At 38.0% G+C, this 240,621-nt stretch overlaps 4 protein-coding genes across 5 annotated transcripts; 2 read left to right on the plus strand and 2 right to left on the minus strand.

Moving 5' to 3' along the window:
• Positions 1-304: 304 nt before the first annotated feature.
• On the minus strand, positions 305-60,780 carry Snx27 (sorting nexin 27). The gene is made up of 8 exons (XM_067786287.1): positions 60,381-60,780; positions 60,040-60,196; positions 20,744-20,846; positions 14,922-15,004; positions 14,210-14,855; positions 13,955-14,144; positions 12,735-12,913; positions 305-3,062 (listed from the first exon to the last, which is right to left on the minus strand). Exons 1-8 carry the CDS (start codon positions 60,538-60,540, stop codon positions 2,994-2,996), a joined length of 1,587 nt encoding a protein of 528 aa, XP_067642388.1. The 5' UTR covers positions 60,541-60,780; the 3' UTR covers positions 305-2,993.
• A 15,822-nt stretch (positions 60,781-76,602) lies between these two features.
• Positions 76,603-168,795, plus strand: Ptpmeg2 (Protein tyrosine phosphatase Meg2). 2 transcript variants are annotated; one of them, XM_067786288.1, is made up of 9 exons: positions 76,603-76,856; positions 120,742-120,972; positions 121,049-121,279; positions 152,877-153,841; positions 153,903-154,054; positions 154,115-154,150; positions 155,437-155,666; positions 156,093-156,300; positions 168,056-168,795. In XM_067786288.1, exons 1-9 carry the CDS (start codon positions 76,833-76,835, stop codon positions 168,280-168,282), a joined length of 2,304 nt encoding a protein of 767 aa, XP_067642389.1. In that variant the 5' UTR covers positions 76,603-76,832; the 3' UTR covers positions 168,283-168,795. The 2 variants fall into 2 exon arrangements, with proteins under 2 accessions (XP_067642389.1, XP_067642390.1); XM_067786289.1 differs by lacking the exon at positions 154,115-154,150 and having other exon boundaries at positions 76,605-76,856.
• A 9,444-nt stretch (positions 168,796-178,239) lies between these two features.
• Positions 178,240-208,802, minus strand: LOC137251527 (mitochondrial import inner membrane translocase subunit TIM50-C-like). The gene is made up of 5 exons (XM_067786290.1): positions 208,461-208,802; positions 208,250-208,394; positions 198,722-199,250; positions 179,070-179,193; positions 178,240-179,013 (listed from the first exon to the last, which is right to left on the minus strand). The coding sequence occupies exons 1-5, from the start codon at positions 208,663-208,665 to the stop codon at positions 178,817-178,819; spliced, it is 1,200 nt and encodes a 399-aa protein (XP_067642391.1). The 5' UTR covers positions 208,666-208,802; the 3' UTR covers positions 178,240-178,816.
• A 10,511-nt stretch (positions 208,803-219,313) lies between these two features.
• LOC137249561 (uncharacterized) lies at positions 219,314-221,342 on the plus strand. Its single transcript, XM_067781190.1, has 2 exons — positions 219,314-220,343; positions 220,417-221,342. The coding sequence occupies exons 1-2, from the start codon at positions 219,444-219,446 to the stop codon at positions 221,044-221,046; spliced, it is 1,530 nt and encodes a 509-aa protein (XP_067637291.1). The 5' UTR covers positions 219,314-219,443; the 3' UTR covers positions 221,047-221,342.
• Positions 221,343-240,621: the final 19,279 nt, after the last annotated feature.

Consider the following 240,621-nt stretch of genomic DNA (forward strand, 5'->3'; position numbering starts at 1 on the left):
TCCAAGACGAATCTAAACAAGGTGATGGCAAGGCGAATTCAACCCAATTCGCCGTGTAGAAACATGTAAAGTCAAAAGAAAATTTGCATTGAAATGGATCAACTTACATATTGTTGTATGAAGGCGTTGTATAGAAAATAATCAAGAAGAAGCAATCAACATAGAAGCAAATTCGCCTTGGAAGCATCGATATACTGAACTGCATTCTCAAAAACTTTTCAGAAATTCTAAATAAATATTTGGAGAAAAACGAACTTTTAGATTTGTTCGAAAACGTTTCCGAATTATACAATTCAATAAAGTGTTTGTTTTAATAAAAGGAAATAACTCATTTTTTGTATTTAGGATATTGTAAGGATAGCTCTTTTTTGAATTTTTTTAGGCGCATAAGTGTGTTTAATGGTTGCTACATTAGTCAGGTCTTATTTATAAAAAAAAAATAAAAAAAACATATTTTAATAATAAATAAATATATAAACATATTTCAAATGAGTTTTTTTTAGAGAGATCCGAATCGTGAATCGCAAATTAAATTTAAGAAGGCTTTACCTTTCCAGGATAAATTCAAGTTTTTTGCTGTACAAGAGCATTTATTTCTCAAAAAGAATTTGTGTGAAAAAATCAAAATTCAAATTTACCTCCTATTTTAACCATTTTACAACGCTAGTTAGGGTTTTTCAAACATGATTTTGAGCTGTAGTTTGGCTTCTGCTAAAGACTATAAGCATAAAACACTTAACAACGAAAAAATTTAATACAAAATTTTAATATAGCTTAAAATCACGATTGAGAAAACCTGACAAGCGTTGTCAGCTCGATAGAATAATGCCGTTAATTTTATCATAAATAGATCTCTGGTAGGTATTTTATTATTTGCCTTTTCTTAGGTAGTTTATTTTTCTAATATTTTTTATAAATTAAACTTAATATTTAATGTACTAAATATGAAATTTAAAAAAAATATGCTACGAAATTTTTTTCTTTTTTGATCACTTAGTGTGGTTAGAGTGGTAGTTAATTATTGTTGTTTTAATGAGATATTTTAAACATTGATTCAAGGGTCTCAAGTACTTGCTCTTATTCCAAAATATCAATAAAAGTTTAAGATAAACATTTTGCCTGATAGTTTTTGGCAACGCCACTTTCTCAATTTCTAATATATCTTCACTTATTTTGTAGTTTCCACATAGTATTATAATATTCGAGTCTTTTCAAATCTTCTGCACAATTAATAAATAATCATAAATGTGCCACCAAAGTGGTCGGAAAAGACTCAGTAAGGTTTTTTTTTGTTAAAATCTAATCTTTCAAATGTTATGTGGCTCGTACATTGAACTTAATTGATATGCCAATATGAAGATGTGAAAATTATTATTTCTCCATTAAGACATAATGCACAATGCGTAGTAAATAATACTCTTGTACATTGTATATCAATATTAAAATAAAGAAACATCGATTATGCCAAGCATCACCGACACATTGGGTCATATGTATAAGCCAGTGAACACTCTTTTCAATAGTATTTACTTTACATTTCAAATTAATTTCAAATTCTAAAAGAAGTCTTCACTTTATAAATCTGACCCATGAAATGGTCTTAACTGACGTCAATAAACTCGTTTGATATTATTAAGGAATGCCAGTTACGGAACGATTTTGTTACTATATACATACTATGTATGTTTTAAACAATAATTAACAATTTTATGGCCACCTTTATGGTTTCTGCTAACAGAATATATTATTATAAACTTAAAACAAAATATCACTGAATTCTCAAGTTATGGAATTGTCCAGAAGAATAAATTTTAAAATTTTTGTTTCTTATAAACTAAAATTATATTTTATTCAGTTTGTTCGTTTATTAACATGCTGAATTTAATTCATTTAAAACTTATATACACATGTTCAAATATTACTATTTATCATCTACAAATGGATGCAATCCTTTTAACCAAATTTTATTTATTATTCAACTTTTGGGCGACACCATTTGCATTAGTTTTTTTTTTATAACTTTTTGTGACACAACTATGTATGTATCTTTAACGTTTTTTAGAGGACTTCTTGAATTTTTAAACAGGATAGTAGATTATCTTAAAAATATGAATTTTTCCTCGATGAAGTTTATTTAATTCAAACAATTATTATTTCAGTATTGTTCGGAATCGCTTTTTAAAGCAGCATTTAAATTCTGTTTTTTTGTGTTTTTGCAGTTTTAATTTTCTGAGCAGAGTTCTTAGCTTGATCCTTAAAAATTGACAACTATTTTAACTTTAATTTCTTATAGATTCTTAAAATCGATTTTAATGACTGACATCATGTACTATAAGCTATTGAATTTGTGATTGTAGGTGTGTGCAGATTCAATGGAAATGTTTTTTATTTGACGTAGCTTAGTGCTTTACATGTTTATATGTATGTAGTATATGTGTAGTTACAATTATGTTATGTACTAGTACATACATGTATATGTATATCGTTACGTGAATGAATAATATGATCATGTGAAAAAGTACTATGACCACTTTTTTTTCTAATTTAAATGGTTTTTACAAGACAGATAGTGCCCAGCAGGCGATAAATTATGTGTGGTTTTATAATGAATTTATTGTTATTGTTGTTGAAGCGATAAATTGTTCATTGCATTTATTATTCATTACCTTTTGTATGTTAAGCTCTAAATATTTTTACAATGTTTTTAATATTATTCGATATTATATTATCAGGAGTTGAAAGGGCCGTTTTTGAGTGTTGAGTTGTTTTTCAATAGTTAGAATGCTCTAAGTACAATCATAATTCTCTGTTAAGGTTTGAAGTGTAAAAAGTAAATGACCAAAATACTTGGAAAATATTTTAGCTTTTTAAATGTTCAGGATTTTCCGTTTACGAGTGCAAATGTAAAGAACAGAAAAATACAAAACAGCTTAAAATAATGTAAAACTGTGATAAAGCGCTGACCACGCTCAAGCGTAATGGCAGATTTTTTGCTAATCGCCAGTGTCCTCCCATTTTCGTTCCTCAAAGACTCGATCGAAACAGTCAGCTAAAAATGCATGCTGCAAATACAGAAAAACAGAAGGAATACAAAAATAAATAAACGGTTGTATATATATGTACATACAACGTTCTTATAAAAATGATTTACCATGAAAAAAGGAGCATTTGGATATTAAAAAAAATGCTATGTAAAATTTAGTGCATCCACCATTTTCTAATAAGATTACACCAACACACAAAAATATTTGTATGTTGTGCTATATACTATATGCTATATGTGAGTTTTCTTGGGTTCATTGTGGCAGGGAACCTTTCAACGTGCATTCTTTCAAAGCTACGCCAGCACAAAAATGTGTTCGGGCCTTTAGATTTAATTTGTATGAATGAGTTTACCTTAAGATTTTTTGAATATAAATAAATGTGTGTGTTGATATGATTTTCGGCACTTCAATATTATAATGATGTGAAAAGAAACGCGGCCGCCGTGGTGTGATGGTAGCGTTACCACACCGAAGATCCTAGATTCACGTCCCAGGCAAAGCAACATAAAAAGTTTAGAAACAAGTTTTCTCAATTAGAAGAAAATTTTCTAAGCGGTTGCCCCTCGGCAGTGTTTGGCAAGTACTCCGAGTGTATTTCTGCCATGAAAAGCTTCTAAGTGAAAACTCATCTGCCTTGCAGATGCCGTTCGGAGTCGGCATAAAAACAATTAGGTCCCAAAACAGATCAAAATGTCCACTTTAGAACTAATTAGTTTATTCGTACTTTTTCGTTGGCTCCGAACCGGTCCGAAATTCTACATGTTGCTTCTAGTACGATATTATCCCCTTTACCGATAGTTCCGAACTGTCCTACCCTAGCGGCGGTAGTAAAATTTGTATTTACTATCAAAGTACTACCGGTATCAGAGCCAAAACTGATCCCTGTCCTCAGAGCTAGACTATGATTGTTTCGTTCTTACTGAAACTTGGCTCAAAGAAAATTTTTTTATTTCGCAAGGATAGAGACTATGCTAAAACTAGTCGTAGTAGAGGTGGTGGTGTACTCATTGCTGCACGCAAAAACCTTCGAGCTTCATGCTTCAATTACATAACACTGACTTTATGCTGGAACAACTTTGCATTAAATTGCAAGACGCTTGAGGTTTTCTGTACATTTGTGTGCTTATTTACCGCCGAGCAGCTCTAATGCCTTATATAAGGCACATGTGGACAATATATTGACTCTGCATGATAAAATTGGGGACAATGAACTTTGTATCCTGGGGGATTTTAATATGGGTAATATTTCATGGAGTTCTTTGGATGGTAATGCCGTTCTAACTCCATCGAATGTTACTACTGTCTCTGATTTATACCTTATTGATAACTTTCAGTGTATAGATTTGGGTGTGTACTTTGATACCAAGCTGACTTTTACCACTCACATAAGCTATATAGTTTCTTAAGCGTGCGCGATGTTGGCTTTCATCCTTCGTAACTGCTAATCATTTTCAGATCCTTATACTCTTAGGCTCTTTGGTGAGATCGAGGTTGAGTATGCGATATTTGTTCGGAGATTTTTCATGCTGTTTATTTCAAGAGCTTGGAGTCGGTTTAGAGAGCTTGTGTGCGCTTTGCGTTGCGGTCAATGAACTTCGTAGACCCTGTATCATCATATCACTCTCGCTGTTTACTGATAAATCGTATATCACTGGACTCCAGGCGAACTCTATTGGCAATGTTGCTTGTCTTTGATATCGTTTCGTACTCAATTGACTGTTCTTACCTCCTCATGAAAATTCGTTTTAATGTATCCTCTCGTATCCTTCGTTGTAACGATTTGTTTTATATGGGTGTGGCTAGAACAGTTTATGCAATGAATGACCCCCCCCCCCCCTCCCTTAGGGCACGTTTACAGTTTAACGCTTATTCCTATTACTTGGCGTTTTATTTTAGTTGTAGTAAATTTACATTTAAGAATCTGCTCATTAGACACTTGTCATAAAGTTAACTATACTTCTTATATAAGCTATGTAAACTTGAAGTTTTGTATATTAACAGTCCGTAAACACCTTGTTTGTTGATTCAATAAATAAATGAATAAATAAACAAGTAAGAAAGGTTAAGTTTGGGTGTAACCGAACATTACATACTCAGTTGAGAGCTATGGTGGCAACATAAGGGAAAATAACCATGTAGGAAAATGAAGCGAGGGTAACCCTGGAATGTGTTTGTATGACATGTGTATCAAATGAAAGGTATTAAAGAGTATTTTAAGAGGGAGTGGGCCATAGTTCTATAGGTGGACGCCATTTAGGGATATCGCCATAAAGGTGGATCAGGGGTGACTCTAGAATGTGTTTGTGCGATATGGGTATCAAATTAAAGGTATTAATGAGGGTTTTAAAAGGGAGTGGTGGTAGTTCTATAGGTGGTCGCCTTTTCGAGATATCGCCATAAAGGTGGACCAGGGGTGACTCTAGAATGCGTTTGTACAATATGGGTATCAAACGAAAGGTGTTAATGAGTATTTTAAAAGGGCGTGGAGCTTAGTTCTATAGGTGGACGCCGTTTCGAGATATCGCCATAAAGGTGGACCAGGGGTGACCCTAGAATTTGTTTGTACGATATGGGTATCAAATTAAAGGTATTAATGAGGCTTTTAAAAGGGAGTGGTGGTAGTTGTATATGTGAAGGCGTTTTCCAGATATCGACCAAAATGTGGGCCAGGGTGACCTAGAACAGCATCTGTTGGATACCGCTAATATAATTATTTATATATATAATACCACGAACAGTATTCCTGCCAAGATTTCATGGGTTTTTTATTTCGCCCTGCAGAAAATTTTCATTTCATTCTACTTAATATGGTAGGTGTCACACCCATTTTACAAAGTTTTTTCTAAAGTTATATTTTGCGTCAAAAAACCAATCCAATCACCATGTTTCATCCCTTTTTTCGTATTTGGTATAGAATTATGGCATTTTTTCATTTTTCGAAATTTTCGATATGGGCGTGGTCGTCGGATTTCGCCCATTTTTAATACCAAGATAAAGTCAGTTCAAATAAGTACGATATATCGATTTTTGCTCAAGTTATCGTGTTAACGGCCGAGCGGAAGGACAGACGGTGGACTGTGTATAAAAACTGGGTGTGGCTTCAACCGATTTCGCCCTTTTTCACAGAAATAAGTTACCGTCCCAGAATCTAAGCCCCTACCAAATTTCACAAGGATTGGTAAATCTTTGTTCGACTTATTCGTCTTTGGTAATGAATTATCGCACTTTTTCGGTTTTTCGAAATTTTCGATATCGAAAAAGTGGGCGTGGTTATAGTCCGATATTGTTCATTTTAAATAGCGATCTGAGATGAGTGCTTAGGAACCTACATACCAAATTTCATCAAGATACCTCAAAATTTACTCAAGTTATCGTGTTAACGGACGGACGGACGGACGGACGGACATGGCTCAATCAAATTTTTTTTCGATCATGATGATTTTGATATATGGAAGTCTATATATATCTCATTTCCTTTATACCTGTACAACCAACCGTTATCCAATCAAAGTTAATATACTCTGTGAGCTCTGCTCAACTGAGTATAAACAAGTAAGAACGGGACTGTCTTCGGCTGTGCCGAAGACCTCATACCTTTCATGAATGGGGCTGAACAATAATCTTATCCCGTTCGTAATCTCCGAATAATCGGATGTATAAGATAAGAAATATATAGTGAACAGATCTACATACCTTAACGATTTTTAAGATAAATATAAAATAAAAAACAGGTAGGTAATTCGTGTGAGGATGCAAAGTTTCAGGTTTTTTGTGGTCTGCGTGTAAAAACTATGACTACAAATCACGTATTTCAAAAATATATGACGAAAACGTAACTATTTGATGAAATTTGATGAATTTTGAAGATTCTAGCCGTAAAAAAGGGGTCAAAATGACAGTTTATATGAAGTATATAATATATATACGACCGATCTCTATGATTTTTTCAGACAACAATATATGCTATATACGTAAGCATTTTGTGAAATTTGAAGCTTCTAACTGTTAAAACGGGGCAGAAATTGCGTAAAGTTTCTTATCTGAACAATCGGTTGTATGAGATATATACTATATATACAACCGATCTCTATGATTTTTTCAGACGACAATATATGTTATATACGTAAGCAATCAGTGAAATTTGAAGCTTATAGCTGTTAAAATGGGGTAGAAATTGCGAAAAGTTTCTTATCTGAACAATCGGTTGTATGAGATATATACTATATATACAACCGATCTCTATGATTTTTTCAGACAACAATATATGCTATATACATAACCAATCGGTGAAATTTGAAGCTTATAGCTGTTAAAATTGGGTAGAAATTGCGAAAAGTTTCTTATCTGAACAATTGGTTGTATGAGATATATACTATATATACAACCGATCTCTATAATTTTTTCAGACAACAATATATGCTATATAAGTAAATATTTGGTGAAATTTGAAGCTTCTAGCTGTTAAAATGGGGCTAAAATTTGCGAAATTATATATATATATACTATATATATATACTATATATACCACCATATATATACTATATATACCACCGATCTTTATGATTTTTTCAGACAACAATATATGCTATATACGTAAGCATTCGCTGAAATTTGAAGCCTCTAGCTCTTAAAATAGGGCAGTAATTACGAAAAGTTCCTTATCTGAACAATCGGTTGTGGGGGATATATACTATATATACGACCGATCTCATCAATTTTTTCAGGCAACAATATGTGCAATATACGAAAGTATATGGTGAAGTTTGAAGCTTCAATCTGTTAAATTGGGTAAGATATTACAAAAATCCTCTTTTTCTGAAAAATCGGTTGTATGGAGGATATATGCTATAGTGGTCCGATCCGGTCGGTTCCGACAAATGTCTAATCGGACACCCAAATACACCTGCTCACCAAATTTTATCAAGATATCTCAAAAATTGAGGGACTAGTTTGCATACAAACAGACAGACGGACAGACGGACAGACGGACATGGCTAAATCAACTCAGCTCTTCAACCTGATTATTTCGGTATACTTAATGGTGGGTCTATCTATTTTCCTTTAAGGACTTACAATTTTCGGTTTCGTGACGAAATTAATATACCATTTCATTTTCATGAAAGGTATAAAAACAGGTAGGTAATTCGTGTGAGGATGCAAAGTTTCAGGTTTTTTGTGGTCTGCGTGTAAAAACTATGACTACGAATCACGTATTTCAAAAATATATGACGAAAACGTAACTATTTGATGAAATTTGATGAATTTTGAAGATTCTAGCCGTAAAAAAGGGGTCAAAATGACAGTTTATATGAAGTATATAATATATATACGACCGATCTCTATGATTTTTTCAGACAACAATATATGCTATATACGTAAGCATTTTGTGAAATTTGAAGCTTCTAACTGTTAAAACGGGGCAGAAATTGCGTAAAGTTTCTTATCTGAACAATCGGTTGTATGAGATATATACTATATATACAACCGATCTCTATGATTTTTTCAGACGACAATATATGTTATATACGTAAGCAATCAGTGAAATTTGAAGCTTATAGCTGTTAAAATGGGGTAGAAATTGCGAAAAGTTTCTTATCTGAACAATCGGTTGTATGAGATATATACTATATATACAACCGATCTCTATGATTTTTTCAGACAACAATATATGCTATATACATAACCAATCGGTGAAATTTGAAGCTTATAGCTGTTAAAATGGGGTAGAAATTGCGAAAAGTTTCTTATCTGAACAATTGGTTGTATGAGATATATACTATATATACAACCGATCTCTATAATTTTTTCAGACAACAATATATGCTATATAAGTAAACATTTAGTGAAATTTGAAGCTTCTAGCTGTTAAAATGGGGCTAAAATTTGCGAAATTATATATATATATACTATATATATATACTATAACAATTGTTTTTGTTTTTATCGGCCTATTGATAAATGATTCAGGTTCGATTCGAGCTCAAGGCCAGAACAATAATTTTTTCTAATGATAATTATTGTTATTTTTTAATTTTTCTAAATTTGAAAAATTGTATTTTGTTTTTGGAATAGTAAGTAGAAAATTTTTCAGACAACCTGCCATAGCTGCGCAGATAGATCCATTTCGAAGGGTGCTAAGCCTTCATCATCAGTACGCTTTAGGCATGCTGCGCTAACCATTTAGCTATACAGCGGTGGTTTGTTTGACTGGCAAATTTGCTACTTCTATTCCTTTTTACCAACTATATTTATTCAGTGTTGCGCCATCTGGTGCAAATCACTGATAATGCTGGATTTTTTGTTTATTGTCAATTACTTTGTCTGACATTCCAAGTGCTCATGGTTTATTAACAATTGTTTTTGTTTTTATCGGCCTATTGATAAATGATTCAGGTTCGATTCGAGCTCAAGGCCAGAACAATAATTTTTTCTAATGATAATTATTGTTATTTTTTAATTTTTCTAAATTTGAAAAATTGTATTTTGTTTTTGGAATAGTAAGTAGAAAATTTTTCAGACAACCTGCCATAGCTGCGCAGATAGATCCATTTCGAAGGGTGCTAAGCCTTCATCATCAGTACGCTTTAGGCATGCTGCGCTAACCATTTAGCTATACAGCGGTGGTTTGTTTGACTGGCAAATTTGCTACTTCTATTCCTTTTTACCAACTATATTTATTCAGTGTTGCGCCATCTGGTGCAAATCACTGATAATGCTGGATTTTTTGTTTATTGTCAATTACTTTGTCTGACATTCCAAGTGCTCATGGTTTATTAACAATTGTTTTTGTTTTTATCGGCCTATTGATAAATGATTCAGGTTCGATTCGAGCTCAAGGCCAGAACAATAATTTTTTCTAATGATAATTATTGTTATTTTTTAATTTTTCTAAATTTGAAAAATTGTATTTTGTTTTTGGAATAGTAAGTAGAAAATTTTTCAGACAACCTGCCATAGCTGCGCAGATAGATCCATTTCGAAGGGTGCTAAGCCTTCATCATCAGTACGCTTTAGGCATGCTGCGCTAACCATTTAGCTATACAGCGGTGGTTTGTTTGACTGGCAAATTTGCTACTTCTATTCCTTTTTACCAACTATATTTATTCAGTGTTGCGCCATCTGGTGCAAATCACTGATAATGCTGGATTTTTTGTTTATTGTCAATTACTTTGTCTGACATTCCAAGTGCTCATGGTTTATTAACAATTGTTTTTGTTTTTATCGGCCTATTGATAAATGATTCAGGTTCGATTCGAGCTCAAGGCCAGAACAATAATTTTTTCTAATGATAATTATTGTTATTTTTTAATTTTTCTAAATTTGAAAAATTTTATTTTGTTTTTGGAATAGTAAGTAGAAAATTTTTCAGACAACCTGCCATAGCTGCGCAGATAGATCCATTTCGAAGGGTGCTAAGCCTTCATCATCAGTACGCTTTAGGCATGCTGCGCTAACCATTTAGCTATACAGCGGTGGTTTGTTTGACTGGCAAATTTGCTACTTCTATTCCTTTTTACCAACTATATTTATTCAGTGTTGCGCCATCTGGTGCAAATCACTGATAATGCTGGATTTTTTGTTTATTGTCAATTACTTTGTCTGACATTCCAAGTGCTCATGGTTTATTAACAATTGTTTTTGTTTTTATCGGCCTATTGATAAATGATTCAGGTTCGATTCGAGCTCAAGGCCAGAACAATAATTTTTTCTAATGATAATTATTGTTATTTTTTAATTTTTCTAAATTTGAAAAAGGAATAGAAGTAGCAAATTTGCCAGTCAAACAAACCACCGCTGTATAGCTAAATGGTTAGCGCAGCATGCCTAAAGCGTACTGATGATGAAGGCTTAGCACCCTTCGAAATGGATCTATCTGCGCAGCTATGGCAGGTTGTCTGAAAAATTTTCTACTTACTATTCCAAAAACAAAATACAATTTTTCAAATTTAGAAAAATTAAAAAATAACAATAATTATCATTAGAAAAAATTATTGTTCTGGCCTTGAGCTCGAATCGAACCTGAATTATATATACTATATATACCACCATATATATACTATATATACCACCGATCTTTATGATTTTTTCAGACAACAATATATGCTATATACGTAAGCATTCGCTGAAATTTGAAGCCTCTAGCTCTTAAAATAGGGCAGTAATTACGAAAAGTTCCTTATCTGAACAATCGGTTGTGGGGGATATATACTATATATATGACCGATCTCATCAATTTTTTCAGGCAACAATATGTGCAATATACGAAAGTATATGGTGAAGTTTGAAGCTTCAATCTGTTAAATTGGGTAAGATATTACAAAAATCCTCTTTTTCTAAAAAATCGGTTGTATGGAGGATATATGCTATAGTGGTCCGATCCGGTCGGTTCCGACAAATGTCTAATCGGACACCCAAATACACCTGCTCACCAAATTTTATCAAGATATCTCAAAAATTGAGGGACTAGTTTGCATACAAACAGACAGACGGACAGACGGACAGACGGACAGACGGACATGGCTAAATCAACTCAGCTCTTCAACCTGATTATTTCGGTATACTTAATGGTGGGTCTATCTATTTTCCTTTAAGGACTTACAATTTTCGGTTTCGTGACGAAATTAATATACCATTTCATTTTCATGAAAGGTATAAAAATAAAAAGGCATACTCGAAGTCAATGCTCCTTAAAACTGGTAGCAGTTTTTTGTTGGTGGTGCATTTCTCAAATATATGTTAAATATTATTTGGCACTTTAGGTAGGGTCTGAATCACTAATTACTGACTTCCCTTATTATGAAGGTTAAAATAAGAAAAATTGTATTGGGTCTGAGATTTCGCAAAGTTATCGACATTTTAAACAAGAAAACTGTGTTTAATTTTTGATTTCCTCTTGTTCTGAGCTGTTTGAATTCTTTTTTTGAATATTATATTGCGCAAAACCTTGAAAAAAAGCAGGCATGCTTAACGAACGAAACGATATCATTTCGTTACGATAATCAACGCTAATAAACGAAACGAAGTCACTTCGTTTCGTTTATTAACGTTAAGAACGTCAAATTAACGGTAATTTGACGATCTTAACGTTAATAAACGAAACGAAGTGATTTCGTTCCGTTTATTAGCGTTGATTATCGTAACGAAATGATATCGTTTCGTTCGTTAAGCATGCCTGAAAAAAAGCATGGCCGGCCAGAAGAGAGACCGGTTATAACTTATATACAGGCCTATTTTGTGTGTAAAAATCGCACAGTTATGATATTGAGGGTGTTGTCAAATATCTTTGCTATGAACATTTATACATATGAAGAAATATTAAAAACACAAATCAGATAAAAATATGTTGTTTCTGGGCATATAGTAAAATTTTAACAGGAATAATTTCGTACAACATTTAAACCTGTTATATTCCTCACAACAGGTCGTTTTGGCAGTTAATTTTGAAAGTAAAAATGAAATGGATTTGAAAACTCACTAGACGGTTACAATTTTCCAGAGAAATTTACATAAGCAAATGTTTTTAGAGGTTCACTTAGACAGAATCTTTGTACATAAAATGTATCTCAGCGGGCCCTTAACGTAACTTTGATACATAAAATACGAGTTCTCTAAATACAGAAAGGCAACGTTTCAAAAAAGAAAAAGAAGGAAACAAAATGTCTGCTAATATAGAATACAATATGCACTTACATATGGCGTATATACTTTCACCCAACGCGTTGGTTTATCTAGACGATTATATTGAAAACAGAATGACATCGACTCTTCGTCACTCTCCCAACGAGTTATACTCTCCCAAGATAGTTCGACTGTTTGCGCTTCCAGTGAGCCATCTTCTCGGCAAGCAAGCAAACGAAAACTTTTCATACCTATTAATATGCATATAAAAGAAATAATGTTAGTTATTAATAAAAACGGGTCAGGCTTAAAAGCTAATATTGCTAAGGCTGAAAATGTTCCAAGAACCTATGACCACGAAACCAATTTCAAACCAGATAGTTTTATCAGGAAAGAGAAGTACAATAACGATAAGAAAAATTACAGTAACTTGTAAATAAAAACTAAATCACATGAGAACGGCTAAAACATTTTGGCCGTCCGATTTTGTTTATACAATTTGAAACACGGGGCAAGTGTTGATAAAAATTATCTATGAATATAAATGGAACATGAACAGAGGACACACCTAATTATAAATTATCACCGATATCATCTAATGGTAGGCCCAGGATGTAAGCAGTTTGAAAAAGTGGTGATTTTTAGTTGGCATCGTAAGGGCCTCTTGTGGTCGCCTCAAGCTTTGTATTTAAATCAGTTATCTATAAGACTAAGGGCCGTTTTCTCATCTGAACTTTAAGATTTATTCGGCCTATAAAAACATGTTTGTTGTTGTTATAGCGATAAGGACAGTCCCCGAAGGTTTTTGTGAGTGTTATCGATGTTGATGGTGTTTTTCCGTATATAGATCCGGTACGTTCTGGTCACAAGCACTTCAAGGAAGTAGCCCGACAATCTCGGGTAGTATGACCACATGGAACCTTCTAGGCCATCCCGCCCTCCTCCCCCCTAGATCGATGAGGAACTTGGGGTCGCCAGAGCCTCGGCTGCTAAAGAAACAGGATTCGCCACGGGTAGGTGAGGTTGACAATTGGTTGGAGAAGCTATAAATTGTGCTGGCAATCTCTTGAAAGGGTTGCGCCATACAACCCCTTGAATCAGTTTGGTATTTTATTCGCCTCTTACGATAGGCATAGCTGCCGCGGGTATATTCTGAGCCCCTTAACCTGATGGGGGAAATACATTTTTTTATCAAAACTTTTATTTATAGGTCATATAAACTTAAAAGTTGTGAGAATAAACTTAAAGGTTGAGAAAACAACCCTAAAATTGTATTATTATCGGCTACATACCTACAGCCGGTACTACGTGTCCTTCTTTGCGACTATCACAGGAACAATGCGGAAAGACGACATCGCCATAGCCGGGTAGCGTGCGTGCCAACGCCAAATACTCTGATGCTTTTTTTGCATCTTGTAAGGCTTTTAACTCATAAAGTCGGCCTTCCGCGCGTATATTTCCCCGATTTACTTCGTCCACGGCCTAGATAAATAATAAGTATCTTAATAGTAATGTAAGCCACATTTTAATATTTTTATATTTAGTACCTGATAGAAAATAAATTTTGCCGCTTGTTCACCATCGGGTAGGCTAAGCTCTCTACTCACAGAGAACAACCAACGTCGCACACACAGACATGTACTCGAGGCAGTACTGTAGTTTTGCACATAAAGCTGATGCGGTATCTCATGTGGCTGCAACTTTCGTTCAAAGTTATATTCGACAATCTCAAAAAGGTAGAAATATTGTTGGGTGTATGATGTAAAATTCGCCCGCGGTACCAATAGGTCCCACACTATTTGTGCATTGGCCGATTTTCGTACCGATACAGTTGTAACTTCATGATCGGGCAGCATTACTTTGATATCGACTGGTGATGCGGATATATCATCCTCAGAGTCGGTGAGAAAGTCTTGCACCGCATCACTCTCAGCAATGACACGCACCGCACATACCTTCTCTAAGTACTGTTCAAGACCACGTCGCCGTGTGTCTAATTGTTGTTCGCTCAATTGGAATGGCCATTTACCAGGTAATTTAGGAAAATTAAATCCAGCAAACTCCTTTCTTAATATTGAATGAAGATTTGAAAATTCACGATATCGACGAGAACACAATTGACGTCCAGCCATGTGTATATTAAATACGATATAACGTTCACCATTGCGATTCACGATGCTATAGTCAGGAATGCTACAAATTAATCAGATGATTAAGTGAAATATATGTAGATCGTAAATGTATAAATATATAAATTACCTAATAGGCAAAGATCTTTTGTCGGAGTAGTCAATATATGAGTACCCACTCTGATCTTCCTGAGGTTCAAGCCTTTCTGCCTCCTTTAATATCGAAAGAATAAAATAAAAGAAAAAAGATATAATTTAGCACATGCTTGTGTTTGTATGTACATATGTAAATCATAGGCTTTTCACATTTGGTTTTGCATAACAGTTCCCCCCTCAAACATATTTGGAGCGCTTCTAATTTTAGAGTTTGAAATATGTAAGAAACTCCAGTTAAAGTTAACAAGAATCCACCCCATCCCTAAGTTTAGTAGAAACACTTTATTTTGCAAGGTTTAGCTCCAGTCAACTTTAACTGAAGTTAAATGCATTGTAAACCTTAACAAGTAGCGCAACTAACAGCTGATCGGTCAAAATTAGGGTAATTCTATACGACAACACACTCTTAATACACGTCCAAAAAAAAAAACGCGTTTTGGTGCCAGGATCGCGAAGCCGGAAACGGAAAACAAAAATTTTAAGTCGTTCAAAAGATATTAACGAAAAACCGAAAAATGACCCCTAGTCTCTGAAACCGGCGGTGTGATCCATATTATCTTTGCGCAGAAAACTTTTCTGCGTTGGCGGCCTTCGGCCGCGCCTATAAAATATTACCTTGGTCGATCCACCAATGGGGTGGGATCAAAATTAAATCCGTTCAAAATCTCTTTGTACACAAATTTTTTTTTCTGTGTACAACAACATTACAACAACCACATGAAAAGTTGCAATATCTTTTGCAAATATCTCTTCACAACCTTTTTTATTTTCGTTTTAGGATTCGCGAATATGAGTCCAAAACGCGTCCTTTGACAGTCGTTCTCTCGATATTTTCAGATGTGTATTAAGAGTGTCATGCTGTCGTATAGAATTACCAAAATTAGCACACACACACGAACATCACTAATGGCCATATTACAAAAATCTTTTAGAAAATTAAGTTGAATATTTAAACATACATAAACTTTGGGTCACCTTATTTGCAGTAATTAAAAGAGAAATTTTGCTTATATTTAATTATTTAGTTACTCTTTTAAATTTTATCTGTAATATTGATACAAAGATTGAAGCTATGCAATGATGCAATGCAACTCTGTTCATCTTGCTGTCCTTCATTTCACTTCATTCGACTGCCTTCTTTTACTGCCTTCCACTCAATTCGCTACATAACCTCAATTTAAGCTGCCAAACTATGTATGTATATAGTAAACAATGGTTTAATGTTTGCTGGGTTGCTGATTAACTGCTAATAGCGTTGATTCTTCACATTGTGCATTTTTAAATGGCGTAGTAAATGCATAGCCGTATTATAAAAATAACTTATGAATTTACAAATGCAATGACGTCAGATTATTCGCACAAATCCTAAACTCCCCTTGTGAAATATCGCTACTGTGTACATATTTTAAAATTTTATTTTGATACATATTGCGGCGATTATTAGCATTTCTAACATCACTATGCTGTTATTAAGTAAATGCACAACAATAATAAAGCAAGCTGTCATACTTATGTACATGAATAGATCATAGCAAGCAGCCACACATACACATAACAATCACACATCATGTTATCATCAGCTAAGAGCAGAAGTTGTTACTCACAAATACACACGCATATAGCTAAATAACCAAGTATCAGATACAACTGTTTCAGAAGGCATGTTCGTGAAAAATCTAGACCTTGGGAGAAATATGTTTGATTTAAACACGCTATCAGTCAATTACGCGATAATTTTAATTGTGAAGTAGAGTTGTAAATGAAGACCATTTTGTCATACTGAATATTGGAGTTATTTATTCTACAGTTCAGCGATTCTAACGTTAATAGAAGGTGCATAATAATCAGAAATCCCCCAAAAATTCATTACAATATTAACACAATTATGCCCAGTTTTCCAGTGCGAGTTTAAACTTCAGTTAAAGTTGATTAGAGTTTAACCTTGCCACACAAATGCGACAACACAAAATTTTGCTGCTTATCTCAGCTTAAGCGGCCGAAGTGGCAGGGTTGAACACTAGTCAGCTTTAACTGGAGTTTAAGCTGAAAACCCGAGCATAAAAAGAACAGACTACCTAGTTCCCTACCTAGGCTAACTAGCGTTCCATTGAGTCATCGAGCTCTGGATCACGACCAAATCTCATTGGAATGATCCGGATCAGTACTATGAGAGTTGGCAGCGCTCAACCAATGTGTTCACATAATAGGGTACCAGGTATTTTCAACCTTTATTCCCCGAATCGCTCCATAAAATTTTACATAAGAAGTTAAAACAAACTATCAAACTAATAACTAGTATTATTCGTTCTTTAAACCATGCACAAATGCGATACTTTTTCCATATAAAATTGTATGGGATTTTGCACTTAAAAATGCTAGAGTACTAATGCTTAACAAAATGGTCGGCAGTTTTATCACGTCCGAAAATGTCTCGAGAGGTACCAAATGAAGCGTTTTGAACTAAATGAAATATTAAACATTTCAATTCTGTCAGGAGCTTTGTGCAAAAAGCAATTGCACATTATGTTGTGGTTCTTGTATTTTTATACTCATCTAAGCAGAGCTCACAGAGTATATTAATTTTGTTCGCATAACGTAACGGCATAAACTAATCGAGATAGATATAGACTTCTGTATATCAAAATGATCTGGGCGAAAAAAGAAATTCATTTAGCCATGTCCGTCCGTCCGTCTGTCTGCCCGTGAACACGATAACTTGAGTAAATTTTGAGGTATCTTAATGAAATTTGTTAAGTAAGTTCCTGGGCAATCAGATCGCTTTTAAAATGAACGAAATCGGACTGTAACCACGCCCACTTTTTCGATATCGAAAATTTCGAAAAACCGAAAAAGTGCGATAATTCATTACCAAAGACGGATAAAGCGATGAAACTTGGTAGGTGGGTTGACCTTATGACGCAGAATATGAAATTAGTAAAATTTTGGACAATGGGCGTGGCACCGCCCACTTCTAATAGGAGGTAATTTACAAGTTTTGCAAGCTGTAATTTGGCAGTCGTTGAAGATATCATGATGTTAGTCCTATTACTATATGTGCGCTAAAAAAAAATTTGCAAAATCGGATGACGAACACGCCCAATTTAAAAAAAAAATTTTTAAGTCAAATTTTACCAAAAAATTTAATATCTTTACAGTATATAAGTAAATGTCAAGATTAAACTCCAGTAATGGTATGGTGCAACAGAATACAAAAATAAAAGACAATTTTAAAATGGGCGTGGCTGCGCCCTTTTTCATTTAATTTGTCTAGAATATTTTTAATGCCATAAGTCGAACAAAAATTCACCAATCCTTGTGAAATTTGGTAAGGGCATAGCTATGACGATAACGGTTTTCTGTGGAAATGGTGAAATCGGTTGAAGCTACGCCCAGTTTTTATACACAGTCGACCGTCTGTCCTTCCGCTCGACCGTTAACACGATAACTTGAGCAAAAATCGATATATCTTTACTAAACTTAGTAGTGATGGGTTGTAGCGGCCGCATTAGGTAGAAGCGCCGTTGGGCGCGAACAGCAGCGCACGGTTGATGTGGACTGCTGAGCAGCGTCGCTGCTAGAAGGTGGCGGAGGTACGTTTGAGTGAACCGCGGGACGTCATTGGACGTGAACAGCAGGGAGCCACAAAAGTTTTATAGAAGTTTCGGGGGCGACGAACGTTGGGTTCTAACCCAGAAGAGCCCGAACGATGCAATCATCTTTTACACGTGACACACTGACAAGAGTTAGACCGTCTAAGATAAATCCTTCTCCGAAATATGCAGCAGAACTACAGTCTGGGATCGGGGTTAGGTCCAATACCTTCCCGGAGCAGGACGGTATGGAGAATTCCAGCTGCAAGGGGCTGCTCCGAGGATGACAATTTCTGGGAGGGACGCAACAAATTAAATGTGGTTACACTAAAATGACGGCCCTTGGGCGGGAAAAAAATCGCGAGTCGCTCCAATACGAAGAACCGGCTGCCGTGGGAAGCATACGGTCGCCTGGTCTTAAAAAAACACACAAAATGCTGCAATCAGAATTGCCACCGGATGTCTCCTTATTACCCCCGAACACCATCTACCTAGTGAGGCCAAAGAGCTCAATATTAAAGAGCACAATGAAATGCTGAACAAACAGTTCTTGCTTAATTGTCACAAACCAGGACATCCTATCAAACAACTGCTTGATTTAGCACCGCCTCCAGGGCATAGCTATGACGATAACGGTTTTCTGTGGAAATGGTGAAATCGGTTGAAGCTACGCCCAGTTTTTATACACAGTCGACCGTCTGTCCTTCCGCTCGACCGTTAACACGATAACTTGAGCAAAAATCGATATATCTTTACTAAACTTAGTAGTGATGGGTTGTAGCGGCCGCATTAGGTAGAAGCGCCGTTGGGCGCGAACAGCAGCGCACGGTTGATGTGGACTGCTGAGCAGCGTCGCTGCTAGAAGGTGGCGGAGGTACGTTTGAGTGAACCGCGGGACGTCATTGGACGTGAACAGCAGGGAGCCACAAAAGTTTTATAGAAGTTTCGGGGGCGACGAACGTTGGGTTCTAACCCAGAAGAGCCCGAACGATGCAATCATCTTTTACACGTGACACACTGACAAGAGTTAGACCGTCTAAGATAAATCCTTCTCCGAAATATGCAGCAGAACTACAGTCTGGGATCGGGGTTAGGTCCAATACCTTCCCGGAGCAGGACGGTATGGAGAATTCCAGCTGCAAGGGGCTGCTCCGAGGATGACAATTTCTGGGAGGGACGCAACAAATTAAATGTGGTTACACTAAAATGACGGCCCTTGGGCGGGAAAAAAATCGCGAGTCGCTCCAATACGAAGAACCGGCTGCCGTGGGAAGCATACGGTCGCCTGGTCTTAAAAAAACACACAAAATGCTGCAATCAGAATTGCCACCGGATGTCTCCTTATTACCCCCGAACACCATCTACCTAGTGAGGCCAAAGAGCTCAATATTAAAGAGCACAATGAAATGCTGAACAAACAGTTCTTGCTTAATTGTCACAAACCAGGACATCCTATCAAACAACTGCTTGATTTAGCACCGCCTCCACGGGGACTAAGGGAACATCTCCTAAAGCACTATGACGGGATCCGGCACCTGCCAACACTGCCGTGTGATCCAGGCAAGCATAAGCAGGCCCTTAGCCAAATCCACACAGAATCGGTAAACGCCTTTGTCAGGACGCGCCCTGTGAACCCCGTTATTAATATGCAATATCTCACCCTTGCAGAAGAAGGAAGCACACTACCAAGGGAAACACGAGTCACCCTAGCCTAACTTCGTTCTGGATACTGTAACAGGTTAAACTCTTACTTGTCCAGAATCAACCCCGACATACGTAATGTATGTCATGCATGTGATGTGTTCCCACATGACACCAACCATCTTTTCAATTTTAATGTGGAACCTACGCCTCTAACACCCATCTCCCTGTTGAAACAGGATTTTGGTGACAACTTCTGAGTGGTCGTGCCCATTGAATGGGGCGAAGCACTGTTAAAGCTAAATCTTGAAGCTACTCAAAACTCCTATTTTCTTCATTTTCAAAATTTTTAAACAAAGCTTAAAGCTAAATCAAAATTTTTCATTAACTCTTCTCAAAATTTCGAAATTCGTTTACATAGTTTTCTCTATAGAATTGACTTAAGTTTTGTCCTAATTTAAGGAAAATGAATGAAAGAAGAGAATAGTAGATAAAAATTATTAAATATTTTAACTGCTACTTTTGTGATCATCACTGTAAATACCTAAATAAAACTATCACTTACTTGCTGCGTCACTGATATTACAGTTAATGTGAGGCAATCTCCACCAGATTTGATCAAATCTACCACTTGCTTGTGTGTAGCTCCCTCCACGCTGACACCATTTCTGAAAATTTATAAAGAATACAATGTCCATAATATCAACAATTATAAAAACGACAGAAGTGTTTAAATGCATTTCTTTAATATGAAAACTATTTGTGATCGCTATTTAATGTGAAATAAAAGAATAACATTTACGATTATCATAAACATTGACTTGTGCTTGCGAAGTCAGTTGTTTTTCTTGTTGCAGTACCTCTAAATATGTATGAGCTATGTATTTATGAAGAACACCGTCAATGTTACAAATAGTCAATTTCTCACATAATTTTATGATAATTATAAGCCATATTCGTGTCCAATTAATGGAATTATTCATTGAATCTCGAAATAGTCGAAAGAAATATCTGATAAATAAAATTTGCTAAGAAGTTAAGAAATTGACGTTCGTTTATTTAATGTAAAAGAACGATAAAGCACTTTACATAATATTGTAACGAATTTTTGGGAAATTCCGCTTATTCCAAACCTTCTGCTAACGTTCGAATCGCTAAACTGTTGAATAAATCACTCCAATATTCTGTATTGCAAAATGGTCTTTATTAGACTACGTTGGGAGTAGTACAATTATACTTCACAATTAAACTTCACTTCGCAACTGATAGCGTGTTTAAATCAAACTGATTGCTAACTACTCAGCTTGCGCTGCTTTTATATCTAGACGTTTCGCCTTCTAGAACAGCTGTATCTCCTGCTTGGTAATTGAGCTACATATATGCGTGTGTATGTGTGAGCAACTACTCCGACTGATGACCACAAGTGTGTGCGTGAATTATTCTTCCTCAGCTTTTATGTACGTGCGTAAATGGATTAAATTTATGTATTCATTTACACAAGAGTGGCAGCTTGCTTTATTGTTGTTGTGCCTTTATTTACTAACAGCTTAGTGATGCTAAAATTCGCCACAATATGAAAACAAAAACTGGTTATAATATATGATCTGTATTATGGAATTATATTATTATTCGGTCATTGAAGTACTTAAATTTATTTTCGATTTATGTCTCTTCAGTTTTTCATATAGATGCGTTTATCTCAATCTTATGCATTATGTGCAAAAGGGTGGGTCGATTTGTATGGACGAATGTTAACCCGATATCGCGCCATCGATTTTTCGATAGGATCTGGGCTCAGAAAAAAAAGTTCCACTACGCATACCCAAAAAAATATTGATTACTGTAAGAATTTTTGTTATAGTTTGAAAAACGTTTGAATTTTGTGTTGTAGATATATTGTAATTCTTTGTTTTTTAATTGTCAGAATTTTGAGAAAGTGTTTATGTAATTGTATTAAGTTTACGTTGGTATTGATGTAAGTACTCAATTTTTTGATGATTTGATGTACTTGATAACTGATTTTTAGTTGTTGTTATTGCTATATTGTTGAGGCTAAAAATAACTTAATAGCTGTTTGTAAAATATTGTCAATTATAATTATGTTTTTGGAAAAATTAGAATGAGGTTGAATGATAGTAGATGGCAACTTTGTGTGCACAATCATTCAAAAATTAAAAACTTGTATTATGCAGAATATATGTTCAATATATAATTGTACTCTGCATAATGTATGTCCAAGTTGTTGATAAGGAATGAAAAGTTGAGTCCGTTATTCGTTTGAAGTATATATGAAATTGTCATATGATTTTAATTTCAATATGAAATTGATAAATGTCAATAAAAATTATTTTAAGAAATTTTTAGAGATTTTTTAAAATAGATTATAGTAATTGAAAAAAAAAAATAAATGTAAGGCGCGATAACCTCCGAAGAGATCTAAGGCCGAGCTTCTCTTCCAATTTGCGTCGTGCTCCTCTTGATTTTCCCTACAAATTGGCCGGACGGGACCTACATGTTTTATGCCGACTCCGAACGGCATCTGCAAGGAAGATGAGTTTTCACTGAGAGCTTTTCATGGCAGAAATACACCCGGAGCGCTTGCCAAACACTGCCGAGGGCGACCCCACTTAGAAAAATTTTCTTCTAATTGAAAAACCTTATTTCTAAAATTTTGATGTTGCTTTCCCGGGGTTTGAACCAGGGATGGGCGTTATCAACAAATTTGAATAACCATTGACGAAAAAATAAAAAATAAATTTATTCAAGAAAACTTGAGTGATGAATAACATGTTTTTTTTTATTCAAGCATTTCTTGAATAAAGAATAACATTTTCTCGTTATTCAAAATATTCTGATTGATGATAACCGCTCATTCTTATTTTTGCAAAATTTGAATAAAGAGTTGAGTTATTATTCCTTATTTACAAAATATGGAATAACAATAAAATTTTAGTTTTTATTCAGTTATCCAAAAATAAAAAAATAAACCATCGAGATGCCCTGAAAATATACCCATATGCGTAAACAGTTCGTGTGTAGTTCTGAAGCTTCTTAGGGTAATATTGAGATGATTTTGGGGAGTATTCGTGGGGTTTTTTGGGGGCGGTTGATGGATAATTTCTGGGACACCCTGCGGATCCTCCCGGGGCCTATTGGGGTCCAGTCCAGGGGCTCCCGCGCGATCCTTCTAGGGTTCACCAAATAGTCAGGCCATTACACTGATACTATTAATTTTATGTGTTACATTTATTTTGATATTTTTTAAATTTTAATAAAGTTGAATTTTCAAAAACAAATTGTTGTATGTTATATGACTAGTTTAGTAGAATATTAGTGACAATTAAAAAATAAATGTCGTCGTAGACTAAAAGAAATGGTAAATTCGTAATGCCAAAATATATATATTTTGGAGTGAAAAAAAGATACAGTATGGTGGTTTAGATAATCACTAATCACACAGAAAGTTTGTGTCTTAAGTACGCCGTCTTCTTTAAAATATATCACAAAAGGGTGAAGAGTAGCTTGATTTTTTTGTCCAATGAAACGCTTGCACCTCATCTTGTACCATAAACGAATAATTCTCAGAAAAGTCAACTAATGTTATCCACTCTGTATTATCTTTAAAATTTTCCTTGAAATTCTTTAGGTACTCAGATTGTTTATTTGAAATAAAATGATGAGCGTTTAAAGCTATTAACTGTTCCTTGAATTTCTCAATTGTTTTTACTACAGTTACCAAATTGCAGCGATCAGTAGTTACCCATTGTTTAAAATGTATTTCAGATGAAAGTTCACATTCGTCGCATATGTCAGAATCAATAACATCAGTGCCTGGACATATTGTACAACGAGATAACATACAATCTTCACGCGATTAATCACAAACTATTTTCTTAAGTAATTCTTTGTATGTTTTATTAGCCTTGCACGCCATCAACATCAACTTCATATTTTGATGGATCAAAACAACACACACTGAACGTGTGCCACTTGCCCCAGCTAATATACAGTTCTTCGGACGCAGTGAAACAAATGACGAGAATCCTATCTTTAGCAGTGGATGTATTTGTTTAAATTTTTCATATATTTCTTTAAGATTTAATAGGATCAAACGTTTTTGTTCCTTAGACCTTACATTATTATCGTCACGTACAGTTATACAATCTCTTTGTCCCGACATTAATCTACTTATTTCATCATCTTCATACAATTGTTTCACTTTTCAACTGCTGATGGCCACTCTCTTTTTTTGGAGGCTTCCCTAATACTCCGCTCCTTTCTCTAATTTTTTTAGCATTTTTGATGAGATATTCACTACACCCAAATTCTGTCTTTATTTTTGAAATTGTCCACTTCCTTGGTAATAAAGTTAAAATTTGATATTTTTCATCGAACGTTGACGAAGCCTTAAATTTACTTTTCATTTCTTCAATCAACTCCAAATAGTTTAAATTGTGACAATCATAGTCACTAGCCTTCACCTTTTCTTCACATCTAACGACGTCAAAAGATGATTGTAACTTGTTTCGTATCTTCCTTGATATTTGATACACTTTTTCATCGATTATTCGTTTTCTTTGGGGCATACTTAATTTTTGAATTGGCGGAATTGGTGATTCCTCGAGAATTGAACATATTTTGTTCAGTGAATTTAGTGCCTCATATGGAGGTTCAAATGACACTTCCCAATTAATGTCTTGAAAATGTGCTTTGCTAAAGTTTTCAATGCAGCGTGAGCAAATTGCTCGTCCCGGTATGGGATTCAAAATTTCATTTTTTTTCACAAAATGTTATGGTAATTTCTCTAATTGACTTTTTAATAGCAGTTTTATGGATATTCAATGGATCACAGCATTGTTTTCCAAACAAAAAAAATAGTTATCGACATATTTTTTATGATGATAGGTACAGATATTATTAAAACAAACTGCTTGAATTCGTTTCATTAATAAGTAATTATCGCTTTCACTTATATCATCACTAATTAATTCCGACGACCGTAAAAATTTTAGTTTATGGAAATTTTCTTGCAGCAATAAACCGATTGAGCACTCCATATTATATATAGCAGAAAACACGATTCCGAAAACCACAGAAATTAACGAAAAATACGCGAATTATTCAAAACCGCTATGTTTGTAATTTTTTTTAAATTTGACAGTGTTTAAGTTAAAACCAGGCATGCTTAACCAACGAAACGATATCATTTCGTTACGATAATCAACGTTAATAAACGAAACGAAGTCATTTCGTTTCGTTTATTAACGTTAAGATCGTCAAATTAACGAAATGATTTCGTTTCGTTTTCTGCCATATCAAAACGAAATCAAATCGTTTATGTTGATTATTAATTTCAAACTATGCTGGCAAAGCTGATTGATGGCGGAGTCATTAAAGGTGAAAGCATTATCCAAGCTGATTGCAACTTTTCTCATGAATTTTGACAGTACGAACATTTCTCAGAGTATTTTTGACATTACCACCAACGAATTACACAAACAAATTACATAGAGTTTGTGTGTGTATGTGCGCTCGTTGTTGCCACCTTACGGCTTCACCATGGCTATAGCATTGCCAGCACAATTCAAACATAAAGTATCACGTTTTCGTTAACGTTTTTAACGTTAACGAAAGCTTTTCGTTTCGGTTAAAAACGAGATACAATTTATCTTGATAATTTCTTTATCGATAATATTTCGAAGTGTTTCAACGGAAACGGTGGAAATTTTTTGATAAACGATTAGCTTAACGTTAAGGTGCATCCCTGGTTAAAACAAAGTATACAAGTTGAGAAATTACTTGATACAAGCACTTTTTTAGTCCTTATTTATTGACAATTACCCTAATGTGCATACATAAATAAGTGGTCACATGTCAAAACATACTAAGTCCAAACAAAAAAAATAGTTATCGACATATTTTTTATGATGATAGGTACAGATATTATTAAAACAAACTGCTTGAATTCGTTTCATTAATAAGTAATTATCGCTTTCACTTATATCATCACTAATTAATTCCGACGACCGTAAAAATTTTAGTTTATGGAAATTTTCTTGCAGCAATAAACCGATTGAGCACTCCATATTATATATAGCAGAAAACACGATTCCGAAAACCACAGAAATTAACGAAAAATACGCGAATTATTCAAAACCGCTATGTTTGTAATTTTTTTTAAATTTGACAGTGTTTAAGTTAAAACCAGGCATGCTTAACCAACGAAACGATATCATTTCGTTACGATAATCAACGTTAATAAACGAAACGAAGTCATTTCGTTTCGTTTATTAACGTTAAGATCGTCAAATTAACGAAATGATTTCGTTTCGTTTTCTGCCATATCAAAACGAAATCAAATCGTTTATGTTGATTATTAATTTCAAACTATGCTGGCAAAGCTGATTGATGGCGGAGTCATTAAAGGTGAAAGCATTATCCAAGCTGATTGCAACTTTTCTCATGAATTTTGACAGTACGAACATTTCTCAGAGTATTTTTGACATTACCACCAACGAATTACACAAACAAATTACATAGAGTTTGTGTGTGTATGTGCGCTCGTTGTTGCCACCTTACGGCTTCACCATGGCTATAGCATTGCCAGCACAATTCAAACATAAAGTATCACGTTTTCGTTAACGTTTTTAACGTTAACGAAAGCTTTTCGTTTCGGTTAAAAACGAGATACAATTTATCTTGATAATTTCTTTATCGATAATATTTCGAAGTGTTTCAACGGAAACGGTGGAAATTTTTTGATAAACGATTAGCTTAACGTTAAGGTGCATCCCTGGTTAAAACAAAGTATACAAGTTGAGAAATTACTTGATACAAGCACTTTTTTAGTCCTTATTTATTGACAATTACCCTAATGTGCATACATAAATAAGTGGTCACATGTCAAAACATACTAAGTCGACTTAAAAAATTAGACCAATCGAAATATTAACCTGTGATTTCAAATGACAAAACTGATTCACAACATAACCAGAACCGAAAATTAGTGTCTCTTTATGTTTGTAAATTGTCGGGCTCGAGGCCATACAATATTAAATAACACACAAAGAAAACTTTTTATTTGTACCAGATCGACATCCAACGATTCCTGAAGATGACTTCTAATTGAAGTCGAAATATCGATAAATAAAAAAACGACAATATATAACATATACAAATAAAAAGTTTTCTTTGTGTGTTATTTAATATTATATGGCCTCGAGCTCGACAAATTACAAACCTTTTTACAAATTAAAGGCCAAAAAACCAACAAAAAAATAGTGTCTCTTTATTTAATAGAACTTTATATAAAATGAGTTTTGAAACACAGTTCGTATAAATTAGTTTGAAAAAAAAAAATTTGTAAGATTATGCCTTACAAAATCGATCCGCAGAGGCCCTTAGTATGAAAATAACGAAACGAAATGTTGAGGTATTAAAAGCTAAAGGTCAGGACTGGAGTCCATGAGAAATTCGTATTTTTATCTCTTGAGAAACACGTTCGTTTTAGAGCCTGAAAACGCGATTTTTGAAAACTTACAAATTTCGAGAAAATAATACATCTATAAGGAGTGGGTTTTTTGGCCGATGGATGAGTTATTTTCTTCTAGGATATGAACCCTTAATTTCTGAAAAAATTTGAGTGGCTACTTGAAGCAATGAAGACGCCAGAGCCAGCTAAAATTTACAAAAAAAGGATAACAATTACGTATTTTCAGTACCAGGTTTTTAATTCTAGATACTCGCCATATGATTTATTATTTATTTTTAAACAAAATACTATCTTTATTATATTTATTTGCTGACCACTTTATGGATTTTTTTTATAAATGTTATACTGTTTTCACACAGAAACTTAATGATCTCATTTCACCTGCTAATGAAATCGTAAATTTTTTGCTTTCACACAGAAGTAACTGCTCGATTAGTATGAAGGATGAGACAGACAATCATGGCGGAACGATACAAGGAGGAAGCATGGTGACATACCTACAAACAAAAAAAATCCCATGTACTTGTAAATTCGATGGACAAATGTCAAAATCGTACTGCGCCGGTAGTTGATGTATCAAATCAAATAAAAAAGGTTATAATCAGCTGTTCGATGCGGCCACCTTGTACCGTTCCGCTATGCAGACAATGACATTTGCTTTGACAAATGACATTTTTAAGCACTGACCACACCAAAAACTAAGAAGCGGAAACGGAAGCGGAACGCTACCAACAGAGTTGCATTGTGATTTTGACTTCATTAGGCATTCGATTAGCTACTAATGAAATAATAATAGATTCGAATTTTGTAGGGAAGATTGAGCTCAATAAGCGTCTTAATGTAGAAAATTGCCTTTATTATTCAATAAGCCGTCTGTGTGAAAATAGTATTAGTTTTTTAATAAGCTGATGCGGTCTGATGTGCGCTAGTGCAAGAAAAAAAGGATACGCTTTTTCTCCACTTAACTCCCTACGTTTCTCCAATATCCTTGGCATCCTCAGGGGCAGGATCTTTATTTTATAAGACACAAACAATGATAATACATAAGAGACAATATCATAAAAACATGTATAAGTGTCACTTACATTGAAAAGTTGGAAAAAATGTATAATCTAAAAACATTAAACAATAACAAAAATTTTTTTTAAATTTGAGCCACATAACATAATTTATCTGTACCATCAATGTCAGGTACATTTGTCAGACTGATTTGTTATCATAAACATAACAAATAGGCTGCCGCGATTTCGTCGCTATCTTCCTTTTTGTTTATTGTTTTTTCTCTGTTTTTCAAAATATGTAGGCTCTCCAGTGTATATCTTGTTCTCTCTCTTTTCTCTGTGTCTAAAATTCTGGCGTTTTGTATATCAGCTGTATGCGCATGTGTCAGTATATGTTGCGCAAGAGCTGTACCGCTTTTGGTTCTTCTTATATCCCATTAGTGTTCTTGTAATCGCACGCCTAGTGGTCTTTTTGTCGTTCCAATGTATATTTTGTTGCAGTCGTTGTTCTCTCCTCCGTTGCATTTAATTTCGTATATGACATTGTTTCTATGTTGTGATTCTATTTTGATTTTGGTTTTGGTGTATACAGTTGAGAGTGTGCAATTTGATTTGAACGCCAGAGATATGTCTTGTTTGTGTTCTTTTAAGTTTTTGTTTAGCTCTTCTGAGAATTTTGGAATATATGTGATGCTGTGGTATCGTTTTGTCTCATTTGTTGTTTGTGAAAGGGTTATTTGTTTGGACTTATTATTCATTTCTTTGGTTTTTGTTCAATGAGGGTATTTACTAAATGACGCGGGTAGTTATTATTTATAAGCACTTTGCAAATTTTTTCCTTGTTCGATTCCGTAAATTGTTAATGGCTAAGGGTTAAAACTTTATTTATCATATTTTTAGCTGTATTGATTTTGTATTTTTTCGGCTGGGCTGAGAGAAAATTGATTATTCTGCCTGACGCTATAGGTTTCGAGTACCAATTGAGAAAAATTTCATTGTTGTTTCTGTGTATAAGGACATCCAAAAACGGGATCTTTTGGTTTTCTTCTTTTTCCATAGTAAACTGTAATTTGTTATGATACTGGTTGAAAGTGTTCAGAATAACCTCAACGTCGCTTTGTTTTACAATAGCAAAAATGTCGTCTACATATTTTACTATAAACTTTATATTTATGTTGTGAAGTTTCTTTAATTGTAAAATGGTGGCATCGAGTAAATCGTCCATGATTCCGTCCACTATTGTCGGAGATAGGGGGTTGCCCATGGGCATTCCAAAGCTTTGCGTATAAGTTTTGTTATCGTACATGAAATAGTTATTGTCCTTCAGACAGAAGTTCAGTATTTCCAGAAACTTATTTCTCGGTATGTTTGTTTGGATCTGATGAAACTTACTCATTATGATTTTGATAGCAAGATATGTGGGTAAGTTAGTGAATAATGACACCACATCGAAGGATACCAATAAGTCGTCTTCGCATATTTCAACCTTCTCCAACCTATCTTTGAGTCTAAAAGAGTTTTTTATATTGTACTCGTCCGAAATTAGGTCGTTCAGCAATTTTCCAACAAATTTGGACAAACCATAGCAGGGAACATTGACCGAGGATGCTATTGAACGTAGAGGTAGATCCGGCTTATAAGTTTTCGGTAAGCCGTACAGTCGTGGCGCATTAGGTGCTGTGCATGTAAGCTGCTGTTTGTCTTTAAAGTTAATTAGTTTGCTTTTGTAGAGTTCGTCGACGATATTGTTGTTCTGTTTCTGTAGCTTGTTAGTTGGGTCAGTTCGGGCTACTCTATAAGTGGTTTTGTCTCCAAGCAACTTATTCATTTTCTCCCTGTAATCAGCTTTGTACATGACCGCTGTTTTGTTTCCTTTGTCGGAATCCGTTATGATAATATCATTTTTGTATTGTTTTAAAAAGCTTTTTGTTTTATTGAACGTTGCGACTATAAATTTGTCTACTGGGTTGTGCTTTATGTTACGTCTGTATTGATTTATTCTGCTGCTTAGGCGACATCTCTCCATTTCTTTCGTTCTCTCATCCTCAATTTGTTGTGTGCCTTGCTCAATCTCAGCTATGATCTTTAGCGGTTTAAAGGTGGTATTAGTAGTTGGTAGTGTAAATTTCTTACCAAGAGAGAGCAACCATTTAACGTCCTCCGGAAATTGAATGTCAGTTTTGTTGATAAAACAATTGTTGTTCATACATATACCTAAAGATTGCAGTTGTATTTGTACTACTAATACCACCTTTAAACCGCTAAAGATCATAGCTGAGATTGAGCAAGTCATACAACAAATTGAGGATGAGAGAACGAAAGAAATGGAGAGATGTCGCCTAAGCAGCAGAATAAATCAATACAGACGTAACATAAAGCACAACCCAGTAGACAAATTTATAGTCGCAACGTTCAATAAAACAAAAAGCTTTTTAAAACAATACAAAAATGATATTATCATAACGGATTCCGACAAAGGAAACAAAACAGTGGTCATGTACAAAGCTGATTACAGGGAGAAAATGAATAAGTTGCTTGGAGACAAAAGCACTTATAGAGTAGCCCGAACTGACCCAACTAACAAGCTACAGAAACAGAACAACAATATCGTCGACGAACTCTACAAAAGCAAACTAATTAACTTTAAAGACAAACAGCAACTTACATGCACAGCACCTAATGCGCCACGACTGTACGGCTTACCGAAAACTTATAAGCCGGATCTACCTCTAGGTCCAATAGCATCCTCGGTCAATGTTCCCTGCTATGGTTTGTCCAAATTTGTTGGAAAATTGCTGAACGACTTAATTTCGGACGAGTACAATATAAAAAACTCGTTTAGACTCAAAGATAGGTTGGAGAAGGTTGAAATATGCGAAGACGACTTATTGGTATCCTTCGATGTGGTGTCATTATTCACTAACTTACCCACATATCTTGCTATCAAAATCATAATGAGTAAGTTTCATCAGATCCAAACAAACATACCGAGAAATAAGTTTCTGGAAATACTGAACTTCTGTCTGAAGGAGAATAACTATTTCATGTACGATAACAAAACTTATACGCAAAGCTTTGGAATGCCCATGGGCAACCCCCTATCTCCGACAATAGCGGACGTAATCATGGACGATTTACTCGATGCCACGATTTTACAATTAAAGAAACTTCACAACATAAATATAAAGTTTATAGTAAAATATGTAGACGACATTTTTGCTATTGTAAAACAAAGCGACGTTGAGGTTATTCTGAACACTTTCAACCAGTATCATAACAAATTACAGTTTACTATGGAAAAAGAAGAAAACCAAAAGATCCCGTTTTTTGATGTCCTTATACACAGAAACAACAATGAAATTTTTCTCAAATGGTACACGAAACCTATAGCGTCAGGCAGAATAATCAATTTTCTCTCAGCCCAGCCGAAAAATACAAAATCAATACAGCCAAAAATATGATAAATAAAGTTTTAACCCTTAGCCATGAACAATTTACGGAATCGAACAAGGAAAAAATTTGCAAAGTGCTTATATATAATAACTACCCGCGTCATTTAGTAAATACCCTCATTGAACAAAAAACCAAAGAAATGAATAATAAGTCCAAACAAATAACCCTTTCGCAAACAACAAATGAGACAAAACGATACCACAGCATCACATATATTCCAAAATTCTCAGAAGAGCTAAACAAAAACTTAAAAGAACAAACAAGACATATCACAAATCAAATTGCACACTCTCAACTGTATACACCAAAACGAAAAGCAAAATAGAATCACAACATAGAAACAATGTCATATACGAAATTAAATGCAACGGAGGAGAGAACAACGACTGCAACAAAATATACATTGGAACGACAAAAAGACCACTAGGAGTGCGATTACAAGAACACGAATCGGATATAAGAAGAACCAAAAGCGGTACAGCTCTTGCGCAACATATACTGACACATGCGCATACAGCTGATATACAAAACGCCAGAATTTTAGACACAGAGAAAAAAGAGAGAACAAGATATACACTGGAGAGCCTACATATTTTGAAAAACAGAGAAAAAACAATAAACAAAAAGGAAGATAGCGACGAAATCGCGGCAGCATATTTGTTATGTTTATGATAACAAATCAGTCTGACAAATGTACCTGACATTGATGGTACAGATAAATTATGTTATGTGACTCAAATTTAAAAAATGTTTTTGTTATCGTTTAATGTTTTTAGATTATACATTTTTTCCAACTTCTCAATGTAAGTGACACTTATACATGTTTTTATGATATTGTCTCTTATGTATTATCTTTGTTTGTGTCTTATAAAATACAAGATTCTGCCCCTGAGGATGCCAAGGAGATTGGCGAAATGTAGGGAGTTAAGTGGAGAAAAAGCGTATCTTTTTTTCTTGCACTAGCGCACATCAGACCGCATCAGCTTATTAAAAAACTAACAAATACTATCTTTTACCTTTAAAACGCCATATCGAATGTAAGGATATCTCTAATAGAAACATTTTACAGCTATAATAGGGTAAGCCTAAAAATTACGTTTTTCAAACTTCGAAATTCGACCAGTCCGAAACCAGTGGTTATAAAAATTAATTGTGTGTCAATTTGTTCCTTTAGGACCCCAAAGAAGTGTCCCTCAAAGTTTGAGCGAAATCCGAGACTAGCCAGCTTTTTGAATTAGACGTTTTCATATGGATTGATTCAGATATTGTATTGTAATAGTAGAGATTTTAATTTTATAATTGTTTTATTTTTGTGCACTATTGTATTAAAAATTTAAAGATTCTTGTTCAAATAATTTATTGATGTTGAAGCGAAAATTTTGCATATAAACTATTTTGTAAATAATAGTCTTTATTTTAGTCAAAATTCTTTTAGATGTTTTTACACTATACAAATTTTTAGTTTATTTAAGAATATGTTTCTGATATTCAAATTTCTATATAAAATAGTCTTTGAGTTTTAAACTAATCACTGCCTTAATGATCTGGCTTTTCTTTAATCACATTTCCGTATCATTGTGTAGGCACATGTATGTAATAATTATAGTCACATTAACATTTATAATTCACTAGTTCTGCATTTAACAACGTTAATTTAAGTCCAAATTCGTTGTACAAGTATGCACGTTCAAATAATTTTAGGTCCGTTGATGGGATCGCCAATATAGTTTAAATAAAACTATTTATTTTAAAAAATAATTATACTTTATTTCAAAAGTCGTATTTGTTGAACTCCAAAAAATATTTTATATATATATATATATTTTTTTTTTTTTTATAAATATAAATAAATAATCTAATAATTATAAATTTTAAAATATAACAAGTATATTTATAACAACAGGGTATACATGAAAATTTTACAATCGAATGAAAATTTTTTTAGTAGGTCACGAAAAAAACCTTAAAAAGCAAAGTCGAAAAAGTCAAAAAATTAAATTTCGCCGGCTCGAAAATTATTTTTTTGGGTATGCGTAGTGGAACTTTTTTCCCTGAGCCCAAATCCTATCGAAAAATCGATGGCGCGATATCGGTTAACTTTCGTCCAAACAAATCGACCCAGTCTAATATGCAATCTATATTTTTGTGGAGAACCGTAGATTGAGCGACACTGGCGCCATCTGACATGAAAAAGTAGCCGACTTGTAACTTTTGTTACAAGCAAAGCATAAGAAGAAAACTTTAACATTTTCTTTGGCTAAGGGCGCTGAAATTAAATTTCCCACTCATTGGTAACTTTTCTAACTGCAATAAAACAAATCAATACGACACAAAATATGTTAGCAAGTACTTTTGTTGTATGGGGAGAATGTTTATAACAGTGCTTCGCCAAATTTTGTATGTGAATGGCCAGGGTGAAATAAACTTCAATTGCCAAGTCTGAAGTTCCTTCATATTTATAACTGCAACATCTTGGTTGATTGTGCCGATGTTACTGGAGTGCAAAGCTTGTGTTGGAGAATTGTGGTACGTATTTATACACAAACACATTTTTTATATGCCTTTATTTGGGTTATTGATAATGTTATCGTTTTAATGTGCTATTCATTTAGTGGTTTTAATTAAAACAGGGACGCACCATTAAAGACGGCTTTAGACATATGTACATTTAACATATAAGTACATATGAGCATTTACTTTTTCCTTTGCTTTCATTTACATTATATCGTCGGTCCCATGGGAGACTAGCACGTTTCAAATTCACATGGAAGACTAACAACATGGTGGAACGAGGAATAGCGGAGGAGCGTAGAACATGCCACAAGGCACGGCGAAGGGCACAGAGGGAACGCTCGTCGCCACGATATGATGAGCTACACAATACCTACATGGTAGAGATATACGCCGCCGAATGTCAAAAAAATCGGCGCGGCGGCGGCGGCGTCCGGCGCCTTACTATATTTTCTACTCTTTTGAGACTGTCTAGGCCATTTATTGTTCGTCTGGAAAAGTGGTCCGATGTGGTCGAAAGGGGTATCAAGGGATGCGCATCACTGCCAGTTATAAAAATCCTATTGCGAAATTTAATACTTTCTAACCGTTCAAAAGTTATTTGAGAAAACAGGCGCTTCCAATGCCGGATTTCGCATTACCGAATTCACCAAGTTATTAAAACAAAACACTTAAAGAAAAGTTATACATATAATAAATATAAATGCTCACTTCGCATAATTTTTTCAAAATATTAACAAAGAACAATGAATTTAAATGAAATGTCCCAAAATATAGAACACATTTTCAAAATGTCCTCAAGTTGTTAAAAAAGCAAGTTACCCGAAAAAGAAAAAGATGCCGAATTTTATATCCGGAGTGGCTCGAAGATTAAGGAAAATCTGTGCTACAAAATCCTTTAGTATGGCTCCAGTGGTTTAAATTCTCCTTTGAAATGATTTTCAGCTCATACTTATGTAAGTTGCTTATACATATCCTCAACATGTATGAGAAAGGTTGGAAAAACACTTTATTTGCTTTACTATAAAATAGCGTCTGAAATCTTAATTTTGATTTTCACACTTCATCATTGGACACCCAAGTCTCCCGGTTTGACATTTCCTAAAGTTGGTGGCCCTATCGCCAACTTGTACCTTGGACTGTATAACATTGGATATAGCCTATCAACCGTGTTTAAATGTCACCCGTTACGGCTCCTGTTACAAATGAAAATAGGTAAGCACATATATTTACCAGGTGAGGCTTTGTCCTTCGCAAGAACACTCAAAGTGGTGAAGCAAAAGCTTTCTCAAGACAGTCGATGACCGGGTGTTCTACTATCCTAACGAAGAGGATAGTCGAACTAGACTGAAAACTGAAGGCGGTCATCCACAATGAGATCTTATATCATAAGGCCGGAAACGAAGACTATTGAAGTAAATTTATCGAACACAAACGTATGCAAATTTTGGTCTACATTTTAAAACTTTTATCCACGGTCCTTGCAAGTTTAAATTATGTAGATGCGCCAAGGATTATACGATTTTCACCCATGAGTTACGCAATGATATCCACTTTGACTGCTTATGATGTCGAGGCCGGCATCCTTGGCAGAATAGTTACTTCCTAATGTTTCAAGGTGTTTTTTGGTGTAGCTCGGACGCATAGCGCGACAAAAACATCCGTCAGAAAGTCTTCGGAGCTACACCTAGAGCTTCTAGGAAAGTGACGTCGACGAAGGTATGAGTCCGAAGTCGCAGCCCTATAGCTTCTGTGCTGGCATATTGTATTAGGGCCAGGATGCGTGGTAACGACTGGTGGTCGGGATTGCTACTGTTCGCACGTCTGGAATTGTAGCTCTTAGAAACAGCCGAAAAAGCTGAAGGCGCCCTTTGGTGCGATCAACAATAAGCCAGCATTGATACTAATCGTTAAAACTGTGCCACGAGAGTCATGACTTTCAATAGACCATCAATAGCAACCGTAAGTCGCCTTTGTGCGTAACCAACAAGGAGCCACAAATGATTTAAAGAAATCGTGCCGACGACGGGTATTATAGTTAGCCCAGAACATCTCCTTCAGTGAAACTACGCTACAAAAGTTTTACCATTTTAAGTATTTCTCCCTCTCTGTGCAAGACAATTTTCTGAACGATCCGCGAGAGGCAAAAACCGCGGATCTTTCCGAAATGGCCGAAACGTCAGTTTCCTTAAATACGTACAAACCAGGCATGCTTAACCAACGAAACGATATCATTTCGTTACGATAATCAACGTTAATAAACGAAACGAAATGACTTCGTTTCGTTTATTAACGTTAAGATCGTCAAATTAACGAAATGATTTCGTTTCGTTTTCTGCCATATCAAAACGAAATCAAATCGTTTATGTTGATTATTAATTTCAAACTATGCTGGCAAAGCTGATTGATGGCGGAGTCATTAAAGGTGAAAGCATTATCCAAGCTGATTGCAACTTTTCTCATGAATTTTGACAGTACGAACATTTCTCAGAGTATTTTTGACATTACCACCAACGAATTGCACAAACAACTTACATAGAGGGTGTGTGTGTATGTGCGCTCGTTGTTGCCACCTTACGGCTTCACCATGGCTATAGCATTGCCAGCATAATTCAAACATAAAGTATCACGTTTTCGTTAACGTTTTTAACGTTAACGAAAGCTTTTCGTTTCGGTTAAAAACGAGATACAATTTATCTTGATAATTTCTTTATCGATAATATTTCGAAGTGTTTCAACGGAAACGGTGGACATTTTTTGATAAACGATTAGCTTAACGTTAAGGTGCATCCCTGGTACAAACAAACCCTTTCCAAATAAAATTTTTTTTCATTTTCGCGTTACAAGCCTCCCACATACTCATCCTTAATGATGTTGTTCCAGATCGTCAAACATACCATTGACGGCAGCAGTATGTTTCCATATTCATTAGTTGTGGACAATGTGATACTCTGCCAGTCATTCAACTCAGAAGTTTACGCCGATCACTTTGTCGGCGCGCCGGACACGCCGCCGCCGCCGGTATATAATAGAGCCTACGCCGCCGCCGCCGATTAAGTGACCGGCGTAAACCTCTGCTACATAGCCCAAAGAAAGGCGCTTAAAAATATAAAAAAGAGCAAGAGAGCGTGCTTCAAGGAACCGATGGGTAGTGCCGATCTTGGGGATTGGCTTACAGAACGGTGATGGCGATAATTAAAATAGCCTACATGCCCGAGATCGTAGAAACTCTTTTTCCGACACAAGACTGGATGCAACACAAAGAGATAGTAAGCCTCCAGGACTGAATGGAGTGCCAAATCCAGCCCTTAAATCAGCGATAATGTGTAGAAAATCGGATCTCTTCAACGCCCGTATCCAAGAAGGCGTCTTCATCCACGCATGGAAACGTCAAATACTGGTTCTTTTGCTGAAACCTGGTAAGATGACCGACCAGCCATCTTCCTACAGGCCACTTTGTATGTTGGGTCCAATAGGAAAGATTATCAAACGTATTATTAGTGAACGTGTCCAGCAGACCCTGGAAAGTACAGTAGGCTTGTCAAATAGTTTGGATTTCGAAAATTGAGATCCACGATAGATGCAATACAAACAGTTGTCAATATAGCCCGCAGAGCCATAACCGGAGGCCAAAGTAAAAGGAAGCTCTGTGCACTGATAATATTGGATATTAGAAGTTCTTTTAAAACCGCGAAATGGATGCAGATAATGACAGCGCTACGAAACTGTGGCACACCTGCTTACTCAGAATAATTGGTAACTATTTAAGCGACAGAGTAATCCTTTTTGATACGGATAGGGGACCAAGAAAGCACATCACGGGCAGTGTCCTCAGGGATCTGTTCTGGATCCAACGCTATGGAATGCGATGTAGGGCGGTGTGCAACAAATCGATTTTCCCGGAGGCACGGAAATTGTCGGATATGCAGATGATATTGTCGTAGTAGTAGTGGCCAAGAAACTTGATCTGCTGCAAGCATTATGTAAAAACGCCGTGGGAGGAAGAAAGGAATGGCTGACGAACATGGGGCTGGAGATGGCTAGCAATTAGACAGAGCAGTGGTGAGCTGAAAGTGGACTGTGGATGAGTTAGTCCTAACCATAAGAGATTATCAAATAAATTCAAAGCCTTTCTTGAAATACCTTGGAGTAAACATTGACTCAAAACTAACTTTTAAGAAGCACTTCAGGGCGGTGGGGGAGAAAGTTTCTAGAGTTAGTGGAGCCCGAACGCGAATAATGCCCAACATCGGCGGCCCAGGCGAAGCTACACGTCAGCTATTATCGAAAACCAGCTCGATAATATTATATGCAGCATCAGTATGGCACGGATTTAAAACGGTCGACCAAAAAGATATGCGTGTAGCCTATGTTTTATCCAAGAAAATGCCAGTAGATCTACTCTCAGGTGAAATGGCCGATCTGTTGTGGTGTCTCTGTATGTCCATTAAATAATTAATACGTCTTTTTATTTTAAAAAAATCTAACAAGAATACATTTTATTTTCAATCATCCAAACATTGTGGATAAGACAAGTGTGATAACTTCTGCATAGATGTCAAAATTACAAACAGAATGGATCAGGATACAAAAAAGAAGGTAGTTCCACTAAAAAATTTTTGACGTATTTGGGATTTTTGAAGTTTCATAATGTTTGTTTTTTCCCAGAAGCGTTGCCATACCGTTACTGTATAAGGCGAAATTGTGGTTTTTCGAGATGGAAATTTCATTTAGGATGAAAACGGAATGATCATCTGAGACAACAATAATATGCTTTAGCACGATTTATGTGAATATAGTAAAACCAAAGAGGATAAATATAATAAGAGCCACCAGTCTGCTACGAGTGGCGAGTAACTCGCAGGAAATTAAAAAAATTGATGCCTAATGTTTTCCATGAGGGACATTTTTAATTGTCTCGCATTTATCCATGCTGTGTGCAAATACGATTTTTGGAAAGAGCATTAATTAATTAATTAAATACAGTCGGAAAAATAAACACAAATACGCCACGAAAATGTATAGAAGACATTTATGCACATCTCGCCCACAAAAAAAACGTACGACTAGCATAACGAAAACATTATACAAAGTAATGAGTGACGTCTCTTATTACATTTATCCTCTTTGATAAAACATGCAATTTTATTGAAAAATAGTGGATAATGACTCATACATTGGTTAATGACTCGATATCTTTATGGCAGCTTGACCCCTAGACAGAAAAAAAAAATACACGAAAAAGCCTGTTGTTCTACCATGGCCCTATTATCATGCCGCTACAGTGGATATTTCTCAAAGCATGTTGATAAACAGCCCAATTCTAAACGAAAATTCCGTGCGAGTTTTCTCCCTTCTCCCATTCCTCGTATTCTAAATAAAAATTCCTTGTGAGTTTTTTCACTTCTCCCTTTCCTCCTATTCTGAACAATGTTCGAAAAAGCGGAAACCGGTTATGGGAGAAAAGTAGGTATTATGAATGTGAGGGAGAGGGAGATTTCTCTGCCATTTCATAGGAGTTTTTTCACTTGTTAAATTAAAGGGAATGCATCAAAATAGTTAAAGGAAATTGGTTATTTTAAGAAAGAACACTTATTTGTACAAATTTGTGCTAAAATATGTATTTATATTCTACCACAATATTCTCACTTCTAATACAACAACAACTACAACCACAATATACTTTATTTTAAGTTGAAAAGTATATCATAAGCAACGGTAGAGCTCTTGGTATACAAATTTGATGCAGCCATCCAGAAATTGCGCAAGGATTTTTTAATAAGGCTTAAATAGATTTTGGCATATGATGAAGGACGAATTCAACTCAACTTGGCCGCCAGAAAATTGCTTTGCTGAATGAAAGCAGGCAACTCCGGCAGATTTGTGTTATGCGGCCGTCTTCTTCTTATGTTCCGCTGTTGATGTTGCTGTGGCACCAATTCATTACTCATTTCAGTGAATACCACATGAAATGCAATAAATACTGTGCAATGTTTATATTTTATTTCTTAATTTCCAACAAATTTGCAACAATAATTAAACTTTTCAATTTTTTAAACAAAATAAGAAATGTGCAACGAAATTTCAATTGACAAAACAGCTGACTTCGAAAATTCGAAATTCCTATTCCCCAATTATTGTTCTCCCTAGGAGAACAGAATTGGAGGAATTTTTCCGCGGGAATAAAAAAATCCGCGAGAACAAAATTCCGCGAGAATATTTAGAATTGGTCTGAAAAAGTGTACCTCCAAAGTCTGCACATCTATGTCAATGCTAAAAGGGCACAGAATGTGTATAGCCCCAAGGTGACCCGTGGCACCATGGGCAAAAATACTCTCATAACTAGTGGCTAACCTGCAGAGCTACAGGGTAATGTTCTCCCTAAAAAATAGTTTGACAATTCCCTCCTAAAGCGCAACTATTGAATTATACAATAAATAAAAAAATAAAAAATGTGGACTTGTAGCCAATTTATCTAATTGCGGTGTCAGATTATAAGGACCTCCTTTGAGCAAGCAATTGACAAACGTGTATGTTTTGTCAAAATGTTCTGAGCAAACGTACGGACACTTAAGTAGGCTATATTCCCTTGCTTTGTATACTTCGATCCATGTTTTTTCCACCAAAAAAATGTAGAAACCTTTCCTATGCTGATATTTCGTATTAAAATATTTTCAAGGCATGGGGCTCATTTTTTTTTTCTTTTTTATTTAAAATAACTATGAAAGTAATTCAGTCGTATTCATTAATATGAAATCCATCAAAATTAGAAAAATTCGTAACATTTTTCATCTGGTAGCTTGTTTTTGGTGAGATTGTCATTATCCCCGCAAAAGTCAAGTGGCTAAGGTGACACTAATTCCCCTATTACCGTTTACAACTCAACTCTGGTTGGGTTGAAATTTGGCAATTTGGTCTTACAGATTACAACTCAACCTGTCAAAAAAATGTCGGCTGAGTTGCCTGGTCTAACAACTTTTTGTGGCATTACTGTTTACAACCTTGTGTTGGTGTAGTTGTCAAAGACGTCAAAATCTTACAACTGATTACTAGCAGTTGTCTCATACAAATTTGCAGTTGTTTTGAAAAAAGGTAACGTTGTACAAGACGGTTCACCACCTAATTTTCAACAAAAATTTTCAAAGTTGGTATCAAAAGACACGTTTCGACCTCCGATTTTAGAATCCGAAAACAAAAATTAAAAATTGAGTTTCTGTCATATCATTTCGGTTCAAATTTTCATGTGGTTGTTGTATTTTGCCGGATTTTTTGTACACACTAATGCAGAAAGGCGCTGGATCCACCCAGGGTTATTTTTACAAATCGCGGCCGAAGGCCGCCAACGCAGAAAGATGTTCTGTGCAAAAAAACTATAGATCGGGCCTCATATTTCGGGCCCTCTGGGGGCCATTTTGTGGGTTTTTGTAAATATTTTGGACAGAAATAAAATTTTTAATTTCCGCTTTCGAATCCTAAAAACGGAGATCGAAACACGTCTTTTGGTACCACCTTTGATAAGAGTTAGATGGTGCACGGAAAACGTTACCGAATAAAAACAAAAAATTGAAAGCCAGTAGTTTTTAAATCAAGCAATAATAAACAATTTTGTACACATTTATAGAAAAAACAACGTCTAAACGAAGGATTATATTGAATAACAGCCACGGGCTGTCTTCTTATGTCCCCAGAACACCATCTACATAATGAGGCGAGAATACTCCCCATCAGGGAGAGAAATGAGATGCTCACCAAACAATTCCTGTTGAATACCCAGAAACCTGGGCATCCCAACAGACATCTGATTGATGAGCCAACACCGCCTAGGGGCTTAAGGAGTCATCTCATTATGAGGAAATACGGCACCTGAGAACTCATCCGTATTAAGTAAAAAACACAAGCAGGTCCTCAGTGAACTCCACAAACAGGCGTCGGACCTTTATGATAGGAATTTCCCGGTGAATCGAGAACTCAAAGAACAGAACCCAAAGCTTGCGGAACAGGAACGCATACTCCCCAGGGAACCGCGAGTCACTATAGCTCATCTTCGTTCTGGATACCGCAACAGGCTCAACTCTTAGCTATCCAGAATCAACCCCGACATACAAAATGTATGCCCCGCTTGCAACGTGTCCCCACATGACACCAACCATCTTTTTAATTGTAATGTGGAAACAACGCCTCTAACACCCCTCTCATTATGGTCCACCCCTGTTGGAACTGCAAGTTTCCTTGGACTCCCGTTAGAGGACATTGATGACAATTTGTGATCGGTCGCACCTATTAGGTGGGGCGAAGCACTGCTACAACAACAATAACTTTTTGACTTTATGGAGGGACATTCCGAAGTTGGACGAGGCTGGCCGCAGTTCGGATACAGCCAAAATAGGTGAAATTATGCGAAAGTGAGTCCCATTGATACTAATCACTACTCGTGGTAATCCTGTTTTAGAGTAAAATACAATTTTTGCTGTTTGGGTTTTAATCCACTTCGCACAAATATGCTCCTCAATAATATCTAAAACCAGTCCAACACCAAAATCATTTCCACAGCATTTTTGATAGCTGCCATCAGCAAGGAATCTCAGTGTGGCGCATAATTTTAAAATAGGGATAAAGCCTTCCCTCGAACGCGTTTGCGGAAATGATCCTTAATTGTGTTTAGTAATGAGCAAAATGCTTACTTTCAAATCTGCAAAATAACTTCATTTCAAGCTCATCATTTGTCACTTAAACATTTTCTTACTTGGTGCTTGGTAGTTCCAAGGGATAGGAATGATCACGCGAATGTTTCCGTATTCGCGACATGTTAATCACCAACATTTCGCCATTGTAAAATACAAATATGACTTGATACGCAACTCTCTCATTTTTCGCGCTCTCACGAGGGATTTATCTCAAATTTGAACTGGCAACAATCACAGATAAATCCCTCGCGCCAGCTGAAGCGGCTGCCAGAACAAAAAAAGTGCCAGCTAAAATGAAAAACGGGCCAAAAATTTCGGTGTACTTTAGTTTGACGTACAACTGTAGAAATGTCTTAAAAAATTATGGAAAAAGGATAACAATACATCTTTTAGTGTAAATATTATTAGTTCGAAGGCGGAAGGTAAATATTATTTCCCATTCAAAAGTTATCACTAAAAACAGGTTTTGTAAATATGAAGTCCCGATGCAACCAGTCCATTTTGATCACAGAACCTGGAACGTCAGACATGTAGGATAAGCCCTATCCATTAAATGATGTTATCATAGGTCCGGTTTACTGAAATTTCAAAAGAATATATGGTTTTCACTGTGAGTTAAATGCGTTACAATATCTAACTAATTAATTTAATCAAAACGTAAATTTTACTTCGATTTGTTTATATTTGACTAACTAGTCGTATTATTGTAAAATAAGTTTAAATAAATGAATATTTTACGACTATCATTTTACTAAATGATTGAAACTATAATCGCCGAAATGTTGTCAAAAATACCCATATTCAGATCTACCCATTTTTGTTTGGAGTGGCATCATTTACAAATGTTATAAAAAATGTGCATATTGACAGCGCTCTCTCGAAACAAATGCCGTCTTTCAGTAAGTTTTACAGCTCCGGCTCACGCTCAATTCTCACGGGAATGCTCTGGATCATTGAGAGACTTGAGAAGCAGATGTCGTGAAATTTTCGCACACGTGAAATGTGATAGGCAGATGTCGCCACTGTTTTTCATTTAACTCATACGGCGAAAGGCTAAGCAGCGACATCTATTTTTCAAAAAGTAGGTTTATTAAAGGCAGCGTTGCCAAACTAAAAAGAAGTAATTAACAAATTATCTGGCTCACAAATTGAACCAGACTTCTATCTGGATTTATCTGGCTCAAATCGTTGTTGTTGCATTTACATGCAAAATTATTTATCTGGCTCAGGATTTTGCCACCGGATGATAGCTAAAGAGTTGCAAATCCATTCATCTATGGTAAAATAGATTTCATATCATATAATATCTTGTAATAACAAAATTACTTTTGCAAATGCTTAAATTTCCGCCACAAATTGATCAGCTGTTCATTTATCTGTCAAATCATCACTTTCCTAGGTTGGCAACACCAATTCAACTTCAACTGAAATAAGTTGTAATTCGTAATACCAAACAGGAGTTTAGTTGTCTTAAAGTTGAGTTGTTTTAATTACAACACAACTAAGTTGAGTTGTAAACGGTAATAGGGGCATAAATGAAACTACCTCCTATTTTTGTATAATGGAATGGATCACCTGATTTTAATTTGACTATCGCTGCCTCATTCTGTATCTCTTTTCATCACCCGCTGAAGATAGCCGACCCTATGCACCGCCCATGGTGGAATGACCAGGTGAAGTAAATAAAAAAGGACAGAAGATGTGCGCTATCTGAAACGGTAGTGATGTATTTTCGAGGGTCAGAAGAGAGTAAAATGTTTACCCGCTTTGAAAAATTAGGAGTAGAAAAATAAATACCTTGCTACGAAAGCCATTACAGAAATGGCTTTTTTCCGCGTATCAGTGCCACCTAACGCCAATGCAAAAGTGAATACAAAGGACCAGTGCGAGTTAACATTACTTTTAGTAACGAATAAAAATAAAAAATTCAATTTGGCCACTTTAACTGACCTCAATTTCAACTGCAGTTGAAACTTTCGTTGAAAAACCGGACATAAAAGAAGCATGTGTTATTAATATAAATTACATATGTACGTCAGTTATTTAGTTGAACTATTCTGCGTTTGGCGGAACTTAAATGGGGTTCGGGTTCGATGAAAAGTTTTACAGTCACACTTGGAAGTGATCGTGATAGGTTTAAATGGGCTTCCGTCCCTTAAAATGAATTGACATGTTCATCTGCTTTATTGATTTGTCATTGAGAGTCGGGATTAAAACATATGCTCTTCTAATATATAATAGCAAACTTATTCAGAAGATCCCCCAAAATTTCTTGACAGTTTCATATTCATAGTATATATTGTTAATTAATGCAATAATATTTTTAAGTGTTGATCTAGGCTCGTAAGAGTCGTAATAAATAAATATATTTTAAATTACAATCCTTAAGTGTAACATTCCTCTCATCTTAGTGTTCTGATTTATAGGGCCAAACAGCAACAGTAAGTTACAATTTTTTCTATACTTAGAATACCTCTGTTTAGGCGAAGTTTTTTCAAAATAAGGTATAATACGACAATTATGGGGTTCTTGAAGGAATGAGAAAATAATTCTTCGGAAGTCTTCAGTAGTACTGCACAGGGGAAGATCCTTGGTTGAATATGACGCGAATGCAAATAGTTTGTTTCAATTTTTTTGGGAACAAATTAAACATATGTATGTAATGATAATATCAAAAATATGGAAGTATTAGTTTAGTACGGCCTTACTTATGGAAGCCAACACCAAAGATACCCTAAATGATGAATTTCTGTAATTAAATCCGGTAAAGGTCCATCGATATTCACCTAATAGTTTATGTGAAAAAAGTACTAAAAGTGGAATATTTTACTCCTGAAAAATGCAAAAAGCAACACTTTTTCGGGACATTGGTGAAAAATTTTCAGATAGCCGAATTACAGAACAAAGAAGAATTTAGAGCGAGACAATTGACGGCTTACTTCACCTGGTTATACCACCATGTGCGCCGCCATACTGAACACCTTGTCAAAACGCTCAAAAGTAGCTGGGATGGGATACCAAATATAGTTTTGAAAAATTTGCCACCTATAATGATACTAGAATACGTCTCGTTATTTAATAACATGTTGAATAACGCTTACTTCCCCCAAAATTGGAAAAGAGCGAAAACCATTGTCATACCTAAAAAAGGCAATGATCCTACTATCATAAATAACCTACGCCCCATAAGCCTTCTTCCGAATATCAGCAAAGTATTTGAAGTACTAGTAAGTAACAATATAACAAAGTTCTGTAACGAAAAGGGTCTTGTGAATGAAAAACAATTTGGGTTTAAATACCAACATTCTACCACGCAAGCAATTCACTGTCTTGTTTCATTCATCAACTGGAACTGGCATAAAAAATATTGTACAGGCGCATGTCTGATTGATCTAGAAAAAGCATTTGATGGACTATGGTTGAATGGTCTAATATTTAAATTAATTAAATACAAATTTCCTCTGCATCTGTTAATGTTAACTTACAACATGATATACAAAAAACAATTCACAATATCTAATGGTGTAATGCAAAGCTCCCAAAATTTCAAAATGGAAAATGGGTTGCAGCAAGGAACAGTAAACTCTCCAATACTCTTTAACATTTTTATTTTGGACCTTATAAATAGTTTTGAAAATATCATCTCATATGCTGATGACCTCGTCATCTATCACGCAGAGAATACTATATATGCCATAAACTCAAATCTTCAAAAAACCTTTGATGAGATAGAAACATACACAAAAAATTGGCACCTTAAAATAAACATAAACAAATGCGAGACAATCTTGTTTAGGCCCCCTGTTAAAAATTGTAGCCAAGACATACGAAAAAATTGGAAAAAATTCGGAATAAAAGCAAGCACGAGCGGCTCAAATATTTCGGTGCAGGACAATGTAAAATATCTAGGAATAAACTTAGATAAGTTCCTATACTTTAATAATCATGTAAATAAACAGTTGGAGCGAGCCAGTAGTGCATTCTTTTCATATAAAAAATTGTTCTATTCACGACATGTATCATCCAGAGTCAAGATAATCATGTACCAATGTTTAATACGAACCATAATTACATACGCCGCTCCTATATGGTTCAACATATCTCCATCCTACATGGAAAGAATTAGAATTTTTGAACGCAAATGTCTAAGAGTATGTACATCACTTTATAGGAAACCACTAAGTGATTACAAACAATACTATCCCAATAGCCAACTATATAATAAAGCCAAGGTTCACAGGATAGATAATTACATAATTAACCTTATAAGAAATCACATACAAAGATGCTTCAACTGCGATATGAATAACCTTATAAATGGGCCATTCGACATCAACGAAAATTATATAAAAGAGTCTCTGAAATTAGGATTCACTCCGCCAGAGGCATTTATCTACCTTGACAAAAATAAGTTGGTGCGAAATGATGATGCTGTACCTATGTTGTACCACAGATACCGCAGAGCGACAGACAAATCGATTAAACTCTCCCAACCTGAAGAAGGCGAACTTCGATTCGAAATGAGTATACCTTCCAGAGATGTGAAAACCTCAAAAGATACCTTAAAATGTTGGTGGCTACAGGACTAGCCTAAATATGTAGTTTTAAGTTTTTATCAGTTTTTATCTTATACAAATCATTACATTTATATAATGTTTTTTTCTTAATTTTTTCATTATATTACCAAATTGCTAACTAGGTTTTCATACATATATGTTTCATTGAATAACATACAAACTCTCATGGAAATATCTGTTACCACAAAAGTATACGAATAATATTTATCATAGATACTGAGAGCTCCTCTTTAGACATTGTATCTTTTTTTTTGCAACTAAATTTTTAGTCTAGTTTATTTGGATTAAGAAAACATATGTATGAAACTTTAAAAATAAACAACAAAAAAAAAAAAAAAAACGCTCAAAAGTAGCCATATTGAATATCCTGTTAGACAGTTGACGGATAAGATATCACACTTATTTTATCCACAATGCATCCAAATTTTATATATCATAAAAATCAATGTTTATAATAAAACAAAAACAAACAACAAGTATAAAATAAAATAATTAAAAAACTAAATTTTAAGTTAAACAGTTTTATTGAAAACAATACTTACATGAAGTAATAGTAATACTAAAAGCTAGAAAATAATTAGGTAGGTCCTAGGTACTAGTCATCACACTCCTCATCAATCTAGGGCGTTGATCAGAAAAATAAATAAAAGCGTTGGACGCGTGAAATTTCTAAAAATGTGAGGCGTAGCATAACCTTACCAAGGTTCAGTTGGTCTTATATAAGACTATCAATAGAAATTTGACGCGTGCAACGCTTTTATTTAATTGTCTGATCAACGCCCTAGATTGATGAGGAGTGTGATGACTATGTAGTACCTAGGACCTACCTAATTATTTTCTAACTTTTAATATTATTATTACTTCATGTAAGTATTGTTTTCAATAAAACCGTTTAACTTAAAATTTTTTTTTATTATTTTATTTTCAAGTTTTTAGTCTTTATTTAATTGCCTATTATTTCTCATTCTATATAGTTCATTTAGTGACTCATTATTACAAGGACTCTTTCCTGACAATTTGTTGCAATCTAAGTCCTGAATACATAATCCTTCCAAAGACTTTACTCGACTCTGCACCACGTATGCTTGTCCCTCCTCCAACTCCAAAATATTTTGATATCACTTCTACCGGACTGTATGTAATATTTGTTCCAAATGAGCCAAATCGGAAATCACAGGTTGGTTTCTATTTCTATATATGGACCAAATCAGGACACAAATAAGATTTTTTTGAATATTCCGATCCTTGCGCCACCTAGCGGCGATTTAATTTCACAGACCGTTTTCTATTCTTGTATGTATTATGTGTTCCAAATATGAGCCAAATCGGACCACAAATACGATTTTTTTTTAATATTTCGATCCTTGCGCCACCTAGCGGCGATTTTTTCTTATTATTGCATTGTCATCGGGTTCTGAACTATATTCCAAGTTTCAAGCGTGTAGCTTATCGGGAAGTTACTGAAATTTCAATTCCAAAATTCGTGCCAGACAGCCAACCAACCAGCCAGCCTGTCAAGTCAAGCTAAATAAAACCGTTTAAAAACATATACCTTCTTATGTATTAATTAATGAACATGCAGAGACACTACACTATATGACATTGGAATCAGGCGACCATCTGAAGATGCTAAGAAAAGCGCTAGGTTATTGTTGCTGTTGTAGCGATAATGACACTCCCCGAAGGCCTTGGGGAGTGTTATCGATGTTGATGGTCCTTTGTCGGATGCAGATCCGCTACATTCCGGTACCAAGCCCGACCATTTCGGGAACGATTTGTTATGACCACATGCGGCCTTCTAGCTCATACCGCCCTTCCGCCCCCTAGATCCATGAGGAGTTCGGGGTCGCCAGAGACTCGGCTGTTAATGACACAGGATTCGCCACGGATAGGTGAGGTTGACAATTGGGTTTGGAGAAGCTATATATTGCGCTGGCAACCTAAAAGGGTTCACACAACCCCTTGAATTTGGTATTTTAGTCGCCTCTTACGACAGGCATACCTGCCGCGGGCATATTCTAAGCCCCTAACACACTAGGGGAAAAAAGCGCTAGGTCACGAACAATAGTTAGGTGGCAAGAACGGTGGGAAGAATCGAGAAAAGGGACCTTCATGCTAGTTCGGAATATAGCGGAATGGTACGAGCGAAAACACGGCGAACTAAATTACCACCTCACACAGATATTGAGCGGGCACGCAGAACATGTAATGTTTCCCTGCCCTCGTTTTCACGGTGAAAGAATCTCTGTATACGGAGTTTTTGAAGAGGAGCCTTCCATTAGGAATTTAGTTCCCCGAATGGGCGGACAAATCGATTTTTGGACTTCTGTGAACAAGATGGCCTTTATTGTTATGACGAAATTGATGCATGCTGAAAGGGAGCGTAGAGAAATGCGCATACGAAGTAGGGGCGACTAAATCACCCCCCACCTCCCGGGACTTTATGCCTAACAGCGGTCCTACGGGGTGCGTACACATGAACAGGATTAGCATGGTTTCATTGAGCCACTTGAGGGTAGTGTGCTACCACAACGTCCAATAAAAAAAGTTTGGCAACTTAAATTGAGGATATGTAGCGAATTGAGTGGAAGGCAGTAAACATTGTAAACCTTAACAAGTAGCGCAACTAACAGCTGATCGCTAAAAAGTAACACACATACACAAACATTACTAACGTCCATATTACGTAAATCTTTAAGAAGCTCAAGTTCTATTTTTAAATAAACTGTGGAAATTTTGGAAGATATCGCATTGAGGATACCTTCAATTTAATCTGCCAAACAATATAGTAAACAATGACATTAAAAGAAGTTTTACCATTATTCCAGTGTATAAATATAGTTTCAAAAAACTTAAAAATACGCAATACGCTATTAAATAATATAGAACTGAAAAGTTAAAAATACTTTTCAAAAATATTAAAACAACAATGAACGAAAAATACTACACCATTTCCAGTTGTAAATGAGAAAGCGTCATTTGAAAATGAGAATAGTGACTTTAAAAGGAGAAAGCGTCATTTCAAAATGCGAATAGTTACTTGAAAATGAGAAAGCGTAATTTGAAAATAAGATTTGTAAATTGTATATGAGATTTGTCAGTTGTAAATTAGAAAGCGTCAAATGCAAATGCGAAAGCGTTATATGGAATTGAGAAGTCACTTGTAAATAAGAATAGTCAATTGTAAATGCGAAATCGTCATTTTTAATTGGAAATAGTGAGTTGTAATTGAGAATAGTGAATTGTAAATGCGAAAGCGTCACATAGAAATGAGAACAGGCACTTGTAAATGAGAAAGCGTCATTTGAAAATTATAAAGCGTCAATTGTAATTGAGAATAGTCACTTGTAAATTAGAATAGTCAATCGTGAATGCGAAGGCGTAATATGTAAATGAGAATAGTAATTTGTAAATGAGAAAGCATCAAATGGAAGTTCGAAACCGTAATTTGTAATTGAGAATATGTAGTCAATTATAAATATTAAGAATATTAAGAATAAAATTTGTAAATTTTATGTAAAAGTATAAGTAATAGTTCCTTCTCATCCCACCACTGTACAAGAACTTGGACTTTTCGCCCCTGCGGGTTAGGGGGCTTAGAATATATCCGCGGTAGGTATTCCTGTCGTAAGAGGCGACTAAAATACCAAGTTAATTCAAGGGGTTGTGTAGCGCAACCCTCGCAAAGGGTTGCCAGCGCAATATATAGCTTCTCCAACCCAATTGTCAACCTCACCTGCCGGTGGCGAATACTGTTTCATTAACAGCCGATGCTTTGATGACCCCGAACTCTTGATGGATCTAGGGGGTGGGGGAGCGGTAATGGCCTAGAAGGTTGCATGTGGTCATACCAAAAATATCGATTGTTACCAGAACGTACAGGATCTGCATCCTCCAAAGGACCATCCATATCGATAACACGCCCAAGGCCTTTGCGGAGTGTCCTTATCGCTACAACAACAACAACAACCTGGACTTCTCTTCAAAAAATGCATAAGTAGTCCGAAGTCCGAGGGACACAATGAGAATAATCAACAAAGCCTTACTAATACCTAGTATTATTTTAGTGAATTAAATAGTGGTTAAATACCATCCAAAAAGCTAACCACGGTTTAAGGTTATTAAGCAATAAGTTTGGATCTGCTTTCTCATTTACAAGTGCCCATTCTCATTTCCATATGACGCTTTCGCATTTTCAAGTGATACTTTCTTATTTATAATTGACTACGTAAATGCTTTCGCATTTATAATTGACTATTCTTATTTACAAGTGACTATTCCCATATGGAAGTGATGCTTTCGCATTTACAATTGACTATTCTCATTTCCATATGACGCTTTCGCATTTATATCTGACGCTTTCTAATTTACAACTGGAAATCGTGTAGTACTATAGTGAAAAAAGCGACGGGCGGTCGATATACGAAAAATATGACACAAAGGCGCCCCCGTTTTTTTACAATAACACTAGTAGTTTTTTCGTTCATTATTTGTTTTAAACTGATTTTGAAAATTATTTATAACTTTTTAGTTCGATATTATTTAAAAGCGTCTTTTTAAGTTTTTTTTAACTATATTTATTTTTCACTTTTTAGTTTCATATTCTATAAAGGCGAGGTTTGTAGTTTTTATACTCAGTTGAGCAGAGCTCACAGAGTATATTAACTTTGATTGGATAACGGTTGGTTGTACAGGTATAAAGGAATCGTCCGTCCGTCTGTCCGTTAACACGATAACTTGAGTAAATTTCGAGGTATCTTGATGAAATTTGGTATGTAGACTCCTGGGCACTCATCTCAGATCGCTATTTAAAATGAACTATATCGGACTATAACCACGCCCACTTTTTCGATATCGAAAATTTCGAACAACAGAAAAAATGCGATAATTCATTGCCAAAGACAGATAAGGCGATGAAACTTGGTAGGTGGGTTGACCTTATGACGCAGAATAGAAAATTAGTAAAATTTTGGACAATGGGCGTGGCACCGCCCACTTTTAAAAGAAGGTAATTTAAAAGTTTTGCAAGCTGTAATTTGGCAGTCGTTGAAGATATCATGATGAAATTTGGCAGAAACGTTACTCCTATTACTATATATATGTTTAATGAAAATTATCAAAATCGGAGAACGACCACGCCCACTTTAAAAAAAATTTTTTTTAAAGTCAAATTTTAACAAAAAATTCAATATCTTTATAGTATATAAGTAAATTATGTCAACATTCGACTCCAGTAATGATATTGTGCAATAAAATAAAAAATAAAAGAAATTTTCAAAATGGGCGTGGCTCCGCCCTTTTTCATTTAATTTGTCTAGGATACTTTTAATGCCACAAGTCGAACAAAAATTAACCAATCCTTGTGAAATTTGGTAGGGGCTTAGATTCTAGGACGATAACTGTTTTCTGTGAAAAAGGGCGAAATCGGTTGAAGCCACGCCCAGTTTTTATACACAGTCGACCGTCTGTCCTTCCTCTCGGCCGTTAACACAATAACTTGAGGAAAAATCGATATATCTTTACTAAACTTAGTTCACGTACTTATCTGAACTCACTTTGTATTGGTGTAAAAAATGGCCGAAATCCGACTATGACCACGCCCACTTTTTCGATATCGAAAGTTACGAAAAATGAAAAAAATGCCATAATTCTATACCAAATACGAAAAAAGGGATGAAACATGGTAATTGGATTGGTTTATTGACGCAAAATATAACTTTAGAAAAAAATTTTGCAAAATGGTTGTGACACCTACCATATTAAGTGGAAGAAAATGAAAAAGTTCTGCAGGGCGAAATCAAAAGCCCTTGGAATCTTGGCAGGAATACTGTTCGTGGTATTACATATATAAATAAATTAGCGGTACCCGACAGATGATGTTCTGGGTCACCCTGGTCCACATTTTGGTCAATATCTCGAAAACGCCTTCACATATATAGCTACCACCACTGCCTTTTAAAATATTCATTAACACCGTTCGTTTGATACCCATATCGTACAAACAAATTCTAGAGTCACCCCTGGTCCACCTTTATGGCGATATCTCGAAAAGGCGTCCATCTATAGAACTAAGCCCCACTTTCTTTTAAAATACTCATTAACACCTTTCATTTGATACCCATATCGTACAAACAAATTCTAGAGTCACCCCTGGTCCACCTTTATGGCGATATCTCGAAGAGGCGTCCACCTATAGAACTAAGGCCCACGCCCTTTTAAAATACTCATTAACACGTTTCATTTGATACCCATATCGTACAAACAAATTCTAGAGTCGCCCTTGGTCCACCTTTATGGCGATATCTCGAAAAGGCGTCCATCTATAGAACTAAGGCCCACGCCCTTTTAAAATACTCATTAACACCTTTCATTTGATACCCATATTGTACAAACGCATTCTAGAGTCGCCCCTGCTCCACCTTTATGGCGATATCTCGACAAGGCGTCCACCTATAGAACTAAGGCCCACGCCCTTTTAAAATACTCATTAACACCTTTCATTTGATACCCATATCGTACAAACAAATTCCAGAGTCGCCCCTGGTCCACCTTTATGGCGATATCTCGAAAAGGCGTCCACCTATAGAACTAAGGCCCACTCCCTTTTAAAATACTCATTAACACCTTCCATTTGATACCCATATCGTACAAACAAATTCTAGAGTCACCCCTGGTCCACATTTATGGCGATATCTCGAAAAGGCGTCAGCCTATAGAACTAAGGCCCACTGCCTTTTAAAATATTCATTAACATTTTTCATTTGATACCCATATCGTACAAACTAATTCTAGAGTTGCCCCTGGTCCACCTTTATGGGGATTTCTCGACAAGGCGTCCACCTATAGAACTAAGGCCCACGCCCTTTTAAAATACTCATTAACACCTTTCATTTGATACCCATATCGTACAAACAAATTCTAGGGTCACCCCTGGTCCACCTTTATGGCGATATCTCGAAAAGACGTCCACTTATTGAACTAAGTCCACGCTCTTTTAACATACTCATTAACACCCTTCATTTGATACCCACATCGTACAAACAAATTCTAGACTCCGCCCTGGTCCACCTTATGGCGTCCACCCATATATCTATGGCCTACTCCCTCTTAAAATACTCTTTAATACCTTCCATTTGATACACATGTCATACAAACACATTCCCGGGTTACCCTAGGTTCATTTTCCTACATGGTGATTTTCCCTTATTTTGTCTCCTTAGCTCTCAGCTGAGTATGTAATGTTCGGTTACACCCGAACTTAGCCTTCCTCACTTGTTTAAACTATATTTGTTTGAACTCTCTTTTTCGCGCCTAGCCTAGAAAGTTGCAAACAAATATACATACATGGGAAGCTAATATACGCGTGTTAAAACCTGTTTTCCTCTTACCTAAAACCTACCATTTACAATAATTGATAATAAATATAAAGAAAAGGGTTACATCGTTTTTGTGTCTGGTGAAAAAATTGAAAATGTGGGCACTTGCCCTTTTAATAATAAACGATTCAATTGTAACGTGATTTACCATAGATATGTCCATATGTGTGTTTGTATACATAAAACCTATGTTTTAACAAATGGCTTTTATTAACCACTGAAACGTTTAACTAAGAAATACATACATAAGTAGAAAGAAAACAAATGTCAACATTAAAAACATATGTAAAGTTCTTGCAAACTTGTTTCCAAAATGATGACTAATTATAGCCAAACATACTAATTTTCATACCACAATGTATTGATTTCTTACTGCATTTTATAGAATTACATGCTAGAAGAAAACTATGATGTTCTCTCAAATGAGACGGGGAAATCGAATGACAGATTTATTTCCTATTTAAACGAACCAACAAGGATTTCTTCTGGCACCTGCTTGGATCATATTTTTTGCCGTTCCAACAGTTTGTGCACCTTCACTGGAATTAATCTGGATCTGAATATTACAGATCACTCCATGACTGGTGTCAAGATAGGATTTCCCTTTCAAGAAAAAAAGGAGAAACCAAAAATAACAAAAATTAACTATTCGCTACTAAATGAAAAATTACGTCAAGAGGATTTGGTTGATTTTTATTCAGAGACTGACATATCCAAGGCGTACTCTACATTTTTAAATTTGCTTCAAAATTATATCCAGTTTGCTAGCTTTAACCGCGCTCCACGAAAAAAATTAAATTAAACTTAAACCTTGGATAAGTTTTGACCTTATCAAGAAGACAAAGCTTAACAATAGACTGGGTGCAAAGTGTAGGAAACACCCAAATAATCAAGAGCTCCATTCCAGGTATAAAAAGTTGTGTAAGCAATTACAAAAGAATATTAAGTCGCAGAGAGATACTTATTTTCGTAATAGGTTACTAGAATGTAGCGGCAACACAAAGAAGGAATGGGAAATTGTTAAAATCAACCCAAACGGCATCGGTGATGAGAAGACTATTGCTCTAAGTGATCATGGTAACATCATTGACGACTCCTCTGCTGTATCTAATATATTTAATGATTTTTTTGTTTCAGTCGGTCAATCTAATGCCTCTTCCTGCAATTTTGTGATGTCAGGTAGGGAAGGAACTAGTTCAGGCAATAGTTTTTTGTTTGAACCTTTCTCTGGCTTTGAGAACCTAACAATAATAAAACAACTTAACAACTCCGGTTCTTGTGGTCATGATGCTATTTCCAACCAATTGCTTGAACATATAGCCCTTAACCTACTAGACATTCTGAAACATCTCTTCAATGCTAATGTTTACTCAGGAACTTTTCCAGAAGACTTGAAATGCGCGATTATTATTCCTCTATTCAAAAAGGGTAACAGGGAAGATAAAAACAATTATAGGCCAATTTCATTAGTACCTTCCATTTCTAAGGTTTTCGAGAAAGCCCTTAAAAGCCGTATTTTACTATTTCTTGAAAGCAAGAGCTTTTTCAGCCCAAGGAAGTTCGGATTTAGAGCCAACCGGTCAACCGAGGATGCTCTATTAGATTTTTGTATATTTATTCAACAAGAGTTGGACAGTAAAAACATTTCGCGAGTTTTTTCGTTGACATCACAAAAGCTTTTGATACTGTGGATCATGTAATTATACTCAATAAATTATATCATACTGGCTTTCGAGGATTTATAAATGAGTGGTTCAAATCGTATATTAATGGAAGAGTACAACGCGTTAAAGTCTGCGGAACCCTCAGTAGCTCTAATCCAAATAAAGTTGGCGTTCCACAAGGTTCCGTCCTCGGTCCTGTTTTATTTCGGGTGTACGTAAATTCAATTTTCGACATGCCATTCTTGGGGAAGGTCACTGCATTTGCAGATGATCTAGCGATAGCTTACGGCTCATCAAATACGTTCGACTTGATAAGTAGCATAAATCATGATGTACATATTTTAAGAACGTGGTTCGCTAAACACAAGCTCGTTGTTAGCAATAAAACCAAACTAATGTTTTTTAGCTTGAATGCAAAAATAAGACCAGATGTAGTCCTCCAGTTATGAGCGTGTCGCTCTCCGCGATAATTCGTGACAAATGGCTCAGTATGATATTTTTAATCCGCTCGCTATTTGTAATAACGAGTGCTTTATAATTGATGGTTTTGAAGATTTTCGATATCTAGGTGTAACTGTAGATCAAAAAATGAACTGGGGCATCCACATATCCCGCCTAAAGCATCATCTCCAATATTCTTTACGTTGTTTCTATCATCTCAGAGGTTGCTGCTCAAAATATACCCATAAAACAGTTTATTATGCGCTTTTCCATTCTAAATTGTTATATGGTATCAGGGGTGGGAGGGGGGGGGGGGGGGGGGGGGGGGGGGGGTTGGAGCTCCTTTAATAAAATTCAGTCTATCCTAGTTTTACAAAAATTCGTTATTCGTAAAATATCTAATGTAAATCGACTGCATCCCTCAAGAGAGCTTTTTAGAGGTCTAGAGATTCTTCCAATAAGAAACCTTTATTATTTTAAAGTTTTAAAAATCTTTTTCATTAGGTGTGGTTATCTGCAGAGTATGAGGTCGGAAACTTATAACCTTAGGATAAACTTTCATCCTACAGTTATTGTACCTCCTTCCAGAACCACACACTAAACAAAGTTTTATACAATGGTATCCAGGAAACTCTTCAACATACTACCCTCCGAAATTCGGGTCATGAGTAATATTCTACAATTTACAAAATGTGTGAAATCCTTTCTTCTGAGGTTCTCACATAATGAAATCGAGGTTTTGCTACGACCTATTCAATAAGCAGCTTAATAACAGAGACTAAAAGAAAATAAAAGTAGTAACTTTCTTTACTTTATTTTATATACCTACACCATTATTTTTCTTTTACTTACTTTTAGCTTTTCCACAGTAGCATCTTGTAATTAGGCTAAAAATCATATGTAGGTTTTAAAAAAAATTATAACTTAATTTCAATATTTAGCAGTCACCCCACTGCACTAATATTTCAATATTTTTGATAGATATGACATTTGTCACTATGTTAAGATTAACATAAAAAATGTCTTACCTTTTTCTTATATCTACACGGTCTCATACACATATGATGCATTCGTTAGTTTATACTTCATAATGTTAAACTTTTTTATTTTTATTTTGCTTTTGTAACTTTGCTACATATGTAAATAGATAGGTATAAGAAAAATGCTCAATAAAAATGAAAATGAAATAAAATGAAAATTTAAGTAGGTTTGGATTGCCCTACGGAGAGAACAAATTCTTAAGTCAACATAACAAAACGCCGGTATATTTGTCTTAAAACCTAAAATACGTAGATATGAATGTACACATATATGTATGTTTGTGAGTATGTTCATTTGTAAAACTGTATAGTAGGCGAAAGATAATTTAATTATGCTTAATTCCAAATACGAACGTATATACATATGTCGCTCCTAATTATAACTATACCGGAGCACCAACAAAGTAAAATTTCCTTAACATTTATAGACTACGTATGTACATACATACATATGTATTTACTAGGGATCAAAGCAGTAGCTTATAACTTATTGATGAATGATATTTTGATGACAAATCAACCTCTGAGGGGGCGTATCAGCCATGTCGCTCAATTACATAGATATATTATGTATTAAATTTCCGCCCATTTATTTATGTTTCAGTTGTTGTTGTTGTTGTTGTAGCGATAAGGTTGCTCCCCGAAGGCTTTGGGGAGTGTTATCGATGTGATGGTCCTTTTCCGGATACAGATCCGGTACGCTCCGGTACCATAGCACCATTAAGGTGCTAGCCCGACCATCTCGGGAACGATTTATGTGGCCACATTAAACCTTCATGCCATTCCCTCCCTCCCCACCCCGAAGTTCCATGAGCAGCTTGGGGTCGCCAGAGCCTCGTCTGTTAGTGAAACAGGATTCGCCGCGGATAGGTGAGGTTGACAATTGGGTTTGGAGAAGCTATATATTGCGCTGGCAACCTGAAGGGTTGCGCTACACAGCCCCTTCAATCTGGTATTTTAGTCGCCTCTTACGACAGGCATACCTACCGCGGGTATATTCTGATCCCCTAACCCGCTGGGGGATTATGTTTCAGTAAAAGTCTAAGTCAGCGGTCGATTGCAAATACGCGTCCGAAAATATCGGGATAGATGTCGAACAATGCGAATTGACCTCGACAAAGGCGGAAAATAATGTGGACTCTCGGCAGATTTTTGCAGGTGTAGTTGAAAATTTTCATGTGGTTGTTGTAATTTTGTTGTATAGACGAAAAAAAAGTGTTCAAAGGTATTTTGCATAAATTTAATCAGCCCATTTATTATAGGCGCGGCCGAAGGCTGCCAATTCCAAAATAATGGTCTGCGCAAAAGTACTATGGATCTCATCCCCTGTTCCCCAAGTGCTCTGTGGTCATTTTTCGGGTTTTCGAGAATATCTTTTAATAGCCGAAAAATTTTTTATTTCCGCCTTCGTCGTCTTGATTGTGTCATTTGACAACTCTCCCCACCCGTATTAGCAGTCGACCGCTGTTCTAGACTTTTGCCTACATATGTTTCTCCGAAAACAAGTTTTGACAGATGGGTATTTCCAATGCTTTAGTGTACTACATAAGATAACAGGAAACCAAGTTTTCTTGATTTCTGAAGTTGAAGGGTCATCTAGTTTCACCCTTAATCATACTTACACCTCTAGTATTCGATCTCCTTTCTTTATTCCAGCTTTTTCTGCTGCTCCATTTTCTAAAACTGCGCTAACATGTTGTAGCGGAGCATACAATTCACCATTTATTGAGCGAAGTTGCCCACCCTCGGAAACTTGCCCACGAACATTGAAACCAAAGCCTGTAATCAAAAGTAAAAAGAAAATCGATAAATTGGCTTTTTGTTTTATTTAAAATCTTAATATTAAATCTTCAGCACCGTTTAAATGCTTGTTATAGTTTTAAGAATCCATATATTTTGCTTATACATAAATAATAAAAAAGCTTATCACCAAATTTATTATAATACATCACTCAAATTTTACCTGTTTCCGTTTTGTATATATGTACAACTCGCGGACCACTTTGCGCTGCAGAATCGCTGCCAACTCCACCGCCACTCATAATTAATCCTTCAACTGTTGAGTTTAAAACTCTGGTTTTTTTTCTAAATTTAAATCCGTTTTTTGATATTTCTGTTTTCATAAAATTTATTTGCGTAACTTTTTTTCCCTGGCCACGTCCTTAATTGTTGCCCGTTGAGATGAACTCTACAGCCCATAAGTAGGGAAATACTCAGTTCCTGTAAATCCGGCTAAATCAATTGTTCCTGTTTTATTATAGTCACTTTTCAGAATTAATAATTAATTAAAAATGTATTATTTCACTTTCAGCAGCGAACAAAAATATATGAGAAAATAAAATCAGACTACCCAAAAGTGCATTGTAAATTTTACCAAGTAGCGCAACTAACAGCTGATCGGCGAAAATTCGCACATTCACACGCACAGTTCTCGACTCAATTTCAAACAAAAACTTTGGATTAAATAATTTGAGTTAAATAACTCAAATTTTAAAGTGAGATAATCCTTACGAATTTATGTATATACAATATATAAGCCGTTTTTGTTGTTATTAAAACAATAGTTTTATTTTTATTAAAGCTCTTATCTTTTTTTTTTTAACCTTGAAAAATCTCCGAACACCATTCCTTCATTATATGACATTCGACTGCCTAGTCCACTGCCTTCCACTCTATTCGCAACATAACCTCTACTAAAGCTGCCAAACTATATAGTAAACAATGCAAAAGTGGCTGCCAGCTGCGACGGTGACAACATCCTTGCCATATTTTAATGCGAAGCATCTGTCATGCAATGTTTTAAGGGCCCGTTGCTGATACTTAGCATAGACTTGACTTGACTTGGTGTTAACTTGTAACTTAGCCACGATTATACTCCACTTACATAGAAAATCAAAATTCAACAGGCTTCTAATGGCCCATTACTGATACTTAGCATAGACTTGACTTGACTTGAGAACTGTCACTTACAGTTCTGTTAAATGAACATTGCATGTTACTGATTACTCAAAACTTAGCAACACTTAACTTGACTTAGGCAAGGTGCACATGAGGCTACGCGTCATAGACGCTGCAGGCGAAATTTGTACGCTTTGATGCCGAACACATGTATTTAAATGGAGAGCTGCATACGAGGCGTCAGCTGCATGAAAGCGACAAAGCACAAAATTTTCGTGTAGCTCAGCGTACAGCAATGTTGGTCGCTGAGCGTACGTACGCTTGAAAAAAAGGAAGAACAAGATGTTTGTTTACATTTTTTTGTATGCAAATTTGTGTAATTAGTTAAAAAATGTTACTTTAGTTAATGAAAGTGCGTGAAAGGTATATTACCACAGCAAAAAAGAGTATTAAACACCACAATAGCTTGGTTAGACATTGTTGAAGCGTTTAAAAGGCTAAAAAGTGTTGGAAACTAGAAATCACCCTTTTCTCTAGTCCGCGGTGGTTTAAAATTGCCCTTCATAATTTACAAAGGCACGGGGATGCAAACAACGTTTAATACCTATTTCCTTTGGTTTCGGGGACGAATAGAGATGAAGAAATTTAATTTTTTTTATTTTTTTTCATTAATTGTTTGCTTTTTGTAGCGACGCTCGAAAGTAGCTTCGTGTGCAGATCTTGAGGCGTAGAGAAATTGTAGCTATATGAAATATCTTGTACGCGTCTATTACGCGTAGCCTTGTGTGCACCTTGCCTTAGAAGTCTGTTGAATTTTGATTTTCTAAGTGATTTTTACATTTTGAGATGCCATTTGTTTGTTTCCATTTCATTTTAAGATTTTGTCACACAAATTGGCATTTATTGAATATGATGCCACATTGTATGCGCTAAGTGGAGTATAATCGTGGCTAAGTTGCCTAGTTTACGCCAAGTGAAGTCAAGTCTATGCTAAGTATCAGTAATGGGCCCTTAAGTCAATTTAACACCCCTATTATGAACTCATACGATACACGATAAACGCTTGCAATCTGTTATACCATATTATGAAATAAATGCTAGCGTGTGAAACCCGATCGTTAGCGTTTATCGTTTATCGTGGTATTGCCATACGCTAACTATCGCATCAACTGTTCAATTTTCTACGCTAGCCATCGTTGATAAATTTTTGCACGATACGTTGGGAGCTATTTAAATAAAAGTAAATATAAAATTATTACAAAATCTAAAGGACCCAACTAAAGCCTCATTCCCAACACTCTGTTGCAACACCCTGGGCAAGAAGCCTTAAAGTGGCACAAACCTTCAAAATATTTGGGATGGATGACCTATTTTTACGGGCGCGCAAACTGCCTTCTTTTTCTGTTAAGACATACTCTAACATCAATTTTGTTTATTAAACTTTTTCTTTACTTTTAGTATGTCAGGGACTTACAGTGTAGAGTTCATTTCAAGAAAATTGGAAGCATCTCTCAATTTTCTTATTTCTATGGCATCTATGCAAGTTTCGTCAATTTGTTCATTTGAGTTTATATAAAAGGTAACAGAGGTTGCACAAAACATTTTATTATTACAGCTTTTAAAAACTTTTGCCACTTTCACGTACAAGATAAATGAATTGTTAGTATTTACGTTTTGTTTTGCTATCTGTTTCGTATAGATTCACAAAAATTTGTAAACAAAACTCTACTGTCATTCACAATAGTACATCTATCGGGCGTGTGGAAATCGCAATATGAAAGCTAATTTTTTACGATACGCTAGCAAGCGTTTATCGTCTATCGTATAAAAACTCATAATAGGGGTGTAAGTGTTGCTAAGTTTTGAGTAATCAGTAACATGTATGAGGTGGGTTTTGTCTAAGGCTGGGGTAGCGCTCAGTCAATCCAGAGTCGAGTAAAGGTCCCACAAACCCCTACTGAATAAATACACAATGTTTATGTGTTACGAACACACGCACACACGGCTGAAGATATTAGGCGGACAGCAGCTTTCCGTCGCAAGATGGCGAGGGGGCGGAGCGTCGACTAACGGTCGTTGCAGTAGAGGAGGTTCGGTAGGGCGGCTGAACGGTCGGGTAACGGACGGACTGGTACGGCGGTACGGAAGCAGCGGCGGGATAGAAGCAACGGCTTAACTGCGGTAGGATGGCAAGCGGCCAACGGTCGTCGTCGCAGTGGCGGGACGGATGCAGCGGCTTAACGGCGGTAGGATGGCGGACGGCCAACGGACGTCGTAGCAACGGCGTGACGGATGCAGTGGCTTAACGGCGGTAGGATGGCGGACGGCCAACGGACGTCGTAGCAGCGGCGTGACGGATGCAGCGGCTTAACGGCGGTAGGATGGCGGACGGCCAACGGACGTCGTAGCAGCGGCGTGACGGGTGCAGCGGCCTAATGGCGGTAGGATGGCGAGCGGCCAACGGTCGTCGTAGCAGCGGCGGCACCAGAGGGGCGACGATGCGGCGGCAGCGGCGGTGGGCTACGGAGCGCGTACCAGGGCCGTGGTGAGAGGGGATGGTAGGGAGGGTAGGGCGGCTGAACGGTCGGGTAACGGACGGACTGGTACGTCGGTACGGAAGCAGCGGCGGGATAGAAGCAACGGCTTAACTGCGGTGGGATTGCAAGCGGCCAACGGTCGTCGTCGCAGCGGCACCAGAGGGGCGACGATGCGGCGGCAGCGGCGGGTCGGGTAACGGACGGACTGGTACAGCGGTACGGAAGCAGCGGCGGGATAGAAGCACGGGTTAACTGCGGTAGGATGGCAAGCGGCCAACGGTCGTCGTCGCAGTGGCGGGACGGATGCAGCGGATTAACGGCGGTAGGATGGCGGACGGCGAACGGACGTCGTAGCAGCGGCGTGACGGATGCAGCGGCTTAACGGCGGTAGGATGGCGGACGGCCAACGGACGTCGTAGCAGCGGCGTGACGGATGCAGCGGCTTAACGGCGGTAGGATGGCGGACGACCAACGGACCTCGTAACAGCGGCGTGACGGATGCAGCGGCTTAACGGCGGTAGGATGGCGGACGGCCAACGGACGTCGTAGCAGCGGCCTAACGGCGGTAGGATGGCGAGCGGCCAACGGTCGTCGTAGCAGCGGCGGCACCAGAGGGGCGACGATGCGGCGGCAGCGGCGGTGGGCTACGGAGCGCGTACCAGGGCCGTGGTGATAGGGGAGATGGGCTGGTGACGGGGTTTACCTGGACAGCGGCTGCGTGTTCCGGGCGGGATAGGATGGGCGTACCAGCGGACTTGTATTGGTCGGTCGGTCGGCTTCGGCAGGATCGGGCTGATCGAACGTCTTCGGCAGGCTCGGTAATCGGCGGGGTCAGTCACCTGCGGGAGAAACTGCGAGGACTCGGGTTAGTGCTGGTTTCACCGCTGGACACCCCCGCCTCCCTACTTGCACAATAGTAGAAGGTGCGTCAGGGGGGTGGGGTTGTACCAGCCGAGACGCCGTGGGTCGACCCGTGGCGGAGGGGAAGTTCACCTTAATGGCACAGCGGTAGCCCCTTGTGCGCACGCATCGGTCACGGCCGAAACCAGAGCTGTGGAGAGGGGGTCGTGCGATCGTTCGGGCGGCGAGTCACTCCTTACCAGACCAGGACGACGGAGGGAAGGGTAGTCCGAAGACACCACTCGCGTCATCCTGGTGCAGCAGGGGGTGACTCGTGCCACGGCCGCACCCTCTTCTCCCCAGCTAACTAGAGGGAGTGGTTCCTCCGCTCCGGCCAGCCTACTAAAATCAGAGCTGAGGGGGGAGGGGGTTATTTGGTCATTAAGGCAGCGGGGCGCTCAACACCGAGGTGGGCGACGGAGGGAAGGATAGTCCGAAGACACCACTCGCGTCGTCCAGCCCAGGTGAAGGGTGACTCGCGCCATGACAGCGCCCCTTCCGCTCAGTCCGAGCCGCGGGGGAGGGGGGTTATTTGGTCATTAAGGCAGCGGGCCACTCAACACCAGGGTGGGCGACGGAGGGAAGGATAGTCCGAAGACACCACTCGCGTCGTCCAACTCTGGTGGAGGGTGACCCGCGCCATGACAGCGCCCCCTTCCACTCGGCTAGCTAGCCGGAGTGGCAATTTTGTCTTTAAAAAGACAACCACTCCCGCTGGCTCACCTGCGAGGCATGAATTGCAAAAATACAAATTCAATGTTTATATGGGTGGTGCCGCAAACTGGTTGAGAATTCAATGCACCATTATTGTGGTTTTCATTGGTTTGCTATTTAGTAGTTGTTGGCTACGCTATAAAACAATAAGTACAAGTGGTTTTTGGCCATGCTATAGAAACTGGTTGAGAAGTCAACGCACCATTATTGTGCTTTTTCATTGGTTTGCAATTTAGTAGTTGTTGAATATGCTATAGAAAAATAAGTACAGGGAGGTTCAGGTTTAGGTGAATAAGGAAATACAGGGGGAGTTACGTTATTATAACGCTACGTTACAGTCCCCATCCCACTTCGGTTGACGGAAAGCTGCGGTGGGGAAAGATGGATCTCCAGGCATGGCCTAGGTCTTATGCCGGTGTACATGTGGGCGAAGCACTTTATTTAAAGAAATTATTTTTTTCAAAAATATACAGAGTCATTCCACTTATATCTAACAGAGTTAATGTTATTGTAATTGTTCTAACAAAGTATTGTTTTTTTTATTAAAAAAAAAAATGTTCCACTGTTTTGGTTTTTTTTTTTTGTTTTTTGAAAAATAATTCACAATTCATTTCTGTTTTAAGTCTAAAAAGTTTTTGTTTTTTTGCTGTTTTCGACTCATTGTTGGACGGTTTGATTCCTGCAATGAGTAAGCAAAACGGGGGTTAGAATTCGTACGGCTTTAAATCTTGCAAGTGCGCTTGTTGTCGCTTTGTTTGCTCCGGGTGGCCTAATTTCACGGTGTTCGTGGAAACATATTCCATCACCAAGTACGGGCCGGAAAATTTTGGTGCTAACTTCTGGGCAAATTTGTCGGCCGCGGATGAGAGTGGATGGTCCCTTTTCATCACCTGCTCGCCTATGCGTGGCTTCCATTGCCGTCTGCGTAAGTCGTAGTATTTTTTCTGTTGCTTTGAAGCTTTGGCTAGGTGCCCTTTTATCTCGTCCCATAACTTTGTGATGGACGGTGGTACGGTTGGTGGCTCTGCTGGTACTGCTCCCTCCGTGCGCACTTGCTGCGGTGCTGTAAGGTCTCTACCGAAGTTTATTTCTGCTGCTGATGCTGTTGTCGATTCGTGGCTAGCCGTGTTTATCGCGAATGCTATTTGCGGAATCTCCTGGTCCCAGGTGCGGTGGTCGTCCTTGCATCGCTGAGCTATCATGGTTTTCACGACTCGGTTGGTTCGCTCGGTGCGGTTTTCGTGCGGGGCGTAAGCTGCCGTAAACTTGTGATCGACGCGGTGGTCGTTCAAAAACGCTGCTAATGCCTTCCCGACGAATTGTTTGCCATTGTCGGTGAGGAAGGTTTTCGGGCAGCCAAATCGGTATATGACTCTTTCTTTGAGTGCTATGATTACGCTTGTCGTTGTCGCTTGGCGCACTGGGATCAACTCCACCCACTTGGAGAATTTATCCACCATGACGAGGAGACAAGTATTTCCTTGCTTGGAACGGGGCAATGGTCCCACGAAGTCAGCGGTTACTATTTCCCACGGTCGTGATGATTGCATAGTTGCCATCAATCCTGCTGGGCGTCTTTGCTCGACTATGAATTCTGCGCATCTGATACACTTCCGTACGTGTTTGAGAACATCGCGGAACATCCCGGGCTAGTAATATTTCTGTTGTGCTCTCTTAAGCGTCTTCTTCACCCCGAGATGTTCGGCGGCGGCGGCGTCGTGGACTTCTTGTAGTACGTCCTTTCGTCGGTCGGCTGGGATGCACAGCTTCCATTGCGGTGACCGCGAAAGTTGATTTCTCGGGGAAATGTGGCGGAAGAGTCGGTTATCGACGATCTGGTAATCTGGATGTGCTTGCGGTTTTTCCCGCAACTGTCTTGCTTTCCTCTCGTGCCAGTCGTTTGTTCCGTTGGTTATGGTGTACAAAATGTCGTCATCGGCGTGTTATAGCGGGCAGCGGGAGAGCGCGTCGGCTACCACGTTCTGTGCTCCTTTCCGGTATTCTATCTCGAAATTATATTGTTGTAATTCCAGTGCCCATCTTGCCAGACGTCCAGAGGGGTTTTGGGGCGAGTGCAGCCATTTTAGTGAGTGGTGGTCGGTGATGACGGTGAAGTGATACCCCTCCAGGTACGGTCTCATCTTACGGATACCCCATAGCACGGCGAGGCATTCCTGTTCGGTGGCCGAGTATCGCTTTTCCAGCTGGGTTAGGCTTCGGCTGGCGTAAGCTACTACGTTCTCGTGGTCGGAATGGCGTTGATAGAGCACGACGCCCAGGCCCTCTCCGCTCGCGTCGGTCTGGAGAAAAAACTGTCGAGAGAAGTTCGGACAACAAAGTATTGGCGCGCTGGAAAGCTTATCCTTGAGTGCTTTGAAAGCGTGATTTTGTTGCGCCTATCATTTCCAGACTTGTCCCTTTTTCAGCAGTTGGTTAAGCGGCGCGGCGAGCGTAGAGAAGTCTGCCACGAAGCGGCGGTACCAAGACGCGAGTCCAAGAAAACGGCGGAGCTCTTTGAGCGTTTTCGGTGCGGGCATCTCCTGTACAGCGGATACTTTTTCTGGATCGGTGTGAATTCCTTTCGAACTGATGATGTGTCCTAGGTAATGGAGTTGTTGCTGGACCAAGCTGCACTTTTCGAAGTTTACTTGCATCTTGTGTCTTTGTAGGCGCTCGAACACTTCCCTCAGGATCGCCAAGTGTTCTGCGAAGGTATCTCCCAATACGATGATATCGTCCAGGTAGGCGAAAACTTTTGGTTGGAGTTCGGGCCCAAGTATCGAATCCAGAGCGCGTTGAAAGGTAGACGGGGCAGAGTGTAGGCCAAATGGCATGACTTTCCACTGGAACAATCCCCTGCCAGGAACTGTAAATGCGGTGTATGGGCGAGATGCTCTGGCGAGCGGGATCTGCCAGTAGCCGTTCTTCAAGTCAATAGTAGAAATGAATTTCGCCTCTTTCAGCTGGTCGAGAATGGCTCCAATTTGCGGCAACGGGTAAGCGTCTGGTTCGCTGGCGGCGTTGAGCTGACGGTAATCTATGCACATCCCCCACGTGCCGTGTTTTTTGCGGACTAGAACGATTGGCGAGCTGTACGCGCTTCGTGATGGTTCTATTCTTCCTCCTGCTAATAACTCGTCTACCTCTTCGTTCATGACTTGTTGCATGGCCGGGTTGCGGGGGTAGTATCGTTGCATCAGCGGTCGGTTGTGTTTGAGGCGAATCGTATGCTCGGCTGCAGTGCTTGGTCCGATGATTTCGCCAAACTGCTTTTGGTGATGCGCCAGGAAGTTTCCCAGTTCCGTGTTTTGTTCGTCGCTCAGGTGTTCTCGGCTCGTCTCTGAACATAGCGTATCCAGTTCGGGTGCTCTCTTGGTCACGGTGGCCGCTGACCATCCAGCGTGAGGATGATTCCCCTCTTTCTTAGGAAGTCCATTCCGAGGATTACCTGTTCGGCCAAGTTTGGGATAACGGACAGCATCGCGTCTGTGGCTCGTCCTTGATACACAATCCTTGCTGGGTAGGAGTTCGAGGTAAAGACACACGTTTGGTCTGCCAGCTGGATGCTTCGCTTGTTGGGGCGCGCCTTAATGTTAGTCTTTTGTAGGTGTTTCCGTACGGTGTCATCTACATAGGATAGGGTGGCGCCGGTGTCCACTAGTGCGCGCACGCTCATGCCCTCGATGACCACTGGTATATAGAATCGGCCATCTACTTGTGTTTTTGCGGTTGATTTGCCGGCGGGTGGTTCCCTCGGCTTCTCTGGCCGGACGTACGGTGCTTGGCGGCTTCCTTTAATAGCGTTGGACGGCGTTCGGGATGCGTTCTCGGTAAATGGGCTAGTCGGAGGACATGGGCAGTCCCTGGAGAGGATGTTGTCTTGGGCACACCGGGAGCAGAACTTCCTCCAGGGGCCCTTACATTGGAAGCGGTGGTGTCCGCGTGCCTTGCAGCGCCAACAGCACTCTTTAATGTCGTATTCCATGGGTAGGTGGTATAGGCTGTGGACCACCATTTTCCCCTGTTTCGCTTCCTCGCCCCTTCACAGCTCATACTCTTCCGTTAGCTCCAGGAGCTCCTCGATCGTCCTAAACTCGCTGCGCTTGACGAAAAGGCGGTATTCCACGCGTAAACCATCGTAGATCCATTCGAGGTGATTCTCTTCGCACATCGTCGGGTGTTGGCGGATCAGCGTTTCCAGTGCGAGGATGTAGTCCTTGGCCTTCTCTCCGCCTTGCTGTTTGCGTTGTCGGATGGCCTCTTCCAAATCTCGTATGTGTCGCTTAGGTAGAAAAAAATGTTGCACCTCCCTCCGCAGATCGCTCAAGCGGTGTATGTGTTGCTTACGGACGCGGTACCATTGCAGTGCTTTCCCGCGTAGAAGCTCCGGCAGTGTTGGGAGGAGCCGGTCGACGGGGTAGCATTCGGCAAGCTCCTCTATCCTCTCAAGAAATTCGTGCAGTGACTCCTCCCCCGAAAAGTGCAAGTCCCAGCGGCGAACGGTATTCATAAGTTCACCGTCGCTCATTTCGTCTCATTTCGGTGATGCGTTCTCTCTCTTTCCTCCGTGCGGCTGTGGGCTGTGGATCTGGATTGAAGGAATCGGCTTTGTTGTTGGCTGAGGTGGCGTAGCGAACTTCCCCTCTTCCTCGTTCACGAGTCGGTGTTCAGCAGCGTGCCTTCCGGAGCCTGTGTGTGTGTGTTTTTTCTAGCGATGTGTTCGTTGAAACCGCCCCGGCAGTGCTGGTGGTGGTTGTAGTTGTTTTTCCATGGTCATCTGCGGAGGAGGGTCCCTGCTCGGGCGCCATTTATGAGGTGGGTTTTGTCTAAGGCTGGGGTAGCGCTCAGTCAATCCAGAGTCGAGTAAAGGTCCCACAAATCCCTACTGAATAAATACACAATGTTTATGTGTTACGAACACACGCACACACGGCTGGAGATATTAGGCGGACAGCAGCTTTCCGTCGCAAGATGGCGAGGGGGCGGAGCGTCGACTAACGGTCGTTGCAGTAGAGGAGGTTCGGTAGGGCGGCTGAACGGTCGGGTAACGGACGGACTGGTACGGCGGTACGGAAGCAGCGGCGGGATAGAAGCAACGGCTTAACTGCGGTAGGATGGCAAGCGGCCAACGGTCGTCGTCGCAGTGGCGGGACGGATGCAGCGGCTTAACGGCGGTAGGATGGCGGACGGCCAACGGACGTCGTAGCAGCGGCGTGACGGATGCAGCGGCTTAACGGCGGTAGGATGGCGGACGGCCAACGGACGTCGTAGCAGCGGCGTGACGGGTGCAGCGGCCTAACGGCGGTAGGATGGCGAGCGGCCAACGGTCGTCGTAGCAGCGGCGGCACCAGAGGGGCGACGATGCGGCGGCAGCGGCGGTGGGCTACGGAGCGCCTACCAGGGCCGTGGTGAGAGGGGAGATGGGCTGTCGACGGGGTTTACCTGGACAGCGGCTGCGTGTTCCGGGCGGGATAGGATGGGCGTACCAGCGGACTTGTATTGGTCGGTCGGTCGGCTTCGGCAGGATCGGGCTGATCGAACGTCTTCGGCAGGCTCGGTAATCAGCGGGGTCAGTCACCTGCGGGAGAAACTGCGAGGACTCGGGTTAGTGCTGGTTTCACCGCTGGACACCCCCGCCTCCCTACTTGCACAATAGTAGAAGGTGCGTAAGGGGGTGGGGTTGTACCAGCCGAGACGCCGTGGGTCGACCAGCGGTAGCCCCTTGTGCGCACGCATCGGCTCAAGGCCGAAACCAGAGCTGCGGAGAGGGGGTCGTGCGGTCGTTCGGGCGGCGAGTGACTCCTTACCAGACCAGGACGACGGAGGGAAGGGTAGTCCGAAGACACCACTCGCGTCATCCTGGTGCAGCAGGGGGTGACTCGCGCCACGGCCGCACCCTCTTCCCCCCAGCTAACTAGAGGGAGTGGTTCCTCCGCTCCGGCCAGCCTACTAAAATCAGAGCTGAGGGGGGAGGGGGTTATTTGGTCATTATGGCAGCGGGCCGCTCAACACCGAGGTGGACGACGGAGGGAAGGATAGTCCGAAGACACCACTCGCATCGTCCAGCCCAGGTGAAGGGTGACTCGCGCCATGACAGCGCCCCTTCCGCTCAGTCCGAGCCGCGGTGGAGGGGGGTTATTTGGTCATTAAGGCAGCGGGCCGCTCAACACCAGGGTGGGCGACGGAGGGAAGGATAGTCCGAAGACACCACTCGCATCTTCCAACTCTGGTGGAGGGTGACCCGCGCCATGACAGCGCCCCCTTCCACTCGGCTAGCTAGCCGTAGTGGCAATTTTGTCTTTAAAAAGACAACCACTCCCGCTGGCTCACCTGCGAGGACTGAATTGCAAAAATGCAAATTCAATGTTTATATGGGTGGTGCCGCAAACTGGTTGAGAATTCAATGCACCATTATTGTGGTTTTCATTGGTTTGCTATTTAGTGGTTGTTGGCTACGCTATAAAACAATAAGTACAAGTGGTTTTTGGCCATGCTGTAGAAACTGGTTGAGAAGTCAACGCACCATTATTGTGCTTTTTCATTGGTTTGCAATTTAGTGGTTGTTGAATATGCTATAGAAAAATAAGTACAGGGAGGTCCAGGTTTAGGTGAATAAGGAAATACATGGGGAGTTACGTTATTGTAACGCTACGTTACACATGCAATGTTCATTTAACAGAACTGTAATACTGTTTTCACACAGAAACTTAATGATCTCATTTCACCTTCTAATGAAATCGTAAATTTTTTGCTTTCACACAGAAGTAACTGCTCGATTAGTATGAAGGATGAAATGTCAAGCGAATAAAATGACAATGCTATATGACAGACAATCATGGCGGAACGATACAAGGTGGCAGCATGGTGACATACCTACAAATAAAAAAAATTCCATGTACTTGTAAATTCGATGGACAAATGTCAAAATCGTAGTGCGCCGGTAGTTGATGTATCAAATCAAATAAAAAAGGTTATAATCAGCTGTTCGATGCGGCCACCTTGTATCGTTCCGCCATGCAGACAATGACATTTACTTTGACAAATGACTTTTTTAAGCACTGAACACACCAAAAACTAAGAAGCGGAACGCGGCCAACAGAGTTGCATTGTGCTTTTGACTTCATTAGGCATTGGATTAGCTACTAATGAAATAATTATAGATTCGAATTTTGTAGGGAAGATTGAGCTCAATAAGCGTCTTAATGTAGAAAACTTCGTTTATTATTCAATAAGACGGCCCATACATGACACAAAAGCCATGCGCAAATATAAAACGACGAAATTTGTGCAAATGAAAATTTTGACATACACGGCCCAAAAACACTGCACAATATTCATTTTTAAAATAGCGCAACAAATGAAACATGTGTTTTAATTGTATAAAAAAGGCACTAATTGTTTAAAAAATCACTCTTTATTTTCCACAGTGCTGGTAATTCACGGTATAAGTAAAAAAACTCGCACCAGAAGCGTTTATTTTCCATTGTATTTATAACATATATATTTTAATTGTAGGACTAGCTCAACTCATTGCAGCACTGCGCAATATTAATTTTTCAACTAGCGCAACAAATGAAACATGTATTCTAATTGTATAAAAAACTATTATGTATTATTGAATTTGTGTGAATTCATGTTAAAAGCTAGAGATGGTCCTTACGCCTTCGATATTAACATTTTTAAGTAATAATTATTGATGTTATATTATCAGAAACGACAGGTAAACTGTTTTACCATTCACCACACACGAAGAAAAAAGCATGTGCAATATTTGCAGACATGCGTAAATATCAAAATCGTTTTGATTTTGGCGCAGTTCTCTGCGCAAATAGCGCAAACACTGCACACACCGAGCAAATCCTTGTGCAAATTGGTAATTGGCACAAGGATACTTGTGCCGTGTAATTGGCGTATAAGCCGTCTGTTTGAAAATAGTATAAGGGACAGTTCTCAAGTCAAGTCAAGTCTATGCTAAAAGCCCCGACACATAAGCACTTTTTCATATAGATGAGTTTAAGCTTGTGCATTATGAGTAGATTGCACGTATTTTTATGAAAAACGGTAGAATGAGCGACACTGGCGCCATCTGATATTGAAAAGTAGCCATCTCCCAAATTTTGTTACAAGCAAAGCATAAGAAGAAGAATGTGACATTTGTTTTGGTTAAGGGTGTTGACACACTTTGCAAGTGAAATTATTTTTCCCACTGGTTGGTAAATTTTCTAACATTTTTCGCAGGTAAAAACTGTAATAGAACAAATGAATACGACACAAAATATGTGAGCAAGTATCTTTGTTGTTGTATGGGGATAATGTTTATACCAGTGCTCCGCGAAATTTTGTATGTGAATGAGCATAGGGGAATAAACTTCAATTGCCACGTCTGAAGTTCCTTCATATTTACAAACGCAACATCTTGGTTGATTGTTATTGGAATGCATAAGCTTGTGTTAAACGCATCTATATTAAAAATTTCATTGTGGCACCGCCTTAAGTATCAGTAATTGGCCCTTTAGGAGCGTTCCATTGAGTTTTCGAGCTCTGGCTCACGATCAAATCTCATTGGAACGATCTAATAATATAATTATGGCGAAATCTTTTATGTATACACATATTTATTTCAGTGCTACCAGGGCTCAACTATATGTTGGGTTATCTCATCAGCTAATTTTATTTTTTTCATTTCACTGGAGTAGGGATTGTCAGAAGAAGATGGCAAACTCAAAATGAAACCAACATATTGACAACATTTTCTTACTACACACAAAAGCTGCCAAGTTTTATGTTTGCATTCCATTACATTCGTCTAACACCAACACGCTGATTTCAACAATCTGAACAAAGGCATGTTGTCGCTTTTCATTTCACTGGAGTAGGGATTGTCAGAAGAAGATGGCAAACTCAAAATGAAATCAACATATTGACAATATTTTCTTACTACACACAAAAGCTGCAAAGTTTTATGTTTGCATTCCATTACATTCGTCTAACACCAACACGCTGATTTCAACAATATGAACAAAGGCATGTTGTCGCTGTAGATATGAGCCAACCACATAGTTCAGCCATGAGTGCTACCAACTCAAAAGTGGTTAGAAAAAATAAATGTAAGGCGCGATAACCTCCGAAGAGATCTAAGGCCGAGCTTCTCTTCCAATTTGCGTCGTGCCTCTCTTGATTTGTCCTACAAATTGGCCGGACGGGACCTACATAATTTTATGCCGACTCCGAACGGCATCTGCAAGGCAGATGAGTTTTCACTGAGAGCTTTTCATGGCAGAAATACACCCGGAGCGCTTGCCAAACACTGCCGAGGGGATACACCGCTTAGAAAAATGTTCTTCTAATTGGTGGTGTGATGGTAGCGTGCTCCGCCTACCACACCGAATGCCCTGGGTCCAAACCCCGGGCAAAGCAACATCAAAAATTTTAGAAATAAGGTTTTTCAATTAGAAGAAAATTTTTCTAAGCGGGGTCGCCCCTCGGCAGTGTTTGGCAAGCGCTCCGGGTGTATTTCTGCCATGAAAAGCTCTTAGTGAAAACTCATCTGCCTTGCAGATGCCGTTCGGAGTCGGCATAAAATCATGTAGGTCCCGTCCGGCCAATTTGTAGGGAAAATCCAGCGGAGCACGACGCAAATTGGAAGAGAAGCTCGGCCTTAGATCTCGTCGGAGGTTATCGCGCCTTACTTTTATTTATTATTTTTTAATTGAAAAACCTTATTTCTTAAATTTTGATGTTGCTTTGACCGAGGTGTGGACCCGGAGCATTCGGTGTGGTATCAAAGAGGATTAATATAATAAGAGCCGTCACTCGTTATTTTTTAGGCATTTACTCGATGTAAACTGTGAGGTAGTCGCTACTTTTGTTTTATGAAGAATATTTTGGAATTGCCTTCCGTTTATCCATGCGGTGTTGTCACTTTATGCAAACGTGTTGTTTGGAAAGAGAATTAAATAATTAATTAAATACAGTCGGAAAAATAAACACAAATACCCCATGAAAATGTATAGAAGACATTTATAAACATCTCGCCCAAAAAAAGTAGCGACTACCTCATAGTTTACATCAGGGATGCACCTTAACGTTAAGCTAATCGTTTATCAAAAAATTTCCACCGTTTCCGTTGAAACACTTCGAAATATTATCGATAAAGAAATTATCAAGATAAATTGTATCTCGTTTTTAACCGAAACGAAAAGCTTTAGTTAGCGTTAAAAACGTTAACAGAAACGTGATACTTTATGTTTGAATTGTGCTGGCAATGCTATAGCCATGGTGAAGCCGTAAGGTGGCAACAACGAGCGCACATACACACACAAACTCTATGTAATTTGTTTGTGTAATTCGTTGGTGGTAATGTCAAAAATACTCCGAGAAATGTTCGTACTGTCAAAATTCATGAGAAAAGTTGCAATCAGCTTGGATAATGCTTTCACCTTTAATGACTCCGCCATCAATCAGCTTTGCCAGCATAGTTTGAAATTAATAATCAACATAAACGATTTGATTTCGTTTTGATATGGCAGAAAACGAAACGAAATCATTTCGTTAATTTGACGATCTTAACGTTAATAAACGAAACGAAATGACTTCGTTTCGTTTATTAACGTTGATTATCGTAACGAAATGATATCGTTTCGTTGGTTAAGCATGCCTGGTTTACATCGAGTAAATGCCTAAAAAATAACGAGTGACGGCTCTTATTATACTTATGCTCTTTGGTGGTAGGCGGAGCACGCTACCATCACATCACGGAGACCGCCAAATCTACTACAGAAAACGATACGATCAGAACTGCAATACGGATCAGAAATTGAACCAGATATAAAAACATCAAAAAAAAATTGTTGTTGCATTTGCATGTTAAATTTCTATCGGTATCTGATTCACGCGTCAATGGAACGTAACTTTTTCACCAGCAAACCAGCAAAGGTCGGGAAGTGTGGCTACAACAACAACATGATATAAATTATTCTGACGAGGCCATTGCAATCGCAAAACTTTTCCGATTTCCAACACTATAACCGGTCGGGGAGCACATTTTTGTAATAGATTGGAACAAAATGTCAATGTTTTTGTTTATATTTGCTTTTATTGCTAATTCGTTCTTTTGAGTGTTTCTCAAGTGCTAAAAAATGTCGCTGAATATTTGCTGGAATAATATATCGTGCGGTTTGTTTAGTTCGAAATGCAAATTTTAAAGTGAACAATAGGACAAACTATATTTACTTGATATTTACTTATATAAAACGTAAAACTTCGAATTAACAATTGTTTAGTGTGAGCAACCCTGTGTTTAGATAGCGAAATTCAAGGCGAGAATTAAAAGAATTGAAGTTTTGTCAAAATTATACTCGCTCAAAATGGCGTCGGTTGATCAAGGTTTTGTAAGTTTAATTAATTATAAATATATACATTCAGAAACATAATAAATATATAAAATCAAACGAAAGAATTCCAGTGAATGTCGTGATGTACAAAAAAATAAGAGAATTTCTGATTATATTGTTAAAACTCTAAGAATGCCTCATTATCTCCAAGAACAAAAAATTTTTGTAAAATTAGTATGAAGAGGAAAAGTGTACAAAACGAAACTTGTGTCTTCATGCATTGTTAATATTTTACATATATTAACGTATGTATACATGTGTGTGATTAAAGAATTGCAGGTCGCTGTACACAGGAAATAGCACTTAGTCATATGCGCAGTATTCTAAACAAAAGCGGGTAGCTTTGATTACTTACATATGTACAATCGCACACTGTCCAATTCCGGATAATTAAAGCATAGTGCTCGCAAGTTTTCACTCGTGTCACAATTCTGGTAGATCTAGATGTGTGCATGTTCGACACAAAACGTTCCGCTTAATGGACTTAGTTAATATATCTATTTGATGAAGCTAGGAAATGATTTTTAACATAAATGTTGGTCTCATGGTAGGTTGATTTCCCTGTTATTTAACGAAAGAACTGAATTGTAACTTCTACCTTCGATGGTTAATAAAACAGCAGAAACTTCCGGATTAACTATCTTAATACTTTATTCTTCAGTCGTCCATCAAATAATGAACCGGAAGTCCACCATCTTCTCTTTTCTTCCTTGGCAGTGCTGTATTTTTGCTTATTCTATTAATTAGTTGACCTGGTTGCATTTATGATCTTACAGAATATATGGTAAGTCTAGAACAGGGGTCGAATGCTAATATGCGTCCAAAAATATCGAGAGGTGCCAAAAGACGCGTATTGACATCGAAAACAATAATCCGAAGGCGGAAAACAAGTTTAAGTATTTTAAAAGATGTCAACTAAAAACCGAAAAATTACGACTTCCTCAGAAACCGGGGATGAAATCCATAGAATTTTCCGCAGAACACCTTACTGCGTTGGCTTCATTCGGCCGCGGTTATGAAAAAATTACCGCAGCCGGTTCACCAGTGATGTCGGGTCAAATTAAATCCGTGCAAAATCCCATTGTACACAAAAATTTTCCCTGTTTACAAGGTTACAAAAACCACATGAAAATTGCCAACTTTAACTGCAAATTTCTCCGGACATAGATAACATTTTTCTTTTTTTATTGTTGTCGAGGTCAATACGAGTCGTTTGACACCCCCGATATTTGTGGACGCGTATTAGCAATCTACTCCTAGTGTAAACTAACTTCGGAATAACCTATAATTGTATTAGAGGGGTGCTTTATACACAAATAAAAAGCGAGGAGGGTTTCAAGTATCGTCTGACAACTTCAAGCGATGCAAACAATGATTTTTTCCTACGAGTCACCATTTCTAAGATATTACGATCCAAAAAGTTGTAGTCGTCATAATATGCACACGTCCCCGCCACCTATGTGGTACTGTACAGAGCGCATTTTTTAACGTGGTTTCCACAGTAGGCCTATTCCACAAGAAAACCTGTGTATTCAATACAGAGTGAACTCAAGACTAATACCAGTTTCACACAGAAACCTAATGGAGTCACAATTTGGGGGATTCAAGGGGTTGTGTAGCGCAATATATAGCTACTCCAACCCAATTGTCAACCTCACCTTCGAGCGGCGAATCTCGTTTCACTAACAGACGAGGCTATGGCGACCCCAAGCTCCTCATGGAACTTGGGGGGTGGGGGGAGGGATGGCCTGAAGGTTTAATGTGGCCATATAAATCATTCCCGAGATGGTCGGGCCAGCACCTTAATGGTGCTGTGTTACCGGGGCGTATCGGATCTGTATCCGACAAAGGACCATCACATCGATAACACTCCCCAAAGCCTTCGGGGAGTAACCTAATCGCTACAACAACAGTCACAATTTGGTTTCTCACAGGGCCACTTCCCTGCAAAAATCGTTGGACCATGTGGTCCACTGGAGTACTTACCATTCTACTCCACTGTAATGCAGCGATGGACCAACTCATGTTTCTACACGAACATGTTGTAAGCCGATCATTGCTCGTTTTTAACGATTGTAATCACTACACGATACATGCATGCATGGAGTACTCGCGATTTTTGCAGGGTTGCTTCATTAACGAACATCTGTCAGCAGCCCTAGAAAAAAAATTATGCTTTTTACCCAAAATAAATGGTTTAAATGTATATAAGTTGTTTGCTCTTCAACGCAACTATTCATAGATGTTGCACCTAACCAAATAAGTGCCTATTTAAAAAAAGCCATATTATCTGCTGTTGCAAATGAAGCAAAACCATATAACGTCGTTTTTCGCACGCCGCCGCCGAATGACAAAAATATCGGCGCGGCGGCGGCGGCGACGGCGTCCGGCGCGTAACTATATTTTCTACTCGTTTAAGACTGTTTAAGCCTTTTATTGTTCATATCGAAAATTGGTCGAAAGTGGTATCAACGGATACGCATCACTGCCAGTTATAAGAAACTAATTGCGAAATTTAGCATTTTCTAACTGTTCAAAAGTAATTTAGAACAAGTAAGGAAGGCTAAGTTCGGGTGTAACCGAACATTACATACTCAGTTCTATAGGTAGACGCCTTTTCGAGATATCGCCATTAAGGTGGACCAGGGGTGACTGGAATTTATTTTGTACGATATGGGTATCAAATGAAAGGTGTTAATGAGTATTTTAAGAGGGCGTGGGCCTTAGTTCTATATGTGGACGCCTGTTCGAGATATCGCCATAAAGGTGGACCAGGGGTGACTCTAGAATTTGTTTGTACGATATGGGTATCAAATGAAAGGTGTTAATGAGTATTTTAAAAGGGCGTGAGCCTTAGTTTTATAGGTGGATGCCTTTTCAAGATATTGCCATAAAGGTGGACCAGGAGTGACTCTATAATTTGTTTGTACGGTATGGCTATCAAATAGGTGTGGGACTATCCGAATAAAAATTATTCGAATAATAAACTCTTTTATTCGCCAGGTATTCGTAATCCGAATAATATTTATTCGTATTTTTTATTCGTTTATTCGGATAGTATTATCCGGATAGTGCGCACTATCCGGATACTTCGAATAGTAAAATAAAAGACATTGCGTTTATTGCGAAATTTAAGAGGACAAAATTTATGCGCAGCAATTTCAGAGGTGTATTTATAGTTTGTCGCTTAGCAGTCAATATAAAGTTTAAGCGTAAACGGATATACGCGTGTTAAAAAACGCGGCTAATATTCATTTATGTAGTTACATATATTTACGTAACCTAAGTTGTGCTTGAGGCTTAAGCTAGAAATAGTTATCGGGATCGTTTACAACTGTACTGATCATAGAACTTTGTTTATTAGTAAACAGGTGTGGAAATGGTAATATGGTAGGGATTTTTGTTTCCCATATACATACATATATACATGGAGGATGAGTACGAAAGATATATTTCAGAGCCTCAAATAAACCACAATTTAGAGGCAAGAATTTGGTGGAAGGATCATGAAAAGCAATATCGCTTACTTTCTATGCTGGCAAATAAATATCTTGCCATACCAGCTACTTCAGCAGTTCCGAGCGAGTTTTCTCAAGTGCTGGTAATATTGTTAAGCCTTCAAGAAGTAAACTTAAACCATATCTTGTATCAGCTTTAATATTTTTACACCAAAATAAAAGAAATTTAATATTTACACAGGTTTTAGAACTAAGTTATCATTTACATATATATAAATAAGAAAATCAACTTTACGTGACACTGAAATGAGTAATTAAGCAAATATTGTTTTTTTATTGTATGTATGTATATAAAAGAAATAAATAAATAAAATTTTATCATGAAATAAAAAAAAAATGAAATAAAAAAAATTGTTCACTTTGAAGGGCAAATGTTAAGGTTTTTTGCTTTTTGAATGTCTTATACCTCGAAATAAACCTCAAAATACTACTGATTATTTGTGATAATTGATTTGTCTTCTGTTCAATACGGAGTATAGCTACCCACACCATCAACAAAAAGAAGATGGTATCCTCATTTTATACTTTCCATTGTGTCGTTTTTTAATTATGAATAAGTTACGCGATGCAGGATATATATAAGGACAATGCTGGTTAATATTTATTGTTAACGAAATTTCCAAGCGCGGCATTTAAAGAAAGACAAAGAACATATACATAATCGATTAAAACCCACAACTAAAACCCGAAGGAAAAGTTTGCCTGAATATTTCCATCTATGTATATGCAAATTTATTTTAGAATTACCTACACGTATGTATTTATGGTTGTAGGACTGTGATCAGTCAGTAGCAGTAGTTAGGTCAGTCAGTAGCAGGTAGAATACACGAGTATGCCCACATAAAAGTATTGCAAAAACCAAAAGATTTAAAAGAAAAGAATTTCATTCGCAAGCAATAATACTCAGCTAGTCCAAGCATCAAAAAAATGAAATAAAAAAAAAAAAAAAAAATAAACATAATACCCACACTAACCGTAAAAGTAGGTGGGATTCTTATTTCATATCACCCTTTGCGCATTTTCTTGAATACATATACATACACATAGAGATACCCACATGCACTTGTATATGAATCTAATTTCAAAGGAATCTGCAAGAATACAACATGTACATATGTTAGAATATGCTTATATGCACATTTGGGTATTTATATTACAGCGTTTAACGCGTTCAAGGACAATCAAAATTTTAAGGAGCGGCAAAAACAGACAGACAGCCGTTTTTGAAACTAGTCACTAATTCCACTAGAATTTTGTTACGTTTAAAATGGATTGCTTCATACTTTATTTTAGGAAATTTTTTTCCAAAGTTTTCATTAAGTTAACTTTGACCTTAAATAACTTTTGATCCATCAGACTTCGCAAAAAATGTTGACAATGACATGTAAACTTATTTTTTTAATGCTGACCAATTAGATGTTTATACAAACCAAAAGATATCAAAACAAAAATTTTCCATAAAACTTACATACATACATATGTATATATGTATGTACATATATGGGAAACAAAAATCCCTACCATATTAGGGGGACTCATGTAACCGTATAAATGCCTTATAAAGTGTGTAAACGTATAAATTTATCTAGTTTACGCACGAGCTGTCAAATTTTGTATGAAAAATCATTTACACAATTTGTATAAATTTACGCGCACATTTCATTGTGTAAACGCGGTAAACTCAAAGGAATGCAACCTTGCAGACATTACAGCCGGCATTTTCATCAGAAATCTCGAACATCAGCAAGTAAAGGCGTTTTAGTTTTGATTTTTCACTTAATCTTGGTATTTTTTAATTTGTATAACAATCAAAAAATTTTTTTGGGCAATAATACAGCTGAAAAACCATCAAGTTTATCAAGAGTATTACTAGGTGCGTTCATATAACCGCGTGTGTAAATGGATATAATTTTACACCTTATAAGTTTATATGCTATCATGAGTCCCCCTATTACCATTTCCACACCTGTTTACTAATAAACAAAGTTCTATGATCAGTACAGTTGTAAACGACCCCGATAACTATTTTTAGCTTAAGCCTCAAGCACAACTTTGGTTACGTAAATATATGTAACTAAGATCGCGGGTAACTAAATAAATGAATATTAACAAAGCAACCCCAAACAAACAAAAATATATGCATATATGCATCTATACACACATAAATATATGTGCATGCTCATCTGCACAAGCGATGAGCGTAACATAAACGCAATGTCTTTTATTTTACTATTCGAAGTGTCCGGATAGTAATATCCGAATAAACGAATAAAAAAACCGAATAAATATTATTCGGATTATTTGAAACGAATAAATTTATTCGTTTATTCGAATAACGTTTATTCGAATATAATTCGAAAATAATGCCACCACTAGTATCAAATGAAAGGTGTTAATGAGTATTTTAAAAAGGAGTGGGCCTTAGTTCTATATGTGGACGCCTTTTCGAGATATCGCCATAAACGTGGACCAGGGGTAACTCTAGAATGTGTTTGTACGATATGGGTATCAAACTAAAGGTATTAATGAGGGTTTTAAAAGGGAGTGGCCCTTAGTTGTATATGTGAAGGCGTTTTCGAGATATCGACCAAAATGTGGACCAGGGTGATCCAGAACATCATCTGTCGGGTACCGCTAGTTTATTTATATATGTAATACCACGAACAGTATTCCTTCCAAGATTCCAAGGGCTTTTGATTTCGCCCTGCAAAACTTGCATTTTCTTCTTCCCCAAGAAGTGGAAAGAATCATTCATTATACCACTGCATAAAAATGGAAGCAGAACGTGGGTTATAAATTATAGAGGAAAAGCCAAACTCAACACTATTCCTAAGCTATTTGAATTGATTATCACAAAACAGATTGCTTTTAGAGTATCTTCATTAATTGACTTTTCACAACACGGCTTTTGCAAGGGTAAATCAACGGTGGCCAACCTGCTCGAGTTTACAACCTTTGTATCCAAAAGTTTTAAGACTAATTGTGAAGTTGATGTTATTTATACTGATTTTAGTAAGCCATTTGATAAAGTTTCTCATTCTATACTTTTATTCAAACTTGATCGTTTAGGATTTCCTCCTTTGCTTCTATCTTGGGTTTCTTCTTATGTGAGGGAAAGAAAACAAACAGTTATATTTAATAATTGTTGGTCTCGGTTCATAAACGTAACTTCTGGTGTTCCCCAAGGCAGCCATCTTGGTCCGGTTTTGTTCCTGTTGTTCATTAATGACCTTCCTAGTGTTTTGAAGAGCTGTAAGCCGTTGATGTACGCTGACGATGTCAAAGTTGTAATGCCTATCCGCTCACCCGTGGATAGGGCATGTCTTCAGGCTGATCTGAATAGTCTTGGTGACTGGTGTAATGTAAACGCCATGTCACTAAACCTACCTAAATGTAAGTTCATGTGTTTTACAAGGAAGCCCTTCCAATCCCATGATTATGTTATTGGCGACTATGTAATCAAGCAAGTTACTAATTTTATTGATTTAGGCGTTACAATGGACCCAAAACTCGATTTTAAACTTCATATTGAATCTTGCGTGAATAGCGCGAAAGGTACTTTGGCTTTCGTTAAACGTTGGTATAAAGAATTTAATGACCCATACGTTACAAAAACTCTTTTTACCACATTGGTCAGACCTACTTTGGAATATGCTTCAATAATTTGGAATCCGCGTTATCAGGTTCATTCTGACAAGCTGGAATCGGTCCACAAACAATTTTTGCTTTTCGCTTTAAAACACTTACCATGGGATCATTCTAAAAATCTTCCCCCCTATTGCAGCCGGTTAAAACTAATACAGCTACCTACATTGCAGAGCCGCAGGGAGATGCTGGGTGTCTTATTTATTGTTAAATTAATAAGAGGGTCAATAAATAGTCCATTTTTGCTTGGTGAAATTAAGTTTAACGTTCCTATTAGGCCTTCTAGACATTTTCAATCAATTTTTGTAGCTACATGCAGGTCGAATTATGAAATGCACGAACCACTTCACTGCTTATATCGTGATTTTAATAAACACTGTAAAAATTTAGACGTCTGCGACTCGTTTCTTGGTATTAAAAAATACCTTTTAACTAAATTAAATTTGTAATTCGAAATGAAGCAAAGAACGCTAAACCGTGATATACTGTTCAACCCTCTGTTTCAAATTTGAAGTACCAGTTACTTGAAACTTGTTTGCAAAATTGCGTTGTGATCATTATTTTTTTTATGTATGCAATCAAATTTACTCTGTATAAATTCTATTCTGTATATATTTTATCTACTATTAATTTGCTTTATTGTCAATTTCATAAATTATTATTTACTAGCTCCTTCATGAGCTTTGACAATTTAACACATTTTAACACATTTTCAACATTTTATCTTTTGCTTACTTCTAAGTTTTTAATTGAAATTGTCAAGCGTTTAATTCAATACTGTTTAAATATTACTTTAAAATTGATGACTGCTTATGTTGTTTATATCGTGTATTACATCTGAGATTTAAGTGTCGGTATATTTGGTCTGTATAATTGTTTAATTTGTAGACTGATAAATAAATAAATAAAATAAATAAAATAAAATATGGTAGGTGTCACACCCACTTTACCAAGTTTTTTCTAAAGTTATATTTTGCGTCAATAGACCAATACAATTACCATGTTTCATCCCTTTTTTCGTATTTGGTATATAATTATGGCATTTTTTTCATTTTTCGTAATTTTCGATATCCAAAAAGTGGGCGTGTTCATAGTCGGATTTCGGCCATTTTTTACACCAATACAAAGCGAGTTCAGATAAGTACGTGAATTGAGTTTAGTAAAGATATATCGATTTTTGCTCAAGTTATCGTGTTAACGGCCGAGCGGAAGGACAGACGGTCGACTGTGTATGGCTTCAACCGATTTCGCCCTTTTTCACAGAAAACAGTTATCGTCCTAGAATCTAAGCATCTACCAAATTTCACAGTGATTGGTAAATTTTTGTTCGACTTATGGCATCAAAATTATCCTAGACAAATTAAATGAAAAAGGGCGGAGCCACGCTCATTTTGAAATTTTCTTTTATTTTTGCATTTTGTTGCAACATATCATTACTAGAGTTGAATGTTGACATAATTTAATTATATACTGTAAAGATATTAACTTTTCTTTTAAAATTTGAATTAAAAAAAAAATTTTTTAAAAAAGTGGGCGTGGTCGTTCTCCGATTTTGCTAATTTTTATTAAGCAGACATATAGTAATTAGAGTAACGTTCCTGCCAAATTTCATCATGAAATCTTCAACGACTGCCAAATTACAGCTTGCAAAACTTCTAAATTACCTTCTTTTAAAAGTGGGCGTGCCACGCCCATTGTCCAAAATTTTACTAGTTTTCTGTTCTGCGTCATCAGCTAAACCCACCTACCAAGTTTCATCGCTTTATCCATATTTGGTAATGAATTATCGCACTTTTTCGATTTTTCGAAATTTTCGATATCGAAAAAGTGGGCGTGGTTATTGTCCGATATCGTTCATTTTAAATAGCGATCTGAGATGAGTGCCCAGGAACCTATATACCAAATTTCATCAAGATACCTCGAAATTTACTCAAGTTATCGTGTTAACGGACATACGGACGGACGGACGGACATGGCTCAATCGAATTTTTTTTTCGATACTGATGATTTTGATATATGGAAGTCTATATCTATCTCGATTCCTTTATACCTGTACAACCAACCGTTATCCAATCAAAGTTAATATACTCTGAGCTCTGCTCAACTGAGTATAAAAACAGGCTTTTCGATGTCAGCTTAACACGGACTTTGCATCACACAATTCACCAAGTTATTAAAAAAAACACTAAAAGAAAAGTTATATAATAAATTTATATGCTCACTTTGCATATTTTTTTTGAAAAATTAATAATGAATTCAAATAAAATGACCCAAGGCGTTTCAAATTGTCCTCAACTTGTTAAAAAAAGCAAAATCAGTGATGCAAAATCCTTTAGTAGGTTCCAGTAGTTTAAATACTCCTTTTAAATGATTCTCACCTCATACTCAGTTGAAGATATATGTATGTACGAATGAGAATGGTTTGAAAAATCACTTGGGCTTACATTCAAAAATCTGTTGTTTTTTTGCGAAGCTATACAAAAGAGTCTGAAATGTTAATTTTGATTTTCACACTTCATCGTTCAACACCCAAGTCTCCCGGTTTGACATAAAGTTGGCGGCCCTATCCAAAAATAGTCCCTTGGAGTGAATCACATTGATTATAGCCTATCAACCAAGTTTAAATATCACCTACACGTTACGGCTCCGTTTACGTAGCCACATATATGTATTTACCAGGTGAGGCTTTGTCTTTCGCAAGAACACTCAAAGTGGTGAAGCAAAAGATTTCCCAAGACAGTCGAACTACTGACCGTGAGTGCTACTACCCTAATGTAGTGGACAGTCGAACTAGTCTGAAAACTGAAGCTAGGCGGGCATCCATAATGAGCTCTTATGTCATAAGGCCGGAAAACAGCACTAAACATCTTTCAACTTAAAATCGGTCGAATTTCATTCTAAAATATCGTTTTGATTTAACGAAGACTATTTATTGAAATCAATGTTGTGAACACAAACGTCTGCAAACTTTGGTCTACATTTTAAAAATTGTATCCAGGTTCCTTGTAAAAATTTAATTATGTAGATGCGCCGAGGATTATGCGATTTTCACCCATTACGTTTCAAGGTGTTTCTCTGGTGTAGCTCGGCAGCATAGCGCGACAAAAGCATCCGTTGGAAAGTCTTTGGAGCTACACCTAGAGCTTCTAGGAAAGTGACATCAACGAAGGTATGAGTTCGAAGTCGCAGTCCTATAGCTTCTGTGCTAGCATATGGTGTGAGGGTCAGGAGGCGTGGTAGCGACTGGTGGTCGGGATTGCTACTGTTCTCACATCGGGAATTGTAGCCCTTAAAAACAGCCGAAAAACTGGAGGCGCCCTAAGCCACGAGAGTCATGAGTATTAATAGACCATTAATAGCAACCGCAAGTCGCCTTGTGCGGGACCGCCAAGGAGCCACAAATGATTTAAAGAAATTGTGTTCGCGACGATTATTGGGAGTTAACCCTAGGTGACACTACGCTTTACACGAGATATGCAGACAAAAGTATGGCTATTTTATGTATCTCTATTTCTTTTCAGCAGACGCAGCAGTACCAATTCCAAAGACCGGGGGTTAGGTTCGAAGCCTCTCTGGAGTAAGTGAATGAGGGACAATTCCTCTGCAAGGAGCTACTCCTGAAAATTTTTTAACGGTCTGCTAGATCTTGAGGGAAAAACCCTGGATCTTTTCTAAATACTATTTTTTTAAATAGCAAAATCATGCTTTTTAAAGTAAGAACACCGGCGTACGCCGGCGCGCCGTCCACGCCGCCGCCGCCGGTATATAATAAAGACTACGCCGCCGCCGCCGATAAAGTGATCGGCGTAAACCTCTACTATGTAATACACCTGTATTGCTACAAAAAGCTTGGTACATTCCCAAACATCATAGTGCCGATATATTGCTGCATTTTCTATTATGTAGCAATATAGGAGTATTACATACATATGTATATGAGCAAAACTAAAAATTAAAATTTGTCTGGTGTTTTTATATTTATTGTAAACTATTGAAAATGATTACTTTTTGATTGTCATTTGTTTCATTGAAAATAAAATCCAAAACACCAAGCAAAACCGATTAGATTTTTAACTCCATTAGGCATTCAATAAGGCAATAATGAGATAATTAAGAGTTTGTATCTTGAATGTAAGGTTTAGTTCAATAAGTGCAGGAATAGGCTTCTTCTAATTAATTTGCCATTTCAAAACTTTGAGATGTACATACATATTGTTACGAATATTAGCAAAACTAAGGGGTGATGCCATCTCTAAGCCGATGCTAAGCAGCGCTTTGCATGTACATCCATAGATCAATCATTATGTATCTACATAAACGAATCAATCATTATGTCTACACATATGTAGGTACACGCAGCTGAGAGCAACGCACAATCACATGCAGATATCTTATCTGAAATGCTCCTAAAGGTATGCAATTGTGATTGTGGAAGTGTCGCTCACACATACAAGCGCATGGGGTATGAGAGAAGCTATAAGAATTATACATCTGTAGTTGTAGCTGAGAAATTTATAACTAACTAAATAATTCTGGAAGCGCCTGGAAGATGCCACAAGGTAATCACAGAGTATAAAAACATCAGCGGTAGAGGCGCTAGAAGCAGCTTCAGTTAAGCACGCTATATGTCGGGCAATAGATGAGTTTCATTTGAGCTATCAATCAGTTTGGTTATTAAGCGTGCTATTCGTTGCAAAGGATAAGTGTTATTGTGAAGTACTTTAATAAAGGCCATTCTCCATTATTCAATATTTAGCGATACGAACGTTAGCAGAAGATTGCAAATAAGGGGAATTGCAGTAAATTCGTTACAATATGTATGTTCGTGGCGTACTTATGCATAGTATGACGATTACCACTTTTGCATCGTCATATCTCATAAATGGTGACTCGTAGGAAAAAATCATTGAGACTTTTTTGCAAATAAATTTATGATTTTTACACTTTACAATTTTGTTCGCATAACGGTACCCCGTAACGGCATAAACTAATCGAGATAGATATGGACTTCTATATATCAAAATGATCTGGGCGAAAAAAGAAATCCATTTAGCCATGTCCGTTCGTCTGCTCGTAAACACGATAACTTGAGTAGATTTTCAGGTATCTTAATGATATTTGGTATGTAAGTTCCTGGGCACTCATCTCAGGTCGCTATTGAACGAAATCGGACTATAACCACGCCCACTTTTCGATATCGAAAATGTCGAAAAACCGAAAAAGTCCGATAATTCATTACCAAAGATGGATAAAGCGATGAAACTTGGTTGTTGGGTTGACTTTATGACGCAGAATAGAAAACTTAAAAAATTTTGGACAATGGACGTGGCACCGCTCACTTTTAAAAGAAGGTAATTTAAAAGTCTTGCAAGCTGTAATTTGGCAGCTGAGTATGTAATGTTCGGTTACACCCGAACTTAGCCTTCCTTACTTTCTTTGTTTTATATTATATTTTAAAAAGTTTTACTGATTTTCAGCTTGTAACTTTTTGCATCACCGAATGTTTAGATTGACCGGACTATTAAAAAACTATACGAAAAGCAAAGGTTACTTATCTTGAAAATGGTGTACAAAATTAAGCCACAGCAGGTAAAACCCAAACTGTGAAAATTGAAGATACATTTTTTCCTTCTTTGCTTCAGTCATAACCTAGGATAAATATCCTGTTTCTGATAGAAGAAAATTTAAGGAAAAAAATTGAAAGCTCGTCGAATTAAAAGCAAAATAAAGTGTGCACCTCTTTTTCGGAAAAGTCCTTAGTTGCTATTTCGGTGGTGTTTCGATCTTTTCTAATTTTTCAAAACAAATAGTTAATTTATTTTTTTAACCAATACCTTTTTATTAAACCTCTCACTTGTTTGTACTTTTTGAATCGATTACTTTTTTGAAACTTGTTGTGTTTTTGAAAATTTTCACTTCTGTACCAGTGTACTTTTTCGTAACAATTTACTTCTTGTCTTTCGTTGGTTATTTAGAGTCGGTTACTTTTTTGTAACCGATTAATTTTGTGTTACTTTTTGGAAAATATATTAGTTTTTTAAACAGCCTCATTTCTTGAAACCGGTAACTTTTTGTAAACGGTTAATTCATTTGGAACCAGTTTCTTTTTGAAACCGGCTACGTTTTTTAACAGGTTCCTTTTTTTGGACGATTACTTTGTTTGAATAGGTCACTGTTTTTGGGAAAAGTTTAATTTTTAGAACCAGTTACTTTCTTGCAACTTGTTAGTGGTTTCAAACGGTTCTTGGAGTCTTTGAACCGCTTAAGTTTTTGGAACTGGTAACCTTTTCAGCACTTCTACTTCTTGGGCCCGACTACATTTGTAATACTTATCATTTCCTTTTAAATTTCGACCTGCATTATTTAATTACTGGTAACTTTTTTCGTATCACCTTTTTAGACCTGGGACTTTTTTGACTCAAAAACAAAAATAACCTCAAACGGGGTCCATTGCTGTAACTGGTGTAGATAACAGTCGCTACGTCCATCAAAGCACTGATTGTTTTGTTGATTCTCCGACAGGGTGGATAAATGATGTATATTGGAAAGATTTTCCGCCATCCCTTGGAAAATATGGTTTCGAGATAAGCCGATTTCGGCGTTGTGCATCATCAGTGTCGATTTTCGAACATCATCAAAGCACAGCAACCAGCAGCAACAACAACAGCCATATGTAACTATTTTATTTATTTTACTTTATTAAAGTAAAATTCGAAACTAATAAAGTTGTACAATTCGCTGTAGCGCAAGTACCAATTGTGCCGGAGAATGGATACATGAAAGAGCGCTTAGGGTCTCGTAAGAACGGAAAAATTTAGTGTATCACTCCGATAGTCAGTTTATTAAGGAACGCTACCCCGAGTAATATTCTTCTAATGTTTAATGTTGGCAAACTAATGAAAAGAAGTATATTTCTATCAGGCGGAAGATGAAGACTTGATTCCCAGTTAAGACCACGAAATGAGGAGTTTAAAAGCGTATTCTCCATAACAGTTTTTAAAATTGTTTTGGTTTTTGTTTTTTTTTTTTTTTTCAATATACACCTGCGAACACGAAAAAAGCAGTAAAAATTAGTTATAAATTTGATCATTTATTTTGGACTAATTTCAATGAATCCAGTAATTAAACTACATATCAAAAACTGTATTGAAAAAATTCAAAAATTGTGTTGAGAAATCTGTATGAAAACTTAGAACTTTTTATCTAGAATTTTTAGATTTTTTTTTTGAGTATGCAGCTTTTCAGACCAATTAATTATACTCGTAAAAACTGCAAGATATGGATTTCAAAACTCGCATTGAATTTTTAAAAGTTTTTTTCCGAAGGGCGGCCGCCGTAGTGTGATGGTAGCGAAGATCATCGGTTCACGCCCCGGGCAAAGCAACATCAAAATTTTAGAAACAAGTTTTTTCAATTAAAGAAATATGTTTCTAAGCGGGATCGCCCCTCGACAGTGTTTGGCAAGCGCTCCGAGTGTATTTCTGCCATGAAAAGCTCTCAGTGAAAACTCATTTGCCTTGCAGATGCCGTTCGGAGCCGGCTTAAAACAAGTAGGTCCCGTCCCGCCTATTTGTAGGAAAAAATCAAGAGGAGCACGACGCAAATTCGAAGAGAAGCTCGGCCTAAAATCTTTTTGGAGGTTATCGCGCCTTACATTTATTTATGTTTTAAATTTTATGTTCTCGAAGAAGGTATATATTATTTTATTTTCTTTTGTTAGACTAACCCAGTTTTTCAGTGCCAGTTTAAAGTAAAGTGGACAAGATTTTTGCCACTTTTATCGATAGCATAAAATTTTGCCGTTTATCTCAGTTAAAGCGGCCGAAGTGGTAGGGTTAGACTCTAGTCAACTCTGCTGGAGTTCAAACACGCTCCGAAAAACCGGGCCTAAAGGCCGTTTTCTTAAGTAAACTTTAAAGTTTATCCGTCCGATAAAAACATCCCTTGTGTCTGTAGGGCTGATAAATTTTAAGGTGCACCTCATATAATCTATGTATAAGATTTATTCGTCCGATAAATAACTTGTTTTCACATGAGGCTCTAAAGTTATTTGAACTAAAAAACTCTTAAGTAAAAAAAGTCGAAATTGTCATGCAAAACATTTTGTATTTTGAATGAGTAAGGTATCTTTATGATAAAATATGTATGTATGTATGTAATGAATATTCGGACCACTGTTCATGTGTTGGACATTCGTACATCTCTCATACGAAGCATACAATACGTGGCTATGATGAGACACTCGGTGTGCACTGTGCCTAATATAGTGCGGAAGCTTACTTGTCGATGTGAACGCAGGACAACAACCTTTCAATGACTTGCCACGTCTAAAAAAACATTCATCCAAACATATCATTCCTATGCAGTGACATGGTTTAGTGTTGTTAAAATATGTATTTGCTCCTCTCCTCTTTTATCTACGTTGCTAAAAAAGGAGGAAAATGCAACCATATTGCCAGTTTCCAAAAATTGTAAACCCGAATGTCTGATCAAGAAAAAAACTATTTTGCCTCAACATTCACGTTAAAAAGTCAATAACTAAAATTGCTGCTGCAGATATAAAATTGATACATTTACAATCCTTTTACATTTTTGTAGCAGCTATTCACAGAACGATTTTATTTATCATAAGCAAGTTCGATAAATTTTAAACAAATATGAATATTATTACCTAGAGGCCACCGTGGTGTGGTGGTAGCGTTCTTCGCCTACCACACCGGAGATTTCGGGTTCGAGCGCGGGGCAAAGCAAAATCAAAATTTAGAAACAAGTTTCTTCAATTAGAAAAATAGTTTTTCTTAACGGGGTCGCGCCTCGGCAGTGATTTGGCAAACACTCCGAGTGTATTTCTACCACAAAAGCTTCTCAGTGGAAACTCATTTGCCTTGCAGATGCCGTTTGGAGACGGCGCTAAACATGTGGGTCCCGTCACTAATTCGTAGGAAAAATTAAAAAGGAGCACGATGCAAATTTGTTGTTGTTGTTGTAGCGATAAGGTTAGTCTCCGAAGGTTTTGGGGAGTGTTATCGATGTGATGGTTCTTTGCCGGATACAGATCCGGCACTCTCCGGTAACACAGCACCATTAAGATACTAGCCCAACCATCTTGGCAACGAGTTATGTGGCCACATTAAACCTTCAGGCCATCCCTCCCTCCCCACCCACAATATCCATGAGGCGCTTGGAGGAGCTATATATTGCGCTGGCAACCTGAAAGGGTTGCGCTACACAACCCCTTGAATCTGGTATTTTAGTCTCCTCTTACGACAGGCATACCTACCGCGGGTATATTCTTACCCCCTAACCCGCTGGGGGTTATTGGTAGAAATTGTCATCTGAAATATTACGTATATTTTCGGAACGTTCGAACAGCATCTTCAAGTCGCTGTTTACAAACAAACATTTTTGTTGCCGAAACTCGTTACTTGATGGAGAAGGGGTGACGGGGAAACCGGACGGGGACCAAGCCGCTTTTGCTCGGCCACACTCTTTGCCGTTTCTTTCTTCTTTTCATACATTTGTTTAGCTTCACTATTTCTTTAAAAAATTGTTCTTTAATCCACTTTATTGATAATTTTTTAAATATTATTTAAATCTTTGATTTTTAATGGCCTTGTTTATTTAAAAATGTAGGGTTTTGTGAGCTCGAGGCCTTGCTTTAAATAAAACACTGTGTTAGTATTCACACATTTATTTGGTCGATATTTCGACTTCAATCTGAAGTCATTTTCAAGACTTTTTTAAAAACACAACATGAAAAGAAAATAAACAGAAATATATAATTTATATCACATACATATATACATTTATAACACTAGATCGACTTACTTGCATGTAAATGCGTGATCGACTAATCAGGTGTTCTAACAAAATAATAGGAAGAAGGTGGAAAAAGGAAAGTAAACAATTAGAGTAGCGCAAGTATAAACAAATCTTAAGGAACCGTATAAGTAAACAAAATTACACAACAACAATCATACACAAAGCATTTTTAAGAAAAACAAGACAAAATGCAACAAAGCAAAATGTGCATGATATCCTCCCCCCCCTTTCATTAGTTGTTGTCCCCAATCTCGTTCGCAGCGGGATATTTGCTGGGCTGTGGCGCTCTCGATGAACCTTTTGTGATTTGCCCTGTGTGTTGTTGCTGCTTTGAAACTAAATTCCAATATGCGTAGGCACATTGGTCTACGTCTGACTTGTAATTCATTCTATTAGGGGTGCTCATAATATGGAGCATCTCCAAAATATATCGTTTATTGTGGTATTTTTCTTTATCGAGAATTCTAACATTTTCGAAATCGGGGTAATGTCCAGTGTCAGCACAATGAGATGACAAGGCAGTCTTGTTGTCCGACGAATTGTTTCTTAGCTTGATATTGGACCTGTGACCAAAACAAAAACTGAAGACAAGGGTTTCCGGTCACAGGTCCAATATCAAGCTAAGAAACAATTCGTCGGACAACAAGACTGCCTTGTCATCTCATTGTGCTGACACTGGACATTACCCCGATTTCGAAAATGAAATGACAAGAACTAATGAAAGGGGGGGAGGATATCATGCACATTTTGCTTTGTTGCATTTTGTCTTGTTTTTCTTAAAAATGCTTTGTGTATGATTGTTGTTGTGTAATTTTGTTTACTTATAGGGTTCCTTAAGATTTGTTTATACTTGCGGTACTCTAATTGTTTACTTTCCTTTTTCCACCTTCTTCCTATTATTTTGTTAGAACACCTGATTAGTCGATCAGGCATTTACATGCAAGTAAGTCGATCTAGTGTTATAAATGTATATATGTATGTGATATAAATTATATATTTCTGTTTATTTTCTTTTCATGTTGTTTTTTTAAAAAAGTCTTGAAAATGACTTCAGATTGAAGTCGAAATATCGACCAAATAAATGTGTGAATACTAACACAGTGTTTTATTTAAAGCAAGGCCTCGAGCTCACAAAACCCTACATTTATTATTTAAATCTATAAATTGTATGAATAGAGTTGCCGTGTGTAAATGGAATGCGCTACACCAAAGGAGAATTTGCCGATAGTGAGCAACAAAAATATTCATTTGTTTCATGGCTTAAGGAAAATATTTGTATCTATTTGCTATGTATATGTTTACGAATACCGTTCATAACAAAACGAAAATTTTCTGACCCAATGTCTGGTATAGGTTTTATATGCAAAAGAGTGTGAGGAAGGATTGTCCATGACGTTGGAAACACCCATATCTTCCGACAACCTAATTATAAATTGGGTGAATCATTACGCCTTTCATGAAAATGAAATGGTATATGTATTAACTTTGTTAAGATTCTCAAAATTGTAAGTCCTTAAAGGAAAATAGACAGACCCACCATTATACCGAAATTATCAGGTTGAAGTGCTGAGTTGATTTAGCCATGTCCGTCTGTCCATCTGTCTGTATGCAAACTATTTTTTTTTTTTACACAAGTAAATCAGTATTACAATACTAATTTCTTCGTATTCTGGTCACAAATTTAGAATGAAAGAGATACCTACATATGTATATAATTTTTCCCCAAAATGGGGTATATAAAGTTTATTTCGAATTACTAAAGTCGATCATAGTTACTTTTAAAAAGGGTTTAAATGGTGTAGCTGCAAGCATTTGTTCAGACACATACATACAAAAGCGACAAATAACAATAGAGAATATGGAACAAAACAGGAGCGAAATAACAATAATAAACATACGATAAAAGTAGGTTGATTCATGATACAAAAAATGGAGGTAGTTCCATTTAGTGTGACGTTAGCCACTTGACTTTTGCGGGGACAATGACAGTTTCACCAAAAACAAGCTACCAGATTGAAAAATGTTACGAATTTTTCTAATTTTGATGGATTTCATATTAGCGGGTACGACTAATTTATTTCCATAGGTATTTCAAATAAAAAAAGAAAAAAAAATGAGCCACATGCGTTGGAAATAATTTAATACGAAATATCAGCCTAGAAAAGGTTTTTAATACGTTTTTTGAGCTCCCGAAACATGGTTCGAAGTATAAAAAGCAAGGGGGTATAGCCTTCTTATTTTCCATACGTTTGCTCAGAACATGTTGACAAAACATACACGTTTGTTAACTGATCGCCCAAAGGAGGTCCTTATAAACCGGCACCGCAATTTCTAAAGAGTTTAGCATACTTGAACGCAATTTTTATGAAATTGAATGGTGATAAATTGGCTACAAGTTCACATTTTTTATTTATTGTATAATTTAAGCGTAGCGCTAGAGGAAGGAATTTTAAAATAATTTTTTAGGGAGAACATTGCCTGTAGCTCTGCAGGTTAGCCACTAGTTATGAGATTTCTTTTTCCCGCTGTACCCTTTTAGCATTGACGTCCCACAAACGTTACAAATTAAACACCTACCACTCACTGCACACTTTGGAGGTACTTTTTTTCAACATGCCTTGAGAAATATTCACTGTAGGGGCAGGATAATAGGGCCATGCTAGAACAACAGGATTTTTCGTGTACTTTTTTTCCGTCTAGGTGTCAAGCTCCCATAAAGATATGGGTCATTAACCAATGTTTGAGTCATTACCCACTATTTTTCAATAAAATTGCATGCTTTACTGTATTCTCAATCGATATACATATATGCACATAAATCGTGCTAAAGCATATAATTATTGTCTCAGATGAACACTGCGTTTTCATTCTAAAGGAAATTTCCATCTCGAAAACCCACAATTTCGCCTTAAACAATAACGGTATGGCAACGCTTCTGGCAAAACAACAAACATTATGCAACTTCAAAAATCCTCAAATACGTCAACAGATTTTGAGTGGAACTACCTTCTTTTTTGTATCATGGGTTGATTAAAATGTGAACCGTTAAGCATCGTCGACTGCGAACCGCCCTAAAACAAAGCCACACGAAAAAAAAAACGTTAAGTTCGATTGAAATCGAACATGTTATACTCAGCTGTGCATCTTGATGAAATATTGGACTTTTCTTCGCTACGTTTATTGTCTTAGTCCTTTTCTAGTCATACAATACGTATTTCTGAGCTGGCTGACCCAGCACACGTTAGTATACCCGTTAGTAAGAGGCGACTAAAATATCAAATAAAGTTAAGGGTATAATACACTTCCACCTTGCGCACTTGTGTGTATTGAGCTTAGTATGCAATTGAAAATATTTGGATTTTTCAAATGCATAGTAGGCGAGGTGAAAAAATAATTTGTTGGAGTTGGGGAATTTGATTTGGATGTGCTCGAATGTAAAGAATCGTGTTCATCTGATATGCAAATTAATAACCAAATTTTAAAAAAATACATTTTAATTATTAAATAAAATATTAAAATAAATAGTTACAAAATATACGTGTATGTGTGTTTTAATTAAGCGTATGCGTGTGTATTGGTGCATAAATGCACGTAAGAAGACATTCCTTTTATAGAGTCTTTATATGGCGACCGTGGGCCGGAGCCCTACAATAAGAAAAATTATGAAGTTTGAAGAATTGCATTGAAAATGAATTAATGCAAATTATATGTGTTGTGACGTAATAAAAAAAAAAATTAAAAAAAAAAAGTTTTATACTATCGAAATACAAAATTAAATTTAAATCTTACAAAAAAAAAAAAAAAATCTATGAAAATAAAGATATAGAAATATAGATAAAGAAATAAGTTAATAAGAGCTAATATATGAACTAATATCCACGTTTTAGAAAACTTAAATATATATATATATATTCGTATATAAAAAAAAAATATTATCTTTGAGCTGTAACAATAATCTGTGAATACTGTTTACAGTAGAACAAAACGAAAAGCGGAACGAAGAGAAATACTAATATTAACATATTAAGTGAACGAAAGAGGAACATAGAGAAATACTAATATTAATATATTAAGTGAACGAAAAGCGGAACTGAGAGAAATACTAATATTAACAATGGTATAAAAAGAAAAGGAACTAAATACGAACGGAAATGTCAAAGAAACATAAAAATATTCAGTAAACAGTCGTGAGCGGAACAAAACGAAATCGGAAAGTGAAAATTAGTGGAAGAATTTTGGAAAAAGGAAGCTACTGAAATCAATAATGTCCCTCAACTAAACTGCAACAGGGTAGTCAACTATTGAATGGAACAAGTCAGCACTGAATATAAGCAATAATGAAACAATATATTACGAGCGGAAATCATACACTACTACAACAACAACAGCGGAACTAATAATGATTGCAGAATTGGGTATGGCGCACAGTGTACGAAACATGTAGTTTAGCAAATATAAAATAAATTTTTTTCTTGAACTAAAATTTTCTTAATTTATATTATTTACACTTTTGCACATTTATTATAGTACCACCACACACATATACTCATTACATATTTACATACAAACTATTACTAATATAATTTATCTAAATATTTAACAATAAAAAAAAAATTAAAAAAAAAAGAAATAAAATTTAAATAATAATAATAATAATTAACATTTTACTAAACTTTATTTTAAATATATTAAAATATATTAACATGTATGTACAAGTGTACGTGTTAATGACAGTGGGCTGGTGTTGATGAAAATTTTAAAATATTTCTTTTTGTTTTTATTTGTTTTTGAAGACAAAATTAAAACAAAATAATTGAAATAAATAATTGAATTCAAATTATTTAATTTTTCTTTTTGAAAATTTACTTTTGCCCTACTGTCCTATATTCACACGTGGTAAAATTTACTTTAATTTAATACAAGCTTTTTATATAAGGCAGTGTGTGCGTAAAATGAATATGTTACTTTTGAAATAAAGCGATACAATTTTCAAAGATGTGGCTTGAAAGCGATGCGTCAGTAATAAAAAAAAATTTATTTATATATAGTATTAAAATTTTAATGTCTCCGAAACAATGTTTTTTTTTTCCCAAATTTTGTAAGCTCAGCGGAATTTCATTTTATTACGATAAATTACACGGTAATTCTTTTACTATTACATATTCAATATTCAATTTAGTTTGCTTTTGTTTTGTTTTTCTTTTACATGTGCGATTCTAATAGTCCACATACATTTTCAAATGCTAGAATAGAATTTAGTGCAGATAGAGATTCTTTATTTGAAGACTTTTTAGGGTTTGATAACACAAATCATTCTACGCAAACTTCATCTTCTAGTTCGATTTCTAATTTTGACCTAACTTCAAATTCTAATTCTTATTTTACTTCTGATACTATTTCAAATTTTAACGATTTAAACATGGCTACTCTTGAGCAAAAGAGGTCATTCATTAGTACTTGTGCCTCGATTATTCGAGAAAACTATAGCGGTGATCCGTTATCACTTGCCTCGTTTATAGATAAAATTGATTTAATAGAAGATTTAACTGATGTATCTTTAACTACTACATTTATATCATTTTTAAAGTCGAAACTCGAAGGCAAAGCTCGCGAAGCTCTACCAACGCAAATAGATTCTATTAGTCAGATTAAAGATGCTTTACGTAGCAGAATTAGGCCAGATAACTCGAAGGTTGTTGCGGGTAAAATTGCGGCCTTAAGGGTAAACAATAATAATTTTACTGATTTTTCAAAACAAGTAGAAGATCTTTCTGATTCGCTAGAACGCTCTTTGATCATCGAAGGTATGACACAGGCAAAAGCTCATGAGATGGCGGTTGAGCAAACTGTTACTGTTTGTAGGTTGAACAGTCGTTCAGATATGGTGAAGTCTATCCTTGCATCAACAACTTTTAAGGATTCAAAGGATGTTGTTGCTAAAATGATTATTGAGCGTGAACAGGAGGTAAAAGAGCGGCAGGTGTTAGCGTATCGCTCACGTCCGATAAGATCTAATAGTTTTCGCGGGAATTTTAGAGGTAATAACTAATAATTTCGGATACAATAACAATTTTAGATTCAATGGTAATGCAACTAGACCTAACAATAATTTACATTTTCGAAATACTAATTACAATGGAGGTAACAATAGGTATAATAATTACAACAACAATTACAATAGAAATAACAATCGGTCTGTAAATAACAGTAATTCAAATAATCAACGTTTAAATAACAGGAATTCAGTCAATGTTCGTTCTTTAAATGCCGAAGCCCCTCAGGAGCGAACACTGAGGGAGCAGGTGCTATTGGGTTAAATTCTTTTAAATCAATATATTGTCTAAATTTAAATTATTCTGACTTCATCGAAGTCAACTGTAGTGATTCTTATAAAATATGTTCTTTTCTTGTAGATTCTCAGGCAGATATTTCACTTATAAAAATTTCTAGTTTAGCAAGTGACGTAATAGTAGATAACAGTAATGTAATAAATATAACAGGTGTAACAACAGACACAGTAACAACTTTAGGCACAGTTAGTACGAACATAGTAGTTTCAAATATATTATTTCCTCTGACTATTCATGTTGTTGATGACAACTTTAATATTCCTTCGGATGGTATAATAGGAAAAGACTTTTTAAAAGCAAACAAATGTATAATCAATTATTCGAATGATACAATAACGATAGGAATATGGAGAGAAAGAGTTAATATTTCAATTTTGCATAGCACTTCAACAGATACTCTTGTAATTCCACCAAGATGTGAAGTTTTTCGTGTTTTTAGTTTGAATAAATCGGAAAATCCAGTTTTTGTCGATTCTCATGAACTTTGTAGTGGTGTTTTTACAGCAAAATGTGTCATTGATACGGAACATCCTATTTTAAAAATTATTAATACTACTGATGAAGTGAAGTATGTTAAAAACTTCAATATTCAAACTGAGGACATAGAAAATTTTGATATCTATCGCATAAATGAAACATCTGTTGATTCAAAACGCATAGAAGAGCTTAAGTCAGTTTTAGTAAAACAAATACCTTCGTATGCAAAAGATAAATTACTTGACTTATGTTTGAAATATTCAGATATTTTTGCTCTAAAAACAGACTTAATGACGATTAATAATTTTTACGAACAAAAATTAAGACTAACGGGCAAGACACCAGTGTACATAAAAAATTATAGATTGCCATATTCACAGCGTGCTGAAATAAATAAACAGGTTGATAATTTGTTAAAAAATGATTTAATTGAAGGAAGTTGTTCAAATTATAACAGACCATTGATTTTAGTACCGAAAAACGACCCAACTGGACAAAAAGCATATCGAATGTGTGTAGACTTTAGAGCAGTCAATAAAAAACTTGTTGCAGATAAATTTCCTTTGGCACGTGTTGATGATATTTTGGATAACCTTGGTCGAGCTAAATATTTTTCGACTTTGGATCTTTTTTCGGGTTTCCATCAAATTCCATTACATAAAGATTCGAGAGATATAACATCATTTAGTACAGATCGTGGATCTTTTCGTTGGAAAGTTTTACCATTTGGACTAAATGTTGCTCCTAACTCATTTTCAAGAATGATGTCAATAGCATTTTCCGGTATTGCACCTAATCAAGCCTTTATGTATATAGACGATATTATAGTCATTGGATGTAGTGAGACCCATCATTTAAAAAATTTGGAGAAAGTTTTTGAGACATGCAGAAAGTTTAATTTGCGGCTTAATCCTAATAAATGTAATTTTCTTAGATCTGAGGTAACATTTTTGGGGCATAAATGTTCAGCAAAGGGTTTGTTACCTGATGATTCAAAAATAGAGGCAATTAAAAAGTATCCTAAGCCGCGTGACAAAGACGCAGTTAGAAGATTTGTTGCATTTGCAAACTATTATAGGAGATTTATACCTAATTTTGCTTGTTTAGCGGCACCTTTGAATCGTTTGAGTCGGAAAAATGTTGAATTTAATTGGGATACCTCGTGCGAGCTGGCATTTGAGAAACTAAGAAAAAGTTTAATGTCTCCAAAACTTTTGCAATATCCAGATTTCACTAAAGAATTTCTAATAACAGTTGATGCTTCGAAAATTGGGTGTGGTGCGATATTGAGTCAAGATCATAATGGTAACGATTTACCAATTTGTTTCGCTTCAAAAGCATTTAGCAAGTCTGAACAAAATAAAGCAATTATCGAATTAGAACTTTTGGCAATATATTTTGCAGTTAAGCAGTTTCGGCCATACGTTTATGGTACACACTTTATAGTGAGATCAGATCATCGGCCGTTAGTTTATTTATTTAATATGAAAGATCCTACGTCAAAACTGTCTAGAATACGTTTAGAGTTATCTGAGTATAATTTTACTATAGAGTATATAAAAGGTAAAGCGAATGTAGGTGCAGATGCTCTTTCTCGTATAACTATAGATGAGTTAAAAAATTCGACTAAACATATATTGGCAGTACAAACAAGGTCAATGACAAAGCAAAAAGAGGAAATACAGATACAAAACGATAACCGACAAATACAGACAGAAACATTACAAGTTTACGACAAATTTGCTTATAATTTTTCAAATAAAATCCCGAGAATAAAGTCGAATATAAATTATGATAAGAATGGTGATATTAGTAATATAGAAATATGTGCGCACTTAAAACATAAAAAGCTCGAGCTACTTAATTTTGAGATTGTTAACAAAATAGTGAATTTAGATGAGCTACTTTTGAGGCTGGAACATAATGCCGGCAATCATAATATTAAGAATATTGAATGGCAGAAAGATGATAATATTTTTCATCATTTTACTATTGCAAATTTTAAAGAAACCGGGAATAAAATTTTAAAACATTTAATAATTATATTGACAGAGCCAGTAGAGACGGTAACTGATGAAGACACGAAATTAAAACTTATGACAGTTTATCATAATGATCCAATATCAGGTGGTCATTGTGGATATAAGAAGTTATACGCGAAAATACGTACAAAATATTTTTGGAAAAATATGACGCGCGATATTGCTAAATTTGTGAAAAATTGTGAAAAATGCCTGTTAAACAAAGTTAAGCCCAAAACAAAAGAAAATATGGTGCTTACACCAACACCTTGCAAGCCTTTTGATATAGTAGTTATAGACACGATAGGACCTTTGCCTGAGTCGAATAATGGGAATAAGTTCGCAGTTACCATTATGTGCGATTTGAGCAAATATTTAGTTACAATAGCTATTCCAGATAAGAGTGCAAAAACAGTTGCATCTGCAATTTTTGAAAGTTTTATTTTAATTTATGGAATAATGAAATTTATTAAATCAGATTTAGGTACAGAATTTAAAAATGAAATTTTTGCGGAATTGACTACAACTTTTGAAAATTGAGCATAATTTTTCAACAACTTATCATCATGAAACTGTTGGTACTATTGAAAGGAATCATCGTGTATTTAACGAATATTTAAGAGCTTACCTTGACGATTCATTTCCCGAATGGGACGTTTATTTAAAATATTTAAAATTTTTGCATAATACAACAACAAGTACTGTTTTTGATAATCTATTTACACCTTTTGAATTAGTATTTGGTAGAAAAGTTACTTTGCCAAATGAGTTAAAGAAGGAAAATATAGATCCAATTTATAATGTTGAAAATTATGCAAAAGAGGTAAAATATCGTATGCAAAAGTCACATCTACTTGCAAAAGAATTAATTAATAAACATAAGATTAGAAATAAAAATGTTTACGATAAAACAACAAAACCTTTGACTATTAATATAAATGATCGAGTTCTAATAAAAAAAGAACCTAGAGATAAACATGCAAACATATATCAGGGCCCCTACACTATAACAAAAATTGATGGAGTTAATGTAACAATTTTTGATAACAAAATTAAAAAGAAAAAATTAGTACATAAAAATAGAATACATAAGATAAAATAAATATTCTTATATTTTAGTTTTAGCATAGACTAAAATTTAGTTGTTGGATTAATAAAAATTAAAAAACTCAAAAAAAAAAAAAAAATAAAATAAATAAATTGTTTACTAATACAAATTGAATTTAATATTTGAATTATTAACATAATGTTTAGAATATAAGTTAGTAATTATTTGTAAATTACTTAATGTAGTATTAACCTAATATAGTATTAACATAGTAGTAATAATAATAATTAATAAATAAGTTAGTCTGGTTTTATTTTTTTTTGTTTTAATACAAATTGTTCTGAATGATCGAATTTTAGGAAGGGAAGGTACCCCTAAATAATGCATATTCGTTCATTCAAAACAATTAATCTTGCAGCTGAATAAGCAAGAAAGACGTGACAAAACTGATCATTTTGTCACATCCTTATTTTCGAAAGGAGGGTGATATAATACACTTCCACCTTGCGCACTTGTGTGTATTGAGCTTAGTATGCAATTGAAAATATTTGGATTTTTCAAATGCATAGTAGGCGAGGTGAAAAAATAATTTGTTGGAGTTGGGGAATTTGATTTGGATGTGCTCGAATGTAAAGAATCGTGTTCATCTGATATGCAAATTAATAACCAAATTTTAAAAAAATACATTTTAATTATTAAATAAAATATTAATATAAATAGTTACAAAATATACGTGTATGTGTGTTTTAATTAAGCGTATGCGTGTGTATTGGTGCATAAATGCACGTAAGAAGACATTCCTTTTATGGAGTCTTTATAAGGGGTTGTGTAGCGCAACCGTTTCAGGCTGCCAGAACAATATATTGCTTCTCCAAACCCAATTGTCAACCACCTGACATCACTGATCCTCTTCACAACTCTGCACGGGCCTTCCCAACTGCACAAAAATTTGGATGGAACACCTTTCCGCCGGTGAGGGTTGTATAGCAGTACCTCCACCACTCCAAGAAACCTTCCGAATTATTGTTCTTGTCGTACCAGTGTTTCATCCTACTACTCATTATCCTCGACCGTTTCCTCACACTCTGTTGTTTGCCAATGAACTACTTCGTAGGGCTTGATCTTGACGAACTGGCTTTGCATAATCAGTATCGTGTTGACGTTTCACAACAGTAGTGCGCGCTGGCTTAAAACCAGCCTTGCATTCTTTCTGGAAAATTCTTTCAGTCGTTTTAATGCGTCCATTAGGGTTTGTCAATTGCCAGTGTTTTTCTCGCAGGTATCTTCGGTTTTGATTTGTTTGGCCCATTCGTTCCATCAACCCTTGCCCGATCTGCTGCCTTTGACTTTTGTGGTTTTTGTCGAATCTCTTTCACCAGCACTCGCCTACTGCTGAACCCTTGCTCAAAACTGAAGTTAAGTGGCACATCCTTGTTCTTATACTGCATAATCCTTCTCTGCATATCGATCCTGATGTCATAGTCAACTAAGAAATCCATTCCAAAATATGACTTCATCAAGGATCTCTGCCACAACGAATTTGTGTAGAACCACGATCTCCCCAATTAAGACTTCACATACCACTTCTCCCTGGACTTGGTTATACTCGTAATACTAATAATTGGTTATACAGTAATCGTACGCAATCTTGCTCCAGGTAACGGCTTTACTCTCCTGTTGACCAAATCAGATCGGATTAAAGAATAAGATGCGCCCGTATCTATCGTCAGTACACGCTCCTTGCCATCCACATTTCCTTTGACGGTAAGACTGCTCGATTTCCTTCCAGTTTGCGAGATAGGTATCGCACGACATTCAATAGCTGGTACAAGTTCTCGATCTTTACATGTGACTCGCTCTTGCTTATCTCCTCCAGCTTTGCGTTTACGACCAGCCAAGTTGGAACTACCATGACCGGTGCTGCAATGACGTGCAATGTGACTTGGGTAACCGCACTTGAAACACTTCATAGCTCCGGCATTTTTCTGTTGTAATCCCTTCAGTGCTTCAAAAATTGTGTCTACCCAATCTGGCCTTTCCACTTCCACGCGATGAGCTTTGTATGCGGGCTTACTCAAAAGTGACGCCGTTTGATGAGTCATTGCATGGGATGCCGTTTCAGCAAATGTTGGCTTTGGATTCGCATATGTAGCTCGTTTCGTTTCGACATCCCGTATTCCATTTATAAAGCTCTGAATTTTAACCCTCTCGGTGTATTCCACGGGTGCGTCTGCATTTGCGAGATGAGCAATATTTCAACATCAGACGCAAACTCCTTCAAAGTCTCATTCGCTTTTTGGTAACGGTTTTGCAACTCAATTTGGTATATCTGTTTGTTGTGTTCGCTTCCGTATCGCCACTATAGAGCGCTCATCAATGTTTCATAGTTGTTCCGTTCGTACTCTGGAATTGTCTGCAAGATTTCAGCTACATGCCCTTTTAATGCCACGAATAGTGCAGCAAATTTATCTTCACCATTCCAGTTGTTCACTGCTGCGGTCTTCTCGAATTGTAGCTTAAGGACTTGGAAAGGAACAGAGCCGTTAAAAGATGGAGTTTTTACCTTCGGATTGCTCGCTGGAACAGCTGGGCGATTTAGTTGTAACTGCTGCATAAGACGTTTCAACGCTTCTATCTCGCCATCAATTTTGTCCTCGAGTTGTAAAATTTTTGCTTCCTGCTCTTCCAGTTTCGCAAAGAGCTGCGATGATACCTGTTCCGAAATTCGTGCCGACATTTCAGATATACGTGCCTCTTGCACTTCCAGTGAGATGACATATATGTCCTCTGTTGTTCCAATTGAGATGACATTTGCGACGACATTTCTGAAATGCGTGCCTCCTGTGACTCCGGCTGAGATGCCATTGTCGATGTTTGTGCAGATATTGCAGCCAATGTCATGTTAAAATCTGTGCTCGTCACTGTCTGCGGTGTTTCGTTTTTCTTCCATTTTTGTTGTTGTCTTGTTGCTATCAGAATGAAAGACATACTCATCAGCATTGATTCCTTCAAACATGCCTACCCTTAGTCGTATTTGTAGCTGGGATCTATTGCCAGTAGTAGCCATTCCACGGGGTTCCAACTCCTTCAGTTGCTGGATGTTCAATTCACTCAACTTTGCCATGTCCAAGTTGTATTAGCAATCTTCGGAATTTATTCAACAATTCCTCTTCTAACACCAATTGTAAATTTAGTGAAACTGCTTATTTTACACCTTCTACTAACGTTCGTATCGCTAAACTGTTGAATAAATAACTCCAATATTCAATAATGCAAAAATGGTCTTTTTTAGACTACTTCACAATAACACTTATACTTCGCAACCAATAGCATGCTTAAATCAAACTGAACTACTCAGCTTCGCTTACCTAAAGTAGTCAATAAAATTTTGGGAACAATTTCAATCATTTAAAATTAAAAATTTTCAATCAAAATGTAATATTGTTATCACTAGGGCAACCCAGAATATGCAACAAAAAAAAAACAGATTTTAGCGCTTATAATATGCCATTAAACTCTAACAGCCCAATTCTAAATATTCCCTCGGAATTTTGTTCTCCCGGATTTTTTATTCCCGCCGAAAAATTCCTCCAATTCTTTTCTCCTAGGGAGAACAATAATTGGGGAATAGGAATTTCGAATTTCCGAAGTCAGCTGTTTTGCCAAAATTTCGTTGCGCATTTCTTATTTTGTTTAAAAAATTTAATAGTTAAATTATTGTTGCAAATTTGTTTGAAATTAGGAAATAAAATATAAACAATGCACGGTATTGCATTTCATGTGGTATTCACTGAAATGGGTAATGAATTGGTGCCACAGCAACATCAACAGAGGAGCATAAGAAGAAGAAGACGGATAACACAAATCCTCCGGAGTTGCCTGCTTCCATTCAGCAAAGCATTTTTCCGGCGGCCAAGTCGAGTTGAATTCGTCTTTCGTCATATTCCAAAATCTATTTAAGCCTTCCTAAAAAATCCTTGCGCAATTTCTGGATGGCTGCTTCAAATATACCAAGAGCTCTTCCGTTGCTTATGATATACTTTTCGACTTAAAATAAAGAATATTGTGGTAGAATGTACATTAGGCTGGGTCGATTTATTACCCGATATCGCGCCATCGATTTTTCGATAGGATTTGGGTTCAGGAAAAGAAAGTTGCACTATGTATAGCCAAAAAAAAATTTTCGAGCCTGCGAAATTTCATTTTTTTTACTTTTATGACTTCATCAAGGATCCCTGCCACAACGAATTTGTGTAGAACCACGACCTCCCCAATTAAGACTTCACATAACACTTCTCCCTGGACTTGGTTATACTCGTAATACTAATAACACTGGTCGACGGCAAAAATTTACCAGAGACGCCGTTATGAAATTCGTATGTAAAACCACCCCCTGATTTCGAGAATCGAGTTCATTTTTTATTCTATGGTACCGTTTTTGAGAAATTTGCAATTTACCGTTATTCGAAAAAACCAAAAGGTGGCTCCCTTTAATTACGTATATCTCACGAACGGGTAAAGCAATTGCAAAAAGTTTACAGAATCGGAAAGACAATAAATTTGCTATAAATGCATAATACATTGTTTTTTGCTCAACCAGATAGTTTTCGAGATATTAGCTTATAATTTCAAATTTTTGTTTTTTTTTATGAAAAAATATGAAAAAAATTACTCTTTGCGAGGGCAGCATTCCAAAACCACAACTTTTTTTCCAAATGTTTTTTCTTTACGTAAAGCTCTGTCTAATTAAAAAAAAGATAAGCTAGCATCGAAGAAAATCGATGCAAAACTACGTAAGTTATAAGCGATCAAATAAAAATACCCAGGTTGGGCAATTTCAACGTATACCTCAAAACGTATGTATGGTATAAAGAAGAGTGAAATATCTAGCTATGCTCTGTTTCTATTTAGTTAAAAGTTCAATTTATGAATGAAATTACCCATATTTTTAACTTTAGAAAATTTTATCGTCTTTCCGATTCTGTAAACTTTTTTGCAATTGCTTTACCCGTTCGTGAGATATACGTAATTAAAGGGAGCCATCTTTTTGGTTTTTTCGAATAACGGTAAATTGCAAATATCTCAAAAACTGTACCATAGAATCAAAAATGAACTCAATTTTCGAAATCAGGGGGTGATTTTACATACGAATTTCATAACGGTGTTTCTGGTAAAGAGAAAAAGTTGAAATTCGTGGTCCAGTGTAATTGGTTATACAGTAATCGTACGCAATCTTGCTCCAGGTAATGGCTTTACTCTCCTGTTGACCAAATCAGATCGGTTTAAAGAATAAGATGCGCCCGTATCTATCGTCAGTACACGCTCCTTGCCATCCACATTTCCTTTGACGGTAAGACTGCTCGATTTCCTTCCAGTTTGCGAGATAGGTATCGCACGACATTCAATAGCTGGTACATGTTCTCGATCTTTACATGTGACTCGCTCTTGCTTATCTCCTCCAGCTTTGCGTTTACGACCAGCCAAGTTGGAACTACCATGACCGGTCCTGCAATGACGTGCAATGTGACTTAGGTAACCGCACTTGAAACACTTCATAGCTCCGGCATTTTTCTGTTGTAATCCCTTCAGTGCTTCCAAAATTGTGTCTACCCAATCTGGCCTTTCCACTTCCACGCGATGAGCTTTGTATGCGGGCTTACTCAAAAGTGACGCTGTTTGATGAGTCAGTGCATGGGATGCCGTTTCAGCAAATGTTGGCTTTGGATTCGCATATGTAGCTCGTTTCGTTTCGACATCCCGTATTCCATTTATAAAGCTTTGAATTATAACCCTTCTCGGTGTATTCCACGGGTGCGTCTGCATTTGCGAGATGAGCAATATTTCAACATCAGACGCAAACTCCTTCAAAGTCTCATTCGCTTTTTGGTAACGGTTTTGCAACTCAATTTGATATATCTGTTTCTTGTGTTCGCTTCCGTATCGCCTCTATAGAGCGCTCATCAATGTTTCATAGTTTGTCCGTTCGTACTCTGGAATTGTCTGCAAGATTTCAGCTACGTGCCCTTTTAATGCCACGAACAGTGCAGCAACTTTATCTTCACCATTCCAGTTGTTCACTGCTGCGGTCTTCTCGAATTGTAGCTTAAGGACTTGGAAAGGAACAGAGCCGTTAAAAGATGGAGTTTTTACCTTCGGATTGCTCGCTGGAACAGCTGGGCGATTTAGTTGTAACTGCTGCATAAGACGTTTCAACGCTTCTATCTCGCCATCAATTTTGTCCTCGAGTTGTACAATTTTTGCTTCCTGCTCTTCCAGTTTCGCAAAGAGCCGCGATGATACCTGTTCCGAAATTCGTGTCGACATTTCAGATATACGTGCCTCTTGCACTTCCAGTTGAGATGACATATATGTCCTCTGTTCTTCCAATTGAGATGACATTTGCGACGACATTTCTGAAATGCGTGCCTCCTGTGACTCCAGCTGATATGCCATTGTCGATGTTTGTGCAGATATTGCAGCCAATGTCATGTTAAAATCTGTGCTCGTCACTGTCTGCGGTTTTCGTTTTTCTTCCATTTTTGTTGTTGCCTTGTTGCTATCAGAATGAAAGACATACTCATCAGCATTGATTCCTTCAAACATACCTACCCTTAGTCGTATTTGTAGCTGGGATCTATTGCCAGTAGTAGCCAATCCACGGGGTTCCAACTCCTTCAGTTGCTGGATGTTCAATTCACTCAACTTTGCCATGTCCAAGTTGTATTAGCAATCTTCGGAATTTATTCAACAATTCCTCTTCTAACACCAATTGTAAATTTAGTGAAACTGCTTATTTTACACCTTCTACTAACGTTCGTATCGCTAAACTGTTGAATAAATAACTCCAATATTCAATAATGCAAAAATGGTCTTTTTTAGACTACTTCACAATAACACTTATACTTCGCAACCAATAGCATGCTTAAATCAAACTGAACTACTCAGCTTCGCTTACCTAAAGTAGTCAATAAAATTTTGGGAACAATTTCAATCATTTAAAATTAAAAATTTTCAATCAAAATGTAATATTGTTATCACTAGGGCAACCCAGAATATGCAACAAAAAAAAAACAGATTTTAGCGCTTATAATATGCCATTAAACTCTAACAGCCCAATTCTAAATATTCCCTCGGAATTTTGTTCTCGCAGATTTTTTATTCCCGCCGAAAAATTCCTGCAATTCTTTTCTCCTAGGGAGAACAATAATTGGGGAATAGGAATTTCGAATTTCCGAAGTCAGCTGTTTTGCCAAAATTTCGTTGCGCATTTCTTATTTTGTTTAAAAAATTTAATAGTTAAATTATTGTTGCAAATTTGTTTGAAATTAAGAAATAAAATATAAACAATGCACGGTATTGCATTTCATGTGGTATTCACTGAAATGGGTAATGAATTGGTGCCACAGCAACATCAACAGAGGAGCATAAGAAGAAGAAGACGGATAACACAAATCCTCCGGAGTTGCCTGCTTCCATTCAGCAAAGCATTTTTCCGGCGGCCAAGTCGAGTTGAATTCGTCTTTCGTCATATTCCAAAATCTATTTAAGCCTTCCTAAAAAATCCTTGCGCAATTTCTGGATGGCTGCTTCAAATATACCAAGAGCTCTTCCGTTGCTTATGATATACTTTTCGACTTAAAATAAAGAATATTGTGGTAGATGTACATTAGGCTGGGTCGATTTATTACCCGATATCGCGCCATCGATTTTTCGATAGGATTTGGGTTCAGGAAAAGAAAGTTCCTCTATGCATAGCCAAAAAAATAATTTTCGAGCCTGCGAAATTTCATTTTTTTTTTACTTTTTTCGACTTCGATTTTTAAAGTTTTTTTCATGACTTACTAAAAAAATGTTCATTTGATTGTAAAATTTTCATGTATACGCTGTCCGACCCATGTCCGCTAAAAACGTTGGCGATAACAGTTTTTTAAAAAAAATGAACATCATCATCAGGTCATGAAAAAACCCTTAAAAATCAAAGTCGAAAAAAAGTAAAAAAAAAAAATTTAATTTAGTGGAACTTTTTTTTCTGAGCCCAAATCCTATCGAAAAATCAATGGCGCGATATCGGTTAACTTTCGTCCTTACAAATCGACCCACCCTAGTATACATATTTGATTGGTTTTCTGTTTACATGTCTAATGAAAAATATGCTTTTGCGTACTTGGGTTGCCCTGGTTATCGCGCTCATAGTTTTGCTTCTTACATATGTATGTCTATCTGTATATAAATAAAATTGTGGAAGTGATATTGATACCGCGTATATATTTATCAGTGTATAAATAGGGGTTTCTCAAAACGAGATTGAAGATGAGCGCGTTGACTCTTTTATAGGATATAAAAAAAATTCCAAATATATACGCATTGCATGAAACAGGCCGATCATGACAGCAGCCAAGGCGTTTTCCTTAGTGTATGTATGCCAAAAAAAATATAACAGAGAGTGCTCTTTATAATATAACCAAACCGTATATTGAGGCAATGAAAATGTATTGTTAATCCATTAACTTTACTAAGCATTGTTGCTTGATTAACCCACACCACCATAATATACTAAAAGATTTAAGAGCTTTAAATCAACACATCGCACGTTTTATTGTAAACTGATTCAAATCAAAATTTTGACTTCTTTAGATATTTCGATATATGTACCCACATAACCATCCATTTGGGATGCGGTGGATGAAATGCTATCCAGTGCTACTACGGTTAGGTAATTTAACATCTACTCTGATAGCCAAGCGGCTGTCAAGGCCTTGAGCTCAACCACAGTGCGATCGAGGGTGGTCTGGGAGTGCCTGACCTCGTTGCGGCTGCATCGAATTATTTTACAATTAAGATTATCTGGGTCCCGGGCCATAGTGATATCCCGGGTAACTGTCAAGCGGATCTCTTAGCCCGCATCGGTACAACTGAACCGGATGAAGATGGCTGTAGGGATTTCGGGATTACGCTGGCCACCTGTGGATTGCTCCTCCATAGATGGGCCTCGAGTCAGCTCAGCAAACGTTGGTCGGACACCACGTCACACGTACAATGTAAATTCAACATTTCGCCATGTTAATTGCAATGTAAGTCAAAAATTATCAATTTTCGTAGGAATAATGCTTATGCCCCTATTACGGTATACAACTCAACTTAGTTGGGTTGTAATTAAAACAACTCAACTTTCAGACAACTCAACTCCTGTTTGGTATTACGAATTACAACTTATTTCAGTTGAAGTTGAATTGGTGCTGCCAAGCTAAGAAAGTGATGATTTGACAGATAAATGAACAGCTGAGCAATTTGTGGCTAAAATTTAAACATTTGCAAGTGATTCTTTATTAATAACAAAATGGATATTAGCATAGAATTTTTTTATAACGACGAAAATGTTAGTGACAAATGCGTCAAATGCGTAATGTTGCGAATAAGAAAACATTTACGCGATCACTCCAATCCCTTGGAATTACCAAGCACCAAGTAGGAACACGTCTAAAAAGTGACAATTGATAAGATTCTAATGTAGTTATTTTGCAAGGAATCATTTTGCTCCTTACTAAACGAAATGAAGGGCCATTTCCACAAACGCGTTCGAGGGACGGCTGTACCTCATATTTTAAAATTATGCGCTACACTCCGATTCCTTGCTGACGGCTGCTATCAAAAATGCTGTGGAAATGATTTTAGTGTTGGACTGGCACAACCTACAACATCTATAGTTGTCAAAGAGGTCTTAGATATTATTGAGGAGCATATTAGTGCGAAGTGGATTAAAACCCAAACAGCAAAAATTGTATTTTACTCTAAAACAGGATTCCCAGGAGTAGTGATTAGTATCAACGGGACTCACGTTCGCATAATTTCACCTTTTTTGGTTGCATCCGAACTGCGGCCAGCCTCGTCCAACTTCGGAATGTCGCTCCATAAAGTCAAAAAGTTATTCCTTCGTTTTAACGTTGTTTTTTCTATAAATGTGTACAAAATTGTAGATTTTTGTTTGATTAAAAAAGGTTTAACTACCGGCTTTGAATTTTTTGTTTTTTTCGGTAACGTTTTATGAGACCGTGCACCATCTAACTCTTATCAAAGGTGGTATCAAAAGACGCGTTTCGATCTCCGTTTTTAGGATTAGAAAGCGAAAATTAAAAATTTTAGTTCTGTCGAAAAATATTCACAAAAACCCACAAAATGGCCCCGAGAGGGCCCAAAATATGAGGCCCGATCCATAGTTTTTTTTGCACAGAACATCTTTCTGCGTTGGCGGCCTTCGGTCGCGATTTGTAAAAATAACCCTGGGTGGGTCCAACGCCTTTCTGCAATAGTATGTACAATGTACAACAAATCTGGCAAAATACAACAACGACATGAAAATTTGAACCGAAATGATATGATAGAAATTAAATTTTAAATTTTTGTTTTCGGATTCTAAAATTGGAGGTCGAAAGGTGTCTTTTGATACCAACTTTGAAAATTTTTGTTAAAAATTAGGTGGTGAACCGTCTACTAAAACGTAACATTTTTTCAAAACAACTGCAAAATTGTATGAGACAACTGCTAATAATTAGTTGTAAGATTTTGACGTCTTTGACAACTACACCAACACAAGGTTGTAAACGGTAATGCCACAAAAAGTTGTTAGACTAGACAACTCAACCGACATTTTTTTTGACAGGTTGAGTTGTAATCTGTAATACCAAATTGCGAAATTTCAACTCAACCAGAGTTGAGTTGTAAACGGTAATAGGGGCATTAGTTAACGTGTTTAACGTTAAATTTGCAGCAGAAATGTCGAATTAATAATGTCATGTTTTACATTATAATATCAATTTTCAACGTTAAGACCACACTAAAACTTATACATTCGAAATGCCATTTTTGTTGTAAATTTCTCATTGGACCATGTTACTTTAACATCAACAAATGTTAATAAAAGTAAATTTCTATTTTCGTTGTCATTTCCACATCCTTTCATCTTGCTTTAACGTTAAAAAATGTTAACAAATTCAAATTTCCATTTTCGTTATCATTTCCACATCGTGTCATGTGTTTTAACGTTAAAAAATGTTAATAAATTAAATGTTTCATTTTCGTTGCCAATTTGTCATCGTGTCATGTTGTTAAAAAAATGTCAAGGTCTCACATCTGTAAAAGTACATATATCAATTCGGCGTGCAATTGTAAAGAGCAAAATAATATAAGAAAATAAAATAAAAATGGAAAATATATTTGTGCTGGGTGAAACAAATGACACACTGCCATCGTCGGAGTCAATTTTGGAATTCGTGCAAGAGGATTGCGGCGATATCATCATTGAAACTGCTGAAGAGCAAATGTACGATGGCGAAGCAAATATGAAGGAGTTGCTCGAATCGTTCAACTTGGGAGATACCTTCAAGGCGTTTATTGGTAGGTATTCGACATTACTCGAAATTAAACTAGCTTAATGTTCAATTTTGCGAAAACAGATTGCGGTTTCACATACGAAAGACTGAAGTTTATAAATGAGGAGGATTTAAAAGCAGTTTTTCCGGGACAAGCAAACATTGGCCTAAGGGCTGAATTACGTGAACAATTTTTTATGTGGAAATCGAAAAATGTAATATACTCAATATTTTTAATTTGCATTTTGTCGCTGGACTAATGAAACAGTGTAAGTTCACATACACTATTATTAAGTAATTGCACCTTTAGGCAAGTGCGTTTAATCTACTTGAAAAATTACGCGCTCGCAATTGAAGGTTAAGGTGGGTTATTAAAAGTTCAAGCTAATTTTTTTCAACACTATTATTTTAGAATAATAATAATATAAATAAGGTATTTTAGGTGAATATATTGCGATAAAATGCAATAAATATAAATGATAATAAATAAGTAATGAATTCAAATGTAAATTTCTCACTGTGTTTTATTTAAAATTTTATCTTATTCGTTTTACAATAACCATGTCAAGCTAACATTATTTTTCATATCAGTCTTACGTTGAAAAAATGTTAATATGACATTTTTCATATCAATAGAACCTTATTCTATAATCATTTTCCTACATTTTTAATGTCTTTTCTACATTATAGCAATGTTGACTCTACGTTTTGCACTTATCACTTCATAATGTAAAATTAACATTGGCAAAATGTCAAAAGTAACATTTTGTAACGTTGGACGACTTTTGTAACCGAAAAATGTTAATTTTACGGCGGTTTCACGTACTTTTTTCGTTCGGTGTAGGCGAAAGTTCTGCGGTCGCGATTCACTTGGAACTCCCGAAGATCTATCCAAAGTTGAGATCGGTATCATTCGGAGCTTTATCGTTGCTACCCAACGATTCTCTAAGTAGCTATATATACGCTACCGTTATTTTATTGCGTGTGGTATCACAACGGACCTTCATGTTGTCCAAGTGAGCTCCCCTTATTAGGGCAGCTACCACCTAACCTAACTTAATCCACATAACCAACTGAGAAGATTATGCTGACATTTATAGAATACTCAAAAAGGCCAAAATGTAAATGTACTCTTTATGCCTTTGAATCTCATTTTTAGATTGGAACTATATTTGGAAATAAAAATTTGTTTGTGTTTTAACAACTAAATTAAATTTGGAAATTCATCTGTTTACAATAAAATTTGCGATATGTTGCTATTTTTGTTTTCCATTATAATCATTTAATAAAATGTCTCTTGTCATATATTATAGCGAGAAGTGTCGCCATGTGAGATTAAACGATAATCTAATAAAAATTTTCTATAAGTTGTTTAAACCCCTGCAAATTGCACGGATTCTAATAAATTAAAAAAATATCGCCCAACTCGCCGGAAGTCTTGGAGTTGTCAATGCGGCCATATCCTCGTGACAGCTATAGTTTACGTATTAGACCAGTTTTGGTCCAGAGTGCACCTAATCGGCAACCACAAAAAAAAAAACCATAAAGATAGATATGATCTATACCCACCATTAAGTGACTCTCTCAAAACTGAAGAATGTAACTAAAACTTCAGTGTCGTCATCACCTTGCCAGTGGTACACAGTGGTTTAGGTTGTACTGCCAAACTTTGATATAATTGTAGAAAACTCAAAATAAAACAAAATATACTTGCATTATATCAAATTAAATGTAATATTAATCTTCTTACCAAAAAATATTGTTAATCGTTTGATGAAAACTTTTTGAGGGCGGTTAAGGGTAAAAGTCCTGACGCAGTTCAAATTGCAGCTAAATTTATTGCTATTTATCTACAAAAAGTATGAGTAATAATAAAATATTGCTTTTGGCTTGGAGGAAGTGTGGCGCTTGTTTTTCCAATTTTAGGCAATTTTTTAGTTTCAGTTCGCTTTAGCAGTTTAGTAGTTTAGAAACAGGAAAAGAAGAATCAATGTATTTTGTACATTGTTGAAGGTCCTGTTTATATGCCATTGAGTGATCAAAAACTGTTGTCAACATTAACTTTCGTATAACAATTAGTTAATCTTAGTCCGCTAAAAAGACTTCCTGTTTTTTGTAATTTTTTTTCTACCGGACCAACGTACATTTTTCCATAGAAAAAACAAAAAAAATCCCAACTTCGCTGACAAAAAAAACAAAAAAATTGCAAAAAATCAGAAAGTCTTTTGAGCGGATTAGGATTAAACCTTTTTTGTATACTAAAATTCAATGAAATAGGTCTACTTGCAGAACAGCTAGTTATTTTTTGTCTCATAGTTAGTTTAAAAAATTTGTGAAATATTTATGAGTTTTACCCCTTCTTGTCAGGTTAACTTTGAGTTAAAAAGTTAACTTGCCGTTGTGGATGTGAGCCCTACAAGGCTACATACCATTGTGAATTCCTACAAGTGAAGAATACACTTCACGCTTCCCAAGGCAGCCGGTTCTATGTACCGGAGCGACTCGGGATTTTTCCCGACCAAGGGCTGTCATTTCCTGCTCCGGGAAGGTATCGAACCCAATCCGTGCCCGTCTCCTGGCCCCGGTCCTGAGAAATGGTTTTGCTGCGTTTGCCGGAAAAGAATCTTTTTAGGACAGTCATACTCTTGTCAGTGTGTCACGTGCAAGGGGTGGTTGCATCGGACAGGTTGTTCTGGGCTAGATCCCAAAACCCGACGTTCTCGTATCTTTTATACATCTTTTGTGGCTCCTTGCTGTTCACGCCCAAGGGCGTCCCGTAGTCTACACCTCAGCGAACTGTAATGGATTAACTGGGAAGATCACTGAAATAGTCGATTTCATGAAGCGGCACAACATCCGCATCGCTGCGATTCAAGAGGCTAAACTCACAGCAAGATCTGCTCTGCAGACCTTTTCTGGGTATAATGTCCACAGAAAAGATCGCGAGGGCGGAAATGGAGGCGGCCTCGCGTTTATCATACACCACTCAGTGCAATATAATATTTGATCCCGACATCGACCGCAGGGATAGAATCTTAGAACGTCACAGCTTAACTGTCCGGTCAGGCGATGCAAACCGAGACATCATCAACATCTACATCCCTCCTGCCACCTGTTGCCCCAGCTGATACCACCCTAATATCAGAGCCTTATTCACTGGCGATAATCGCATTATCTTAGGCGATTTCAATGCCCATCACGATCTATGGCATTCAGACCTGCAGGTGGACAGCAGGGGTGAGATGTTGGCGGATCAAATAGAAGAAACGACGTTCTGCACAATAAACGGAGACGCCCCCACTCGTATGGCAGGAAGCTGTCACACTTCGCCAGATATAGCAATCGTGAGCGCAGGACTCGTAAACTGCGTCAACTGGCAGCCGATAGTAACATTGGCATTCGACCATCTGCCTATACTTATTTCGCTCGAGCGTACCGCCGACTTCATCTCACCGAAAAATCCAATTCATAAACTTTAAAAAAGGAAAGTGGGATGAGTACAAATCCTTTACAAACAGCCGCTTTGCTGCCCTCCCTATCCCGCCTGATGCTCGCCAAGGGGAGCGTGCTTTCCGCAAGGTCATTGAATCCGCCTCGGCTCGTTTTATTTCCGCCGGAAGAATTCCCGAAATTCGGCCTCAAATAAGGGATATAAACCAACGCATCAGATTACTTGTGGATGAACACAAGCTGGCGAAATTGGAGAAGCATCTAAGTAGTTGTAACCTCTCTGCCGGTTGCTGTTGTTGTTGTTGTTGTAGCGATAAGGTTGCTCCCCGAAGGCTTTGGGGAGTGTTATCGATGTGATGATCCTTTGCCGGATACAAATCTGGTACGCTCCGGTACCACAGCACCATTAAGGTGCTAGCCCGACTATCTCGGGAACGATTTATGTGGCCACATTAAACCTTCAGGCCATCCCCTCCCTCCCCACCCCCAAGTTCCATGAGAAGCTTGGGGTCGCCAGAGCCTTTTCTGTTAGTGAAACAGGATTCGCCGCGGATAGGCGAGGTTGACAATTGGGTTTGGAGAAGCTATATATTGCGATGGCAACCTGAAGGGTTGCGCTACACACCCCTTGAATCTGGTATTTTAGTCGCCTTACGACAGGCATACCTACCGCGGGTATATTCTGACCCCCTTACCCGCTGGGGGCTCTCTGCCGGTGTAGGTAAGCTTTGGTCCACCGTAAAGTCCCTATCGATCCGTCTAAGCACAATGGCAAAATTTCCATCGCCTTTGGCGATAAAGTGCTGTCGGATGCGAAAAAATGCGCGAGCGCTTTCTGCCGACAATATATAATGCATTCTACGGTCGACAAAGATAGACGGAGGGCCAACAGACGTGCACATAAACATAAATTCAGCACCCAGATAAATTGCAGTTTAAATCAAAACCCGCACCATAGAACAGTACAGCTGCGCTAGATTTATCAAAAGCGTTTGATACGGTCAACCACGGCACGTTACTGCAAGTCTTAAAAGCTGGACCGCAAATTATCTGGGTGGTCGGCAGGCATCGGTGCAATTTAGAAACGCAACATCACAACCAAGAAGAATTAAACAAGGTGTGCCACAGGGTGGTGTCCTATCCCCACTTTTGTTTAATTTCTACATATCTAAGCTACCTTTGCCACCAGAAGGAGTTACTATAGTTTCCTACGCCGATGACTGCACAATAATGGCCACAGGCCCAGGCTCACAGATCGATGAGCTTTGCAACAAAATAAAGGGCTACCTCCCTGATCTCTCCAGTTTTTTCACCTCGCGAAACCTGGTGATAATACCGACTAAAACATCGGCGACTTTATTTAAAACATGGACGTCCCAACTGTCGACCATTTTGAACATCCACGTCAATGGCACTGCGCTACCGACTGTCTTACACCCCAAAATCTTGGGTGTGACGTTTGACCAGGATATACATTTTGGTGAGCATGCAGCCGCAATTGTACTGAAAATCCAGAGCCGTAATAAAATCCTCAAATCTCTTGCTGGCAGTACTTACAAAGCAATTGGCCAGCCGATTGTATGCTACGCGTCCCCGATATGGTCGCCGAGCCTAAAGACTACTCACTGGAAGAAGCTACAGGCCTGCAAAAATACTGCCCTCAGAACCGCCACGGGTTATCTTCTTATGTCCCCAGAATACCATCTACATAATGAGGCAAGAATACTCCCCATCAGGGAGAGAAATGAGATGCTAACCAAATAGTTCCCAGAAACCTGGGCATCCCAACAGCCATCTGATTGATGAGCCAACACCGCCCAGGGGCTTAAGGAGTCATCTCCATCATAAGCATTATGAGGAAATACGGCACCTGAGAACACAGCCGTATGAAGCCAAAAAACCCAAGCAGGTCATCAGTGAACTCCACAAACACGCGTCGGACCTTTATGCCAGAAATTGCCCGGTGAATCCAGTACTCAAAGAACGGTACCCACCAGGGTCCTCATGCCGGTTAAATTAAGCCCGAGGAGGTACCGACGTACAAAGCTCACATAAAATCCAACAAGCTGTCCCACGTAAGAAAGGCATATGTCAAATTTTCACAAAATAAAGCAAAGACTCAAAAGTTTCATTGTAATTTATTGGATTAATGAAATTGTTTTCATTCTTAAATATTTACTTACAGGCTGTCCAACAATTCATTGATCTCTGTAATGGATCGTCATCAAACATTAGACGTAATATCTCACATACCACGGCAGTAAAATTTTTATATGCACGCAAATTTGATGTGCTCAGAGCTGTGTCACTTTACGAACAACATGAACTGATTAGATTACGAGAAGGCCTGTACAATATAAATCCTGATATAGAGCCCCTTTATTCAGAATTACAAATTGGAAAATTCACAATATTGGTTGGTTAAAATTGTTTTATATTTTTTTGCTAACCAAATATGTAAAAACTAAATGTAATTTTTTTTTTCGTTACAGCCTTCACGTGATACAACTGGTGCTGCCATTGCCATTTTCACCGCAAGCAAACACAGTCCCCTTAGCGTTACCCATACAATAACACTGCAAGGCATTGTACATCAACTTGATTGTGCATTACAAGATACACGGACCCAAAAGGGTGGACTTATATTTATATACGATATGAGCGGATCGAAATATTCTAACTTTGACTATGATCTATCGCAAAAAATCCTTACGTTGCTCAAGGTAAGTTTTAAAGCTGGAGGCTAACGCCTTAGTAATAATCATATACATACATAACCAAAAGAGGAAAATGCTAAAAAATTTCTATCAAATGACACAAACAATATGCCACTCAGTGAAAATGTATCCAAAATGAAAAACAATGTTTCCAAGAAGTAAATTTGCGAATTTAACCATCTTGAAAGTTTATAAGTTAAGGATATTGCGGAAAATTTAAGAACCAATTAGTTGGCTGTGGTGTGGCTAAGCCCAATGTACTAGGCGGGCTTTCGTATCTTTTGACACTTACTTATTTCTGATTCTAGCTAGCGAGGGTGAAGACGAACCCGATAAACCCAATCGCCGATGAGGGAATACACGCTCTGGTACCCAACTATGACGAAGTGAGAATGGCAATATCCCGGCTAAAAAAATCACAAGGCGCCAGGTAATGACGGAAAGCCCGCCGAGCTATTCAAACACGGAGGCGAAGAGTTGATAAAGAGCATGCAGCAACTCCTATGCAAATATGGTCGGATGAGCGTATGCCTCCAGATTAGAGCTTAAGTATACTCTACCTAATACGCAAGAAAGGCGATCCCGCAAGCCGCGCCAATTACCTTGGAATAAGCCTGCTTAATATCTCATAGTCAACAAACTGAATGGACCTATCAGTGCGGCTTCAAACCTGGTAAATCTACTATCGACCAGATCTTGACGATGCGCCAGATCCTGGAGAAAACTCACGATAAGAGATTCTACACTCACCATCTTTTCGTCGGCTTCAAAGCAGCCTTTGACAGCGCGACAAGAAGATGCTTATATTTTGCTATGCCTGAATCTAAGCTCCCTGCAAAGTTAATAAGGCTCTGCAAAATGATGTTGAGCAACACCACCAGCTCCGTAAGGATTGGGAAGGACATCTCTGAGCCATTCGAAACCAAATGAGACTTCAGGCAAGGCGACTCCCTTTCGTGCGATTTCCTTAACATAATGCTGGAGAATATAATTCTAGTAGCAGAACTAAACCGTGATGGTACAATCTTTTATAGAGTATACAATTCTGATGATATTGATATTATTGGCCTGAACAAATGCGCTGTGAGTTCTGCCTTCTTGGGATTAGATAAAGAAGCAAAAAGTGGGTCTTGCGGTAAATGAGGACAAGACGAAGTACTTGCGCTCATCCACGAATGTTTCGGCGCATTCGCCCTTGGCAACCACGTCACTGTTGACGGATATACATTCAAGACTGTGAAGGAGTTCGTCTATTTGGGAACCAGAATTAGCAGCAAAAACAGTGTCAGCTTAGAAATAAGAATAACTCTTTCCAACAAGTGCCCTTTAGATTGAAGTGGCAATTGGAAAGTAAAGTTCTCTCGACGAACAAAAATCACGCTCTAAGTCGCTCTTCATAACTTCGGAATCACGGACGGTGTCGAGAGAAGATGAGATGACTCTTGGAGTGTTCGAGACAAAAGTTCTCCGGAAGATTTATGGTCCTGTCCGTGGTACCGACTGCTAGTATCGAAAGAGGTATAATGATGAGCTATATTAGCTTTTCGCAGTTATGACGAAATGCGGCGAATAAAACCCCAAAAGTTCGCTGGTTAGGTCATGTTATGCGAATAGAAATTTTTAATTTTTTATTTTCGAGTTTTTAGTCTTTATTTAATTGCCTATTATTTCACATTCTATTTAGTTATTTAGTGACTCATTACAAGGACTCTTTCCTGACAATTTGTTACAATCTAAGTCCTCAATACATAATCCTTCCAAAGACTTTACTCGACTCTGCGCCACGTATGCTTGTCCCTCCTCGAACTCCATAATATTTTGATCTCACTTCTACCGGACTGTATGTAATATTTGTTCCAATTAAGAGCCAAATCGGACATCATAGGTCGCTTTCTATTCATGTATGTATTATGTGCTCCAAATATGAGCGAAATCGGACCACAAATACGATTTTTTTGAATATCTCGATCCTTGCGCCACCTAGCGGCGATTTTTATAGGTCCCTTTCTATTCTTGTATGTATTATGTATTCCAAATATGAGCCAAATCGGACAACAAATACGCTTTTTTGAATATCTCGATCCTTGCGCCATCTAGCGGCGATTATTTTTCATAGGTCTCTTTCTATTCTTGTATGTATCATAAGCCAAATCGCTTTTTTGAATATCTCGATCCTTGCGCCATCTAGCGGCGATTATTTTTCATAGGTCTCTTTCTATTCTTGTATGTATCATAAGCCAAATCGGACCACAAATACGTTTTTTTGAATATCTCGATCGTTGCGCCACCTAGCGGCGATTATTTTTCATAGGTCGCTTTCTATTCATGTATGTATTATGTGTTCTAAATATGGACCAAATCGGACCACAAATACGATTTTTTTGAATATCTCTATCCTTGCACCACCTAGTGGCGATTTTTTTCACAGGCCGTTTTCTATGCATGTATGTATTATGTGTTCCAAATATGAGCCAAATCGACTACAAATACGATGGTTTTTGAAATATTTCGATCCATGCGCCACCTATCGGAGCTTTTTTTTCTTATTATTGCATTGTCCCCGGGTTCTGAACTATATTCCAAGTTTCAAGCTTGTAGCTTATCGGGAAGTTGTTTGAATTTCAATTACAAAATTCGTGCCGGCCAGCCAGCCTGTCAAGTCAAGCTAAATAAAACCGTTTAAAAATCATTCCAATCAACTAATCTACGGGTTCAGATATCAAAATAGAAACCAACTATATTGATTACCTTCGTTTATTGACAATATTATTAAATAATTTGGTCGAATTATGAGGATTAGTTATTTGAGCGATATCTCTGGCTGGGGTCGACTGTGAACATCAACCCTGGAATCCAAACGAGTTTGAGCTTAAAGCCTGATGAACAGTTAAGAAATGTCTGTCTTTATCTAGCCCTTGAATATCTTCGCATATTTCAGTTTCGATGTCCTATAATGGTTTGATCTCCAAGTCTTCAGTTGAAACTGCAACCTTCTTTGCAGATTTCTTCAAATGGAAGCTAGTTTCTGGCATGGTTCGTGGTGAATTTAGCGTGTAGGATTTTTTATATGCTTTAGAATTTGGGCCTCTAGTAATTCCTAAAGAAATATTAAGTGCTATAAGGAACTAAAAAAAAGCTCCAAGCTAATTTTTTTTGTGCAATGCTCGATTAGAAGGTATGTTATGGGATTTTATAATCAGTTTCTGGTTTGGGTTATTTTATATCTGGCTAATAGGGTTAATTTGGTTAAAGTAAATAATGTTACATCATCTCACCACTCTCGGGGGATCCCCAAGGTAGGAAACTAGATCCTTTGTTGTTCTTAATTTTCATTAATGCTGCTAGTTCTTGTTCTCAACTCTGTTGTCATCTCTTTTATGCAGATGGTTTAAACATTTTCAAGGAGGTAAGAAGTTATATAATTAGAAAAAGTTTTTCTAAATGGGGTCGCCAGTCGGCAGTGGCTTGCCAACTCCAAGTGTATTTCTGCCATGTAAAGCTTCTCAGTGAAAATTCGTCTTTGCAGTTGCCCTTCGGGGTCGACATAAAACATGTAGGTGCTTGCCGCCAATTTGTAGGGAAAAAAGGAGCACGACGTACATTGGAAGAGAAGTTCAGCCTAAATCTCCTCGGAGGTAAATCGGGCCACGTCGGGCCACGTTTAAGAAGTTATTCAGATATTGAAGTTATTCAGCATGAACTAAAGTGTTTTGATGACAGGTCCAGACGAAATAAGTTGACTCTTAACATCGATGATTTCTTCTTTATAACTGACCACAAAATACGCTGTCAGATGCAATCTTCTTATCATATTGCTAATACATCTCTTCATTCTTATACAAAAATTGAGAACCTTAGTGTGGTTTTTGACATGAGTTCCACCTTTACGGAACACCTAGATTATATTGTTCCGAAGACATACTCCTCACTTGCCCTTATTAAAAGGAATCATTAAAGCCAATATAGCAAATATGGCTTTATAATGGCTTTATTAGGTCGAAATTGGAATATGCCGCCTTAGTTTGGAATCCGCCTTATGTTTCCATTCAAAAAAGGTTTATGCACTTATAAGATTAATCGCATTTAAATTTTAATTTGCCTATTCCCTCATAACGCTGTACACTAATTGAACTCTCTCGAGTAAACGGTTAGTTACTGCTCTGTTGTTTTGCTATAACTTTTAAAATTTAATGTTCCTAGTATGTAGATCCTTGCGCCACTTTTTTTGCTGTTTAATGTTGGAGGAGTAATTACGCTCTAAAAGAACATATTACTAGAATATTAATTGATTTTAACTCGATATGTTATAAACTTTTTAATGTTTATGTATTTTCCAATACCTCTCATTTTAAAAGTTCTTTACATAATGCTATTTTTAGTAGGCAATTTTTAAATTATATTTTTATTTATTTTGTATGTCTTGCTGAAAAGTTGATAAATTGTCACATAGTCTGCAAGGTCTGTAACTATAGACCATGCGGAACTATACAAGGTGGCAGCACGGCGACATATATACAAACATAAATAAAATTTGGCGGCCACCGTGGTGTGATGGTAGCGTGCTCCGCCTATCACACCGTATGCCCTGGGTTCAACTCCCGGGCAAAGCAACATCAAAATTTTAGAAATAAGATTTTTCAATTAGAAGAAAATTTTTCTAAGCGGGGTCGCCCCTCGGCAGTGTCTGGCAAGCGCTCCGATTGTATTTCTGCCATGAAAAGCTCTCAGTGAAAACTCATCTGCCTTGCAGATGCCGTTCGGAGTCGGCATAAAACATGTAGGTCCCGTCCGGCCAATTTGTAGGGAAAAATCAAGAGGAGCACGACGCAAATTGGAAGAGAAGCTCGGCCTTAGATCTCTTCGGAGGTTATCGCGCCTTACATTTATTTTTTTTTTTAAATAAAAATTTCATGTACCTTGTTTTTGTAATTCGAGATACTAATGTCAAAATCGTACTGCGCCGGGAGTTGAATTGTCATATTAAATTAAAAATGTACCAATCTTCACATTCCCGGCCGTCCCTGCATGACTCGGCCAATGCTATACATGATACAGCAAGACACAATAATTCCACTTTGACGTATTTGATATAGACAGCTGTTAAAAAGTGTGAACTGTTAAAATGTAACTAAAACAGTTAAGCAAAATCTGTATCCTCCTTCTAGGAGAGCAGTGCTTCTTAAAATCTGACCTTCCTACTTGGAAAATCACTGTGTTGGAGGTTGATTTTTAAATATCGGCGCAACATAGATTTCTTAGTCCTTCTCCAACATTTCAAGCAGAGACTACCTTTTCTTTTTGCCCTTGGTGCAATATCTACTCCGCGTATTTTTGTATTTGTGGGATATATAGTTTATGAAGCCCTTCCAATCCTGTGTCAGTATATTACTGTTCTCATGCTGCAACAGGTCCAGCGCGCACATGAAATTCAACCCTTGCCTTTGGAAGTTTAGAAAAACTTCCCTTAACAATATCAAGGTGCTAATATCGGATTCCAGGTTTGAATTCGAGCTCAAGGCCAGGGTTGCGTGATTCTAAATCCGTTTTGATTTAAACCCAACTTCAAATGAAAGATAATTTTTATTTGATTCGGCATTCAAGCGCTCATAATTCAGGAATCCAATGTGAATCCGAATGTTTTAAAAATATGAACCTTAGAAATATTTTAACGAATTTTGTAGAATTCCTGATTATTATTCACCTTCTGTTAACGTTCGAATCGTGAACTGTCGAATAAATAACTCAAGTATTCAGTATAGCAAAATGTTCTTTGTTTGCAACTTTAATGTGGTAGTAAAAAATTCGCATTTTGTTCATAAATTGTAGAAAAAACTACTCAATACCATTGACAAAATAAGCTGACAATTTCGAAAAATTTCTTACTGCTTTTACCTTGCTAGATATCATTCTAAAATTAAATTTACCACAAAACTACATATTCTTAATTTTTTTAGAAATCCTACTAAAAATCTGTAGTGTTCATAGCAGTTTTTAAACTCTGATTGAATCTTCCAGCCTAAAAATATATCCATTTGAGATTTTTTGTATCTTTGTATCCACACATTGAAAATGTATCCAAACGGCAACCCTGATAGCGAGCACATTCATGTTGTAGTATATTATATACATTTATTTGTATATACATACTTATAATAATAAGTACACATTAGATTTAAATATGCAAAGTTCCGAATGTTAGGAGGATAAGCATGTGATTAAACAAATACAGGAATCTACATGTATGTGTGTGTAAATTAAGGTGACCCATATTTAAAATGTGTTTGGAGTCTCGATATTTTTAAAAGCAGCTGCAAAATTAATATCAGCAATTAAAGGCCAATTTCCAAACAAAATGAACCAAAATAAGCGTGCGTTTGTAGGGGCAACTCCACACTACCATGACTCTTAGTTGTTGTGAGTCAGAGAAAATTTCAGTAAACTAATAATGTTTAGAAACAAGTATTTTCACTTAGAAAAAAAGTTTTTAAGCGGGGTCGCGTCTCGGCAGGGATTTGGCAAACACTCCGAGTGTATTTCAGCCAAAAAAAACCTTTTCAGTGAAACTCATCTGCCCTGTTTGGAGTCGGCGCAAAACATATAGGTCCCGTCCCGCTAATTTGTTTGAAAAATTAAAAGGAGCACGACGCAAACTGGAAGAGAAGCTCGGTCTAAAATGTCTTCGGAGGTTATAGCGTCTTGCATTGGAAGAGTTGCGTTACACAACCCCTTGAATAATTTTAGTCGCCCCTTACGAAAGGCATGCCTGCCGCAGGTATATTCCAAGCCCCCTAACCCGCTGGGGGAGAAACCCATATTTGCTTACAGTCAATGTAAAAATAAATCATTCACTCCTATTATGGTTGTCAATAGTGAGAAAATTAGTGTTGATGCTCATGAATTCGTATCGGCGTTGTCAAAGTCGATAACTATTGACGGGTCTTGATGCTTTTTTGGTATCGGCTAAATTAATATTGAAGTTGTGTTGACGTGACGTGATGAAAAATATGTCAACATAGCTTTTGGTGACGACATGCGCTGCAATACGAAATTCGGCTACTAAAAATTGGTAAAATAAGCTTTATTTATTCTTATAAATACACGGTATTTGTCTATATTTTACCCGGAATAGAGAATTGTGCACTAATGGAAATCAAAATTATAGTACTAACTTCCTATCTGGCAAATTTAAAATGTCAGACGTTTGGCGTATCTCTTTTCTTTTGAGAAGTAACATCTCCTTGCACTCGTCATCACTCGAAGTTTCACTGTCCTATACGAAAAATATTTTAAATCACAAATTTTACGCGAATTACCAAATAAACACTGAACAAATTTTAAATAAACAATTGTCAAAATTATAGGGATCATAGTCTATATATATAAAAAGAAGTGTACAAATTGATTGCCACTCCATAACTCGAGAACGGATAGAGAGATTGCCATGAAATTTTTAGGAAAGATACAGGAAGGAGAGATGACGGTTAGTTGATTTTGAAATCCCAAATCGGTTTAGCCATTATCTATATATATAAAAATGAATGTTTGTATGTATGTCATCGATGAACTCAAAAACTACTGTACCGATTATTATGAAAATTGGTATATATATGTATTTTTCCACGGGGAAGGTTTGTATAATGAGTACTTTGATACCGGGTAACTAGGGTCTCGAGATATAGGCCAAAACATGGACCCGGGTAACTCCAGGAAGTGTTTGTACAATATGGGTATCAAATGGAAGCTGTTTATGAGTACTTTGAGACCGGGTATTTTTCGTACCCCTGGGTGACTAGGGTCTCGAGATATAGGCGAAAACGTTGACCCGGGCACCCCTAGAATGTGTTTATACAATATGGATATCAGATGAAAGCTGTTGATGAGTGCTTTAGTACAGGGTAGTTTTCATACCTATTGGTGACTAGGAGATATAGGCCAAAACGTGGACCCGCGCACCCCTAGAATGTGGTTATACAATATGGATATCAAATGAAAACTGTTGATGAGTGCTTTACTACAGTGTAGTTTTCATACCTATTGGTGACTCGAGATATAGGCCAAAACATGGACACGGATACCCCTAGAATGTGTTTGTATTTTGGATATCAAATGAAAGCTGTTGCTGAGAGCTTTTAAGTAATTTTCATTGTGATATTCGATTTAGTCGCATCAACCTGGCAAAACTGATAAATATGCATGCGAAGCCGAAATAAAGACATGAATTAATAATACCCACATACCTATTTACATACGTCCTATTCGATTTGCCTGAAATTTGGTATATAAATTTGCCTATATTAGTATTAACGATGCTTTTTTCCTGGGATTAGGACTGGGACTGAGACTCGGAATGGGACTGGAACAAAATACATACCACCCTCTGGGACTGGTAATAAGATATGAAGAAGAATGAGAAAAACCTGAGAGAAGAGAAAAGAGAGGAGACTGAGAAAGAGATAAAATGAGACGAAGATGGAGATAGATGAAGCGAAAAATACGGAGGGAGGGGTGAATACAAAGATTAGGAAAAAGTGTAGAGGGGCGAGGGCAGAGTTAGACGGAAAAAGCTTATTAAAATGTATGCAGATATACCAAATTTAGGGCAGAACAACGTCTCCGGGTCTGCTAGTTTTTCTATAAAATTATCGATAACACATCAACGTCAATACATTGTTTTAGTAAATACCCATTCCGCATTGACGTTGACAACCATCATAAGGGTGATTTTTTCTTCTCCAGTAAAATTTTAAGTTTTTAGTTGTGGCTTTGTGAATTTAGGGACCAAAATTAATATTTCATATTTTTGACCCTGGCATAACAGTTTGAAGAGTTAGGCAGGAAAAATCATTTAAGTTATATGAAAGGACCACTCTAATGTATAGTCATAAAATTTACAGATGTACGTTTGCATGCTTGACTATGAATGACAGTGGACGGCGAGGTGGGCGATTTCGTTGATAATAAAAAATAAAAAAAGGTTACGTGTGCGCGTGCGTCATATAAAATTCACTTTTAATTTGTTGCTTCTACCTTCTACCGTCAAAGCGTTTATATATGTATGTACATGCTTATGTGCAAATGTGACCGCTATTGACATTTTTCTGCTTTCTCATTATAATATGCGTATGTTACCTCGATACTTTTTGACTATCTCTAAGTTTATTAAGTAATTCGTTATTTAGTTTACTTGTTCTAGTCGCTTGTCTAGCTTCGCTTTACTAAATTACACGAGTGTAAAAATTTATATAGTAGCACTTGCATACAAACAAACATAAATGCCTACATAAAAATAAATAAATACTTTTGCAGAATTTAGTGTTCACCTGATAAATTCGCGAGATTGACACTTGAAAACATTTTATATAATTTCACTATATAGCTACATATATATGTACATATAAACATCCGGACGACACTGTAAAATGGAATTACTAATTAGAAAGTAAAAACAAAAATGTTCAAATTAACCAAGCAGAAAAAAATATTCGTGTTGGAATTTTATTCAAGTTGTCATTTTGTTGAGACGTAGAATTTTACGTTCGCGCATTTGATTTTGTTTGAGATTTAAAATTTACGTTGAAAAATTTGATGTCATCGGGGTTAATCACACATTATTAAATATACATAAGTTTAAATAAATGAAATCCAAATTGTGTTTGTGGAAACAAAAAAATATTACAAAAAAGTGTTGTTTTAATAAATATAAATAGAAAAATAAATATTTCAGTTAAACAAAAATTGCAACAAATACAAAAATAAATAAGACAATCTGGTCAAGGTTAAAATTACCGCTGTACATCCATAGCATACTTGTGGGATACATACATACATACATATATATTATATTGATCCGTTGCAAAGCTAAAATACGATACAAAAAGCTAACAGCTTGCACACATACCTGTGCATATTATATGAGCGTAAAGATACATACCTCGAAGTGCGACATCAATTCAATATAACTTCTACCGTAAGTTCTACAATACAAATCTGTTTACATACTCATACACGATTTTAGTTTAACCTGTAAATGCTACAGGACATCAGAAATGGTGTTTCCCTCCCTATAACTTTCAAACATATGTATATGTAGATACCTTAGGGTGTGCCAAAAAATAACGTTTTTTTTTCGCTTGTTGTTGTTGTAGCAATGCTCGCTCCACCTAATAGCCGCGACCGATCACAAATTGTCATCAATATCCTCTAACGGGAGTCCAAGGAAACTTGCCGTTTCAACAGGGGTGGACCATAAGGAAAGGGGTGTTAGAGGCGTTGGTTCCACATTACAATTAAAGAGATGGTTGGTGTCATGTGAGGACACATTGCAAGCGGAGCATACATTTTGTATGTCGGGGTTGATTCTGGATAGGTAAGAGTTTAACCTGTTACAGTATCCAGAACGAAGTTCAGCAAGAGTGACACGCGTTTCCCTGGGGAGTATGCGTTCCTCTTCCGCGAGTTCTGGATATTTTTCTTCAAGTACTGGATTCACCGGGCAATTCCCGACATAAAGGTCCGACGCCTGTCTATGGAGTTCACCAAGGACCTGCTTGTGTTTTTTCGCTTCATACGGCTGGGTTCTCAGGTGCCGTATTTCCTCAAAATGCTTACGGAGATGACTCCTTAGGCCCCTAGGCGGTGCTGGTTCGTCAATCAGATGTCTGTTGGGATGCCCAGGTTTCTGGGTATTCAACAGAAACTGTTTGGTCAGCATCTCATTTCTCTCCCTGATGGGGAGTATTCTCGCCTCATTATGCAGATGGTGTTCTGGGGACATAAGAAGACAGCCCGTGGCGATTCTGAGAGCAGTATTTTGGCAGGCCTGTAGTTTCTTCCAGTGGGTAGTTTTTAGGCTTGGCGACCATATGGGTGACGCGTAGCACGTAATCGGCTGGCTAATTGCTTTGTATGTGGTCATGAGCGTTTCTTTATCTTTTCCCCAGGTACTGCCAGCAAGGGATTTGAGGATTTTATTACGGCTCTGAATTATCGGAACAATTGCGGTTGCGTGCGCACCAAAATGTAGATCCTGATCAAACGTCACACCCAAGATTTTGGGGTGTAGGACAGTCGGTAGCGTAGTGCCATCGACGTGGATGTTCAATATGGTCGACATTTGGGGCGTCCATGTTGTAAATAAGGTCGCGGAAGATTTAGTCGGTGACAATGCCAGGTTTCGCGAGGCGAAAAAAAAACTTCGCTCTCATCCGAAAGTATCAATGAATAAATCCCAAACAAAAATTATGTTAGAGGCAGAGCTATTAATTTTAAGAGGTCGCCCACGGGACTTGAAGTTTTGCCATGTGAATAACACTGGAACTAGTGCTTTGTATTGTCCTTGAAAGCATGACATTTTTGTTTTTTGATAAAATTAATACATGGATCCATGACACAAAAAACCAGACAGGTGAAGTCATTATTACAAATGGAATTTGACAATACTCGCCTTCATAATTCTAAGGCCCGGTTTTTCAGTACAAGTTCAACTCAGTTTGTCAGTTTAACTACGCTTAAACTTATTCTGCAGTTTTTCAGTTTACTTTAACTGACGTTTAAGCTGAGCTCAAGCGGCCGATCAGGCTGGGTTAAACTCTATCCTCTAACCTATCAGTTATTTGCTTTCATTCGAAATGGCGTCGAATATACCCAACAAGCATTTGGGCTTGAATACCATTAGATCTCATGTTGATAACTAGGCATACTTCTAAAATCTCAAGAGTTGTTTCGAAACAGTGGCTCAACTCGAAAACCATAGCTTACTCAGCAAAAGAGGGAATTTTTTATAAAACAAAAAATGCTAATATTTGAGTTGAAAAAATTTAATTTCCAACTTGTGGTTCTCTAACTGGACTCGAATGTAAGATTCCATACGTATTTTCACGAAACTATAATAAAATATATATAATTTATTCTTGATTTTCACAATAAACAGCTGTTGGTTTTGGTGGTACCTGATTGGAGATTTTGTTTTTAACTCCACCACAACTCGATATCCAATGTAGGATATCAATTGGAGAAATGTGTTGAATATTCATTTGAGAACTGTATATTTCTCAAAATCTCTCAAAGGTCGGAAAATAATTTAAGAATGACGTATTTAGGAAGTTCTTGACGATGGAGATTCGAGCACTATACATTTTACAAAATTTCTCAAATGTTGGATAGTGATTGGAAAATGAAGTTGGATACCAACTAGAGAACTATCTGATTTAAGAATAATTAAATAATGATGTTGGATATCACCTCCGGAACTAGATATATTTCAGCTGTTGTATCTACAAATTATCTAGATAATAAAAAACCAATGTTGCCCCACAAAAAAGCCTACCCCACAGGCGGCCTTAAATTGTGACAGAAAAACTGCTCAGTAGTTTAACCGGAGTTTAAATTTGACTAGAGTCTAAGCAAACTTAGTTTAAGCTTAACTTAACCAACTACTGAAAAACCGGGCCTAGGTGTTGCTTCTTGACTTCTCTGCAGCATTGCTTTTTTCAGTATCATAAAAAAATACTACACTAATGCCTTTCTGTAATAGGAAGTGTAACGTGCAGAAAAACAACGCCTGTGGTCTGTATTTCCTTTTGTGGGAGGGGTTATTTCCTTTTCCTGAGTGGAAAGGGAACAGTTTTAGTTAACGTAACTGAATAGCTGGATCTTCAGAGTATCCCATTGTCCATAACTAAGGAATATGGGAACAGATTTTTGATGTCAATGAGATGATTGACGACGTGGAACAATATGAAATTCGGACGATTATCTGGGAGGATTGTAATACGAAAGCTATGGATCGGCGGTACACGGTCCCAGGACCCAACATTGATCTATGTAAATGAAGCGTTAAGGGGTAGGTTCCTTGAGCAGAAAAAGGTGACTGGCGTAAAAATATAAAGCGGAAGGGGTTTTACCACAACGATGCTTCAAAAAGCAGAGCTTATAAAAATTCATTGATAGCAAAAAAGATAGGTGTGGCTTATTAAAATTTTATTTTAAACAGCTCTGGCTAACTCTGAAAACGAGTAAAACATGCAATAGCCGTATGATCAACATACATGGTTCCGACTTTCCCTATCTATCCATCTGCCTCTCCTCTGGCTAACCCTTTTCATCGTCTTTTATTTCCTCTCCACTCTGAATTTTCTAATTTAACTTAATCGGCCCATTCAACTTCCCTATCCCTTTCATTCTTTCGTAAATCTTCCCGTTTTTTCCTCCTACTGTTCCTGCCCTTTCTTTTATCTAAGTCTTAGAATCACTATTACTCTTAATCTTAGCCTTATATCATTCTTAGTTTTCCTGTAAATCTTTTTTTTTACTAATTTCTCTCAACCCATTACCATCACCCTTATTCTTACTTTTACTCCCACTCTCCCTCTTCTTCTTGTTCTCTTTCGTTCTTCCACTTCCCTCCAACTTCTTCTCCTTTTTCTTCCTATTTTCTCTGTTTTTTCGTCTCGTTTCTTTCACGTTCTCGCTTCCAATGCGTGAGATAAATCGAGTTTAACTCTTTTCCGCACATTACATTGCTAAGGTACTAAAAAGTAGCAAATAGTAACAAACATTTTCCCTTCCTACTATTTTAAAATTCATGAAAGGATTATGAGGACCGTCAAATGTTTATTGTTGTACTACTGAGACCAATTGTCTGGTTTTATTGCGTCATGGCATGGATTATATTCAGAACTAAATTCTGAACCAAAAAATGTATCGAGCTAAAGCTACATCGTCTATATGGAAGTTTCTACAGATCTACAGACAAGAGCAAAAACTCATAAAAATTGTACTTTGTGAGCCTATAACATTGTTGTTTGTAATGTTACGAAAAATTTATAATTTTATGTTAGACAAACTACAAAAAACTAAAAACCCTAGTTTCCGTGTTATGGAAGACCTCTTAAAATTGAAATTAGGAGTTCCGCCTCTAATAGAATTTTTTTTTTTTGGACATATTCTTTTCTGATATTTTCGGGCGAACAAAGTTCTTAAAAAGAAGTTAGAAGTGTTAATTACGAGTATTTGAAATTTAGTGAACATCTGTGGAATTTTTACCGATACTGTTAAAATCAACGTACTCATAAAGCTCCCAAAATCTTGAATGAAGTCGCGTTTACACATAACAAGTTTTGTTGCTGATTGTCGTCAACTTCTCTTTCAAGCCCCTTCACATAAGCAGATTTGCATATACATAGATGCTTTTAACGCAATCTTATGCAAAATGAGTAGATTGCACGTATTTTTATGGAAAACGGCAGATCGAGCGACAATGGTGCCATCTAACATGAAAAAATAACCAACTTCCAAAATTTGTTACATGCAAAGCATAAGAAGAAGAATTCGACATTTGCTTTGGCTAAGAGTGCTTTCAAAGTTTTCAAGTGAAATTATTTTTCCCACTCTTTGGTACTTTTCCACCGTTTTTTACAATAAAAAACTGCATGATAAGAAATGAATAGGAGACAAAACATGTTAGCAAGTACTTTTCTTGTACAATGATAATGTTTACAACAGTGCTTCGCAAAAATTTTTATGTAAATGGGCTAGGCGATATAAGTTCCAATTGCTAAGTCTGAAGTTCCTTTATATTTACAAACGCAATATCTTGCGTAATTGTGGCGATGTTACTATCATGCATAAGATTGCGTTCAACGCATCTATATGAAAAACGGCATTGTGGCTCGGCCTTTACTGTTGCGCATTACATTTACACTAGCCGGGCCCGTGCGCATTTTGCGCAACACAGTACAAACTTACATGCGATTGCGCTGCCATCTGGCGAATGGTAGCAACTGCCGGTAATGCAGTGTTAGTTCTAATCAAATATTCACAATATTGTCATAGTACAAATAGATTTCTTTGTGTGCTCACAGTCGTTTATTTTTAACAAATTATTTTAATAAAATATAGCTAAACAAAAGCACTACGACCAATAATGCCCAAAACTCTTCTTTACAACCAACACTTTATTCATAGGCTTGGATTCCAAATAAGAGCGAGAAATAGGCCTGCACATAAAAACAGCAATTAGAAATAATATAATATATATAATATATAAGATAAGACAGCTCTATTCATGCAAGTATTTGACATTTCGATCCATTTTATTCTTAACAAATTTTTTAATTGGTTCAAATTTTGAAAACAAACGTTGAATATTATATTTTTTAAATAAAATTTTAAAATAAATAGAATTAAGAAATAAGAAACCCAAAAGAATGTGAAAAGAAGAAAGTCCGTACAAAGCAAGTTACCAAGCACAAGCGATTCCGTGTCCGTCCGCTTTCCACGTCACCCCCTTTCTGAATATAACGATTTCCCAACAAAACATGGCGTGCATAAATACTGTCTAAAAATTTCAGAATTTTGATGGCACAAATTTTAAATAGGTTGAAAATCTGTGGATTTTGATTTAAACACTTGCATTCCTTCGATACTGAATAGAGAAAGCACTTTATTTTAAAAATAGCTTAAACGTTTATTATGAAAGCAGTTGTAAATAAATACTGGTTACAAATAAAAGTGTTTAGGTGGGCACCACTGTATGTGTATGTATGTACATAGGTATATAAACTTCACGTTACAACCAAAGCACAAACAAGGAAATATAGCTATATAGGCTTCTTAGAAAATCTGCCGGAAGAGGTAAAGACTATATTAGTTGCAGTAACACACAACACCACCCACTCATTCGCCGTTAATTGCATACATACACACACATGTGCATATATTAAAATTCAAAATTTTTTTTATAAATATATAAATGCAAATATGGTGAATGTCGCGGGGGTGTATGCGTGCATGTGTACATACATGTATGTATGTATTACGGATAAATATCCGGGATGACGGTCTGTTCTAATGCCCCTATTACGGTTTACAACTCAACTCCTATTTGGTATTACGAATTACAACTTATTACAGTTGAAGTTGAATTGATGCTGCCAACCTAAAAACATGATGATTTAACAGATAAATGAATGGCTGTTCAATTTGTGGCGGAAATTTAAGCATTTGAAAATAGGTTTTTTTTATTAATAACAAAATGGATATTTTTTAACTTAGATTTAAAATGTTGGCAACAAAATTGACATGTTACGAATACGGAAAAATTTGCGTGATCACTCCAATCCCTTTGAACTACCAAGCACCAAGTAAGAAAACGTTTAAGTGACAATTGATGAACTTCTAATGAAGTTACTTTGCAGATTTTTAAGTTATTTTCGGTAAGAAAGCATTTTGCTCTTTACTAAACGAGATGCAGGACCATTTCCGCAAACGCGCTTGAGGGACGGCTGTACATCCTATTTTAAAATTATGCGCTGCACTCCAATTCCTCGCTGACATCAGCTATCAAAAGTGCTGTTGAAATGATTTTAGTGCTGGACGGGCACAACTTACAATATGTATAGTAATTAAAGAGGTTTTAGATATCATTGATATTTGTGCGAAGTCCGAATCCTTCGTTTAAACCTTGTATTTTTCTATAAATGTGTACAAAATTGCTGTTTTAAAGTTTGTTTAAGTTAATTTAAATTAAATGGCCCGTAGTCATAATCGCTGACTAAAATACTCTTAACTTAAAATCTTGCCTAAATTAGAAATGGGATTTAAAATTTTGGTCTGTCATATACATATTAAACACAGTTTTCAGCTAAAATAAGCATGTACAGGGTATCCGCATGAAAAAAAGGTGTTGATTGGCGCTATGAAGAATTTTTTTAGAAATTTTAAAAGTTCACCCTGTTCCTTACAACCGTGGTTACTTGACTCCACGTATAAAAATGGTAATTTTTTACTTGACAAAAACTCTTATACTATGTTCAAACAGAAAAATAAATTGAGGAAATTTCGATTTGAATTGAGTGCTGTTCATACAACTCGATTTAGCTTACACAATAGTAATTTGATAGCTGGTTGGCTCATCTCTACAGCAAGAACATACCTTTGTTCAGACTGTCAAAATGTGCGTGTTGGTATTAGGCGAATGAAATGGAATGAAAACATAAAACTTTGAAATTTTTGTGTGTTGTAAGAAAATGTGTTCAATGTTTTGGTTTCATTTTGAGTTTGCCATCTTCTTTTGACAATCCCTACTCCAGTGAAATGAAAGACATAAAATCAGCTGATGAGATGAGCCAACCATATAGTTCAGCCGTGCGTAGCTGACGTTTAAATATACTCAATAAACACACTTTACAACGTTGCATTTGCAGTTTGAAACAATTTATTACGCAATTTTTTTTAAATTGGCAATTTATTATTACAATTTATTATATGACAAATTGCGTAATAAATTGCCCAAATAGTATAAATTGCCAATTTGGTGTGTGTTTGAACCTAGTATTACAATACCAAAAAAATTGTCAAAGGAGTACCTGAAAACGCGTTTTGATTATAATCCGGTGGCGGATAATTATCATTCAATTCTATTTAAAATTTATTAGCAAACGTTTTGTAAAAATTCGCTGTTTTTTTATCAGGCGTCAATGATTTAAAATTGAGTGCACAATCTTTTAATTGAACATGAACGTACTTATTTGAAGAAAATTTACTTAAATTCGTTCTTAAAACAATATTTAAATCTCGCAACATAAACGACTAAGTAGTTAAAGTGGATTTGGACTCCTTAAAGCAAAGGAAGCGACAAGGTTATACACTCGTATTCATGTTGAATAGTTTATATAGTTTGTAAGAATGTTAGGTAGCCCTAACCGTTAAAGCCGTTTAATTTAGTAGACCCGATACCAAATAGGGATATATATAACCTCGATACTAATAAGTATGCAGGACATTCAATGATAATCAGGTTAAATCAATTTTAGGTTTGTCTTCGCAAAGTCAGCATAAATAAAAGGAGTTTAGTATAATTTTCCATAGAAAAGAAGTGACCTAGAATGTTGAGCCATTGTACATGGACCTGCAAAGTGTAAGTCCCTTTTACATTAGAAAATCATTGAACTCAAGTCGATCATGACATAGACTAAAAAAAAATAAAAATAAATAAATGTAAGGCGCGATAACCTCCGAAGAGATTTTAGGCCGAGCTTCTCTTCCAATTTGCGTCGTGCTCCTCTTGATTTTCCCTACAAATTGGCCGGACGGGACCTACAGGTTTATGCCGACTCCGAACGGCATCTGCAAGGCAGATGAGTTTTCACTGAGAGCTTTTGATGGCAGAAATACACTCAGAGCGCTTGCCAAACACTGCCGAGGGGTGACCCCGTTTAGAAACAACATTCGCTGCGGATAGGTGAGGTTGACAATTGGGTTTGGAGAAGCTATATATTGCGCTGGCAACCTGCAGAGTTGCGCTACACAGCCCCTTGAATCTGGTATTTTAGTCACCTCTTACGACAGGCATACCTACCGCGGGTATATTCTGACCCCCTAACCCGCTGGGGTACCCGCGTACCCCTAGAATGTATTTATTGAATATGGATATCAAATGAAATCTGTTGATGAGTGCTTTAGTAGAGGGTAATTTTCATACCACTGGGTGACTAGGGTCTCGAGATATAGGCCAAAACGTGGACCCGGGTACTCCTGGAATGTGTTTATAGAATATGGATGACAAATGAAAGCTGTTGATGAGTGCTTTAGTAGAGGGTAATTCTCATACCCCTGGGTAGCTAGGGTCTCGAAATATCGGCCAAAACGTGGGCCCGTGAACGTCTCGATAGTGTTTTTACATTATGGGTATCAAATTGAAGCTTTTGATGAGTGCTTTAGTACAGGGTAGTTTTCAAACCTAGTGATGACTAGGGTCTCGAGATATAGGCCAAAACGTGGACCCGGATACACCTAGAATGTGTTTTTACATTATGGGTATCAAATTGAAGCTGCTGACGTGTGCTTTAGTACAGAGTAATTTTTACACCGCTGGGTGACTAGGGTATCGATATATAGGCCAAAACATGGACCCGGATACCACTAGAATGTGTTTTTACATTATGGGTATCAAATTGAAGCTGTTGCTGTATGCTTTAGTACAGAGTAAGTTAAAGAAAGCGTGAAATAAAACACGGAATACAACAAGAATTAGCAACAAAAATTTTAAGAACTGCTCCCCCATTTATGCCTTAGTCTATGTCATCCGGCCACCGTGGTGTGATGGTAGCGTGCTCCGCCTACCACACCGTATGCTCTGGGTTCACACCCCGGACAAAGCAACATCAAAATTTTAGAAATAAGGTTTTTCTATAAACACATTCTATGGGTACCCGGGTACCCCAGCGGGTTAGGGGATCAGAATATATCCGCGGTAGGTATGCCTGTCGTAAGAGGCGACTAAAATACCAGATTCAAGGGGCTGTGTAGCGCAACCCTGCAGGTTGCCAGCGCAATATATAGCTTCTCCAAATCTAATTGTCAACCTCACCTATCTGCGGCGAATCCTGTTTCACTAACAGACGAGGCTCTGGCGACCCTAAGCTCCTCACGGAACATGGGGTTGTGGAAGGAGGGGATGGCCTGAAGGTTTAATATGGCCACATAAATCGTTCCCGAGATGGTCGGGCCAGCACCTTAATGGTGCTGTGGTACCGGAGCGTACCGGATCTGTATCCGGCAAAGGACCATCACATCGATAACACTCCCCAAAGCCTTCGGGGAGCAACCTTATCGCTACAACAACAACAACAGGGGTACCCGGGTCTTGGCCTATATCTCGATACCCTGTGCGTCGATCCTGAATTTTCTTTACTATAAACCTCACGGAGCCCGAGACCTTTCCAACGAATGCAAAACCGTGGAAATCGGTTCGTGCGTTCTGGAGTTATAGCGTCAGGAAGGAAAACCCGACTTATTTTTATATTATAGATATTCACAAAAAACCGAATAATTAGCCTCAGACGGCTGCGAAACTGGTGAAAATTTTATCAGCGCAAAACGCCTTTTTAGTTAATTCTTTTCTGTGTACAACAATATCACCAAAATTACATCAACCACATGAAAGTCTTAAACTTTCCTTCCATAAGAATACATGCAAAGAATATTTTGTTGCTACGTGTCGCGTTGCTTAGTGTGCACGCACTTTAATACGCATTCTAGGTATAATAAATTAGCTCCTGACGTATATTTGCTTGTCGGCGAAGCCTTTTTTGACTTCCATTTAAGTTCATCGCATTTAAATAGCAAATTGTTTAATTTCTCGCAACTTTTGACAGCAGACCACTAACTTAAAACCTATTTTTAAAAATTTAAATCGGGCTCATGTCATTTCAAATTTAAAATACTTTTTTAGAGATAAAATAATGTTTAAGTGGACTATAACAGACTTAAAATGATATTTAATTTAGAACCATGTTTAAACCAATAAAACTATTTTATTTCGACTATGATTACGGGCCATTAAATTTTCAAGCATCCGCTTTCCATTTTTTTATAATATTTTGTCCAGACAACTGAAAAATTTTCTGAAACAACTGCCGTTGTTGTTGTTGTAGCAGTGCATCGCCCGATGCAATAGGTTGGACCGATCACAAATTGTAATCAATGTCCTCTAACGGGAGTCCGAGGAAACTTGATGTTAGAGGCGTTCGTTCCACATTACAATTGAAAAGATGGTTGGTGTCATGTGCGGACACATTGCAAGCAGGACATACATTTTGTATGTCGGGGTTGATTCTGGATAGGTAAGAGTTGAACCTGTTACAGTATCCAGATCTAAGTTGAGCTAGATTAACGCGGTTTTCCCTGTTGTTGTTGTATTAACGATAAAGACACTCCCTGAAGGCTTTGGGGAGTGTTATAGGTGTTGATGGTCCTTTGCCGGATATAGATCCGGTACGTTACCGGTAACGAAGCACCATTAAGGTACTAGCCCGACCATCTCGATTAACGACATTAAACCGTCAAGACCATCCCTCCGTCTCCACCCATAGTTCAATGAGGAGCTTGGGGTCGCCAGAGCCTCGTCTGTTAATGAAACAAGATTCGCCGCGGGTAGGTCAGGTTGACAATTGGGTTGGAGAAGCCATATATTGCGCTGGCAACCCCTTGAGAGGGTTGTGCTACACAACGCCTTGAATCCCTAGGCAGAGTGCGTTACTCTTCTGCGAGTTCTGGGTATTTTTCTTTAAGAACTGGATTCTCCGGGCAATTCCTGACATAGAGGTCTGGCGCATTTTTGTGGATTTCACTGAGCGCATGCTTGTGCTTTTTTGCTTCATACGGCTGTGTTCTCAGGTGCCGTATTTCCTTATAATGCTTACGGAGATGACCCCTTGAGCCCCTGGTAGTTGTAGCCTCATCAATCAGATGTCTGATGGGATGCCCATGTTTCTGGTTATTCAACAGAAAATGTTTGTTCAGCATTTCATTTCTCTCCCTAATGGGTACTCTCGCCTCATTGTGTAGGTGATGTTCTGGGGACATAAGAAGACTACCCGTTGCGGTTCTGAGTTTTTAGTCTTGGCGACCATATAGGGGAGCATGCAATCGGCTGGCCAATTGCTTTGTAAGTGGTGATAAGCGTTTTCTTTGTCCAAGTGCTGCAAGAGCGGATTGTTCTGCAATTTACTTTCATTTCGAAATACACCCTTTCATCCAATATCGCACATTTGACTTTGCTTAAAGGAAAATTTCGAACGTTCTATGTATGTTATTGAGGCAACTGTATCTGCAGCGAGAAAAGTGAGAAGAAAACTAAGTCGAATGACCTACCAACCCCCAAAATGCACCAACGATTGTTGACGTTTCATTCTTAACCCTCAAAAGTGAATATGAGAACTTGTTACAAAAGGGGACTCTCTTTTTAGGCGCTCGCGCACTGTTCAAAAGAAAGATGAGAGAAATTTTACAAATTTTGGGGTTGTGTTTGCCAATTTTATATGTTAAAATAAGTGGACGTGCTTTGAAAAGTCAGAGAAAATAGACACCAAAATGAAAATTGCAAAATTTCGAAACAGACGTATTTTCATCTTCAATAACATTTTTTCTCTAAACTAAAATTTGTTCTTGCAAATTGCAAATGTAAGCAAATTTCTGTGTTTATCATAAAATTGATTTGAAATAAATGTGAGCAAATAAACTGTGCTATATACATACAAACCTCCGCATATACATTTGTACATAAGTATGTGATAATTGAATTGTAAAAAGTGAAATATTTTCTGTTTGACTGGTGAAAAATCGACCGACTGACTAACCGTCTGCTTGGTAAATTTTCAAATGTGTATTTCGTCGGGGAATGGATATACAAATGTACAAAATTATATATATACCACAATATTATTTCAATATGCTAACTTAAAATAATTTTGTAAATATATGATATAATCTATAAATCAAGAGAAAGTTTGACTAAAGTTCTACATAAACTTTTAAATATGCGCATTGGTATGTAAATTAGAACGTCAAACATTTTGCTTCAAATATGCCTTCGAAAAGTTCTCTGTTAGTATATGAGCCCCCAGATCATAATGTAATAATGCAAGGTGTTCTATGTAGTGACATCTCATTTTGAAGGCTCTCATACAATATGAATGATTAAAGAAAAGGGAAGAACAGAAGAGGCCGTTTTCTGAAATAGTATTAAATCTAGTACTTTTTCTTAGAAAAGCACTTCATGCAAAATGGTAACGTCACTAATATTTTGTAATTGGTTTATAAGAATAAAAAGTCAATATAGGTCAAAGCGACTGCCGCGGTATGTAGGTAATGTACTTGTTTACCACAACGAAATTTTTGGCAGCCAGTTCATAGTTCAAAGTAAACATTTTTACTATTTTTATTTAACGGCGTCGTCCTCGTCAATGGCTTGGTATGCGCTTCGAGTGTATTTCTGGCATAAAGACCTTATCAGAAAAAATTAATCTGCCGTTCGGAGACGGCATACTACATGTAGGTCCCACTAATATATAATTATACGGAATTCGGTTTTGAAAAGGAGTATCAAGTGTGTGCTCCAAAGCCAAAGAGAGCGTCTACACATCTAACCAAGCCTTCGCTAATGGGGAAGATATCGAACGAGCTGCTACGATTTCCCATAAGATTGACCGTCCTGCGCGGGAAGAGCATTTGACGAGCATTATATCTAAGAATGTCGCGTTATTTCATATAGCGCAAAGTTCACTCTGATAGTCACCCTAAGTAGCGTTTCCGTGGTCGGGTATATTCTATAGGTGAACAGATGACACAAGCTTGGGAGCGTGTGTATAAGCCAAATATTTCTTTGTGCTTAATACTTTCTACTTAGTATTCCCCTATATTGGGCTTGGGACGGGTCTCATCAAACGACAATTAAATGAAACAAAGCCTGGGATAATATCACTCTTTTTGGTTCTGACCACGGAAAACGTTTTAAGGCCTACGAAGGAAACCGCTGACACCATCGCCATTCAATTGGAAAGCCTGGATTTGATGTCAGATTTGTGGTAAGATACTTCACCGCCAAATACTGATGTTCACGCTTATGGGCGGAAGTCTCGTCCTGATTATAATAAGTTAATGAACCTTTCATAATTAATTTTTCAGCGCCTTCATGCTGATGGAAAATATGTGTATCCAATTTTGTTACGATATGTAAATTTTTCTTCGAGTTATGGCTCCCGAAACATTGAAAATTGCTTAGACAAAAAAAAATGTTTAGTGTTTTCCAATTTAATGTTATAATTCAATTTAGAAACTAAATTCTATTGATACAAAGCTCTTTTTCGCTAAGATATAGCTTATTATTTTCGTCCACGACCCTTTAAAAAATCTTTTATATAAAAGTGGGCGTGGTCCTTAACCGATTTCGTTAATTTTTCTTCAAAGCATTCCTTATAGTAAAGGCAACCTCTCTGCCGAATTTTGTTACGATAGGTTTAACGATTTTTGATTTATGATTAATAATATTTGTAAAATTGATTTTATCACAAGTGGGAGGTGCCACACCCATTTTAAAAAATTTTTCCAAATTTTTATCAAGAGTCAATATTCAACATTCTAGGTCAAATTTCAACATTCTAGGTGTATTATTTACTAAATAATCAGGTTTTTTTGTGTTTTCCAAAATGTTATATATATATAAAAATTGGGCGTGGTTATCATCCGGTTTCGCTCATTTTCTATACCAATCTATTCTGGGTCCAGATAAGCCCGTTTACCAAATTTGGTGAAGATATCTCAATATTTACTCAAGTTATCGTTTTTACGGACAGACGTACGGACGGACATGGCTCAATAAAATTTTTTTTCGATACTGATGATTTTGATATATGGAAGTCTATATCTATCTCGATACCTTTATACCTGTACAATCCAATCAAAGTTAAAAAAACAATTTTAAAATTCAAATTTTAACTAGAGCAATAAGCTATGTATATCTTAGCGAAAAATAGTATTGTGTCAATGATATTTCACTTATCATGTTTTATTATAAGAGGAAATTGGGAGACATTTTTTTTAAACGGGCGGTGCCATCTGCATGCGTCTGAAATTAACTGTACAATTGAAGCTCACGCTGAGTATATAATGTTCGGTTACAACCGAACTTGAAGACCCTTACTTGTTTTTATAATAGGTCAACTCATGAAAATTCGTGGATTGGAGGCATTTGGTAGTGGAGGTAATATTCCGAAGTTTCACTTAGCTTTTTAAAGACTACGATACGAGTATGTATCGTATCCCACGAGACTTTTTTTGATATCGATAACTTTTTGCGATCCTTTAAAGTTGGCACAGGCCCGTATTACGTTTTACGATGAGTGATCGGAACTATTAATAGTGTAATACGTGATGCAATACCAGACAGGTGAAGTCATTATTACAAAATGGAGTCACATTTGACAATACTCGCCCTTATAAATTTAAGTGCTGCTTCTTGATTTATCATAAAAAAATATTACGTTAATACCTTTTTGAAATATGAAGTAATGTGCAGAAAAAAAAACGCCTGCGGTCTGTATTTCCTTTTGTGGCAGAGCTTATTTCCTTTTCCTGAGAAAGAATGGAAAAGTTTTGTTTTTACTCTATCCGCTCTAGATCTTATGCAAGTCTAACTCTCACTGCTATTCTTAATCTCATACATATTCTTCATTTTCCTGTTAATTTCTTTTTACTACTTCTAAAGTATAAATAACGGAACAAAATAGTACCAAAAATGTTCCCTACCCACTACTTCAAAATTCATGTCCGGATTATAAGGGCCGTCAAATTTTTGTTGTTGTTCTACTGATTTTACCTATCTGGTTTTATTGCGTCATGGTGTAATCTTTACAAAAATTCGGTTGTTTGGCAAATTTTTTAGCCCAATCCGAACTATAAGGACCATGTCTGATAAAACTTTGGCCCGTCACATGACATTTACAGTTTCGGAAGAAAAACGTAAAACGACCATTTCAATCAATGCTTTATAATACAATATTATAATTTAGTGGAATTCCGCTTATTCCAAATCTTCTGCTAACGTCCGAATCGCTAAACTGTTGAATAAATAACTCCAATATTGAATAATGCAAAAATGGCCTTTATTAAAGTACTTCACAGTAACACTTATACTTCGCAACTAATAGCTTGCTTATACCAAACTGATTGTCGTGCCTCTACTGTTGCTGCCTTTTATACTCTATTATTTCTCGTTCGCATACTTCTAGGCGCTTCCATAATTTACTTAGTTACTGCTATAAAATTATAACTACAGATGCACGTGTGTAGCTTCTCATATGCGCGTGTATATGTGAGTGACACTTCCACAGATAATTGCCTACTTTTGGGAGCATCACAGATAAGATATATGCATGTGTTTGTGCGTCTCTTCTCCGCTGCTCGTATGCGCATATGTGTAGACATAATGATTGATTTGTTGATGTGCATACAAGTCACTGCTTAGTATCGGCTTAGAGATGATAGTACCCCTTAGTGTTGCTACTATTCGTCACACTGCCCTCCACCTAAGTCTGATCGTCCCGATCAGACATATTTCCTGATCTATACGCCGCTAGCATCTCCAAATGTACCACTCTTCTACTTCGTGGTTTCCCAATGGTTTGTATGCGGTAGAAGGCATCATAGATCTTCTTCACAACTTTGTACGGGCCTTCCCAACTGCACCGAAATTTGGATGGAACACCTTTCTGCCGGTGAGGGTTGTATAACAGTACCAAATCTCCCTCCCAGAAACCTTCCGAATTATTTTTCTTGTAATACCTCTGTTTTATCGTACTACTCATTACCTTGGGCCGTTCCCTCACACTCTGTTGTTTGGCCAATGAACTACTTCGTAGAGCTTGCGCTTGACGGATTGGCTTCGCATAATCAGTATCGTTCCCACGTTTCACAACAGCAGTGCGCCCGGCTTGAAACTACCCTCGCATTCTTTCTGGGAAATTCGTTCCTTCGTTTTTGTGCGTCCATTTGGTTTTGTGAATGCCAGTGTTTCTCTCGCAGGTACTTTTGATTTCGCTTTATTTGGCCCATTCGATCCATCAACCTTTGCCTTTGACTTTCGTGGTCTTTGTCGAGTCTTCTCCACCAGTACTCGATTACTACTGAACCCTTTCTCCAAACTGAAGTTAAGTGGTATATCCTGGTTCTTATAACGCATAATCCTTCTCTGCATGTCGATCCTGATGTCATGGTCAACTAAGAAGTCCACTCCCAATATGACTTCATCAATAATCTCCGCTACAAGGAATTTGTGTAGAAACATGACCTTCCCCATTAAGATTTCACAGATCACTTCTCCCATGACTTGGTTATACTCGCCGTACGCAACCTTGCTCCAGGTAATGGCTTTACTCTCCTGTAGACCAAATCAGATCGAATCAAGGAATGAGATGCGCTCCTATCTACAGTCAGTACACGGTAAGACTGCTTGATTTCCTTCCAATTTGCGACACAGATATCACAGGAAATTCAACAGCTGGGGCAAGTTTTCGATATTTACATCTGACTCGCTCTTGCTTATCTCCTCCAGCTTTGCGTTTACGGCCACCCAAGTTGGAACTGTTAGGGTTGGTGTTGCAATAACGCGCAATGTGCCCTGGCTTTCCACACTTAAAGCATTTGCCTGTATCATTATTGTTCTGTTGCGTTCCTTTTAAAGCTTCTAAAATTTCGTCTACCCACTCTGGCCTTTCTACTTCCACACGGCGTGCTTTGAAAACTGGCTTACACAGAAGCGACTCGGTTTCCTGAATGTTGGCTTTGGGTTTGCGTATGTAGCTCGCTTTGTTTCGACGTCTCGTATGCCATTTATAAAGCTCTGAATCTTTACCCTTTCAGTGTAGTCCACGGGCGCGTCCGCATTCGCTAAATGTGCCAGCCTTTCAACATCCGACGCAAACTCTTGCAATGTTTCACCAGGCCTCTGGAAGCGGTTCAGTAACTCTATTTGGTATATCTGTCTCCTATGCTCAGTTCCGTATCGTCTCTCTAGAGCGCCCATCAATGCTTCATAACAGTTTGGTTCGCCCTCTGGAATGGTTTGTAAAATCTCAGCTGCAGGCCCTTTCAATGCCATGAACAGTGCAGCAACTTTATCTTTCTTCAGCATTCCAGTTGTTCACTGTTGAGGTCTTCTCAAATTATAGCTTAAAGACCTGGAAAGGAACAGAACCGTCAAAGGATGGTGTTTTTACCTTTGGATTACTCGTTGAAACTGCTGGGCGGTTTAGTTGCAACTGCTCGATACGACCTCTCAAAGCATCCACCTCGGCCTCGATTTTTTCCTCAAACTGTACAATTTTTTCGTCCATGCGCGCTTCGAGTTTGATGATATACGCGCCTCTTGTGCTTCTAGTTGTACTGTTATGCGTGTCTCTTGTTCTTTCAGTTGAGTTGCCATATATGTCTTTTGTTTTTCCAGCTGTGATGAAATTTGTGTTTCCTGTGCTTCAATCTTGGCTGTTATGCGTGTCTCCCCCGATCCCATATATGTCTTCTATTCTGCCAGTTTAGATGTTATATTTATCTTTTGTTCTTCCAGTTGAGATGACACTGTCGATGTTTGAGCAGATATTGCAGCAAAAATCATGTTCAAGTCTGTAGGGGTAACTGTCTGCGGTGTTTCATTTTTCTCCTCCAATTTTGTTGTCTCATCGCCATCAAGATGAAAGACATACTCTTCTACGTCAATTCCTTCTAATTCCATTGCCTCTCGTAGTCGTGCCTGAAGTTCGAGTTTAACGCCGGTTGTATTCATTCCACGGCTCTCCAACTCCTCCTTCAGTTGCTGGATCTTCAATTCACTTAACTTTGCCATGTCCTTGTTTTCCTCTAGAATTTATTCAACAATTCCTCTTCTGACACCAATTGTAACGAATTTAGTGGAATTCCGCTTATTCCAAATCTTCTGCTAACGTTCGAATCGCTAAACTGTTGAATAAATAACTTGATTAAGTCTCTATGTTGACACGCGTCAAAAGCAACGCGCCCCTAAAGTTGTATCAGATATGGCCCTAAGGCCGAACTGTTCGGTAAACGAACCCACACCGAATGTTCGGTCGAACTCTAAGTACGTATGCATGTATATAAATAACCGTATAGAGAAAGCCAATAAATAGGTATCAAAGAAAAAACAGTACATTGTTAAAAACAAAATATGAACATTTAAGATATGAGTTGACCACGTAACAAATAAATAGTTACGAATATTTTTTCACTAATCTGATGTTAGAAAGAACGCTTTTTTGTTTTTAAACTAAGCAGGTCCTCAATTTCCGCTTCCAAGTACTATATTTAGACATGTGTAAAAGACATACATATTAGGGAAGCTTTTTCAGCATCGCTTCTAGCAGATTCGGATTCCACATACAATTCTTATAACAAAACATCATAAAACAAAGCTATTAAGTCATTTAAAGTCAAAAGCAATTTATAATCACCCAAAGACACCTCCAGGCCAAGCTCAGTTAGAGGTCCTGCTTTTAGGGATTGTAACAGAAAGTTTATCTTTAGTTTAAGCCTAAGCGCAAAGGTCCACTGCTTTGATTTAGTGATTAATAGCCTCTTGGCCTAGGTGCAATTATGGTATTTTCAGGAATTGTAGTCAAGACTTAAAGCTGCTTAGACGGTTAAAAGATTGAGCCTATGTTAGCTTAGGTTGAACTGACTGGTCCGTGAGGACCTCACATAAACAGAATGAGACCATAGTGTTACTAGAAGTTTGTTTAATGACCAAACTGAAGAGCTCTACCAGAAACTTGGACCAAAGTTGAAAAATATATCCGTCCTCTTGGCAAATACTAGATGCTTTATAGGACGTATAAAGGGTGGTTCGGCTCGGTTCATGACCTGGTTCAAGTTTTGCCAAAGTGTTCGTACCACTGAACCGAACCGCTTCGTTTTTTGATTTAACCAATAGAGGTATGTGCACATATAGGACTTGCAGATATTTTCAAACCACAATAAAGCACTTAAAATTAGTTAAACTGGCAGAGCATATACATTTTATTAGAATTTGTTACGTCAGCTGTTTTTTGATCAGAATTTGGTAACTGCGATTCTGCTTCATATGATAAATTGTATTGCTGCAAAAAACAAACAAAATATGTAGTAAAATGGATAACAAATTGTAAAATGCAAGCATTTTTATACTCAGTTGAGCAAAGCTCACAGAGTATATTAATTTTGTTCGCATAACGGTACCCTGTAACGGTACCCTGTAAACTAATCGAGATAGAAATTCATTTAGCCATGTCCGTCCGTCCGTCCGTAAACACGATAACTTGAGTAAATTTTGAGGTATCTTGATGAAATTTGGCATATAAGTTCCTGGGCACTCATCTCAGATCGCTATTTAAAACGAACGAAATCGGATTATAACCACGCCCACTTTTTCGATATCGAAAAACCGAAAAAGTGCGATAATTCATTACCAAAGACGGATAAAGCGATGAAACTTAGTAGGTGGGTTGAGCTTATGACGCAGAATAGAAAATAAGCAAAATTTTGGACAATGGGCTTGCCAACGCCCACTTTTAAAATAAGGTAATTTAAAAGTTTTGCAAGCTGTAATTTGGCAGTCGTGGAAGATATCATGATGAAATTTGGCAGGAACGTTACTCCTATTACTATATGTGTTCTAACTAAGAATTAGCAAAATCGGATGACGAACACGCCCACTCTTCAAAAAAAAAATTTTTAAAGTCAAATTTGAACAAAAATTTAATATCTTTGCAGTATATAAGTAAATTATGGCAACATTCAACGCCAGTAATGATATGGTGCAACAAAATACAAAAATAAAAGAAAATTTCAAAATGGGCGTGGCTCCCCCCTTTTCATTTGATTTGTCTAGAATACTTTTAATGCTATAAGTCGAACAAAAATGTACCAATCCTTGTGAAATTTGGCAAGGCATAGCTTCTATGACGATAACTGTTTTCTGTGAAAATGGGCGAAATCGGTTGAAGCCACGCCCAGTTTTTATACACAGTCGACCGTCGGTCCTTCCTCGGCCGTTAACACGATAACTTGAGCAAAAATCGATATATCTTTACTAAACTTAGTTCACGTACTTATCTGAACTGACTTTATCTTGGTATTAAAAATGGGCGAAATCCGACTACGACCACGCCCATATCGAAAATTTCGAAAAATGAAAAAATGCCATAATTCTATACCAAATACGAAAAAAGGGATGAAACATGGAGATTGGATTGGTTTTTTGACGCAAAATATAACTTTAGAAAAAACTTTGTAAAATGGGTGTGACACCTACCATATTAAGTAGAAGAAAATGAAAAAGTTCTGCAGGGCGAAATCAAAAGCCCTTGGAATCATGGCAGGAATACTGTTCGTAGTATGACATATATAAATAAACTAGCGATACCCGACAGATGATGTTCTGGGTCACCCTGATCCACCCTCGAAAACGCCTTCACATATACATATAAGGGCCACTCCCTTTTAAAACCCTCATTAATACCTTTAATTTCATACCCGTATCGTACAACCCTGGTCCACCTTTATGGCGATATCCCGAAATGGCGCCCACCTATAGAACTTTGGCCCACTCCCTTTTAAAATACTCTTTAATACCTTCCATTTGATACCCATGTCATACAAACACATTCCAGTGTTACCCTAGGTTCATTTTCCTACGTGGTGATTTTCCCTTATTTTGTCTCCAAAGCTCTCAGCTGAGTATGTAATGTTCGGTTACACCCGAACTTAGCTTTTCCTTGTTTGCCATTGTGTGTTGTTATTGTTTTTGCTACAAGTTCAACGGTCACTTCATACATTTTTTAACATTAATTTAAAACTTTTGGTTGAGTTTTAAAACCGTTTTTCGAATTTATTGATAATTTTTCGTACGGTTCAAAATCAAATATTTGTACAAAATGGTTAAAAAAAAGTAAAAAATGAATAATTTCCATAAAATATGTAGGCATTTACAAAATCACTACTTTTATACTACAAAAGGTAGTTTTTTATTACATTTTTCGCTGAAGGGGATTGAACTATTCCCCGTTTTCCGTACTTCGTAAAAGCAACGCGTCCTAATTTTTAAATTTTGGAGTGTCAAAGCTCTGCCATCATTAGAGAACAAACCTCTGGTAATTGAATCATGGAGCAAACCTCTTGTGATTTAATCATGATATTAATGTACTTTTGCAGTTTTGCTAAATTTTTGTTTGTTTTATTATTATTGTATATTTAAATTTTATTTCATTTTCGATTATAGGGAGGCTATCCGGCACGTTTAAAAAAAGTGTTAATTGTAACAGCGCCTTTGTGGTTCAAAGCTCCATTCAAAATTTTGCGATTATTTGTGAGAGAAAAATTGCGTGAACGTGTCTTCACTGTATCTGTGCCGACATTGGGGCTTCACGTGCCACTAAAAGCATTACCCCTGCATCTTGGCGGTGCATTGGAAATCGATCACGCCACATGGTTGCTACAGTGCCGCAAATCGATGACGAATCGTGAAGACGAACTGCTCGCCAATATTGAGCAAGTGGCTTTTAACCGAAGCAGCAACAACTTAAGTACAACAACAAATAGTATTGGCAATATTGTTATCAATTCAATTGTCATTAGTGGTGACAATAGCAAGAACATTAACAGTAATAGTAGTAGTAATATTAATAATATAAATACTGCAACAACCACAATAACAAACGGTGATTGTAGTCGACGATTATTAGGTGGTGAGGAACCCAACGAAAATATTGCAATAAACGATCTTTGTACTGTTATTTCATCACCCATAAGCGGATTAAAACGAGATAGTTTCAACACAACAACGTCATCATCATTGCCAACGATTAACCAAATTGATTCTGAATCGGTGGTAGTGGGAACATCGCTGGCAGTTGGTGTCCCCGCGCTAAACGGTTTGGATGACAGTGGCGCTCAAGGATCGGTGTCTCTGGTGAATGGTTGTGTAGTAGTTCCAGCAACAGCAACGGTAACAAGTAGCGGTAGCTCGAACGGTTCATCCGGCTTAAGTGAGTTGTGGTCGGAAAACCCGCCAAGTAGTGCTTCGTCGGGGTTTAGTGATGACGACAGCCTGGCTGGACAGGAGGGAGATCCAAAAACAATTGAACAAATTGTTCAAATGGTAAAAGAGCTTGGCCGTAGAGGTCTGGTGAAGGAGTATGCGGAAATACGAAATCGTGCGCCCGAAGGCACATTCAGTCATGCAAGGTTAGTCAAATCATGTGATTATTTATGAATGAAGAACCAATAGACTTTGATTGAATTGTAGGATGCGGAATAACCTAACGAAAAATCGTTATACGGATGTACTTTGTTACGATCACAGTAGAGTAGTGTTGTCAAGGGAGGATGGTGATGACTACATAAACGCCAATTTCGTCGACGGATATAAACAGAAGAATGCATATATCTCAACACAAGGTAAATAGGTACATTCCACTTAATGCAAATTGCCTGTTAAATTCTTGTTAAAAAATCTAGGTGAAGGGAAACAATTTTCGAAATTTGTAATAACGTGTGAGTCCAAATGAACCTATGAATCCAAATGAAGCAAAAATGCTTGAAGGAAAAATTATATAGGATGCCACAATCGTCTAATGAAATAATAGCACCCGATTGGCGCACTCAATTGGCTGTGGAAAAAATCAAAACGACAAAGAATAGAAAATGAGCCATAAATAAAAACTTTCGCAGTACATTTGAAGTGATGATAAGGTCAATTGACTTCAAATGGCCATTTAGGACAATTCCGTTTGATCTTATAACCATTTCCGGAAAAAGGCAGTAACCATATTTTTGCTGTATCGAGACCAGCATAAAAAACAAAGAAATGTTCGCAGGATGCATAAAATATTGAGTTGAATAAGTTCTTCCTATTTAAAAAAATCCTCACAGAACCGTTATTTCAATGCAATTAAACTAGTATATACGGAACCAGCCCCGCAGGCGAAAATTTGGAAAATCTCTGAACAAATTGAATGCCAGCACAACTTTTGCTGTACTGCTTGTCCTTATGTCCACTTGAAAAAAAAAAACTGACGTGACGTTATGACCATTTCAAAAAAAAAAAAAAAACAGAATGATCATAACATCAACATCGTTGAAATTTTAGCCATTTAAAATTTGACTTTCTGACCATTCTCTATGGTCATAATTTTAATTAACCTTTTTGTTGTTGTAGCGATAAGAACACTCCCCGAAGGCCTTGGGAAGTGTTATCGATGTTGGTGGTCCTTTGCCGGATGCAGATCCGGTACGTTCTGGTAACAAGCACCATTAAGGCACTAGCCCGGGAACGATTTAGTATGACCACATGAGACTTTTAAGGTCCGCCCTCCCACCCCCTAGATTCGTTAAGGACTTGGGGTCGCCAGAGCCTCGGCTGTTAAAGTAACAGGTTTCGCCACGGGTAGGTGAGGTTGACAATTGGGTTGGAGAAACTATATTTTGCGCTAGCAACACCTTGAATCAATTTGGTATTTTAGTCGCCTCTTACGGTAGGCATACCTGCCGCGGGAATATTCTAAGCCCCCTGACCCGCGGGGGGTCATAAGGTGGATTGACTGATTTGAATTTTTCGAAAATTATATAAAGTTTAATGTTTCAATGGAAACAGAATTATGTATTCAATTAATTGATAAAAGCGAAGCTCATAAATTTGTGTACCTATTAAAAGAGAAAATTAAAAATTTAAGGTGTTCTTAGTAATCGCTGTAAAAATAAGCATAAAAAGAGTGCCCTATGTTAATGGTCAATCGTCTGCTCCTTCAGGTTGGATCATAAATACTTTATTTTTCTTTCAGGTCCATTACCCAAAACATCCCAGGATTTTTGGCGAATGATTTGGGAACAACATTGCTTAGTTGTGGTTATGACAACACGTGTTATGGAACGTGGACGAGTCAAATGTGGCCAATATTGGGAACCGACTGAGAATAGTTCCTTAGAATTCGGAAACTTCCATGTGCGAACACTTAGTATAGAAATAAATGAAGATTATACAGTAGCATCATTACAATTGAAAAATCTTAAGGTAAATAAAAATTATTTATGTATGCACGGATTAGTTTTGTTTGAAAATCACTTGTAATTATTCCGAATGTCGTTATCAGAGTAGATCGTAAAAATCAAAATTTACCACAGTGACGATTCTGTTTGTTTAAACTTGGTCGAACGAGTACTAATCGACCTGTCCTAATGAAATGGTCGTGGCTTAAAAATTTTGATAAATAGGCCATATCTCTGAATGTCGGTTGGTAAGGTTTTAACTCAAAAAATACACTTTTCGTTAGGGGCATATGAAGCTTTAATTCATTTCACATTTCGTGAAGGACTTAAATAGGTTAAGAATAACGTACTTCATATCCTATCTCTTAGCATCTAAATATTTATTAAAATGAAAATTGTAAACGCTTTACATTATTGCTTAACTTGAATTCGGATCATTTTATTATTTCAGACTGACGAAATTAGAAACGTTTCACATTGGCAATTTACAAGTTGGCCCGATTATGGTGTGCCCAGTACCGCAATGGCAATGCTAAATTTTTTACAAAAAGTACGGGAAAAGCAAGCAGCTATGGTGAAAGCGTTAGGCGACACTTGGGCAGGACATGCACGAGGACCCCCAATTGTAGTGCACTGTAGTGCGGGCATTGGTCGAACAGGTATGTATACATGTACACTATATCGACTGCATAGTGAAATAGCACTCCATATCGGCGTCCAATTCGAAAACGTTTAAATTGTTAATCAGAATTAAAAAAAAAACAACCCTATCAGCATAAATTCAATACATTTTGGCCAGCAATTGCGTAAAGCTCACACAGCTCATCATTATACCTCCCGCTGATTCTTTCTTGAATGACAACAAGTACTTCGACTTGTCTTCATTTACCGCAAGACTCACTATTTTTGCTTCCTTATCTAATCCGGAGAATGTAGAACTCACGGCGCGTTTCCTAAGGCCAATAATATCAATATTGTAACGAATTTTGGGGAATTCCGCTTATTCCAAACCTTCTGCTAACGTTCGAATCGCTAAACTGTTGAATAAATAACTCCATCATTCAATAATGCAAAATGGGGTTTATTAGACTACTTTGAAAATACTTCACAATAACACTTATACTAACTGCCTCAGGCTTAACTATATCCCGAAGTCTTGGCACACGGTTAGGGTTATTTTCATTCCGAAGGCCGGCAGAAGCTCTCATGTATCACCTAAGGATTTCAGGCCAATCAGTCTCTCGTCGTTTCTTCTTAAGACGTTTGAGCGGTTGATTGACCTGTACCTACGGGAAAGGATACCTCGGGGGTTACTGTCGGCTTCACAACATGCGTACTGCAAGGGCAGATCGACGGAAACGGCTCTCCATTCGATTGTAAAGCAAATAGAGGGGTCCCTAGAACACAAAGAGTATGCTCTGGGTGCCTTTCTAGACATCGAGGGAGCTTTTAACAATGTCTTACCGGGGTCAATCGAAAGAGCTCTGGTGGGTTTAGGAGTCGAGGCGGCTCTGGTTGAATTTATTAGCAAACTTCTATGCGGCAGAATTGTCGCAGCGGAGTGGGGAGGGGCCATAATTAAGAGGAAGGTGTGCAGGGGCACGCCACAGGGGGGTGTCCTATCTCCTCTCCTCTGGGTTGTGGTAGTCAACGAGCTCCTTGTGGAGCTGGAAGCCAATGGTTGTCGGGTGGTTGCCTATGCAGATGACCTCGCTATCCTAGTCAGAGGCAAATTTCTGGGCGCCCTGCGCGATGTTCTTCAGGGCTACCTGGATACTGTGGCTAGGTTGGCTGAATCATGTGGATTGGCGGTCAACCCGGGAAAAACGGAATTGGTCCTTTTCACAAGAAGATATAAGGTGCCCGATTTCAGAACTCCCTCGATTGCAGGGGTACCGTTGGTACTTTCTGATAGGGTTAAATATTTGGGGATTGTTTTGGACAAGAAACTGTCCTGGAGACCCAATGCGGAAGATCGGGCCAGGAAGGCCGCCATTGCCTTGTACTGCTGCAGAGGAGCTATCGGAAAGAGATGGGGACTCTCGCCAAGAATAGTACACTGGCTTTATGAGATGGTGGTCAAACCGATTCTGCTATATGGGGTGCTGGTCTGGTGGAAAGCACTGGACACGGCGAGCACCTCCAAAATGTTAGTGTCAGTGCAACGGACGGCGCTGATCGGTATCAGTGGCGCTCTCAGAACAACGCCTACCTTGGCACTGAACGTCATGCTGAACATATACCCAGTAGATATTGCGGGAAAGGCGGCCGCGGCAAGGTCGTTGGTCAGGCTTCGTGATATGGGATATAGACTTTCTGACCGCGGACACTCTAGCCTTCTTACCAGTTTCGACTTCATCCCGGACAGAACGGACTACTGTATGCCGATAACAGCTCCCTATACAACCTTCACCCCAGTTATTCCAGAGAGAGAGGATTGGGGAAGAGGAATTATCTGGGGCATGGGACCGGTTAACTTGTTCACGGATGGGTCAAAGCTGGATGGAAAGGTTGGTGGGGGGGTCTTTTGTCAAGAGCTAAATTTAAGCCGCAAGTTTAAGTTGGCTGATCACTGCAGTGTATTCCAAGCGGAAATTGCTGCGATTAAGGATGCGGTGGATGGAATGCTATCCAGTGCTACCACGGTTAGGGAATTTAACATCTACTCTGATAGCCAATCGGCTATCAAGGCCTTGAGCTCAACTACAGTGCGATCGAGGGTGGTCTGGGAGTGCCTGACCTCGCTTGCGATTGCATCGAATTATTTTACAATTAAGATTATCTGGGTCCCGGGCCATAGTGATATCCCGGGTAACTGTCAAGCGGATCTCTTAGCCCGCATCGGTACAACTGAACCGGATGAAGATGGCTGTAGGGACTTCGGGATCCCGCTGGCCACCTGTGGATTGCTCCTCCATAGCTGGGCCTCGAATCAGCTCAGCAAACGTTGGGCGGATACCACGTCTTGCAGGGTAGCAAGATCTTTCTGGCCGAAAGTGGATGGCAGGAGGTCTGCTGAAATAATTGGGTTCACTAAGGCTCACCTATCAATGGTCATTGGGGTTTTGACAGGGCACTGTCCCATGGGTATCCATGCGGTACGTCTCAATATACTGGAAACTCCATCCTGCTGCAGCTGTATGGAGGATGATGAGGTGGAATCACCAAATCACTTTATGCTTGATTGTCCAGCTTTTGCCAGAATTAGGCGAAAGTACTTCGGTCGCGACTCACTTGGATCTCCCGAGGATATATCCAAAGTTGAGATCGGTATCATTCGGAGCTTTATCGTTGCTACCCAACGATTCTCTAAGTAGCTGGATCTAGGTCACCGTTATTTTTGGTGTATGTGGTATCACAACGGACCTTCGTGTTGTCCAAGTGAGCTATCCTTATCAGGGATGCTACCACCTAACCTATCCTATCCTAACACTTATACTTCACAACCAATAGCGTGCTTAAATCAAAACTGATTAGTCATGCCTCAGCTTGCGCTGCTTTTATACTCTCGGTTTCCTCGTTCACCTATTTATCCTAAGGTCTAGTAATTTCGTGAACTTCATGCTTGGTTACCAGCAATATACATGTATATTTGTAGTTTTTAGCCATATGCGTGTGTATATGTGAGTACTACTTCGGCTGATGATTACATGTGTTTGTGAATATCTGTCCGTTGCCTTGTATGTATGTGCGTAAATGATGATTTATTTGTTTACGCACGTACGAATGGCTGCTTAGTATCAGTTTAGTGATGGTAGTATAACTCAGTGGTGTTAATATTCGTCACAATATCATCAGCATACGCCAGTAATTGTACTAATTATGTATTAAATTGTACCCTTACGGTTTGGTTCTGCTGCTAAAACTATTTCTTATTTATTTATGTTAAAGAAAACGCGCGAAAGGGAATCGCCTTATCTGAAGCCTCGTTTGGTTTCGAATGGCTCGCAGAGATCTTTCATGACCCCCATATAAAACGAAAAAAAAACACTGCCAAATAAGTTTAAATTTCAGATGAGGCCGAAGCCCAAACCTTAGTCTAATTGCGGATTCGGAATTAAGCGCATCAAAACTGACCTAGGTTTTTTTGTGGACGTGTAATTGAAGTCAAGTTTTTCTGCAATTTATGCAAGCAATGTACATTTACTTCCAGTTTTAAAACTTTATTCATTCCTGTTATTATATACATAAGTTGTTTATTCATACAAAATACAAAAGGTTTATAAATCCTTCCAAAAAGTCATTTCCATACATATTTTCAACTATGTACTATAAGGAAATGGGCATTATTCGAATAAATATTTATTTGGATAACTAGCTAATGCCCTCTACTTCGTATGCGCGGAATTCCAAATAAAGTCTCATCATATTTATTTCTGCCGATAAAGTTGAGTACCAAATACCAATAGAAAGATTTCGTCACTACAGAAGAAAAAATACTCACAAACATAGTTGTTGTTGTTGTTGTTGTTGTTGTAGCAATGCTCGCCCCACCTAATAGCCGCGACCGATCACAAATTGTCATCAATATCCTCTAACGGGAGTCCAAGGAAACTTGCCGTTTCAACAGGGGTGGACCATAAGGAAAGGGGTGTTAGAGGCGTTGGTTCCACATTACAATTGAAGAGATGGTTGGTGTCATGTGGGGACACACTGCAAGCAGGGCATACATTTTGTATGTCGGGGTTGATTCTGGATAGGTAAGAGTTTAACCTGTTACAGTATCCAGAACGAAGTTGAGCAAGAGTGACACGCGTTTCCCTGGGGAGTATGCGTTCCTCTTCCGCGAGTTTTGTATAATTTTCGTTAAGTACTGGATTCACCGGGCAATTCCCGGCATAAAGGTCCGACGCCTGTTTATGGAGTTCACCAAGGACCTGCTTGTGTTTTTTCGCTTCATACGGCTGGGTTCTCAGGTGCCGTATTTCCTCAAAATGCTTACGGAGATGACTCCTTAAGCCCCTAGGCGGTGCTGGTTCATCAATCAGATGTCTGTTGGGATGCCCAGGTTTCTGGGTATTCAACAGGAACTGTTTGGTCAGCATCTCATTTCTCTCCCTGATGGGGAGTATTCTCGCCTCATTATGCAGATGGTGTTCTGGGGACATAAGAAGACAGCCCGTGGCGATTCTGAGAGCAGTATTTTGGCAGGCCTGCAGTTTCTTCCAGTGGGTGATTTTTAGGCTTGGCGACCATATGGGTGACGCGTAGCACGCAATCGGCTGGCTAATGCTTTGTATGTAGTCATGAGCGTTTCTTTATCTTTTCCCCAAGTACTGCCAGCGAGGGATTTGAGGATTTTGTTACGGCTCTGAATTCTCGGAACAATTGCTGCTGCGTGCTCACCAAAATGTAGATCCTGATCAAACGTCACCCAAGGACAGTCGATAGCGTAGTGCCATCAACGTGGATGTTCAAAATGGTCGACATTTGGGACGTCCATGTGGTAAATAAGGTTTCGGGAGATTTAGTCGGTGATAATGCCAGGTTTCGCGAGGCGAAAAAACTGGAGAGATCAGGGAGGTAGCCGTTTATTTTATTGCATAGCGCATCGATCTTTGGGCCTGGACCTGTGGCCATTATTGTGCAGTCATCGGCGTAGGAAACGATTGTGACTCCTTCCGGTGGTGAAGGTAGCTTAGATATGTAGAAATTAAACAAAAGTGGGGATAGGACACCACCCTGTGGCACCCCTTGTTTAATTCTCCTTGGTTTTGATGTTTCGTTTCTAAATTGCACCGATGCCTGCCGACCACCCAGATAATTTGCGGTCCACCTTTTAAGACATGGGGGAAGGGTAGACCCTTCCAGGTCTTGCCGTAACGAGCCATGGTTGACCATATCAAAAGCTTTTGATAGGTCTAGCGCTACGAGTACTGTTCTATGTTGGGGGTATTGATTTAAAACGCAATTTATCTGGGTGCTAATGGCATTTAGCGCGGTGGTAGTGCTATGGAGTTTTCTGAAGCCATGCTGATGAGGGGCTAACTGCAAATTTGCTTGGAAATAAGGGAGCAAAATGGTTTCAAGCGTCTTTGCCACTGGCGATAGGAGAGATATCGGACGATACGACTCACCTATGTTAGCTGGTTTCCCAGGCTTTAGTAGTGGGACCACCTTAGCCATTTTCCATTTCTCAGGTATGACAAAGGTGGAAAGAGACAGGTTGAAGACATGCGCTAAATATTTGAAACCCTCTTTCCCTAGGCTTTTAAGCATCGGCATGGTTATGCCGTCTGGGCCCACTGATTTGGATGGTTTAGCACGACCAATGGCGTCCTCAACCTCTTTAGCGGTGATGGTGATTGGTGACGCGCTGAATTTGTGTTTATGTGCGTGTCTATTGGCTCTCCGTCTATCTTTTTCGACCGTAGGATGCATTATATATTGTCGGCAGAAAGCGCTCGCGCATTTTTTCGCGTCCGACAGCACTTTGTCGCCAAAGGCGATGGAAACTTTGTCTTTGTGCTTAGTCGGATTCGATAGGGACTTTACGGTGGACCAAAGTTTACCCACACCGGTAGAGAGGTTACAACCTCTTAGGTGCTCCTCCCATTTCGCCCGCTTGTGTTCCTCTACAAGCAATCTGATGCGTTGGTTTATATCCCTTATTTGGGGGTCGCCTGGATCTAGCTGTCTTATAAGGTCACGTTCTCTCGCTAAGTTTGCGGCCTCCGCCGGGAAGTGGGCCGGATTTCGGGAATTCTCCCGGCGGGAATGAAATGTGCCGAGGCGGATTCAATGACCTTACGAAAGGCACGTTCCCTTGGCGGGCATCAGTCGGGATAAGGAGGACAGCAAAGCGGTTGTCTGTAAAGGATTTATATTCTTCCCACTATCCTTTTTTGAAGTTTATGAAAGTGCGTTTTTCAGCGACGATGAAGTCGGCGGTACGCTCAAGCGAAATAAGTATGGGCGGTTGGTCGGATGCCAATGTTACTATCGGCTGCCAGTTGACGCAGTTTACGAGTTCTGCGCTCACGATTGACATATCTGGCGAGCTGTGACAGCTTCCTACCATACGTGTGGGGGCGTCTCCGTTTATTGTGCAGAACGTCGTTTCTTCTATTTGATCCGCCAACATCTCACCCCTACTGTCCGCCCGCAAGTTTGAATGCCATAGATCATGATGGGCATTGAAATCGCCTAAGATAATGCGATTGTTGCCAGTGAGTAAGGCCCTGATATTAGGGCGGTATCCACTGGGGCAACAGGTGGCAGGAGGGATGTAGATGTTGATACATTGTCCCTGCGGTCGATGCCAGGATAAAATATATAATATTAGGCGTAGACTACGGGACGCCCTTGGGCGTGAACAGCAAGGAGCCACAAAAGATTATAAAAGTTACGTGGACGTAGGGTTTTGGGATCAAGCCCAGAACAACCTGTCCGATGCAACCATCCCTTGCACGAGACACACTGAACAGAGTATGACCGTCCTAAAAAATATTCTTTTCCGGCAGATGCAGCAAAACCATTTCTCAGGACCGGGGTCACGAGACGGACCCGGGTTGGATTCGATGCCTTCCCGGAGTAAGAGAATATGGAGCAGTCCTGCTGCAAGGAGCTGCTGGGAGGATGACAATTTGTGGGAGGGACGAAACAAATTAGATGGGGTCACACTGAAATGACAGTCCTTGGTCGGGAAAAATCCCGAGTCGCTCCGGTACATAGAACCGACTGCCTTGGGAAGCGAAACAAACATAGTCGCATCATTGGGAAGTAAAAAATCGCGTATATGTAAAAAGTTTGTATTTGTTGACGCAAATTGGAAGATCCGCCTAAGTCTCCCCGGAGATATATTGCGTCGATCGAATTATTTTATTAATTATTAGTTAGAACATTGCACTGAAAGCACCCAATGCAATTCCTCATGCCTTTCGTCTGATGCCCATATTGAAAACATATTCTAGGGTTACCTCTGGTCCACATTTAGGTGAATATTTTTGGAAGAAAATAAGATATTGAAATATAAGATGTCATACGTTAATACCCCCGTTGTTGTTGCTATTGTTGTAGCGATAATGACACTCCCCGAAGGCCTTGGGGAGTGTTATCGATGTTGATGGCCTTTGCCGGATGCAGATCCGGTACGTTCCGGTAACAAGCACCATAAAGGTACTAGCCCGGCCATCTCGCTAACGATTTGGTATGAACACATGAAACGTTCTAGGCCAGAACCTCGGCTGTTCATGAAACAGGATTCGCCAGGGATAGGTGAGGTTGACAATTGGGTTGGAGAAGATATATATTGCGCTGGCAACCCCTTGAGAGGGTTGCGCTACACAACCCCTTGAATCAATTTGGTATTTTAGTCGTCTCTTACGACAGGCATACCTACCGCGGGTATATTCTAAACCCCCTAATCCGCTGGGAGTCAATACCTTTTTTGATACCTATTTGGTGATGATCCACTCAGAACGGGGTTGAGATATCGAAAGTAGATTTTACACTGTTTTTAAGCCTTCGTCAGAAGCTTTCATTTGATATACATATTGTGCAAACACATTCTAGGGTTACCCGAGGCCATATTTGGGTCTACACCCTAGTGACCTACCGGATTAAAATGTTTCACAGCGGCGAAAGTCGCATTAAATTCTATGCAGTGGTTTTTGAGTGATGCCCGATCAAACATACAGACAAACAGAGAGACGGTAGCGTGCTCCGCCTACCACCCCGAAGCTCCTGGATTCACGCCCCGGGCAATGCAACATCAAAATTTTAGAAACAAGTTTTTTTCAATTAGAAGAAAGTTTTTCAGAGCGGGGTCGCCCCTCGGCAGTGTTTGGCAAGCACTCCGAGTGTATTTGGGCCATGAAAGCTTCTCAGTGAAAACTCATCTGCCTTGCAAATGCCGTTCGGAGTCGGCATTAAACAAGTAGGTCGCGTCCCGCCAATTTGTAGGAAAAACTAAAAGAACGACGCAAATTGGAAGAGAAGATTGGCCTAACATCTCTTCGGAGGTTATCGCGCCTTGCATTTATTTTTTTTAATTATTTAACAATTATTAATTTATGTATTAATGAATAAGTTTTTTTGTAAATAATTTATTTTTGAATAATTTACCGATTGAAATTTTTACTCAAAAACGTATAGTTTACTCATTTAATAAATGTATTCGCAAATAGCCGCCAATAAAGATTACTTATTTATCTTTTATTTGTTATTCGAATAAATTTTGACCAACTCAGCTTTATCAACAAATTTTACATTTTGTTGACGATTTTATTTTTAAGTTAACTTAATACTAATTTCACACAGGATCTTAAATGAATCGCAATTTTGTTTAATAAAATAATAAATTTTTGCTCTTCATACATCCGAACATCCCTCAGTAGCCCAAAAAAAATGTTACCAAAAAATAAATTGGATAGCAGCCGCCTCCTCCTTATCTTTAAAGACAATCAAAATGTATGCGCAGCTATTCATAGATGTTGCACATAACCAAATATGTGCCTCTTTTGCAAATGCTGCAAAAATAAAATTTTGCCTATTTTCTATTTTCCTAAATTATTGAAAAACATTTATTTTTGATTGTCATTTGTTACATTGGAAATAAAATCCAAAACACTAAGCTTTATACCGTTTTCACACAGAAACTTAATCGAATCACAATTCTATTTAATGAAATAATTAAGTTTCCCTTTTCATACAGGGCCCTTGCTTCATTAAGCCAATATCTGTCAGCAGCCCTAAGCAAATATTACGTTTTTACAAAAAATAGGTAAAATGGAAAGCAGCCGTTTCCTTCTTAACTAAAAATACAATCAAAATAAAATACGCAACTACCCATAGATGTTGCACCTAACCAAATATGTGCCTATTTCCGAAAAAGCCCTGTTATCTTTTGCAGCAAATGTAGTGAAAGTTAAATTTTGAAATTTTTTCGTTTTTATTTCTATTTGTCGTAAAATATTGAATATAATTTATTTTTGATTGTCATTTGTTACATTGACAATAAAATTCGAAGCACCAAGCAAACCCAACTGGATTTTTCACTCGATTAAGGCTTGGTTTCCTCCAAAAGCGGTACAGCTATGTTACGACCGCTAAAGAGTGGCCGGTGGTTTCTAACGGCAACGCTTTGTTGGAAACTACGAACTGTTACGGCAGACGAGTTGCAAAAGTTAATTTTACATTTTTGCATGTTTTTTTTTTTAGTTTTTTTATAATTTTTTTTTTAATAAACTCACAAGAAAAAAATTTCAATTCAAAAACGTTGTTTATTTTATAAATAACATGATGTAATAATAAAGGTGATGTCAACAACATAACCTCACTTTTTCGGCAGCTCTATTTTCCAGTATTTACTTGTACTACAATAGTAATAAATTTTGATTGCTTCATTTTTCGTCCAAGTTTCCTCAAAAAAATAAGTTTTCTCCTAAATTTTACCTATAGTCTTTTGGGGAATACAAAGTTACGTTAATCTTCATGTCTAAAAAATTCTGGTAGCGGCTTATATAGTTATTATATTTCTAAACGTATAGTAAAATCTACTCCGATCGTAGTAGAATTCAAAGGTAATTATGTATGATAGACAACCCTTTAAATTATGCATGCCGACCATGTCAGAATAAGGGAAAAATAAGAAAATAAGAACTTTTTCAGCCCAATGGAATTTGGATTCAGATGTGGGCGGTCAACAGAAGATGCTCTGTTAGAATTTTGTACCTTTATACACAGCGAATAAGACAACAAAAAGAACTGTGCTGGATTGTTTGTAGATATAACGAAAGCTTTCGATATGATAGATCACCAAATACTATTAGACAAACTGTATTGCGCGGGCTTCCGTGGCTTTATTTATAGTTGGTTTAAATCTTACTTGGCAGGAAGAGTGCAGAAACTGAAGGTTGGAAGCATTTCAAGTAATCCTGTTATGATTAACTTAGGAGTGCCTCACGGATCTGTTTTAGGTCCGTTACTATTATTGGTCTACTTGAACTCAATTTTTTCACTGCCTTTCTCTGGGAAAGTTACCGCCTACGCAGATGACCTGCTATTGCCTATGGTTCATCGAACCATCTGGATTTGGAGCAGGCATTAATAATGACGTACATTTGCTAAGGTTGTGGTTCGCTTCACATAAGCTTACTGTCAGCAAAAAAACGCAGATGATGTACTTCAACCTATATCCACAAATAGCACCTGATATTGGAATTGTGTTCCATGCCACTGATTGCAAGCGTTTTGCACTCAATAGTTTATCGTGTTCTGATACAACTTTCAATGCGGAAATAAACTGCTGTGATGCGTGTTTCACAATCGTAAAAGTAGGCGTTTTTCAATACCTGGGTGTTTCTGTTGACCAAAATTTAAGTTGGTCTACGCATATTTCTAGTTTGAGTCGTACATGCGATCTACTGTTTGTTATTTTTATAGTCTAAGAAAGATTTGCTCAAACGCTACGCTCAAAAGTATTTACTATACTTCCTGTTAAGCATTTGTACTATTTCAAAAGTCTAAAAATATTTTTCGTTCGCTCTGGTTATTTACATAGCCTACATTTGGATAATTATAACCTGAGGACGAACTCACACGGACTTGTTGTTCCCACTTATCGTACTACACATTTCAATAATTTCTTTACTATTGTCTCATATAAGGTTTTCAATGCGTTGCCCGTGTCCATACGTGTCATTAGGAACTTACGTGAATTTTTACGGAATGTTGAATCGTTTCTCTTACAACTATCACACAACGATATCAAAAATTTGCTGAACCCTAGCACCTAGTAATTTAAGCGCCGTTGTTATTCTTAAATTTAACTTTTAAGTTATTCTTAATCGTCATAATTTTTTTTTTTTTATTCACCCCACACACTTTTGTAATTCCATTAATTTAATTTTGAGATGGCATACAATACTAAAATATTGTTTTTAAAGAATGCCTTACATTTTCTTGCATTATAATGTTATATACATACATACATACTTGTGAATTTTGTAAAGAAAATGAATGAATAAATCTTAAATCTTAAAACGTCAACGGGATGAGAGCACCTGAATATTCATGTCATCATGATAAATAATTTGAAATATTTGACAAAATATTCACCGCTTTGACAATAGCGGTGGGAAAAAACGGTGATGAACCGTCTTCTTAGTTTCCACATAATTACTTTTACATTGCAATATTTTTGACAACGTACTCTACCGCTATGTAACGGCCGCTATATAGCGGCACCGCTTTCGAGGAAACCAAGCCTCTAGGCATTCAATATAGCAATAATGAGATAACTAAGAGTTCAATTAGGCCTTTAATGTAGAAAACTTGACTAATTATTTCATTAAGCCTATGTGTGAAATTGGCATTAGGCATTTAATGAAGAATTAAGATAATTAAGAATTTGTATTTTGTATAGAAGATTGAGGGTTATTTCATTAATATAAATTTATTTTAATCTGCCAGGTACCTTCATTACATTGGATATATGCATATCGCGTCTGGAAGATGTTGGTACAGCCGATATACGTGGTACGGTTGAGAAAATCCGTTCACAGCGTGCCTACTCTATACAAATGCCTGATCAATATGTGTTTTGCCATTTGGCCCTAATTGAGTATGCGGTGTCGCGTGGAATGTTAAAATCTGTTGATTTAACGGGGTTTGATGATCGGGAAGAAGACTCAGATTAAGTGTTGCAGCAGCAAGCAGAGCGTTGCAGTGAGAATAATATACGCTATATATGTTTAAAAGCAAAAGTGGCGAATGGCATTCTTCATTGAGTAATTAACGAACAGCGATGAAGCTAATACCTAAGTTGAAAGCTTAAAGCTCACCCGATATGTACCGTTGCTGTAGTCGTCGATGCGAAATATCTGAATCTGGCGTAAGGAATGTAGCACTATTAATTTAAATTAAATGTATTAATTTTATTAGATATTCTTTTGTTTCATGTCGTTTCATCTTAGGTGAGGTGAAATACTATTTAATATACATGTGTACGCAATTATCATTATAGTTTTACAACAGCATACGATAAATGAATGTTAATATTTAATAGTACATACTACATACAAATATAATAAACATATATAATATACATTAATTAAACAATAGCAAAATATGTCAAGGTACTCAATTGGCATATATATGTATAAAATAATTTTAAACAATAAATTGGAAAACAAAAATTTGTAATAATTAAAGTTTTATGAAATATTTAATTAGTCGTAATCAGTTATCTCGGCCTATACATATATACAGCTGCAAGCACTGAAATAGTAGTGTGCACCTGCGGCTAACATTTTTTGAAATTACTAGAAAACCAATAGTTGCATTCAGTTTATTGCAAAACTAAAGGAGAATTTCAAAACCAAATGTAGGTACAAAAGAGTTTTTTTATACATAGGCACTAACAAATTACCGCGAGTAGGAAAACAGTGGTATGTGACAAAAATTCTTAAGGGCCATTCGCAGCTCTTTTGGAAACGCTTAAGAAATATTAGCCGTGTTTACTGAAGACCCGCGGCAGTGGTTAAATTACGTGCTACAAAACGGGTTTTGCTTAATGACGGAGACACGAACCTCTGTTGGTCATAGTGTATAACCTATAGCTGAAACGGTTGCGATGAATTGTGGATACGCATATTTTTCGGTCGTAGAAGGAAGTAGAGAATAGTATTAAGATAAAATGGAGAGACAAACTTCATTTGCAACTGGGTATAATGCTGTACTGAAATTCAGCAGTACTAATTTTCTGCGCAACAAGTTCATAATTTTAGATAAAGTTATACACTTGGCAGTCCATATAAAATTTCCCGTGCATATTTCAACGAATTTAGTGCAATTCCGCTTATTTGCAACCTTCTGCTAACGTTCGAATCACTAAACTGTTGAATAAAATAACTCTATTAATTCCAATCATTGCATTGACTTTTCTATATCTCGAACTTGCTTTAAAAATATGTTATTTTCTTTTTAAGCTAAATAGTTTAGTACTATCCATATACATATGTACACACATATCCATATGGAATCTAGTCTGTAGGATTTTTGTCAATAATGCAAAGTCGTCTTTATTAGACTACTTTCACAATAACACTTCTACTTGTCAACAGATAGCGTGCTTAAATCAAACTGATTCCATGATTGCTCAGCTTGCTCTTTTATACTCTTCGGTTTCCTCGGTCGCATACTTCTAGGCGTTTCTAGAATTTAACTTAGTTACCAGCTATAAAATTACCAGCTATAACTACAGATGCCCGTTATAGCTTCTCATATGCGCGTGTATATGTGAGTGATACTTGCACAAATGATTGCCTACTTTTGTGAGCATCTCAGATAAGATATATGCATGTGTTTGTGCGTTTCTCTCCGCTGCGTGTACGTACATATGCGTAGACATAATTATTGATTCGTTTATGTAGATACAAGTGACTGCTTAGTATCGGCTTAGAGATGATAGTATCCCTTAGTGTTGCTAATATTCGTCACAATATGTATATGTAGCTAGTAATATTTTTGCATGGAAATATGAGCACCCGGTGATTCACGCACAATGCTCAGCGAATAATGAATTTCAATTGATTTTAATAAATGTTTAACTTTGTTTGTTTGTCTTCCGAAATTTCACCTTTTCCTTGAAAAACAATACACAATCAATTATTTCATTGCAAAACCAGAGTTTCCGGGTGAATTTGTTCCTAGAAATCTTTAGAAAATAGTAGTACGTATAGATTTCTTAAGAGCTGTGTACTGCATTAGAAAATTTGGCAAACGAAATTTTTCTTAAGCATTTCTTAAGTGCCATTTTGTATAGATTTTTGGGTTTTCTTTAGAACTGCATTCGGCTTTTAAAATATGTATTAAATCGTCAATATTAATGCTAAAATTAGCAAAGGCATTTAGTATTTGGTAGCGTGGCCGGTATTTTTAATCACTGCTGGACATCGGTTTCCCATAACGTCTATGAGGCGTTGACATCTTTCCTTTGGTATTGACTGTCATGCGCGGAGCACGACACTCCATTGATCGTGGTTACTCCTTCGTTTTCCATCCCATACACCAGTTTTAAGGTCTGCTCATATTTTCTCCACTTGGAAATAGGGTGCCTTTTGACAAAATCTAGTCCACGTTCCACATGTCTTTTTTTTTAAAGCGGGACTTTACGAGGTTATGTTCTCGAAACTGTCTCCTTACGATATGCACATTGTGGGATGAATATGTACTAATTTAGCGTACGCTTGTCGCTAATAATTTATGCTTCCTCCCTTCCCCCCTTCGGTTTATTTTGATAAGTAATCGTGGGGTTCTCGGCGGCCGCTGTGGTGTAGTGATAGCGTGTTCAGATTACCACACCGAAGAGCCTGGGTTTATGCCCTGAGCAAAGCAATATCAAAATTTTAGAAACAAGTTTTTTCATAAGAAATTTTTCTAAGAGGGGTCACCCCTCGCCAGTGATTTGGCAGCTTCTCAGTAAAAACTCATATGCCTTGCAGTTGCCGTTCGGAGTCGGCATAAAACATGTAAGTCCCGTCCCGCCCATTTGTAGGATAAATTAAAAGGAGCACGACGCAAATTGGAATAGAAGCTCGGCCTAAAATCTTCTCGGAGGTTATCGCGCCTTTCATTTATTTACTTAATTCATTATACCAAAAATACATACATATGTAAATGTACAGTTGTGATTACTGAAATAGTAGTGCGCACTTGCGAAGTGCATAAAAAGCGCGAAATATTTAAAGCCCTCATTAAAAATGGGAAAATATGATTGCTAGGCCGCATCATGGTGGCCTAGCAATCAACAGCTTTATCCACTTCTTTGTATATTTTCCCATTTTTAATGAGGCCTTAAATATTTCGCGCTTTTTATGCATTTCGCAAGTGCGCACTACTATTTCAGTAATCGCAACTGTACATTTGTATGTATTTTTGGTATACACCCCTATTCTGCATTTCGATTACGTTCCCGTTCTACGCTCCGCTTTAATCGAAGTTGGGTATTCTGCATTACGACGGAACCGTAACGAGAAGAGGACGAGCAAATGATTTTTCGAAATCAGCTGTTTGTACGGAATGTGTGAACATTGGAACAAAATAAATTAAAGAAAATTAAAAAAAAAACACTGAAAAAGGTTTATATTTTATTATCCACGCCATTTGGTACAAAAAAGCAATATATGCCGCAGTGTTGTATTTTTTTGAATGAAGTGCTTTCATAATTGTAAGTGTGTTTTTGTCGTTCTTTTGGCTAATTCCCTGCCGTGACTACCAAGTTTTGTTAAAACGGATTCCTGCACGAATATGGTTGACATTTTCTGAATTTTATGGATACTAATTTCATTGCACTATTTATTCTTTCCGCAAGGATTGTTTACGTTTTCGCTTCACCTTCCTCTACTCCAGCAGCTTGCTTTGGCATATAACTGGACTCAACGAACAGACTCAAATTATAGCTGTCTATTATAATGGAATCAATAGCCGCGGCATTATTTGTGGAGTTGGAAAGCAACGTATACGAAAATGGCCAGGCGAGAATGGAAAGGCAAATATTGCGAGATTTGTGTAATCCATTTGAGATGAGTTTCGAATTGTAAGAAATTGAACTTCAAAGTGCTAAAGTTTAATGACTTCTTTTCTTATTTAGGTTCAAAAAAACTTTCGACTTAATAGCATCCTCAAGTATGTGTTAGATACTTTTGCGGGGCAAATACGTTCAAAGACTTCGACATTGACATGTTGTTTTTGACCTGGAAACATATAAAAAAAAACAATCATCATAAAGCCTTCTACGTTTCTTAACAAGTTTTACTTACATTTTTGTTAAAATTCTGTTATAAATTAATAAAAAAATAAAAAAAAAATATTTTTCCGCCAACTAATTTGCAACTTAAGCGGCAGTTACCCACGAACATACGTAGAAAAAACGTGTCGGCTGCCACGACTTAGCTTATGAGTGTGCAATGTAAACGAAAACTCACCGACGTTCAACGCACGTACGTACGTAGCCCGGAACGTAGAAATCAAAACAATTTTGATTTTTTCCGTAAGAACGTGTCAGCTGATCGCTCTTTCACAAGACAGAGTTGTCGATTAAATATTTTGTGTGCTATGTTTGGACCAATTACAGTTATTATACAAAAAGGCCTAATGATTGTTTACAATTTTGTTGAAATATCCTAAAATTATTATACAAAATTGGAGGTTACAAATAAATGAACTAGAAATTCTTATTCAGTGTTTGTTTCTACCATTTGCACCATTAAAAATTGTAATTCCTAAAGTTGATGTTTGCATAAGCATGGATGCAAACTGATCAATGGCAACAGTGCTTTGCTGTAATCAATACACACACAAATATGTTATGTACATGTACACAGATGCACACATTGATTCCTACGGGCTTGAGGGTTCGGTCAAACGTGTTTCGTATGACAAACGTCCGTACGTACGGCACACGTCGGTGGGTAACTGCCGCTTTAGATTTGAAGTTGGGCCGAAAGAGATTGGAACACAGAATGCCAAAATTGCCAAATCGAAAAAATTCCAATCCAAGTCGAAATGCAGAATAGAGCTGAAAATTGCCAAATCGAAAAAATTCCAATCCAAGTCGAAATGCAGACTAGGGCTGTAAATTTTATTTTTTTTTTTTGGTAACGTTTTATGAGCCCGTGCACCATCTAACTCTTATCAAAGGTGGTATCAAAAGACGCCTTTCGATCTCCGTTTTTAGGATCCGAAAGCGGAAACTAAAATTTTTTTCTGTCGAAAAATATTTACAAAATCCCACAAAATGGGCCGAGAGGGTCCGAAATATGAGGTCTGATCCACAGTTTTTTTTCACAGAACATCTTTCGCTTCCCAAGGCAGTCGGTTCTATGTACCGGAGCGACTCGGGATTTTTCCCGACCAAGGACTGTCATTTCAGTTTGACCCCATTTAATTTGTTTCGTCCCTCCCACAAATTGTCATCCTCCCAGCAGCTCCTTGCAGCAGGACTGCTACATATTCTCTTACTCCGGGAAGGTATCGAACCCAATCCGGGTCCGTCTCCTGACCCCGGTCCTGAGAAATGGTTTTGCTGCATTTGCCAGAAAAGAATCTTTTTAGGACGGTCATACTCTGTTCAGTGTGTCTCGTGCAAGGGATGGTTGCATCGGACAGGTTGTTCTGGGCTTGATCCCAAAACCCGACGTCCACGTAACTTTTATAAATCTTTTGTGGCTCCTTGCTGCTCACGCCCAAGGGCGTCCCGTAGTCTACGCCTAAGCGCCCCTCCCCCCCCCCCCCCCCCACTACCTTCCAGCAGCCTCGCTGCTCAGCAAGCCACAACAAGTACCCGCTGCTGCTCGCGCCCCACGGCGCCAACAACTCAAACAGCTGATACCACTCATAACTACTATCTTCGTAGTAGAGCTGGTAGCAATGCTGAGCATCAGCCCCTGCCCCCGTCTTCTTCTCCCCCCCTCTTTTCTGGCAGCAATCGTGCGGGTCAGGGAAACAGACTCTTAGTCCCTATCTCCGTTTGCACCGTCTGCCAGCACAGAATATATAGGTTTGCGACATCCGCTCAATGCAGCTCCTGCCTTGGGTGGTGCCACTTTCCTAGATGTTCTGGTCTCCGCGACGGCAACCCCTCGACGGGTTTCATCGCGCCATGTTGCCAGGTCGCAAACCCAAATCATCCGGGTACCCCAATGCTTGCCCAAGGGCGCCCAGTCCCAAGGCCACAACAGCAATTGCGTCCTGGCCTTCCACAACCTAGGCGTAGTCACCCGTCACTTACCCCTAGAGTGGCGGCGTCACCCCTCATGCACATCAGATTTCTGCACTTAAACTGTAATGGACTAACTGGGAAGATTACGGAGATAGTCGATTTCATGAAGCGGCACAACATCCGCATTGCTGTGATTCAAGAGACTAAACTCAAAGCAAGATCTGCATTGCAGACCTGCTCTGGGTATAATGTCCACAGGAAAGACCGCGAGAGCGGAAATGGAGGCGGCCTCGCGTTTATTATACACCACTCTGTGCAATATTATATATTTGATCCTGGCATCGACCGCAGGGACAATGTCTTAGAACGTCAAGGCCTATCTGTTCGGTCAGGCGATGCAAATCTAGAAATCATCAACATCTACATCCCTCCTGTCACCTGTTGCCCCAGTGGATACCGCTCTAATATCGAGGCCTTACTCACTGGCAACAATCGCATTATCTTAGGCGATTTCAATGCCCATCACGACCTATGGCATTCAAACTTGCGGGCGGACAGTAGGGGTGAGATGTTGGCGGATCAAATAGAAGAAACGACGTTCTGCAGAATAAACGGAGACGCCCCCACACGTATGGTAGGAAGCTGTCATAGCTCGCCAGATATCTCAATCGAGAGCGCAGAACTCGTAAACTGCGTCAACTGGCAGCCGATGGTAACATTGGCATCCGACCACCTGCCCATACTTATTTCGTTCGAGCGTACCGCCGACTTCATCGTCACCGAAAAACGCACTTTCATAAACTTCAAAAAAGGAAAGTGGGAAGAATATAAATCTGCAACAGACAGCAGCTTTGCTGCCCTCCCTATCCCGACTGATGCCCACCAAGGGGAGCGTGCCTTCCGTAAGGTCATTGAATCCGCCTCGGCACATTTCATTCCCGCCGGGAGAATTCCCGAAATCCGGCCCCACTTCCCGGTGGAGGCCGCGAGCTTAGCGAGGGAACGCGACCTTATAAGACAGCTTGATCCAGGCGACCCCCAAATAAGGGATATAAACCAACGCATCAGATTGCTTGTGGACGAACACAAGCGGGCGAAATGGGAAGAGCACCTAAGAGGTTGTAACCTCTCTACCGGTGTAGGTAAACTTTGGTCCACCGTAAAGTCCCTATCGAATCCGACTAAGCACAATGACAAAGTTTCCATCGCCTTTGGCGATAAGGTGCTGTCGGATGCGAAAAAATGCGCGAGCGCTTTCTGCCGACAATATATAATGCATCCTACGGTTGACAAAGATAGACGGAGAGCCAATAGACACGCACATAAACACAAATTCAGCGCGTCACCAATCACCATCACCGCTAGAGAGGTTGAGGACGCCATTGGTCGCGCTAAACCATCCAAAGCAGTGAGCCCAGACGGCATAGCCATGCCGATGCTTAAAAACCTAGGGAAAGAGGGTTTCAAATATTTAGCGCATGTCTTCAACCTGTCTCTTTCCACCTTTGTCATACCCGAGAAATGGAAAATGGCCAAGGTGGTCCCGCTACTAAAGCCTGGGAAACCAGCTAACATAGGTGAGTCATATCGTCCGATATCTCTCCTACCGCCAGTGGCAAAGACGCTTGAAGCCATTTTGCTCCCTTATTTCCAAGCACATTTGCAGCTAGCCCCTCATCAGCATGGCTTCAGAAAACTCCATAGCACTACCTCCGCGCTAAATGTCATTAGCACCCAGATAAATTGCGGTTTGAATCAATACCTCCACCATAGAACAGTACTCGTAGCGCTAGACCTATCAAAAGCCTTTGATACGGTCAACCATGGCTCGTTACCGCAAGACCTGGAAGGGTCTACCCTTCCCCCATGTCTTAAAAGGTGGACCGCAAATTATCTGGGTGGTCGGCAGGCATCGGCGCAATTCAGAAACGAAACATCAAAACCAAGGAGAATTAAACAAGGGGTGCCACAGGGTGGTGTCCTATCCCCACTTTTGTTTAATTTCTACATATCTAAGCTACCTTCACCACCGGAAGGAGTCACAATCGTTTCCTACGCCGATGACTGCACAATAATGGACACAGGCCCAGGCCCAGAGATCGATGAGCTATGCAATAAAATAAACGGCTATCTCCCTGATCCCTCCAGTTTTTTCGCCTCGCGAAACCTGGCATTGTCACCGACTAAATCTTCCGCGACCTTATTTACAACATGGACGCCCCAAATGTCGACCATATTGAACATCCACGTCGATGGCACTACGCTACCGACTGTCCTACACCCCAAAATCTTGGGTGTGACGTTTGATCAGGATCTACATTTTGGTGCGCACGCAACCGCAATTGTTCCGAGAATTCAGAGCCGTAATAAAATCCTCAAATCCCTTGCTGGCAGTACCTGGGGAAAAGATAAAGAAACGCTCATGACCACATACAAAGCAATTAGCCAGCCGATTACGTGCTACGCGTCACCCATATGGTCGCCAAGCCTAAAAACTACCCACTGGAAGAAACTACAGGCCTGCCAAAATACTGCTCTCAGAATCGCCACGGGCTGTCTTCTTATGTCCCCAGAACACCATCTGCATAATGAGGCGAGAATACTCCCCATCAGGGAGATAAATGAGATGCTGACCAAACAGTTTCTGTTGAATACCCAGAAACCTGGGCATCCCAACAGACATCTGATTGACGAACCAGCACCGCCTAGGGGCCTAAGGAGTCATCTCCGTAAGCATTTTGAGGAAATACGGCACCTGAAACCCAGCCGTATGAAGCGAAAAAACACAAGCAGGTCCTTGGTGAACTCCATAGACAGGCGTGGGACCTTTATGTCGGGAATTGCCCGGTGAATCCAGTACTTGAAGAAAGATATCCAGAACTCGCGGAAGAGGAACGCATACTCCCCAAGGAAACGCGTGTCACTCTTGCTCAACTTCGTTCTGGATACTGTAACAGGTTAAACTCTTACCTATCCAGAATCAACCCCGACATACAAAATGTATGCCCCTCTTGCAATGTGTCCCCACATGACACCAACCATCTCTTTAATTGTAATGTGTAACAAACGCCTCTAACGCCCCTTTCCTTATGGTCCACCCCTGTTGAAACGGCAAGCGGCAAGTTTCCTTGGACTCCCGTTAGAGGATATTGATGACAATTTGTGATTGGTCGCGGCTATTAGGTGGGGCGAGCATTGCTACAACAACTACAACAACAGAACATCTTTCTGCGTTCGCGGCCTTTGGTCGCGATTTGTAAAAATAGCCCTGGGTGGGTCCAACGCCTTTCTGCATTAGTGTGTACAAAAAATCTGGCAAAATACAACCACAAGAAAATTTTAACCGAAATGATATGACAAAAATTTTAATTTTTGTTTTCGGATTCTTAAATCGGAGGTCGAAACGTGTCTTTTGATGCCAACTTTGAAATTTTTTGTTAAAAATTACGTGGTGAACCGTCTTCTAAAACGTAACATTTTTTCAAAACGATCACAAATTGTATGAGACAACTGCTAGTAATCAGTTGTAAGATTTTGACGTCTTTGACAACTACGCCAACACAAGGTTGTAAACGGTAATGCCACAAAAAGTTGTTAGAGTAGACAACTCAACCGACATTTTTTTTTTGACAGGTTGAGTTGTAATCTGTAATACCAAATTGCGAAATTTCAACCCAACCAGAGTTGAGGTGTAAACGGTAATAGGGGCATTAATATTACATACATTTGTTACAGTCGAATATAGGTGATGATATCACGTTATGTTTGTAATAGATATTGTAAATTGTAATTGTAATTGTTGATATTTTGTCGAGTTCAATTTTAATAAAATGCCACAGATACAAAACAATACGTTTTTTCCCCTATACGGGTGTGAAAACATTTTAGGATTGCATGATTGTGAGTTTACTAAACTGAAAATAACAAAATTCCATTTATTTGAAAAATATCGTAATTTATTTATTATTTGCTTGCCATTACAAAACTGATAACTCAAAATTTTTCAGCTTCATACAACAAACAAGAGGGGCATAGCCCACTCCTACTAAACCCGCTGAAGGTCAAGGTTTTCACTATTTATAATTTTATTTCTGTCTCATTTAGTAATTTTCTTAATAGACACACAGGTTTAATTCAAATCCTAAATACACATCAAATACAAATTATAAAGTTCAATTTCCATATTTTAATATTAGCTTAATGTTGAACTCACACATTTATAAATGTAAATTTTTATACAATATTAGAGTTTTAAGTAGCAGCAATTTAGAACGCTGATAAAAGTAAATAAAGTAGCGAGAAAGAATAGCTCGTGTTAATTAAAGAAAATGAATAATAAAAAAAAAAAATCATGCAATAAAACCAAACAAATGTGCCTTATTTTGAACAATAAAAAAATAGGAACCACATTAAATAAAGTACTTTTCATTTTAGTGAATAGAAATTATGTAAAACAGTGTTGTCGTTATAAAGCAATCGGATGGTATTAATTTATGTTATTATTGTGTTGCCTATGATGATCGCCCAAGAAAGCTCGGGGTCCATTTTTTAACAATTGGTTTTGATTTGGTCTGTTCCTCACGCTCCTTTTCTTGCATTTGTTCCAGCAAAATTCGTTGATTTTCTCTGAATTGAACTATAGGATCATCAAACTGGCGATAATAGTGCAGTACATCGCGTACATCATCCACTTCAGCCGCTGCTAGTGCTGCGAAAATAGTTTATGTTAATATTTTGCATGTTAATGAATAAGGTACCGCTTACTTTTTAAGAATAACATTAAATCTACCAGTTGTGTATCATCATCGTTTCCCAACCATCTTGCAATATTGAATGTGTTGTCGGGATGCATTTTAGTGGCATTTTGATCCCAGTCCACAACAATTACCTGAAGATTAAAAATTCATTTAAAAAAGTTAAGACCTATTATAGTAGAGACCCATAGTCGTTTTTCAAGAGCGTTGGTCTTAAAGAGTTCAGCGCCATTTCTGATCTTTTGAAAATATTTACATTATAACGCCAATGAGTTGGTTTAAGAGGTTTCGTTGTTTTGACAAGACAGCTAATTTGGCTAGTAAATCTGAGCGAGATTTCAAAAGACGAACAGCCAGAATAAGCAAACTCTCCCCGCCGGCGGCGGGATCAGCACGGCGGCTGAACGACGGCCAGGTAGAGGACGGTCGTCGTAGAAGCGGGAGGATCGGCACGGCGGTAAGGTAGCGGACGGTCAACGATCGTCGTAGCAATGGTGGGATCAGCACGGCGGCGAGGTAGCGGGCGGCCAACTATCATCGTAGCAGCGGAGATATCAGTACGGTATGGTAGTAGGGGCGGCACCAGATTGGCGACGATGCGACAGCGGCGGCAGTGGGCTACATAGCACGTACTAGGGCGTAGGCGGCAGAGCATAAATACTGGTGGTGGATTTTACCTTTGCGGCGGCCGATAGCTTCTTCACGGGCAGTCGTTGGTGGTAGTGGTGGGATGTATTTGTAGCAGTGCTTCGCCTTATCCAATAGGCCCGACCGATCACAAATTGTCAGCAATTTCCTTAATGGGAGTCCAAGAAAACTTGCATTTTCAACAGGGGTGGACCAGAGTGAGAAGGGTGTTAGATGCGTTGGTTCCACATTGCAATTAAAGGGATGGTTGGTGTTTGGCAAACTATGACAGCTGCGCACCATATATGTGGGGGTTTCCCGGTTTTCGTGTGGAACGTCTTTTCCTCTTTTTGGTCCGCCAACTTCTCGCCCCTGCTGTCCACCTGTAGACTAGAGTGTTACAGATCGTGTTGCGCATTGCAATCGCCTAGGATAATGCGATTTGCACCAGTGAGTAGTGCGCCGATATCAGCGCAGTATCCACTGGGGCAACAGATGGCCGGAGGGATGTAGGTGTTGATGATTTCTAAATTTGCATCGCCCGACCGGGCAGATATGCCTTGACGTTCCAGGACACTGTCCTTACGGCCGATGTCGGGATCAAATAGATTATAGTGCATTGAGTGGCTGAGGCGCAGACTAAAGTACGCCATCCCTTACACGTGTGAGTGTGACCGTCCTAAACAGATTCTTTTCCGGTACACGCAACAAAACCATTTCTCTGGACCGGGATCAGGTATTGGCCCCAGATTGGATCCGATACCTTCCCGGAGCAGGAGAATTTGGCGCAGTCCCGCTGCAAGGATGTGCCGGGAGGATGAAAATTTGTGAGAGCTATACAACAAATTAAATGGGGTTACACTGAAATGACAGCCCTTGGTCGGGACAATCCCGAGTCGCTCTGGTACATAGACCCGGCTGCCTTGGGAAGCGAAATGCGAGATATTGTTGTTGTTGTTGTTGTTGTAGCAGTGCTTCGCCCCATCCAAAAGGTGCGACCGATCACAAATTGTCATCAATATTCTCTAACGGGAGTCCAAGGAAAATTGCTGTTTCAACAGGGTTGGACCATAATGAGAGGGGTGTTAGAGCCGTTGGTTCCACAATACAGTTGAAGAGATGGTTGGTGTCATGTGGGGACACGTTACAAGCAGGACATATGTTTTGTATGTCGGGGTTGATTCTGGATAGGTAAGAGTTTAACCTGTTACAGTATCCAGATCGAAGTTGAGCTAAAGTGACTCGCGTTTCCCTGGGGAGTGTGCGTTCCTTTTCCGAAAGTTTTGGGTATTGTTCTTTGAGTACTGGATTCACCGGGCAATTCCTGGAATAAAGGTCCGACGCCTGTTTGTGGAGTTCACTGAGGAGGTAATGAGCGTGTCTTTGTGTTTTTCCCAAGTACTGCCAGCAGGAACTTTGAGGATTTTATTACGGCTCTGGATTTTCGGTAGAATTGCGGCTGCATGCTCTCCAAAATGTAGATCCTGATCAAACGTTACCCCAAGATTTTGGGGTGTAGGACAGTCGGTAGCGTAGTGCCATCGACGTGGATGTTCAAAATGGTCGACATTTGGGACGTCCATGTTGTAAATAAGGTCGCGGAGGATTTAGTCGGTGATAATGCCAGGTTTTGCGAGGCGAGATCGGCAGGGCCGGTGACATATAAAGACTGCGAGGACTCCTGTAGAACTACAGGGTGAAGTACGCAAAAGCACGTTTTCTTTCAATTCCGAACGGTTGAACCGAACCAAGTTTTGATACAAAACTTTAGCAAACAACTGCAAATATTTATTTTTATAAAGTACTTTTGGAAAAAAGAGCAATTCATTCAAAATAAATCGATATTTGTTAACTATCGTATTTTATATTCCCATTTATTCCCCCAGCGCCAAAGGACCATCAAAATCGATAACACGGTTGTTGTTGTAGCACAGCTTCGCCCTATCCAATAGGTGTGACCGATCACAAATTGATCAATATCCTCTAAAGGGAGTCCAAGAAAACTTGCTGTTTCAACAAGGGTGGACCATAATGAGGGGGGTGTTAGAGGCGTTGGTTCCACAATACAGTTGAAGAGATAGTTGATATCAAGTCGGGGCACATTACAAGCAGAACATATTGTAACAAACTTTGAATAGGGCACTACTACTTGCAGCGTTAAACAACTTTTTTTATACTTTTCAATTTTTATACTTGTTATAATTGTATTCGATTAGTTTAGTGCTCATAGATTTTAAATAATTTGTAAAACGCTTTTTCTGAAATAAATGTCAGTTAGAAAATAGAAATCGTAACAATTGATGTCGAAGTGGGATACTCAAAATAATTTTATTTTTATGAAAATGGCAAAGTTGAGTGAGCTTAAGATTCCTCAACTTAAGAAGGAATTGGAAGAACGTGGTTTATCTACTTCTGGAAATAAAATGGAATTACAAGCACGATTGCGTGAAGCTATGGAGTCGGAGAACATTAGTGTGGACGAATATGTGTTCAAGCTGGAAACGGAGGCGATGCCTACTGGAACTGAGGAAAAAGCAGAAGCTATGAGTTCTTCAACAGGTATGGACGTGAATATGATTATGAATGCAATATCACAAATTTCGTCAAAGATGTCTCAGTTGACTTCTCAAATATCATCGGAGGTATCGTTGCAGATAAATTCGCAGCTGGATACTCGCATTTCGCAAATGTTTTCCCAGCTAGAATCACAGAAGTTGCATGTAACATCACAACTGCAAACGCGAGATGCACAAATTGTACAATTACAAGAGAAAGCAGGAAGTATTGAAGCTGAAGTAGATGCAATGAAAACTCGTATCGGTGAGGTACAATCAACTCATCCCAATTTTTTATTCAGTGGATTCAAGGTAAAGCCTCCAAATTTCGACGGTAGTGTGCCTTTCAGAATCTTTAAGCTTCAGTTCGAGACAACAGCAACAGCAAATCGTTGGAGTACCGCAGACAAGGTCGCTGCATTGGTTGTTTCACTTACAGGCTCTGCTGCTGAAGTACTGCAGTCTGTTCCGGAAGTCGAGCTGTGTAATTACGACGCTTTAATGGCGGCAGTAGAAAGGCGCTATGGTAGTGACCATAGGCAACAAGTATTCCAAATGGAACTAACTAACTGCTTCCAAAAAGTAGGTGAAACTCTGCAGGAGTACGCAACAAAGATCGAGCGGCTAGCGCACTTAGCGTACACTAAGGAATCTGCAGAGTTCATAGAGAAGATGAAGTGTCAAGCATTCGTCAGAGGTATACTAGATTCCGACACGAAACGAGCAGCGTACTCAACACCGAAAGGAACGTTTGCTGAAACAGTATCTTTTGCACTGACGCAAGAGACAGCAGCTCTTCTGAGCAAGCCAGCACACAAAGTTCATCAGATTGAAATTGAAAAGTCCAACTCCCTGGAGGCCTTATCTAAGTTTAACCGGCGCAGCAGTGCAGATATCAAGTGCTATAACTGCGGGATGACTGGCCATATTGCCCGAAATTGTAGTACAACACGAGGCTAATCCAAGGTGAGCTTTGGTGAAAGAAGACAAAGCGGTGGAACTAATAATGGGGATATACCAAAACAGCAGCCGTTAAACTAAAACGAGCCACCTCGAGGTCCCTCCTGCCACCTGAAATGAATTATTGTGTGACTAGACGGCAACTGCTAGCTGTGGTGGACTGTGTAAAACATTTCCACAAATACCTTTATGGACAAAGATTTCATCTTAGAACGGATCACGCAGCATTGAGATGGCTACTCCAGTTTAAGCAATCAGAGGGACAAGTTGCACGTTGGATTGAAAGGCTACAAAATTATGAATTTAATATTGAGCATCGTAATGGGGAACAACATGGAAATGCTGATGCGCTATCGCGACGACCGTGTGCCATAGAGTGTAGGCATTGTTCCAAAGTTGAAAGGTCCGAAGGCAAAATAGACATAAGGCTAATGCAAATACAACCCGATTCCCAAGGCAGTCGGTTCTATGTACCGGAGCGACTCGGGATTTTTCCCGACCAAGGACTGTCATTTCAGTGTGACCCCATCTAATTTGTTTCGTCCCTCCCACAAATTGTCATCCTTCCAGCAGCTCCTTGCAGCAGGACTGCTCCATATTCTCTTACTCCGGGAAGGCATCGAATCCAATCCGGGTTCGGGTCCTGACCCCGGTCCTGAGAAATGGTTTTGCTGCATCTGCGGAAAAGAATCTTTTTAGGACGGTCATACTCTGTTCAGTGTGTCTCGTGCAAGGGATGGTTGCATCGGACAGGTTGTTCTGGGCTTGATCCCAAAACCCGACGTCCACGTAACTTTTATAAATCTTTTGTGGCTCCTTGCTGTTCACGCCCAAGGGCGTCCCGTAGCCTACGCCTAAGCGCCCTCCCACTACCTTCCAGCAGCCCCGCTGTTCAGCAAGCCACAACAAGTACCCGCTGCTACTCGCGCCCCACCGCGCCAACAACTCAAACAGCTGATACCACTCATAACTACTACCCTCTTTTCCGGCAGCAATCGTGCAGGTCAGGGAAACAGACTCTTAGTCAATACCTCCGTTTGCACCGTCTGCCAGCACAGAATATATAGGTTTGCGACATCCGCCCAATGCAGCTCCTGCCTTGGGTGTTGCCACTTTCCTAGATGTTCTGGTCTCCGCGACGGCAACCCCCGACGGGTTTCATCGCGCCATGTTGCCAGGTCGCAAACCCAAATCATCCGGGTACCCCAATGCTTGCCCAAGGACGCCCAGTCCCAGGGCCACAACAGCAATTGCGTCCTGGCCTTCCACAACCCAGGCGTAGTCACCCGTCACTTACCCCCAGAGTGACGGCGTCTCCCCTTATGCACTTCAGAATTCTGCAGTTAAATTGCAATGGACTAACTGGGAAGATTACGGAGATAGTTGATTTCATGAAGCGGCACAACATCCGCATTGCTGCGATTCAAGAGACTAAACTAACAGCAAGATCTGCATTGCAGACCTGCTCTGGGTATAATGTCCACAGGAAAGACCGCGAGAGCGGAAATGGAGGCGGTCTCGCGTTTATCATACACCACTCTGTGCAATATTATATATTTGATCCTGGCATCGACCGCAGGGACAATGTCTTAGAACGTCAAGGCCTATCTGTCCGGTCAGGCGATGCAAACCTAGAAATCATCAACATCTACATCCCTCCTGCCACCTGTTGCCCCAGTGGATACCGCCCTAATATCAGGGCCTTACTCACTGGCAACAATCGCATTATCTTAGGCGATTTCAATGCCCATCATGATCTATGGCATTCAAACTTGCGGGCGGACAGTAGGGGTGGCATGTTGGCGGGTCAAATAGAAGAAACGACATTCTGCACAATAAACGGAGACGCCCCCACACGTATGGTAGGAAGCTGTCACTGCTCGCCAGATATCTCAATCGTGAGCGCAGAACTCGTAAACTGCGTCAACTGGCAGCCGATGGTAACATTGGCATCCGACCACCTGCCCATACTTATTTCGCTTGAGCGTACCGCCGACTTCATCGTCACTGAAAAACGTACTTTCATAAACTTCAAAAAAGGAAAGTGGGAAGAATATAAATCCTTTACAGACAACCGCTTTGCTGCCCTCCCTATCCCGATTGATGCCCGCCAAGGGGAGCGTGCCTTTCGTAAGGTCATTGAATCCGCCTCGGCACATTTCATTCCCGCCGGGAGAATTCCCGAAATCCGGCCCCACTTCCCGGCAGAGGCCGCAAACTTAGCGAGAGAACGTGACCTTATAAGACAGCTTGATCCAGGCGACCCCCAAATAAGGGATATAAACCAACGCATCAGATTGCTTGTGGATGAACACAAGCGGGCAAAATGGGAGGAGCACCTAAGAGGTTGTAACCTCTCTACCGGTGTGGGTAAACTTTGGTCCACCGTAAAGTCCTATCGAATCCGACTAAGCACAAAGACAAAGTTTCCATCGCCTTTGGCGACAAAGTGCTGTCGGACGCGAAAAAATGCGCGAGCGCTTTCTGCCGAAAATATATAATGCATCCTACGGTCGACAAAGATAGACGGAGAGCCAGTAGACACGCACATAAACACAAATTCAGCGCGTCACCAATCACCATCACCGCTAAGAGGTTGAGGACGCCATTGGTCGTGCTAAACCATCCAAAGCAGTGGGCCCAGACGGCATAGCCATGCCGATGCTTAAAAGCCTAGGGAAAGAGGGTTTCAAATATTTAGCGCATGTCTTCAACCTGTCTCTTTCCACCTTTGTCATACCTGAGAAATGGAAAATGGCCAAGGTGGTCTCGCTACTAAAGCCTGGGAAACCAGCTAACATAGGTGAGTCGTATCGTCCGATATCTCTCCTATCGCCAGTGGCAAAGACGCTTGAAGCCATTTTGCTCCCTTATTTCCAAGCAAATTTGCAGCTATGCCCTCATCAGCATGGCTTCAGAAAACTCCATAGCACTACCACCGCGCTAAATGCCATTAGCACCCAGATAAATTGCGGTTTAAATCAATACCCCCACCATAGAAGAGTACTCGTAGCGCTAGACCTATCAAAAGCTTTTGATACGGTCAACCATGGCTCGTTACTGCAAGACCTGGAAGGGTCTACCCTTCCCCATGTCTTAAAAGGTGGACCGCAAATTATCTGGGTGGTCGGCAGGCATCGGTGCAATTTAGAAACGAAACATCAAAACCAAGGAGAATTAAACAAGGGGTGCCACAGGGTGGTGTCCTATCCCCACTTTTGTTTAATTTCTACATATCTAAGCTACCTTCACCACCGGAAGGAGTCACAATCGTTTCCTACGCCGATGACTGCACAATAGTGGCCACAGGCCCAGGCCCAAAGATCGATGCGCTATGCAATAAAATAAACGGCTACCTCCCTGATCTCTCCAGTTTTTTCGCCTCGCGAAACCTGGCATTATCACCGACTAAATCTTCCGCGACCTTATTTACCACATGGACGTCCCAAATGTCGACCATTTTGAACATCCACGTCGATGGCACCACGCTACCGACCGTCCTACACCCCAAAATCTTGGGTGTGACGTTTGATCAGGATCTAGATTTTGGTGAGCACGCAGCCGCAATTGTTCCGAGAATTCAGAGCCGTAACAAAATCCTCAAATCCCTCGCTGGCAGTACTTGGGGAAAAGATAAAGAAACGCTCATGACTACATACAAAGCAATTAGCCAGCCGATTACGTGCTACGCGTCACCCATATGGTCGCCAAGCCTAAAAATCACCCACTGGAAGAAACTACAGGCCTGCCAAAATACTGCTCTCAGAATCGCCACGGGCTGTCTGCTTATGTCCCCAGAACACCATCTGCATAACGAGGCGAGAATACTCCCCATCAGGGAGAGAAATGAGATGCTGACCAAACAGTTCCTGTTGAATACCCAGAAACCTGGGCATCCCAACAGACATCTGATTGATGAACCAGCACCGCCTAGGGGCTTAAGGAGTCATCTCCGTAAGCATTTTGAGGAAATACGGCACCTGAGAACCCAGCCGTATGAAGCGAAAAAACACAAGCATGTCCTTGGTGAACTCCATAAACAGGCGTCGGACCTTTATGCCGGGAATTGCCCGGTGAATCCGGTACTTAACGAAAATTATCCAAAACTCGCGGAAGAGGAACGCGTACTCCCCAGGGAAACGCGTGTCACTCTTGTTCAACTTTGATCTGGATACTGTAACAGGTTAAACTCTTACCTATCCAGAATCAACCCCGACATACAAATTGTATGCCCCGATTGCAATGTCTCCCCACATGACACCAACCATCTCTTCAATTGTAATGTGGAACCAACGCCTCTAACACCCCTTTCCTTATGGTCCACCCTTGTTGAAACGGCAAGTTTCCTTGGACTCCCGTTAGAGGATATTGATGACAATTTGTGATCGGTCGCGGCTATTAGGTGGGGCGAGCATTGCTACAACAACAACATGAATGGACTTTCAGCGCAATAAGAAATAGTCAACTGAGTGATGTGGACATAGGAAAAGTGATGGAAGCCAAAGAAGCTGGAGATAGACCATCTAAAACTGCAATTGCACCACAAAGTTCTGCGGCTAAGGCATACTGGGCCCAGTGGAATAGCCTTAAAATAATTGATGGAGTTCTTCATCGCGTATGGGAAAGTGAAGGCGGAAAACATACTCGTAATCTCATCATAGTTCCAAAATCCAGAGTTAAAACCGTATTAGAGGAATTCCACAACGGGTCTAGTGGAGGTCATTTGGGTGTGACTAAAACCCTGGAGAAAATTAAACAGCGATTTTACTGGGTAAACTGTAGAAAATCAGTTGAAGAATGGATTCGAAACTGCGCACGGTGTATGGTCCACACACCAGAAGTCGAGGTAAATTACAACAATACAATGCGGGGGTATATCAACATTCAAGTTGATATTTTAAAAGAATCTTTTATTTTGGTTTGTAATATAAAATTTATTTTTGTTTATTTTTGAGTTTAAATATTTTCCAACTAATTAGAATTTTCTTTTTTTGAAGTTATTCAAAATTTTAAGTTAACACGAAAACTCAATTAAAATTATTTTAAAAATTAAAGTAAAGAGTACAAAGTAGTTAACACTATATTTACTCCCCCTCCAAGAAAATTTGAAACAAACAAATTATTAATTAATATTAAATGTAACCTTTTTTTGTTTTTTGTTGTTTAATGTATTTGTATTTAAATTAGTGTTAATAAGTATGTTTGCTGGTTTAAGTAAATCAATTGAAATATTTTTAATAGTATTTTTGTATTGAATTGTAAATGTTTTATGTTTCTTAGAGATAACTTTAAAAGGTCCTTCATAAGGTGATTCTAAATTAGATTTACGAAGAACTTTAACAAAAACATACTCACAATTTTCTAATTGTTTAGGAACGAAAAAATTTTCTTTGTTATGATGAAAAACTTTAGAACGAACAAGCGAAAAATATTCTCTTATTTTATGAAGAGCGTCATTAGAAAAATCATGTTCTTTATTACTATTTGAAATAATTAATTCACCAGGTATTCTAAGTGTTTGGCCATAAACAAGTTCAGCAGATGAACATTTTAAATCTTCTTTAATAGAAGTTCGTAAACCAAGTAGAATGAATGGTAAAATGTCAGACCAATGAACCGAGTCGTTTGATGCTATAATTGCTGCTTTTAAAGTTCGATGAAATCTCTCTATCATGCCATTTGCTTGGGGATGGTAAGGAGATGTATGAATTTTATGAGAACCTAAAAGTTTAGTTAATTCTGTAAAAAATTTTGAGGTGAATTGTGAACCTTGATCTACTGTAATATTTAATGGTATACCAAATCGTGGTATATAATTTTGAATAAAAGTTTTTACTATAGTATTTTTTGAAATATCTTTAAGCGGATAAGCTTCAGGCCAACGTGAAAATCTGTCAATAATTGTTAAAATATAACAACTTCCATTTGAAACTGGAAGAGGTCCAACAATATCCATATGAATATGTTCAAAACGGCCTGATGGTATTTGAATTTTTTGGATAGGAGATTTAGTGTGTCTTGAAATTTTGGATTTTTGACAATTGATGCAAGATGAAGTCCAATCGTTAATCTCTTTACGCATGTTAGGCCAATAATATTTATTTTGAATTAATTTTCTAGTTGTTCTTATACTTGGATGAGATAATGAGTGAATTTTGTCAAATATAATTCTTCTCATAGAATGTGGAACATAAGGTCGAAAAGGTTGTAGAGAAACATCACACCATATATTTAAATTAACAACTGGAATATGAATTTCCTTTAAATTATTTTTAGAATTTTGATCAGAAATGGTTTTTTGTAAAAATGTATCAGTTTGTTGTTCTTTATATAAAGTTTCTAAATTTATATCTTGAGTTGAAATTGTATTTATTTCTGGAATACGGGAAAGTGTGTCGGCAACTATGTTGTCTTTTCCACGTATATATTGAATATCATTTGTAAATTGAGCAATATATTCAAGATGACGTAGTTGACGAGGAGATCTATCTACTTTAGAATTTAGAACATGAATTAAAGGTTTATGATCAGTATAAATTGTAAAAGTTCTACCTTCAAGAAAATGTTTAAAATGTTTAATTGAATTATAAATTGCCAAAAGTTCACGATCAAATGTTGAATATTTAGTTTCTGTTGTAGTTAATTTTCTTTAATAATAAGCTAAGGGTTCTAGTATATTATTGCTAGTTTGTTGAAGAACTGCTCCAATAGCAACATTTGATGCATCTACTGCTAATGATAAAGTACCATTTTTGTCGAAATGTGTAAGTAAAGTATTTTTAGCAAAAAGCTTTTTAACATTTTCGAAAGCTGTTGTGGTTTCATTTGTCCAATTTAATTGTTTGAGTTTGTTTTTAATTGCATGTGTTAACATTTCATGCAGAGGACTAAGTTCTGTTGCTAACATTTTTAATATATCTGTGATAGTAATTTATCATACCTAAAAATTTTTGTAATTTATTTATAGAAATTGGCTTTTCAAAATTTGTTATGATTTCAATTCTATCTAAAGATGGTTTAATACCTTCGCCTGAAATTTCGTAACTTAAAAAATTTAATTTATTTACACCGAGAGTACATTTTGAAGGTTTGATATTAAATTATATTCTTCAAGTCATTTGAAAACTGATTTTAAATGATTTATATGTTGATCTTCATTATCACTGGCAATAAGAATGTCATCAATGTATGTAAATACAAAATCGAAATCAGAAAATACTTCATTAATAAAGCGTTGGAAAGTTTGAGCACTGTTTTGTAAACCGAAAGGCATTCTTACGAATTCAAACATTCCAAAAGGGGTAGTTATTGCAGTTTTATGAATGTCTTCTTCTGCCATTGGAATTTGGTGGTAAGCACGCACAAGATCAATTTTGGAAAAAAATTGTTTGTTTTTTAAATCAATTGTTAAATCGTGAATATGTGGTAAAGGATACCGATCTGGTGTAGTAATAAAATTAAGTCTTCGATAGTCTCCGCAAGGTCTCCAATCATTTGGTTCTTTTTTAGGAACGAGATGAAGTGGAGATGCAATAGGAGAATTTGAGGGTCTGCATATACCCGTTTTAACTAAAAATTCAAATTCAGCTTTAGCAATTTTAAGTTTGATTGGATCAAGACGTCTGGGTTTCGAAAATGGTAAAATACCTTTTGTTTCTATCCTGTGAACCGTATGGTGTTTAACTTTTTAGTATAATCTGGTTCACAGGTAATAAATGGAAATTCATTAAGTAATTTTGAAAACTTATTTTCGACAATAGGAATTTTGAGTGAGAAAATATCAGAAAATCCAGAAGATCCAGCAACTTTAATTTTTGTAGTAGAATCAATTATTTCTTTATTTTTAATATTGACAATAATTCCGAATTTTTCTAAAAAGTTTGCTCCTAAAATTGGTGTATCAATGTTCGCAATAATGAATGGAAATTCAAAATCTCTTCTTAAACCTAAATCAATTTTAAGTAGTTTTGTACCGAAAGTTTCAATTGAAGAACCGTTTGCTGCGGTCAAAGTAAGATCCGAATTTCTTTTATAAATTTTAAATTTAGAAAAAGGAATAACTGATAAAACTGCGCCGGTATCGATAAGAAAATTAAGTTTATTGAATTTATCAAATATGAATAGGCGACGAGTAGGTTTAATAATAGTTCCATTATCCGTCACCGTCATAATGGATCGTTTCAGTTTAAATTTTGTTCGTAATTTGAATTATGATTTTGATTAAAATTGCATGGGGTATACATTTGAGAGCGTTATTCTTAAATTTTTTGTGATACCAACAAATAGTTGTTTGTGAATTAAAATTACGATTGTTTGAAAAATTGCTTGATCCTGAAAAATTTCGAGATTTAGATCTATTTCTATCTTTAGATCTTGAACGGATTTGTAATTGATTAATATCATTCGAAATTTTATTTAAATTTTGATAAATAACCGTAGTTAATTCAGTTAAATTTTTAACGCATTGTTCTAAAATATTATTATTTATACTTGAGACTACAGGAGATTTGGAAGAATGAGGTTTATTGATTAAATCAAAAAGTGTGTCAGCTAAAATAATAATTTCATCTCTGTTTTGATTATTATTGGAAGTCAAATGAATTTGTATTTCTTGTGGTAATTTACGAATCCACAATTTAAAGAGTAATTCTTGGCTAACTATGGAGGCGGAACCTATAAGTGATTTCATAAATCTGAATAATTCAGATGGTAACCGATCACCAAGCTCAGTTTTTGAAAATAATTGTTCTAATCGTTTTTCTTCGCTAAGAGAAAATCTTTCACATAGAATTTTTTTGATTGTATCATATTTATTAAAAAGAGGAGGAGGGTTAATAACATCTAAAATTTTAGATATAGTATCTCGTTGAAGAGTAATTAGAATATTTTGAAATTTTAAATTATCATCATTGATATTGTTAATTTCAAATTGTCCTTCAACAAGCAAAAACCAGGCATCAGGACAATCTTGCCAAAATTGTGGTAATTTAATAGATTTAGTAGAAGGAAAATTTGTAAAGTTATCTTGTCTTGAAGTATCTTGTGTTATATTAGAGATGATGTTTTGTGTTGTATTAATGTTAGAATTTTGAGTTGTATTGTGAGTCATTGTGTTATTTGTATGGTTGATATTTTGATTTTCTGAATTTGTAAAATTACGAGTTCGTATTGGTGAACGTAAAATATGAAAATAAATTTAAATGAAAATTTGAAAATAAGAAAATATTTAAGATTTTTTTTGGAAAGGGAGTTAACAATTTAAATAAAATATTTAATTTTATATAAAAAATAAGTAAATTTAAATAATTGTTAAAATATAAAAATAATCTTAAAATAAATTTGAAAGTTAAAAGGTTTAAAATTTTAATTTAAATTATAATTGAAAAATTTTAAATTTAATATTAGAATAAAAATTATACTTACATAAAATTAAATTTAATAAAAAAATATTAAAATTAATAAGTAGTTGATTGATGATTGTTTAAAAATATCTTGAAATTAATATCTGGATTGTTTGATATCGTAATGCTTTTAAAATATGCAATGGCTTTGTTGTTTTCTTTGTAAATCTCTTAATTTTCATCGTGATGTCTTCATTTTAAATCTGTTCTTGTGTGTATTGCGTGCAAAATTGTTGTTGTGGCTTGGATAACCCAATCGTTGCTTTTAAGAGTATTAGGTTGTAAATGTTTTTATTTTGTTTACACACACGCTTTTAAAGTTTTTTATGTTTTTAATTTGATTTTCAACATTTATTCTTTGTTTTAATGTTTCGTATATATAATTTACAGCGACTGTTATATGAAATTTGCACAGAATGTTGTTGTATTGCTTCTTGTTCACAAATGTATAGGGAACACAAATATAGTTAAATTATATGTACAAGAATTTCAATAGTGCTATTTATTAAATTCTTATTTAGTTAATTCTTCAGCGCGTACTGCATTATGCTATTTTAATTATAACAAATATGGAGGGATAGTTATGTACATTAATGATCCCAGTTTTCTTTAATTACATCACGTTACTATATATTGCGAAATCACATAAAAGCAAAATAAATTCGTCTATGATCCAAGTTGATTTTGGTTTTAAAGTTCGTTTTAAAGTTGTAGGATCATTGGTAGGATCGCCAATATATCAACATTCAAGTTGATATTTAAAAAATCTTTTATTTTGATTTTAAATATAAAAATTTATTTTTGTTTATTTTTGAGTTTAAATATTTTCCAACTAATTAGAATTTTCTTTTTTTGAAGTTATTCAAAATTTTAAGTTAACACGAAAACTCAATTAAAATTATTTTAAAAATTAAAGTAAAGAGTACAAAGTAGTTAACACTATAGGGAGCACCGTTTGAGCGAGTGGCAATGGATGTTGCAGGTCCGTTTCCAGTTAGTGACTCTGGCAACAAATATGTATTAGTCGTTATGGATTACTTCAATAAATGGCCGGAAGTTTACGCGTTACCAAACCAGGAGGCAAAATCCATTGCAGAGGTTTTCGTGCAAAACTGGGTAGCCAGGTTTGGAGTGCCAATTGAGATGCATTCAGACCAGGCATGCTTAACCAACGAAACGATATCATTTCGTTACGATAATCAACGTTAATAAACGAAGCGAAGTCATTTCGTTTCGTTTATTAACGTTAAGATCGTCAAATTAACGAAATGATTTCGTTTCGTTTTCTGCCATATCAAAACGAAATCAAATCGTTTATGTTGATTATTAATTTCAAACTATGCTGGCAAAGCTGATTGATGGCGGAGTCATTAAAGGTGAAAGCATTAGCCAAGCTGATTGCAACTTTTCTCATGAATTTTGACAGTACGAACATTTCTCAGAGTATTTTTGACATTACCACCAACGAATTACACAAACAAATTACATAGAGTTTGTGTGTGTATGTGCGCTCGTTGTTGCCACCTTACGGCTTCACCATGGCTATAGCATTGCCAGCACAATTCAAACATAAAGTATCACGTTTTCGTTAACGTTTTTAGCGTTAACGAAAGCTTTTCGTTTCGGTTAAAAACGAGATACAATTTATCTTGATAATTTCTTTATCGATAATATTTCGAAGTGTTTCAACGGAAACGGTGGAAATTTTTTGATAAACGATTAGCTTAACGTTAAGGTGCATCCCTGATTCAGACCAAGGAAGAAACTTTGAGAGCGCAGTATTCAGTGAGATGTGTTGTTTGTTGGGAATTAAGAAAACGCGCACAACACCTCTGCACCCACAGTCAGATGGAATGGTTGAAAGATTTAACCGTACTTTTGAAGAACACTTGCGAAAGGTAGTGGGGACGTGTCAACAAAATTGGGACAAACACATCCAAATATTCCTATTGGCGTATCGCTCCGCTGTGCACGAGACTACCGGAAAATCGCCTGCAAGAACACTTTTTGGTAGCGATTTGAGGCTTACGTGTGACTTAGTATTTGGGAAAGGTGTTGCCCCTGCAGTGGGAGATAACAGTTATTGGGAAATGGTGCAGAGTGAAATGGATGAGTTGCATCGTAATGTGAGGGAACATATGCGGATAAAGAGTGACAAGATGAAAGATCGATTTGATAGAGCTGTAAATTCAGATGGGTTCAAAGAAGGTGACTTGGTACTACTGTATAATCCACAGAGAAAGAAAGGCATTTCTCCAAAACTGCAAGCATCGTGGGAAGGTCCATATAAGGTTATTAAAAGATTGAACGACGTTGTGTATCGTATAAAGCGAAGCCAGCCCGGACAAGGAAAAGCCAAAGTAGTTCATTTGGAAAGATTGGCACCATATGGGTCAAGAATTGTATGTCTAATCGGGACGATCAGACTTAAGTGGAGAGCAGTGTAACAAACTTTGAATAGGGCACTACAACTAGCAGCGTTAAACAACTTTTTTTATACTTTTCAATTTTTATACTTGTTATAATTGTATTCGATTAGTTTAGTGCTCATAGATTTTAAATAATTTGTAAAACGCTTTTTCTGAAATAAATGTCAGTTAGAAAATATAAATCGTAACAATATGTTTTGTATGTCGGGGTTGATTCTGGATAGGTAAGAGTTTAACCTGTTACAGTATCCAGATCGAAGTTGAGCTAGAGTTATTCGCGTTTCCCTAGGGAGTGTGCGTTCCTCTTCTGCAAGTTTAGGGTATTGTTCTTTGAGTACAGGATTCACCGGGCAATTCTTGGCATAGAAGTCCGACGCCTGTTTGTGGAGTTCACCAAGGACCTGCTTGTGTTTTATGGCTTCATATGGCTGTGTTCTCAGGTGCCGTACTCCCTCATAATGCTTAAGGAGATGACTGGCTTACCCTGGGCGGTGTTGGCTCATCAATCAGATATCTGTTGGGATGCCCAAGTTTCTGGGTATTCAACAGGAACTGTTTTGTTAGCATCTCATTTCTCTCCCTGATGGGGAGTATTCTCGCCTCGTTATGTAGATGGTGTTCTGGGGACATAAGAAGACAACCCGTGGCGGTTCTGAGGGCAGTATTTTGGCAGGCCTGTAGCTTCTTCCAGTGAGTGGTCTTTAGGCCTGGCGAGGACGCGTAGCATGCAATCGGCTGGCCAATTGCTTTGTAAGTGGTAATGAGCGTTTCTTTATCTTTTCCCCAAGTACTGCCAGCAAGAAATTTCACGATTTTACGGTACAATTGCGGCTGCATGTTCACCAAAATGTAGATCCTGATCAAACGTCACAGCCAAGATTTTGGGGTGTAAGACAGTCGGTAGCGTAGTGCCATTGACGTAGATGTTCAAAATGGTTGACATTTGGGACGTCCATGTTGTAAATAAGGTCGCCGACGATTTAGTCGGTGATAATGTCAGGTTTCGCGAGGTAAAAAAACTGGAGAGATCAGGGAGGTAGCCGTTTATTTTGTTGCAAAGCTCATCGACCTGTGGGCCTGGGCCTGTGGCCATTATTGTGCACTCATCGGCGTAGGAAACGATAGTAACTCCTTTTTTGGCGACAAAGTGCTGTCGGATGCGAAAAAATGCGCGAGCGCTTTCTGCCGACAATATATAATGCATTCTACGGTCGACAAAGTTAGACGGAGGGCCAACAGACACGCACATAAACACAAATTCAGCGCGTCACCAATCACCATCACCGACAAAGAGGTTGAGGACGCCATTGGTCGCGCTAAACCATCCAAAGCAGTGGGCCCAGACGGCATAGCCATGCCGATGCTTAAAAGCCTAGGGAAAGAGGGTTTCAAATATTTAGCGCAGGTCTTCAACCTGTCTCTTTCCACCTTTGTCATACCCGAGAAATGGAGCATGGCCAAGGTGGTCCCGCTACTAAAGCCTGGTAAACCAGCTAACATAGGAGAGTCGTGTCGTCCGATATCTCTCCTATCGCCAGTAGCAAAGACGCTCGAAGCCATTTTGCTCCCTTATTTCCAAGCAAATTTGCAACTAGCCTCCCATCAGCATGGCTTCAGAAAACTCCATAGCACTACCTCCGCGCTAAATGCCATTGGCACCCAGATAAATTGCGGTTTAAATCAAAACCCCCACCATAGAACAGTACTCGTAGCGCTAGACCTATCAAAAGCTTTTGATACGGTCAACCATGGCTCGGTACTGCAAGACCTGGAAGGGTCTACCCTTCCCCCATGTCTTAAAAGGTGGACCGCAAATTATCTGGGTGGTCGACAGGCATCGGTGCTATTTAGAAACGAAACATCAAAGCCAAGGAGAATTAAACAAGGGGTGCCACAGGGTGGTGTCCTATCCCCACTTTTGTTTAATTTCTACATATCTAAGCTACCTTCACCACCGGAAGGAGTCACAATCGTTTCCTACGCCGATGACTGCACAGTAATGGCCACAAGCCCAGGCCCACAGATCGATGAGCTATGCAATAAAATAAACGGCTACCTCCCGGATCTCTCCAGTTTTTTCGCCTCGCGAAACCTGGCATTATCACCGACTAAATCTTCCGCGACCTTATTTACAACATGGACGTCCCAAATGTCGACCATTTTGAACATCCACGTCGATGGCTCTACGCTACCGACTGTCCTACACCCCAAAATCTTGGGTGTGACGTTTGATCAGGATCCACATTTTGGTGAGCACGCAGCCGCAATTGTTCCGAGAATTCAGAGCCGTAACAAAATCCTCAAATCCCTTGCTGGCAGTACCTGGGGAAAAGATAAAGAAACGCTCATGACTACATACAAAGCAATTAGCCAGCCGATTACGTGCTACGCGTCACCCATATGGTCGCCAAGCCTAAAAATTACCCACTGGAAGAAGCTACAGGCCTGCCAAAATACTGCTCTCAGAATTGCCACGGGCTGTCTTCTTATGCCCCAGAACACCATCTACATAATGAGGCGAGAATACTCCCCATCAGGGAAAGAAACGAGATGCTGACCAAACAGTTCCTGTTGAATACCCAGAAACCTGGGCATCCCAACAGACATCTGATTGACGAGCCAGCACCGCCTAGGGGCTTAAGGAGTCATCTCCGTAAGCATTTTGAGGAAATACGGCATCTGAGAACACAGCCGTATGAAGCGAGAAAACACATGCAGGTCCTTGGTGAACTCCACAAACAGGCGTCGGACCTTTATGCCGGGAATTGCCAGGTGAACCCAGTACTCAAAGTAAAGTATCCAAAACTTGCGGAAGAGGAACGCATACTCCCCAGGGAAACGCGTGTCACTCTGGCTCAACTTCGTTCTGGATACTGTAACAGGTTAAACTCTTACCTATCCAGAATCAACCCCGACATACAAAATGTATGCCCCGCTTGCAATGTGTCCCCACATGACACCAACCATCTCTTTAATTGTAGTGTGGAACCAACGCCTCTAACACCCCTTTCCCTATGGTCCACCCCTGTTGAAACAGCAAGTTTCCTTGGACTTCCGTTAGAGGATATTGAGGACAGTTTGTGATCGGTCGCGTCTGTTAGGTGGGGCGAAGCACTGCTACAACAACAACAACAACATAGTAACTCCTTCTGGTGGCGAAGGTAGCGATAACACTCCCCAAGGCCTTCGGGCCCCAGCGGGTTAGGGGGCTTAGAATATACCCGCGGTAGGTATGCCTGTCGTAAGAGGCGACTTAAATACCAAATTGATTCAAGGGGTTGCCAACGCAATACATAGTTTCTCCAACCCAATTGTCAACCTGACCTCTCGGTGGCGAATCCTGTTTCATTAACAGCCGAGGCTCTGGCCACCCGAACTCCTGATGGATCTAGGGGATGGGAGGGCGGTATGCCTAAAAGGTTTCATGTGGTCATACCAAATCGTTCCCGAGATGGTCGGGCTAGTACCTTTATAGTGCTTGTTACAATAATCAATAAAGGGCTAATTGAATCAATACAATTTGATAATAACTATTTCTGCCCAATCCTATTATTACAATGGGTAATTATCATCCATTAACAAAATTTGAATTTTAAGTTTTGTGACCCCGAAAATTTCTCTTACTACGCCACTGCACAAAATTCAATATTTCAGTAAATATAAATATGTATGTATTATATATCAAATTACCTTTTTTAAATCTCGATTCAAATTATCTAAATTCTTTACGTGATGTCCATCTACAAAATGTGTTGCATCGCGAACTAATCGATACATAATATAACCATTTGGATCAAGGGCATCAAGAATTGGGAAAACTGTCATTCCTTGCTCTGCCGTAAAAACAACGATTTCGAAATGCTTTGCACATTCTTGCAAAAACTGATCGACTCCTGGTCGCTTTTTAAATCGCCATCCAGTTTGATATGTCCAATCAGGATGTACGAGAACGTCTTTCATTTCTAAAACCAATGTATATGGTGGTTGTATGTATGGTGGTTTTAGCGGGTCGGGCAAAAGTTTATCACGCGATGGTTCTTGTATCATTTTCTGATAATAATTCATAGACTTCCACATACGTTGTATATATTGTTGAACAGTTGGGCTTTTGCTAAATTCATCCTCAATTACTTGCCCTTCGGCATCTACCTCAGGTTTTCCAAACTCGTACACGGCCCACACTACTAGAGCAATTCCGCTACCACCAAAGACTGCAAAGCTACGATAGAAAGATGTATATAATTATTTATTCACAGCGTGTAGAGAAGTATCCACGAAAGCTACAATGTGTTGAAGACCGACGCACGATGTCTGTGGGATCTATAACCGGAAAGGACCATCAACATTGCAAAATCTTCAAGGAGTGTCTTTATCGCTATAGGAAAAGACTTGCATGCCTACCGAGGGAATATCTTAAGCTCCAAACCCGAACTTTCTGAGCCGCTAAAAACTATACGAAGTTTCAGACAGGCAGAAGAATGTCAAGTCAAAATATAAGTTTAATTGATTTTGATTAACTGACATATTAAAGTACAAGGCACTGTACCGAAAATAATTAAAAAGAAGCAATCAGCTGTTGGGATAACAACACTTGACCCCCAGCGGGTTAGGGGGTTAGAATATACCCGTGGTGGGTATGCCTGTCGTAAGAGGCGACTAAAATACAAAATTGATTCAAGGGGCTGTGTAGCGCAACCCTTTCAGAGAGTTGCAGGTACAATTTAAAGTTTCTTTAGCAGGCGAGGCTCTGGCGACCCCGAACTCCTCATGGATCTAGTGGGTGGGAGGTCGGTATGGCCTAGAAGGTTGCATGTTGTCATAACAAATCATTCCCGAGATGGTCGGGATTGGTACCGGATCTGCATCCGGCGAAGGACCATCAACATCGTTAACACTCCCCAAGACCATCGGGGAGTGTCCTTATCGCTACAACAACAACAACATAACAACACCTGGTACTGAATTCGCCTTGTTTTTGTCTAAGCAGAAATATATTTAAAGTTTAGAAAAAAACGCCCATTGTTGAAAAACCTTCAATTGCTAGCGAGTACTAACGCAGTTGACATCATCGGCCTTAACGCGTGCGGCGTAATTTTGCAGTAGCGATAGAGACACAGCCTGAAGGTTTTGCGGAGTGTTATCGCTGTTGATTTCGTTTGCCGGATATAGTTCCGGTACGTTCCGGTAACAAGCACCATTAAGGTACTAGTAGGGGTGAGATGTTGGCGGAACAAATAGAAAAAACGACGTTCTGCACAATAAACGGAGACGCCCCCACACATATGGTAGGAAGCTGTCACAGTTCGCCAGATATCTCAATCGTGAGCGCAGAACTCGTAAACTGCGTCAACTGGCAGCCGATGGTAACATTGGCATCCGACCACCTGCCTATACTTATTTCACTCGAGCGTACCGCCGACTTCATCGTCACCGAAAAACGCACATTCATAAACTTCAAAAAAGGAAAGTGGGAAGAATATAAATCTTTTACAGACAACCTCTTCGCTGCCCTCCCTATCCCGACTGATGCCCGCCAAGGGGAGCGTGCCTTCCGCAAGGTCATTGAATCCGCCTCGGCTCGTTTCATTCCTGCCGGGAGAAATCCCGAAATCCGGCCCACTTCCCGGCGGAGGCCGCAAACTTAGCGAGAGAACGTGACCTTATAAGACAGCTTGATCCAGGCGACCCCCAAATAAGGGATATAAACCAACGCATCAGATTGCTTGTGGATGAACACAAGCAGGCGAAATGGGAGGAGCACCTAAGAGGTTGCACCCTCTCTACCGGTGTGGGTAAACTTTGGTCCACCGTAAAGTCCCTATCGAATCCGACTAAGCACAAAGACAAAGTTTCCATCGCCTTTGGCGACAAAGTGCTGTCGGATGCGAAAAAATGCGCGAGCGCTTTCTGCCGACAATATATAATGCATTCTACGGTTGACAAAGATAGACGGAGGGCCAACAGACACCCGAGAAATGGAAAATGGCCAAGGTGGTCCCGCTACTAAAGCCTGGTAAACCAGCTAACATAGGAGAGTCTTATCGTCCGATATCTCTCCTATCGCCAGTAGCAAAGACGCTTGAAGCCATTTTGCTCCCTTATTTCCAAGCAAATTTGCAGCTAGCCTGTCATCAGCATGGCTTCAGAAAACTCCATAGCACTACCACCGCGCTAAATGCCATTAGCACCCAGATAAATTGCGGTTTAAATCAAAACCCCCACCATAGAACAGTACTCGTAGCGCTAGACCTATCAAAAGCTTTTGATATGGTCAACCATGGCTCGTTACGGCAAGACCTGGAAGGGTCTACCCTTCCCCCATGTCTTAAAAGGTGGACCGCAAATTATCTGGGTGGTCGGCAGGCATCGGTGCAATTTAGAAACGAAACATCAAAACCAAGGAGAATTAAACAAGGGGTGCCACAGGGTGGTGTCCTATCCCCACTTTTGTTTAATTTCTACATATCTAAGCTACCTTCACCACCGGAAGGAGTCACAATCGTTTCCTACGCCGATGGCTGCACAATAATGGCCACAGGCCCAGGCCCACAGATCGATGAGCTATGCAATAGAATAAACGGCTACCTCCCTGATCTCTCCAGTTTTTTCGCCTCGCGAAACCTGGCATTATCACCGACTAATCTTCCGCGACCTTATTTACAACATGAACGTCCCAAATGTCGACCACTGTGAACATCCACGTCGATGGCACTACGCTACCGACTGTCCTACACCCCAAAATCTTGGGTGTGACGTTTGATCAGGATCTACATTTTGGTGAGCACGCAGCCGCAATTGTTCCGAGAATTCAGAGCCGTAACAAAATCCTCAAATCCCTCTCTGGCAGTACTTGGGGAAAAGATAAAGAAACGCCCATGACTACATACAAAGCAATTAGCCAGCCGATTACGTGCTACGCGTCACCCATATGGTCGCCAAGCCTAAAAATTACCCACTGGAAGAAGCTACAGGCCTGCCAAAATACTGCTCTCAGAATTGCCACGGCCTGTCTTCTTATGTCCCCAGAACACCATCTGCATAATGAGGCGAGAATACTCCCCATCAGGGAGAGAAATGAGATGCTGACCAAACAGTTCCTGTTGAATACCCAGAAACCTGAGCATCCCAACAGACATCTGATTGATGAACCAGCACCGCCTAGGGGCTTAAGGAGTCATCTCCGTAAGCATTTTGAGGAAATACGGCACTTGAGAACCCAGCCGTATGAAGCGAAAAAACACAAGCAGGTCCTTGGTGAACTCCACAAACAGGCGTCGGACTTTATGCCGGGAATTGCCCGGTGAATCCAGTACTCAAAGAAAAGTATCCAAAACTCGCGGAAGAGGAACGCATACTCCCCAGGGAAACGCGTGTCGCTCTTGCTCAACTTCGTAAGTTTTTTGTCCGATTAAAACATTTTTGTGAACAAAATTTATTTGTACCTTATTTTGGACTTAGATTAAATCTATGAGGTCATAATTATTAATTAGTTACAAACAATAGATACTTTTTTACAAAGCTCACATGAGAAAATGGCCCTTAGACTCTTCAAGATGTTGTGAAATTGAATATTGAAAAATATTTGGGTGTAATAATAAGCTATGATAGAATATTTTCGCTTTCGAATAAAACTCGGCAACTCTGTTCGTGTGAAGTATTGTTTTGGAGTGAGCGTGCAAATAATTCAAAAATTTTATCATTTTTGTCGATAATTTAAGATAAATTTTCATAAGTTTCAAAATTTCTAGCAGCTATGATAGAATATTTTCGCTTTCGAATAAAACTCGGCAACTCTGTTCGTGTGAAGTATTCTTTGGAGTGAGCGTGCAAATTATTCAAAAATTTTATCATTTTTGTCGATAATTTAAGATAAACTTTCATAAGTTTCAAAATTTCTAGCAACTCCCAGAGTGTGGAGAACGGATTGCAGCTGAAACTCATCATTTGTAGTGAATTTAATGAAAATCACAAGTATATTCGTCATAATACAATAACAACAGTGGTACAACAAAGAAAGTTTGATAATATAGCTACCAACAACTGAAAATCTCCCGCCAATTCTTGTGCTGAAAGCTTTCAGTAATTCAACATTCGCATTCGCGCCATCTATCGGTTGATAGCCAATAAATAATTTTTACCATCTACATCTGTGCTGCCACCTGGTTCCAACTCATCTATTTTTCGGAGTATTTTTTTTGGAACACCATGTCTCAAAATTCTGGAAAGCGTCGTGGCGAGACCCTGGGCAATGAAGCTGAAATAATTAAAAAGGCTCCTCGTCTAAGCGATTCATCCCCTAACCTCATCCGTACAATCGACCAACGACTGATAAAGTACAATGACTCGTTGTCCAATAAAATAATGGAAGCAGAAAAGCGTATGATGGAGTTTACATGCAGAAAACTGGAAGATAAATTCGAAGGCCTGAAGAAGGAGTTAAACGATTTAAGTGGCAGAATTAATCGCATGGAGGGTATGTTTGAGAGGATTGGGCACCTCGAAAAAGAAATAGCCATACTAAAACAGAGAGTAGGTAAGCAAGAAAACTTTTTATCTAAGCAAGAACTCCAAATTGCTGCATGCGACGTCCGAGTTCATGGGATTCCCTTTGAGGAAGGGGAAAACTTACAAAAGATTTTCCACCACCTCTGCTTCACGTTAAACTTACAGCCACCCGCCCTAAAAAGTGTTTTTCGGCCGAAACGTAAACTACCCCACGGTACGGTTGATCCGGCCGTTATCATTAAATTTTACTCACCCGCGGACCGAAATACGCCGTTGAAAACGATTGCGAGTTTCAGGCGCCACAACAACACCAAAGGGCTGCGACTCGTGCATGTGGGAATAAATTCCAATGAGCCTATCTTTGTTAATGCATCGCTGACCCAAAAACAACTATGAGATCTTCAAGGCTGCGATCCATCTAAAGAAGAGGAAAACGGTTTCATCGGTCTTCACAATGCGCGGTATGGTGCATATAAAACGAAAAATCAGCGACCGACGCGAAGCAGTCCCCAGCCTGAGTTTTCTCGACAGTCTCGACCCGGAAATAATACTTCCTTTCGTGAAGACGACACGCCGGTTGCGAACAACGCCCTGGAGGGCCACCAAGGGCTTAACTAATAGCCTCCTGCTAATAAATATTTCTCTTTGCTCTCTTCAAATCTATTTCTTCTCTGTCTTTTTTTCCACATATAACATCACAAAATCGTTAATTATGTTGTTAGCCAAATTCAGTGTAAATCATTCACTTAATTATTTTTATAATGTTGGTTTCCGATAGTGAGTCCCCGAGTTCCAAAGACTGTCTATCTACTTTGTTGCGCATAGTCAGCAAAAAAGCCAACGGGCTGAAAGTTGTCCATATCAATGCGCAAAGCCTTTATAAAAAGCTTGACGAGTTGAGGTTTCTGTCAGAAGGCTCCGATATTGATGTCATATGTGTTTCAGAAACATGGTTTTCTACGTTTCATAAAAATGACATGGTGAAGATAAATGGATACCAACTTTTCAGAGTTGATAGAAGTGGTCATGGTGGTGGTGTTGCGATATATGTAAAAAGTAGTATGTCCTGTAAATTGTGTTGTTGTTCTAGTCCAGGTGATCCTGTGGAATATGTGTTTGTTCATATGTTTTCTGAAAATAATAGCAGGCTTCTTATCGGTTGTGCATACAGACCGAATCGACTAGTAGATTTTTCCGCATTTATTGAATTTCTTCAAACGTTACTAATAGACTATGACAATATTATCATCGCTGGAGATTTTAATAGTAACCTACTGGTGGATGCCACTTTAAAACAAAGCATCGAATCTCTGGGACTTTTCCCCATAAACTGTGCTATACCAATTTCACAAATACTAACTCTTCTCTATTAGATTTATTTTTTGTCAATGATCTTCATAAAATGATTCACTACACGCAACTATCCGCCTGCTGCTTCTCAAAACACGATCTGATATTCTTAAACTACAACTTCCAAACAAAATGTAGACCAAGTTCGTTCGCGTATCGCGATTACAGAAGTATAGATTATTATTCTCTTTCTGAGTCCGTCGAGTCGGTTGAATGGAGCTTGATTCGTACGTTGACATCGGTTGATGACCAGACACAGTTTCTGCAGGATAACATAAATAAGTTATTCGATGATCATGTTCCACTAAGAATAAAAACACCTAAATACAAGAATAGCGCTTGGTTCAATGCTACATTAAAACACCTTATCCACCTTCGTAACCAAGCCTACTAACGGTGGAAAAGGTACAAAACAGTGGAAGCGCATAGTTCCTTTAAAACAGCTCGGCTTACTGCAAACAAAGCCATAAGGCTGGCCAAGGCAAATTATTTTAAGTACAAGTTTAGTTCTGCTTTGGATGCAAAAGAAAAGTGGAACAAAATCAAACAAATAGGAATTGGTAAGCCCAAATGTGACCTGTCTCATCCCCCTGATGTCGACATCAACGAAATAAATAATACTTTTGTAAGACTACCAAACTCAGCCGACAATGTGTGCATTGATAACTACTCCGCGCGTGTTAATGTTGACACTAGCCCTTTCGAGTTTGTTTGTGTCGATAATTGTGATGTTATCCAAGCCATACTTTCTGTGAAGTCTAACGCAATGGGGCTTGATGATATATGTTCAAAGTTTTTAAAAGTCATTCTTCCAAAAATCCTTCCCACATTACTTACTTGATCAACTCAATTTTGACGACCGGTGTCTTCCCAATATACTGGAAAGCTGCAAAAGTTATTCCAATCCGTAAACAAAATAATGAGTATCGACCAATAGCCACACTCCCTTTCCTCTCTGAGGTCGTTGAACGTATTCTACATGGGCAAATCGTATCATATGTACATGAATACAAGCTCCTGTCAGACAGTCAGTCCGGTTTCAGGTCAAAACGGAGCTGTACAACGGCACTATTATCTGTGACAGACGAAATTCGTGAGCGTGTGGATGAAAGTTCCATTGCCTTCTTAACACTTCTTGACCACTCCAAAGCTTTCGATTCTGTAGACCACAATCTGCTCTGTACGAAGCTGGAAACCCTATATAACTTCTCTGGTCATGCAGTTGCCCTTATAAGATCATATCTTGGCGATAGGACTGAAGCAGTATGTATAGATTGTGAAAAGTCTGACTTCCTACATGTCTTAAGAGGTGTCCCTCAAGGCTCTATCCTGGGTCCTCTGTTATTTGTTCTGTACATCAATGACTCACCCGATGTTCTTAAGTATTGTAATGTTCATATCTACGCTGATGATGTGCAGTTGTTTACGTGTTGTCCTCGTGATCAAACTAGCTTGTGCATAAGTAACTTAAACCACGATTTGAATCAAATATTTTCATGGGCTGCTATGAATGGCTTATGTATAAACCCGAATAAGTCAAAATGTATTGTTATTCATAGAAGGTCTTTTCCCACTAATGATTTAGAGAATGTAGTGTTCGACAATTCCGTTATAGAATACGTAGATACGGCGAAAAACTTAGGTGTAATTTTTAACAAAACATTGACATGGAAAGACCATATTTTTAGAACGGTTGGAAAAGTGTATGGAATGCTTCGTACACTATGGTTAACACAGTATTTCACGCCTTTGCACATAAGACTACTTCTCGCTAAAGCGTACTTAATACCTACGCTACTCCATGGTTGTGTGATTTACTCAAACTGTGACTATCTGTGCAAGAACAAACTAAATGTTTATAACAACATTGCTAGATATGTTTATGGGTTGAAAAGACTTGACCACATATCACAACATGCTGAAAGGTTACTAAACATTTCTTTCGAAAATCTTTTAAAAGTCAAAACACTGTCCTTCTACCTGTCCTGACTATCTATATCGTAAGCTTATTTTTCTGCAATCATCAAGATCGGTGCTTCTTCTCACATTAGATACCGCACGCTGACCTCTGAGCGCCAATTCTTTGTTACTGCAATACGTCTTTGGAACTCCCTACCTACAAGTCTTCGACTCTTAAGTAACGCTCTGCACTTCAAAAAGAGCTAACATCATTTTTTAACGACTCTTAAACTGCATCTCAAATTGATGTTGTTAAAATGTTCATTTCTAAGACCTTCTCCTTTCTCTGTGTCTTCTTTCTTCATTTGTTAAATACTATTCGATCTATAACCAGCCAATGGTTATCATCACTACTGCTGTCTTTTAATATTTATTAATTACTTTTACATACATAAATATTTCACTATTATCCGTTATATTTAATTTAATTTGATTAATCTAATTTATTATTATTATAAATGTTCAATTTTTTATAGCTCATGCTATTCATGACTAGCACTGTTAAATAATTTGTCAAAATGTTTGTGCTGGGAACAAATTTTCAAATAAATACAAACATACATACATACAAGCCTTGTGAAATCATATAACTGATAGGATCAATAAATAATAAATCAGGATATTAATTACCAGTCAATATGGGATCGTCAAAGTCTCTCCTGCTTATGTGTACGTTGTAAATTACTTCAGACTGATTTTTGGAACAGCGATCTTTAAAGGTGAGTGACATCAACTATCATTTACCCAGCGGGTTAGGAGGCTTAGAATATACCCGCGGCAGGTATGCCTGTCGTAAGAGGCGACTAAAATACCAAATTGATTCAAGGGGCTGTGTAGCGCAACCCTTTCAGGAGCTTTTTAAAGCTTCTCCAACCCAATTGTCAACCTTACCTACCCGCGACGAATCCTGTTTCTTTAGCAGCCGAGATTCTGGCGACTCCAACTTCCTGATGGATCTAGGGAGTGGGAGGGCGGTGTGGCCTATAAGGATTCATGTTGTCATAATAAATCGTTCCCGAGATTGCTGGGCTAGTACTTTAATGCTTGTTACCGGAACGTACGGGATCTGCATCCAGCAAAGGACAATCAACATTCGATAACACTCCCAAATATCTTCAGGGAGTGTCCTTTTCGCTATAACAACAACAACAACGAGAAGGTATGGTTAGCGACACCCAATGGAATAGACACTCATTTGCTCCGTAGAATGATAAAGTGGAGAACGACTTGAGATCAGTTCTTTCGAATTGGTCAGTTAACAAATATGAGAAGAGATTGACACATAGTGCAATTGATGAGGTCGGTGAAACTGGCAAAACCTCAAATAAGTAAAAAAAAGCAGGATAAGGATTTCGTTCTAAAACCGCCATAGCTTTATGTTACGCAAGTAGTTCATATGCTTACCCAATTTTCATACGTTTCCATGCTTTTTCATTTTCCTTTGCCTCCTCCTCTTCTTTGCGCTTGCGTTCACGTTCGGTCTCCTTGTCAACATTGGCTGCAGTTTGTGGAAACAGTTTTGACAAAATTTCCGGACTTCCTGCCTTTTCTAAATCACATCATAATGCATTAAAATAAAAAACATAATTAAGGCTAACACCTCAAGATAACAAACTTGTGGTTTCTGTAGTATAATGACGACCATAACGCTGATATATAGAGTTTTGTTTAAGCACTGGTACAGCTTCGGAAATATTTCGTCTTACGCTCCATAAATGATTACTCAACGATCGCCGATTCTGCAATCCAATAAATTGAACCTTAAATTGTGGGCTGGATCCTAACTTTTGTATAACACTAAATACTGCTCGTTGTGCCATTATTTCTACTAACTAATGTGATTGTTTTTATTGATAACTTTGTAAATGGACACTTAGTTGATGACACCGGCTGTTAAGGAATATTAGGGAATCTTGAATCTCGTGCAGCTGAATTGGAATTTTCTGACTGATTTTGTACAGCGTTGCCATACCGCAGTAAACAAAATGACGTGCGATCTTCGCTGCGGCTTCTTAGGCCTGGTTTTCAGTTCGAGTTTAAACCCAGTTAACGTTGTTGTTATCGAACAAAGTGGCAAGGTTAAACTCTAGTCAACTTTAACTGCAGTTTAAACTCGCACTGAAAACCTCAGCCTTACGCGAAGTTTTCTGTATTGTATTTTTATTCAGAGTGGCCATATAGAGAAATAAAGATATAGTTGAAGGTAAAAGTCTAGAAAAGGGGAAAAGGGGCGGACTGCTAATATGCGCCCAGAGTCTAATCGCGCGTCTTGACATCAGTATAAATAATCCGAAGACGAAAAATTTTAACACGATCGCGGATGTGAATGCTGTAGCATTCAAATTTTAAAGCCAATTTTTATTTATTTAATTTTATACAACCTTATACTTTTAAAGAATGTTTATTGGAGCATTGTAAAATGCTTCCAATAATATAACGTTTTTCTGCTTTTATCTTTTACATGATATATCCGATACTGCAGCGCGAAAAGGGAATGGTAATATCGGAAGCAGCAAAATACAGTTCATCCGGCCCTAACGAAAAGAAAATCGGTCACCACCTGTAACTCCAAACAGTTCCAACAACTAATTTTGTTGGAATTCCGTACTTTCAGCCGATATTTAATGCTGCTGATCGGAATCACTCGCATTCCGACAGCATTAATGTAACAATAAAATTATATGATGTGTAACTAAAATAACGAAAATAAGGCCAAACAAAAATTGGAGCAGGAGGGATTGGAAACACGTCCTTATCAACATTCTATTATATGTTGAACTGTGCTGATCGGAATCTTCATGCATTCCGAGAGCGTAATTACTAAACAAAGTTCAGGGGTGATTGGATACACGTTATTTCCAATTTCCAACATCAAAGACATGTTTAGCTGTGTTGATCGGAGACTAATACATTCCGGAAGCTTAAAATACAAATATAATTGAAGAATAGTTCCAAAGTTTGTTGCCTTAAGCTGGGAGCCCTGGAGCCCGCGTCTTTTTCAACCTCCCTTAAATGAGTGGCTGCCAGACTCGTCCGTTTGTCACGCTAGTAAATATGCTAAACGAAATCACATGGCATTTCAACAGCATAATAATAATAAACCCAGCGGATTAATATCCTCCAAAGCCCGTCCAACCGACACCTTTTAGTTTTTGCCGAGTTTTTGATAGGCGGAGGTTGGTTAAGCGTTGAGATCTAAAACTGCTCAGCTACAGAATAAAAATCATCAGCTGAGTATTATAGACATAACAGTTGAAAATTCTACATATAGTAAATTGTTAAATAAGTAAACGCTTTTAGCATATACAGATTTTATTTTTATATTTTTTATTTTATTTTATTTATTTTTTTTTTTTGTCACGAGTTAAAATAGGATAGGACAGTTTTCCTTATAGTAAAAAGTGAATGGGTTATATCAGATGAATTCGAATGAGAGTTAAAATCATGACACAAACACCGAAAAGGTTCATTTAATTCGAAATTAGTTCTGCACTGCCTCAAAAGAAGAGGTTTGTAATGTCTTGAGGCTCGTGATGGGACATTGAAGTTTACTTCGTTCAAAAGAAAGGGGCTAGAAATTAGTCCATTCAGTAGTTTAGCTATAAATAATGCACCAAGCATTTCTCTATGACTAGCGAGAGTTGGAAGATTGATAAGCTTTAACCGACTAGTATAAGGTGGAGGATTATACGCAGAGTCCCAATGATAATTCATTAGATAAAAAAGTAAAAATTGCTCTGTATTGGGTCAATCCTATCTGCATGAACTTGATATCGCGAATTCCAGACTATTGATCCGTGTTCTAGTATCTGTCTAACCAATGTGGTAAAAGGGGCTTTGGTTACATAAGGGTTATTAAAACCATCTCTTCATGAATGATAGAACACCTCTAGCCGTATTGGCAGTAGTCATAATATGAAGGTTGAAACTAAGCTTAGCATCCATCGGGACTCCCAAGTCGACAAAATAATTTACTGATACAAGACAAAAATTATCAATTACGTAAGAGGCTGCTGGCAAAGATCTCCCACAGAGGCATATGAGTTCAGCGACATTGAATTCACGTTGCACCAAGCAACTAAGCAGTTTAAATTCAATAGAAGTAAGTGATTGTAATAATAAATTGTACTTGGTAGTTTAAATTTTAAGCCTAAACAGGCGTAATAATAAATAAATTAAATTAAATTAAGTTTTTATCATTTATATACATACATTAATAATTATAATATACATAAACACTTATAATATACATTATCAATACCACAACCTTAAGTTTTTGTAATTAATATTCATCAATGTTAATAATTAATTATAATTACCTATATATTTTGCAGCTCCGTGCAATTTTAAGCGTCCGCGAACGTGTTAACTCGTTCAACAGATATTAACGAAAAAAAGAAAAATGGATTCGGGTCCCACCATAACCAGGGGTGGGGTTGAAAAATTACCATGGCCGGTCCACCAATGGAGTGGAATCAAAATTAAATCCGGGCAAAATTCCTTCATACGCAAAATTTGTTTAGACTTAAAAAAAACAAAAAAAAAAACAATGAGCAGCCGCAACCCTTGCCATGCTTGTCGTCATCGCCCGGCAGCGACGATATCAATTTTGGCGACGATAGAAATAAATCTATAGTCTCAAAATTCAGTCGCGTAAATTTCTCTCTCCGCTTCATTGTGTTCACCTTCATGTAATTATTTTTTTTTTCCTGTTTTGGGAATTGAATCTTACAATTCCAATAAATAGCAAGAGGACTTTTAAATTGCCTCTTAAATCGCCAGGTTAACAAACGTATAAGGGTAATTTACTTGCAACATTTAGACGTGCATAAGCAGCTAACATATGTCGCACAGTAAAAACCCGTAGCACAAATTTTTTCCTTGTACTTATTAAATATATGACTTTTTGCCATGTGCTTTATCAAGATTTGTAAATCTTCATGAATTATATTTTTATGTCGGTACTATCATTTCTTTTAGGTAATTCCCAGTGATGACTTGTTTTCTTTATGTAGATTATTAAATTTTTAATTGTAATTTCAATTGTAGACTTATTTTTGTAGATGTATATTCGTCATATCAGGTATCGTATTTTCATAAATTTATATTCATTCCAATAATTTTCATTTTACAGTTTTGTAACTCCGTTATATCATGAACTTATGATAATTTTACCGCTTTGTCACTCAATTTTATCATACCATCATGATCATAGAAATTATATTTATTTGTATTTTTGTCCAATTTAATTTGTTTATATTTTCCCTAGATATAAAGTCTTTTAATTAACCATTTAGCTTCATGCAAAGACTGGGAAGTTAAAATAAATTTTGTATTCATAAGTTATGTTGCAGTGTCAATATTTTTGTTTCACTTTCCATTATTCACAGTGTCTCCGAAATTTAGTTAAGTGCTTAATTTTTCCTTTAATTTACGTCGTATCATAGATTTTAAGTTTGGTAATTTTAGTTTATATAGTCACATGTTAATTTAATTTTTTGTTAAAATAAGTATAATACATGTGCATGTATCCATATGTATATCAACTCATGTTTGTGATTACTAATGTCCTTTTAATTTATTAAATACAAGCTGGTGTCATTATTTATGTCGATTAATAATTTTTATTAAATATTTAATGTACTTATTTTACGTATTGTATTAAATGTTGCATATCTATTAATCACTTAATTTATTTTTCTTCCATTTTGATTGCTCCGTTAGTCATCCAATAATTTTCATTTTACAGTTTTATATTATGAAATTATGATAATTTTACCGCTTTTCATGTGCTTATGATAATTTTACCGCTTTGCATCTTCATTTAATCATACAATTATGATAGTAGCTTTAGAGTAAATTTGATTTTAATATTTCACATAATTAAATTTTCTATTTTGTTAATTTTGTTAGTCAACCACTAATATTCATTTTACAGTTATGTTGCTTTGTTATATCATAATTTTACCGCTTATTTCTCCATTATATCATACGATTATTATATTAGCAAAGTAAATTTTATTTTAATCTTTCACATAATTACAAAAATTTGTTTATTAATAAACGAAAGTTTATTTAAATATCTAAAACATAATTCTTTTATCTAACACAAAACATATTTTCTTTACACGACACTACTACATAAAACGAATATGTACTTATTACGCGGACATTTCTAAAAAAACACGATGTTGCTTCTTCGGCTGAATACTTGCAAGTGTGCTTCATGTAATTACGGGGATTCTATTATTGATCAGGGGAAGTTCGTCGCGTTTGGTAGCGTTACAATAATATAACCCCCCTGTACCTCTTTTCTTATCCTGCAAAAATTTTTGGATTACGTGTTCCATTTTCTTCATGTTGGAGTACTCTAACCATTGTAAATTTTACCAAGTAGCGCAACTAACAGCTGATCGGTGAAAATTCGCACATTCACACGCACAGTTCTCGACTCAGTTTCAAAAAAAATTTTTAGAGTATTTAATTCAAATTTTAAAGTGAGATAATCCTTACAAATTTATGTATACAGAATATATATGGCGTTTTTGTTGTTATTGAAACAATAGTTTTATTTATATTAAAGCTTTTATCATTTTTTTTTTAACTTTGAAAAATCTCCGAACACCATTCCTTCATTATATGACATTCGACTGCCTAGTCCACTGCCTTCCACTCTATTCGCAACATAACCTCTACTTAAGCTGCCAAACTATATAGTAAACATTGACTCTAACTCTACTACTAACTACTCCTTTGCAATGCGTTTGCGGACCACCATCAGCCGATCATTGCTCGTTTTTTAACGACCGTGGTCACGACACGATGACGATCGAACAGAGTTGCCTAAAGTAAAATATTGCATACAAATAACTGATAATAAAATTGTACTATTGCAACTCTGATAAAATGCAACCGCGCACTGGTTTTATGTATACATACTATAGTATAGTGAAAAATTAGTTTCTTTATTCACGCAAATGCTAAATAACATCAGACTATTCTTAGTATAAAATATAAAAGTTGTATTGCCGCTCCTCATTTACTTTCATTTTAAATTAAATTCACTCCGATAATTCTTTCCGACACAATTCCTCTTTAGTACTTTGGCATATGATCCTCTGTGGATGCTCCATAGAGTACTACAGTGAGGTACTTTGGAAAGTACTCTCACGTATGTACTCTATCGAATACTCACAAACAAAGCGAGAGTGAGATCACCTACTCCTCTCCTAGGACATCGCAATGTTAATTGGAGCACATTTTTTGTATGAATACAGATTAGTTTTGGAACACTCCTATACACCCAAAGAAGTATTCCTTACATTGTTTATGGAGTACTCGCGTTTTTTGAAGGGTATACTCCTAAAGGAGTATTCCTTACACTATTTATGGAGTACTTGCGTTTTTTGAATGGTTGTGCCTGAAAATATGCCTATATCACAAATCACGCGGACAAGATTGCGCATAGCGCATGTAAACAAAAGATCAGCTGTTTTTTATGGGCAATTTTACGTAATTTTCCTTTCTCTCTTTCTTTCGTTAGCTCAAGCAGTTAAGTGTGACGTAGATGCGTGTCATTTGTGTGCCTATATAGCATAGCCAACAACCAACAGCTGATGGCAGGCAGCAACAATACAACCATCATATGGTAAATGGCCATATGCAACCAACAGCTGATGGCAGGCCAGTGGTGTATTTCTCTAGCAACAAGACAATCACCGCAATAGTGGTGTATTTCTCCAGCATTTTGGGGCACAAACAATATAAAAGGAGTGAAGCATTTCAGTCCCCGCAGGTGAGCCAGCGGGAGTCATAGTGTACCTATACCAAGTGTGTCAACTAATGCGGCAGTTACCCACCGACGTGTACCGTACGTAAGGACGTTTGTCGTACGAAGCACGTTTGACCGAACTCTCAAGCCCGTAGGAATCAATGTGTGCGTCTGTGTACATGTACATAACATATTTGTGTGTGTATTGTTTACAGATAAGCACTGTTGCCATTGACCATTTTGCATGTATGCTTATGGAAACATCAACTTTTTCCAATTTAATTTTTGATATTGTAAAAGGCCGGAATACATATTAAATAAGTATAAATAGATAAAATATTTATAATCAGCACTTTTACATAATTATTTCGAATTATTTTCACAGTTTTTCAAACTTTAATTAGGCGTTTTTGCATAAAATTGCAAACGGTCAAAAATTAGCGTACAAAAGTTTACTAGGCAACTCTGTCTAGTGAGAGAGCGATCAGCTGACACGTTCTTACGGGAAAAATCAAAATTGTTTTGATTTCTACGTTCCGGGCTACGTACGTACGGGCGTTGCACTTCGGTGAGTTTTCGTTTACATTGTACACTCATAAGATAGGTCGTGTCAGCTGACACGTTTTTGGTACGTACGTTCGTGAGTAACTACCGCATAAGCGATAAACGTCAAAACTACAAACAGCCTCCCTCACCTGATGCAAATCTCAGGTCTAGAGTTGCATTTTTGGTACGTAAGAGTACTTCAAGCTGAGTTGCATTTAATAGTTAATTAAAACTTTGTAGTATTTACAGATGTAATAGTTGCATATATTTCCGCGGAAATAAGAATACTAGATTTGTAGCCTGCAACAATGCGGAAACATACGGAAAGCAAAATTTATTTAAATTAGAGTCAAAATATAAAACGCCACACGTGTAACATGGAAAAATTTCACTTCTAAGGCTGTTTACACAAACGCATAAGGGCAAAATTATATAAAACGCTTTGGTCACTTCAAAAGCATATATGACAGTACTTTATTTTTGCTTGGATTTCAAGCTAAAAAAACTAAGGAAACTTTAACGGAACTTCAAAACACAAAAAAAATTTCTATCATGAAAAAGCGAGGCCACTATTCCCCCATAATTAGCGAGTTTGTCATGTTTTTGCTTATGTTTTACATTTTATTTTTACATTAACATTTTTAACAATAAAACAATGCAAATAACACGCGCAAATTATTTCTTTCTCTAATGGTTCACTTTTTTCACAAGAAACTTGATTCTAATTGTGTTTTTATGCACCAAATTTTCAAACTAAAAAAAAACTTTCATTTGTCTGAAAAAAATAAAGAAAAAACGGCCGAATGTCAAAAAAACCTATCGAAAAACAAACTGGCTCGTTTGTTTTTAATGAAAGGTTGTATTTTTCTTGTATTTCGTTAGTTTTTTGAAATATAGTTTAGCGTAGGCACGCAACCAAAGCATTTATGGAAATTTTTCGATACTTCGCCCGGCAGATGAATTAATGAATGCAACACAACCAAAGCGTCTGTTTAAATCCGCCTTAATTTTTGTAGCTGTGAAAGCCTCCTGCAAATATAATGGTGCTGTAATTGCAAACAAATCAAACTCCTATATGACGCTACTTTATTTTCTATGTATTTTTCTTGTATTTTCTCTTATATTTTTTGTCGAGGGAGCCAATAAGGTTTCAATACTGGTGAAAGTATGTGAACTATATTTGAAAAAACTAACGAAATACAAGAAAAATTCAACGTAGTTCATTAAAAACAAACAAGCCAGTTTGTATTTCGATAGGGTTTTTTGACATTAGGCAGTTTTTTCTTTATTTTTTCTGACAAATGAAAATTTTGTTTTTAGTTTCAAAATTTTGTGCATAAAAACACAATTAAATTCAAAGTGTAAATTGTGTGTGCAAATGAGTTTTCAATAAGTGTACATTTTTCATTTTTCATAGTGAACTTGGGTACAGAAATTCAAATTAAAAAGTTTTTCACAATAATTTGAAAAACTCTACGTTTTCTCTGCTTTTTACAATTAAAGGAGTAACCCTCCGTAATAAATTAAACTTTTAATGAAAATCAATAACTCTGAACTGAACACTTTTCGCCATGATATAAAATTAAAATGCTGTGGAACAGGAGCAACACTTTTGTGACTACATAAACCCTGTTTCAATCTTTTACGTCTCTGCACAGAACCCTAATTGACCTTTTTCAACCGAAACAACAATGCAACCCAGATTTTCCCGTTATGCCCACTTAAGCGAGTGCCTGTCAGAAAGAAGTCAACACCATAGTACAGGTCTACAAGTAGGATATGTAGCAGCACGCACATATACAGCCACGCTCACCTGATAAAATTCTTGTTCCTGTTCGTTTTTTGTGTGGATGCTATTTGGCACTGTTGTACCTCCTAGGTCCAAGAAAAGTGTAGTAGCTGCTAACAAAAACTGCGTAAAATTTTTATTGTAAAATTACAAATAAAATATCCTTATTTACTTTCAAACGAGCACTAAATTACATCTCTCTTTAAAATCCATATGTTTTGGACAATTTTAATTGCCAAATTGTGATACTTTATTACCGGGGACGATTGCTAAAACACGACCAAATCTGTCGGGGAGGTATTAATAGACGCGTTTTTGCCTCGCTTCCAATAATTCGAATACTTTTTTGCCTTTGGACTATTGATAACAGGATAAAACACGTCTTTTCATTTCTCTTTCCACATTTTTGGACGGGTTATTGCAGTCGAGCTCGGTTTCAAACTGGTTTTCGAGGAGAACTTTTGAGCGGGTAGAAAAACTTAGCACCCGTGTTTGTATTCTTAATACTGGAATAACTACGTGTCCTCAGATAGCCCAATTCAAGACTTTTGTATAATTTTCTGTAGGACCCATATAGGTGCAGTACATTTTCATACTAAATTCGTTCAAAAAAATTTACTATCACAGCAACCCATATCTGATATTCCGCTCCTTTTTTTGTTTCCCTGTGTCGCTTTCGACGAAGCAACCCCGGTAATTTTGACACTTCGTTCAGTGTCAAAATTCATGTTCCACGCAGGTTCCATTGGGTTCCACGCTAGTTTGACACTGACCGAAGTGTCAAACTGCCGTGTGTTAGAAAGGGAAAGAAATTGTTTCCCTCTCATACATATCATACTTGTAAACGTGTACAATGGTCAACACACTTGTACTTGTACACTATGGCGGGAGTGGTTGTCTTTTTAAAAACACAGTTACCACTCCGGCTAGCTAGCTGAGCGGAAGGGAGCGCTGTTATGGCGCGGGTCACCCTTCACCTGGCCTGACGACAGGAGTGGTGTCTTCGGACTTTCTCCCTCCGTCCGCCATCAAGGTGTTGACTGACACGACGTTCTAATGACCAAGCCACCCCTCCCCCTCCGCTCAGGCTGAGCGGAAGGGGGCGCGGGTCACCCTTCACCTGGTCTGGACGACAAGAGTGGTGTCTTCGGACTTTCTCCCTTCGTCGCCCACCCAGGTGTTGAGTGGCACGTCGCCGACTAAACAACCCCTCCCCCTCAGCTCTATTGTAGTAAGCTGGCCGGAGCGGATGCCTAAGGCATATCTGACTACTCCCACTAGCGAGCTAGGGAGAAGAGGGTGCGGCCGTGGCGGGAATCACCCCTTGCTGGGCCTGGACGACTCTCTTCTACTTCTCTCTAGCGTGCAAGTAGGGAGGCGCCGACGACTACCGATCCCGCCGACTACCCCTACCTGGCCAGCCACTGCCCAGATAAAATCCGCTACCAGCATACTTTCCTTCTCGCCTTCGCCCTGGTACGCGCTTGATAGCCCACCGCCGCTGTCGTTGCCCATCTGGTGCCGCCGCTGCTTCCATCCCGCCGGTGTAACCGTTGCTGCTGCGACGACTGTTGGCCGTCCGCTATCCTACCGTCGTGATGATCCTGCCTTGCTGGTACCGCCGCTGCTTCCTTTCCGTTGCTGCTCCGACGCCCGTTGGCCATCCGTTACCATACCACCAACTGTCCTGTAGATCCCCCTCTGCTTCGACGACTATTAGCCGCTACTCTTCCTCACCATCTTGGAACGGAAAGCTGCTGCCCTCCTAGCACCTCCAACCGTGTGTGCGTGTGTTCTTAACATATAAATATTGTGTGTTTTATTCAGTAGGGGTTTGCGGGACCTTTACTCGACTCTGGATTGACTGAGCGTTACCCCAGCCTTAGACAAAACCCACCTCATATACATTTTTGAGTTTTTCAAAGTAGATAATCCAGCCCCTGGGGGTCAATTCCATAACTGTGTACACTACACTGGCTGTCAAGAAAACTCACGAAGTTTTTATCAGAGAGTTTTAAAATTTACACAATTTCTTTTGTACATTTGTACACTTTAAAACTCACTGTTAGTGAATGCCGCCAAGTGATACTTAGTTTATGGAATGTTGCTGATAATCGACACTCAAGCTGATATACAATGCAGATTTGATATGCAACGTTGCAAGACAGGTTCAAAGAACCTGATCGTGAATTGCCATGAAATGGTGCAATTTCCCTAGCATCATTGCATTTGCAAACTGGTGTAGTATTTTCACACAAAACGTTAAATAATTATATACGGCTATGCATTTGCTACGTCATGGCAAATCTAGGTTGAACATACTGAGCACTCCGATAGTTTGGAAATCGATTACAGTTGTATTAAAGTCGATATTTTACTTGCATGCTTATTGAAAGCGCTTGTGTAAAATATTATAGTTTTCTCAATTTGTTCACATAAATTTTCATTGGTCACGAAAATAAGCAATTGTAGAAGATCTTCACAAAGTAAAAATGGTTTCAGAGGTAAATGGTGATCCAGTCGTTTGTCGCACCTGCATAAGTGAATGTGTGGAGTACAAATCGATACACCAGCAAGGAATTTTCTTAGGGGAGGTGCGTACACTCGCCTCCATGCTATGCTTTGTTACAAATTTAGAGTTTGTAAATGATGAAGTTGAAAATTTTCCTTCAAATATTTGTGCACGTTGCGTTCAAAATTTAGCCAAAAGTTTTGCATTTAAGAAATTGGTTTTGGAGACAGATAAAATGTTGAGAAGGCAATGTGCAGTTCTTGATTGTGTTGGGGGTATTACAGACACCAACTTGGTTGAAATTTGTGAGGGTAGTGTCATTGAGGATGTCGAGACAGAGTCTGCTGATTCTACTGTGGAAGAGCACCATATAGTGATAGAAGATGGAACTGAAGGGGGGGATGGTACCGAACAATTGCACGAGTTGGCAGCAGCAGCACAATTTAAAAGATCTATGGATAACATGGAATATGTTCCCATAACTGAGTTGGAAGGATTTGTGGAAGCTGATGAAGCAGCAATTTCAGACAACAATTCACAGAGTAATTTAGATCACGAAATGCAATATTGTGATGAAGATGTCGTGCATGATGTAACCGAATCCGAAGATGTTTATCAAGTAGTTACTGACGACGATGAAAGAGAAAAGGACTACGAAGAGATATATGAAATAAGAGAAGTTTCCAATGATTGTTCAATGTCCGATAACATCGAAGAAGAGCTACTGACACCGGATTTAAATCAACCCGATCTGAGTACAATTAAAACTGAAGAAACAATGGGTGATTGTGACGTGATTGGCGATTTTAAATCGAAGCAACCAAAAGTGCGAAAAAAGAAGGATCAACCAAAACTACCGAATCCAGATTTACAATGTAAGGTAATTAAGAAAACTTTGAATATTTATGCACATATGAATGTATATCTAATTTAAAAATAAAAATCAATTCTAGGTATGTGGTAAACAATTGAGTAATCAGCATTCATTTAAATATCACATGCAATTGCATTCTGATGCCACACCTTACTTATGCAGCCTTTGTGGTGAGGGCTTCAAAACACGTAACGCTTATGAAGGGCATATAGTGATCCATGATCCAAATAATCCAAATACATGTGAGATATGTGGAAAATCATACCGACAATCGTCTTCTTTAAGAACCCACATGTTGTCTCATACAGGCGAAAGACCTTTCCAGTGTGATATCTGCGGCAAGTCTATGACACAAAAGTCAGGTTATAAAAAACATATGCTTGTGCATACTGGTGAAAAGCCACACACTTGTGATGTATGTGGCCGGGAGTTTCGTTATTCAAGCAATCTGATTGCACATAAACGGTGCCACACTGGAGAGCGGCCATATGAATGTAAACATTGTAAACGTGCTTTTCCAACATCGGAACAAATGAAGAGGCATTCTTTAGTACATACTGGCGAACGACCATTTCAGTGTACAGTCTGTTTTAAAAGTTTCAAGAGACGGGCTTCAGTTATAACTCATCAACACACATGCGTCATGCATGAGCCGGAGATAATTGTTGATCATAAAGTTTGTAAATCAAATGTCGTGGAGTTGTATTGAAATGTGTTAAAAAAATTACACTTATTTGAAATTTTAAGTAAACCATGTATATTGATGTAGTAAATATTTATATCATGGATGTAGGTACATATTTATATTTAATTTCTATTCTTGTAAAAAACCAAATTATTATTTTCAAACTTTTTCTAATGCAGTACGTAAATTAAGTTTAAATATTTTATTATTCTAAAAAGCTGTCTAATATTTAAAACTTTTTAATTTATCATAGAAACTTTATTAAAAGAAATCGCTTGAAGATTTACAAGAAAATTAGATTCCTATTATGAAAAAAAAACGTTGTTGTTATTGTTGTAGCGATAAGGTTACTCCCCGGCTTTGGGGAGTGTTATCGATGTGATGGTCCTTTGCCGGATACAGATCCGGTAACACAGCACCATTAAGGTGCTAGCCCGACCATTTCAGGAACGATTTATATGGCCACATTAAACATTCAGGCTATCCCTCCCTCCCCACCCTCAAGTTCGATGAGGAGCTTGGGGCCGCCAGAGCCTCGTCTGTTAGTGAAACAGTATTCGCCGCGGATAGGTGAGGTTGATAATTGGGTTTGGAGAAGCTATATATTGCGCTGGCAACCTGAAGGGTTGCGCTACACAGCCCCTTGAATCTGGTATTTTAGTCGCCTATTACGACATGCATACCTACTGCGGGTATATTCTGACCCCCCTTACCCACTGGAAAAAAAAATCTGATCCCGTGTTTGAAAAAAAAAAAATGTTCTTGTAGCAGTGCTTCACCCCATCCAATAAGTTTCAACAGGGTTGGACCAAAGAAATATTGGTGATAGGGACGTTGGTTTCATATTACAAATGAAAATTTGGTTGGTGTCATGTGGGGGCACGTTGCATGAGGGATATACATTGGATATGACGGGACTGAGAAGTAAGAGTTTAACCTATTACAGTATCCAGATGGAAGTTGTGCCAGAATGACGCGCGTCTTCCTGCTGCGATTGCGTTCGTCAACTATGAGTTTCGGATATTTGGTGTTTAGAACGGGGTTCACCGGACAATTATCGGCATAAATCTTTGGCGACTCATCATGGATGACACTGAGAGCCTTTTTATGCTGAGTTCTTATTTTCCGGATTTGATCATAGTGCTAACAGAGAAGACTCAACAACAACAGAAGACTCAAATGCCTGTGATGGCGGGCCTCTTGAATCAGATACCTGTTCGGATGCCCAGGTTTCTGGGAATTCAACAGGAAGTGTTTGCGGAATTTCGCTGCTGTTCTATATTGGGAGTACTTTCGCCTCGCTGTATAAATAGTGTTCAGTGTGTTTCTTTTAAGCTCGCTGCCCATATCGGAGCATGCAAGCGGCTGGCTGACTTTATAGGTTTCTATGAGCGTTTCTTTGTTCTTTTTCCAAGTGCTGCCAGCGAGGGACTAGGATTTTTGTTACGGCTCTGAACTTTAGGTACAACCGCGACTGCGTGCTAGCTAAAATGTAGATGTTGATCGTACGTGCCACCCAGTATTTTTGGGGTTTGCACAGTTATTGACTAAATTTAACGCGTCGGTGAAAGTGGAAAAATTCTTGAGCTGAAATAACTGGGAATACTAAGGGGATAGACGTTAAATTTACAGCAAAGCTCATCAATGGGAGGGCCAGGACCGATGCCTGAAGACCACATAGATAATTTGCAGTCCACCTATTGAGACTGGGAGGTAGGGTAGATCATTTCAAGTCTTATTGTAACCTGTTGTGATTGGCTTTGTCAAAGGCTTTTGAGTACTAGTAGAATAGAATGATTGACTTTATTCCTCAGAGAACTAGGGGGAAGGAGGGCGGGATGGCGGGATTCAAGGGGTTGTGTAGCGCAATATATAGCTTCTCCATCCCAATTGTCAACCTCACCTTCGAGCGGCGAATCCCGTTTCACTAACAGAGGAGGCTCTGGCGACCCCAAGCTCGTCATGGAACTTGGGGGTGGGGAGGGAGGGATGACCTGAAGGTTCAATGTGGCCATATAAATCGTTCCCGAGATGGTCGGGCCAGCACCTTAATGGTACTGTGTTACCGGAGCGTATCGGATCTGTATCCGACAAAGGACCATCACATCGATAACACTCCCCAAAGCCTTCGGGGAGTAACCTAATCGCTACAACAACAACAACAACAGGGCGGGATGGCCTAGAAGGTTTAATGTGGTCATATTAATCATTCCCGAGATGGTTGGGCTAGTACTTTAATGGTGCTTTCTTACCGGAACGTAATGGATCTATATCCGATAAAGGACCATCAACATCGATAACACTCCCCAAAGCTTTCTGGGAGTGTCTTTATCGCAATATACAATTGACTTTATCGACGGCTTTAGAGAAGCCATTGTATACAACATTCAGTTGTAATCTTTGCTCTAAGGCCTTCACAATTTGATTCGTGATAATTAAAAGATTGGTACACGTGGATCTACCAGTAAGAAAACCATCCTGAAACTGGCTAAAGATGCCATTACAGTACTAGAACAGTTTAATATTCAAAATATTGTCTAATATTTTAGCAATCGTACATTGTTTGACAATAGGCCTATAATTCGTAATTTTGGGTAATAGTCTAGTTGAGGGGTCGACTGCTAATACGCTACCAATATCGAGAGAGGTGTCAAACGACGCGTCTTGACATCAGTATTAATAATCCGAAGGCGGAAAATAAAAATTTTAACTCGTTCAAAAGATATTAACGAAAAACCGGAAAAGACCCGCGTATACCTCCGAAACTGGGGGTGGGATCCATAGTATTTTTGCGCAGAACACCTTTCTGCTTTGGCGGCCTTCGGCCGCGCTTATAAAAAATAACCCTGGACTAAGCCATGCCAAGTCCGGGTGTGTGGTATAACCGTGGCTACCGCCACGGTGATGCATAATTTTTTTTGTGGGTACTAACACAACAACAACCATATGAAAATCACCAACTTCAACTACAGAGATACAATTTTTTTTTCCGCCTTCGGATTATTGTTCTCGAGATTAATACGCGTCTTTTGACACCTCTCTTGATATTTTTGGTAGCGTATTAGCAGTCGACCCCTCAACTAGACTTTTACCTAATTTTGTTGCGATCACCTGATTTAAATATTGGCGAGATTGTACAAAGCTTCCAGCAATCCAGGAAACCCATTCCTTAAGGCATGAGTTAAATATAAGGGATAGTGGTAAACAGATAGCGCCACAAAACATTTTTAAAAACACTGGGGCAAATCCTTCCAAGTTCCGAGTAGAGCTAGATTTTACTAATGACTCATATCTTTATGGCAGCTTGATCCCTAGACAGAAAAAAATACACGAAAAATCCTGCTGTTGTTGTTGTTGTTGTTGTAGCGATAAGTTTGCTCCCCGAAGGCTTTGGGGAGTGTTATCGATGTGATGGTCCTTTGCCGGATACAAATCCGGTACGCTCCGGTGCCATAGCACCATTAAGGTGCTAGCCCGACCGTCTCGGGAACGATTTATGTGGCCACATTAAACCTTCAGGCCATTCCCTCCCTGCCAGCTCCAAGTTCCATGAGGAGCTTGGGGTCGCCAGAGCCTCGTCTGTTAGTGAAACAGGATTTTCCGCGGATAGGTGAGGTTGACAATTGGGTTTGGAGAAGCTATATATTGCGCTGGCAACCTGAAACGTTGCGCTACACAGCCCCTTGAATCTGGTATTTTAGTCGCCTCTTACGACAGGCATACCTACCGCGGGTATATTCTGATCCCCTAACCCGCTGGGGTAATCCTGCTGTTCTAACATGGCGGTATGATCATGCCTCTACAGTGGATATTTCTCAAGGTGTGTTGAGAAAAAGTGTACCTCCAAAGTCTGCAGTGAGTGGTAGGTGTTTAATTTGTTAGATTTGTGGGACGTCAATGCTAAAGGGGTACAGAATGTGTATAGGCGGGGCTTGCCCCAAGGTGACCCCTGGTACAACGGGCAAAATAAATGTCGTAACTACTGCTAACCTGCAGATCTACAAGGTAATTTTCTTAAAAAATTGTTTAACAATTCCTTCCTTAAGCGCTACGCTTGAATTATACAATAAATAAAAAAATAAAAAATGTGGACCTGTAGCCAATTTATCAAGAAATTGCGGTGTCGATTTATAAGGACCTCCTTTGAGCAAGCAATTGACAAACGTGTATGTTTTGTGAAAATATTCTGAGCAAACGTACATGCTAGATATATTCCCTTGCTTATTATATTTCGATCCATGTTTCTTCCACCAAAACAATTTTCGGGAGCTCGAAAACTTATTAAAAACCTTTTCTAGGCTGATATTTCGTATTGATATTGTCACGGATATTAGCATCACTAAATTATCCCATCACTAAGGCGATGCTAAGGCCATGCCAAGCAGTATTTACGTTAATAATCAAATCAAGTATACACATATATAAGGCAGCCCAGAGAGATGTCACACACAGATGCATTTACTTATATGCCTATGTGCGCGCGAGAGACTGTAAACTACAAACATTCACATCAATAATTCAATCTTTATGTATCTACATAAACGAATAAATAATTGCGTCTAGACATATGTACGTATACGAGCAGCGGAGCGGCAATGCACAAACACATGCATATATCTTATCTGAGTTGTCACAAGAGAGAGCAATAATTTGTGCACGTAGTTGTGGCTGGCGATTTTGTAGCCGAAACAACTAGTAAGTTCTGGAAATCGAAGAGCCTAGAAGTATGCAGCGTAAACTATAAAAGCGGGGCAAGCGAGTAAGAAGGAATTCAGTTTGAGTTGAGCTATCAATCAGTTTGATTAAGCACGCGATCTGGCGGCCAATAGTAGAGTTTCATTTGAGTTATCAATCAGTTTGGTTATTAAGCCAGCGAGTAGCAAAGTATAAGTGTTATTGTGAAGTACTTAATAAAGGCCATTTTTCCATCATTCAATATTGGAGTTATTTATTCAGCAGTTTAGTGATTCGAACTTAGCAGAGGATTGCAAATAAGAGGATTTGCAGTAAATTCGTAACAATTGGTGTTAGAAGAGGAATTGTAGAAGAGGAATTGTTGAAGATTGGGAATACAACTTGGACATGGCAAAGTTCAGTGAATTGAAGATCCAGCAACTGAAAAAGGAGTTGGAAAACCGTGGATTAAATACAACTGGCAATAAGATTGAACTTCAAGCACGGCTACGAGAGGTAATGGAGTCGCAAGGAATTGATGTGGCAGAGTTTGTCTTTTATCCTGATGGGGACGAAACAACAACAAAAATTGAAGAGAAAAACGAAACATCGCAGACTGTTACGAGCACAGACTTGAACATTATATTAGCTGCAATAACTGCCCAAACATCGACAGTGGCATCTCAGCTGGAATCGCAGGAGACACGTTTAACATCCAAGATGGAAGAACAGAAAACGTATATGTCATCTCAACTAGAAGAACAGAAAACGTATATGTCATCACAGATGGAATCCCAAGAGACACGTATAACATCAAAGATTGAAGCACAAGAAACGCGTATTTCGGAAATGTCAGCACAAATTTCTGCACAGATATCATCTCAGATCTCCACATAACTAGAAGAGCAGGAAGCCCGTATATCATCTAAACTGGAAGCGCATATGGAAGAAAAACTAACCCAGTTTCATGAAGGCTTCAGTGGTCGACAGGATAAAATCGAGGCCGAGGTGGATGCTTTGAGAGGACGTATCGAGCAGTTACAACTAAATCGTCCAGCAGTTTCAGCGAGTAATCCAAAGGTAAAAACACCATCCCTTGACGGTTCTGTTCCTTTCCAGGTCTTTAAGCTACAGTTTGAGAAGACCGCAGCAGTGAACAACTGGAATGTGGAAGATAAAGTTGCAGCTCTGTTCGTGAAAGGGCCAGCAGCCGAAATCCTACAGACGATTCCCGAAGGAGAGCGGAACAACTATGAAGCATTGATGGCTGCTGTAGAACGACGTTATGGAAGCGAGCATAGAAAACAGATATTCCAAATTGAGTTGCAAAACCGCTACCAAAAAGCAAATGAGACATTGCAGGAATTTGCTTCAGATGTTGAAAGGTTGGCTCATCTCGCAAATGCGGACGCACCCGTGGAATACACCGAGAGGGTAAAAATCCAGAGTTTTATAAATGGCATACGAGACGTGGAAACGAAGCGAGCTACATACGCGAACCCAAAACTGACATTTGCTGAAACGGTATCACATGCATTGACTCATGAAACTGCCGCCCTATTGAGTAAACCAGCATATAAGGCTCATCGTGTAGAAGTAGAAAGGCCAGAATGGGTAGACACAATTTTGGAAGCACTGAAGGGATCACAACAGAAAAATGCCGGAGTTATTAAATGTTTCAAGTGCGGCAACCCAGGTCATATTGCACGACATTGCAGCACCGATCCCAATAGCTCCAACAATGTGGGTGGCCGTAAACGCAGAGCTGAAGGAGATGAGCAAATCTCCAAGTCCACTCAATCGTTAAACTAAAGCGAGTCAGCCGCAAGGGGCGACAGCTGGCTCCCTCAATTGAATGCCCCATAATCTCTATCTCACAAATTGGAAGAAGGTCAAACAATCTTACTGTCGGAGGACATGTGGATGGAAAGGAACGTTTACTGACTGTAGATACGGGTGCATCTCATTCCATCATTCGAGCAGATTTAGTCAACAAGAAGATAACACCATTGCATGGAGGAAGACTGCGTACAGCCACTGCAGAAGACAGCACGGTTCTAGGAGAAGTATCATGTGTAGTCGCAATTGGGAACGTCACGGTAGTACACAATTTTATAGTGGCAGAGATTGTTGATGAAATCATAATTGGAGTGGACTTCTTAATCGACCAGGGCATCAAGATCGACATGCAAAGCAAGACGATGCGATATAAGAACATGGATGTACCACTTAATTTCGGCTACGAGAGAGGCTACAGCAGTAAACGAGTGCTGGTGGAAGAGAGTCAGCGAATACCACCAAAATCCGAAGTAGTAATCTGGGCAAAGGTTGATGGAGATTGTGGGACAAACAAATTGTGGGTTGTCGAAGCAGCAAACAAATCAGCACTGAGCATACTTGTAGGAAAAACCCTGGCTATGACAAAACAAGATGGACGTATTCCGGTAGGAGTACTCAATGAGTTCAATTCACCACTCAAACTGACTAAAGGAGCTATTTGGGAAGATGCCAAGAGGCTGAAGTAGTTATTAACTGTGAACAGCTCCAGGAACACGTTTCAGCTAGTAATACTAATCTTTCAAATGACATCACGGCATGGACGCAAGGGCTAGGGGAAGCATATCAGAGTAACGCAAAGCAACTGCTCCTAAAGTACGCGAACATATTTGACCAGGATGGTTCTAAACCAGGCCGCACCAACGTTGTGAAACATCAAATTGACACTGGAGATGCGAGGTCGATCCGTCAAGCTCCACGTAGTGTTCCACTGGCGAAGCGGGAAGTTGTGAGTCAAATTATACAAGAAATGAGCGACAGCGGCGTCGTCGAACCATCAGCTAGTCCCTGGAGCTCACCGGTAGTACTTGTAAAGAAGAAGGATGGAAAAATGAGGTTTTGCGTGGACTACCGGAAGTTGAATGACGTTACGAAAAAGGATAGCTACCCATTGCCAAGAATTGACGACACTCTGGACTCGCTCTCTGGTACAAAATGGTTTTCCACACTGGACTTGAAAAGCGGCTACTGGCAAGTGGAGGTAAAGGAGGAAGACAAAGAGAAAACAGCCTTCAGCGTCGGAGATGGTCTTTGGCAATTTACAGTAATGCCCTTTGGACTATGTAATGCACCAGCTACTTTCGAGAGACTCATGGATCAGGTATTGAAAGGACTACATTGGAAAACATGCTTGGTGTACCTGGACGACATCATCGTATTGGGCAAGAATTTCGATGAACATCTTAAGAACTTGGAGGAAGTTTTCCAAATAATAGCTGGCGCTGGTCTGAAGTTAAGTCCCAAAAAGTGTGCGCTGTTTAAAAAGGAAGTAAATTATTTGGGTCACAAGGTAACGACAGAGGGCATCTGCACTGCGAACGAAAAGATAGAGGCTGTAAAGGATTGGCCAAGACCACAGAACCTACATGAATTAAGAAGTTTCCTTGGGCTGTGCACATATTACCGCCGATTTGTACAAAATTTTTCCAGCGTAGCCCATAGCCTTCATGAGCTTACAAGAAAAAATAAAGCTTTTGAATGGAAGAAGGAGCAAGAAGTGGCTTTCCAAACATTGAAGGAGCGTTTGTGCACTGCCCCAATGTTAGCATATCCGATTCCAGGAGCAACATTTATTCTAGATACAGATGCGAGTGGATATGCTATAGGAGGCGTTTTATCACAACTGGTCGATGAACAGGAGAAGGTAGTTGCATATTACAGCCGTTCGATTGGAAAACCAGAGAGGGACTACTGCGTTACGCGGAGAGAGCTGTTGGCATTGGTAGAGTGCGTTAAACATTTTCACAAATACCTCTACGGCCAGCGATTCCGTGTCAGGACAGATCACTCAGCTTTAAAATGGCTACTGCAGTTCCGTAATCCGGAAGGACAATTGGCACGGTGGATCGAGCGACTACAAAGCTATAACTTTTCCATTGAGCATCGAAAAGGTAGTACCCATGGAAATGCCGATGCAATGTCACGAAGACCATGTAGTTTGGAATGCAAGCACTGTTCAAAAGCCGAGGCTAAAGAAGACATTATAGACGTCCGGCTAATGACTATAACATGTACAGATGAATGGGACAAGGAACAGCTAAGAAAGTGCCAGCTAGAAGATGCAGATCTGTCACGTGTTATGCAAGGGCTCGAACGAAATGAAAGACCAAACAGAGAAGAGATGTCAGCACAGAGTCCCATTGCGAAGTCATATTGGGCACAGTGGAACAGTTTAAAATTGATATCCGGTTGCCTTCATCGAGTATGGGAGAGTGAGGATGGTAAATACAAGAATAAACTGATAGTTGTTCCCAGAAAGAGGATTCCTGATGTGCTCAGAGAGCTGCATAATGGTCCAAGCGGAGGTCATCTTGGAATCACGAAGACGCTCGAGAAGATTAAACTGATTCTATTGGGTTGGTTGCCGTCAGTCGGTCACTGAGTGGATTGCGAACTGCGAGGTTTGCAGCAGAGCGAAAGGGCCCAGAACACGAAGTCATGGCCAGATTAAGCAATATAACTCAGGTGCGCCATTTGAAAGGATCGCTATGGATGTCGCCGGTCCATTTCCTACTAGCAACGGCGGAAACAAATATGTACTGGTAGTTATGGATTATTTCAGCAAATGGCCAGAGGTATACCCAATCCCAAATCAAGAAGCGGAAACGGTAGCAGAAGTGTTTATAAACAATTGGGTTGCAAGGTATGGTGTACCAATGGAGTTGCATTCTGACCAAGGCAGGAATTTCGAATCAGCTGTGTTCCAGGAAATGTGTAAGTCATTGGGCATTCGAAAAACACGGACAACTGCATTGCATCCTCAATCCGATGGTATGGTAGAACGATTCAATAGAACATTGGAGGAGCACTTAAGGAAAGTAGTGGACAAGTACCATAAAGAATGGGATACCCGCATACCATTATTCTTGATGGCTTACCGATCAGCAGTGCATGAGACAACGGGCCAAACCCCTGCAAAAGTAATTTTTGGCAATGACCTTAGACTGCCAGCTGATTTGAAGTTTGGGATAGATGCCAATGTCAGGAAATCCACTAGTGATTTGGAAGAAGAGCTAAGAGAAATACATGATCTGATAAGGCAACGAACAAAGATTATGAGTGACAAGATGAAAGCCAGATATGATAAAGCAATTAATTCAGAAGGTTTTCAGGATGGAGATTTGGTGCTGTTATACAACCCACAACGTAAAAAAGGTTTGTCCCCGAAATTGCAGTGTAATTGGGAAGGCCCATACAAAGTTGTAAAACGGATCAACGATGTAGTGTACCGCATACAAACCATCGGTAAACCACGAACCAAAATGAAGGTGGTCCATTTGGAAAGGCTAGCAACGTTTAGATCGAGAGATTTGTCTGATCGGGACGATCAGACTTAGGTGGAGGGCAGTGTCACGGATATTAGCATCACTAAATTATCCCATCACTAAGGCGATGCTAAGGCCATGCCAAGCAGTATTTACGTTAATAATCAAATCAAGTATACACATATATAAGGCAGCCCAGAGAGATGTCACACACAGATGCATTTACTTATATGCCTATGTGCGCGCGAGAGACTGTAAACTACAAACATTCACATCAATAATTCAATCTTTATGTATCTACATAAACGAATAAATAATTGCGTCTACACATATGTACGTATACGAGCAGCGGAGCGGCAATGCACAAACACATGCATATATCTTATCTGAGTTGTCACAAGAGAGAGCAATAATTTGTGCACGTAGTTGTGGCTGGCGATTTTGTAGCCGAAACAACTAGTAAGTTCTGGAAATCGAAGAGCCTAGAAGTATGCAGCGTAAACTATAAAAGCGGGGCAAGCGAGTAAGAAGGAATTCAGTTTGAGTTGAGCTATCAATCAGTTTGATTAAGCACGCGATCTGGCGGCCAATAGTAGAGTTTCATTTGAGTTATCAATCAGTTTGGTTATTAAGCCAGCGAGTAGCAAAGTATAAGTGTTATTGTGAAGTACTTAATAAAGGCCATTTTTCCATCATTCAATATTGGAGTTATTTATTCAACAGTTTAGTGATTCGAACTTAGCAGAGGATTGCAAATAAGAGGATTTGCAGTAAATTCGTAACAATATTTTTAATATGCAAGCATATATATGTATGTACGAAGTGAACACTTATATATTTTAATCATATTCTGTTTCATAATAATACTGCAATTTATTAAATATACAAATATACATGTTAACTTTTACCATAATTTTATAAAGAAGTTTCCTTGTAAATTTGCCTAACGACAATCTACATACATATCACAGAACAGCATAAATCGAACACAACAACGTTCGATTAAATTCGGCAACATGTCGTGTTCAATGATCCAAACGATCAACGATTAAACGATCCAACGATCAACAGCGATTACATTCATCGGAATGAAAAGGCAAATATTTTTTACATTTAAATAATGTTAAATTTACAGCATTTTTTTGAAGTACACATTTCCTATTTTGAAATATAATGCAAATTTGATATTATTTTCCATGTGGAAAATACATTATTATAATGTAATATCTACATTTTTTTTCATGTCAAAAACACATTTCAAAAATGTAAAATTCAAATTATTTGATAAATGAAAAAATAATGTGTTTTTCACATTTTAAAATGTAAAAAACACATTAGTGTTTTTCCGTGTAGATATGACTTTTCAATTAAATTTTTTCTATTCGTTCAGTTTCTTTCTTTTGAATTTTATATACATATACGTTAGATCTCATGCATAGGCTCAAAAAGCATGAATACTACTTATTCCTGAAGGAGGTACTTCGGTTTTTGTTTTATCAATGTATCTATGATTAATATTACAGGAATGCGATTCTGTGGCTTTTCCTAATGTTCACATGTTGTTGATAATCTTGCGTACGCTTCCAGTAACAACGGCAAACGAGAGATTTTTTTTCAACTCTTAGGCTGATTAAAAACTATTTGAGAAACACGACGAGTGAAAATCGGCTGAACGGCTGTACATCACTAAGCATTCACCGTGATCAAATTGTTACGGTTGATGAAGTTTTAGATGAAATGGCAAAGAAAAACCGACGAATGCGCTTGAGTTTTTAATATCACCTTTTTCATATCATATTTTAAATACACTTTAAAGCTAAATACAATATTTTTTTTTATTTATTTAACTGAAAAAAAAAAAAAATTTTAACCCTCGCCCCCTCCTGCCCCCTCTCTACCTAAGGTAATTTTCTGGCTACGCCCCTGCCTGATGGTATTTGAATTTTTTGAATAGGAGATTTAGTATGCCTTGAAATTTTGGACTTTTGACAATTGATGCAAGATGAAGTCCAATCGTTAATTTCTTTACGCAGGTTAGGCCAATAATATTTATTTTGAACTAATTTTCTAGTTGTTCCTATACTTGGATGAGATAATGAGTGAATTTTGTCAAATATAATTCTTCTCATAGAATGCGGAACATAAGGTCGAAAAGGTTGTAGAGAAATATCACACCATATGTTTAAATTAATAACTGGAATATGAAGTTCTTTTAAATTATTTTTAGAATTTTGCTCAGAAATGTTTTTTTGTAAAAATGTATCACTTTGTTGTTCTTTATATAAAGTTTCTAAATTTATATCTTGAGCTGAAATTGCATTTATTTCTGGAATACGGGAAAGTGTGTCAGCAACTATGTTGTCTTTTCCACGTATATATTGAATATCATTTGTAAATTGAGCAATATATTCAAGATGACGTAGTTGACGAGGAGATCTATCTACTTTAGAATTTAGAACATGAATTAAAGGTTTATGATCAGTATAAATTGTAAAAGTTCTACCTTCAAGAAAATGTTTAAAATGTTTAATTGAATTATAAATTGCCAAAAGTTCACGATCAAATGTTGAATATTTAGTTTCTGTTGTAGTAAATTTTCTTTAAAAATAAGCTAAGGGTTCTAGTATATTATTGCTAGTTTGTTGAAGAACTGCTCCAATAGCAACATTTGATGCATCTACTGCTAATGATAAAGTACCATTTTTGTCGAAGTAAAGTATTTTTAGCAAAAAGCTTTTTAACATTTTCGAAAGCTGTTGTGGTTTCATTTGTCCAATTTAATTGTTTGAGTTTGTTTTTAATTGCATGTGTTAACATTTCATGCAGAGGACTAAGTTCTGTTGCTAACATTTTTAATATATCTGTGATAGTAATTTATCATACCTAAAAATTTTTGTAATTTATTTATAGAAATTGGCTTTTCAAAATTTGTTATGATTTCAATTCTATCTAAAGATGGTTTAATACCTTCGCCTGAAATTTCGTAACTTAAAAAATTTAATTTATTTACACCGAGAGTACATTTTGAAGGTTTGATATTAAATTATATTCTTCAAGTCTTTTGAAAACTGATTTTAAATGATTTATATGTTGATCTTCATTATCACTGGCAATAAGAATGTCATCAATGTATGTAAATACAAAATCGAAATCAGAAAATACTTCATTAATAAAGCGTTGGAAAGTTTGAGCACTGTTTCGTAAACCGAAAGGCATTCTTACGAATTCAAACATTCCAAAAGGGGTAGTTATTGCAGTTTTATGAATGTCTTCTTCTGCCATTGGAATTTGGTGGTAAGCACGCACAAGATCAATTTTGGAAAAAAATTGTTTGTTTTTTAAATCAATTGTTAAATCGTGAATATGTGGTAAAGGATACCGATCTGGTGTAGTAATAAAATTAAGTCTTCGATAGTCTCCGCAAGGTCTCCAATCATTTGGTTCTTTTTTAGGAACGAGATGAAGTGGAGATGCAATAGGAGAATTTGAGGGTCTGCATATACCCGTTTTAACTAAAAATTCAAATTCAGCTTTAGCAATTTTAAGTTTGATTGGATCAAGACGTCTGGGTTTCGAAAATGGTAAAATACCTTTTGTTCCTATCCTGTGAACCGTATGGTGTTTAACTTTTTAGTATAATCTGGTTCACAGGTAATAGACGGAAATTCATTAAGTAATTTTGAAAATTTATTTTCAACAATAGGAATTTTGAGTGAGAAAATATCAGAAAATCCAGAAGATCCAGCAACTTTAATTTTTGTAGTAGAATCCATTATTTCCTTATTTTTAATATTGACAATAATTCCGAATTTTTCTAAAAAGTTTGCTCCAAAAATGGGTGTATCAATGTTCGCAATAATGAATGGAAATTCAAAATCTCTTCTTAAACCTAAATCAATTTTAAGTAGTTTTGAACCGAAAGTTTTAATTGAAGAACCGTTTGCTGCAGTCAAAGTAAGATCCGAATTTCTTTTATAAATTTTAAACATAGAAAAAGGAATAACTGATATGACTGCACCGGTATCGATAAGAAAATTAAGTTTATTGAAATTATCAAATATGAATAGGCGACGAGTCGGTTTAATAATAGTTCCATTATCCGTCACCATCATTATGTTTCAGTTTAAATTTTGTTCGGAATTTGAATTATGATTTTGATTAAAATTGCATGCGGGTATACATTTAAGAGCGTTATTCTTAAATTTTTTGTGATACCAACAAATATTTGTTTGTGAATTAAAATTATTATTGTTTGAAAAATTTCTGGATCTTGAAAAATTTCGAGATTTAGATCTAATTCTATCTTTAGATCTTGAATGGATTTGTAATTGATTAATATCATTAGAAATTTTATTTAAATTTCGATAAATAGCCGTAGATAATTCAGTTAAATTTTTAACGCATTGTTCTAAAATATTATTATTTATACTCGAAACTATAGGAGATTTGGAAGAATGAGGTTTGTTGATTAAATCAAAAAGTTTGTCTGCTAAAATAATTACTTCATCTTTATTTTGATTGTTACTAGAAGTTAAATGGATTTGTATTTCTTGTGGCAATTTACGAATCCATAATTTGAAAAGTAATTCTTGACTTACAATGGAGTCAGTACCTATAAGTGATTTCATAAGTCTGAATAATTCAGATGGTGAACGATCACCAAGTTCAGTTTTTGAAAATAATTGTTCGAATCGTTTCTCTTCACTAAGAGAAAATCTTTCACATAAAATTTTTTTGATTGTATCATATTTATTGAAAAGAGGAGGAGGGTTAATAACTTCTAAAATTTTAGATATAGTATCTCGTTGAAGAGTAACTAAAACATTTTGAAATTTTAAATTATCATCATTGATATTGTTAATTTCAAATTGTCCTTCAACAAGTTGAAACCAGGCATCGGGAGATTCTTTCCAAAATTGTGGTAATTTAATAGATTTAGTAGAAGAAATATTTGTAAAGTTATCTTGTGTTATATTAGAGATGTTGTTTTGTGTTGTATTAATGTTAGAATTTTGAGTTGTATTGTGAGTCATTGTGTTATTTGTATAGTTTTTATTTTGATTTTCCGAATTTGTAAAATTATGAGTTTGTATTGGTGAACGTAGAACCATATGAAAAAAAAATTAAATGAATAATTTGAAAATTAGAAAACATTTAAGAATTTTTTGGAAAGGGAGTTAACAATTTAAATACAATATTTAATTTTATATTAAAAATAAGTAAATTTAAATATTTTATATTAAAATTTTTAAGATATAAAAATAATCTTAAAATAAATTTGAAATTTTAATTTAATATTAAAATAAAAATTGTATTTAGAAAAAGTTAAAATTATTTAAAAAAATATATTTTATTACTATGGAAGAGTTGATTGATAAATTTAAATATGCAATGGCTTTAAAATATAATGATGCTCTTATTTGTGTAGAGGACGTTACGGATCATGAATGGTTCCAATAAACAGTACACTATATGACGATGTTGCTTGTTGAATGTTAAAATACTTGGATATACGAATGAAATTTAGGGAGAGGTTAGTGGCACTATTTTGTAGATGAAACTTCCTGAGTAGTGCTGGATAAGTTTTCCACAGCTGGGGCTGTATTTGCAACAGTGGCAGTATTGTTTTGATCTGGCATTTATTTTTAAAATTTATTTACACTTCTCGTTTTAAACGTTTTAATACTGCGTAAATTAAAAATATGTTGCAATGTTTTGCGAAAAATCACTCAAAAGAAGGTTGCGTGAACAGAGTCAAAGGGACTTTGGCGTTCGTCAAACGATGGTCTAAAGAATTCCATGATCCATATATTACTAAAACTCTCTTTATATCTTTGGTGCGGCCAATATTAGAATACGCTTCGATAATCTGGAACCCTCGTTACCAAACGCAGCGACAAATTAGAGTCGGTCCAAAAGCAATTCCTGATTTTTGCGCTAAGGGACTTACGAACCCTCAAGGATTCTTCCTCCCTACTCCAGCCGTTTGAAACTTATTCAGCTCCCTACGTTATGGAGTCGTAAGGAGATGGTAGGTGTGTTATTTGTAGAAAAACTTATTAGAGAGATGGTGAATAGTCCTTTTCTGCTGGGCGAAATTTTATTTAATGCTCCCTTTCGACCATCTAGACATTTTCAACCGCTTCATATAAGCACATGCAGATCGAATTTTGAAATGCACGAACCTCTTCGTTGTCTGTGTACTGACTTCAATAAGCACTGCAAAAACATTGATACGTGTGACTTACTCTACGTAATAAAAAAAATATTTGCTGACTACCTTAAATACGCAATGATTTGGGTGGGTGGCTTGGAATCAAGTCCTTTCCAACCTCCCACTCTTATCACTAGCTCCAGTAACTTTGGGCGGGTGGCTTGGAATAACGTCCTTTCCAAACTCCCACACATCGCAACCCTACTTGTTGTGTGTCAAATATACATCAGCTGCTCGAAATCACGTCTTATCACCAGCTCCAGTAACTTTGGGCGGGTGGCTTGGTATCACGTCCTTTCCAACCTCCCACACATCGCAGCCCTACTTGTTATGTGTCAAATATACATCAGCTGCTCGAAATCACGTCCATTCCGACAGCACTAATTATCAATTCCCGTGGCTTGGCATCACAGTCCATCCCGACAACTGATTTAATAGTGTATATGGGGTATTCCATCCCATTTCGACCAATTTTTAACCCGACCCCTTTAGAATTGGCTGAAAGTTTTTCTTCTTTTTCTAGCTTACGAAAGACGTTTTTCAGAAGTTTTTCAAATTTTTTCATCCAACTCAAAAAAAGTTATGAATTTAAAAAAAAACACCGTTTTTGTTTTCAAAATGCTATAACTTTTTCAAAAATTGACCGTTTGGGATCTTTTTTTTTTAATTTGTTTTTAAATCTACTTTTCGGAAAAAATTCAAAAAATTTTTTAAAGTTTTTTTTTGTAATTTTTCAGTTTTTCGAGATTTTTCGAATTTCGCCCTTTTTTTTCTCATAAAAAAATTCAATCAATTCTGCAATCATCCCCACTAATCCCGGAGTGGGCCGAGAATTTTTTTTTTTTTTTATTTAATTGAAAAAAAAACTTTAACAAATTTTTTTTGTATTTAAAAAAAAAAGTTATAGCATTTTGAAAACAAAAACGGTGTTTTTTTAAAAATTCATTTTTTTTTGAGTTGGATGAAAATATTTGAAAAACTTCTGAAAAACGTCTTTCGTAAGTTAGAAAAAGAAGAAAAACTTGCAGCCCATTCTAAAGGGGTCGGGTTCAAAATTTTGTTATGTGTCAAATATACATCAGCTGCTCGAAATCACGTCCATTCCGACAGCACTAATTATCAATTCCCGTGGCTTGGCATCACAGTCCATCCCGACAACTGATTTAATAGTGTATATGGGGTATTCCATCCCATTTCGACCAATTTTTAACCCGACCCCTTTAGAATTGGCTGAAAGTTTTTCTTCTTTTTCTAGCTTACGAAAGACGTTTTTCAGAAGTTTTTCAAATTTTTTCATCCAACTCAAAAAAAGTTATGAATTTAAAAAAAAAACACCGTTTTTGTTTTCAAAATGCTATAACTTTTTCAAAAATTGACCGTTTGGGATCTTTTTTTTTTAATTTGTTTTTAAATCTACTTTTCGGAAAAAATTCAAAAAATTTTTTAAAGTTTTTTTTTGTAATTTTTCAGTTTTTCGAGATTTTTCGAATTTCGCCCTTTTTTTTCTCATAAAAAAATTCAATCAATTCTGCAATCATCCCCACTAATCCCGGAGTGGGCCGAGAATTTTTTTTTTTTTTTTATTTAATTGAAAAAAAAAACTTTAACAAATTTTTTTTGTATTTAAAAAAAAAAAGTTATAGCATTTTGAAAACAAAAACGGTGTTTTTTTAAAAATTCATTTTTTTTTGAGTTGGATGAAAATATTTGAAAAACTTCTGAAAAACGTCTTTCGTAAGTTAGAAAAAGAAGAAAAACTTGCAGCCCATTCTAAAGGGGTCGGGTTCAAAATTGGTCGAAATGGGATGGAATACCCCATATACATATTTTATAATATAATTTTATTCAATTTGTATGCTTCTGTAATTTATCTGTTCCGTACTATATTTAGTCTGATTAATTGTTAAATTTGTAGACTAATAAATAAATAAATAAAAAAATATCGGCAGCTCATAGCCTATTCAACTTCATAAATATGATACTTAACGTCCATGGCCTAGATTGTTCGACGAGTCATATCTAATCGTTCTGTTGTTGTTTTTATTGTAGCAATGCTTCGCCCCACCTAATAGCTGCGACCGATCCCAAATTGTCATCGATATCCTCTAACGGGAGTCCAAAGAAACTTGCCTTGCTGCTTCAACAGGGGTGGACCATAATGAAAGGGGTGTTAGATGCGTTGGTTTCACATTACAATTAAAGAGATGGTTGGTGTCATGTGGAGACACATTGCAAGCGGGGCATACATTTTGTATGTCGGGGTTGATTCTGAATATGTAAGAGTTTAACCTGTTACAGTATCCAGAACGCAGTTGAGCCAGAGTGACTCGCGTTTCCCTGTGGAGTATGCTTTCCTCTTCCGCAAGTTTTGGGTACTGCTTTTTGAGTACTGGATTCACCGTGCAATTCCTGGCATTAAGGTCCGACGCCTGTTTGTGGAGTTCACCAAGGACCTGCTTGTGTTTTTTTGCTTCATACGGCTGAGTTCTCAGGTGCCGTATTTCCTCAAAATGCTTACGGAGATGACTCCTTAAGTCCTTAGGCGGTGTTGGCTCATCTATCAGATGTCTGTTGGGATGCCCAGGTTTCTGGGTATTCAACAGGAACTGTTTGGTTTGTATTTCATTTCTCTCCCTGATGGGGAGCATTCTCACCTCATTATGTAGATGGTGTTCTGGGGACATAAGAAGTCAGCCCGTGGCGGTTCTGAGCGCAGTATTTTAGCAGGCCTGTAGCTTATTCCAGTGGGTAATTTTTAGGCTTGGCGACCAAATAGGGGACGCGTAGCATGCAATCGGCTGGCCAATTGCTTTGTAAGTGGTAATGAGCGTTTCTTTGTCTTTTCCCCAAGTACTGCCAGCAAGGGATTTGAGGATTTTATTACGGCTCTGGATTTTCGGTACAATTGCGGCTGCGTGCTCATTAAAATGTAGATCCTGATCAAATGTCACACCCAAGATTTTGGGGTGTAGGGCAGTCGGTAGCTTAGTGCCATCGACGTGAATGTTCAAAATGTCCAGGTTGTAAATAGGGTCGCGGATGATTTAGTCGGTGATAATGCCAGGTTTCGCGAGGCGAAAAAACTGGAGAGTTCAGGGAGGTAGCCGTTTATTTTGTTGTAAAGCTCATCGATCTCTGGGCCCGGGCCTGTAGCCATTATTGTACAGTCATCGGCGTAAGAAACGATAGTAACTCCTTCTGGTGGCGAAGGTAGTTTTGATATGTAAAAATTAAACAAAAGTGGGGATAGGACACCACCCTGAGGCACCCCTTGTTTAATTCTTCTTGGCTTTGATATTTCGTTTCTGAATTGCACCGATGCCTGCCGACCACCCAGATAATTTCATGGGGGAAGGGTAGACCCTTCCAAGTCTTGCAGTAACGTGCCAT

This window comes from Eurosta solidaginis, chromosome 4, assembly GCF_040869045.1.
Source record: "Eurosta solidaginis isolate ZX-2024a chromosome 4, ASM4086904v1, whole genome shotgun sequence".
Lineage (NCBI taxonomy): Eukaryota > Metazoa > Arthropoda > Insecta > Diptera > Tephritidae > Eurosta > Eurosta solidaginis.

What these genes read in the sequence shown, in the direction of transcription:
- Snx27 (XM_067786287.1), bottom strand. Translation starts at nt 60,540, where the DNA reads ATGAAAACAGAAATATCAAAAAACGGATTTAAATTTAGAAAAAAAACC. An exon ending in TATATACAAAACGGAAACAG is followed by an intron (nt 60,197 to 60,380) that starts GTAAAATTTGAG and finishes TTTTGATTACAG; the next exon opens with GCTTTGGTTTCAATGTTCGT. An exon ending in CAAAATTTATTTTCTATCAG is followed by an intron (nt 14,145 to 14,209) that starts GTACTAAATATA and finishes TTATTTATCTAG; the next exon opens with GCCGTGGACGAAGTAAATCG.
- LOC137249561 (XM_067781190.1), top strand. Translation starts at nt 219,444, where the DNA reads ATGGTTTCAGAGGTAAATGGTGATCCAGTCGTTTGTCGCACCTGCATA. An exon ending in ATCCAGATTTACAATGTAAG is followed by an intron (nt 220,344 to 220,416) that starts GTAATTAAGAAA and finishes AATCAATTCTAG; the next exon opens with GTATGTGGTAAACAATTGAG.
- LOC137251527 (XM_067786290.1), bottom strand. Translation starts at nt 208,665, where the DNA reads ATGGCACAACGAGCAGTATTTAGTGTTATACAAAAGTTAGGATCCAGC. An exon ending in TGGAAACGTATGAAAATTGG is followed by an intron (nt 199,251 to 208,249) that starts GTAAGCATATGA and finishes TTTCTATCGTAG; the next exon opens with CTTTGCAGTCTTTGGTGGTA. An exon ending in TTTAATGTTATTCTTAAAAA is followed by an intron (nt 179,014 to 179,069) that starts GTAAGCGGTACC and finishes CTATTTTCGCAG; the next exon opens with CACTAGCAGCGGCTGAAGTG.
- Ptpmeg2 (XM_067786288.1), top strand. Translation starts at nt 76,833, where the DNA reads ATGGCGTCGGTTGATCAAGGTTTT. An exon ending in TTCGAAATTTGTAATAACGT is followed by an intron (nt 154,151 to 155,436) that starts GTGAGTCCAAAT and finishes TTTTTCTTTCAG; the next exon opens with GTCCATTACCCAAAACATCC. An exon ending in TGCGGGCATTGGTCGAACAG is followed by an intron (nt 156,301 to 168,055) that starts GTATGTATACAT and finishes TTAATCTGCCAG; the next exon opens with GTACCTTCATTACATTGGAT.